At 43.6% G+C, this 288,358-nt stretch overlaps 13 protein-coding genes and 1 long non-coding RNA gene across 37 annotated transcripts in view; 6 read left to right on the top strand and 8 right to left on the bottom strand.

Annotated features, from left to right (window-relative positions):
- LOC124297231 (ATP-dependent DNA/RNA helicase DHX36) overlaps positions 1-2,662 on the bottom strand; it is a 6,308-nt gene extending 3,646 nt beyond the window's left edge. The window contains exons 1-7 of one of the 2 annotated variants that reach the window (XM_046748154.1): positions 2,580-2,662; positions 1,476-2,039; positions 1,136-1,325; positions 868-1,042; positions 637-785; positions 428-560; positions 148-343 (exon numbers count right to left, since the gene is read on the bottom strand). In XM_046748154.1, the coding sequence (XP_046604110.1) occupies positions 148-343; positions 428-560; positions 637-785; positions 868-1,042; positions 1,136-1,325; positions 1,476-1,830 (1,198 nt within the window). In that variant the 5' untranslated portion in view covers positions 1,831-2,039; positions 2,580-2,662. Of the gene's footprint in view, positions 1-147; positions 344-427; positions 561-636; positions 786-867; positions 1,043-1,135; positions 1,326-1,475; positions 2,040-2,454 lie in introns of both variants that reach the window. The other variant, XM_046748070.1, reaches the window with a different exon arrangement.
- A 135-nt stretch (positions 2,663-2,797) lies between these two features.
- Positions 2,798-4,147, top strand: LOC124297512 (60S ribosomal protein L37a). Its single transcript, XM_046748670.1, has 3 exons — positions 2,798-2,939; positions 3,535-3,663; positions 3,971-4,147. Exons 1-3 carry the CDS (start codon positions 2,937-2,939, stop codon positions 4,115-4,117), a joined length of 279 nt encoding a protein of 92 aa, XP_046604626.1. The 5' UTR covers positions 2,798-2,936; the 3' UTR covers positions 4,118-4,147.
- On the bottom strand, positions 4,145-14,370 carry LOC124297325 (polypeptide N-acetylgalactosaminyltransferase 5-like). 4 transcript variants are annotated; one of them, XM_046748366.1, is made up of 8 exons: positions 14,200-14,370; positions 12,740-13,590; positions 10,911-11,229; positions 10,522-10,699; positions 8,524-8,704; positions 7,525-7,763; positions 7,279-7,413; positions 4,145-7,194 (listed from the first exon to the last, which is right to left on the bottom strand). In XM_046748366.1, the coding sequence occupies exons 2-8, from the start codon at positions 13,335-13,337 to the stop codon at positions 7,045-7,047; spliced, it is 1,800 nt and encodes a 599-aa protein (XP_046604322.1). In that variant the 5' UTR covers positions 13,338-13,590; positions 14,200-14,370; the 3' UTR covers positions 4,145-7,044. The 4 variants fall into 4 exon arrangements, with proteins under 4 accessions (XP_046604322.1, XP_046604238.1, XP_046604405.1 ...); XM_046748282.1 differs by lacking the exon at positions 8,524-8,704 and adding an exon at positions 9,794-9,974 and having other exon boundaries at positions 14,200-14,368; XM_046748449.1 differs by lacking the exons at positions 8,524-8,704; positions 14,200-14,370 and adding exons at positions 9,794-9,974; positions 13,769-13,905.
- Positions 14,371-16,491: 2,121 nt separating this feature from the next.
- On the bottom strand, positions 16,492-93,524 carry LOC124303818 (monocarboxylate transporter 11-like). Its single transcript, XM_046761533.1, has 11 exons — positions 93,019-93,524; positions 68,529-68,903; positions 67,371-67,632; positions 48,635-48,745; positions 46,724-46,897; positions 35,600-35,768; positions 34,437-34,601; positions 28,446-28,728; positions 27,047-27,221; positions 21,263-21,469; positions 16,492-20,657 (listed from the first exon to the last, which is right to left on the bottom strand). The coding sequence occupies exons 2-11, from the start codon at positions 68,685-68,687 to the stop codon at positions 20,266-20,268; spliced, it is 2,097 nt and encodes a 698-aa protein (XP_046617489.1). The 5' UTR covers positions 68,688-68,903; positions 93,019-93,524; the 3' UTR covers positions 16,492-20,265.
- Positions 93,525-100,391: 6,867 nt separating this feature from the next.
- On the bottom strand, positions 100,392-110,559 carry LOC124310124 (cytochrome b5 reductase 4). 5 transcript variants are annotated; one of them, XM_046773788.1, is made up of 12 exons: positions 110,205-110,559; positions 110,086-110,115; positions 109,056-109,448; positions 103,210-103,380; positions 103,024-103,124; positions 102,794-102,938; positions 102,438-102,688; positions 102,137-102,359; positions 101,759-102,053; positions 101,525-101,614; positions 101,069-101,224; positions 100,392-100,897 (listed from the first exon to the last, which is right to left on the bottom strand). In XM_046773788.1, exons 3-12 carry the CDS (start codon positions 109,348-109,350, stop codon positions 100,843-100,845), a joined length of 1,782 nt encoding a protein of 593 aa, XP_046629744.1. In that variant the 5' UTR covers positions 109,351-109,448; positions 110,086-110,115; positions 110,205-110,559; the 3' UTR covers positions 100,392-100,842. The 5 variants fall into 5 exon arrangements, 4 of the variants coding, with proteins under 4 accessions (XP_046629744.1, XP_046629743.1, XP_046629745.1 ...); XM_046773787.1 differs by having other exon boundaries at positions 110,086-110,559; XM_046773789.1 differs by lacking the exon at positions 110,086-110,115.
- LOC124310126 (fatty-acid amide hydrolase 2-A) lies at positions 104,425-115,120 on the top strand. 8 transcript variants are annotated; one of them, XM_046773792.1, is made up of 9 exons: positions 104,425-104,771; positions 112,373-112,582; positions 112,673-112,876; positions 113,198-113,403; positions 113,582-113,724; positions 113,809-113,987; positions 114,191-114,580; positions 114,684-114,866; positions 114,977-115,120. In XM_046773792.1, the coding sequence occupies exons 1-9, from the start codon at positions 104,742-104,744 to the stop codon at positions 115,118-115,120; spliced, it is 1,689 nt and encodes a 562-aa protein (XP_046629748.1). In that variant the 5' UTR covers positions 104,425-104,741. The 8 variants fall into 8 exon arrangements, with proteins under 8 accessions (XP_046629748.1, XP_046629754.1, XP_046629749.1 ...); XM_046773798.1 differs by having other exon boundaries at positions 112,366-112,582; XM_046773793.1 differs by lacking the exon at positions 104,425-104,771 and adding an exon at positions 106,264-106,295 and having other exon boundaries at positions 112,366-112,582.
- A 61-nt stretch (positions 115,121-115,181) lies between these two features.
- LOC124310130 (sentrin-specific protease 8) lies at positions 115,182-116,561 on the bottom strand. Its single transcript, XM_046773807.1, has 2 exons — positions 116,422-116,561; positions 115,182-116,233 (listed from the first exon to the last, which is right to left on the bottom strand). The coding sequence occupies exon 2, from the start codon at positions 116,146-116,148 to the stop codon at positions 115,486-115,488; it is 663 nt and encodes a 220-aa protein (XP_046629763.1). The 5' UTR covers positions 116,149-116,233; positions 116,422-116,561; the 3' UTR covers positions 115,182-115,485.
- Positions 116,562-116,873: 312 nt separating this feature from the next.
- Positions 116,874-118,756, top strand: LOC124310131 (protein transport protein SFT2). Its single transcript, XM_046773808.1, has 3 exons — positions 116,874-117,065; positions 117,282-117,433; positions 117,579-118,756. Exons 1-3 carry the CDS (start codon positions 116,874-116,876, stop codon positions 117,847-117,849), a joined length of 615 nt encoding a protein of 204 aa, XP_046629764.1. The 3' UTR covers positions 117,850-118,756.
- A 186-nt stretch (positions 118,757-118,942) lies between these two features.
- Positions 118,943-121,094, top strand: LOC124310128 (protein phosphatase 1 regulatory subunit 7-like). Of its 2 annotated transcripts, none has more exons than XM_046773801.1 (5): positions 118,943-119,141; positions 119,224-119,330; positions 120,002-120,198; positions 120,280-120,751; positions 120,885-121,094. In XM_046773801.1, exons 1-5 carry the CDS (start codon positions 119,111-119,113, stop codon positions 121,056-121,058), a joined length of 981 nt encoding a protein of 326 aa, XP_046629757.1. In that variant the 5' UTR covers positions 118,943-119,110; the 3' UTR covers positions 121,059-121,094. The 2 variants fall into 2 exon arrangements, with proteins under 2 accessions (XP_046629757.1, XP_046629758.1); XM_046773802.1 differs by having other exon boundaries at positions 118,947-119,123.
- Positions 121,095-121,346: 252 nt separating this feature from the next.
- On the bottom strand, positions 121,347-123,937 carry LOC124310132 (uncharacterized). Of its 2 annotated transcripts, none has more exons than XM_046773810.1 (4): positions 123,830-123,937; positions 123,603-123,735; positions 122,507-122,688; positions 121,347-122,058 (listed from the first exon to the last, which is right to left on the bottom strand). In XM_046773810.1, exons 2-4 carry the CDS (start codon positions 123,673-123,675, stop codon positions 121,990-121,992), a joined length of 324 nt encoding a protein of 107 aa, XP_046629766.1. In that variant the 5' UTR covers positions 123,676-123,735; positions 123,830-123,937; the 3' UTR covers positions 121,347-121,989. The 2 variants fall into 2 exon arrangements, with proteins under 2 accessions (XP_046629766.1, XP_046629767.1); XM_046773811.1 differs by having other exon boundaries at positions 123,839-123,843.
- A 3,562-nt stretch (positions 123,938-127,499) lies between these two features.
- LOC124310129 (uncharacterized) lies at positions 127,500-234,232 on the top strand. Of its 4 annotated transcripts, none has more exons than XM_046773803.1 (6): positions 127,500-129,275; positions 160,612-160,801; positions 161,436-161,620; positions 173,588-173,633; positions 174,869-175,041; positions 190,386-190,544. In XM_046773803.1, exons 1-6 carry the CDS (start codon positions 129,084-129,086, stop codon positions 190,527-190,529), a joined length of 930 nt encoding a protein of 309 aa, XP_046629759.1. In that variant the 5' UTR covers positions 127,500-129,083; the 3' UTR covers positions 190,530-190,544. The 4 variants fall into 4 exon arrangements, with proteins under 4 accessions (XP_046629759.1, XP_046629761.1, XP_046629762.1 ...); XM_046773805.1 differs by lacking the exon at positions 190,386-190,544 and adding an exon at positions 234,200-234,232 and having other exon boundaries at positions 127,503-129,275; XM_046773806.1 differs by lacking the exon at positions 190,386-190,544 and adding an exon at positions 230,801-230,849 and having other exon boundaries at positions 127,503-129,275.
- On the bottom strand, positions 132,832-135,488 carry LOC124310125 (tubulin monoglutamylase TTLL4-like). The gene has a single exon (XM_046773791.1). The coding sequence runs from the start codon at positions 134,714-134,716 to the stop codon at positions 132,944-132,946; it is 1,773 nt and encodes a 590-aa protein (XP_046629747.1). The 5' UTR covers positions 134,717-135,488; the 3' UTR covers positions 132,832-132,943.
- Positions 207,742-284,277, top strand: LOC124310123 (rho GTPase-activating protein 20-like). Of its 4 annotated transcripts, none has more exons than XM_046773783.1 (8): positions 207,742-208,068; positions 275,629-275,814; positions 278,732-278,887; positions 278,993-279,210; positions 279,320-279,446; positions 279,785-280,446; positions 280,573-280,871; positions 280,992-284,277. In XM_046773783.1, exons 1-8 carry the CDS (start codon positions 207,742-207,744, stop codon positions 282,155-282,157), a joined length of 3,141 nt encoding a protein of 1,046 aa, XP_046629739.1. In that variant the 3' UTR covers positions 282,158-284,277. The 4 variants fall into 4 exon arrangements, with proteins under 4 accessions (XP_046629739.1, XP_046629741.1, XP_046629742.1 ...); XM_046773785.1 differs by lacking the exon at positions 207,742-208,068 and adding an exon at positions 238,338-238,367; XM_046773786.1 differs by lacking the exon at positions 207,742-208,068 and adding an exon at positions 260,670-260,865.
- A 2,182-nt stretch (positions 284,278-286,459) lies between these two features.
- Positions 286,460-287,318, bottom strand: LOC124310482 (uncharacterized). Its single transcript, XR_006909677.1, has 2 exons — positions 287,259-287,318; positions 286,460-287,018 (listed from the first exon to the last, which is right to left on the bottom strand). It is a non-coding gene; the product is annotated as an uncharacterized LOC124310482 (long non-coding RNA).
- Positions 287,319-288,358: the final 1,040 nt, after the last annotated feature.

Genomic DNA, 288,358 nt, shown 5'->3' with positions numbered 1-288,358 from the left:
ACTGCTCGAGGGAAGACGTATTTCAGTCCAATAAAAAACGGATACTTTGATGTACCTATTTCATTTCAAGGTAATTAGTCAGATGTAAAGTAAATTAGATAAAGAAGTAAACTTTAGCTATTTGTGTAGATTCTCAGCTTTACTCACTTGATGGATATTCTCCAGATTCAAGCAGCATTCTCGTTAACTTTGTAATATCAGTCATTCCTGGTAAAAATATCAAAATAGCACCAGGACCTTCGTTTGTACATATAAAGTGAACCAGTTCCGCAATAAGTTCAAGTGACAAATCTTCGCTCACTGGATTTCTAAGTTGATCGATAACAAATTGCGGGTATTTTCTCTGTGTAAATATAAATCACTATCAGAAATGTATCAGATAATTCATTATTAGGTGAAATATTTAAAGTGTTTGTAAGGTACCTGCCTCAGACTCGATATGCCGTAAATATGGTTGAATAAAATCTAAGAAATCATCAGATTTTTTTTGCTGATTCTTATACCTCTTCATGTGCTTTCTGTGATTATTTGGCATCTCAGGAGGAGGAGGGAATTTGAAACTAAAATAAAATTCTTAAGATAGTACTGGTTATGTTGCTGGAAAGTAACGTAAGGATAGGTTTTCTTACAACTTACCGAGTAAACTGGAGTACGTCTTCCAAATAATATTCTTGCACAGGATATGTAAAACCTGGTATATGAATATTCGGACAGTTATTGTAATACTTTGAAAACTGGTCAGAATTCAGAGTAGCGCTCATCAAAATCACTTTGAGATTGGGTCTCTGCAAAAATTTTAGACAATGATGTCTGGATGCTTTTAACTCTACAAAATTAAATGACCATTTCGCATTTCAGAAGACTTACCCGTGGAATGATCTGTTTCAACAATGTAATAATAAAGTCACTTTCCGTGCTCCTTTCATGAATTTCATCAAGAATTAAATGAGACCAATCAGTTAACGCTGGGTTACTATGCAGAAATTGTAATAACATGCCTGTAGTACAGAACAATATGCTCGCATAATCTCTGCACAACTCTCTGAAAACATTATTTTTTTTTTAATTCAACTTTCAAGGTAGAACTTTTTGTCAAATCAGCAAAATAAGGTTATTTGTCACATCGAATCCTTACTTCTCAAGTCTAATTTGAAAGCCAACGGAACATCCAAGCCTTTCTGATCTCTCTGTAGCGACTCGTTCAGCTACGGATATAGCCGAAATTCTCCTTGGTTGAGTACAAATAATTTTTGTGACACTTCCATTTCCTCTCTCGATTTGATCATCTAGAATGAATTGGGCAACCTGGGTCGTTTTGCCACAACCTGAAAACATGTATATGAGCTTAGAAAAGTAGGGAAATCATTTAGAATGATATTATCAAGGAATTTGCCCTTGATGGTTTATTTTTAAATGCTAACTTTTGAAACATATCTCCTTCCAAAATGTATGTATTACATAATTAAAACACTCACCAGTTTCACCACTTATCACTACAACTTGATTCTTTTCTATGAGCTCCAAGACTTGCCGCCTCATTTTGAAAGCAGGTAATTTTTCCCTGAACTTTAACATTTTTTGATAACCAGGCGACGCGACCCTTTCTTTGTGTTCCTCAATTGCTCTCTTGTCGTAAGTATCGTTTTGGACAAGCTTTGATTTAGCAAGCATAGACTTTGTAAGATTTTGCTGAATATCACCAGACACAATTTCCAGGAAATTTTTTTTGAAATGTGAGTCATTTATGTGATCGTACCTAGCCTTAAGCTTGCTATCAATATCATCGCACATTCCCGTCCCAGAAGCTGGCCTGAAATTCGTATTTGGCATCGATTCTAACAGGTTTTTAATTTTTCTTTCAGTGTGCGGATTTAATCTAATGGCATGAGTCGGTTGCTGCGAACTCTGTGCTTTTTTCTTGTAATAAAGCCCGATCTCTTTTCCTTTTAGCCATGGGGGATGACCGCCGCGACCTCTACCACGGCTCCCCTGAGCTGACCCGCGACTCTGTCTATTTCCTGCATTGTAGCTGGAACCATCTGTGGACAAAATGAATATCAAGTTATATTCAACTATTTAAGCATAGAGGTATAGTTGTTTAATTTTTAAGTGATACAACTTGAGTAAAATCAGCAAATTTTGAATTTGAATCATATTTTTTACACTAGAGGCATTACATCCGTGCATGTGAATTATTTAATAATAATCCGGTGAATTTGAATTATAACAAAATACAACGGGATGTGTCTCAAAACTCATCAAATACAGGTCGTTGCAAAATATCGCTGGTAAATAATAGTGAAATCCACAACTCCGCACGGATATATTTGTTTCATAATCAAATAAAGCTAATTGTAAAGTAATACAATGTATAAATATTATAAACAATAGGATATGATCTCAATAAGCATAATATAACATAACCTAAAAATAGTAGTCGACTGTGAAAGTTACCATTAATATCGTCGGAATTCTCTCTTTGACGATATGAACCGTATGCATTTCTTACTCCGCGTCCATGTCGATAAGACATCTTTTATATCTACGAATATTATTAGTTTTTAAATATATTTACGCACGTATCTCACGTCAGACAGGTCAGCGAAGATACGATAGGACAGGTGCCCGTATACTGCCGTGTACTGCCGTATGAGTTACGACTGTGTGTCGGACTCACGTAGTAGAAAACTTGTATCGTTGAATCCTGCGAATCGTAAAATGTGTCATTGTAATGTATATATTTCAACTGTATTAAATTTTTTCTAGTAATTCAAGCAGGATTTTAATACTTGTTTACTAAGTCACGGATAAAATTCGAAATCTGGGTAAATACAAATGGTCTTGACTTTGGTACTGTCGTGTTTCCCCCAAACCTCTACTCATAGCAAAACATCTCTTTTTCCGGTTCTTTTGACGGTCGTCGGAACTTGTACAAAATGGTAAGATAGGCAATCGTGTATTTAATATGAAATCGGTGAAAAATATGCTACATGTCGTAAAGCATTGTTTACTCAAAACGCTCGTATACTAATTCATGACAATATTTTATGACCAGATTCACAAATTCACGAGTTTTCCATATCGCCCAATTTTTGTTAGGTTAGGTTCTCGTGATTGACTCATGTGTGGTTATGTGACTATCATAATTCTACTTTTCAGCAAATGATTACAAATTTTTTACCTATACGGTAAGGTAACAAGTGCCTAGAAGTGGTCAAAGTGCTATAGTTCAAATTTTAAAGTGCAATACTAACGTGCAATTTCATCTTGATGGTGCCTTCCTCAAGCTAAATGCCAGTGTCAGGGGAATTGGTTTACCTCCTTCACATGGTGTCACATTATTATCGATGTTTACAATTGCTAACAAAATTTGATCGAATAAATTGATTAAATTGCGTTCAAAATAATATCCAGCTATCTGAACGAATATGTGCTTCATTACTGTTTATCTTTCTCCCACGATTCGTTACTTAGTTACAGTGTGAGTTTCAAGATTGAAATTGGATGCTTAATTCGTCATGTCTTATATTACAGGCCAAGCGTACAAAGAAGGTTGGAATCACTGGGAAATATGGTACCCGTTATGGTGCCTCCCTCAGAAAGATGGTCAAGAAAATGGAAATCACACAACACAGCAAATACACTTGCACGTTTTGTGGCAAGGTGAGTAGATCTTTTGTTCAAAACCATCCACTTATGACTAACTCGACTTCCAGCAAAAGTGTAGAGTAATTGTAGTTTGATTAAATTGCTTGCCTTTTCATTGACTGCAAACTCCCCAGTTTGCTTTGTTTTTCTGTAAGTCGAATTCGCTATTAGTTGAGCGCCAAACACAATGAATTCTCAATTACAAAGATGTCCAACAATTGCCTTAAGTTACATTTCAAACTTCTTCCATATCACTGTCAAGTTTTCACTTTTTTACTCTATAATACAGACTTTAATCGTAACTCTTTTCATTGCTTCACAGGATGCGATGAAGCGAAGTGTAGTTGGTATTTGGTCTTGCAAACGTTGTAAGAGGACTGTAGCAGGAGGTGCTTGGGTTTATTCAACCACAGCAGCTGCTTCAGTCAGGTCAGCTGTACGTCGTCTGCGTGAAGTTAAGGAACAGTAAATTTAAACAATAAACGCCTATTCCAACTAATCTTGAACTTCAGTTTATTTAACTTGCCTCTCATTTTCCCTCGAAGGGTACAGGATCCTTGAGTATTGCCTAATAAAGTAGCTTAAAGCAGGTTAAACCTGGTCTCTAAGAAGTTTGAAGAAATGTTATAGCACATTTAAGAAATAAAATCTTGACAATAAGCAGAAAATATACCTGTCATGGGTTGAACTCATCAATTTTTAAGAAGAGTTGTTGAATATGAATGCAAAACTTGACAAACTAAAATAATAAAGAATCCTGTACCCCATATAACTTTATAATATGAGTTCAAAGCAGCATCAACTTTGTTTAATGTTTACACAATTCCACTAGAAGTCAATGTAATGTTCTGATGTGCTTAATAAAAAATACATCCTCGGGATAGTTGGTGTAATCAGTTTTGTTTTCACTCTTACCGTACTGTCATTAAAATCCTATTGAAATACTATGTTTTTCTAAGTGAATCCTTTCACAATTATACAACAATTTCAGGCACAAAAATGTCGCCAGCGAGATCGAAATAGTATTAAATAAGGAATAAGTCGGTTTAACAATTACAGAAATATGAGAATTGAGTCTTTGATTTCGGGAGTTGGAATTCAATTTTTTCTGATTAATACATGAAAAAAGGAAAAATTTGATGTATAACAAAGATTTGTATTGTATATTATGTCATAATTCTCTACAAAGCAATGGACAATTTATATTAATGTCATATAGTTGAAAGTGTACCGGAATGGAGGAAAGTCTCACGCTCTTAAATGGAACATACTTCATATATGTATGTGTAATATAGAAAATTGTTGAAATTGTTTAACAGTTTTTTTTTCACTTTATCAGATTTACCTCAACACTGCCTATCAGACTCACTCGCAAGCTACAAATGTATGAAGTAATGCGAAAATATTTGCAATATCAATAGCTGTTTGCAATGCAAATACTTAATGAACAGTCTTTACAATAAACCTTTAATCTAGGTACTTTACAATAACGAAAAGTCATTTACTTCATCTTGTACAGTTCTAAACGTAATGTTCAACTATTTAGCATCAGCAAATTTGTATGTCAGGAATGTTTTCTAGTTTAGTATCTAAGAATGCTTCAAAGAAAAGCTTTGATTTAGTTGAAAACACTGTGGTACAAGATCAACTGAGCAATGGGTGATCCATGTGAAGATTAGATTTTTCACACACATACTATGGGTACCATTTATTTTGAAAATTCGAAGGTTTAAAAATTTTTGCCGTGCGACCTTACATGATCACCGTGTGAAAGTAATGAAACGCAATATTTTTAAATTATCAAAAGTCGTATTATTCTAACGGCCTTTGTATCAGCACAGCATGGCATGGCATGGCAGCATGGATTATTGATTGATACCTCATAAATTAGAAATGGTAAGAAAAATGCAGCAAAATTGAAATATTCGTTGTAAAATTCAAAGGTTGATAGCGGTACGATTACAGTGGCAACGATCTTGGGTTTACCGGCCGTTTAATTGAACATTGTCCGTAAATGCTAAGGCTTGTTGAATGGCCATCAATCTGCAGTATTGGGATAGCAACAATTCCGATTTACCAGGCATCAATAGATTGCGAGGGGGTACACGAAATACTGATCTTCGTATATAGAGCTACAACAAAGTTACTACTTAAGAATCCGAGAAGATTAAATACATTAAAAAATTTAGCTCCTTCATACTTTTTTTTACCTACATTATATAACTCAATTCTTGGGCTGTACAAAAATAAATACTGCAGTCTTAAAACGAATAATTAAATATATTCAAGCTGTAAATTGTAAACTGTTGCACCATCACCATAAGTATTAAAAAATTTGCCGAGCTGTATAGATCCATCAAATATCAAGAGTTTCAAGATCATACACGATGTTATTCATAAACAAATACAAATGAACGTATCTAAATACCTTCAATGGTTATTGCCAATAGTTAAATATTTATTTGCCCGGTGTTCATCTATCGTCGTGTACATCCCTTGTAATTAATATTTTAAATCAGTACAAAAAGCATGTAACTGTTCAGTCACAAGAGAAATCAGAATTTATCACGGGAAATTTAATTTTGCTATTAATGGTCGTTAACGACGATCTATGTCGGGCTCTAAATTTTAGAAGAACCCCGAATCAATATCTTAAAACGTTTAAATGCAGATTCTTATGGAGGTTTGATTATTATTGATACAAAGCTCCAGAACTCCTTTTCTGCACTATAACAACGAGTACTTAACTGTACTTTGTAACAAGTAATGACGTAGCTTGCACTTCGATGTCTGGTTAAAGACATCTGTGACAATTACACGTGTTTATTTCGCATCCATTCAAAATTTAGAGGACAGAACTAACAAACTTCGTCATTGCACTCATCCCAAACTAACAAATATGTCTCATTTAATGTCTATGTCAACAATTATTTATTTATAACAGTTGTCTGATATGCTTCCTCTTCTGCGTAGTGAAAAATTTACTCAATTGCTCTGCCTGCACACTGTAACAGATCATCGCAACACCCTATACTGTACGCAGCGACTTGTAATTTTGTGATTTTTTCTCGGCCGAAATTATTAAGGCAAACCGTAAAAAATTGCAGTAATAAATTACTGCTATAAACACTAAATAAGCCCTAAAAGATTCATCAACTCATACATTTGTCTTCTTTCGGACGAAGGCAGGGGTCGATTAAAACTATAGTCCATTTCATTATTATTTAATGATTTAACTGCATCACTATCCGCTTGTGATCTACACAGAAGCCATAAGAACTTTGCTTATGGTTCCATTTCAAAAGCTCTATTCGAGAGTTGATTCCTTGTGTCATAATTTAGTTAATGGATCAACAATTATTGCAAGTTATTCTTGGCTTCGTTCACTGCCCGGTATTAGCTGGCTTGCCATTTAAATTTGCTCTGCATTATCCATTTTTGACCAGGATTGTGAGATTCGCATATAGCAAGCACTGGCTGAGTCGGTTCTCCTGGTCGTGGTTTCGACAAACAGTATCCAGTGTTTGTATGCTTAATTAATTTTGTCTGAAAAAATGTTCAAATATCAAAACTCTGGTCCTCTAATTATCAGTACAAGAATAATGGACAATACTGCAACAGTGAACCTACCTCATCATTATAAACCCATGCTTGGTTGCCCCCCATTCCGTGACAACGCACAATTTTTACAGGACCCTGTGGATTTGCTGCATCAAGGCACATATCATCTGACATAATTTGCTGCCTCTTGGTATAGGCGAATACCTAGGGTGGAAATATGGAGTCAATGAGTATGACTTTTCAGAAGTTGGTGAAAGTTTGAGTCCTGTTTTTGAAGAATTTTTTCAACAGTAGTCAAATTATATTCATATGTACCTGGTTACCACCAAGACCGTGACAATAGCTGATGCCAACATTCTCGCCCGTTCTTCTGCCCATGGTATCAAGACAGTTTCCAGTTTCAACGTTTTTGACATCGCCTAGGTAGAAGTAATCTAATGGCATTGGAGATTCTGGATATATATTTTCAAGATACCATCGGAAGCTTTTGCAGCCAAGATTTTCTCTCAGTTTCAAACGCTCGGAAACATCACCGACAGTTACGCTACGCGCACCTGTAAACAAACATAGTTATATTAAAATTATTCATGCTAGGATAGTCTCTTCTAGTGATTTTTTGGTGCTGTGATTTGCTATCGCATCATGAAAGTAGTTGTGTATGAAGTGTGAAAGTGCTTAATTCGTTCGAATGATGAACAGGATAAACTAGAACAGACTTAGAAGTACCCAAAAGTCCAATTCCTGAAAAGAGCAAGTTTCCCTCTGTAATTCTTTGTTTGCGAAATACTCAAATACCTGCTATACTCAATCTAATAATAGCAACTGAATGCAGTATGACAAGTATAGCCTCTTTTAGTGGTCATTTTTTTTTAAATTGAGCATATTTTTTATCTCGTCACTTCTCACAACTTACTGTATCATAGGAACGAGATTACTTAGGATTGTTCCCCTTGTTGATACTAACAACATTCCTTTACTGGCCTATGTTCTAAGAAAATGCGTTTTCGCTACATCAAAAAAAAAAAATACGAAAGAATTTTATCATCATGCTATGTTTTAAAATTAAAAGCATCACCAGTATTTGACAACAAATCATATACAATGCTCTTTTGTATTATAAACTGCTAGCGGTGATGTTGACCCAAAAAGCAACTGAATAACTTTTGCAACAGAAGTCATTTCAAAGACTAAAATAATAATGGAGTGGTAACAATCGCAAGAACCATGCTGGCAGGTTGACATAAAGAGGCATGCTGGAGACAGGCAAGGCAGCAGTCACATAGAGATGCTCAGCAAATCTGGTGTTAGTGCTACCTGGATTAATGTTGTAATAGAAGTATTTCCATTGGTCCAACCAGACCTCTGCAAGTCGTGCATTGTTGTGGTTGACTATCTTGCTTGTACCACCAGGAAACGTGTATGGGGTTGACTTACGGAATACATGTCCAACGTGTGAACATGTCGCTATTTCCAATGTCCCACCACACATCCATATCTAACCAACTCATTTCTGTTAGTGTGTTAGAGTTTACTTTGTTAGCTTAGCCTAACAAACATATGAGTAAAAAATATGAACCAAATGTTTTAAAATAAAAAGTAATCTTCTCTCTGCTGCTTCGGAACAGCACCTATAATCTACATACATGAGTCAATCTTGTTATTACAATACAAGGAATCCAGGGTGAGTTAGTCGGTTGGATGGATGAATGGTTAAGACGCTATTTAATGCCCATTCAAAAAATTCAAAACTTTCTAATACTAAACCTGAAATACCAAACTCATTAATGATAAGAACAACTTGATCATTCGCAAAGCTTAAGAATTTATGTGGAAGTATGATAGTACAGAATTATTTAACAAGTTTATTAACGCAATGTGTTATGTGTACGTTTCCGAGTTTGCTTTGTATTACATTCTTCAACTGCAACTTGTAGAGAAATTGTTTATGATTGATTATTATTTGTCATCTTATTACACACGGACGAAAAAGTCGCTCATGAAGCTTTCTGTATTTATACTTCTATTGTGAATAAATGCGAGCACCTTAATTATTCCAAGTATGAACTTCAAGACACATCACTTTCATAAAAAATAGTAGAAGGTACAATAAATATTTTTGACTTGTGAAAGAAGACCTATAGTGGCAAGTATTTGCCTGGGGAAAAACTGGCCAAGACTTGCGTAGGCTTGGTAGACACTGGAATTTTCTTGATTCTCTTTTCAGTATTGATATTGCGTTTTATTTTTCGATACAATCAATATCAGAATGGTGAGAGTTTTACGTATTTTGTAGAGCTGTGATTTCACAACGTTATGGTGTCATGAAGTGTGCATATAAATTACGATTGAAATCTGTAATTGACATATTTACACTTGCACAACTGGTACGCGAACAATGCGTTATGTAACTTCCTGACAGTAGGTTCATAAAACTGACAGTCGGAATAAAAAATAGAACCACGTATGCGTGAAAAGTATTGTTGTTGCGAACATGAGAAATATTAACACAGTTAATAATTTCCGTTAGCACAATTAGCTTAGGTATACCAACCGGTTAAACTGTATTCAAATGTAGTAATCTAACCTGGGTTCATAGCATAGTAAAAGTCTCGCCACTCATCCATCCAGACCTCAGCTACCCTAGCGGCGTTATGTAGAACGATCTTGCTGACACCACCGGGGAATGTGTACGGACTCTTGTCACGGAATACGTGTCCCACGTGCGAACAAGGAATGATTTCTAGTATACCGCCGCACTGCCAGACCTACAAGGAACTCTTAGCTTTACAGATAATGAATAGATGCCTACATCCCTTGATTAGTAATTCCCATGAATATTGACCTTAGGCGTCATCCTTTCTATCCGAAGTTATCATTTGCTTACGGTATTAGCTAACAGTATTCTCCAGGATTTTTGCTAGTCGTAAAATTTTGATGTAATGTTTAGTGCGCTTTGAGTTTACTTGAACTCTTTCTACGGGTTGTTATATTGAAACCATTTCAATTATACACCCGTACAATCATATTTGAATTTTAGAATATATAGGAAAATGAAAAATAAGCCAGAAAGATACTTTTCATTTAATTATGATAACAAAATATGATAGTATTTTTAAAGAAAAAGCATACGCTTATTTTGCTAATTTCTTTGTTGACTATATTTCCAAACACTGAATATGAAATTTCGGAATAAGAGCAGATATTTCAAGAGATTCAGTTGCAGGGTATCAACACATGATAAGATTCCAATTCTCGGTTGCTAAATTACTGATAGGCCAAAGCAGATTGATGAATTCTGATAATTGTACTTACTCGGAAACTCATTTCTAGGTTTTCTCCACCCCATATGTCCATACCTTCGTCGTAAGCACCAAGTTCATAAAAGTAGTCTTTATCTATTGAGAACAATCCTCCGGCCATCGTCGGCGTTCTAAGAGGGGCTGTTCTATCTCCATTTCTCCGTTCCATTTCTCTCTGAGCAACCCTGTACCTGTAACGATTAATACAAACATTCTGATCAACTGATTACACTGCAGCTAGTTTTCACCAGATAGTAATGAATCCCTCATCTCATCCGACCTGTAGGATTTATCAAACCGAATCTGATTTACACATTCTGCAGAAGATCCTATGCAGAGTAGTTGAAAACGGAGCTTCAGACACGGACGTGGTATTATGTAATTGGTGAATTGCTCACTTACCATCTGAAATTCAATTTCCAATTAAATCCTCCCCACGTCATGTCACTGGCAGTTATATATTCGAACGTGTCGTCGCTAATCACATCTATAATTGGGCACACTACAGTGGTCCTGTCGTCAGCGATTCGTGACAGGAGCGGTTCCAGCCAGCCCTCTGTACATTCGCAATGAGCATCCAAAAACGTAATTACTTGTCCTTTAACATGCTTTGCCCCAAGCAGTCTAGCTCTAATAAGACCTGACCTCTTCTCAGTGCGATATACATATGTGGGGACTGGAAGGGTTTTTACATAGTCTTCGAGATCCTGTTTCAAGTGTTCTGAAAAAATAAAAACTCAGATCAAAAAATATATATCGCGATGTTGACCTTTAATCAGACACAGGAATGTTTAGAAATTGTAGGTACCGAATGCAATAATATAAAATAAAGGATTTGACAATTGCAGGTTGAATTTTATGTAATTTTTCAACAATGTGGGAAAGGCGACAAATTTTAGTAGTACTAGAATATTCTGTAATGTCATAATGTGTACTGTGATAAGAATTTAATTATTTGCAGCTTATTATCACCACAATATGAAGAAAAGTTCTTATCTCCATGTGCGTGTTATTCTAGAACTGATTTTACAGGTAACTGTTATTGAAGTTGAGTAGGCTGAATTTTTCAAGTAACCACGTCACAATATACCGTATAATTATCACATTTACTTTTTTTAAAACCTACAAATATCCAGTTTCAAACAAGTTTCTGTGATTCTTGACGTAGTATTTATTCTATCGGTGGCTTGATTATTTATACAGAAAGACTCTTACCGCACTTGTCTATTTTATAAATCCTAAATGTTTACACGTTTTTGCTACATTGCTCATAACAAGAACGCCAGTTGTAATGAAAAATGTTGTTTGATTCATAAATTAATTCTGTACGAAAATATGCTCACAAAAGATACAAAAAGAGTTTAAATAATTTGGTAACCATGCAAGGTGTATTATATTACTATTATATACCATTATATACGTCCATGAGATTTGAAAATCTCTAGAATAAGTAATAATCAAGTTAACTTGTTAACAGGATATCTCAATTTCATAGTAAAACACTCGATTAGTGTACCATATGCTGCAACATTTTACTCATGAAAGAGGAGTAAGTGAAGAAAAGATTATTTAATGCTCAACAATTTTGATTAATTTGCAAGTGTTGCATTATTTACGATGCGACTAACATGTATTTCAGTTTGGATGCAGCATTTCGTGTTTGCGAAAATATGAACAAATTAAAATAGAAAAGTTTATACTGAAAATATGAAGTGCAATGCTGAGACCAAAACTGTAAATATTGTGTTTCAGTTACCTTTGCTATAATGTCACATTTCTGAACGTGGTGACTACATTTTCATAGAAATCATTTATAAAGGATTTGTTGAAATCATTTTTAGTGAAAAAAAATTACATGAAAAAAATTACATTGATAGGCAATGCTGATATTCAATGCTTGTACAAGTAACAAATCTACACATTAAATATTTTAAGTACCACAGAAGTGTTTTCTGATAAGACAAGCGGGATGTAGCTGATCAACTGAATGACATTTGAATCAACACATAAGAGTATATGACTTTTCTATTTGTGAAAACAGTCTGTAAATATAACTAAGCTGAAAAGTTGATGGTCAAGAAACATTCTTTACTGATCCAATTGAATATTCTTCGCACTTTCCCAATTTTGCACCTGCCCTCAAATTTGTTACTTCAGCTATTGCAATAGGATGCCCTACGAGGCACTGTATCTGAGAACATTAATAAGTTGCTCTTAAAACCATAATTTACCTCGTTCACTGGCGTCGTCAACAAGTATGATTTCTTTCAGAACAGTTCTCGGAGATCGATTGATGACGGACCAAACAGTACGAAGAAGAGTACTCCAAGCTTCGTTATGAAAAACTATAACAATACTAGTAGTCGGAAGATACTTGTTGTACTTCTTATTCTTGCATCCATCAAGCCTAACGTCTTTGAGCGATCGATTGAACGAAATCATGTCGCTAGCCATTAGATTGAACTGATTAAGCTTGAAGAGCTCTTGTTGCTCGGCATCCTTCTCCGATGGAATGTGAACCGGAGATCCAAGTTCACCGGGACTGCCTTTAGACTCTTTAACGACTTTAGCAGGCATCCACAACTGCAGATCAGATTGTCTGTATTTTTTCTTACTGATCTCAGACGTCTCCACATCCCGTCTGACCAGCTCAGCTGCTTCAGGCTCTCTGTGGTGCGTCGCAGTCTGCCTATTGTCAGGACAGCCCCATCCAGAGCCGCCGATACAATCGGAGTAAAACATTAGCACCATTACACCGACAAGGAACCATACCAGAGATGTGATAACAATAACACGGCACGTGTGAAGACGAATCTTGGAACGAAACATGTTGACGTGTCACTAGGTTGATCTATTTGTTGCTAACACGAGGTGTACTAGACGATGTCTATTGTTTTGAGCATTACTTTCAGCAGTGCTACCTGTTAGAGGTAGAATGTTTTATCGCTTGGTTGTATCGAGAAAGGGTCGGAGGGTGGGGGAGGGGAGGGGGGGTTTAGGGAGGGTGGCAAATAAAGGAACAGTCACAACTGAACAATGTTGATAGGGTCGTCGACGGTGTCACATGACGACTCGTGGTAACCTGTAACAGATCGAGGCAAACGTCAAAGTGATTAAACGAAGTGAAAATAATATTGTGAGTGAAGAAGATCTGCAATCAAGAACGACGAAGAGTGACGCGACTAATTCTAATACAATATATCCGAATTTCACTCGGTCTAATTCAGGTTACCCGTGTAAATCGAACGCTGACCGCGTACCTTGGTTCGCAAAATCGCGGCCCACTGGTCACTCACTGATGTGCAACTGCACACGCACGCGGATTACTACACCGTGCGTCACTATCGCAATAATGGATGTTCAATCAATCGCCAGTTAAACCCCGAGATAGGGATCGGATCGTACTTTTATCGATGATTAGCCGAACGATACGAGGTCTTGCAATTCACAATGTATTGTCAGAAACACGCTCGAAGAGTAACGGGCATCAGGTTAATATTAATGCCGACTACGGTCCGCAGCTGCGGGCTCCACGCGAAACGGGCAAATGAAAGTTGACAGTTGGAGCGCGAGTCATCTGTTACAGGATGTTTCTCATTCGCCGCGATAATATCGGACCACCGATTTAACCGACCCGATGCTGTTAGACAATGCTTATTTCACCCGTATTTATACAACCATTAATACACACCTATGACCTAGTAGCGCAGCGATGAAACTCGCAGGTGCACATAGCGATCCAACACGCACCTCCACCGCGGTGATTAGGTGGGGGCACCTGTTCGACGTTCGTGGCAACGCTGAACGCTTCCTGCGCCCAACGAACGAGCAACGAGGCCTGATACCGCTGGCTGTCTTTCGTTTGCGAAACAGCAAATATATTAGGACCGCTGTTTGAGAGACCAACGTAGATTCGCTTACTCGGCCGAAAATCTCGCGTCCCTTACGCCCGCGCTATCTGTCGGTTTTCGCCCGAACGCAGGGACGAGAGCGTCGCTGATTTCTTTATTCATTTACAAATATTTTTAATTCAGTAGAGATTTTCCATTTCGCGACAAGATCTTTGTTCGTTTTTCCAAATTCCAGAGCTGTTTTCAGCAGGTTTCAGTTCCTTTGAAACCGATTGCACTCGGCTCGCGTAGTATTGGATCCCATCCGCCAGAGAGCAGAAGCCCTTATCGTTTTCTGGTCTGTTATTACGCGCGAGTTTACACATACTTAAAGTTCAATAAATTGAACTAGCTCCCCGATTTTCGAACGAGGAGGATACAGACGGAGAGAGAAAGCTGCGCAAAGTTAACACGTTGTTATTTTTTACAGATGGAATGTAGGCTTCATCCAGTGTCCCAATTCCCATTCACCGTTCGAAAAGGCCAGCGTTACGCAGACTCGCGTTCTTATTTATACACTCGTTATTATAACGCGTATGCGATTGATACCGCGAGAGGGTTCGAATTTCGAATCTATCAGTAGTATTCAATACACAATGCGAAATAGATCGGAACTCAATGAATGGAGAAATTGAATGTAATCGATCGGATGCAATTACTGAAGTTGAAAAATGAGCCTTTGATTTACCTTGAGTACCGATGTATGTACAATATGCATACAAACATCCATAAGCCATAAATTTTTTGCATTGGGAACTTATACATAGGGATATATTATGTCTACGGGCTTGTTTAACTCAATCGCAAATCTACCATTTATTTCAATTACTTTAATCTCACATCTAGACGTATATACGCGTGCAGGCATACGACACACGTATAAATATACTATGCTCTAAGCTTTCCAACAGATTTTATAGCAGCTGACCGGTCAAAGCAATCCTGTTACTGCAATATTCGCATGGTCATACCTGGACGTGCAATTACTATTCTCATTTATTCGCAATTGTTACGTTGGAGTATATCATAAAGACTACCTATGCCTAAATCCCGTTATACGTATACGCACAATACTGTTAGACATCGTCGAGTTGGTAAGAAATTCCACGCCTACGTCAAAAATATATTACAAGCGGTCGCCGAACGTCCTCGATTTTATTCAGCTTGCCGGTAAAACGTGTTTCACGTATAGCATTATCATTTTCGCCGATAATTATTGGACCCACAAATTTGGAATGAATCTTAATATCAAGCCTGCGAGACCTCTGGATGTTCTATAAATAAATGTCTGCTTGTTTTTTAAACATTTGACGAACGTTGTTCGATTGGTCGAAGTAATTCAAATCAGCTGTGATCATATGTTCCTAGAGATGGTCCAACTTCTCCATGTTTATACAATTGCGAGCAAACATTAACATGTATAATTATACATTAATGTTTTTATAATATACATTGCGATAAAATGGGCTCGTGGCCTTGTTCGGTGAATGACCTTCTATTTATGCTTGCGCATAGGTATACCTCATGTATAGGGATAACTCTTTCACTTCGCGAACAATAGAATATCGTTACATGTATACATATAACTTGTAATCGTATTCGTCTATACCGAGGCTCGAAGTACTTCCGTTACACCGCGTGAAATTCACATGATTCATAGTACTATTTTTTTCAGAAATCAAGCGTCGAAAATTACGTTCAAATACAACCGATCGGTCGAACATTTACTATGACGATCCGTCAAATGCGTCAAGTTGCTTGTGAACGATAACATGATATTGGGCCCAAGGATACAAGTTGCTCGACGTTCTCCGAAATGAGATTACGAGAACGTGGAAGAAATAATTTTTTACATTTTTTTTCAGACCATTCTCAAATACAAACGAGCATACGACAATATTTGCACAACTGTATGTATAATCTCAATCAGTTATCCAGCAAATGCGATGATAATCGTAACACGCATACCATTTTCCTTTATTCAGTATTACGTTCTATATAACTGAAACTTCAAAAAATAGATTAGTCATATTTTCGATAATACTATAGCAGCTACCTTTATAATCTAATATAAATCTAAATAAAAATATAATCACGCGCTAACCTTCGAGGTATCCAAAATCATCAGGTTCGAATCGGTTTTTCGATCACGACGATAGCCAGACAATGTTTCACGGAGTAATTCGTTATATTGCACAAGAAGCGTAATACGATCCGATAGTCTTACCCACCTGAATACATTAATCGCAGAGCGACATGTGCTTACAATTGACGTATGTACGAGTCGCTTGATCATATAGCCTGCATTTGCCCACGTGCTGCAATTAGCAGCTGTCATTATAAAGCTGAAGAAACATATTTAATGGTGACAGACGTTGTCTGGAGGAATGTTGTTTTATTAATTCATTGCTTCCTCTCGGCTCAAACAATCGACAGTAATATGTATTTACAGTGATTAATGTCCGTATGGCCGACGATTCTCTTACTTAAAGAATACACGGCTCGAATATGCGTAGCAAAGAGGTTTAAATAAAGGCTCGGGCACGAAAAGTCGTTGAAAAGCTGCAGTTACTCCGTATTACAACGATATTCGAGCATTATCCTCTGTATGCACAGATCGGGTGAAGAAGAAAAGAAACTCAGTTTTTATTTAAAAAAAATTCATTCAACTTGACTGGGAGTTGTTCTAGAAATAATTATACGTTGTATGAAATTATTATCCAGCATTGCTCGCACTGGAAATCAAATAAACTCTACAAGCTGACCGATCGTTCAGGGACTTACAAAAAATTTGTCCCTGCGGTTCATCAGCTAACGCATGTAACCTGTATCTATGCGTAACAATATTACACGTTTAATTTGTTCACCTACTCGTAACGGCGGTTGCAGGAAGGATATTATGGTACTGAGATTAGTCGACACTTGACTTCCGTAAATCATCGTGAGAGGTACAATTGACTTGCAACGTTAACCGCTCGGAAGTCTAGTCGCAAAACTATCGCAGCTCTTGCGAGCTACATCTGGATTGATGAGTGCATTTTATACGGATGATAATTATCAATACATGTGTATTTCTGTCCTAGGCATCACACTTGACGAAAATTCGACTATCATTTGACTAATTAAAGCCAATACAACGTTGACAGGTGAAAAATTCAACTCGTAATCAGAGTCGGTGGAAACTTGACGAGACAATGACTGTTCGCCTAAGATGTGGTGATGATTGTCAATAAGCAAGAAGTCGAAGCTGGGCTAAGAACGTCAAGATCAAGACAACGTGAAAACGAAAATTGAGTATCGTATAGAACTCGAAGTAGTGAATGTGATAGGATTTAAAAAAATCTCTTAATTCTAGAAATTTCCAAGTTTCGCTTGACTATTTTTCGATACAGATAGTAATTGGATTTTTTTTTCACAACGATACGTCGTACCTAGTCTGCAGGTAGGTAGGTAGCAGCATTCACACTTGCGTGTTTCGTCAAAAGGAACAATAACGGAACATAGGCGAGTGGCATCACATACTTCAAACCTCTCATCCGTTTTACACCAAAAGTTATACAGTTGGCAGTGATCTCGGTATCCGAGTGATATTCGAATCACGATCGCTGGATAAAAAGGAGCTGCCTATTGCATTCTCAAGGTTTAATTGCGAGCAAGGCCAACATGGCGAGCAGGGTTCTCCCCATGAATTTTAACGTATTCGTTAAATTGACAATGAGCCAGGCCTGGGAATGGAGTATACATTCAATTTCACAGCACAAACCCAAAATTCATACTTTGAACAACGGGCGAGAAAATTTTTAATACATCATCACTTGTATATCATACTCATATACGTATAATACAAACGTATGCGCGGGAATACCGTTAATTAGTCTATATTGACAATACAATAACTTTACATGTAATTTTTTTTTATCCTCTTTGTATGTATAGTCCATACCTAGTAATTGTATTAAATTATACTATATATTAAACCCCCCGTGGAGACCAGCTCCGAAACTTTCTATCTATCTCTTCTACCGCATATATAATTAAACGTTCGTTTATATTTTCGAGTTTAAAAAAATTACACAAATACTGTATATTTTTTTTTATAGAAAGATGGAACCAACCTGCCGATTATATTAGTCGCCAGGACTGCGGAATCACAATTTTCGTTGAAAAAATTTATACCTGTAATATATTCGCAGATATTTGATCACCGTTATACCTTCTTCTGTTTTACTTGTAAGAGAAAAAGAATTTACACAATTTTATTTTTCATTCGTTCAACTAGTAATCGTAGATATAAAAGTAAATCAAGATATCCCGTTCACTATTCCTCAAATTACGGTAATCAATTCGATATTCGTCGAGAGATTCACGCAATTAGCAGGTAGGCTCCCTTTCGGATTGTTTCGCACGTACCTATTTACTTATTGTTCCAGATTATCAATCTCCGAATGCATCCGTATACGTATCAGTCTACGTAAGAATTGCGGCTCATTAGTATTAGGCAAAGAATTCAAAATATGAGTGATGAGTTTTATTGACTCTCGCGGAAATGTTCTTCATTAATCTTATTTTGATGCACCTATATTTGGATTCAAAATGCAGACTGAAACATGTACAGGTTATACATCGCGAGATAAATAATCGCGACTAATTGATCAGTTTGATTAAATGAATTCTTAAAATTATATGTTTCATTACACGCCCCTACATATACATGGTGCTGATTCGATTTGTAAATCTCTAAAGACAAAGAAGCTCATTCTTAGCTTCTTCTTTCCTAATCTCGCTCCACGATGTCTACGATTATATCAACGAATCTTGCCAGTTTCGGTAGAATCGTAAAATCTCACCTGTTAAGCAGTCAAATTACAAACACGTAACGTACATGTGTATGTATAGTAACTACACCGGATAAACTTTTCGCGTTTGGGGCAGGCCGCTTAAAATTGTTCCCATATTCTCGTAGATAAATAAAGGATTATCAATTTAAAATTCATATGCGTATAATTTATTTATATACGTGAGCATCTTCGGCACATAAGAATATGCCTCACATACATAAATACTACCGGTAATATGATTCAATTATTAATTACTTTTCACGTCATATATATACGAACAACGGGGATTTTTCATCACGCCTTGTTCTGCCATGGTTAAAAAGTGTAAAAAATGATTCATGTCAAGTGATGCAGGTATAATCTACGTCCGAGATTGGTATTATACACGTACAATCTGCATGCGTACACAGCGACGCTTTTACCGGCTACGAAATAGTTTATATAAATGGGAAAAGGAAAGACAAAGAAATTAAGAAAACTGAATAAAATGTAGCAGCTGTTCTTAGAACGCGGTACAAGGGGAAGTCGTGAGTAAAATGACTAACCATTAATATTGCACGGACCGTAAAACGATTCTGCGCGTTACGTCACTCTCGACTAACAAGGGGCGTCTTTACGGTGTTGGACGAATTAACCCACCGGCTATAATTCCAACCCTTAATCGTCCCACGGATGGTACAACTTCTTGCACGTAATTTTACCCCGTTACGAAGTAGCCGTCGAGGGTTAGGACATGCCTAGACGACCGAAGTTTCCCTTCGACGTGTTCTGACATTCAATCCGACGATTAATAAACAATCATAAATTATCCATGAGCAAGGGTGTTTGAGGTAAATAACCGCGAAGAATCCTGGTCATTGATCGTGATTAGTGAAATGAAATGCCGGAAGTCCGGGCGGACGTGAATTGCTTAACACACCCCGCGGGAAGCACACTCTCCCAGCCTTGGTTAATTTCCCATCCAACGGGCGTAAACGGCGGACCGGCGCTTAATAGAGACTAATTAAGTATAAGACTCGGCGAGGGGCTTCAGACGCTCGTCGTAATTTGTTCGATGACGGTGACGTCGCGATGAGCCCTGGGACGTGTCCGGTAAAACTCCGGGTAGCTCAGGCCCTCGGGGTAGCTTTTGCTCGGTCTGAGGGTGCCGTGAAAATGGGGGTGGAAGTACCCCGGCAGCTCCATCGGTTGCGGAATCGCGTCGTCATCCACGTCGATGGCCAGCGGCACGTGCAAACTCTGCGATTTTGGGAGACGGGGCCTCGGGGGCGGCGGGCAGGCGCAGGGCGGGGGTGGGGGTCCCAAAGCTGGCGAAGACGGGTGTCGCCCCCAGCCCACTAAAAACAGCAACGCCGCCCCCGACAGCGAACTCAGGGTACACGCGTAGTAGCCGACCCGCGGGCTGCTCGCGTTCATGTAACCTATGGATCAGAGGAAAAGCTTTCAGTTTAAGTTCAGAGTCCCCGCGCGGCAGTAAGGGGTGGGAGCTTTCGCCGTTCGCCTTTTTTCAAGGACAATAATATCGTTGGACTTGAGTTGGTGTGAAAAAGTAGAATGGCAGTATAGTAGAACGGTCACGGTATCGAGTTCTCAGAGACTCGATGTTCCGTTTCACATGATTAAGTTTAACCATGGAAGAGTCAAAATATAGGGTATATTCGCTATTTCTAGTCATTGTACCGTTTGGAGCCACCCTCAGAAAGTTCTGCATTTCTTAAATTGTATTCTTATCTTTTGAATTACAGAACTCGTGACTGAAATATACCGTTGTTTAAGTTTTAAACAAGATCTCCAATACTTATCGTTAGAACTACATCAATTAAAAATCGTAGTGTTTACGTAGATCGAAGCACCTCTGCACCACTTGTGTACACAACCTCCGCTCACACGTACGTAATGAATATGATCAGAATTGGATAAAACTAATTGTAAGACCACGACTGGTTCTAAGGTGGCCACAATCGGTATATCTATCCTTATTGATCGAGTGCTCTTACTCAGGAAAATGTTTAAATATCATACTGACCTGTCAGAGGAACTCCTAGAAGAATAGGCAAGGCTTCGGCGGCCTGAACCAGGGCCCAAGCCCTGGAGAAGTGTCTCGCCCTGAGTCGTTCGAGGGCCAGCATTTTCAGGGAGTAGAGAACGCCACCGAGCGAAGCTCCGTACAGTCCGGAAGCAAGAACGAGTCCATGGTAGCCCTGAACGCTGCCAAGTGCCACCTGTGCCACAGCTTAAACCAATCACGTTTATACCCAAATCCGTTTCCAATCCGCGGATCAATTCGACTCTGGGGATTCGAGGAACTTCGACAACCGTCCGACCTTGCCTTCTGTTGATTTTACCGAACATCAAAGTGATCGTCGACGCTTTCCCTTACATTGACCAAGAATATTTTTAAAGCTCGCAACAGCGTTTATTTTTTCGTCATCTTTCTCTCTATGGTACAAAATTTTTTCACCATTCGAACGGAATTCTGTTTAATACAAGTTTTTAAGACAGGAGTGAAAGAGTTTTCATTTCAGAATCAACATCGTTCGTTACATGTTTTGGAGTAAAGGAAAAATCGAATTGAAACTCCCGTTCGTTGATCCAAAGTGTGAAACGTTTTCATGTCGTGTAATTTCTGAATATCATTGGAATGTAGAGTAGTGGGAAATTGTAGAGTAGCCATGATCTAATTGTGATCAGATACACCTTCTGCGGGAAGCTGAATGAAATTGCGAGGTCGGACGGTGGGTTAAAGTTCCAGGCAAGCCGCATATTCGTTACAGTAGCTATATAACCAACGGAGACTCGGTACTTCAAAGATCAAAAGTAACGCGATTCATGGTTATTGCATGTATAAAGGATCAGGTTGAGGGAGTCAAAGTCCACTATGCCTGCATGAATATTCCTTTACCTACGCCGATCGCTTCAAGCGCATGACTCGATTTCCGGCCGGACAAAATGGTGCAACGAATGATTCGCTCCGTTCTTCGAGTTTAATCCAAAAAATAAAAGGTCCGAAAGATAATGTATGCATGAAAATATGCATGAAAAAAACTCAGCACCATTTGCATAAAAAGTTCTTGAAAAGCTCGTTCCAAATAAAACAGTAAAATGTGCTCGGTAAGCAGTAAGTCTCGACGGAATTGTACGTAACGTGCGGATGAGAGTAGCCTCGCATACTGATTGTGAGGTAGAATAATGAAATGAATGCGAAACAGCTCGACACACGGAAAGCAGAGATGAAAAAGATCAAAATGACGGGGCGTCGTGTCGCCCAGTTTTGTAAATCCACAGCTTTCGGGTTATTTTCGCAATCTCCGACATTGCGAATTCTAGAAATCAAAATTTCACGCGAGATCGGTTAATTAAAACAACAATCTCCTGCGTACGGTTTGAAATTCCGAGACTTGCAATAAACGTCGTGACAAGGCGTCGACAGATTTACCTTTCGGAACTCTTGAATGGAAAGTTATAGTTTGATCTCATCGTATGATAAAGGTTAACGTACCGCAAATCAACGATAGCTGTACATAAGTTCAAAGGTTTCGTTGAACGCAGCGCGAACTCGAGATTACGCGTACCTACATACCTATACTGTATAGGCATTGGTGAAAGAAATAGAGAGCGAGGGAAAGTTTTATTAGACAGTGTAACAACGGTCCCCTAAGAGCGGCTGAGGCGAGTTATACGTAACGAAACAAAGCCGAAGTAAGAGGTACATAAGCAGGATGAAAATAGAAAACAAGAAAAAGGGACGTGAAAAAAGAACGGAGACAAGTCGGGAGGCAGGGACAACCAGAGCTTGGAGCGATGGGGGGAAGCCGGAGAAGCCATCGACCATGCTAATGCCCCGGCTTTCCGTACCTCGCACTATCGTATCTTCGTTGCAAATCTCCCAGCCATTGCATTAGGAAGCAGTTGTTTATGGACATTTGATGCTTTTCGAGGGAAACGGTTTTTCAACATGGTATATTCAAAGGATCCGCGGGGTCAATGTATAAGATTCGGAGCATCTTACACCTAAATGAAATGGTAACGACATCCTTCATACTCTGCAATTTTGTTTCGCACGAATAAAATTGTCTATCGTCATTCTTCATTTGATTTCGTTGTTTTTAAACTATCTTTGAACAATTCCCTGCATCCTGGTCGTCCTAGTAATTATTCAAAGCAATTGAACGTTACAGGGTGGAGTACCAGAGGCAGGACAACACTTGTGGATGATTGACAAGTGGCCCCAGGATTTTTCTCACACGGTTTTTACGCTGCTGACCGAGTTTTTGAAAAGCCGTTTGTAAGACGCAACACGTTTTTTTATTCCGGCGCCATCCGCCTCGTCAACTGCGGGAATCTCGCGACGTCGCGACGCGGCATTGTACTCCGAGCAAGTACCTACCTATATGCGGCGGCACTGATTGTGAGAGACTGTTCGAGGACCATTTGGGCCCCTGCTTCCAGGCCTCCCACCCCGAGGGCTCGATAACAACAATTAACCGGCGAGTAGTGACGAACAAAAACATCGAGCCGTCCAGCCAGCCCCCCTCGCTTGATTATTGCGGAGAGCCGAGGGAAAAAGCCTCTATTATGAATCGAGCACCGCCCTCAATATCCCCAATTTCTCCGTCTTACTAAATTGAAATGAGAGCCAATCATCCGCACGCGCGCTGCCCGATGTATCGATTAGATGAGGGTAATTAGGCCAGATTAAAAACTAAACGGAACTAAAGATCAGCAGATTAGGCGACGCGAGGTGAAGAGCAAAGTATTTACAACGGATCCTCTCTTCTCAAAATACGACTGCAAAAAAACGTACGTTTCAGGTGGTTATTTCACATGCTGAGCAATCGCTATGGTATAACCAAGAGAATGTCGAAGGAATTGTTAGAGTGATAATTTATTTGATCTTTAAATCTTTCATTGCTTTTTACGTCAAGTCCTGAGTTCGCAGGTTAATTTTCAGTGACTGACGGACCTCGTTTAAGACTGAAAAACGTCGGGTTTTACCTCGAGGCGGGCGTTAGTTTTTCCTTTGAACTCGGTTCCTTCTTCTCGAGTGGAAGCTAAAACCGTGAGGTGCAAACTGCAAGTTTCGCGCACTCGACTCGCTCGCCCCCGAACTGCATCCCATATCGCCAAGCACTCGCTCCGGGAGTGAAAAGAATTCCCATTCTCTATTTCCCACTCGCCACTTTTTCCTACTTGTTCTGTGCATGGCTGCTGAATATTGCAGCGTGTTAACCAACCCCTGAATATTTAGTGGTTTCAGTCTAGCTGGTGCCGCGCGCACGCACTGAAACTTATTCACAACTTCTGCGGTCGGATTCCTCCTATTCTATCCACCATTTCAACTCCGATTATACACATCCAGGATCTAATGAGCCGACATGACAAGCAGCAGTAGCCTGCAAAAACACGGGTATACATAAGGGTGTACCAATGGAGATATCCGCATATAAACATCGAGTCGTTTTGAATATTTCTTAATCCGTTAGAGTTAGGAAAATACTATCTCAGTACATTTTTATACAGCGCAAAATTTTCTATAAGAAACTGCATACAGATAATTAAGAAATTAAGCCATTTACGAGAGAAAAAAGATTCTACAATTTTCCGATTTTTTTTTGACATGTTACTTAAATGAAAGATGGAAAAAATAAAACAGGCACCTCTAAATATCAATATTAAGAGCTTATATTTGGCTGACATATTCTACTTCAGATGCTTTTCCAAAATTTTGATACGCGTTTGAAAAAAAGTTTTTTTTTTGGCATATTATAGTATACATGTATGACGAATTGTCTTTTAATAAAATACCCGTTCTGTCATTGCATTTGAACAATTAAACGCTGTTTTCAAACGATTGTATTATCCTGGAATGCGCTCTCCTGATTTTCCCTTGAAAAATGGCTACCTTGAACAGCCAGCTTCGGTGTCATGAGGCGTAAAGGAATTACTCCACTAACGAGCCTCGTGCTCAAGGATCGGCCACGGTGTCGTGCCGGGGCACGACTAATCTAATAAAGGACGAAAAGCATTGACTTCAGTCTCTCTCTCCTGTGTGGTGGACGGTTTTTCTTCTTTCATTTCAACCACGTCCGTAGATTTGCTCGTTCCTTTTATTTTGGAAGGCAAGAGGCTCTCGGAGCTTCTTGCTTACCACTAAAATCAAATTGGTATCGCTATTTTCTACACTCCTGTATGCGTAACGTTTCGGCATGTGAATCCTGCAGCTACCCCCGAGCTTGCAAATCTAACAAATCATCCTTTCACTAGATACGGGCGTATAACACGCGAACGAAGCGTCGAACTTTCTCCCCTATATAAGAAGCGACGGGTTATAAGTGGATCTCCGTTACCGCTTCATAACTTAAGCTGTACAAACCACGCTTGAGAACTATAAGCAACGTATACATCATCTTTGCCGAGAAGAAAATGGCTGAGTGCAAATCTTCCAGGTAAGTAAGATCTCGGCTCATAGAACGTGAGAAGCTGCAGTGAGAGGAAGCGAATCAAGACACCAGAAACGGAAGAAGCGGAGAAGCTGCAGATCCTGAAGGGGTGAAAATAAATTACGATTTTATCCTCTCGAAGCGGCGATGCGGGGGAAGAAGAATTACCATTTCAATGGGTCGTTGAAGGGCAAGACGGGCTAAGCTGGTTGGCAGACCGCAGTCGAGATTCGACATTCGGATGGGAATGCTGGATCAACAAGTAAAACCGCGGCGATGTCGAATCCCGGCTTCTCTTGTTCCATCCGAATTCTCGCCGCTCTCTCGAGCCTCCGTCAGCCCTTGGACATCTCGCTCTCTTTTCCTTCCGACCTTTACCCCCGCGTAAAGTCGATCGTTTAACGCTATCGATACAGCCACCGGGTGTCAACTCAAATTTACCGAATCCCTCGCGTATCCACGACGCTATCGGAAACGGTTTATAGAAAACGAAGAAGATCAGCGGTTCACTTCGCCCACCAAGCCAAAGTTTCCCCCCGTCATTCGGCTCCCCTCGCGTCCCTTCCACCGTACGTTTCAATATTTCTACCAAATAGACCCAATTTATTTATACAGATATGTGAACAGGAGTTCACCGAATAGACGGCACGAATAAATCTCTCGTGCGGGATGATATTATTTCAAAACCGTGTATTCCTTTCTATCCACATCACACCCGGGGGAATTCAACGTTTTTATCATGAATTTGCCAAAGGTGAAAATACCGAATCAAACCTCCCGAATGGCCGTGAAATCTGTCCGCTACCGCATCCCGGAATGTCGAATCGAAGAACAAAGTCTAACGAGGTTAGCACGGGAAGTCGAGTCGATAGAATTCCACCGCTAAAGTCAATTGGCGAAGGGGTGATAATCACTAATGACACTTCCAGGCCAAAACTCGAGCGAGGAAAGGGGTTGGAGGGTTTGGCGACAGGGGGCTGTTTACGCAGGAATCTCATTACCGCGCGAGGTCAACGGCAGGGGGTTGATAGCTCTGAACCAGGCCGAGAGTTTATAGCGGTGAAGAAGGATTCCGGAAGCTGCAGGCAGAAGCGGATGCGGAGAGATTGAAAAGGGGAAGTTATCCGAGTGTTTGCAAAGAGCCCGGGCTAATGGTCCCAAGCAACCGAAACACGAGCACGTTTAATATCGGAAAAAGTACCCTTGTTTTGCCTCTTCGGCAAACTTCCTTTTCTTTCCCTCAATTTTCCCCCTCCCTGTTTTCCCCTTTTCAACGAACGGAGCGCATTGTCTTCCATCCGGCGAGCAGCGACCGTTCTCTCTTGAAAAAATGGGACAAAGAATTTTTGGATGAGGGACCGCATACTGACCGACACCGATGAGCGCGGCTTGGCACAAGTATTGCCTCGAAACGAGACACTGGGCCGATGGTCTGGCCGTGATCACTCCCCATCCTGCACAGCCAAGCGCAGCAGCAAGACCCAGACACGTCTGAAGCAGGACCAGAGCGCTGGCTTCCAGGCCGTCCTGGTATCCTTGGAGAGCCTGGAATCAGGACCAGTTGCCACATTGCGAAGTTTGAATCGTTGGTTATGTGGGTAATTTGCAACGCGATATCCCGCGGCAAAGGTTCGGCGGACCTTCGCTGCGATTTTAGGTATTCAGGAGCTTATGCTAAGGCTGGGATCACAGTATTAACCCTGCAGGGTGTATAAAATTACAACGAAGTCGTAAGATTGTTACGTATTCATGGAGATTTTAGTCCTGTGCAATAATAATACAGGAACGCGCGTAATCCCAAGTGGATCAATTAACATTTTTTTATTTTTTAAACCTTTCCTTCATACATTATTGTTGTTATTTATTTATTTTTTTTTTCTACTGTTCTTTTTCTCGTTACAATTTGAATTGATGTTTATCCTTCGGATTTTATATACGTAGGCGTTGCTTTGACAGGTTCGGTAATCATCTGTGAGTTTCTTTAATTTTGCGGTAAAAGGTTATTCAAAAATTTATAACGCAAGATGGCAATCGTAACATTGAAGCAAAATTTTATTCACTGATACACGGAGGAAAATAATTGTTTGAATCAATGAAGATATTTTTGCGAACGGCAATGACGACGCTTTGCTCAAGGTAACTAAATATTTGTCATTAGAAAGTAATATCTTGTTTACTCAAGAACGATTTGATTAAGTGACGTAAAATATTGTCTTCGCTGCTTACAAGAATGTCTTCGTCGATCCAAACGATCCTTTTCTTCGGTGTGCCGTAATCAAATTATCTTTTTAGCTCTCAAATATTGTTGCACCCGCGTATACGAATAGACGCACAAAACACGAGATTACAAGTTCCGCGAAGTATCCAACTTCAGAAATTGCACAAGTTTGATAAGTATATTTGCTGATGAAATTTCAAGTCAAATTATAGACACAAGAAGAAAGTTTGAGGCGTATTTTTTTCTAGCGAATTTGAACTTACATCCTACTCCGCGTCTAAAGCGCATACGTATAATGCGACTCTCGAAAACAACACTATAAAATAAAAGTCGAACACGAAACTTGACCGATCTCTCTGTGATGTTTGAATCAATGTTTTTTTTTTTTTGCTTCAACTCCCACACAAGCAGATCCGTCAATGTAGATAAAATCAGATCAGATTCAGGAAAATTGAATTGTGCAAACAGGTCAATATCGTTGAATAAGACTGTGAAAATTAAACCCTACCCTCCCTCTAATTTACCCATCGGAATTAAATAGTTGAACTCACGATGTAAAATGCAGGCGAGTAGAGGCCGAAACCGGCAGCTCCTGCGGCGAGCATCAACATCCGGACAGGTCGACTCCCCAGTGGACTTAGGTCGACCAAGGGTTGCCGGGGCGTTCTTAGAGCGGGCTTCCGCTCTTTGACCTTGCTCTGCTGGTTCTTCAGGTGGAGAATCGCCCGGCGCTGAGGATGATAGAGAGAGGCGCTCCTGTAGACGAGGCCCAAGAAAAAGGCGAGGGAGAGGGCCCCAGTGACAGACTGAAGGCCCAATCTCCAGCCTAATTTCCTGTACGGAAAACAGAAAGGAAAAAAATACATCAAAGAAGTTAAGCTTGCAGAGGATTCGGGATATCCTTTCGTCGAAAACGAGGAACGCTTGGTAACGACTGTCGTCGATCTACACGCGCGAAGAGCGACGGCCGTGTGGGTGTTCGAAATTTTAGACACAGTCCGAGGGAGGGTTGAATCCAATTCAAAGCCGTCCGTGCGATCTCGGTGAAAATATATGAGGGAAATATTTCACTACCTTTAACGGCGAACGGTCATGTTTTAATACCGACGTTTTTTGACGCGGCTAATTAACTCGTGTCACAGCTTTCCGACGTTATCTAACCGCATAACTCATGGCTCGGCGCTAATGGATGGATCGAGGGCAAGATTCGAGATAAAAGCTACTCCCGGAGTCATGCCGGTGAAAACGTGATCGGTCGAATTGGCTGTTTTAGAAGTTTTATCGACCTGTGGGTAGCGGACGAGCAGATGACCTCAAGTTTCGAAATTCAAAACCGCTTCGCTTAAATCAGAGATTCTGTAATACTGTAAACAATCACGAACTAATATAGTTATTGAATCGAGATCGTTGTGTACGGTGTATTCCAGTCGAAGGAATAGGAAGAATGATTCTCGAAAACGAAACGAAAGACGAGAAACGGCGAGGCCTGTTTTCTTCGCGAACCGAGGGTAAACTACTTCTATTAGTCATGGAAGTTAGCTAACGCGAACTCAAAGTCTAACGGTCGGATCCGGACACAGAAATGTTTGGAAAGTACGGTGAAAGCGATCTTGGAACTGTCAATATTGATACGAGATTTCCTCTACTTAACTTTGTTGACAAGTCAAGGGGATAAACTTAATAACTGGAATTTTCCATGCTGCAAACATTTACCGACATAATCGATATTTTTCTAATTGTAAGTACGATGATCTATTTTCTTGATTAAAACTTCTAATGTACGGTTTTAAAGATTTTTGCACACTCGCTTCGGTAAAAGATGAGGGGATGCAGAGAGCCTCGTTTCCTTTCTTTCTAATTCCTCCTTTCTTGTCACCGTCAAATGTGGACGTATGAAAAGCACGTGCTCGGTTCTCATGCCCTGCAAGCTGAATTTCGGAAGTTCAAGTTTGAATGAAAAGGATTTGAATACATAATCGGAGACGACTGACATGAAAAGCCTTTCGAGCCTCGGAATACCGGGCAGGCTTAGAGCGCGGGTAGAATTAATACTTCCCTCTAGTGGGGTAATACTTGAGCCGGGGCGAAGACAAAGGTAGAAAATCGACTCCGAACCGGCAATAATAAGCGCACATCAGGCTGGGTCGTTCTCGGATAAACGGTGCCCTTAACGAGATTCTCCTTCCCCGCAACAAGGCTACGCGATGCGACAACGAGACGTCTCCGGTACCCGCGTACGCAGGTAGAGTAAAAATGACAAATGGAACGTATATAAGTCGTATCAACCCGGCGTACAGCGACGTCCATTACCCGCAATATTACCGTTACTCTCGAAGACCAGAAGCAAACCGCCCGGCGGAATTCTTTCTTCCGTATAATTAAGTTATTACATTCGACGAGAGAAAAGCCGGGACGTGGCGGGCAAAAAGCGGAGGGAACCGAGAATCGCGAACGGAGTAGGTACAAGGCAATATCAAAGCTCGAAAGTTGGACAGGGTCGTTGTTGCCGCACGCTCCGTTGGCTCTCGGAGCTTTCATTAGTCGGCAATTACGGAAGTTTGTGTTGATCGTCCTCACTACGCCAGGTTTCATTTCATATCGGGGACTTCATTGCACCGGGAAACTCCGAGTGCACGATGCACCAGGTGTGACGACGTCGCTACGCGAGCCGCGCATACAGACCTTGGTAGGTAATCGTCTTCTCTCCTCGGGGAGTAGGTACAACATTCTGAAATGTAAATCACCCCCCTATTGCCCGGGAAAATTATACCCGTTTAACGGCAGAGAGTTGGGAGCGAGATTCTTACCGAAGTCGAGGCCTGACTTAAATCACCCCTCGAGCTTTCAGCCTTCCCTGAGTGCTTTCGTGGTTTTCTTAAAAATTAGCCGCTTAACTCGGCCTTCGAATTGCACGATCTGCGGCCTACGTGACAATTAACGTTCGAGTCCGAGTAAATTTTCAACTTTACACTTTTCAATATTAAATCCCGACAAACAATCGCTCCTGAAATGATTCAGGCGTAATCGAAGTACGGAGCTTCTTACGAAATCCGTTTGAAAATTATCTCCGTAAGCTCGTCTCTATGTGTAATGTATATTGGATGTAGAAATCGTTTCAGTGTAGGAACTGAGTTCTCTACTTTCGGAATGTCGTTATAATTCCACGCATGGATAAATGACGATTGAGGCAAGCAATTCCCTTGACCGTCGTACCTAGAATTAAATTTCCGTCATTTCAATTAAATAACTCGAAAACTGTGTGAGAAAAGTCGTGAAGTTCTTTGGTTTTTCGTTTACAGACGAGAAATTTAGATGTGTGTGTACAGGCACGAACTTGAAGCGATATCGAACACTGTACAGGATTGTGACCCGAATTGATGAAAAAAACATTCTCATCGCTATTATCATATTTTGGCGAAGAGAAGAACGAAATTCCGTGGCTTTTCCCGGAAATCTTCATTCCTATACAGACATCGACATGGAAACGCGCGCGATGGTGTAATGGGAAAGCAGGCGTTTATCGCGGCGGGGAAATTGGACGGTGGCGGATCGGGAGCGAGCGAGTGGAGCAGCTCAAGCGTCGGTCCGACGTCGGGTAAACGCGGGTGTCAACAGCGACGGTTGGCTGCGATGCAGCACGCTTTGCGACTCTCAATCAGGCGGAGGAAGAGATGCAAAAGCCCCCGGAGCGACAAGCCCTGCATTAATCTCCAGCGATCCTTTACAAACCGCTCGATGCATCAACAAATCGAATTTCCTGACTCGATTATTCTCCCGCGCAGATGCGGCTACGATCGACGAGCGCGTTTAGCCCCGAGTCGAAGACGGGACGGTGCCGAAGTTCCGAAAGCTTCTAATTCCGAATTATATGGCGGTGAAACTTAGCGAAGTAAAGAAATCAAACTTTTACGGAACAACGAAGTATCGAATGGTTGGAAATCCGACGGCTAAAAGTTTCGAAATGCTAAATTTCGAAAATTCAAGTTACGATGGAACAAAGTTCCGAACACTAAAGTTTCGATGGAGTAAAATTTTGAAATTTTAAATATACTCACACAGCGTAGTTTACTCAACGAGTGGGTATAAAAAATTAGAAAAACCGATAATCAGAATTACCAGGATTCCGAAAGTGAAAATATCGAAAATCCAGAACAAAGAAGATCAAAGTGGTGAAATATCTCCAAGCCAGAAATTCATAGAGCTGAAAATCTTCGATCATTTGGAATTTCGACGTTTCAGATTTTTAAATTTTCTCATTTTCGCACCTTAGGAACTTTGAGTGTCGGACTTTGGACCATTAGAAACTTTCATATTTCGTTAAAGTTTGATTTCTTTACTTTGAGTTTCGCTAGCAAAAAATTCGGAATTTAGAGCTTTCGGATCTTTTCCAATTCAGAATTTGCACCCCGTCCCTCAAAGACGGACTGTACAGTTCTCAATGGGTTTTGGATAAAGGAATATGAATATTCATAAACGTCGAACGACCATCGTAACCCGACTGTCGAATCTGCTGCCGAAAATTTATCTCAACCTCCTAACGAAGCGAGGACGGCGCAAATGAAGAGGCAACGCGGGGCGAAAGCGTGCGTGTATTTCATGCTGCAAATTTATACCGTTTTTCAAAATTCAATCACATCAAGAGCAATCTGATTCAGAATGAAATTCAATTTGCAATAAAAAATATGACATTCCATGCCAGCGAGGCAACTAATTCGGAATTTGGTGTCCGGCCAACCATGGCATTTCATATTTCACAACGCTTTCACGGCATATCAATAATACTTGGTAGTGATACCGGCGACAGTTATTGTAGCGGTGAAAGTGGTAACATATAGTAGTGATTTTTTTACGTCTGGAATACTAAAAAATGAACATTCAAAATATTTAAATTCAATTTGACGAAAGTTGTTTTTAACGCCATATCGGCAAAATAAAAACCTACCTCTAAATCCGCGTAACCACCATGTGCATATAATATACCACGTGTACTATGCATACGCGCTTAATTTTTGGGATGGTAAAAAGAATGAATTTAGTTACACCGAAGAAGCCGGTGTGTGAAATGTAAATTTACGAGAAGGCCGTTTTGTACAGGAAATCTTACAGATTGCATTGCGTCAGGCTTCCAATGCGAACGTTGTAGGCATGTTTCACGCGCATCGCACGTATATGGGTATGTACTTACTTGCACAATACGTAGGTATAAATATACCGATATCGATAGACACGCATGCGTTATACGAGAAACCAGCGTTTCTTTTATTGGAAATTTTATCACCGTACATCTACCATTTCCCGTACACATAGGTATATACCTACTATACAGCCACCATATTTCCTCGAGTGTGTATATTTGATTTTCGACGGGTGTTTGTCGTGACAATTCTCGCGCGTTTTATAGGTCACAGTGGCTGAATATCGTTCGGTCTCCACGGCGATACGCGTCATCGTCAAACGACACGGTCCGCACGCGTGACACCCGATACGCGGTTATAACGCCTGTGTAATTAACCCTGTACGATGTGATATCGGGAAATGTTTTATCGGATGAATTTTACGAGCCGTTCTTTGACCTCGTCGCGTCGAACGCGTAAACCCACCCTTGCAGATGCTGCAGCCAAGATTATAAATATTTTCCACTTCTCTGCAACAACGACTGTCGTAAAAATTGCACCGACAACGCTAGAACTTCCTAGAGGGATGTTTAATACGTGGCGTTGATCGAGATACGAGGTTATTTAACGAGAGATTATTATCGCTTCGTGATTCACCGCATGTACCACCGCGAGTGATGTCGGTACGCATCTACATAGGTATAATACGAAGCTTCTGTCCGATCGAGCTTTAAAACGACGAGGGCATACATATAATGGATAGATGAAGCGGATACCGAAACAAGTTATGGAATGCACGGATGTGTGTTGGACAGACACGCACGATTTTGACCCTCGAAGCACTAGTCATATAAATTTTTGCCTACTTCAGCGTTTGTCAATTCGGTCAAATCAGCATCCCAAATATGAACAAAATTCGTTTTCTGTTCAGCTGAACGAATGTAACAATGAAAATCGAATGATAATGAAGACGGTGATGCAAACGCGGAGATTTGATTCTACGCCGAGGGAAGAGATTACGAAAAAGCTCGGGTAAGATGCCCATCCGCGATCAGGTGAAACGAGATGAAAACCCCGCCGCGTACATTCGAGTATAGATATGTGTATGTATAATACGTAAGGGATAAGCGAAGCTATGGTTTTCCAATAATGAAATTACTCGGCAAAGCGATATTATTCTACCCGAGTAACATTTCGCATTTTGGATATATAGCTCTGGCTGATTTAACTCCCGCATAATTCTTACCGAATTAAGGCATTATATAACACGGCTGCAAATTACAACCGAAATGAATTTCGTTTCACGCAGTGTGTATATGCTGAACAAAATCGTCGGCTATCGATCGAACCACACGCGTGTCCTGCCTTGCTGCAGGATAATCAGGACTTGCAATTCTGCGGAGATTCTGAATCTCTGTTTCCACTCACCCAACGGCCTCCCTGTAGAAAACACTGAAGAGGGCAATTCCGACCCCGGTTCCGGCCTGCACGACCATCTCGACGAATTCCCTCCGTTTTCGGAAGTAGTGTCCCAGGACGAGGCCGGCCGTTTCCTTCACCAGACCAGCACCAGCGCCAAGGACGAGTCCGTAACTGTAGAACGTGACATAAGTTGACGCAGGTCAAGCGGGACGGTTTGTATTTGTCTTTCTTTAACTTTTTTGCACCGATTTTCATCCACCTACGTCAACGTCGACTCGCGCTCGTCACCGAGTATAAAAATAATCCTTCCCCTTCCGATTAAAAAGTCCGCAAGCTCCGGATGACCTTTGGAGTAAAAACAGCTACGACGAGATATTCCGTATTATACAAGCGCTTGTTGTCACTTGATTATACGAGGATCCCTGAAAAACCCATTAGTTTCTCGACACGAGGCCCCGTGAGAAGAAAACTTTTTTCACGTCATCGTCGAGCTTTTTCTCGCCCCAGCCCCGGGGGTTCTGAATATTTTTCTCAAATTTTTAAACCGCTGCTCTTCTACCTAGAGTAAACATGTACGTGTGTATTTGCATGTTATGAACCCACCCGCTGGGCAGCGATATTTCTCCCCTTGTTTTTTTACTTTTCATCAACTAAATCCGAACACGAAGTAAGTTTTGTTTCCAACTAACGGCGGTACCTGCATTCGGCGGATGGATTTAGCTTGTACACGATCCACAAGTACGCCATGTTCAGCGCGAAATTCATCAGCATCCCGCAGGCAGCCCGTGAATTGAGCTCATTCAGGAAACTTTTGCGACAAATACACCCCGACTTAAATGTAATGCCAAACGCTGCCACTCGGCTCAACGACTTTCATTCAATGGTCGGTCTGTTACCTGTCACAAATCAAAGCCCAACTTCGTCCCTCGTATATGTTTCCCATCGCCATTCGCTCCAGTCAACACGCAAACCTGTTGGATTTTAACGCTTCGACAAATGTTTACACGAAGCAAATTTCACGTTCGGAACGTATGTACCAACATCGATCCCGCTCTTCCACTGCGTTGTGCTGACAGTTTGATTCAAGTCTCGATTGTTATTTTCCCCTCGTAAAAACCTCGGAGCGGAAAGTTAGCCGCGACGAAATCAAGACCGCGCTAATTACTCACCTCAGGAGAACCTGGTGCATCTGAACAGCGAAAGAAGTGAAGAGCGACGCGAGGGCCAGAACGAGACCTCCGATGACGGCCGTGAGGCGCGTGCTACCTCGACGACAGGCGCCGACGACGAGGGGCGCCGAACCCCTAGACACGGCGGCGCTGAGGGCTCCAACCCAGGCTGAAACAGGAGGGAGAAGGGTGGAAAAGGTTAGCCTGCACCTCTCTGCTCTTCGACCGAACGGGAAAAAAGGTATACAAATTTGTGGGATCCAAGTATACGTATACAGGAAATGCGGTTGTTACAAGATCGCGAGGTTTACCTGTAGGTAAAATTCAAACAGGTGGTACGACGTGCTAATTAATTTGGTAATTAGTCCGACGTATCACGCGCCAATTCAAAGTTCTTCGCTGAGAGTGAATCAGGGGAACAACCACCGCTGAAATCCATTCCGGCTGTGTTTCGAAGCAATATGTGCAATGGCTGCCTAATTGGCATTCCAATTATTGGCATAGTATTATTCTGTGAGGAACGATTTAGGCTTATCCGGCGGGGATTATTCCGCCGCTAATCACCTTGGTGCGGGTAGGATATACCTGGAGGAGTCCTAGAAGCTTAACAACGCGAACGGTTATAATGATCGATTTCCGACGAATGAAGATTAGCTTGAAAGCTGTGCCAAATATCCGTCGTTCGTGAAATCTTGGTGTTTCTCATTGGCCTGAGAAATTATCCACCTTCCATGAACGTTGAATAACAGAAATCGCGTGACTGAATCTTTACCTTTCCAGTTTGTCAGGGTTAAACTCACGCCGTTCGGTTCGATCAATATGCGAGACGCCGCATGTTTTCGTGGATCGGGAAAACAAAGAAAGAGAAATAAGGAGAAGAAAAAATCGCCGTATACGAGGCAGGATTGGGAAAACAAAATTGAACTACGGGGTTTCCGGGATTCGAGAAAGAGGCGGGTGTATGCTGCGGACACGATAGTAAAAAGGAGGAACATGATGTCAGATTTGGAACGATAAAACGAACTCGATTTCCAAACATCCATCGATCACATCGAATCTCTATAAAAACACCTTGATTCAGAAGACACTCTGAATTGTATTCGCATCGAATGCAAAACAAAACTTTTCGCCTTCGTTCGGGGGTGAGATATATGGAAGGGTGGAGGACCGAGTCCGTATAAGATTCCCTGAGGAAACTGGCGCCTCATTTGACAAAAACTCCTCGCTTCCGGATGTGGGTCGAGCTCGAACCGGAGACGCGTCTGTGCGTTATGTGCTCGTCTGTCTCGAGGCGGACCAGACATTACGAATAGGTCTGGAAAATCGTAAGCCGATCATCCGATGGGAGGGTAGCCTCGTTCCGAGCATCGAATTTAATACTCCCGACTATTGTGGAAACCGCCTCGTGTCAGAGCGAACGACTCGACGTAATAATTCAGCGAGCCACGGGCTTTACGAGAAATTTGGCGAACGGCGAAAGCAGGGAAGCAAAAACCAAACAAACGGTATCCCTGATCCCACGCCGTGAGTCCCGCACAAATGGCTTTCCGACGAACCTCCGATGCCGCCGATCGTGAGCTTGCAGCCGCTGCCGCGTGCACGCTCTATAAACTCTTCGCTCCATTGGATTCGCTATTGGCCAGCTCTTCGCCGGGCTTGGCGTGTATATCGACTTTGAGTACCGTGAAATAGAAACTGAGCTTTCATGGCCAAGTTCTGCAGCAGGACGTGCGGCACGAAATATGCCACCGCACGTACCGTTTCGGATATCTCGCGGTGAATTTACATCCCTGGGATATGTTGGGTGTATAAAGCCGTTTATTCGAACGATAAACTGATTCAGAGATCTTCGGACTTGACAGTGCAGGGTAATTAAGCTGCTTTGATACAATAAACAGATCCACGGAGGATTATTGTCGCTCCGGCATCGCGGACAGTAGCTGCAGGCTTCACTGTATCACAGATTTGACGTATAACGGCGGGTGTACGTACAGTGTACAGATTAAATTTATACGTGTACCTGTACAATATAGTTTTATGTAGATACGCACCTACGGCGAATAACGAAATTGCTAATTTCTCGATTAAAACTAGCTCGCCGGTTTAAATTGCGAAACAATACACCCGCTGATACTGGCCTTTAATTAACGCCCTGTAATTGATATTATCGTATAGCCTGCAGGTAGTACCCGTGAGCTAATTATCGCTGAAAGAGTGCATCGCATCGGGAGCAGGGAAATTCACGAGATATATTTCATCGCCCGATCAATCACTGAGCGCATTAATTGTGCAGTATCAGGAAATTCCGGTGCAGGTGCAAAACTCAGGAAGGTAATATTTCATTATGGAAAAGTAGTTAATGTCGAAAACAGACTAACTGATTATGAATTAGCTACACATTTTCTGTACAAAAGAGTTGTCAAATTACGAAATCAGGTTGAAAATTTACAAATTCGGCGTAGCAACGTAAATTAACATGTATTTGCCCTTTTAAGATAAAAATGTTAGATTTTACTAAAATTTATAAGAGAAACATAATAAAGTAATTTTAATTTACTAAATTGTGTAGTAAATTTATTGTATTTGTAAATTGAATCAACAGTGAACGTATGGTAAAATCACTGTTCCGTATCCCAACAAAACTTCCAATACCGTGTAAGAAGTTCCATAAAGAAATTTTTAACAGCGCACGCTGAGGAAACAAACTTGGGGGAAAAAATGTCACCGCGTGAACGGAATTCAATTTTATTCCGAAAGTATACCTACTTTTTCCCTCGGCTTTCAATCCGGCGAACGAGAATCGCTTCCCGAATCTATGATTTCCAATATTCTCCCTTCTATTCATTGCCCCTTTTTCCGTAAAAAAATATGGGATGACATGGTATCCGTACAGTTTTCAAATATTCATCCGAAAAACGGTTCTGTGTATGTCCTCGGATATCCCGTTTCGGAATTCCCGGACTTGCCAGTGAAAATCTGACCTGTGATTGATACAGGCATCTACCATCACGAAGTTAAAAGTAACGCACCCGTTTGCGAAATTCAATGTAAATATCACGATGACTACGACGAATATAGATATATCTGTGAGCTGAAAGTTTATCGAATACTTAAAAAACAAAAATGAATCAAAAAACTGGAGGTTGTAACGCAGTATGCAAAACGTCAAAGAAAAACACTGGCACTCTATTCACAAAAAATGCAAATCGTACAAATCGAATATCTAGTTTCTGTGAGATCGGATACTATGAAATATGCGTTCATTTCGAGAAGAAATTGCAAACCTTGTAATAATTTTCATAATTTCCGAATGTACGCGTTCCGAAATGGGTCTTTGCACGAAAAAAATCTTTCAACATAACAAGTAGAGAAATCAAAAATACTTGGGTGATGATTTTTTCGACTAAACGAGAATTGACAAAAACACAGCAGGCTCAAAACTACACCAATATGACGTCACCCATGCCAAAGCTCAATCACATGCAAAATCCGCAATTATCTTTCTCGATGAAAAGGAGAAAATAGATCCGTGTTACATAGTTGTGCTTCTTTGTATTAGACACGTGAGAAAAGTTTTATTTTTTCCAGATCCAAAGATAAAGAATCAACGAGATATCAGGGGCGTGATAACAGGCTTTTTCTGAGAGGGGCATTCGGATTGTCGAGGCGGTCAAGACTCGGACGCAACGGGTGTTCGTCTGCAGTAATTATAGATAGGACAATCCTTGCGACTGTGAAATCGCTTGTGCAATGTTGTGTGAGCACCTTGTTCCAGACTTGTACGCGTGAGGATTCAAGGACCCGCGTTTCGACACGTAACCTGTGAAGGGTCCCTTTTTGCCGGAGGCGTTCCCCGGCGAACATTTGCGTAAATTGATATCCGCGGCGGGGGACGGGGGGCAAGTATTCATTGCCCCGAGTCGTTATCTGGATGCTCGTAATTCTCAGGTCTGTAAGTTCTATCGGGAAAATCCAGCACCTCCGACTTTGCACCGTAATAAAATTAAGACTCAGGGAACTCTGCAACGCCGCTCGGACATAAAATGATCGCGGTTCTACTGCTGCACGGATAAATTTATCGACAGGATGATCCTAGCCGAGTAAAACCTCCGGGAGATATTACATTTCCGCGATTTCAATGATCGGTTCGAAATAAAAAGCTGCGCTCCGTATATATATACATGTATATATATCACCTCCGGCGTTGAAACGCTTTCACCCACCGGAGCAAGCGAAATAAACCCGGCAAAAACAGACGGGAAAAAAGGAGATTGGCTTCCAGTGATGGACGCTCGGCTTTCACATTCTGCGGAATAGAGGTTCCGAATATTTGGTTATTTTAGCCGTGATTCAATCAGAGCTTGCTCTCTGCCCGCAAATCTGGAAAGGCCTCGCCGTAAGAAACTCTGAAACACGGTTGGCAACACGCGCTGGATAAATCCCAGTTTGATGATGCAGGTTCTACGGGCGTCCAGAAATATTTGAAATGTGGGACGCTTCGCGTCTCGCATACGCTTTTCTGATTCCCGACTTTCTTTATCACTCGGCGATTTTTATACTCTGTTCGAAGACCTTCAGTTTAATTTCCCCGCAACGATTTGAACCCTAGTCGAATACGAGGAACAAACCAATTACCGTTTAATTCGACTCGATTTTTGCTGTAATTTTGCGGGGTAACAATATCAACAGGTCTATCTCAACGAGTCCTCTGCGGTCAAAGTTCCTGCAATTTGAATTGTTTACCCGCGGTAAACAGCAATTTGCAGCTCTTTGGGTAATTGGTGAGTCCGTGCAGCTTCGGCTGCTGGTTACGCCTCGAAATATACCAACCTTGCAATTAATCAGCGCCTAGGAATTAAGTAAAGATAAAGAAGGACGCGCGTTGAATATGAATACATCCGTGTTTGCAGTGCGTGCGCAAACGTGCCTGCAAGGCTTAATTGGAGTCCGCTGGGTCAAAAGGTGGCGAAGTTACGGTTCTGGCCGTGTATTAAAGATGCTCGGTGGGAAGTTGAAACTTTTGACTAATGACGTTGGGTGAAAATTTCACCAAGTATGCGTGATATTCGTGAAGAAATTCCGACGTGCGCGGAGGTGTCATACCGAGATTCCTGGCGAACACCGGGATTATATATATAATATATACGCGTTAGCTTCGACTTACGAGACCTGGCGGGAAATTATAAGGAGGAATGTTCTGCCGCGGATATATAACCGTTTCATTCGGTACTCCATTATTCGTAGAGCTTTTCCCGTTATAGGAAAACTGCAGGGGGGTGAAGACGCGCCGCGATTCTCGAAGCCTGCATCTCTATGAGCTTTGACTTGATACAAGGAAAGAAATCAAACAGGTGCCGACCTTTGAAAATATCCGTGATGAAATTTTGTCAAATGCAACGTGTGCGAAAGTACGAAAGAAGATGCCGCGCTGCGGATATAAATTTCCGGCAAGAAGTGAACGGCGATGAATTCGGCCAAGCGTCATTTTCGCCGTCGTCAACTGGCGCGGCGGCTTATTCCGGCTCTTGCGATTATACATCTCGATCTTGGCGACAGCTCCGCCTTATTATTCTCTCTCGTGGTTCGCACGCGCCTGCTTATCTTCGCGTTGTAATCTCTTCATATTGCTTTTTCCTCGAGGTTTATTCCCCCTCGCGTCTTCTGGGAGATAACGCGTATAATAATTAGAAACGCGGAGCATTCGCTGGGTTATTCTTATCGCCGGTTGTAGCTGCTTATTTTACGTTACTGCGGAGAGGAGTCGAGCGGAGGGATCAAAAGTATGCGTACGATAATTGCTTGGCGAGTTCGTGTGCAAGCTCGGCAACGGGCGAGTCGCTGTTCAACGAAATCGCCTGGTGTCGTCGCTACGTTTCGAACACGGAGAAGAGAATACGAAAATTAAACGTTCGACACGTCGACGCGTCAATGATACAATTACCGGTGAAGAAGGAACGCATTTGCCAATTCTCGGATATTACGGATGGTGAATTGAACAGCTTTAATTGGACAAGTACCGGCGTAACAAGCTCGCACAAGGGAATTCAGCCCTTCTTCGCCTCGGTCAGCCGAGCATGCAAAGCTGAGGCGAGTGGCAAGTGGATGCTTCGCTTCTTTCCGACACCCAGCTGTTGACTCGCTCGTCCTAAGGGACCAAAAAAAGCACTTATCTTTTATTTACCCACACCCCACGCATTCACCCTCTGTGCTGCAGGTACAAAGGACATTGTCGAGTGAAATTTCCACCGCTCTGTTCACCGCAACCTTTGACAACGAGATATATGTACGCGATTTCGTATACGAAAATTCAAAGGAGGCATTCAGCCGAAAGCAGATATAATTCTGCTCGGGCCGCTGGGGGGGGGGGGGGGGGGGGTTCGAGGGGAAAATAACCTCGAAAGGATGAGAGGAAAAATCTGACGTTTTAATTACAGGACCGAATAACACTCGAGAATATAAAATCGAGGCACGGCAACTGACTTGCTAATTAACTGACTCGTGCTTGAAAGTCTTTATTTTTCATCCCCCGATCCGCCCGCGATTTGCATCGACGTTTGATCGAAAATGCAAAGCTTGCATATTGGACGCGAGAACACAGTCACGACTACTTGTTGTTAGAGGATCAGACTGCGGGGGGGCAGCTGTCGATAATACAGAAATCCGAAGCCGACGAGAGGCTGATAAATCGGCGGTAGCTTCGAGAATAACGGGGAAAAGTTACGGGGTTGAAATCCAGGCTCTAATCTTGACGATTCGAAGACAGGATCAGTGAACTCGATCCAAGGGTGAAAAAATTTTAGGTGGCAGTGATCGAGGTGAAAGCTCCCTCCAGTTCGCTTCGCGAGCCTGCAGTGACAGGATGTTTAATAATATATATTTATAAGTATATATACTACGGGATGAAAAACACCTGCACGCGAAAAACACTGATCGTCTCACGTAATAATCAGCCCGGAAGCTTTTTCCCCTCGGACGACATTTCCCCGACAGGCCGTAGAGCGGTTTCCGTTTCTAAAGTAAAAAAGTGAAGAGGTTAAAATGAGCACTAGCCGTTATTGAGAAATGCGATACCTACCTACTTGGGCACCCTTGTCTCCTTTCCGGTCTACTCAGCATCACCCTTCGGTATGAAAGAAAAAAATTTATCAGAGTGCCGAAGTCGAGCACTCGTCTCTCTTCGCTCCATCTCGTCGTGTCAGTTTCTCCACAGCTTCGAGGACCTTGCCTTGCGAAGCGATTCGCCGATCCGCGGATTCCCGAGCTCGAGCTTCGCGGGGCGATTGAAACGCGAATTTTTCTCATTTTTTGCACGGCAGGAATTTACAGAGCTCTTATTTATTTCTATTCCCTGCTGCTTTCTCCTCTTCACCCAAATAGCTAGATCGTGTCCGGCTGTTGAAAAAACTGCCTCGACTATACGTCGACGAAAGCAAATAAAACCTATGCGAGCAAATAACACTGGTCTCCAAAAAAAACTTTTTTGTTTATCGTTCTTATTATCACGTGTTATTATAATAAATTTGATACTTTTGAATCGAAGTATAGAATCTTTTCGTGTAATTTTTTTTTTTAATAAAACGCAATTTTTTTTTACAAATTATGATCAAACACTAATAATCGCAGCAATATTTATAAAAAACAGTCGCAAAGTTAAAAAGTTTAAACAATAAAATCGTCAGAAAATCTATCTACTATCATAATTCTAGTTAATTTGTAGTTGTCTTTTTTCTCATATCGATTCGAGTTTCTCGGCGAATCTCTTCTGTTTCTGACTTCTCCTTCAAATTCTCTTTCTATAAATTTGAACTGGTTTTGTATGCACAGGTACTATTCAAATAGATTACAGTACTGCGAATGCAAAAACAAAACGCAACAAATTCTGAATTTTGAAGAGCGAAAAAAAAATCACGTCGTATAATATATACGTGACAGCAAAAAATGGAAAGCAAACATAAATTCGGCGCATTAAAACCTTTATATCTGTAATGTCTTTTTTTTTTTTAAGAGGATTTCGCTGCAGACCTGTGTAATATATTTCGGTACTCGAGATGTCGCGTTGGCGCCACGCGCGCAGCATCTCGCCACTTTTCGAGGCAACAACCCCTTCTTTTGCCTATGAATTACGAGCGAAATACCGCTTTTGAGATCTCCATCTGTTTTTTAAACGTCATCACGTCTGCCACGCCTCATTCGCAAAACTGTTGCGGGACATTTCAGCTCTACCTTCAACTTTCGAGACAATTTTTTTTTTCTGCTACCGAATTTTCTCCTATATTTATTCATATTATGGAACCGAATCCACTTTAGAATAGCTCAGACTATAAGTTTACGGAGCGCAAGTGAGATTAAACTGTGGAACAGAGCGGGTGTGAAATCTTAATATACAGGCCGAGGAACATGCACGTACCGAATTACCATGTCAAATGAAAGCAAGAAAATTAAGCCGGACGTGTTAAGTGGCGAAATAGTTCGGCCGAGTGAAAATTAAAGCGAGAGCATAGATCGACCACGACTTACATAAATAATCTAAGACTAAAGGCGGAAGGCGGGAGGCTGGATGATACATTGAAACTGGTAGATCAGAGACGCGTGCGCATGTATAACTTGCGATGCATATTATATAGGTGGAAAATTTTTCACGTTCCGAGTGAAAAATTGAAGATTAAAAATTCAGATCACTACAGATGCTGCAAGCAGGGCGGTGTTGGCGTATAAAAAATAACCCGGGCCTAAATTTCACTCGCCGGGATTAAAAATTCCTGTGTAAATTTAAAAAATGTATATTTTTCTCTTTCACGTGTATTTCACACGCTGTAAAGTCGACTCGCTTCCCTGCGCACGTCCGAATCGTAACTCGTCGCAACGCTACGCGGAATAGGAAAATATCCGGGTCTGCGTAGAACGCGTGAACACGCGTGTATCCCGCTGGATAAATATTGCCGTCTAGGGACGGTGGTTTTAATAAAATCAGAATACTCGGCGATCGGAACGCCGGCGAATCGGGAACGACGCAACAGCTTATAACGATATCCAAAAGTGTAAGTAGGTCTTGAAGCCGCGAGAATCGGGACAATGAGGTATTGATTATAACCGCGGTCTATACAGACGATATTGTAGGCAACAACAGATGCTCGGCACTTGGCGAGGGGCGAAGAGGGGTGAAAAACCGCCGCGAAGCCGGGACGAACTTCTGATATAGCTTTCGCGGGAACTTTCACCCGCCGACTCTTCCCTGCATTATGGTGAACCGAGCACACATCCTGCATTCGCGTTTCACCAGCTACTTAGAACATAGTTTCCACCTCCAGCGGCGAGCTGGGTAATTGCTTTCTGCCGGAGAACTAACTGCACAGTTATATATATTCGCCAGCGATGCGCTAGTTGAGCTTAAGTTTGTATGGATTTCGATCAGTGCTTTCCATTATTCTTAAGCTCAAAGTACAATACTTGATTGACTCAAGCGATTTTCTCGTACAAACGTCGGTAAAAATGGATCGAATTCAAATTATATTGACCTCCTACTCGACCGTAATGTTAACGTTTTTTGATCTGAAAAGCGGGACGAAAGTAACATGTTATTCCCTTTCAACACGTTTGCGGGAAATTAATGCTCTCTTTTTCATCTTGAACTACATTTCTCTGCATTATTGTACAGTTTCAATAGTATTATAGTTTTCAAACTGATAGATCACATTTACACGTAATAGGAAAACACTTTTCAAATCAACAATGTGGTCAGAGTTGAGTCGGAAATAAAGTCCTACATGCAACACAAGAATAAAAGTCGACTTTATTCCCTTGCTACATAATGTACTATTCTTATTGGTGAACTGGCCGTATATTTTACACAATCAAAATCCTTTAACGAGCCGAATTACTATAGTATAACAATTTTTTCGCCTGCGATTAGATCACTTAATATCAGTTTGTTGAATTAAAACCGAGAGAAATAAAATATCTACTTAGGTCAGCGATATATTTTACACGTCCCATTTTAGTCGTTTACCGTCGCCCTACGCGACGTGGAAGATTTCCCAACAACGAGCTTAAGCACCGCTCAAGTCCCGGTCAATCTTCGATGCCTTTCTGATCAATAGCTGCCTCGCTATATCGCGGCGCCGGGAGTTGGGTAAGTTCGCGTTACAATCATCCGGGACCCTTTCCAGCAACCCCGACATCCCGCCTCCGCGCCGTCGGCCTCTCTGTGCTTTTCACTCGGCAACTTAGGAACTCGCGGACTCACAAATTCACCAACTTACCAACTTACCGGCTCACCAGCCCCCATCGCTAGCCCGTAATGGGCATTCCATTTCGACCGGTTTCCCTCGATTGTTTAACCCTTACCAATTTCGGCTAGATCAACTGGCATACTTTCGAGTAAATTTCCTATATATGGTGAAATTTCTCGCATACCTGATCGGTTTTTGTCCTTAGCAGCCGCTATTGGTCGCGTTCATCAACGCGCTTTGGCCAATAACTTCAATATTGGTCCGAACTTGTCGGGTGCAGATGAAAACTGATCGAGAATATCGCCTGCGGGTTTAACGTTCGCTAATGAAAATCTTCCGCTGTTTATTCTCCCGGAGCACAAGCGCTAAAATCTTCCTCTTGGAAATTCAGCTTACTAATTTTTCCATAATTATCAACAGTATGCGCTGTAGCTGCAGGCAAAGCTGTTCAGGGATTTTCTTTCAGTTTCACTAAAATCGTTTGGTCTGGACGGGAGCTTCCATAAGATACCGAGCTAAGTAATTTCGAGCCAAACGAACGTTATCCGTGTTTCTTATTTCCGCTCCCGGCGCTTATCCGACATGAAATGAAAACATAAAATAAAAGTAACAGCCCTGACGGAAGATCAGAGTTCAGTAAGGAACCTATTCTGTTTTTAAAACCCCGGGCATACGGTTCTTGAAAAAACAATGCGCCACCTACGCATCCACCGGATACTGTATCTCTAATTAGTTCAGCGAAACTTGAAAAAAACCTTCGAGGAAAGAAGATACGTTTCACTTTTTTTTTCGACTGCAAGGCTATTTTTAAATCGACTTTGGCGTACGTGCAACCTTTCAAGCAAGCCGATGTGCGCTGCTTTGACAATTATACGGTGGTGGTGCAGCCGCTTACCGATATCCATGAGGTGATTTTCGCCGAGATGACGAGCGGCGTAGAGGTGAAGTAGACCGAAAGCGAGTTGCATTCCGGTGGTGAGCAGGAGGGCGAGGAAACCAGCGGCGCAGACGAGCCAGCCCCATCCTCCCTCGGGATAAAAATGCGCCCTCATCCCCGCGACGTCGATCCCTTATCACAGAAATCAATTGTTCAAATTCGCAGCTGACGGTTTGGCAGATTCATCGCTGCGCTGAAACAGTTCTTGAAGTAAGCACATCAGCTTGAACACACGTAGGTACGCTAAATATGTGCCCACGAAGCGTTAGACAATTTGATAGCAAAATCATCGAGCAAAGCCCCTCATTTTCCACGGGATCGTTAATTATTGGCGGATCGTTGCGGCAATCCGGCAAAGTTGGTCAACGCCAGGGTTTAATCATAGGCCGCGTACTGCGTTAATCAGTTACTCCATCGACGCCGGAGAATTTCGATGGAAGTTCGATACCTGGCTGGCGGCGGCGACGCGTGATGTGGTCAGCTAAAGCAATCACCACAGGTGGGGGTTTGGTGATTCTGGTTGGTGGGAATTAGGCCTCATCATCGGGCGCTCTCTGCCGGTAAGATTGACAAAATATGCAAAGTGCGGCAATCACCCTCGACGCTGGCGTTTCGGGGGACCAATTTAATGAACCAGCGGCCAATCGTCTCTAATGGAGGCCAACACCAGACTCGGCGAAATATGCAGATCTGTAAACACGCTTTGAGAAATAAAAAATCGTGGTAATTACTCCTGATGCAAGTCTGCCCAGCTTTGACCAGCCACCGTCGGACGAAACAGCGGGTCCAGTTTTCCTACAAGAAGAGGCGACTTTGCCGCAATGTGAGAGGAACGCGAATTTCATAAAATATGTGTAACACAGCGCTGCAAGTGCCGACGTAACTATCCTTAATGCAGTCTGACAAACTCTAACTGTAGCAACGACTTCGACTGACCACCGGTAGCCGCCGAAGGCTCTGAAATTACTCGGAGGTTCCGAGCCAGAGATCTGAGGGGATGGATGGTGAGGGGTAAAGTCGAAAAGAACCTTTCTCACAATCAGATGGACGAGGCAAAGTGCTTTCAAACTTCGCCGAGCCAATTATAATTTTAAACTTGATTTTGCTCATTCATCAATATTGCAATTACACAAGGAGGATACAGAGGGAATCAAATTCTGACTTCGGTATAACCTTCTTACAAATATCGACAAATTTACACGTTGATTAAAACAGCTTCTGGCCTGCAAACTGCATGGAATATACATATAAATATATATGTATGTATGTTTTTTTTTATATATATGAAAATGGGTACCTTTTTCCACCCCTTGATAGAAATGATTTCACTGAAAACAACCCGACAGTCATTGGAATGAAATATTCCCGAGTACGGTGAATGGGCTGAAATACGTGTCATGTATAATGCATGCACAGCCGTAGGTATTACGTGATGTATTGGTACGGATGACTATATGGAGAGAGTTCTGTTTCTCTGCAGCGACCGCGATGTGCCGGCTGTTTTTGGGATAAACAAGAGGATGAGGCCTGAGAGGTTGAGCTGACGCAGTGGTATAAAGCTGAGGCAGTTGTCGTAAATCAGCCAAGACGCATCTGGAATTAAACTGTCCACCGCATGCGCAACGGAGGCCATTGAAATTGTATTTTCCACCGAATCCAGCCAGCAGAACCGTTCCGTTTACGACCCAACCAGAATTGGTCCCAACGAGTCGTGGCAACATGCATAATCAAAACGTCTAAAAAAATTGGTCTACACAGAATTTCACAACACTTCTTGCATTTAGGTACGGAGATATTCTCTCCAGTTGCGCCGGACCTGCACCTGCAAAACCATCAAATTCGTCGTAAAAAGCTATCGAGATCGTTTACCTGGTCGTCGAAGCGCCGGGACGCAGCGGTGGAGACTGCGGAGATCATCGAGACCCCAGTTGGTGTGCCCTGCTATGCTTTCCTCCACGTCAGCGGAGCGAAGTCGAGGATCTGCAATACGTTTCGGAGCTTAAATATGGTTATTTAAGAATCTTGCATGCCGGTCCGTGACTCTAAATGCGCGATGCATGCTCAATGCGAGGATTCGATTTTCCTTTAAAGCTGAACCGCGGCAAAATTACGCTTCTGAGAGAGCTGAGCACCCTCGTAAAGAAGTAACGAACCCACGAGGCTACGCGCTGAAAGCCTGGTTGGTGTAATATTCACGCAGTAACGATATCCCTGCGACTGAATTCTAAGACCGCGAGTTATGACTGGCACGAAAAGCCATTCTAAGCCTGACCCTTGTTGACCCAGAGAGCTCGTTTGACCCTGACTCCGAAATCAGGCTTGTTTTGAAACATTAATGTAAAATTACAGCAGACAAACGCTACATCGAGTACAATTGCAGTGTTAATTAATCATACCTGCAATGGTATGAATAATCGCAATAATCTACGAAAAGAAAATGATAGAAAACTGGTTACTTTCCGGTGAATTATGAATATCGTCCAACAACTCGTAATTACTGGCATTAGAAAATTTTAGAAATGCGGAAGGATGATAAGGTCCGGACTTTTTTCTAACGACCGTTTTAAATGATTCAAGGCAATTTCGAGCCAAGTGGTAGCGTCAGGTAAGTGGCCACTTCAATGCTTTTAGTCAATTGCAAAGTATAGTGGGTATCTCTCGAGTTGAAGTCGGTGGAACGATACATTATGTGAATTGGCGAAATTAACTTCTCCCTTTTATTAAGCTGCAGCTGGGCCTTTTGATACGTATGACTGAATTCTCTGACAGCGACTGACACAAGTACCTCAAAAGCGCCGCTGTGAAGGCTATTCTCATTTGATGAATACACCTTCGTATTCGAGAAAGCTATATTCACATTTCAACGATCCGGTTAACGAACCGTATACAATTTAGCGCCTACGTGAATAAGAATAGAAGATCCGTAATAAATTTTACACTTCGGATCATCAGCTCATCGTTAAACACTATCGGAGTTTCTGGAATCGGAGTTAATGGAAAAATTCTAAAATGTTCTTGAAACTATAAATAACAAAGCCCTGAAACTCAAATTGCTCTGAGTGTTTTCATTTTCTTTAAAAAGGATCTCCTCAAAATAGTTATGATTTCAGACCGTCCAAGCTCCACCACCCCCCTTAAATCAAATACTTCGTCATAAGGCTCTTCAATTGCTCGTAGCTTCCAATTCTTAGCCACTCGATAGCGTCTTTCCAATTTTCTGATAGGATATATCCTTCAGAGCCACATGCAAGATACAGCACGATCCTTCGGTGTACCACGTTTCCAATCAGTTAATTCAAGGAGCTAGTTGAAGAGTAACATTTTGTAATACTCCTTCGACATCGTGTAGTATCTTGGAAAAATAAAACCTCAACTGGCTTTTCAGAGAGTTACAAAGTGTGGAGGGAGGTAATCGGACGACAACGATTATTACGATAACTGTAATAACTCCGCTTATCGGTGCATCTGTAGATTTTTGCTATTCTTACCCTGCACGTCTTCACGTTCACAGGAATAACATATAGAACGGTTACTTTGCAGAGATCCAATTTTCCATATCCTCCTCGTTGTCTGTACGCTGGAGTCACGTATCAGACAGCGATGGAAAATAATTAATTAAAAAATTCCGAGCGTATATTTGCGATAGGTACGAATTAGAAAACTCATTTTTACCGCACGTCTTTTTAACAAAGCTCCTGCAGTCCAGGCGCGTTTCGAAAAAAGACTGTGAAAGAGGGGGGCAAAGGTCGTTACCGTACGAAATTTATAAATATTCAACAAGACTACGTGTGCCGAGGTTTTGGGTGTTCCGCATACGAATACTGCGAGTTGTTCCACTTGCTTCTCCATCATCCGCAGGGTCGATTCCGTTCGCTAGAGCGTCCACTGTGCGCTACCTGAGTCGCCTCTACGTTTCGCGTATCAGTCTTGAGCCTCCCGCGATTTCCCAATCACATATCGATTCCTGACTTGATATACAAACGCTCTGAAATTCCAATTTTGCACCGCCGTTCGCACTTCCGCATGATAAGCACGAAATTGCAATTAAAGTCAACCCAATAAACCGATATACTGCTATTTCGAGAGCTCTTCAATCCTGATGCTTTGAATTTTTCACAACCCAATTTTTCCCCTATGCCGGAAACGGGAGCCATTTAAGCAGTTCTCCCATCTCAGCTCTTTCTCTCCTTAATTCTCTCTCGAGGCATACTGTATTCGGTGAAATCGATACCTGAACGAAGAATTACCGCGAAGATGGAGAATAAAAATAATTAAAGAATCCTCCGGCTTTCCTCTGGCACCGGCTTCGTACTTGAAGAGTCCTCTTTTCACCACGAACATCTCAACGATTCCTTTCTGTCCTTGACACCGCTCTTACTCTCTTCGCCAATCCATTCTAATTTCTTCTCCTTTCATCACTGACTGTCACCTTGAACTGATTTCGAATCACGAGTCAAGCGGATCGTATCCGCAATAGACAGAGACCGGATTGCTGTTTCACAATGATCGATCAATAGCGCAACTTTGATAATATATTGCGATGTCCTTGCGAGCGGGAAAGAACGCTTCTTCGTACACGTGGTGGATAAAACTCGTGTAAACTATAAAGAAAGCGTAAAGCGATGCTAATGTCGCATCATCCAAGGCCAGGTTGTACTCAAAGAGAAAGAAATACGCGCACATCGCGTGTCGTGTAACACGTATAAAGGTGCGGAACAAAGTGGCAAGGTACATTCACATTGAAAAGTCGAATGCGGCCGGAGAACACGGAACAAAGTCGTACAAATGGAGTGTAGCGCTGCAGTTGAAGGCATCGGCGTGCATTTTCAGCGTCGTGTTTTTTCCCTCATTTTCTAACTCACCATTTTCCAGTCGCATTGCGCTCACAGGTACGCTTAATACGCACGTACGTATGTACCTACATCATCAATCCTCGAGTCCACGCGGCCGTAACGACGCGAATAAAATCCGCGCTTAGCAGATTGGTATAGTAGGGGACGTTTTCCAGTGGGTCGTCCGAAAATGTCGAATATTCTACCTGGGTGCGATGGCGGGTTGCGGATGATTTCGCAACGGATACTGTGCACCGCATCGCGTATATGTGTGAATATTTTACACTCCGAGCTGTCCGTCTCCGGATGGCAGCCGGCAGGCACCGAGCAGTGAAACCGAAATATCGACATTCGCCCGGTTTCCGGCTCGCGTTTTGACGCGCGTCCGTAACACGTCTTGTGGGTGTACCGATTATTCCAAAGTTTACTTTTATACCAACTACTCGGCTGACCAAGTCGCGAATAAAATATGCCCGAGTCATGGTCTCGGCTCGCTTTAACCGCGTGTGGCATTCTGTTTCACCTGTCGACTTGGACACGGATCGCCTGCTGATTTCTTCAGGTGCAGGAAGAAGGGCGAGAGCTTGCGAAAGGAGCTGACGCTCCGGAATGCCCTGAGTGACTGGATCTCTTTCTTTCTCTTTCTTTTTCTCTCGTCGAATTCTATCGCTCATGGATTTGCCCGTTTAGCAAATCGCATCGCGCGTTCGTACTGAAAACTGGAATAAGAAGTTCTCGGCATCTGAAATTCTGATTGGTTATACCAAGAAAGTAAAGCACCTTTCGTTCTCAATTCACATATTGTGTAATTCACTTACAGACGTTGCGAACTCGGAAAGCTCGCATCTATTAGTTCAAAATCCACACGATCCTGAAGCTAACTGTTGTAGATCTGAGAAGCACGTGATTTGACGAACTTGATGAGAATCACTTTCAGTTAACAGAAGCAGCAAACCCGGACTTGACTGTAATGAACTCGATGACCTATTACGATAGCATCTTGAGCTTGACTGAATTTTTACAACATTGCTCACCATTCCGTTCGAATTTTTATTTTGTTCGGCTTGCCCACTTGACTGTAAAAGTTATACGTGTAATCGATAAAACAAGAATTACTTGAACACGCTCAGCAAAAGCTACAGTCTTGGATTGAAAAGGTTTGCGTTGGCATATATTATACTTCACTGTTTTTCTTTCGGTAAATTCCGAGTTTCCTTCGCACGTGAAAAGTCGTGTACGTTTCTTTGACAAGATCTTTCAAGATCTCCGGAATACAGGTAAGAAACATTTCTTCTTCCAATATACGCGCAGATGAAAAGAATATCTTCAAACGGTGATTAAAAAAGGATTTCCTCTGCCTTTCTATGACTCGAAATCCTTTCTTTCTAGTCCACCGCCTTTTGCAAGACTCCCAGTCCCAGTCGAGCTTTGAGTTTCAATTTTCCTTTGTACCGCCAGCTTTTCCGAGATACAAGATCCCGTAGGTAAGATCTCTCCGAAAGCATCCCTCGCAGTACATCCGAAGCTAAAGAACCTTCGCGTACCAGACCATGTCTGACAAAGCGCAAGAAGATAACTTATGACCTAAAAAACTGCACACCTACATTATTCACCGAATATAAATCATCTCGCGACGAGGTCTTGCCGCAGATTTAACTACCAGACGGTAAAACGTAGGCGCATATCTTGATTGATTAAAACATCGAAAAGCCCGCAAATTCTAGCGCGACGCACGCGGTGACTTCGGGTTAAGCGTCTGTGTGCAGAACAAGTTTCCAAACCCACGATAAGCAGTCCGCAAATCGTATTTGCGGTGAGACCCTGCGGTACAAGGCCCGCACGGAATGCTAGGGGGGGATGAAGAGTCAGGGGATGAAGCGGTGAAAGAGGTCGACGATCACAAGCCGGCGGGAAGCTGCAAGCCAGCCAAGAACCGCGTGCAAGTTCTCTCATCTGGGAGACCGAGACGCCCACGCATCTCGTCCACCCCCGAGGCCGCCCACGCGACGGCGATGATGCCGGGCACATACATACAGATGTTATCCCCGCCCACGGGAGTCGCGAATTTAATTTAGATCCAAAACGTCGCGAACTGATTCCCGGCCGGCCGGTCTTGCAGCAAAACGCGATATATCGCGGCGGCCCCGATCGATAGACAATATCCCGGAACTACGGGGGCGGATTACGCTTTCGGCTAATAGGCCAATTACTGGCCCTCCGCGCCGCTATTTATTCAGCACCGTAGCGACGAGTCGGTCCCTCTGATATCATATACGCGGGCCCTGCTTCTTGCCCCGGACTTTGCGTACCGGTAATAATTAGGAACGCTATCCGATAATGGTCTTCGGGATTTCCGAGGAACCGCCGCGTCTGATCTCGACTCCGCGGCGTATCCGGTTCGTGCGCCTCGGGGAGTCCCCGCGGTTGATGGCGAGCTTTCCGATTTCAAGAAATGAGGACGCGATTTCTTCTTTTTTTAACTCCGACTATTATTTTCTTCCGTCATCCAGCGGTTTTCTTTCATCGAACGCCACGTCGCGTCGCTTCGTCAAGTACGCTCGAATCGGACACTCGCTGTTCAGCGCGTCGGTCAAATATTATTATCTACTTGAAACTTTTGCCAGAATGAAATGTTCGTGATTGATTAATAGAATGGAAGAGCAAGACTTTCGCGGAAGGTATGGGAACGTTGTGTTATTCTGGAAAACAAAAGAAATAAAGGAAAATAGTATCTGGAATAAATTTTTGATAACAAATTGAGGAACAAAGTTTCTCACGATGTGAGCCAAAAAAAATAAATAAAAACAGAACCTTCGGTAAATTATAAAATAACGTTAATAAAAAACTCCATTTTCGACTAGGAGTTAAAAATTTTGTAATACTTGACTTGATTTTGAAGAATTCTTATCAGATTATAGCGATTGTATGCTCTGGAAGTAGCTAATTGAATCATATATCAGACAGGGGTTGTTGAAGAAATTAGAAAAAAAATCATGCGCTAATTTTCGACAAATACTTTCACATAAATAATTCTAGGGTATGTGAAAAATTTCAATTTCAGAGCTAGACGAATAGCTCGTGAAATACTCCGTATGAAATGAAAGTTGCGAGTTTCTTGACGCTCTGCTTGAATCCAATCCTGCAGTTGCGTCTCGACGTGGCTCAAGTTCGATCAATTTTCATGCGCGAATCACTTCAGGAATCAGTCCGATAAATGAAGAGGCCCGAGGATATCCCTAAATCTTGCACGCAATCTTCTTCTTTTCCCCCTTCGCTTCACGGCCAACCGTCAAGCCGTCCGCGTCACCATGAAGATAATTCCGCCTCGTTCCCCCTTTCTAGTGTTCCGCCAAAACCACCCCCCAGAATTCGTCGTCACAAATGCCACAGGCACAAGAGCGTGATGTCTACCACCTCTGCATTCGTGGGAATTGCAGCCGCAGTGGTGGTCGAATAGCCGATAGCCTGCAGGATTTGGAAGGACTGGACTGGCCGAGATAAAACGCGTCGAGCGTCACAAAAGTCCGTTCTCAACAAAGTCACCTGCATTTTAGGTGAATGAAATGCATATATTTTTACACGTGTCTAGATATATCTATTCGTGAATTCGAAGGCTGTATCAGTCACGCGCTGATATCGAGCTAACGGATTGATTCTAAACTATATTACATACTTGTGATATAAATATACGGCGAGGAACGCACTGGAGAACAAGTTTCGATCGGTCACAAAGTGCAAACCTGAGTAATTTCAAATTTCTCCAGGGGATGATTGGGAACGATGGTTTTTTTCTCCGTTTTGTACGAACCTTATTAGGAAACTAGGCTACCGTGGTTGAAAATTCCAATTTTTACACAACGTACTGCCGTGGAGGTGAATTTGGAGAGGCGAGAAAACCCTCTCGCCGAAGCTCTGCAAGCTGAGAAAATCATTTAAATAACCACCCTCGAGCAGCGATGGAAAATTTGTTTTTCTCGCAGTATGCAGGGATTAAACGAAATAATTGAAAGACGGTCTTTTTATAAATTCTACTCCAACCCCTCGGGACAATCGTTCCAGACTTTTAACGTCACGTCGATGAGGGACAAACATAGTGTTACAAAGGGTGAAATCACCCGTTTTGTCCCCTTTTAAATGATCTAGTAGTCATCATAGATAAAAGACGTTTATAAACCTCTTATGTCTTTAAAATGAATAGGGTTGCTGGTCAACAAATATTATTGTAAAAACAGTCAGTCTCTAGACTCTAAAAAGAGAGCTTGTGTCCAAATACATCTATTTTCTTTCTTAATATTCCTTGTTCGTGAGACTTCTTTGGCTCGGCGTTCGCTTAAATCGCACAGAGAACTCTTTGATTCTCTTAGATCTTTCGTAATTTCCCCCCGTTGTAACATTGGTGTCAGAAGTGGGATCTCTTCTGTGCCATTTGAGTGGATTTTGAGTGTAAAGAAGTATACAAAAAAAAAATGCAAAGATCTCCTCTGACGAGAGCATCACGCGCGGAGCGACGAGCTGCCGGACGCGTTTCATCGTGCCAGCGTTCTCCTGAACCGGCGTTTCCTCCCGTTTCTCGTCGTTCGGAAGCTGAGGTTCAGCCCCAGCCCCAATTAGCTCTCTTGGCAGAGCTCATCCAGGGAAACCAAGATTTGCTGATGCGTCAGATTCAGCAGCAAGAACAACATCAACAACAGCAACAACAACATCAACAACAGCAACAACAACATCAACAACTGCTACAACAGCAGCAACAAGAACAGCAGAATCTTCTGCACGAACTCCTCTCGCAACAGCGTCAACAACAAGAAATCGTGTCCCAGGCGTTGATCGGGATCCTGCAAGGTGTGCAGAAGCTTCAGGAGCGACCGCAGGAATTCCCGATACGCCCAGTCCCATCTCCAGGTAGAAGGACTTCTCTTCCTTCAGTCCCGGTTCCGGCAAGGAGGACCTCCATTCATTCAATTCCGGATCAATCAAGGTCTGACGCTATTTATGGGGGAGGCGAAATTCCCCCTGTTGCTAAAAATTTTCCACCTGTTCATGTCTCGCGACAAGCTCAGGTTAGCTCTTTTCCGCGATGCCACGATGTTCCGTCACGTGATATTTCGGAAGTAGTTGAGCCTCCTGTCACGTCGTCTCATCCTAGCGTAGATATTCAGTCAGAGTTCTTGGCCTTTTTAAAATCACGCGGAACTGTCAATGTTCTCCCTCCGCAGACTCAGAGCTCGTTCGGACTCAATCAGGTCTCTGTACCTCCCGCGAGTATTGTAGAGTTGCCCTCGAAACAATCGAATTTGAAGCCCGGTTCGTATGACGGTTCGTCTGCTTGGAGTCTATACGAACGTCAGTTTAACATGATTAGTAAGGTTAATGGTTGGAATCCGTCCCAGAAAGCAGCTAATTTGACAGCGTCTTTGTCTGGTCCGGCTTTGGTAGTTCTTGGTTCGCTTTCAGATGCGGATTCTGAAAATTTCGACAGCATTTGTGCGGCTCTTAAACTCCGGTTTGGCGAAGAACATCTTTCCAAACTTTATTTTACTCAGTTTGAAAATAGATGTATTTGGACACAAGCTCTCTTTTTAAAGTCTAGAGACTGACTGTTTTTACAATAATATTTGTTGACCAGCAACCCTATTCATTTTAAAGACATAAGAGGTTTATAAACGTCTTTTATCTATGATGACTACTAGATCATTTAAAAGGGGACAAAACGGGTGATTTCACCCTTTGTAACACTACTTCGTGTATTCTCCTAAATTCACTTGGTGAATTTTAATTGTTATACCACCACTCACATTTGTCCTCCAAACTCTAGGGTGTGCTGTTTTTGAAGAAGTTTTGGATTCAGTCACCCATTCTTTTTTCCTGTTTCCTGTGCCGGTTCTCGGAGGGAATCAGCTTTTACGTTGTCTAGGACTCAGAGTTTTCCCGAGGTTTCCCGCCTCGTCGTACTCATCTGTATTTGATTCACCGGACTATTTTCCCTGAAGAGGATTGAATTTTCTTTTCGGCGACGATCCGGATGATTTTGATGTCTTCAAATTCATGAAGAACTCACTAACTCACCCTTAACACTAACCTTTATAAAACATGGCACATAAATTTTTGAGATTATTTAACGCTCAACTATCTGCTCAAGGTTTTCTGTGGTTTACCTTGAGACTGTGGGCAAATGCCAGATAGTAAAAAAGGGAGTTCTTAATTTTTAGAGCCACAGCTCCAACTCACCTTCGAGCACTGACTGCTAGATCACATTTTTTTTGTAATTGTTTATCTTTTCCGAGTCGGGTCGACTCTTTTCCTCGAGGGGGAGTAGTGTTACAAAGGGTGAAATCACCCGTTTTGTCCCCTTTTAAATGATCTAGTAGTCATCATAGATAAAAGACGTTTATAAACCTCTTATGTCTTTAAAATGAATAGGGTTGCTGGTCAACAAATATTATTGTAAAAACAGTCAGTCTCTAGACTTTAAAAAGAGAGCTTGTGTCCAAATACATCTATTTTCTTTCTTAATATTCCTTGTTCGTGAGACTTCTTTGGCTCGGCGTTCGCTTAAATCGCACAGAGAACTCTTTGATTCTCTTAGATCTTTCGTAATTTCCCCCCGTTGTAACAATATTATACGCGTTCGTGCTTACTCAACGGAGAAAGCTTTTCGACCGATCGCGGAGCGCTCTTATTTTTTTATACGTATATGGGAGCCCTTCGTTCATTTGTTTAACTTGTTATTTATTTTATCTTATTTCGATTTGTTTCGTAAAATTTGCTCGACCCTCGGAACTCGGCTGTTCCAAGCAAATGTTCAGTGTTTTACTTTTTCACATTCGAAACAGCATACATACATATTCATACAGACTAAACCGACTTCACCCCTGCCGTAATATTTGCGTGTCAGTTACAAGACCCCTTTTGGGCAGAATTTGTTTGTATCGTTTCATCAACGAATCACCCTCGTCACGATTGAAGCTGAAATAAATACCCCTAGTGGAACATCTCTTTCCACTCGATTTTCCGTGGACAAAAGTAAAATTTCATCAATAAATAACAAATTGGACGTTATTTTGCACACCGAACAAAATTCGCCTCCGATGTTACCGTCATTATTTCAACGAGTCCGGTTCGATTCTCTGGAAGTATTTCACTCCGGTGGCTGCAGATGCCATCGCTGGCCAAAGGCCAACCGATTGAACCAACACGATGGTATTATACTGTCAAAGCGGCGTTACCCTGAAATTTGCGAATTAAATTCTGCATTCTGCACGATATTACCGCGCGATGCGTTCACGTCGCGTGAAAAGGTATAATATCCGTCAATCGACGAACGTGCAAAAACAGGTAGCTGAAAATTATCTATAAAAAAGAAAAGAATTTCGCCGCACGGGTCTCGCAGGTTTCGAGGACGCTGCAGTTAAGGGGAAAATAGTTTCTCAGGTCAGGAAACCCCATACGTCACGTCTTGTGCAAAGCACGATTTCCCCCCGCTTCCTCAGCCGGAAGCTCCTAGCGAGAAAAATGATCCGCTTAGCGAGAAAAGAAATGCAATATTCGTAATTACCGCAAGTAATGATAGCCATGAGAAAAAGATAGTCGCGGTCGAAAACGGGAGCTCGGTAAGCTTTGTAATCATTGCGGTACTTCGCGTCGGGGAAATTGAAGCGGAAGACTCGAAGGAGGGAGTGTGACGAGGGAATAGTCAGAAAAAAGAAGAAACAAATACTAGGTATCCAGGATTCGAGGGCGAGAAATTTTAATGGCTTTGCTGCTCGAGTGCAGCAGATTATTAAATCAGCGGGATAGGATGTTCACCCTCTCGTCACTAGGGGATCAACTTATACTTCACAGGCGTAGATGCAGCTCATCTCCGGATGTCGGGTGTGCAAAATTATTGCCTCGTAAGACTTGGAAGAACTTTTATGGATAATAAGCCGCGGACGGTGAATTTGAGAGAGTCAATTATTACTGCTCAGGAACAATTAAGCCAAAATGACTTTTTCCGGCTAAACTGCGAGCCTCCCCCGCCTTTCAATCCCCTTCCACGCGATTCTAAATTTTATTAAAATCTCTGCGCCCGCATTTCGAAGTATAATTTACACGCTCTTCGTGATTCTGACGTCACTTCGGCTCCTCTGGATTCAGCCAGGAATCATTATTAATTCCGACGGTTGTCTTCGTCGATCTGCTCTTAACCCGATCCGCGTCGTGTAGGTGTTACTGTGAGTTATAACTGCGTCGGTTCTGGAGGTTTACGGTCTCGGTGATAAACCGCAAGAAATGAAAAGGCGACTGGCGTGCTCGATTTTCAATAACTCGAACATTATATCGCTCTCTTCAGAGAGACCACAGTCTGGAGGAACGTGCGAAAAACTCTGACAAACGAGCTGTGGATCAATTTTATTACTTATGTCACCGAAGCTTTTCTCGGGCAACAAAAATTCAAGTGCCGTCGCCTGGCAGACGATGGCTCTGCGAAACTTATGCAAAGGATTTACCGTCTCGAATATACCGAGGGTCCAAGATTATACCGCAGACTCGTCGCCATGTGCTCGAAAGGAAAATGAATCAAGCTCAAAGAGAAGCTTCGGCGGGACTCCTAAAGTCCATAATCTCCGAGGAATTTCAACCCTGCGCGAAAATCTCCTGTTTGTCATCTATCGACGTGCAGGGGATCTGGACTAATATTTGATTTTAAACTTATTCCAATATTTTTTCGCATCGCTCGAAATTGCAGTTTGTTTCTAGCTATGAGGGTGCCTGAGTTGATAGGAAAAAACAGAGATAGCTTGAACGCCTCATATTCGTTATTCAAAATTAGCACCAACCGCAATGCAGAAAAAATTACAATCACTGAATAGCGTAAAGAGAACTGGAAACGATTCCGGAGGACGAAGGAACGACGAAAGGAGGAAATTCGGGAAATCCGGCGAGGCAGAAAAACGGGGCTACTCCGTAAGGAGGGAAAGTGAAACACAAGAACTCCCTAAAGCTGCAGGAGCGTAAAAAGACGGCAACAAATCCACCGACCGGGGGTGAAAGTCGCGGGGGTTGCGGTGACCCGAGTTCGCCCACGTCGGGGCTCAGTTGGAGCCGAGAGTTGAGACCTGGAAGCGGACACCAGCCGCAGGAGACCGACGCAACTCGACGAGTATATCCGCGACAAGAGCCTGGAAGCAAACTCGAATCAACAACGAACAATGTTGACCAAGTACCCGTAGCAGCAGCAGCAGCCCTTAGCGATAATTAAACCAGAGTAGCAAAGGTGCGTGAGTAACTATTTTGCAGGAGGGTCATGCGGAAGCGGCCTCCAAATTCTGCCCCATTTCCCTGCAATTTCTTCGTCAATTACGCAGCGAAGCGTCGCGTTCTCGAACCCCGGTTCCCCCTTTCATTGGAACCAGCTGGAAGTTACAGGTACGAAGTGGAATGCAGATACGCAAATGACTCCGCAAACCGCCGTAATTCAGGTCCTACGGAGGAAATCGTTTATACACCGTGCAGCACTAACTCATCGAGGCGGAACTGAACAGCTGCGGGCAAACCGCAGCCTGCAGTGATATCATTGCAATTCGCACCGAGTTCTAGTTTTGCTATTATACCAAACATCTTACTTGCCCGTATTACGTGTCAAAATGTCGTTTCTCTAACTATCAGTTACGTACAACGTTCCAACGTTGCTACATCGTCGTCCGGACGAACGATGCTTGCTTACAATTTGCGAAATGTAAATTGAACGTTAACATCACATCGTTGAAGGAACAGTAATATGAGACCTGGTCAATTTTGAAAACTATTAAACGCAGACGTGAATGAAAAAATAAATAAAAAAACAACCCCACCGAGCCTGCGAATTATTTCCACGAGTGTACCCACACCGCACATTCGCAGCTGGCCGCCGAATATTCTCGCTGCAAATTTTTCACCGCTGTTTATTGGCTCGAAAGAACGTAAAACATCGAAAATGGAATAGATGCAGCTGGTTGCGGTATCATAGATATGCACGCATGCACAGATAGGTACGAACGTAAAGGCAGGAGTACCGTGCATATATGTAATTGCGGCGAAAACTTGTGTACCGCAAAGTCGTATATCACGTGAGTTCGTCGGTGCTCGTGGATCTCGAGACACGTGCGAGTGTGCAGGTTGTGCAGTGGCCGAGGAATGTATGCGGATATCCAGGAACCTGGGCGAGAGCAGCATCCGGGAGACACACGTGTGCACGGAGCTTTACGCGAAGCGTACACACCGCGCGGTGTGTGCAAGGCATGTACACATCCGAATCGCGCATGCATACTGAATATTGAATGTCCCTGCACTCCCTTTCCAAAGGGCATCGGCTGCCGGCGCTAATTGAAAGGCAAACGGCGCGCAGCCGGACGGAGTTCGATACAATTTTCCCGTACTAATACGAAAGGATGATCGAGCTTTTTTCATTAATCCGAGTCTGCATCGCGAACGGAAATCATTGAGCATGGCCGGTCTCGGCTCGGAAGCGAGGGGAGTTTGGAAGGGAATATTCCTTGACAACAAACAGTTAATACGTATCGGCGGAAAATTAGCTTAAGCCTGAATTAAAACTGGATTAAAACTGAGGAGCTTTCGGGGCTGAGACGCCGGCTTAGGACTGCTGAGCTTGCAGCCCGCTGGACCCCAGCTGCTGCTTCTGCTGCCGGGGAATCTCATCCTCCCAGCGACCCTCGATCCGTGCGAACGAGGGAGATCTTTACCTATATCGGGGAATTTTCCCCGGGGTATAAAGTCCTAATGAGATGCTCGAGAGGACTGCGTCTCACCGTCTGTCATTCGTTTTTTTTCCAGTTTACCTTCCCGGCGAATGCTTGAACTTGAGCGATCCATTTATCCTCGTCAAAGAGAATCCGGACACACCGAGTTAGTCAATGCGGAGCTCTATGACTGCGGATTAGACCGCGTTAATGTGCTGTATAAAGAGACATGGGAAATGTATCATAAATTTATGAATTTGTCGATATAGCTTTTTCCAATTTGCCCATCAACTCTTGTTCAAATATTTACCAAACGCTTCGAATCAGTTTCAGAATTTCAATTCAAACCGCACATGCGAAACGACGCGCAATTTCTCTTATTACAAACGAATACGGCAAAGAAAGAAGTACAGAATGAAAGAATACTAAAAACCTATCTCTATTCAAGCAGAGTTCATTCCATTTCAGAAAATATTTTCTTCATACGCGACATGATATACGGAGAAGAATGTTTCTCGAAAGCTCGCGCTGTGCGATATTGAACGTGGATATTTTCCACAGTACAAGGCGCCGAGCCCCGGTATCGTTGCAGATAATTTATCATCGCCAAGATCAGCCCCCCCCCCCCCCGTTTAAATTCCATTCACCTTGACAAATGCATACCGAATTCGTGGCATTTTCTTTCGTTCCGTCAGCTGCATGCCTTCCTTTTTGTCTAGATGAAAAAATTCGTCCACGAAAAACGGTATGTAAGAGGGAAAGACGGATCTCGCTGATATTTCACATTCGTTTGACGAACTTAGCTTCCGTCACGCTTCACTTACTCGATCTTTTCCGTAGGTACGTATGCACGCGAATACTAGACAAAACTATGCAGACGTTTGCGAGCAAACAAGATCGAAGTCGAACATGACAAGTCTGCCGTGCAATTGGATAACAGTAATCAGCTGCAGAATCCCTGCCGAAAGAATAGGTGGTGAATGTTTATTTATCGTGTATCGCAAGTAGGTATCAAACGTAATTCTATATTATAAATGGAATCGGATGGCGCTGGTATTTGGCGAATATTATTCCTTCCCACAGACTTGTTCAAGCTAAATTCAGCAGTCGGAGGTAAAATTTCTGCTACACCCGAACCGCGCTCGGCCTGAATTTGGCTGTTAAAAATCCGCGCATCGCAAGACACGCGGATTCATATTGTTGAAGAAATTTGATTAATTATCAAACGGGCCCCGGATGTCGAGCGTGCGTTAAGCTGTAGGTAAGAAGGTACCTCGTTTGCAACCACCGGGTCGATCATAAATTTAGAAGCACTCGAGTGATATTCCCGAAGCAGGTAATTCACACTGCTCAACCCCTGCGATGGAGCCTGCGATGTGAGGGATGGTATACCTAATGACGTAGTAAATAATTCAATACTTGGGAAGAGAACGTACTTGCGCGATTGCGCGCCTAGTCGCGATAAAAGCTAAATATTCTTAGGGCACAACTCTGCAGAGCGATGCAAACGCGAAATTACTCACGACTGCATATGGCCGACTGTTTCAAATCCTTGAATCAATTTCGGCGAAATACATACGCGGTAGGTTTGTATCATATACAATAAAAATACATCGGGGAACTGCAGAGAACGAGAACCAGAATCACCGTGGTACCCAATCCCCTAAATTTGACCTCCAATTCGCGTGCCTTCGGGTTTTTGCCGGTCCGTCATATTGCGCCCAGCCCCAAAACCCATTGTTTATTTCTTGTCGCTATTCCCTTTGTTTCATTGTATCCCGTGCAGCGCGGGGGCGAAGAGATTCGACTGATCCCGGTGGGCCAGAATACGAAAAGTACCGAGCTACGAGTGTGCGTTCCAAAACGACTGAATTAAAGACCATTGTATGGCTAAATGGGCCGCGCGGGGGAGGGGGCGGGGGACACCGAGGTTCATTACGGTATGAATTAATTTTCCCGCCCGTCACCGGCTGCCCTTTTGGCTCTGAAATAATTCGCCTCCCCTGTAAACGGTGCATCCCTGTCACGATCGTTTATTGGCCCGACTCTACCGTCACTTGGAGACAGAAGTTTCGTTTTCAATTTCGTGGTAGTTTGTCAAACTGGCAAATACTGAAACATTCGATTTATTGTGCAATTGAGGAACTATGTATAAATGTAGTTTTTTTTTCATTGGCATTGAATTGGGATTAGAAAAATACAATCTTCGTCGAAAATATCCGACGACAAGTTTCGGTAGCTTGGGTGAAAATTTATTAATTAGTTAATCATCGGAATAAAGTTATATACCGCAAGTTAGAAGGAAAGCTCGACGACGGCGTACCCTTATTATCTGTTCGAAATTTATGTGATCCGCGGCTAAGCCACCTTACATAGGTATACACCTACCTACATACCTATACATATATACCTACGATTTCACGGTGAAAAGTCGAAAGATATAAGCCAGGCATTTATTAAACTTAAATGCCGGTTAAGTTGAACAGCTCAGCAGTTAATTGATTGTGATTCATTTATTATTTGTTACATGCACGACGTGTATTGACGCACCACTGTTCCGCTGACGTTATTTCTGTGGCGTCATTTTCTGCTCTATAATCGAATCCCAGGGTTATGGATTTCAGAGTTTTATATACCGGTTGATAGAGAATCTATTGCGAATTTCACGAGAAACAATTACCTCGCACCTGCAGAGCTGCAGTTCCAGTTACGGAGGTGATGTAACGTTAATGGGATTTCAATAGCACACCGTGTCTAGTGTACCATGGCTTTCCTGCAGCGCCAGGTTCGCTCTCCACTCATTTCACTACCGACCTGTATAACGTTTCACTGGAATTTCATCCTATTTTATTATCATTCTTTCTCATTATTATTAACTCGTTGCAGGCTCATCGGAGCGAAAAACTTCTCTGTATGCCCATCACCATTAAAAGTTATCTCCGAGCAGCAAAAAAACCGAGTGCTGTAGATGATAGAGATACTTTTTGCACGGGGAATCGATCCAAATTATGCGTCGTGATAATTTGCTGGCGAATTTTTTCCTCGCACCATCAGCTAAGCTTCGTCAGCTTTGTTTTATGCAGCTTAAAGTCATTTGTAAAGTTGCCTCTATAGAATGAAAAAAAAATTAATAAAACAGAATATTTTCTCATGCGTTAATTTTCGAGTCTACGTATACGAACAAAATTCTTCGCTGCGCCCCGCGGGAAACCATCTCTGAAATTCAAGACAAGTAATATTTTACACGATAAGGAGTAATTTCTTTTGTCTGGAATTGAAGTTCACCCCATGAAAAAAGAGGAGTAAAAAGAAGCAGACTCATTTTACGTACGCCATAAAAATTTCAGGTCACCGTATACCTCGGTTCTATGTAACGACAGTGCGTACAAATTGAAGGGAGCCAGTGCAGAACAATATCTTGAGGATATCTCCCATCACACCGCCATTTTGGGTTAAAATCGATTTACGTTCTTTCGGGAAAAGCCGCCCGGCACATGCGGTAGCTAATGAATAATGCCCGAAGTTATTCCGCTCCGTGAGAATACGTCATTAAAACAATGCAATTCCATTCCCGAAAGTCCGCACCCTCGCTATAAAATAAAACTAACGGGGGTCTACTGAAGGAAGAATGGTCCCAGATATCTATTCTGTACACATAATGTCTACAGTGTATTTTTCTCCAAGTCCGCACGATGTTGGCATTTTCACTTGCTGGGCTGAGTTTTTATGCAGCTGTATTATAAAACCGAGTATATAGCCGTCAGTTTCACTTCTCTCCCCGATCTCGAAGCTGAAGCTGGAAAAAAGAATTATTCTTCCCCGCTGCAGAACTTCTACCTTGAGTCTCTTTCTTTCAAATTTATTATTCTTGCGACCCTGAGAGCGTCCTCGATTCGCATAGCTCTAAAGCACGCGGGATCCGCGATCCCCAAGACGCGTTCTGGAATCTGGACTCTCTTCCAGCCGCAATAGGGGTGAAGTGAAAACGATCATGCACAAGTCAGACGTACAGCGCGAAGGGTGCGGATGCGAGATTCTCTTGCGGCTATATTCAGGGGGTGATCGTGATTTCTTCTGGCTCATGTGGCTGATTGTACAATAAAGCCACACCCTGAAACTTGCTACGTTGAAAAAACCATCAAACTTTATGACCAATAACTGCAGGCTTTACCGCGTCGCATTCTCCGGGTATTTTGCGACACCTTTCTCTACGGGGTTTTTCGCCCTCCCTTTCACTAACACCTCTTGGCTTGCATGGAAAACGTCTCGACATGCCAACCCGTCGATGCGTTGCGTTGACTTGACGTTGTGTACGCGTACTGCAGGAAATTACTAAAGCCCTCCTCATTTCACCCGTCTATTATCTTCCGGTTGCCTCGGGCGACTGTCGCTCGTTTACCTCTTTGGATGCGCAATCATGACTGCACGCTCATCTTCGTTTGTCCGTGCCATAAACGCTGGATAACCGATGTGGCATTTTTGATGAATCGAAAAAAATTCCCGCTGCAGTTTGCTCGAAGAGAGAGTCGGTAATTATTCTATGGGTTTGTTTCCGCCTGAGGTTATTCGCATTTTATCAAACTAAGTGCATCTCTGTAACTTTGGACTGGAAGAAACAAGCTCTTCGCGGAGCGCGAATCTTTTAGCTCCTGCGGCACGTCAAGTATCAGCTTTAAGCCCAGCTCCAACGTTTTTTAGGGAGATCAATCAATAACTCAGAAAACCGAAGATTCTATAGTTCGTCTGTACGGGATTGTCAGTCTTTCATGCATTCGGAATTGCACGATCGATTTTGATAGTTCGTTAATTTTGGTACATCGAACACGTCACGTATTTTTGATAAGTTGATCAAATACACTAATTCGCAACATGCGTGCGACGTGAAGTTTACGACAATAACGAGCCTAGGATGAAAAAAGTGGCTTCAAAATTTCGCCAAAATCTGACGAACTCTTCACCTCAACGAGTCAAAAGCACGTTACAGCTTTCGAATAATTTGAAAACGAATCTCTTGGGGACAAAAGTAACATTTCGATATAATATGGGGGTAAAACTCACCCCTGTCACCTCTGTAATCCACGCCTCTGTCGTTTCTGTAGTGATAGGAACCATTCCTTTGCGGAACATGAGTGCCGTTCTGTTCGTCGTGGTGATTCGGCGTGTAATACTGGGGATGCTGATGCGTTTGTTGCTGGTGCTGCTGGTGCTGTCGGTGGTGTTGTTGCAGCAACAGTTGTTGCTGATGCTGCAGATAACTGGCATGAATTGGGTTGTTGACGGGATGGCAGTGTAAACATCGACGTGGCGTCTCGACGGGTCCCTGAAAGAAAATGAGATGCCACCCCGAGTCAGCGAAAACGGCCAATTATCCATAGCTCGAAAGCATCTTCTTGATTGATCAAATTCAAGAGAGAACGAACCCTACGATATCGATTGTCCTTTGATCGCGGGAACAATGAGAAATAAAACTTGGCGCAATTTTGCGAGCTCAGACTGCGTAGGGAAGATTTCGTAATTAGCCATCAACAATGGCGAAGGGAATTTGACGGGATTAGACATTTTTCATACCTCTGACGCGGAACGTTTTAGGGTAATTAAAAATTTGTCCCCTTTTACGCTTGCAGGCAGTTTCTTCATTCCCATTTTTTACGTCCCTTTGTTTCGCATCTTATAGTTTCCAATTAGCGAGGAAAGCTTTGTGCAGCCGTTGAATTAAACCATCTTAATTATCGCGTATCTTGAGTAGACATTGCCTGTACACATATACCCACAATCTGCAAACGGTGGGTAATTAACGTTGGGAAGTTATACAGAAATCGAAATAACCCCATTTACGCGGAGTATTTGCATTCGCATTTCGCATTGCCAACACAACTAACCGACACGTTCACCGGCATCGACCTAATTGCAACGGTGCTCTCAGGCATTTCTATAGGATGCAGGGTCACCAGTCGATGGGCAAGGAAAATTCCTTGGCACTGGAACATAAGAAGATGCCTCCACCGGCATCGATTCGCTCTGCAGGGGTCTAAACTGGCGGAAGAACGAGCTGGAGGGATAGCAAAGGAGAGAAAAAGAGAGAGAGAGAGAGAGAGGGAGAGTTCACAGGTTTCCAAGTTGTGTGAGTTCTGAGTTCGGAGTTTAGAATCCAAGGATGGAAGTTGGTAAGGTTGAGAGTTCGGAGTTCAGACTTATTCGACTACTATAAGCACCCACCTGAACAGAGTGATGGGATCGAAGGGAGCGCAGGGATCCGGTTGGATGCAGCGAAGGTACGCTGCCCCCAAAATTGGTGCCACTTGGAGCTCTGCAACAGCCCGCAGGAGTCGACCATCCACCAGCAGCGATCGCTTCTCCGTAATCGTTGACCAACATGATCAGCCGCTAGATCATGGTATTGAATCTCTTGATATTACCAATCACTTTTGCAAATCGCTACCAAAGATTTCACCGCAGCGTCGAGCTGCATGACTGCCGTGCCGGATTTAGTCGATTCGATTGTATATATATATATATATATATATATATATATATACGTATATGGGTGTATGCTGTCACCTAGCGGCGTACATTCGGCTCCTCGGTGATCATCTGAAACACAAATATTTGCGAGAAGATTTAGAAGCGTGATATAACGCTGGCGATATTTTTTATTTCGCACTTTTTTACGATTGAGAGATCGACTGAGGCTTCAGCGTCGCTTATCGCACCTTTGCGACGTCGCCTTTTTCTTAACGAGAACCTCCTCTCGCCGGGCAAGGATTCTGGAGACGATTCTAAATTATGCAAATAGCGAAACCCCCCTCTAATCCCTGACCCACAAGATGGCGGACTCGCAAGAAATATACCGAGATCACTAAATTAGACCGTTGGCTCTCCGCTGGGAGAGGAGTCTTCGATAAAAAAAATGTTTAATATACAATCTTTATTAAGACGTGACTCAGTTTTCCTGTGCGTAAGTATATCTATACGTGTACTGTAATATACCACTGATAAACAATGCCAAGCCGCTGGCAATTCCACAATAATGGCAAATATATAACGTCGAGAGGAATTCGAAGGCAGCGTTGGCTGAGATGGAGATATATTCTTTCAATTTCAGTGTTCCTCATGGTGGTTGGCAGTCCTCAAGATCATTTCCATTACCGCTCCCTTTCCTCCGGAAATCGGGCATTCCGGAATCGAGGGAAAAGACAATTACGCTCCTCTTTTCTTCTTGTTCCTCTTCGTCTTCGGCATTGCCATTTCTGTGCTTCCTGGTCTCGTTTACCACACATACCTATATCCGCGGGTCTATTAAGAGTCTGGGTCCATTGGCAAAACCTCTTTCAAGCCAAATATAACCGCGGAAATTTAATCACACGGACTGTTCGAACGTCGTACATTTGGATAATCACCTCATTATGTACCTACGATTTCATAGGTTAGGAGCCACTCCGTGTGTTATCAGCTCATCTGCATCGCCGATCCCTAGTCTTCCGAGTTAATCATACCCAACAGTCAATTCACAACTCGTTAACTGATCGTGAATTTTTTAAACCCTCTGCTGGCCAATTGACTCTATCCACCATTATATTCCATTTATCCTGTTGTCTGGACCTTATGGTGTGACTTAGATGTGTCGATTTGATGATCTTTTTGACAAATGGTACAATTCTATTGATTTGGACATCGACTTGACTGTCACTGTTATATTTTTTGCTTCAGAAATGACTGGAGATAAGGACTGAAGATGAGCTGCTTCGATCGGTGAGAAAAGCACACGTACTTTTTACCTTAAGTAAACAATGGCTACTATCACTTCGTTGACCAAGCGATCGCGAGGAGGAACAAAAAGGAATCGTGACCAGACCGATCCTCGAACCAACACTTGGCGCAACTAGTAGCCGGTGACCATAACACGTCGTCTCGTCCTCAGACAAGAATCGCGTGTATCGAAGATATCGAAGCAGACCAGACCCGCGGACTATGAGCCAGTATATGTATACCAAGATATTTGGTCTACACCTCGCATAGGTGTTCCAACACATGATAAAGTCTCCAGCATTTATGAAATGAAAATTCCGAGTACATTTCTGTAACATTCGTCGTTAACAATTGTATAACTTATGCATATAGTAAATGCAGGCGGATTTCGGTTAAATTGTATTTTGAATTGCGTAAGCCCAAACCGAATTTACCGATCTATGAAATTTCCCGTGTGACATTTCCAAGAAGTAACTAGATGCAGAGAATTAGAATGGCAGGTGTTGCGCGCGGTCAGGAGTTCGACGTAAGTTACGAAGAGAGAAAAAAAAAAATGAAGGCAACAAGCTTTTCACGGTGTTGAATCGGAGTGGCGACAAACTCTGGTATGCTTGCGAAAGTGATCAGATGGCTCGGCTGGGGGTTCTGCGCATATTTCGATCGGTGTAAGACCCGGGAACAAAGCACCGGAGGCGAAAGACCGATACAACGCGATAGCGCCATCCATTTTCTTTACACGCTCGTCAGATATTAAGTCGGCTTGGCTCGAGGCCGTGGAAGGGTGAGGTGGGTCCTGGGGTGGATGGAGGGCGGTAATCCTGCTATATTGAATCCACCCCGACCTCGGCCTCGGTCTCTGGACTCGGAAGTCGCGCACCCTCCTCGGTTCTACACCGGGTGAACGCCAAGGGTGGCAGACGATCATGTTGCCGACGCCGTCGCGCCACCGCACCAGCTGTCCCACCCTGATTTTATATGAAAGCATTCATGCCTCGCCGGAATAAGAAAACAACCAATCACTATATGCGTGCGCGTTGTATGAGAAGTCGGAGAGCGAGGGGAGCTGGCGACGCCGATTTGTAAACAACGCCTGGCTGCAATGCTACTTGTGGCGCGTATCGCAACACTGGTTGTTATACTTTTACAGGGGGAAAAAGTCCGGGTGCCCCCGCGGATACGGAAATCTTACCGTGGTCGTCGAGCCAATTATAAAGTCTCAATTACCTACGAGTCTGTGACTTTACGATCCAACACACTGACGAAACGACCCCTTCTACCAAACTTTCGGGGTAACATATGAGTTTCAAAATTCGGGTAAAAGCATGTATTTTTACTCTTGAACAGTGGTAAGGATTACGCCGAAGGTGTACATGGTTAAAGCCAAAAATGGTGAAAATTCTTCCCAGAGCAGTTCGGCAAGTACGTTTTAACGGAAGATCTTTTACGGAGCTTTTAAAGAAAAAAAGCTTGAAAATACGGCGGTAAATCTTGCGCCATGGCTCTTCCGGGTTTCAGCTGCTCGAAGACTGCTATTGCTCACCGAATCACCCAGCCACCCGTACTTGCCCGGTTTTCAGAAAATGTACCGTTGAATGGTATACAACATGCATGTACGAAGAGTATAATAAAAAGAAAATATATACATATACCTATATAAATGAACAAAGGGGGAAAAGTACTTCTACATTCTGGAGGAAAATCGTTTTTTATTTATGCAAGGGGCAGCAGCCGCGCGAAGATTTTGAACGCAGCTCGAACACGACGTTGTTCAAAAGGAAACGACGCCTTTTGAGCTTCAGCTTCAAACGATGCCAATGATTCATACTTCTGTTTTTTATTCTTATACACGGTTATTATTTTTTCGCATTTCGTCCCTTTTTCTTTTCGGCCTACGTGATTTCGGGATCAAAGTTATAACGATATCAGAGAAAGTTGCGCATGTCAGGTGAGAACATGCCTTCCTTGCTTTGACTTTCTCGTAAGAAGAATCATAAATTCTGGAACTTCTTATAATGTAGGAGTGTGTAGCCGCTGAAAACGGGTTTCCAACTAGCAAGAACATATCTGAATTTCACCTGTCCTAATCGAATAACAATTTCTCTGTCCCTGTATATGTAATATGTATATGTATGACTGCAACTGCGCGTGACTTTAAAAAAAAAAGAACGAACTAAACACCGTTCTTGGCAGAGGTTTAAAATTCGGAGGCCGCACGGAATAACGAATTATACCGAAGCATATTTTCATGCAAATGGGAATTGCGACGATCAAAAAGTCGGAATATTCGCATCCCAGTTTTTCCTCGCACCCCCGACGGATTATACAAGTTGGCAATTATATGCTCGTGACAAAATATAACCTCATCTCTCAAGGGTTCGTATACAACCGTCAATTTCTCTACGGGATGGAAGGTACGAGCTGGGGTTGAAAATTTTGCCCAATATTCATACCTTCGTTATTCGGTAAATGTTAGCCGTGAAATACATTGATATTTTGTACAATTTCTCGGTATGCCCAATATAAAGGGCTGGACATTTACCGAGATTTGAAATGAAAAATACACCGAAACATCAAATACTACTACAAATATCTAATATGTGGTTTCCAAAAACTCTCTCATCAAATACCGACCGTTGTTTTTGGAGAGCTGATTGGGCTTTTGATAGGGCCTTTTTTTATCGTTTTTTTTTTTTGTATTATATAACCAATCTGAAAAGAGCATTCACAAATTAAATTGGCTGAATGTTAAGCGTAAAACAAATCGAACCTCGATCACAGATTGAGAGCATCACCACCACAAAAGGGAACCGATGGATTTGCAACACAAAAATTATTCTCTTAATCCATATCATTCATTGTCAAATGTATGGTGTACGCAACGGCGACCAATTTAAACATTATTCATTCAAAGTCACAGACAGGCAATGAAAGATATGACGAACCAACCGACGAATGGATTTGAGCAGATAAGAAATTACCAAGCACGGTGAAAGAGATCGTTAAAGGTAGAAGTTTCAATCCTAATTTCTGCTACTCAAAATCCACGCCAGTATATTAAATCGTTGCGCCAATATCCAAGTTTCAGTTGCAACACCGCAAAGTAGCATAAATCACAAAACCAGCACTTTGTTCACAGCGTGTGCCTGCACAAACGACTACATAACGCCTCCAGCATCACCCTGTTCGCAACACGGTGCCCCGTCTGACCTGTTTTTTCACTTCATATGAAACGTCCACACCTGAAAATAAGACATAACGTACGGTACAGAGAAGAATTTTTCCCAGTAATGGCTTTAAAGTTTCAGGGACTTGGAAGGTGAACCCGGAGTTCGAAACACGGGTTGAGTAAAGAAAGTTGAACGGATCTGATGGACACATCGCGTCGGTATGAAGCGTGAATCTTACCGTATTGAAATTCAGGTCTGAGTCTTTGGGATTTGGGATTTCGAAAATCTGAATACGAGTTTCGGATGCATGTGTACGTGCGTCCAAGGGCCGCGACACTGGGAACTCGGCTTTGAGCAGGGACCTATGCGTACACGTATTATTGATTGGGTGGCACACGAGGCACTTGCTGCCTCTCCTTTTCATCCTCCGACCAACGGACCATCTGTAAGCCGACCACACAGCCTGCCGAGTATTTCCAGGACGTAATACGATGCGAAAGTTTGAAATTCTAAAAGCAGTCACGGGCAGCAGTACGCTTTCGCGACTCAGTCCAATAGTTCCAAGGATATTGGTAAAGGGGTCGTGATCAAGGACCTTCGAAAAATGTGTTGAAGAAGACGAAGGAGGGAGTCAACGCATCGAATCCCTTCTCGATTAGTAAAACTCAGTGGTGAAAGACTCGCCGTGGCTATTCCGGTTTATAATTTAATTTTCTGCGTTCTTCAAAAATAATAAAGCGATAAATTTGCGACGAACGAGGTGAAGAAACTGAGTACACATGGCTCGCGTGCTTCGTGCCACCTTGGCCGGGGATTTTATCAGCCATAAACGTGAGAGAAAAAAAAAGTCGTCCGAGTGATAAGTGGCTAATATTCTTCCCAGTTTATGTCCCAGTTTATATCTCTTGTGCCAGTAAATTCGTATTTTTCCATTCAATTAGGCATTCCCTTCAATTTATCCTCCACTTCTCCGTCTCTCCGTTCTAACATTTTCAAATTGTTCCAGTTAAATTCCCCCCTCCCCCCCCCCCTCCGCGAACACCAGGCACCCTAATACTTTAATATGGGAAAGTGGGCAATTTTTTTCCGACATCGCGACGAAGACGGGGGTTGAAAAATTCTTTGTAAGCCCTTGAACATTCAATTCACACTTCCTTCCTGCATGTTGTTCGTTTGAAAGTCAACTTCAATTCGTTTGTCCGTATTTTTTTCAAGAGTTTTGCAGACTTTAATACTGATTAAAAAAAAACCACCCCCCGATTCCGCGGCAGCGATGATATTGATAACGTCTAACAATGAGGAAGTCTCGGCGAGGCGATTCGAGAGGCTGTTGAAGAATGTCGCGACACTCTTCGGAACCTGCATAGCCAAGTGAAATTCGGCAAGATGTTACAAAGATTGGACGCGTGAACGGCCCATTTAATTAACTATTAATCACGCCAGTTCGCAGATGCTTATCGCTTGAAGGGTCCGGGAAGATCTATCCAGATTAAAGCATCACTTTTCGAAAGCAATTCAACCGGCCGAAGGGTCGTTGAAAGTTGGAGCCGTTTATACACAGATAAATCGAGTTAAGCCAACGAAATAGCTGTTGAACGGTGAAAAGAACTTCCGGTTCTACCGGCACACCGCACAGTTCTAGAGGCGACCTTTTTTCTCCCCACACGCGTAAATATATCGGCACCGGTTGATCAAAGCCGGGGAAACGATACAGAGCTTTCGAAAGTCGTTTGTTCCGAAACTCGTCGATTTATCGAAGGTAAGAAACGATAAGAAAAAAAGTAACCGAGTTTTAGAAAAAATTCATTGTTCAGCCCGAACGCGTCCGCATACATCCATCATTCAAGTTCGAATTTGCAGCGAGAAAAATGGACAATTTTCTCCGGCAAATATTTGACAATCCTCCGAGATTCAGGATGCGTATGTCGGCTTGTTTGCCGTGACACGCGCGACCGAAAAGATCCCCGGCACTGAATTACTGATGAACAGCCGGAGACACAAGCCTGTGCTTTCGGTCACTGCAGACCTCTCACCCAATCACGAATCACCTACAATTGGCACAACTAGGAACGAGACTCAGAGCTTGAAACGAGGTCTAGAGACAGCTCGTTGCATTCTCGTTGCCCGTAAGCCCTTTGAGCGTTTCTCTTTGGCGTTGGCACTTCCGTTGTCAAACGACAAATCGCATTTCGACTGGATTCGCTGTTGCGATATCAATCCATGTCCAGCCTACCGACTGAAAGACGATACTTGATCGGATCCAGGTCTGTGACTCGTATCTTTTACTGCCGGCTTCTTTGTTCTCTGCACCGTTAACCGCTTTTTGAGGATCCACCTATCATCTCGTATCTCAAAATTGTTCAAAGAAACCAATCGAATAACATCCGGCGTTTGTTTCTACCCGAAATTGAATGGTTGTTAAGTGGATAGAGAGGTGCGGTCGCAGGATTGGGCTCGAAAATCTTGAATCGTAGATGATCGCGCGGTTAAAGTAATATCGGTAATCTGCATTCTCCAGGCACGTATAAAAGTATTGAAAAAAAAATTTCCAGATCTGCCAGCTGTATTCAAATACAATTTATGCAAAGCCGTCGACAGGCAAACATTATAAGCTTTATGTAATAACGTAAACCGTGGAGGAAAAAGAGAGACGCCAAAAAGTTTGCAGAACCAAAATAATTACGCCGTTTAGCGATATTAGCAAAGTTATCTGGCCCCGAGGAGCGAATACTTGTCTGACAATATCTTGCGCAATATCACATCGAGCGAAGTATGGCTGAGAAGAGAGACAGGGATGAAGGGTAGGGGAGGAAGGTTCCCTATTTTAGCGACAAAATTGATAAGTCCCCTTTGCTGCACGGCGGCAATATTCGAGCAGAGGGAGCATTTAGACGTGTCGTTAAAGGAAGCTCTCGAAATTTAGTATTTCAATCACCGGGAGGGCTCGGAAGCACGATGCGAGAAAGGAGGACGTGTTACACAGTTACACAGTTACACGGTTACACGGTTACGCGTGGTCTTGCTTTGGAATCGATCAAGCGCTCACTTCGCGATCCCGGCGGCATTCAAGTGTGACGATGACGAAAATGGACGAGGTTCGGTAAGGTTATTAAAGGAAAAGGAAGCACCCTCGAACTTTTACGTCTCCGTTCGTCCAACCCGTGAACCGAGACGCCGACTGAAAACCCGGCGGAGGCCTAGAAGAGTGGCTGCGCATTTCGCACAATACAAGTCGATACTCGAGGGACCTCGACAGGGTTCTTTCCGGCAGAAAATTTTTTAACGAACCCGCACCGATTTCCTCGATCTTCGTTTTCTAGGCCCCGGTAGCGTCTTCGCTCTTCCTTATACCTATCCAAGTATCTGACAGCTCTGACGTATCGCTTGTGCTTCGCGGTATTGCTTGATAACGCATTAACGTGCTATCGGACTTTCACCAGCCTTGAATATCTGCTGCGAAATTCAATTGACAAGTGCAGTGTCGAGAAAAGGTCTTTGTGCACTCTCCGCAGAGAGAAGGAACTATTTTGCTTATATCTACCGCAGGCTCAATGCAGGCAGACCGATCGAGCTTTCAACGACACTTTATACTCGTCCCGAGAAAAGCTTGAAAGAGAGAGAGAGAGAGAAATCGAGACAGTGAGAACTGTTTCTGCGGAATACAGGTTCACGCCACGTCAGTTTCGCGCAGTGGGAAACTTTTCGCACACGAATTTGCGGCTTGCTGAATTACATGCAACAACGTCCTGGAACAAATCCTGGTAGAATGCACGACGTCTGTGACATAATCCAGATTCTCGAAGCGGTCTAGAACTTACCGGGGCCTTCGATAATCCTGTTTCGCGTAAAAATGCATAGGACTTGGCAAATGTCAGGGAATTTGACGAATCGTTGGGCAAAAATTAAGCAGAGCTCTTGCGGATCCAGCGAAATCCGTCTGGATTGCGTCAGTCAAACGAGATCGCGGTCGGTTTCCGTATCCTTGACAAGCATTCTGTACATCGCGATAATTAATTACTCATAGCGAAATATTCCAGTTGGAGATTGTAGATTTGCTTCAGTGTTTGGAACGTGTGTAGGTATAATAAATTGCCGAAACGGTCCTTCGCCAAATTAATGTGTGTCTGTATAATATACGCCCCGGCTTTTTTGCCATTCCCATTCCCGGGGGAAATAAACTTTCCGTAGGGAAATAAACCCGCAATCATTCTCATTCATCTCCGTCGATTGTTCATTAATTATTTTATGGGTTTTGGAATGGATTCGCAGGGTCCAATTGGATTGCAGGATTCAAGGCCGAAAGGAAACGCGTTAACCCGAATGACTCGATGATAACGACGACTTACGGGACTGTGAACCTAAAGTTACGTTCCACCGTTTCCTCGCCGCAGTATTTGAGTCGGAAGCCTGCCGAACGAGAGCGGCAGAACATAGTCAAGCGTTAAAATTCAGTGGAGCTTTTTGCGAAGCGTACAGAATGCTCGAATTATTTCATCGTTAAATTACAAACGAGGAAGCTGCGACGTCCGCGTAACCGGCGTAAAGACTAAAGCCGATGCTTGATCGAAGAGCGCCGTTTCATCGGCGTTCGCTTGAACTCCGCTTCGTTAGACAAATGTTTTTGCAACTGAATTGCACATCTGAACTAAGCAAGGCGAATCGAACAGGTTACGGCAATTACTGCAGCACGCCCCGCAATCAAGGGAGAAACGGACAGGATGAAATAAAATTTCGCGCGTGAATACCAGCGCTGGATTTTTTTTATTTTCGCCATGTTGACAAACTTGAAATCACTGGAGGAACTGGATGAGGAATTGTAAGATGAAATCGAAGTCCAAGTAAAGAGAAAACTAAGAGAGAAAAGAAATAACAGAAACGATTGAAAAACCAAACACGAAGTCAGTAAAACAGTCTCTGCGTAAAATATTTAGAATTATTGAGTGTCTGCATCGACGAGTATCGTAAGAAATTCTTCTTTCGAAGTAGCTCCAGAAGCATCAAGAACAAGGTCAAGCTTTAACAACGTGGTGTTGAAGACGATTAAAAGACAAAAAGAAACAGTTCAAAGCTTTTCGCACTATTTTTCTGCAATTTTGTTATATATTCCTGTTACGTTAAGACATGATACTTGAATGAAATTAAAAGTACACCTCCTTCCGGAGAGGTGATTCTTTCTCTGCTGAAAACCCGAGTAAACAATGCAAGATGTGGCCGGGTGTTGTAAGCCGGAAACTTTTAAACTTTGCAGTAGGCACTCCATCCACTTTATACACCCTCGCCTGCAAATTTGATTCCCTGAATTTGAAGAAAGATAAAAACTTGGCAACGTTTCATCTAGAGGAAGTTCAATTAGACTGAGGAATAAATTCTAATCCAAAAGATGCGATAAGTATCGTGATATTTTGATCATTATCAGCCTCTCCTGAAAATATAAATGGTGGAAAAAATAAAAAATTCAGCATGCTTGGAGAAATAGACACAATGATCGAAACGTCGGCGTGCATCTCCGAACGTGGTTCTCTCACGTCTTCGCACCTAGCAGACGGGTATATGTATATCTAGGATAGTGGAACCCCCTTGTCCAGCTGATATCACGCGACATCAGAACCACCGGGTTGTTTGCGATAATAACGTGTGAGACTAGAGACACCCGGCGCCTCCGTTGCAACCCCGTTAAGACACGTAACAACACTTCAGATCTTCCCTGGCGGTCTACTCGCCGCACTTATGCACCTCTGTGCGGTTATAACCTCGTCGCGAACATTGTGCATGCGCTCGTATAATTATTTACCCACGTACATGCGAACGAACGTTATCGTCTCGCCAACGGACGCGCCAGAATTTCACCCAACCTCCCGTCACGCTGCATCGGATCTACGTTTATTACAGGGTCGTTACGTGCCTCGGAAGCGTCGGAAAATTTTTTTATTCACTTTTTTTAAACGGTGTTTTAACCAGTGTGAAATCCCTCGCATCCTTTACAACGTTTTGAATAGAAAAGGTTCTATCCACGTTACAATTTCAGGATTAATTTAGAGCTAGTCCACTTTGATGCAACACTCACTGAACAATTTCAATAATTATTTTTTCACTATCGTCGGTTTTGTTACGGATAGAATTTTTCATAAACTGGTGAAACGAAAACATCTCTGGAGTTTTAAATACATACGCAATATCGTATAAAATGACTCACAGTTTTTTAAATTGGGTTCTTGCGTAAAAAAAATTCATGTACGGATTAAGTAGAGAGACCAAAGATAGTTAGCTCATATTTTTCCTTCGTTTGATTTATAAAAAATTTACGAACATAGAGAAGGTTTGAAACTATTACAATAATATAAACACATTAATGTCATAACAATATGACGTCACCCACACTAAGGTGACACCCACTTTAATTTTCTTTTTTTTTTTTAACTAGAGAGAATATGAACTAGGTAATTATTTTATGTTTCTCCATGCTTGACACATGCGATTCTTTTCAAATGCAGAGACCCCATTGTGTATGCAGACAACGATCGGTTTACAGATGTGGAAAAGTGAAAAAATGTTGAAAATCAAAGTGCCCTGATGAATTTGTGAGTGGATCGGCTGGGTCGCACAGTTTAGGACGTTAGCCATATCGGCGAGTAGTTACATGGAACACTTTCCCGAATTGATCCCAGAAGGAATTTACTTACACCTACAGATCGCGTGGAGGAATTGAAGATTCGGAATTCTGGCCCCCGTCCCGATCTAATCTCCGTGCGACGATAGGGCTAAACGATCGAGCATCCGGACACATTGTGCCGGATCCCCCATCCGGCGAAATTCAACGTTTAGGGCTGGGGCGACTACGCGGTGTCGTTGGGAGCTTCTTTCTCAAGGCGCTTCAAAGCTCAGCGTAAAATTGCTACCCCGCGTCAGCCTTTGATCCGCGGAACACGTCGCGAGGCTCGTACGAGGTGTAATACCCACGTGTGCATGTGGATAACTGCGCGGGATCGCGAAGCGTTGGAGCAATAAATGCGCGTCGTCCGACGGATGGAAGATAAATATTAAATAACCGCACAAGTATGAGGATCCACGTCTCGCTGTGAAATCGTCGCCCTTTAATGTAATTCGGATGCGATGGAGCCGCAGGCTCCGGCCTTACGTCTCATCGTCACTGACGTCACTTTAACACCTCTCACTCTCTCGACTTCGCTTTCTCCCTTTGCAGCACTTCGTAACTTTCTATCGTCGTTGAAAGACATTGAAAAATTCGAAAGACACAGTTTTTGTCCGAATGGAATTTGACTTCTTCGGTGATAGACAAGTACCGAGGATCTTCACGATGCTTCGGACGTACAGACTCGCACGATCGACGTATTTCAACATTACCCTTTTCAAGCAATGAATCTGGCAGGAGAAAAAACTCCTTGAAATAAAACCATCTAATTGTAAATATAATTCTTGATTATGTATCAAAGAGCACGATGCCGGCTAGAATCCCAATGCATGTATTAACGAAAGGTCAAGCACTGGAAGTTTGTGTTCCACCGCATATTATACCAATACGGATGTATACCACCATAAATTTCACCCCGTTTACAGCGACGTTAAATTACGGAATTGTTCAGCAAGGCCGTATAATTCGCAAAGTGGTTTCGCGCTAATTTGCTACCTCTCAACCGAAGCCACAAACTGCAACATGAATCTCGCACAACTGTACCGAAACCGACAAAGACGGCAACCCTTGCAAATCTATTACCATCGATTACACATTACGCAAATGAGCTGAGGATTGCAATTACTCGCAATAAAACAAAATAATGTTCGTATCTGAAAAGTTACACATAGAATTGAGACTTCGGTAACATAAAGCTAGGCGAAACTTGATAAAATTCTCCAATCAACCGGCCAAATTAATTCCTCGACCCCAGAAGCCAGGCCTTCAAAGCCCGTAAACGCAACACCAAAACGGTTAAATGATCCGCTGGCTTGTCGGAAGGGTTTCAGTGTATACCGCTCGGTAATATCCGGTGTTGCACGACGCTTCCAGCGTTTCGCACAGCTGGCGCGACACCATCGGCTGTACATATCTATCGGATGCCAAGACCAATGTACAATTAAAACGGCGCCGCGATGTAGAGCGAATGCAGAAATACGGGCTGACACGGATATGGGCGGTCGGTGAAATACGCGCAACGTTTCGCACACACAGACTTGGGACGAAACGTGCGGCGTACGCGGTGTAAATCCGTCACTAGGTCGATGAAACACGCGCCTGCACAATAACGCTCCGGAGATTCGTTGTGTCCGTTAAATTATCCGGCGCTCCTACGGAGAGTTGAGAAAAATCGAGGCAACTGCTCGACAAAAAAAGTCACGCTGACAGTTGTCGTCCGGAATTGTGCGCCGCAGGTGATGCTCGTCACGAGATGATACGTATTCTTCTCTCCGCACTGTTCGCCTCTTTCCCTCTTCCCGAGCACAGATATTACGAGGTTTCATTCGACGGCACGACTTGCGGGTATAACGTTGAGTTGAGGTCTTGGTTATTTTTTCGTACGCTTTTTTTCTACACCTGTATTTTTAATACAGAGCAAAAGCTTGCCGCAACTTTGACAAATTAATGGGAAGGCCGGAGGGTTAGGAGAAAGTATACAGATCTGGTGTAAAAAATTAAGTTTCTCAGAAACAATTACGAGTCGAGAGTGAACCCGTATTTTTCCCATTTGTTAAAGTCAACTCAGACCGGTTCGCTCTGTAAACCTCTCTCCGTAAAATTGGTCACTGAAGTATAAAAGCTTTGTAAGGGACGTATAATTCCGACCTGCACTCTGCTCAAGTTCGCGAAAAGTGAGTGGTCCGCGTTATTCGATGAAACACAATAGCCGAAAACTTGACGTTATACAGACGAATATAAACATTGTAAATTCGCTATGACAGTTATCGGTTACTTGATCCTGCATCGCAATCACTAACCTTATAATACCTGCCGGATGTATTATCCTTGCAAGTCCGCGGCGATCTTCAAATCCATCGGTCAAAATTTGACCTGTAATCTCTGAGCAACGACCGATTAAATTAGATGATGATCCGTCATGCCGAGGACACTCGAGAGCCCGGATTGAAAATGTTGAAATTTGGCACCGCGTCTTGGCGGGAGTAACGCTGGCCTGATACGCCTGTGCTTGAAAGATCCTGGAATATATTGGCAGAGTTGTTTGCGCGTTACATGCACGCATTATATCGTCCTTGACTCTCTCGATCGATCTGGTACAGCGATTCCGAACAGGTACTGTACGTATAATCTCTCACTTTCGTCGTGTGTAAGTTACTGCAGCGTCGGTATCTTGCCAGACGGAATTTAGCTCGAGCTTTATTGGATATGTTCAAGCGCAGAATCCGGACACATGAGAAGATTCATGCACATAGTTATCTTAACACTGGCCCTGCAACGCTATAAATTCCACCCTTCATCCGACAAAAATTTACTGCGACAAATACCCCGTTCAACATGCAAACCTTTCAAAAACTGCACTTTGCGTGCTTTGCATGCAGAGCCGCTGATGGATCGTTTAAAAAAAAAACATACAGAAAAAATAGAGGAAAAAAAAGAACAGTATAGGTGTGTGATATATGTACATGCGTGGGTACTTTAAATTCCACAAGTGAATGTGATAAAGTTTGACTAAGATATATTCTCCTGAATTTCAGCGAAACTTTATACGCCGTTAAATTCTACAACGAAACAAAAAAAAATAAAAAAAAACGAAGGAAAAAGTAAATCTGCCTAGTAATTCTGACGCGGGGTCGTAGCTTAAACAGCTCGTAATGCTTTGAAGCTTAGAATAGAGCTGCGACTGCCTTTCCGGGTAAGAATAAGGCGAGACAAAAGGTGTGAGAATGAAAAGCTAGGAGAAATAGAGCTCTGCAAGTGTGCGTAAGGTGCACGTTGGTGAAAAAATTGTCATTTATATTGCATCACCTTGTAGCAATGTTTTCTTTCGGAGCTTACTTTTATTTGAATAACGCAAACGGCTCGCATGGACTTTGTAGCGTGGTCGTAGAAATATTTCACGTTCAAAATGACGAAAATTACAAACTGAACGGATGCGACGTGCTTGTTTTAAAATTGTTGTTGTTGTTGAAATTGCAATTACAATAAAACTGAGAGGTCAATGGTTACAAAAACCGAACAGGGAGTCCGATGAACATCGTACAGCGCGGTAAATTGACTCGGGTCAACACCCAAAGTTTTGTGAAAACCGTCTCACTGTTCGTCTACAAGTTTTAGCCGCAAAACCGCGCTGATACGATCTACGGCTATTTTGCCGTGCGAAGCGCTGCGAAATAATGGTATTTCACATCAACAACTGCGGCTTGTGACATCAGGGAGCAAAAAAACCGTTAGAATGTTTGCAATCGGAGACTTTGCAGGGTGTTATTATATTGTCGCAAGCCTGCGGTTTCAGTAATAATATTATTATTCGATAATTTCGCATTTGCTTTTCTAAAATACGTGGAAACTTACTCTTTTTTCCCGAAAGAAAAACAAGTCCGAATCGCGATTTTAATTTTACTTCGTCCAGCAGTAGCTTAATTTCTTCCACATCGAAGTATTAATTCCAAACCACATCTGGCACTGATTATAACTTTACCGAGTTCCTGCCACTCCGCTTTCGGATTAAGTTCCAAGCCGTAGTTCAAGTCGTACCAATTGAGATTTGAGTGAAAGTTAGACCGTTCGGAAAAAGGGTTTCATTCACAGTGCACGGTGTCAGGGTCAGAGACTATCGATAATTCTCAAAGACTTGAAACTCTTTAAAGATGCGGGTAAAATTAGTTCGAGCATTTAGCAAAGCTAGTTTACCCTAGTTTGAGGGTACAGCAAAGGCGCTGAGCTTCGCAGCGAGCTTGCGACGGACTGCAATAACTTCTCGCCTGGCGCAATAGAGCCGTTTTCACAATGCGGCAGACAGGCGTGCATGAAGTGCGACTGCGATGTGCTCCACGGGTGCGGGTGAGAGATGTGCATAGAAATGGGAGGGACGCGAACACGGAGTTAAAGTGTAGACGCCGCGGAGCTTTGACAGGGGCGAAAGCACGATCGGGGGTGCTTAGGCGCCTCCTGGCCGCTGGACCGTCGACTCGGGCTGCGGTGCTTTGAGCTAACTCACCGTCATAACCACTATCACCTTGCCTATCTTCCTCCAACTACGACAGAGCTGAGCTAAGCCTCCGGTGGTCGAACCTCGCCGTCAACCTTGCGCTACTCTCCGTACCTATGTACTTGTTTATCGAGCCGATCTAACTCACCGGATACACTGTCTACCCCGTTGTCCCGTCGAGTGAGCAATTCCAACTCTCGGATAACCCCGAAACTTGTGACCTCAACGATGCCGCTCCGAAATGATCTAAACATGAAGAGGTTCTTCCTTTTGGCGATTCTTTTGGCGAGAAGTCGCGAATAATAAACACAAGATACTTAGGGCAAGAAATTCAGGTCTCGCTCAGACCAAGTTCTTTGTATACTTTGTCACTCACACGTTTCGATGTGACGAAAACAGTCGAGACTGGTCAGACAGCCCGACTACTCATGTCGTTTGGTAATTGTGTGCGAGAACGGTCACTGTTCTACTCAACAAAATTAACGTGATCAAACGTTCGGCTCTGAGTGACATCAAATATGGCGTTGCTTAATGGAGCAGTTTGATGTACGTACATGCTTGCCAAAATTCAAAACCCTTCCAATGTTGGGCCGACTTTCCTCCTGTAATTGGACGCTTAAGCTTGTGACATCGTATCGAGGGGAAAATTGATTACAGTCAAAGTACTGTTTCGGAAACTGGCTGAAGCTAAAGTAGGACCTTTGACTCTGAAGACCGCAAGAGTCGGAGGAAATGGTACCACGGTAACTTTTGGACGATATTTTTCTAACGGAATAATATTTTGACATTCGATAGCTTGCCGAACCTCGATTATGCTCATATATAAGGCGAGAAATAGAATGGTATGAAACAATAACGGAAGCTCATACTGCAAAAGTTATAAAACGTGCCAAGCTTTTTTCTCGAAGCTAGGGATCCCCCGAATGTTGTGTATGTGCGCGGTACGTACCAAATATATGATCCTTACGTATATAGGTACCTCGGGTACGAAAAATTTGCTGACGCGTTTATACGACGAGGCTGCACGAAAGAGACTTCGTTTACAACAAAAAGAAGCGTGGTAAATCTGTTCACTGATAAATCGGCACATTGAATACTATTTTCGTTCTAAATCGAGCTAGAGAACTGCGCCGCGTGTTTGGATAAACCGAATAAAAGCTGGAAGTCACGCGTCCCCGGTTATTCTGCTTCTTCTGATCTTATTTTCATCGAATGTCGGTACAGCTTTCGCGTACGTCTGAATCATGATCAAAAGCTTGCCCAAGACTTCAGTCCTCCAGTTTGTGAGAAGAGTGAAAAAAATGAATACCTACACAAGTTTCAAGTACGGAGCACAAAGGACGTTTCATCTTTATAAACCAAGGATCGATTTGTGAGAAGAATGTTTGTAGCTACGAATTACTGGAAGCAAACCTTTCATATGCAACGGAAAATGCTTCTTTGGTCGGGTTGCTAAAGTAGGAGGCAGCCTGCGGAATTCTTAGAAGGACGGAATTTTTTATTCAACAACGTCGCAGCTTCCTCTTACAAGCATGGAAAACTTTCGAGCATAAGTAAGACGCGCATCTCGCGACGTACGTTGGCAGAATGGCAACAGTTATAAGAAATCGGCAAAAGGTCTTGGAAGGAATTTGGCAAAATGGTAAATAAACAGGGGATAAATTTCGTAATATTGCGAAAACAGAGGACTCTCGAGGCTTGATTTATTTCAGGTTTACCCACAGCCCTCACTCGCATAAAACCTCTGCAGGGAAGATACGAGTAATAGAACCGAGGTGAAATCTCCAAAGTTATACGTGAAGGCAGGTACAACAATGCAAACTATATTTGATATAATAGAATACAAATTCGTACGTCTATATATATAAATTTGCACGTGCAGGTATATATGATATACATCCGTTTGTGATATAACGGTTCGTGAACGCGGTTATAAAAAGAAAAGCTTAAAAAAAATCACCAAAATCCATTGTTGCCGCGATAGAGAAAGTGGCGAACACGCGAGATCATTTCCAGGGTAATACATTCTTCACAATATTCGCCAGGTAGAATTCAGTGGGCGGTTGCAGCTCTTGCGCAAAAAAAAAATAAATAAATAAAAATAACTACTCTCAACCTTCCCAGAGCAAAGATTCTTGGGATAAGATGTGGCGATAGCTGCCCGAGGCAATAAAATAAACCATACGCGCCGCTCAAGGCGGATAAGAAACGGGACGGAAAATCGGGACGAAGGTGACGGCGGCTATCTCGCGTGCTTATTTGCATTTATCTACACCGACTCGTAACAATGCAAGCTCTAGTTTCGGGCGCAGAATAAAAACGAGAAAGAGCAAAGGGAGAAAACAAAGATGGACGAAAAAAAGGTCGGAAACCAACCAGCGCTGATCGTGAGCTTGTCGAAGTACAACTACGCCGGTTTTCATAGCAGTTGCGAATGTTCAGTGCGAGTTTAACCGCCACCGTAGAATAATTCCACACGCAGGCGGAAGGACCGATTTGCCGATTATTCCCTGCGCTAGGCGGTGCAGCCCTGTGTAAGTCTCCTTGGAGGCATTGAGTCGGTGGCAATCCGCATGAATATATTGTATCTAACTGTGGTTCAGAAATTTCTCTGCAGGCTTCAAGCGAAAACCGTCTCCAGAACTTTCCCCGAACTCCCGGAACTCCCGAGGACTGCAGCGATGCGGAGTTGCTGTGCTGAGACAAGTTTGCGTATACCACGTATGTAATTGTTATCGAGGCAAAGCTCGAAAGCTCCCCGTCTGCACGGTACTCACTCGCAACAGAAGTCAAGCTACTCTCGCTCTGCGTGTAAACCCGGCGTTTCGTACCTATTCGCTGCAGGATCGAAAGTTCATGCTTGCTGGATAAGCACAACGATTATTTGCAAGGTACCTGCGTTATGTCGTCAATTTTTTGTCTTCTTCTTTTTTTCTCCTCAGCATTTCCAGGGATGACAAAAACAAAAAAATTCAACGTCATTGCAGTCCTGGGATAACAAAGCGAGTGACCGATGGGTGCGTGTCAGTGTGAAATTATTTGTCTCGATTTCAAGCTTTCTCGCTTATTACACTTCTCCTTGGATCTTATCGTGGCGAAGGACGATTATCAAATGGCCTGACGAAGCAATCGGCCATCAACTACCGCTCTGCGAAACAATCAGGATCTTCAAGCCTGTTCATACTCTGCACGTTAAAGTTTCGAACGAACGACGCGGTTGTCGGTGCAGGAATGCTCGCCTTCAAGGATCCCCGAGAATCTTGGAACCATTTGACTGGCGGGAAATTAGACGGCAAGTATCGCGATTCATACCGATACGCTCCGCCATGCTTACCGGAAAACGCAATTAATTACGAGCGTGCAGATGCGGACGAGTGAAACATAAACAGTCAGGGCATTCCGATTACCCAGAGACGCCGTTGGCTCGTTAACGGCTCGTTTGAGTTCGCATTGAAGTAGTTCCAGCTTGTGGGCGAATTTCAGAGGCTTCTCTAATCAGCCCCTCTTTCAGCACGCGCGGCGTAACATCGTGGAGAAGAAACTCATTCCGGAATTAAATTGAATGAAAATTTTTTAAATCTTCCATCCATTTGCCGGGAAAATCCATTACGACTAAACTAATAGGCGTTCGTACGACTCGAGGGTTTAAACGAAAGTCGTTGCATTAATTAAGAAATCCTCTGGCCGCAGCTCGCCGGCGTATCTAATCGGTGAATTTTATCATTCGGTTAGTCGGCGCCATCCGGTTGTCATTCCGCGGCCGTGAAGATTTCAGCAAAATCCTTTTTATTCTTCACCTTTTTCTCTAACGAGGTATTTCGAGCTCGAGGATAAGTCGCGATATCTAAACAACTGTTTAAATGTATACTTTCAAACATTTGCCGCTAGACGTTACTCATCGAGTACCTACCTGATTCATTTAATCCGTAAAAACGTTCCGATTATAAAAAAAAATTTCCCGCATTTATACGGTTAACATCACAAGCCACGTTCGATGTATCGTTCGTTTAAAAATTCGTTGAACGCCCAAAGTGTGAAACAGTAGAATTGAAACGAAGGGCTAGACGGATTGGAGATTTGAAGTAGTAAATCAGCAATTTAATCAGACACAGTAACATCGGAACTTGTGGTTCACTCTACAGGCCGGTTTATAACGGCTGGTCGATTAACTGACGCGTGCTAAAATTTTCGATGAGGTTCGACAAAAGGCTCAAATTTCGGCCGTCATTCTACCGCGAGCCTCGTTCATTTCTCTTCACCGCCTTGTTATAATAAACTGTGACAAGATTGAACAAAGCGACACGTAACTCTCGAATTTTAATAGACTTTCTGAAACTCGGCGAGACGCCGTATGCCTGTATATAAAATAAAAATACAATATACATACATGGTACAGCATAAACACACATAGGTATGTTTATATTGTACAATATGAAAGAGTTTTTATCTCAATCAGCGCCAATATCGCGTAATTAAAGTTTCAAACTAATTATCCGGGGGGATCCCAACGGCGGTGAAAAATAACTTAAATATTTAAGTTGAAACGTGCCCGAGCTGCTGAAACGTTAAATAACGGGCTCAGCAACGCAACAGGCGAACTTTCTGAAAGAAAGGTAACGTGATTAACGACTTATTAATTACAACTATGCGCGGATTAACCGTTTTACCCAAAGCAACGATCGGTGTAAAGTAACGTACGCGAGCTTTTTCCTTAGCATACAAATCATGGGGAAAAGCTGTTCCAACTTCATTTGCTACAGCTGCCAAAATTCTTCTTTAACCTCGATTCCGATAATTCCAGCGAATTTATAAAAACTTTCTCCAAACAATTATTCGACCCTTAAATTAAATTTTGTAAGACACGAGATTAGCCACACGTGTTCGAATCGGATAATCCATGGACGTGATAGACTTTTCTGCGTAAGTTTCGGTGATGTATTCAGCTTGACATGGGATTGTTCATGTACGAGAAGAGGATCCTGTATCGACGAGAGACTAACGTATTAGCTAGATTGGATTTGGCTGTTGAGTGCGTTAATCGGGGACCTCGACTCGACTACTGTCATCCTCAATCCATGGTGCCGGGTAATTCGGTTTAATTACTGGACCTGGGTGAACGGTTAATCTTTAATGACAAAACTAGTTTAACGGCTCCGAGCCACATAAGCATGGTTGGAGAAATCGTGCCTGTTACAAGTGTCAACATTTTCAGTATCTGGATGTTGTTGCAGGGTTCGAGGTTCTACAATTATTGTAATCTTCGTAAACTTTACAACAGAATACAATTCTGACAGCATATAGGTATCCTTGAGCCGAGTTACTCCTCGTATAAAGGAAGCTTTTTATAGACGTACAAACATGTCGACATGAGAAAAACTATCGTACGCGTCAATGTAAGACACAATGAACTATAATACGAGTTCCAGAAAGTTTGTGAACCTCGTCGCCTATAGCACCGATTATTCTCGATGTGGTGAAAAATTAGGGTTTCCCGAAAAGTAATTACGACCTAACGGGATTCGTATTTTCCCTCATTTCTCAAGGTCAGTCGATAGAATGTCGGGTCGCGTAATCGAACCGCATCAATATTTGGCTTGTTTACAGAAGCCATGTAGGGACCGGAGAACCGTTATAAGAACGAGGTCCGCGGGGTTGCGGCGTTTTTACTCTCCTTTTGTCCGTCGCGAGTCGCGAAGGAAGAAGAAGCGGTAGAAGGTTCCCTCGCAAGCGAACAACGACGTCGCATCGTTATTGCCTGCCGCTGTTTTCCACGTGAAAATACCTCCCCGGCGACGACATTGAGGATAACGATTCTCGGATAAACTTGACGGATTTCGAGTGGAACGCGTACACGTGCCTCGAGCCTTGAGTGGGCGGAAGGCTCAGCTGGACCCGGAAGATGGACGAGGGTGAAAACGGCCGGAAACCAGGGACGAGACAGTGCGCTAAATAATCGCGTCAATGTTTGCCGCCGCGTTACAGAAGCGAATCGCCTAAATGCCAGTAAGAATACAAGGGGCGTTCTGGACGCAGATTCCCTTACCGACATCTTATCGACACTCCAGCCAAGACACAAACCTTTTTCTAGTCTCTTCGGCGGTGGACGACAACCACACTATGGCTGACTTTGTCGGTCATCGGATTGAGGCTTGCAACGAATGTTGAGCTTGTACGAATTTCGAGAACTTATTGTCAGCCGAAATTCCGAGAACCACTGAACATTCCAGAACGCCCCTCGTATTGCTACTGACGTCTCTAGTACGACCACAGTCTTCGAGACGATGAATTTTAACGACAATATTTTACCGAGTGTCGGAGGCAGCCGCTCCGGAGATTTATGCCTTGCCAAAAGCCTCTCGCACTTTTTACCACTTCGCCCTTTTCATCCCCCTTGCCTGACCCTTGCCCTGCGCGAAATACTACAGAGGGTTGAATGCATCCGTATATGACGTGCGGCATGCAACCGCTTTTCGAACTTCGAAATGCTGCTGCTTGGAGCGGCGAAGGCGAAGTCAGGGGTGGAAAACGCGAATCACGTTAACTCTTACTTTGGCTTGCGGACCTACTTTGCTGGGTCACCAACTTCACCGTCTGTGTTAGTTGCGAATGCAACGAATTCGAAAATGATGGTTGAAACGAATTTCCTTGGAGTTGTCAAAGGTGGCTAAACTACGCTGCAGTGCCGCGCAATCAATCGGTTCCGTGAGATATAATAAACACGAAGTCAGCTATGTGCACGTAGATACGTTGCAATGGAAAACGTTACCCGACATGCAGACGAGGATACATATGCGCCCTTAATCCCTGTTGCAGCGCGACGTCTGGTTAACGTAGAGTATAATGCCAATTACTCTAATCCTGCAGAATTGTCACATATTGTTAATTAGTCACAAACTCCCAGAGCGCAAACGAGGGGAAATCATTCTGCTTTACCACTGCTTTTGAACCAACGCTTACAGTGCAACTGCATTTTCTACATTACAACGTTCGTGATATTTCAGAATAATGAATCAACAATGCAAAATCGCAGAGGAATTGTGAAAACAATCGCATCAAGAAACTGGAAGTCGCGTCAACAATATGCGTAGAGAAAAAATAAGGTATAAGAAAACAAAACAAAATACACGAGAGGGTGTCTGACTTGAATAATGCAAAGTCGAGAAGATCGTTCGATCCAACAATCGCCTGGACGGCAGTGCGGCGTTGGCATCCGAAGTGATTTTGCCAGTTTCGAAGTAACGGTGCCAAACGAAGATACACTTCGACCTTGTACCTGCTCCCGAGATTCGTCATCATTAAGGATTTCAACAAATATTCGCCCGTGATACACCCGTTTAAATATTAAAAGAAATAGTCGGACAGGGGTCCGCGTGAATTTGGCGGGGAAAAAATGGCCGCCGTGCAGAGTGCGCGTAATAATTACGTAAAAAATCCGTTCATAAAGGGTATACATGCATATACTCGCGCCCCTTTCTGAAATTTCTGAGGCTTTTCCTGCGACTTGTCGTTGGTAATTATGGTTATCGAACAAGGAGCTTCTGGGAACCTTCACGGATCGCGACACGTGATCGCAGAACACAGATAGGCTGCTTGAGGATTGTGGCTACCTAACTGTAATTGCGTTGATTAAGCAGCGTGGAATCAGCTCGCGTTTCTCTAAACCGTATTACCGTACACACGTGCGGGAGAATTCCGTAGGACAGGTATTCGCCTCCAGCCGAGCACGCAGACGGTGTGCAGGAGCCAACCCCTGTAGAAAAATCAAGTACTTTACGTACCAAAAATTTCAGGGGCGACGCAAGCGGGTATGCAACAGGTGCAGCGGGCCTGGATGTCGCGGGGCCGAAGCTGAGTGTCGAAAAAAATAAAATTGAGAGTAAAAAAAAGAGGTTAAACACGGTTCCAGGGGCGGGCTTATACGTTTCGCGGTGTTCGGGCTGCGGCGACCCGGGCAGGATGCAATTAAATCTTGATTAAGAGAAAAAGCGCGAGGGTTAATCGAGGAAATTACAGAGCTCTTCCAGGATAATCGCCCGGGGCTTTATTCTCCTGCCCCGTACGGGGGGGAACCGATGCGGTCCGATATTTGCCTCTCATTGCACGCGGCGAGCCAATTGCAGGACGCTTTGCCAAATGGACGGTGGATGATGCCGCGATCCCGTTATCGCGTTTTCCGTACCGTTTCAGTGCGAGTCTCACGCGGCGCCAGTGACAGAGACGAATGCCCGTCGGTCTGCGACCCTGTAATCGGAACCACCCCGCGCCCGAATTTGTTCCTGGAGGGCTGACGGATTGTCGAGAACGCGAAGTTACGCGCGTCCCGGATTTTCCTACCGGGTGGCCGCGGACTTCCGTCTCTCTGTCCGAGCCCGCGGAGCTTTGAGGGATGAAAACGTGCTCCGAGCATCCCGCGACGTCTCGTCTCCTCGAGAGTTGCATTCAAATTAAGTATCGCGTCGCGCGGCGGTCGAAGCTCAACCTCGAGCTCTTCGCACAGTTTCCACTCACTTCGCGACTCTCGAGGGTGTCAGAGGTCGGGGGAGAACGAACGCGAGCAGACTGCAGACGGAAAATTTTCGGTCTCACCCCCGGTGACGGGGCTCCGAATTAACGACAGGCTCTTAATTGCACTCGACGATCTACCGTATACTTTACCTCTGCAAACTCGGGGGAGCGACTCCTTCAAAGCCTCCAAGTAACAGGGTCCTCCACGCACCTCCAGCAGGACCGGGATCTTGGATACCACGACGGACACGTGACCATGTGAATGCGAAAATTCACAGAGGCTCCCGCAGCCGTGAAAAATATATCATAGGATATACCGGAAGACGTTGAGAACCAGTACGAATTTAAAAAAACCAGTCGTGTAAAATGAAGATCAAAAAAGGAAAGAAAATTAGACAATTACGAAACGAAACACTTTTAGCGGTGTTCAATGCCACAAGTAAATTCGATGGCGAAATTCTTCGCCGAAAGATTTATGTCATGTTTATAGATGCGGCGGTTGAACGGTCATCACACTCTGACTGCGCGACGAAGCCGCGATTCCAAGGCCTTCTAAGCACGTGAACATTTTCCTCCCAGGGGCTGCTGTGCTTTCGGCGTTCGCGTTATCAAAGCTTTTCGGAACTCCGTTGCTCGATCGACTGCCCAGGGCAAGAGCCGTCGCGCGACTGAACGTGCCGTGCCCAGCATCCCTATCGCGTCGCCCTCGAATCACCCTCGCCCCCCCCCCACCCCTCCCCGTCCTCCTGCTCCATCACCCACTTCGCTCTCTTCCGCCCAGAACAACCCGGTGCCACGCACACCCACCACCACGCACACAATTCGGCGACGCGTGCAGACACAAAGAAATCCTCGCGCCCAGCATCGGGCCTGTTATACCTGGTGGTACCGCAGCCCGACTTCCGCAGCTCGGCTACAACCCCTCGAGATCAATGACGGGAGTCGATGGGATATTTTTAAATCCGAATGTCTATTCGTTCTTACACTAGATCAAACGGTTCGCCGACATGCGTGACAATTGCCTCGGAAGAGAGAAAAGAATTACACTGTTCAGAGAATTGAATGTCGTAGTTTATCTTTTTTGGGTTTTTTGTTTTTTTCTATCGTTTCAATATCAAGGATAATTTTGAATAAGTCGAATAAGGTGTTTACTGAACTGATGCACATATTATTTTTGCTAAGAAATTTATTAAGCATGACTTGAATATATGTAGAATGGAGTCAAATTTTCTGCTTGACTAATCTTCTATGCGAAAATTATCATATCGAATAATCCGGTGCGAAATACTTGCGGCACACCTCGGAAATAAAATACGAGCCTCTTATCCCCTGACTTGACTGCGAACACTCTCCCAGGTTTTCCGTATTCTTGATTGAAGTAAAGAATCAAATACATGAACTGTCGTGACCGGAATTATCTGGATATTTTCACAATAACAATGCCGTTCGGTAAAACCGAGTTTCGAAAATTTTTTCCTTTCTCATAACGGGTAACAATATTGCGTATATTTTGTTTACCCGCGTAATTGCTCACAGCGTAAAACAAACAAATGAAGAATCCTGCAAATTCGTATCATGCTAAAAAATTAAAAATATAATTGCACGCTGAAAATTGGTCTTGAAAAGTGAAAAAACGTCGGTATGTATATTACATGATGAAAAGAAAAAAGAAACGAATCAAATAATGCGTAGTATAAACAAGAGGTGAATCTATATATATACAAATATGTATTCGCACATGAATTTATTATACGTAGTCGATAAATCGAAAAATGTACGCACTGACGTGGATGAGGGATTTCAATCAGTCCGAATATCACGTTATTCGAAAATATCGAATTACGCAGAAATGCATCTGCGGCCAGTGGCTGGAACAAATGAAGATACGTGTATAAAAAATTTCATTTTCAGCACATGGACACAGTCCTAGTTACCGTAAAATCCGATTTCCTCATCGCGGCCGTTTACAGGGTCCGGAACAGTTCCGAGCTACTATAATTACTGCTCGTGGAATCAACCAGCAAGGGTGAAAAAAATAAAATAATGTTAAAATTGAAATCACGCATCGACTATATTTTTACGACGAGCCATTCTCAGCGATTTTTTTACACCGACTCACACTTTCACCAACTCGACACTCTTGTAGGCGTGTGATAAATGGGCAAGGAAAACAGTTCCAAAGGGATAGAAAAACAGTTTTTCTCCCGAGGTTGGGGGCACGTGCGTGTGGTTTTTGCGCTTGCAGGTCGGGGCTGCGGTTGGCTGGACGAGAAGTGAGGGATGGGGCGTAAAGAGCGGTGGAGAAATGCTGAAAGAGATCCGACCCGCTGTCGTGAGGAGGGAGAGGCTACTATACGCTGCTCGCTGCAGCGAACGTGGGGCTGAAATATACGCGAGCTGGCCGTTTCCACCGAAAAGCTCATTGTGTGTCACTGTGCATTCATGAGCTTTTAGTCGAGTTTAAAATTCACCGGGGTGCACCGCATTCCGATGAATACGTGTAACATAATGTATATAGATACACGGTTGGATATCGTGTGGGTAATATAATATATATGTATAACAAGTGCACGTGCCTTATTCCCGGCACAAAGACGCGGCAATTTGTGACGTATAACCATCCGGAGGATATTATTTATAGTCGCACTGCATATCTACGGATGCCCGAGAATTCGAAATTTAAAGTTTCCAAATTTTTACTCCCTCGCCGAGTCGACGTCTTGCGGTCCTGAAGAATTTATTATACAATACACATATTGTCTTTTTCGGGCAACGAGGTTTGATACGAGGCGGAAGATTTTTTAGGACAGCGTCGAGCGCGTCGAGTCCCTCGTATCTATGCTAAAGCAAAATATATATTCGATATCGCGAAGTGTCTCTAACGGACCGGCGATACGTCAGTTACAGAAGGCACGTAGGTAGGCATCTGTTAGGTATTGTTGAATAATGTATTGATACAACTGTTTCACGAGCGGTTATAGGCACGTGCATAATTGAATGAGCTGACTAGCGAACGGAATACGAGCGTACGTACGTATTTTCACACGTGCCGACCGTGCTGTTTTTCCGTGAAACATTCCCATCGTAATTAGACACGTTTGGTATTAGATGTATAAATTTTCACTCCAACAATGTGATTTCCAATATTATTATACGCGTCCGAGCCACTCGTTCCTTCGCTTGTATTGCGAACATCAAATTATACACCGTACACGCGAATATTAACAATTTGCAAATTGCAGTACCGATTCGGATATAATGAACGTGACGAATCCTTTCAGCAGGCCGCAAAATAGGACAGCAGACGCAGCTTCGCCGTCTGAACTTTCATGAAATGTATGCATGAAAATTCTTGAATTCTTCAAGCTCTGCAACAGTCACTGGGTGGTCGACATCCGCCATAAACTTAGCCGACAAGACCCCTGCCTCTCTTCTTAATTATCATGCGAAAGCCCTCTCAGCTTACCGGCGATAACTCCGTGATAACCCCTGGGTGATCCATAAGAGGAAACCATCGGAACAGGGGTTGTAGCGTTGTGCGAGTCAAAGAGCAGAGCATTTATCTTGTACGAGGATAGAAAATTTGCCGCGGCTGAGAAGGAAGAACATTATAACAGTGTCGAAGAAAAGGGAAATTTTTTAAAACCCGATGTATAGTAATCTCCGACTCCTAGTATTCACAGGATCTACAATATTGTCGCGATTTGCGTGAGAAAATGAAATCGACTGGATGGCAACACAAATATAAAACAACGTGAAAACTCTTGTTGCGACAATCAATTTTTCATTCGTCATCTTAATAGGCTGAAATGAGTAATAATTAACGTCTGTCACGCATACTGAATTATGAAATAGGTTAACAACACCCCTTCGTAAATGAAAACTGTTTCAATTCGTAAACACGCGAACGATTATTCTCGCCCCTGAAGAAGTTATTCATCACATTTGGCAGACAATCGAGTTTTCACGCGCTCGTGAACCTCGTGCTATTGTCCAAGTTGCAAAAACCTCGGTAAGAACAAGGTCACACAAGGGTTCGCAAACTTTCACTGGGTTATCGTTGGATTTCCCTCTCTTCGTGAGAATACGCGAATTGCACCTGCTCGACTTACAGAGAAACGTTGCTCTCGGCGTGACGAAATTACCATCCTGATAATTATTTGCCTCCTTCTTATCGTTAGCATCAATCTTCACGCGTTACCCGAAAATATTTGCATCAACGCGAGAACTACAAACTCGTCTGTTTCTACTTACTCCGCGTTTCATACCTACGGCCATTCTTGCAGCCATTTCCACTTACGTATGTTCGTTCAGCCGTTTCTACTTACAAATGTTTCATTCCGAGGTGAGGCCGTGTTTCTTATCCCAGACGCGTTTCGGCTTACAAGGCCCAAGACCTACCTATTAAAGCCCGATAAAAATTTGAAGCTCACTTACGACTAACTTTCTGATAGAAGAATACAAATTATCTATATCCAGCACAACCCCAGCAAACAACGCAATGTGTGGACGCAAGAATATGATGGATTAGAGCACATCGTTTGGGCGGGAATAGATATATTTTCACCATCCGGGATACGGTCTTTGATAAGGCATGACGTAGGCTTAATCTTGAAGGATGCATCTCGAGCGAAGATGGAGTGATTTCTTGTGGAATATCGACTGGAAAATTTGTCACCCCAATTTCTGTCGTGCAGCGGTGTAACCCGTTGTTTGGCGTATAGTCACGGTAGGTGCAAATCAGTCGCGAATTATTAGTACTGAAAGAAAACTGGAGTCCGAGACGGCAAACAAGCTCTATGATCCGATGTATTAAGCTGCTAAAATTTTTTTTGGAAGAAAAAGGAATCTCGCTTCATTCTTCTCGAAGTTAGTGTTTTTTTTAGCCGCAATACAGCGTACTCCTTCGATCGAATGTTTTTGTGCGGACGAAGCTTGAACCCTGCCGCACAAAAACATCTCGATCAGCGGATGAGTGAGTCCATTAATGGTATGCGCTGGTGCTGGTAATATCGGTGAATTGTTGTAACAACACTCTCTTGGTGCAGAAGAGATTTATCGATCACGCTTGAAAAAAGAAAAATAAATACTTAGAATGGCTCGCTCGAGAACAATTTTACTTTACTACTGTGCGAGACTGAGAGGAAGTTTGTTCGAAAAGTACACTTAATCCTGTGCAGCCACTTCCCCTGAGTCTACCCTGTTGTATTGGAAATTGAGAGAAGCCATGAAGTTACAACATCGTACATATGAATATTCTAATACCGTTTAAGGAAGGTCTTCGCCTATAGCTGCGTAATTCTGGTTCTCTGATGCAAATTTGTAGAAATAATAGAGCAGGTATTTGTCTTCACGCTCTTTGAGTAAATATTGTAAAGTTTTTTTTTTAGTAATTCAATTGTAACATGCAAAACATTAGGGATTACAATTTACCAACATTTCGCCTAAAATATCTCTATCTGCTGTTGTCTGAAATTTCGTTACGATCGTTGACCATGCCCATTCCCATCTGTCTTGTCAGATTAAGATTATAACATTAAGCAGAGACGTATTGCCAGCTTTTACCAGGGCCAGCAATCGGATAGATATACAATTTAATTTCGTATGTTACTTTTCAGAATGTGTAATTTTTTGCAATAATCTAAAGGGGTCAGCTTTTTTTGTGATTTTCGGGACTGAAAAAATTTTCTCCTGAAAATCGGGGTTCAAGGCTAATTGAATGCCTCAAATACCCAAAAAACCGCTGTCAAAACATCGTCATAGGTTTTTCATTTTTCGTCTATATCTCTTGATCTGTCAATCGTAGCGACTTAGATCTGGCCGCAATCATTTTCTCACGAAAAATTACTTCGCCATAGGTTACAGAAATATTTAGTCTAGCAGTTCTTGAAATCTCGACATTTTTCTGAAGAAAGAGAATGAATTTATTAACTGTTGAAGCGAGCCTCCACTGTTTTTTCAGAATATCTGTTTACGATACTCCTTTTTACAGGTATTCAGTGTCAATGAAGGACACGCAAGAATCCACAAGACGGATCGTGAGACGTTGATGTTCCACGTGGGACAAGCACAGATTCAAGAAGAGTAATGGGTGAATCTGAGAAGTATGTTGGGAGTAAGGACTCATGTGAGACCCTTGTATAGGAGCTGCGAAAAGTACCCGTAGACCTTAGCCTCAAGTGCAGCTCAATATATCGCCATTGGTTTGCCAAGTACATACTTAGATTAACTCGGCGGAATATGTGGAAAGATGATTAGCTCAAGATGTTATTTTCATCGAGATATACTCTCAATTTTGGGTAATCGATTGATATTTTAACGCTTTTTTTAGAAGACGTGACCGCTCTTTTGTTTAACAATTTCTTAGTTCGGGGTACTTCAGATAACGTAAATAATAATTACGGAGAAATTGTACGGCCGATAGTAGCAGAATTGTTGATTCAGACACACCAGTTTGCGAATTGCATTTTGTAGTCATTTTATTTCTCAATACATTCCTCACGTTTATACACATGTACAAAATATTAAATATTTACAGTACATACATAACAGACCGTACAATTATTTAATTTAATAACATTCTTGCATTGTTAAAGCATCGCGATTAAAAGTAAGTTATAGATAGTTTATTGGTTCTGTAAATCAAGAGAAACTAACTACAAAGTTTTTACGCCGAATTGCTTAGACCCGTTTTCGGAATTGACGTACCTTTCAAGTACCCACAATTAAATTGCTTGTCAGATCTTGAAACTATCAAAGTTCAAAAAATCGTTTTATAGGTGTACGAATTTTGTGCGATTCATGATTCGACGCGGATCGTTTCTACGCCATGTCAATAATATATGAAATTACATCACAGACAATTACATTTCCTAACGAAATTAGTTAGCAGGGTCGATGAATGTGAATGAAAGAAAGAAAAAATTATAAAAAATTGCCGTTAAATCTCTTCATCGTACATTGTATGTCAGTATAATACCATGTATATTTAAATCTATTTAGTCATTTACACGACTACAAGACGAATACAAAATAGAAACGGTCAACGGTAAACTTTCTTACAAACAGGAAACTACTGCTATCAGGTACAAACTAAGACTGCAATGTCAGTTGAGAGTTTTCACGCTTGCAAAATGGATATGTTTAATATGGACAGGCTTTCGAAACAAGGTCCCAATTTAGGAAAGATTTTACTATTCTTCTGAGTATAATCAAGTTGAAAACAAAAGCTGTTCATCATCCGAGACTCGCGTGCCTCAGCTGATTACATTTAAAAACCTCAGTAACCCGCTATGACGCAACTAAATTGCAAATAATTTCATTTGAAACTCATCAACTCTTTCTACGTATATTAAGTATACGGAATGACTTCGGACACCGATTGAATAACATCGCTCTGTACGATGTATGCAGCATATGGAAGGTTCGGAGTGTTAAAGTTTCAAGAGAATTGAATAGAAAAAAAGATACACACCTTCATACCCGTGATAGATGCGTTGAAGAAATAATAAATTATCTTCGAATTATCTTCGAATAAAATGTCCTCTGTATTTCTATCCACCATGAACTTAGCACATTAATCAGTTAAACAGATTTCATTTGACGGTTCATTATATGAAAAATGTGTGCTGTGCCGCAAAGAATTTAACTTCGATTTGAGAACGGAAAATTTAAAAGCGAAATTATTATTTGGATATTTTATCATTTTATACAATATCCGGTGGCGTGAAAATTCTAAGTCTTACATTTCTTTCCTCTAATCTCATCGTCATACGGAATACAATAATACTCAACAACATTATACGCATAATAAAAATAATTTTCCGATTCACTTTCAAAGAAGCTCACTTATTTTTGCGTTTCATTTTAATCTCACGACACAATTAGTCATTGCCCAAATTGTTAAAGCTAATAAATCGTTCGTGATTACAACGATGTAGCCGCACCTTGTTTATGGGCTATTTCAGGCGAAATTTAGTCGTCGAATTCGTGTAGTTGCGACGAGTTCCAACCAAGATCTGTAAGTATCCTGCAACGAGACATCGGTCATGAAGGAAAATTTGGAATTGCACGTTTCGAAATATTCGACGTATGAAATACCCGTTGCAAAGTTGTATGTATAATATCAATTAACGAAAATATATGAACAGAGCTGTAAGAGAATTGAATACGAAAGATTACTATCAAATTTCAAACTAACTTCTTGGTTGACTGCATGAAGGGTCTAGGTCCACAGCTGAAAACGCATGCCTGAGAACTAGGACCAAACAATTCTTGCAACAGATTAGTCGAAATTTCGCCACGACGACCGGTCCAGGAGTCTTCCGGATGTGACAAAATATGCGTAACAGTGAATCTGAAAGAAGGTGAATTATGAAAAGGTGACATGATCTTCAGTGGGTACAATATTTCTTTACCGTTATCAAAGTTAAAATGACCTATACGATCTTTGAAAAAATATTTCGAACTCTGTTCGGTAAAAATATTCAGGAACGTACCAGTCCATGAGGGGTATGATTGTTATTGAGAAGCAGTTTTTTTCTACAGGATGAAACTCAAGTTTCACACGTTTTGCTGGTAGAATTTGCTAAAAAATTGCAGATTGAAAGGGTTGAATACCTCCCTAAAGTATTCAAAACGTGAGGTAATTTCTCACCTTGGCTCGCTTGAGAGAACTTTATCCAACTGCCTGGAATAAAATATGCTATCTTCGTTCTTGTTGAAGTTGAGAACATTAATACGGCTTCTATAACAGAACGATCAACGAAAATACATATCAACATTGATCAAATCGTCGAAACCACAATTAAAAACAGATTTAACACAGATTTTGTAAATTGATAATACTGTATTAGGAGTAATTGTTACGAAGTGAATTCTTGTTTCTTACACGTTGCGTCTGCCCAGTGCCCACTGAATGATCGACAGCATTGCAGTGAGACCGGTGCCTGCAGCTAGCATGTGAAAAATAGTAAATTGTTGGAAGTTCTCGACGGTAAAGGTTCCCAGGCAATTGCTTAGCATCAAAGTTTCCCCCGACTTTAATGCTGTCATAGTTGGAGTAAGGGCGCCATCGGCATACCTCTTGACCATCAAGCAAATACAATCGGAATCGTAGTTGGGTGCGACATCCTCAGGGTGAAGATACGGCGGAACCGGAGTGTACATTCGGGATACGTCCGTGCCTGTGTGAGACGAGAAAGTGGTATACAAGTGATCGAGATTTGTGAAGGTATACGAATGTGCATCAAACGGTGTGGCTATTTACCCATTATTTGAAGTTTGGCTTCGACATGCCTGCCTATTGGTACTATTTCCAAGTATTCTTTAGTACGCAGAACGATCAAGTGAACCAACTTACAGAGCGGTGTATTGCTGACTACTTCGTACTCTCTGTAAGTTCTTTGCTTCGCGTTACGCTCGCGCACTGTTTTGTAAGTACCGAAAGTTTTCCACAAGCCTGGTTCTTTCTTTGTGTATGTGATTTCCATCTGAGAACGATTCGTTTTTCGTTAAAATTGAAATCGAAAAGTACAGAACTTTTACAAAAAAATTACAAAACACCACACCTTCATGGATTCGAAATTTCTCTTCCATTTCGGAGGCCAATTAACAGCACCAGATAATTTAATGTCGTGAATTATGAAATCTTTCTCGAAGCAAAATTTAAAATGATATTTAGAGTCGGTGATCTGCATTAGTTGATAACCCGCTGCTGGATGATCTCGTAGGGAATAGTAAAATAAGGTGATAGTATTGCTAGTTTGAATCCAATCCATTTTCGGATGCGGAGTAGTAGTTTCACTCGTTGAACGTTGTTCTGTGATAAATCATAATATAAAAAATACGTTGATTGTTAAATTCATTGTTTCACTACGTACAATTTTACAGCACAGATAACGGGACAAGCAGACTCTTCACTCACTGATACATCGCGAAAGGAGACCAGACGACGTTGAAGAAGGAGATACGATCTTCACGGGTGGTGCCGAAGTCTCGCCAGCGAAACGATTCAACCTACCCACGATGCACTTTTGTAGAATGCTTTGGTAGTTGACCCATGCGTGCACCTGAAAATGTTCTATAGGTACGTAAAAAATATTTAACCACTGAATGGGGATGTCAAAATTCAATGAATTAGATTTGATGTTTTACGTCGTCAAATAACTTGGTCGCATCCTTTCCGACGCCTTTCATAAGCTCCGGCATTCCACCTGGATGAAAATCTATGTATCTCGTAACGTTGTACACGATTCCTAGAAAGTAGATGAAAATTTGACAAGTCAAGATAAAATCGCTATTCCGATTTCGTGTTAATTGCGTCTAGGAAGTTTCGCTGACCTCGAATCGCGATCCAAGCATCGTTCGGCTGGTTGTGTCGGGCGAGTTCCGAAAGAGTAACATTTTGCGGAACGCCATTAACTCCTGTTAAATCGACTCCTGAAGCACCTAGTCGAATCCAATCCATAAGGCTATGGCCTGGTGCAAGTGCCGTCTTATTTCGCGGATTTCCTGAAAAATTGTCGGACTATATAGTACAGCAAGATCGATCGGTTTCAGAGGAAATCCAATATCCTGATATCTTCTGGTTTATGAAAATTACACGCAGCGTTAAAATTACGCTCGATAATTTTTGTCAATACTTAAAAACCTTCTGAATAACGAAGAGAGGGAAAGAATTCAAGACATAGCTATTTTATTAGGTGATTGTTATTTTCATCGAGCGGAAACGGTCTGTAATATGATCGCAAACATACCACATCATCACAAATTTTTTTGCGATTATATATGTTGCAAATAAATACAGAGTGTGTTAACTGAAAGCATTCGTTTCGATCAGCGTCAATGGAAAATGGTGAAAAGTTGTGAGTTCGTTGATTTCTACAGTTAAAAATTACGATAAAAAATTATGGAAACCGGTAAGCACCGGTTCGCATCGAGTAAAATGAATCCGGGTCAATTGCTGGAGTCATGTCGAGCTGTTCCAAAGATTTGGATCGAATTGTGTAAGAGGAAAGGGTTATTTGTAATTAGATTCGATCCGGAATTTTTATATAGTCTATTTTAATAATATATAGTCTGCTTTGAAACACACAGGACACACCGTGAGCGCTTGACAGAGTGCAGAGAAAATTTAAATCAACCTCCACATAAAGAGGTTCAATGGTTAAATTGTCGGGGAGGACAAAGAACGAAACGTGATATACTTTTGTCAATCTTCTTGGCCGTCTGAAAAATTAACCGACTCAATTACTTGCGTAATACGCACAATAGGTGGAATAATGTAAAGCTGCGAAGCGAAGCGAGCGAGTACATTACATACATTAACGATATTTGAAAAAAAACCGTTTAAAATCAGCAATATAATGGGAAAAAATTTAATGACGTTAATCATTACATGCTTTTCCATCGACGCGTAGACGCGGCAATTAGAATTACCTCGGAGACGTGTTTTTATCATTTAATCAACGTGTTAATAACGAGTGTATTCCATTGAAAAACATTCAACGAGTGGCAAGTAGCGTGCGGTTACCGAGCCAACGGGACACGGTTAGTTGTTGACTGACTTCGAAGGTTTGAACCTCGTTGCCGGGACGTTGTATGAAAAACCGAGAGAACAGCGGCGCGCAAACCGATTCAATTGTTAAAAATTTAATAATAATCGCAGACGTGTTCGATTAAAATATACACCAATAACAGCTGTCGACGAACTCTTGCGCACGTGTCCGTTACACATCTTACGCGTGAATCACAATTATTCGTCTACGGCTTGAACGCGGCATCAAGGACGGCCTGTTTCAATTCGTAATCTCCGGAATTAATCATCTTGAGATTGGCCATAATCTCGTAAGCACCCAGAAGTCGAGCTATATATGAAATACGAGCGCAGGTGCATTCGGCGCGTAAGTTTGCCAAAGTATAACCAGCACATACACCCCGCATTATTTTCTTTTTTATTCACCTCTCTGTACCCCCTGATTGTTTTTCATCAAATCCTCAAACCTCAAAGGTACACTGAGAGAAAAAGTCGTCGAATCAACTAAATGTGTGGGCATGGGCGGCGAAGTAAATGTTTATTTGGTTCAATTCAAGATCTGTTGGTCTAACAAAATTTAATTGCAATCGATCAACACACACACACACACACGCGACTAACAGAACAACATAACACAAATAAATATTTACTTCGCCGCCCATTAACACACATTTAGTTGATTCAATGAATTTTATTCTTTCGGTGTACAGAAGGGAATGTGGATAAATATAGGTACATGTGAGCATATGTGCTTGTGCAGGAATGTTCGACTGGTCGAACCTGTTTATAAATTTTCATCGTTTTACTTCACTTTCAATACAGTGAAATGCTCAGGTCTCTTCAACGGTTTCGGAAATATATTAATAATCATCTATTCCAGTCGACTAAAGATATTTTAATTTTGACGACGAGTGAACGGTTTGGTTTAGTAATTGATTTATAATTTTCGTCAACTAATAATGGCTAGTTTGTATTACTGTTTTTCGGTAAAGTCGCCCAGTTGTCCGAAGGTTGGGTGTTGACAAGTATATAAAATAGTCAATTTACGACTTCGCCAATTTTAAAATCAAAAAACCTCTATGCACCCGGAATTCAAACACTTTCATCAAGTAACTTTTTATCTGAAATTTTTGTATCGAAACAGAGTATTAAAGCCTTCGTGTTCTTAATGACTTACAATTAGAGAAAATGAACATTGAATTCGTAAATCAAAATTTTCAACTGAACCTGAGATATGGTGGAGGAATAGCATAATTTCTTCATTTACGTATGAATATAATTTTCGAGACTGCCAGAAAAAATGTAAAATCAGTTTCGGAAAGCCTTAAAGTTTATTTTTATTTGACTGACTTTTATTTGGTCATTCTAAGGAATTAATCTTTCCAGGGAACAATCCTTGGAACATTTCTGCTGTCACTCTGTAAAAATTTGTCCCATTTTTCAAAGTTATTTTCCATCACTGTTCCCCTTTAAGCAATCAATCCTTCTACCGCTGGAAATTTAATCGTAATTCAACGATCTGAACCGTGTAAACTCGAAACCACAATATTCCTGACCGCGATACATGTATAACATCCTATAGGTATATACCACGGCTATCGAAACTCCGATTTTTCTGTAAATATCTACATAACTTAATCGCACATTTATTCGCAACAGCTGCGGTCCCATAAATATGTAAGAATGACGCGATCAAGCGATGTAGCAGATAATCCATACTGTTATATAGAATTTATTCCGAAAGATGGGAAGCTCAAGAGCTCTGCAAGCGTGTTAAAGTGAGGAAATGGTCCTCGTTGACGCTTGAGAGGCGAGGTCAGTCGAGATTACGAAGCCCGTCGTCTAGTGGACGACTACAACACCACTGCGATAAAATGAGCGAGTTTAAGAGGTACTTCGGGATGACTCAAGTGGAGGAAATTCGCGACTTTCTCGAAGCTCGAGCTTTGGACGTGCGGCATTGAAACTAGAGCTAAAACTGGATCCAGATCCAGGACGATTAAAGACCAGGAGAGAGACAGATACTGCGCTTAGAACCCACGCTGATAGACACGCGATCCCCCCCTCTCTTTCTCTGTCTCTCTCTCTCTCGCTCTTCTCTCCTTTCCCGCACGGCTCCGATAGATCAATAAGGTACTGCAACCATGCTCAATTGCCTTTCAAAAGTCATTTTCGCACATCCGTTCCCCGTTTTTCCTTACCGCGTGTAATGATGCATCCACGTACGGTGATCCGCCGGTCGTATAATATAGATTCCAATTCCCATCTCGTACTTACGGTCGAACTTCAACCGTGTCATGCATTTCAGAATTGGGTAGCGCACGTATCGGATATACGCGTATCGACTGTTACGTAACGCAACCTAAGACACATTTTGTCCAATTATTCAATCGCGTCAAGTAAATTCATCCATTTCCATTAAACATTCATCGAGTTTCGCAAACACGCTGGTAGGAAAAAAAAATGTCACTCGACAGTTGCTTACACTGAGAATAAAACTTTGAGAGATTGGACGAAATAATAGGTAATAAAATTTACTTGGATTCATGAAATCTTTTACTTTTCACTAAACCAATTGTTTCATCTCTTGAAATCTTCTCTTGTAAATCTAGACGAAATTATGCATAATTTTTTTGAATTGAGAAACTTTTCTCTGAATCACAGAAATGAATCATCTAATTGCAGGCTGCTAACGAGATATTTTACAGGAAGAAAATTCGTAAATTTAGTCAAACGGAAAGGAATTAATTAGAAGCAATCAACGTTCATTGAAGCCAAATGAGTATTCGTTGAGTTTAATGTATAGTAGAAGGTAAAATTGAATAACTGGTTCATCGGCAACCCGTAATAGATTAAATTAATTAGGTTGACTCGAATTTTCTCAATCGAAGTAAATAGTCCCTCAGAGTTAGCTGTACTTGAATATTTCTTTCGTTCAAATGAAATTTAGTTAAAAGTGGATCTTTGCGGTGAAACAAATAAATGCAAATTTGAGAAATTATTTTCTCAGAACAGCTTGAAATGACATAAACTGCTTATGAATTCCTATTTTACATAATCTGCAATGGTGTAAAAGTTTAGCTGTCCAGACTTTGAGCGCGATTGAAACTCGCAAAGCTTCAAAGTCTGGATCTTGATTTACCATTTAGCTGCACTTGTGTCTCTTCCAGTTCTTTAAAACCTATAATTACGTGAAAAAGCGTGGCTACAGTCTGAGATTGTATTTTTTTTTTTGTCCGAGCTAGCGTCATCAGATAAATATAATATAACACGTAATATCATAAAAACAATACGCGGTTAACGCGTGTTCCAGGAAAACTTGTCACGCGGCGATCCATCATTAGCCTTGATTAGCAACGGACATTACAGCGGGGTCCATGATCTTGCGGTATAATAATGTATAATCACTCAATTTACAAAAAATCCTTAAAGCGATGGAAGTTTCAAAATATCGTCAACGAATGATTCGACTAATTCCTTATTACACCTCGTTATCGCTAAGGGTTAATTAAATGCGCGCACGTAGGCAATACAGGTGTACAAGCGTTACGAACGATTATTCAAAGGAATAAATCGATTCGGGACAATTATGTAACTGACCATTGAACGGAAACATCAACGATGCTCGTTCTGTCGGTGTATAAATTCCGTCCGTGCTTTGAGTATTGTATTCAATGAAGGCAATGAGAATCAATGCACGTTACGAAGTATTTCGTCGAAAACCAAGGATAAAGAGACGGATCTGATGACGTTTCTTCAAGGTGAGCAATCACTTTTTAGAACATCATCGGACGAATGCCATGTAGTGCGTGAAGCACGTATGACTTGAAGAAAATAATTACAACTTTGAATGGAAAGTATTTTATGCAAGATCGTAAGGCTTGAATTTATTCCTTTACTTACTGGCTTTGCCGACAAGCATGAAAACAACTCAAAGTAATAGAGAAGTAATCAGTCAAACTGCGGTGAATGACGTGAGCAGACGAATATAATCGTGGAACAAATCTTTTCGACTGATAATATTATTATTTACCATAATCAAGGTAAACGAGGTAGGAAATTTATCCGTACGGTATGCTGTCGACACTCGGTAATTATAACAATATTTCAACAAAAAAGGAATCTTAATTAATATCTACACATGATCTAGGCTGAATTTTCTTTTTTATTCTTATAGAGTTCAGGATAAACAAGTCTTGTACGTAGCTTGACAGAAGAGTAAAACACTTGTTGCAAATACAAACAGATTCAACAGGTTCAGCTCAGATTAGCCTTGAACTGAGTTATGCAAAATAATATTTTATTCTACAGCCATTAGGTTGTATAAACTCTTTGCAAATGGCTCTAACTTTTACCAGTCATCCTCTCACTACCTAGCTTATAATTTTGTATGAATTCTTTCAAATTCGTACAGAAAAGAAGTTTCAGCAGAAGTAAGTGTGAAGATTTTACGCGAATTTAAACAAGAGATTGTTGGATTTCGAAATTTCAGACCGTTGAGTTTGCACGATTCGTGTTAATAAACTAAACGAATAATTCAGATTTAATTTGAAATAAGTCAACTTAGTCCATTGAATCTCAAATTTCACGTTTTCAAACATACTGACGTAAAAATCACATTCGAAATGGTGGTGAAAAAATGTTCACTCACCGGTAGCGGATGCGCTCGATGATCCGGAATTTGACGAATTCATTTTGGGAACGGAATTCGCTGGTTGTGATTGCTTTACTTTAGCGACCCCCGTAGGTAAGAGGGCTATATTTTGTGCTAAAAGACTAGTCGGCGATATCGGTGGTTTTAGCTGTACGTTTACTTTCATCAGTTTTTCTTCAACTATCTTGGCACCTTTGGCATCCTTCGGAGGCATCACGGCATCCGCGAAACTATTGCTATTGGTAATTTCGGAGCGAACTTTCTCAGCATTTTCAACTTCGTTTGTCTCCATCTTCGGTGTTTTGTTTATTACTTTCTTATACGTTTATTTCATTCTCTTTCACCTGATGCCAAATATCGGTAATTAATGGCATCGGACTGTACATTTTTCTGAAATCAATTCAAATGTTGAAATGATTGAGTATAAATAACACGGACGTGAGAAAAACTGTGGATGTCGCGTCGATCCAACTCGTTGAATTCACTGATTATTCAATTGCATTGTACTTGCGGTCTCATCTCAGGTCAAAAGTCAAAGGAGGCTCAACTATGAACTCCAGTATAGGGTACATTTGCGTTGGTCTCATACGTTTAATTCCTTTTTCATTTTAAAACCAGAAGTGAAAAGCATTAGATAAACACCACATACAACTACCGTAGTTGCCTGAGAATTTTGGGAAACAGACTGAAATTCAGGGGAAAAAAGCGAAGGGAAAATTGCTTCTGGTATAAAATAAACCGATGTTTCCTTATAAGAAGGTCCAGAGTAGATATATAACGAAGAATTTAGAATTAATCGATCGAGGTGACTAATTGCAAGACTAAAAATTGAATAAATGTACGGGCAGAGGGTGAATATGAGGTGGGCAATGGTTACTTGCCATTGTGTGATAAAAATATAATTGATGGAACGAAGCGTCCTTTTATAGTCTAATCAGAAGCATCGCGGCTTGGCAATGCCGCGCACGTAGATATTGCACATTGAATCGAGTTTGAAATAGGTACGCAGGCATAAATGGTTACTCACACAACTAGATCCCATGGATGCGTGCCTCCTCTTCAGACGTGCGTGTATAATTTAATTAATTCCAACTCCGACTGCAAGCGGGTTTATTAGTCGGTTAGTTTTCGTTGTTTTTTCCTTACCTAGGATTAAGGTCGTCCTCGCCACAGTTTCAGTGACGCAATCTGTGGATCGGCGCGATTATTGTCGGCTGCATGCATATACTAATAGACTCGTGCGCACGCATAAGCCGTGCGGAGAAACCGAAAACTCATTTCGAGAATCAGCGTGCTCCGAGTACTCGAATTCGATCGAATAACTGACGTGTTGGAGGTTATTTTTTACTCACGAAAATTTCACTCATTGTTCCCAGTCAACGACACGTATACCTGATTTATTTTGCTTTTCGAAATATCACCAATTCTCTTCGGAAGGCAAACACATGTTTTATCGAACGATTCTGATCACACGTAAAATTTATGCATGCGCATTCGTGTGAAAAATAAGAAGCCGCTGGTGGCGCCATCTTGTGGCAGGAATCCCGACTCGTTGACAGCCGGTCTCCCGTTTTTTCCCCAGATGGCGCGAGCGTGTCGCGTTATTTATCGCTCGCATCGTATATTGGACCAATAGTGGACCACTAGTTGGACAATTTATTTCGTCGGTAGCGTTGGATGATGTTTCAGTAGATCACTGGAGACGCTGTCGTATGCAATGGCTGGCGACCGGCTAGCTTTTACCGCATTAGTTTTATAAAATTAAGAGATGTATGTAGTATTCAGAATTGTGTTCTCAGTACATGTTTATTTCTTTCGTTTACAGTAGATAGTTATAAATTCACGATTATAAGCTTACGTTCCGTACGAGTTTTACACCGCGTAAGTATACGTATATCATCACTCCATCATTCGGCTTGTATAAGTTTTTATTCTGCATAATAACGCCTTATACGGAGCGAACGAGGCAACGATATCTAAACACTGATAAAATTCTTCAAGTTGAGCGCTTTTCAACGTTTTATAGCAGCTATGAGATATCAGTCCCTGAAAGTTTCAAATAACGGACGACAAAATTATAATACTACTTGTTTGCCGAGCCACAGTCTACACGTGACGCTTGACCTGCTTCAGCAGAGGATATGCGTTGAGAATGTTTTAAACTGCATCCGGCTTACCTGTTGCCTGCTTCCGACCTGCGATGAAAACCTAGACACTCGTGCAAAGATAGTGTTATTTCGATCGTGAATTCGATACTTACCAAAGTAGATCCTTATGATAACAAACTCTAGAAATTTATTTGAATGAAATTACCCGCATGACTCTAATTGCATTTCCTCGCAATTTGAACATTTGTAATACCCGTGTCAGATAAACAATTTTTTTTTCGTCGATGCTGCAGAAACGAATATTTCCACACAAAACGACTGTTTGTTTTTCATTTATTAATACCTGACTCAACCTTCTGACAAACGCGTGTACGAATGGCGTAAATGATAAATTCACATAACTAGATTCAAAAACCAAACACGCTGTTTTAACTCATTTTACGTCTTACGTCTCCAGCACGAACCTTAAAATCGATAGAATATTGTTAAAAAAAAATCCCCACAACACTTCACAAATACTAGGAATATGCAATTTCTCCATAAATTTCAAGTAATGTTTGACCTTGAGCCATGATGCTACGAAAAAGTAAGGTTGGCTCGTATCAATAGAAGGAACTGAGGGTAGAGGGATTGAGTCGTGACGTCATTCATTCATGCAGCAAACGAATGTTTTCCTGCATGCTTATTGTATTTTTCTTGTACACCGAATCATACGAAATTATCGTTGGCATTTAACTCATCATTTAAACCAAAACCAGTGTTTCTATTTACATCAAATCGTAAACTTCTTAATGTATACTTGCACGTAAAAATAAATAAACCGGAATACCCTAACCGGGCGGCACCTTCGCGTTTGGATCAGATTGTTATGCACACTGTACGTGTACTCGAGTCACGATGCGTGTCGATGGAACGTTGATGTCATTTGTTTCATTGTTTGAATCAGGCATACCGTCTGCGTAGTGAAGAAGAGGGGCAGTAAATTCACAAAATTTAAGGTGATGGTTTGAGACATGATGATGTGCAACTTACCCGGTATTTGGCTTTGTCGGCTTATGAGAAAAAGTTCCTAACCCTAAAATCGAAGTCATTATTATTAGAGACCGCATGTAATTTTCGTTACCTTGCGTTATATTATTGTACCAAATTACCAATTGATTGATAATTTAATTTTTTTTTTATGCTCATTTTGTTCCGAGGACACAGATGTCAAGCAAAAACAGAAAGGAAAAGCCAAAAATGAAACCAATAATTCGAGTTGTCAACCTTTTCCACCGGGTTGTCGAGTTGATAGCAAGTGGAGTGTTCAGCTTGATTGCGTATTTCTGTCATCCTAAGGAATGTCAACCTCCGATAAAGAACCGTATCTTGTTGTACAGTGCCTCGACTTTAGCTGCTCAGATCAGGCAACAAGAGGTAAGGGCATGTCAACGAATGATGAATATAGCTTGTCTATTTCAGGGCTGAAGCTAGTATGCTTGAAACATTCTTTTGATTTAATTACAGATCACTTCGGAAGAAGTAGTTCAAGCCTACATAGATAGAATTAACGAAATTCAACCAATCTTAAATTGCGTCGTCGAAGGTCGTTTTGAAGAGGCACTAGAGGAAGCTCGAAAATGCGATAAAATGCTGAGATCGTCAAACGCACCATCCATCAAAGTTTTAACAATGGAGAAACCGTTTCTTGGAGTGCCATTTACGACAAAGGTGCTTTTGAAATTTACAATCTAGGTACAATCACCGAAGAGTTATTAACTTATTCGTAACAATTCAATTTTACGATCAGGAAACGTTAAGACTTCGTCAATCTGGATTATTATTATTTTAATCACCGTGCATCTTCCTTACATATAACTAACTCAAAAGTGTTTAATTTAAATTAAATATCACATCTGACGATGGAGTCCTTAAATATGAATTTTATTTCACACGAAAAACAGTTCCTTAGGAATATTACAATCAATAACAGAAATTTTCATCAGGACTGCCAGCTTATGACAAAATTTAATTTGTTATATCGCTTTTTAGGACTGTATTGCTATTGCGGGAATGAAACAGACCGCTGGATTAGTTGTTCGTAAAAATACAGTATCTGATAGAGATGCGGAGACTGTAAAATTAATGAGGGCTGCTGGTGCTATACCTATTGCTAAAACTAACGTTTCTGAGTTGGCCATGTGGTGGGAGAGCAGCAATTGCATATACGGAACAAGTAGGAACCCCTACAACACAAGGTCAGTCACATCATAGAATAATTGTAAAAACTATTATGTCAAGTAGGTGTTTGAACTTCAATACGAAAAAGTAATATTTTCGAAATACCATTGGTGCTTTGTATATTCCAACTGAAATTTAACTCATTGGACCGCAGAAGTGTAATGACTACTCTAAGTGTTTGAATAAAAATTGCAGGCACATTGTTGGAGGTTCGTCTGGCGGTGAAGGTGCTTTGATAGCAGCAGCAGGTTCACCATTTGGAATTGGTTCGGATATTGGAGGGTCGATACGTATGCCTTGTTTTTTCAATGGTATTTTTGGACATAAGACGACAAGGGGTCAGTAATCGAAATGTCATCCGTGATAACAGAGGATAAAATGTCGAATTCAATTAACGATTAATATCACGATTATTTGCACAGGGGTTGTTTCAAATGAGGGTCAATATCCGAGTCCTCATCATGAAGAACAGGATGTTCTTCTCAGCCTTGGTCCGATGTGCAGAAATCCGTTTGACTTGATTCCTATGCTCAGAGTATTAGCTGGAAAGAATGCCAGTATGCTTAATCTAGATAGTAAAGTGGATCTTTCCAAATTGAAGGTACGAATATATTATTCCTATTTGAAAAGCGCGTTTTTATGGAATAGGTTTATATCTTAGGAAAATTAATAATAGTTAATGAAATATCATTTTTGTCCAATTGCTACTGTATTCTCTTCAAATGTATGGAATTAACAAAGAATACGTTCAAAGAACTGTTATCGAATTTCAAACATTTGATAATCTAAGTCCATCATTTTCAGATTTATTATATGGAAGATGATGGTGGGCAGCTATTGGTGAGCCCAGTTGAGCCTGAAATAAAAGAGGCAATGTATCGCGTCATTGATTACTTCGCCAGAGTTCACAAGGTGAAGGCAAAAAAAGTAGATTTAAAAAAGATGAAAAAGAGTACTGACCTCTGGTTGGCAAACATGAGTACAAAGGATGCGAGAGGATTTGCATATGAATTGTCCAACCGGACAGGAGTGCTGAATATATGGTGGAAGTTGGCTCAATGGTTCACCTTTATGGGCCCTCATACATTGATCGCATTGATCACTGTACTAGTTGAAAGTTTCGGAATTAAATTCGGGAGCGAAAAACATACGAAACTTATTCAGCAAAGTAGAGATCTTTATCTAGAGTTTAAGGTACAGGACGTTAAGAGTTAATCATTTTAAAATTTCATCCGATTTCCGAACTTTCTCTTCATTAATCACGTAACATTCAAACCTCAATATCACCTTTTTTCAGGACATGCTAGACGACGGCGGCATATTTTTATATCCCACACATCCCACCGCAGCGCCAATGCATCATGAGCCACTGATCAAACCATTTAATTTTTCTTATACTGCAATTATCAACGTCTTGGGTGTGCCTTCAACAGCTTGCCCATTGGGTCTTAATCAAAACGGTCTTCCTATTGGTATACAGGTAGTGTATCACATTAAAATCACTGAATTTTTTAGGATTAATTATAAATAACGGTTCAATTTTCAATCCTGTTGGCGATTTTACTGTATTATCTGTGTTGTGTGTTTCAGGTTATTGGCGGTATGTATCAAGATCATTTAACCCTTGCTGTCGCGGAAGAAATTGGACGAGCATTTGGTGGGTGGGTTCCACCGCCGCTTATCGAAAACGGTACGACGATCGAAGTTCCAACAGATATTGCACTGTATACATGATCGTAAAAGCGGCGTGAACAGTAATACATTTTTTATTTGAAATTTTCCTTTTTTTCAACAATATTACAAAACGAAAATAAACTTATTCAAAGAATGTATTCTAAAGACGTAACACAGTACATTGCCATTGAATACCTCGATTCTTGAAACAAAGTATGAAATCTACCTATATTAGCAACAGGCCTAAACAAAAGATTTTCCAGTCTGAGGATACTAATATCTATTGTAATATTCCAAGTATTCAACAAAGTTAAGATAATATTTATATATATATATATATATATATTTATGTACCGAATAAATCAATTTTTATTCATACGAAAATAATGCAACTATTCAGTTCACCATCGCAGTTATCTGTCGATCTATGATTCGTCGTTTCTCAAATAATTAATGAGTTCTATCAAGTGTTTCCGCTTTCCATTAACCAATGCTTCAAGGCCTAAAAAGTCACATCCTTTAACTTGTGACTTTGAGGCTGCGTGAATGGCAACTAACTCCGTAGTGCATAAAACATATAGTCCGCAGTCATAGCCATTACTTTGCTGTGGTGTATCAACTTCAAGGTATGATCCCAATCTCTTTATGCCAAAGTAGTCTGCAATACTTGTTGCAAAATTTCTTGCAACTTGACTGTTCATACCTTTAGATGAGTCAAAGTGAAAGCATATCCTTTCCACCTTAGAATATACAAGTAGGCTCCAATGGGTGCCACCAGGACTTTCCTTATCGTCGCAGTTATTTAATGGAAAGAATACGAATGATCTTGACTTTGCTCTAATGGGTTCTAACAGCATGCCATAATCCGAGGGGTCTGTGAGTTTCAGCAGTTGAGTTAATTCTGGGCTAACGAATAATAAACCTTCGGACTGCTCATCCATTTTCTCACCCAGGTATTCAAAGTAAAATCCAATAACTGCATCATTAATCCAATGCGGCCCTTGCAGGAGCTGCACGTCAGTCTCTCTTAGCAGGCTGTCTCGATAGCTCAAGACAATGCTGTTACTCTTGTCAGTTTTCTTAGACATTTTCAATATTGGTAGCAAATTATCAGATTGCAACTCATCGCCGTACTACCAACCCAATGTCTTACGTTTCGCAGGAATGTTTAACCTATAAATCAGTGATGTGGAGTTCATGGTTAATAAGAGATAATAAGCTAGAAGCATGAATGAAGACTCATATCAGTATACTTGTAAGGTATTCAAACATGAAGTCAAAATTGTCATACCGCATTACGCAATTGTCAATCATAATTCAAAACAGCACTGATAACATTGTGGTTCTGAGAAATAAGTTACCAAAAATAACGTGGAGACCGATTCAACCCGCTGTTTAACAGGTACTCATCGCTGAGATAGCCTTAATTAGTCTGTTTGACATCTGTTTACGTATTCATTAAAGTGGATAGGAGGACAATGCACTTTAGTATTGTATGTATTGTACTTTTATGTTGACATTGGCATTTGTTGACTATGGACAGCACGCACAACTTTGTTTACTGGACCCCACTCATGACTGACCAGACAAATGGTGGCGAGTAGCGAAAATCACGAATAGCGCTGACATATCACAAAAATTCATGTAGTAAATAGATCATGGTAAATGGCATGTAAATAAAAATATAAGTGATTACAGACTATGTTGCAGAGACCACTTTGGTCTAATCTAAGCGTTAACACCGAGGCGAGCCGTTGAGCTTCTTTATCGACAATTTTTTTACACGGCTGACTCAACATGGCCACGTATCACGATGGCCGACCTAAACAAAGAGTTGAATGAATATCTTCTCAGCAGTAAAAATGAAAAGCAATTCAAAATTGGTATACCCTCGGTATCGATACCGAAACCGTCTTTGGGAAAATGGCTAGGAAGAGGGGAAGAGGAGCCGCAAGAGGAGGCTGGATGGTTCAAAGAGACTAAGAAGGACTGCTGTCCCAGCATGGTCGGTATCACGGTCTTTCATCATAACCTAGAAATATCATATTTTGAGCCACAGGTTCGATGCAGATATGTGAGAAATTTCACTAAAATTAGCCATTCATATGGCCCAGCAGTATATCGTCTATTTTTCATCATTCTTTTATCAATCGGATGCATTGTATCACAACTTGAAGCATCCAGTCTTTCTCAGAACTTATTCGCCAATTCCTTATTTTAGACAAGACTGCAACGACTGACTGCCTTTGCTGTATGCTTCTTCATGGGAGTTCTGTGCTTCTGTTTGTCTGCAATCTACATTCCTGTGTTGCTGCTGAAAGCAAGAAAATTTGCATTACTCTACTCCCTAGGAAGCCTGTTCTTTCTGATGAGGTATTGTTTTGTCATTTGAAGTCTTAAGCGATACTATGCTCAATTTTACCTGAAGATAATATTTAATTTTCCAGTTTTTAAATGAGCATAGCATTGCTTTGCAAACTTAAATAGGACAATCTTCTCATTTCTTGTCTTCTTTCAGCTTCTGCTTCTTATGGGGTCCAATGAGTTATCTGCGATCGCTTTTCACCGCAGAAAGAAGGTGCTTCACTATTTCATACTTTACAACGTTGATCGGCACCCTTTACTTCGCGTTGCATTTACAGTCGACACCGTTCACAGTTCTGTGCGCGGTAATGCAGCTGATAGCCATGCTGTCTTTTTTGGTTAGCCATATTCCGGGCGGTACATCAGGACTCATGTTTTTTACAAGGATGTTCAAATCTTCTGTTAGCTCAACTCTGCCCGTATGAGTGTCGATGAATTTTGTGGTTCAAAAAGGATAAGGTGGCTGTCAAACCAGAGTCTGTAATGAGTTGGAAAACGTATACAAGCGTAGATGATTCTTTATGCTCAATTCAGACTCAATTCAGCACTGCGTCCTTTCTTCGATATCCGTTTATTTATGTGTTCACATAGGTATAGGATCATACTGTTATTAAATTATGTCAAGTATTTATATTTGGATTCGATCGTTCAATAAGAATTTTAGCTTAAATTGGATGACATGGTAGACAAGGACCCACTATATTCACCAAAGAGGAAATAACTTCAGACGAGAGATTGTGTGAATTTACATTCCTTGTAACTAGGCATAAGTTAGCAAAAGCAACAAAAATTAATAACTACCAATTTCCCGCAGTTACAATTGGAAAATCAACTCTGAAATGTTTACTACACCAATTATTATCTCATCACGAGGTTGTAATTATTACGCATACGCTTCATTTGCGAATTATAAACGAGTGTGGAATGACAAACAACCACACACGATTTTTTATTCTCACAATACGTAGTCTATAAAGTTTATTTCAACAGTTTATTTGTTAAAAAAAAAAAAAAAAACTTTAATCAATATCTCAAAGTTATTCATCTGATTGCGCGTAATCCTCAACTTATAATTCCTGTAGTTAGCCTGTAATTTTATGCAATGTGCTCAAATTCACAGTGACTCAAATAGCGATAGTGTTAATTTATATTGCTGACAATCCTCGAACGTCAGTGCAGAGTTGTTGACTGAAGATATATTCTTCCGTCAACAACAGATTGCTTAAAGATTTCGAACATTTTTTTGCAGCTCAATAATCTTGACTCAGTTGTTTGACAATATCATGTAAAGTGAATGGGATATTTTATCAATTAGATATTCCATAAAATGAATTTGAACTTATTCTGCAAATCCTCTTATAAACATTTGCAGTAAGTGGGTCGGGAGGGTCGGAAGCGAATCGTTCGAAATAAGGCGGAGAGTGCGTCACGCGAGACGTTGGCTTTAAATTACATATATCGATTGCTGAAAATCGAATTTGAGGGCAATTCGATACATGCGTATCGAGTGTTGACGTCACGCGAGCGTGATTAACTGTCATTACTCACTTCTTGCCCTTTGGGTGCGAGGGAAGTTGATTCATCCGGCATCTTAGTATTGTGTCTAATTTTGGAATCAGATCTTTATTAGTAATTAAACTGCTAGTGGTGGTTGATTGTTTAAATCGCGATCTAATACAGCGGGCGATGGCTAACAATGGTAATAATCAACGAATTGGTATATCGGGCATTATGAGTAACGATATTTTCACAAGTTACATTAAGGTTATGTTATGGTTACGGTTATGTTTGTTACACAGACGAGGAACACGGCAAGGCGTCCGGTGAGGAGGATTCCGAAAAAGAGGTGCCGGAAATCGAGGATGAAAAACCGGGGGAAATATTGATTATCGATCCGGATACCGAGGTTAGTCAGGTTTACTTCTTAGAGCATATACTGAGGTTTACTTTTAAATTACTCTGGCAACGCTGTCCATCCGCCGTTGGCGTCTCGATGTTTACTGGCTGAAAATATGTTTGACGTTGCGAATCGTTTAAAGTAAATTGGAAAATTGGGGCATCATATGCAATTACAAAACCAGCTTCGTCTTACTACCCTCGTTATTGCATTCATTTAACACAATATCGACTCTGTTTCTTTAAACATTCGTTTTTGAGGTTATGAATGGAACAAATGTTCTAACCATCAACAGCTGAGCCAATTAAAACTCATATTTCATACCTGCCACAGAATGTTTGCGCCTGGAATTCGAAATTTTGATTTGTCGCAGTAATATTCAGAAATATCGCGCGATTCATATAAAATGCAAACCTGACTGAAGAATTATTTCTCTCAGTTCAAATTTCTGTATGAAGCTATACTAGCTTGATTCGATAATTGCATTGATTGTACTAAATCACAGAATTACGTGTTACAAAACGAAAAAATTTCTCAAGAAAATTCTTCGCCAAAATTTGAGAAAATTCATTAGTTGTTTTTAAGTCCAGGTATGTAATATTTATCCCATCCTGTATTTATTTGTTGTATAAATGAGCAGATAAGTAGTTGTACACGGTTATATTTTTTATTTTTGTCAGGAAGTGGATCTGAATCATTCTCGTTTGACAAAGTTGGAGAATTTAGAACCACTGACTAAAGTTAAACGTTTATGTTTCACGTGGAACTTGATAAAGAAGATTGAAAACTTACATACTTTAACTACACTAGTTGAACTGGAATTGCGCGATAATCAAATTACCGTTATAGAGAATTTAGATGCGCTTGTTAATCTCCAGTGAGTATTGTACTTTGTATTAATAACAAGAATCAGCATTGTTTAATATCATTGTTAGAATATTTCTCGCATTGTTTTCAGAGTCCTGGATCTTTCGTTTAATCGTATTAAGAAATTGGAGGGTTTGGATAATTTGACCAAATTAGATAAGCTGTTCCTTTCATCGAATAGATTATCCGAAATTGAGAATTTATCTCACCTGAAAAATCTTATCATTCTTGAACTGGGTGATAACAAAATAAGAGAAATTAAAAATCTAGACGGGTTGAACAACCTGACGAATTTATTTTTCGGTAAGAACAAAATTACCACAATACAAAATCTCGAAAATTTGACAAATCTCAAAGTAATCAGTCTGCAAGACAACCGTCTTACAAAAATTGAAAATTTGCAAACTCTAACCAAACTGGAGCAGCTCTACTTGTCAGAAAATGGCTTAACATGCATCCAAGGCTTGGATAATTGCCCAGATATAACAACACTTGATGTTGCTAATAACAGAATTAAAAAAATTCAAAACATTGACCATTTGAATAACCTCGAAGATTTTTGGGTAAGTTTGATATCGTTTAAAAATCGTTACTACTTTTTTCACTTTGATAAAATATCAACAACGCAGAAACATTGTATAATTTCCGTAACATTTTACTTTTCTATAGTTTTTATTTCAACTTAACATTTTTCAGATGAACGATAATCACGTAGAGGATTGGGCTACTGTGGAAAATTTGACAGCTAATAAAAAACTCCAAACAGTGTACCTGGAGAGGAATCCTATAGCGAAAGATCCGAATTATAGACGGAAAATGAAACTTTTACTACCTTGGCTTCCACAATTGGATGCGACACTATGTAGATGAGAAAGTAATCACTGTGATTAAATCATTGAGGGTTTCTCTGTGACGGATTGATGTTCGCACATTTATATCGTTATTTTTTTTTTTTTTTGTTTTTTCGAGTACTTCTTCCCAATGTTCAGTACAAACGTGGAGTCCAATGAAATGCCTGTGAAAATGCGTTTTTGGCCCAAAATAGTTTGAATGCACGTTGCACGCACAACAGTGCTGAATTCTGGTCGAACGCGATAACGAAGCGAGAATAATTTCAAACAACAGATAGTGCAGTGCCAAAGGTTTTTGCCATATTCAAATCAATAAGCAAATCATAATTGAATCCAACTATTAATTCAGATGCTAGTCGCACCGTTAATGTTTACGAATAACTCACTTCCAATTGCGATATATGTATGATCAAAGTTCAGACTCAACTTCGCGCACCTTAGAGCAATTACTTAATAGTCGTTTTAAAAAACTATACGTTCCTTCTCCTGGAAGAGAAATACAAACGAACAAATCAAAGTATGCATAATTTGAAAATGAAAGATAAAAAATTGCAGAAGTAAATGCTATAAATGTACTATAAATCAACACGGCTGGAGTAGAAAGCTATTTTTCCTCATCATTCTTTCGTCGTTAATAAGGATGATGGTAATTTCACTCAATCACAGCAGTATTGTATGTACTTCCGATTTAGTATAAATGAAATTACGAATTATATCTCAGTTCGTGTAAGTTCACAATTGTAAAAATAAAGAGCCTTATATATGCACGCAAACCTTCGATTATAAAAATTGAGTAAAATAAACTGAGAACAACTTTCTCACGACTGTAATAACAATTGCAGTAACGAACAAAAAAAAAAACATGATGTAGTGTACGTGCTTACGCAGTTTACGCCTAAAACGTATCGGGTATGTTGTGGTCTGGGTAATTCTCCCGTAAATTCACCGCTTTATAGTTGACTTTTCAAAAAAGACTGCAGTTTTCGCTGCGTTTCATTTTCAGCGACCGCTTGTCGGACCTGTAATTTAATATTCCTTTCAAGATAATCACGAATTACCTTTTCACTTTGGAATTAAATTGAGGGTGTAAACAAATTTACAGCTATATATAACACGTATGAAGATCTGTCATTAGATGCGAAAGAACTTTCGCGACTGTCGATTATCTGACTAGTTCAAAATTAAAATTATAATTTATATTTGATCGATGTTGCCGATTTTATGAACAGAGTTCACTGCAGCGATGTGATCGGTGAGTGCGGTTTGTTCAACCCGATTCACGTCCGACAAAACCCCGCGAAGCTTCGTGCTTAAGAATCAATTCGCACGATCCAGTTGCATCGCTCGTTATAGATAGTCGCGTGATCTAGCAGTCCCGCTTAAAATACCTTACGGTAGATAGGTATAACTGATCTATCACACGGTGTGATGACGTTATTACGCTCTTAAGGCCTAGGCCAGAATTACCCTGGCAAGAACTGGGCCAGTTAGCTTCTCGGAGGCGATAGCTACGCCCTCGTCGTTTTCCTGCGCCACTTCCCTCTTCCTGGATCCCACCCCGCGTATTCCCTTTGTCAGGATTTTGATACTCTCGTCAGAGAACACGGGCGCAATCAGTGCTGCTAACGGTGTTTTCTCCCTGACTAGACCTGCCAGAGAGAATAAACAAACAGCGTCGATTAGGCTTGGACAACGAAAAACACTAAATACTAGATCAATGGGCGTCTACAACTGTCTTGAAGTTCAATCAATTATTCCAGTACCGATCCAATAGTTCTAGACTGTGTTTCATTGAGTCAATTTGATCGGAGGTCGACTCCATGCATTATCCGATTATCGCAGGAACTTTTTTTTTTCTCTGATTAATCAATACATTTTCTTTACGCATTGACAAACATGTATATGTATAATGTATAATAGATCTTAGAAACTGCAGAAAGCTTCGGCGACCACAAGATCCACTGATTCGTGGCGAGTGTATCGTTATTACCATACAATTGCTGTTGGTCGTGACTGTTGCAACGCGATTTGTGCCGCTATCATACGGTTGAATGTTGAATAATTACCGATCATCTTGACTTCCGCAACTGGTTATCGCGGACCAAGTACATATCTTTCATTCTTATAAATTTATGGAAATTCATTGTGTCTGTTACAACTGACCGGTGGATAATTATTATTGACGGATATGGTTTCTACTTCCTTAACTTTTCACGTAGGTAGGTATGCTTATTAAGACATGCTCGCATCGACTAATCTTCAGAGCTAGTGCAGTGTGTACCTTGTTCGATGCTTTATAATTATCCTTGACATTCGATACGCTCTGCAAGGCAATTTCTCCATTGCCATTCTCTTACCGCGATCCAATTAATTATTTCTAATCAACATCCAGGGCGGTTCAACGTCTCGAAAGTACAAACCATATCATTCGTGTAGAACGTCGATTAGCATGCGGCATGCTCGTTCAAGATATCAGGCGATACAGAAAGCGTTTATATATACCTGTGTAAAAGCTTTGACAATCGGCAGACCAGAAACTGTAACGTTTGGTAATATAACCCACCTTCCATGTTGGTCTTTCTTGTTTTCAAAGAAGCGCACATTTGCCCTACCAAGATTCTCTGCGGATTCGTCATTCGCCGTAATATTATGCGATCTGGGTCCAGGTAGCCGGGATCGTGAGACGCTTTCCAAGGCTAGCAAAAAAATCAAAAAAGTTAGAAATTCTAGCCCAGAAATCCTACAATATTTTCCTACAGTAGTTTTATTGCTCCTCGAAACGTTACGTACTCAACTCACTTTAAACTGACACATTGGTGATGACTCATCGTCTCTCAAGGCTATCTTTGAGTCTGGCTTTTTCGGACGCCCACTGTTCATGCTCTCGGTATTCAAGCTCGAAAAACTGGACGATCCTTCGTAGCTTTCCTTTTGTTCAATTTGATCGAAAGAGGTTCTCGCCACGAAAGGTTTCGCTTTAGCTCTGATTGATTTATCTGCAAATTTTTTCACGGACGCCTTTCGACTCAATCGAGAACTTCGATCGATGGGATACGAAGAATTTCGCGGCTGTTGTGCCACTTTCATTGACAAAGCCCTTTTAGACGCTTTTAATCCCATAGCGCGTGCTGCTCGCTTCGAAGGCTTGCTTCTCGAGGAATGTGGATATTCTGATTTGCCCAGAAAAGGATCGGTGCTCTGATCAGAAGATACAATCGTTTTTGATTCCGGTTTTAGGGTCAAAAGTTTCATATCGTTTGTCATCGTGGCGGTCTGAACGATGAGAGCTCGAGCCGTGTTCCCGGACTTGGAGTTCTTGACAAAAGGATCCGAAATACCGTGAAGTTTTTTCTTTTTTTCGTAATTCCCATGCTTATGTTTTCCTTGTTCTTTATCTTCGTGAGAGGCCGTCGTTACCTCCAATGAATTGCTTTTAGATTTCGCTGCGTTTTCCGGGCTTAATTCGCTCTCATTATCGTCGAGAAAAGAGAAGTCGGGGAATCCCGATTGCTCTTTATCGGGGAGTGAACCCTTCCATTTCGCGTAACAGCATGCGCACGTCATTCTGTTACCTTCAACACTGAAAAACGAAAAACCATGAACTCTATTATTCACTTCGATTCAGTCGAGTTAACGTCTCACTCTGAATGCGGACAGGAATTGTCAACGTCAAATACGTCCTTCTCTTCGCACGACCCCTTGCAAGGTCTAGACTCCAACAGTTTCTGCCTCTGGCTCCGAAACGACTCGACTTTGACCCTCGCCCCCTTTCCACTTACTGCATTCGGGTCCACGAAGAGATTATTTCGTATCTCTTCGACGAGTCTATGCCACGCTGGAGCGGGTGGCACAGGCAAGGTCTTAGCAACCAGCTCCTTTTCGATGCTGCTCTCGATGCGGGGGTCTATCTCATAGAGGGTGGAGGCCATCGATGTGACGAAGCTACTTGGCGAGGAGACTAGCGGTTGTCCAGCGAGGGATTCTACGAACGCTTGAATGTCGGGGCGTATCAGCATCTTCCTAATTTCAAGCAGACTGCTCGCTGTCGCTACGATCTTCCGCATCTTGGCTGGATTGACCCGTTCGAGTACGTCCATGACGGTATGGACCAGAGCCTGCATCTGATTGTTCACCAGGATTGGAACCGCTTCGTACTCCTTGTTCCTGAGCTCGATGCTCGTCGTCGGGTAGTTGACGAAAATCGGTCTACGGATCTTTCTTGGTTGTCCCAGCGGCCCGGACACCCCGGACAAAATGGAGTTCGAGCACGGAGATAGCGGACCGAGAGTGCTCGGGAAATTTTGAAAAGGGGATTTGGTGCTTGATGTTTTCGAGACTCCGGAGGATAGCGCTTGATTGCTAGGCTTTATGGTAACGATTTGCGGGGCGGCTTCCGGCAGGTCCATAGAGAGCAGAGGCATCCCGCTGGAATCCGGACTGGCTCGCTTCAGCGTTGTGATGCTGGGATCGGTCCTACGGGAAGAAGTCGCGGATTTCCTGGACAGGCTCTGAAAGGCCGAGATTCTCGAGGTGCCAGCAAATCTCTGGGTTGTCCAGCCTCTGATCGAGGTCGCGGTCATCACGCGGCGGGATATCTCGTCTTCGTCGTCATCGAGGCGAAAGGAGATGCTCTGATCGTCCACGTTTTTAACCACGCTCGAACTACCGCGTCTGAATCTTTTGCGGCGGGATTCCTCGGCGATGGCCTGCTTGATCTTAAGTTCCTGGGCGGCACCGAGCAAAGAATAAACGTGCGGCGGGATGATAGTGAGCTTGCCGATATCGTTCGGAACCATCGTGGTGAGTTTTTGATTCGCCGCGAGGGCCATGCCGACGTCTGGATTCTCCGCCAGGTACTTTTCGTATTTTTCCTGAAAATCCTCGACGAGCTCGTTCTCGGCATCCGTTAACATCGGGTCCTTGTGCCGCTTGACTTCGTCCGAAAAATCCGTAACTTCATCGACGTTTCGTTCAAGTTCGACCACGTAGCACGGCAGAATGTTGTTCCAGGCACCCCCGAAACGCTGCTGCTTACCTGCCGCGTTGGTTTAGGTTCAGGTTTAGAGTAGTTAGATCGTTTATCTCAAACAGACTAGGTGCATCCGGCGTTGACCGGTCTTAGTGTACCCATGTACTCGACGTCGGACGAACGGTCAAGTACAGGCCGATAAAATTTTGGAAACTTGAAAAAACACGACTTTGGAAAGTCGTCGGCCATGCCGCGTCGTTCGAAGACCCACGTTAAGCGGATGGGACGCATGACGTGTCTCGAACCTTCGACTCAATAATCCCGTCAAACGGAGCTACCTAGTTTCCACCTATTGTCATCAGCCGCGAACGTCCTTTTCGCGTGTCTCACGGTGACAATCGTGAGTCAACAGACACGAAGAGAGATATTATATTCTCGTCAACGCGTCCGCAGCTTCCGCCTCACCTTCGTCCGTGAACGAAGCGGCCCGTCCGACGTTCGATAATTCACCGGACCTAGAATCTGGACAGTGGGCAGTGAGGACGTGGAGACAGAGGACTTTGTCCGGGTCGACCTCGCCATCAGTGAAGAGCATTGAGTGAACGGCGTCGTAGAGGTCGGTCGATATCCTCCGCGGCCGTTTGTCCCCGGCCCTTATAACCCCGGTGCAATGATAACAGAACCCCGGATTGTGCGTGTCGTACATGCGAACGTCGACGGCCTGCAGTGACAGAGCCGAAATAGAGATCAGTGCCAAGAGTCAGAGATGGCGGCAAGTGGACGATGATCGCCGACAGTGTGCCACTTATCTAATTGACAAACAAAGCGTTGTACGACAAGAAGAAGCGGGGAAAGAGGATGAAGCGTGTCTCTTACATCGGAGCCGGAAGACAACCGCGGTACCTCGTACTTCTTCAGCCTGGACCTGAACCGGTGACGAATAGTCTCGATCATTCGTATATCGGTTCGTTCGTTCCCCTCGATTTTCTTAATTTCCCGAAGTAGTTTGCGGTTATGTTTATCGCTCGGTATCCCCCGGTACAAATGCATAATCGTGATATTTATGAAACGCTGAATTTTTCCTGAAAAATAAGATAAATTGCAAACGGTACTTTGTCACGTCGAGTCCATTAAAAGAAAGAAGAAAGATCTCGTTACCGTTTACAGCCAACTTCAGTGAGTGCCTCGATGTCTATTAGCGTCTCGCTCTCTTCTCTCCGGTTCGTAAATTTTCAATGGCTAAGTATTTATTACATAGAACGGCGCATCGGTTTTGTCTATGGTCGACTGCAGCGACGGTTGTACGTACATACATACATACCTACATATGTACGTATGTATTAATATCGGTCACGTGCCTGTCGACGGTGCGGTGCGGCTTTAAGGTGACGCGCGATCTGTCCGCGCGGTCCTTGGCGACCGACAGCGAAGCGGGAGTCGGTCGCCGGCTGTTCACAACGATGAATTTCAGTCGAGGCTCGCCACGCAGACCGTGAACATAGCCGCAGCTCAGGCCTCAATCCCCGGAGCAGAAGCATCAGTTCGAACCGAACTCAGCAACGAAGTCGCAGCGTTGTTCGATGTTCTTCTGTTCGCGCTCATCGTTCACCCGCGCAGCAGCCTCCCCCCCACTCCGCGTCGAGATCTCAGTCGCTCTCTCTCTCTCTCTGTTCTCTTCTCTTGTCTTCTCTTCTCTTCTTCCCCCCCTCTCCCTCGTGGGATCACGTTCTCTCTCTTTCTTTCGCCCCGCCACTGCAGCGAATCGAGGCGGCAGTAACCAGGTAACCAAACCGAGTCTCCTCCGGCAGCTTTTGCGCGGCTCCTAAGTATCCGCACACCGCGCATTTCGTTACAAAACGCCCGGGAACCCTTCCACTGTGTTTACCTTCTCGCGGCGCGTAATCCGGCGATTGGCAGTCGCTGCAGCTAAGCCGGTTCGACGCGAAGTGAGAGTCGTTCAACGGCTACGCGATTCTTGTTTCACGTACTCGCGAGCACCCGATTTTGTACCTACGTTCCGAAGGGTTTGGACTATTTTCTCGGCTAACCTGTGACATTTTGCCACTTTTTACGTGGACCGTGGACTGTGCGGAACCGTTTTGTTGCCAACCGTCATCGAGGTGAACCAGTACGAACTATTACGACACTCTGTGTGGTGAACGGAAAGGTAGTGCCAGTGTCGTGGTTCGATGCGGAGGTGATATCGAGAAGTTAACGTCGTCGATGTGACGAACTTCGTTGTGCTGATAACTTCATATCGATGAAAAAAGAAAATCTGTACGCAAGCCACTCGAGTACCGGTTTTTCAAATACGTACCTAGTTGTGGTTGAAATTAGCCATTTTTAAAGAGCCGTAATTATGCGCCGAATCTCGAACCGATTATCGATCGAACGAGCGGGGCAAACCTGATCTGGTTGACCGTTTACACGTACACGTCCTACCTGTAGTCCCACGTCGCGTCGCGTCGCGATTATTATTTGGCTTCAGGATACGGAGTCATTTATTTCAGTGATGATCATCGCCTCGCGGTCAACGGATCGAGTTGACTTTCGGTTGTAGAGAGAGGCGTGTGTGGGTTCCAGTGTGTTGTTTCATATACCTACGCGTAGAATTTTGAAAAGTGATCAGTTCTATAAAAAGCCATTAACGGCACTCTGACATTCGCGCGAGGAATTACCGCACGAAGCTATCGAGGTGTTGATCCAGCTGTTCTTCTGAGCACCGCGACCGTCGAGATAATATTTTCTGTTTCTTTTCAAATTTTCGTGCATCAAAGAAAATAACTGTGAAAAAGAAGAAAAATATGCCAAATATTTGCCCTAAACTCGTTCGTTGCTTGCTGCAACAATACTCCGCGTAACGATTAGCCAAAATTATACACGAGCGAGCAATGAGATCAGTTCTATATACGTAAGATTGATACACAAATTGTCCGGACGAGTGAAGAAAAATATCAAGACACGCTCGCGATGCAGCTAATCATCCAGCCTGCCGCTTATTGTTAGCGTTAGTGACAACCCGGAACATCCGAGCGGATATCGACGATTAAAACGGTCGCTCAATTCGTTAACAGCATGGAATTTGGAAGCTACAGAAGCACCGGACCCCGGGTCAGGGTTCGCCGTCGAGGTGAACTCGGCCGAAGGCTCACCAGGAGGTTGTCCCTCGTCGCAAAGGTTCCGGCAGCTATTCTACAACGGGCGAATCCTCCGGAGCCGAGAGCCGTTGAAATTACCGCAATAGCGCCGGACAAGACGCAGCTAACGGTGAGTGAATTTCCTCTCAAAGAGTATATCTATCGTCTGCGTGACGTTCGTTGGTTCTTTTTTTTTCTTGTTTTTTTTTTTTTTCTAAACCTTTCCGAGTATTCTTACATCCTTTAAAACTTGGGACTGTAATATCGACGACTTGAAAGCTGAGTCAAAGCCGTCCTGCGAGCAGCTAATAGAAAACAGTCTCGCTTCATCGAGCTGGATATCTGCGGTTTGGTTTTCAATTTTTAATCAATTCCGCAAACCTGTGCGAGTGACACGATTTAGCGAATTTATGCCACAGCGGTGCAGACGACACTATTTCCGGTCACGCTGGGCAGGGAAGTTCGGCCACCTGGAGAAATATGCGGATGCGAAATCGAAACTCGCCGGTACTCATAATTTACGTGGTTGAAGTTAATAACTTTATCGTAACGAGACGTTGAGGAAAAAAATTCACTATTTCCTTAATCTTACAATAACTTTGAAAGAACTATGAGATTTCGAATTATGAGTTAACTGAATTTCAGACAATCCCAAAATGGCGAGATAGTGGTTTTTCCGCAGCATGAATCGTTACGATAACGTTACTAACTTCAATATGATCCTGGTTTGTAATTAGTCCGCACATCGGTCATGCGCAAACACGACAGGTGGACCGCTTGCAGAGATGAACAATCCGGTTAAAATGGCTCACCTGCCTTATATATATATATATATATATATATATATATATATATATATATACTCTGGGCTATTGTCCACCGGCGCTGATTTTCCACTCGTCATTGACGTCGAGTATTCACGTAGCACCGCAATCTCCTCTCCTCGCATTCATCAGCGCCATGCCGGCTGACTCTGGTGTGTATAAACCAGCATCGCGCGAATGCCTGCATCCATCGACGACCGTAATCTCGCATCCGCGATGTTTCGTTTGTATCGCTGTTGCACCGCTGGCCGATACCTCCGGCATTGTTTTACTGCACTGTTGTTTCAATTTAAATCGTGCAGGGAAGAAAGTGTAATGTATAATATACACGCGTGCATAGCTTTCTATTTTATCGCACGGTGAAATGTTTTGACCGTTGAATTTTAATCGGCTTATATACTTATACAGGTGTTATATTATTCCAATTTCGACTACACGCTTTGCATCAGCAGAGGACGATGACGCGAAGATGCAGAGCTCGAGATTTGTGTAAAATTAATTGACCCCTTTTTTTCTTCATCGGGGAAAGAATACTTTCTACTGCAATTTTTTTTTTATTCCTTCACGTTACGCAATTTAGGAACTGACCGGGGGAAATCATAACGCGTAGGAGTACGCATGTGGCCATTGGTTCGGAGGTTGAATTTTGCGGAGCAAAACTTTGTGAGAATTTCTAACTGTTATACGGCACCACGGGCGTGAAATGGTCCCTGCTCTGGTTACCAGAGCAAAAAGTCACGGGACCTTATGTCCGGTGGCTGACTACTTGAATACACCTTAACCCGAAACAATAGGACTTAAAGGTGGATACGTCGGAGGCACGAGCGCATTAGGAACTCGTGAAAAGAGCTCTTTCACGGAAAAAGTATTTATGTAAAACGATGTGCGCGTTATATTCGCGGGTATGACTCAGGCGTAATTGGTTGTACGGTTACGTCGTATGTGATAGCGTTACTTGTGCAGAGGGGCACGCTAACGATTTGTCTGGTGTTAGAGAAAGTCATTTCGAGCACATTAATTGCGCGTGTATAATACATATCGAAATTGAAACGGAACGCTTCCGTTCTAATTGTTGACTTAGGCGAATCGTACCGACTCGCCTGCTCGTCGTTGCATCTAGAGTGAATCGAATCCGTTCGTTTCAGACAAGTCTGGAATATTCTCAGACACCGATGTCCGGTAAATCTCTGAGATACAAAGTGCGCCACCTAATCGCGCGATCAAATCTAATTGTAAGATCCCGCTCAACAGCAAAGCTGCAGTTGTTCGGTTCGGTCTTCACAATCGATACTTTCTTGCATTTTTACTTTTTGTGCAAACGCGCGAACATTTTACATTCGCAAGTTTTTCCCTTCCCCCCGAATCGTCTAACAATTATGTTTACAGTCGTAATAATGATTTATATCAGTACTCGAGAAAGGATCGTGCGTTTCTCGTCACGTGTAGAAGAATGGAACGAAAGCTAATCATTCGCTGGCAAAACACGAGCATACCCGCATCCACACGAATTTGTATTTTCAGCTTGCATTCCAGGCGAGCGAGACAAATCGTTATGCAACTTATACTTCGGGCTTGTACAGTGACGCAAAAGTATCCATCGTACCTTATACCTCAATCCTCCGGAAACCCTCACCAGCCAGTAACGACGTTCTCTTGTAAAGATCTTAATTTCGAATCGTTATCTTACCTCGTACGTAGCTGCCTAAGTACGCTAATATGTCCGCAAAGTGCTTTGCAGCAGGTACGTAGGTACATTGTTCTAGGATTTATGCATCTCAAGAAGAGACAGAGTATAGGCCAACGTCTTCGTACGCTGTGCAAAACGACGTAACTTTTGCCTCCTCATAATACCTCAGATCATAAAATGAAGATAAGAGATATTTACAGGATACTTGACCATTAATGGTATACTCGGAATGTTGTGCGTACCCCCGCTTTTTTTCTCGGTAAAACGGGGCTACCCTCAGGTATAACACGCCGCCATCATTGTACCTGTAGCTATTATGCCCGTGCCTGTTCGCATTGAGTAGGAAATTGTACGCGTGGTTAACACTTCTGCACCCTCCGCATCTACGCAGCTACCTTTTCACCCGGGAGGGAATATTTTTGGCGGTGACAATCGGGCTGCAGTCGTTGGTTCAATACTAGGCTGCTGGTCTATTCTTAACGTGGAGTCTTGTTGTGAGACCGCGCCGTCTACCTGGGACCAATCGTTGGCTACCGATCATCGCGTAACTTCCTCGAAACAGGGTCGAATGCTTTCGTTGCACGTTATTCCTTAGCTCCTAATAAACCTCGACGGGCACAACGCTGTACCCAGATTATCGGCACTCAATTTTGATCGATCCTCACCAGGCTGATCGTATCTCACAGTCAATAATACAGCTATTGCTCCATAAATTAAATCGATGCTTAAGGTCGGATCTTGCATAATCGGTAAAGTGACGAACAGCCGCACTAGGCTTTTATCATGATCACTATATGTATACGGACCATGGATTGTCGTTCGCTGTTCAATGAACTCGTACGTGTAAAAGGTACCGAATTACCACCGGATTGGATCAGGGTCACACCAATTAGGGCTGAGCCTTTCGGTATAGAGACTGCAAATGAGATTTCTTAATTTTATGTTCAAGTACGGAGGGCTGTTAGATTTGTTTGTATTTCTCCCAGCAGGTATTGACGAAATTCCAAGCCAGTTTATTTATTGAGGCAGTTAATATTTGAAATACGAGTAAAGCGTGTAGGTAGGTATAGTGAATAATTTCAGTTTCGAAATTGTCAATATTTGAAACGATCCTTCCTGTCTCTTACGAGGAATACGATTTCCATAGGATAAAGGAGTTGAAATAGACGACCGTACGAAGGTAATACGCTTTATTTGACACAGTGAGACTGAAACAAATTCCATATTCGTGTTTTTTGGATAATCTTATGTGGGAAAAGGACAAACTTCGACATAACAACCGGCAAATCAGAGAAGCGCCATAGTTTCCAAGTGAAATTTTTTCCTGCACAAATTCTTGAGTCGTTCAATTCCATCGCGTCTGTCCTTGCGTGCTTGAAACTCCCAGGCATCAAGAAGCAGGTTGTAGTATCGTTGAGTTTTGAAGAAGCAGTGATACCTGTGACTCTCGGAAGTTGGAAAAACCTTTTCGAAATTTCCAATCTGAGTGATTTCGTCCTCGTATCTAATGAGCTGCCGAACATCGTCCCTAGTCAGATCCCTGATAATGGCCAAAATATAATTGGCGCGTTCCGGCGACCTGAGGAATTCCCTCTGCTTCCGTTTCTCCTCCTCCCCGAGACTCGTGCTGTAGATCCGTTCGTCCTGGCGCATTCTCCGGCACTGAAATTCCTTGACCAGTTGCCGCTCCTCGAATACAGTCATGTTTGAGGGCAGCTGATATCCCGCCATGTTGAAAACGCTCCTAATCAGTGGAGCCTTGACGGTCACATCCAAGGACGAGTCGGTATGCAGAGAGGGTAAGGTGTTGACTTCCAAAAGCCAAGGCTTGTAGTCCTCGTCGAGAATAACATCGAAACCGTAAAGCTCGTAGCAGGCGTACGTCGAGGCTACGTTCTCCCTGATCTTCGCGCGCATCGACGCCTCCCCACCGATTAGCGTCTTCACGACGATGTCCTTGATCAGGCCCCACAAGGCCTTTACGTCGACGTTGTTCCTTGCCAAGAAGGCCCACAGGGTACTGAAGGACCATTTGTGACCGTAACAGGAGCTCGCGTTACCGTTGACAACGTAGTTAGGACTGTATTTGTTGATGCTGGTGTTTGTCAGGTGCATGAAACGGTCGTTGAGGTTCTTCGAATTGTCGACGTACTTGACGGACGCGAACCGCACGAGTCCCTCGGAGTAGACGTAGATCCTGAGGGGGTCGATGCTGGTCGCCAGGACGTAGACTCGCAGGTCGAACTTCCTTCCGTGTATTAGTTTCGGCCTGGTCAAGTAGCGTTGGACGATGACGAGGTGCCACTTGGGCACTTCCCACCACTGATCGATGACTCGAATCCCTTGTCCACGTCCCGACGACGGCGGTTTCACGATCCATTTCTGTCCGAGGTTCCTTCTCCAAGCCTTCTTCAGCCTCCCCATGTCCCGGGGAAGGATAAACGTCTCGGGCACAAAGCCGAACTCTTCTTTACCAAACACTCTTCTCAGGCGACTAAAGTTTCTCCACAACTGATCCTTGCAGCCGAGATTGTGCGATCCGGGGAAACAGTTGAGCTTTTGGAAGCATTTCACCTCCTTGAACAGCGCCGCGTCTTTCACCGAGTGACCCCATGTACCTGACCAGTCCTCCGCCTCTGTAACCAGACGATATCCCGACTTCCGAAGCGTTCGAATCACTATCCTCGGTGTTACTCCGCTCAGTTTCCACTTCAAGTACTTGCTGATACTGCTGGACAGCTTTGGGCACTTGCAATTTATCGAGTGAAACAACACGTAGGGAGCCACGAACGGGAAGAGACTTCTCCGCATCGGGACTTCGTCCTGGATCTGGTCCCCGGAACCCTCTTTCTGCAGGCTCGCGTCAGTTTGTTCCAAGGGGCGAAGGATGTACTCGGTTGTTTCGTCGTAGGACAAGGACTCGCTCTTTGCATCGTTTCCGTACCTAGTATTGTCACATCGAAATATAACCCCATCGCTGGCGCTAGTGGTCACGTTACTCTTGTCATAAAACACGGTTTTTGGGTCGTCCGGTGAGACGTCCTCTTGTTTGAAAAGCATTTCTTTTGTTTTTTGGTTTTAATTGTTTTTATAATTTTTACCAAACCGAAGATGGTTACGCTCTGAAGTACTGAAAATTTTTACAAATACATTTCTGCAGCGAAACGCGCGAGCTGTCACGTCATTTTAAACAGCTAGAGGCTTCACCATGGTGGAAGGATTACAGCTAAGTTCAGAGCTATTATCAGTAGTCATTGGATACCATCTGTAACAGTTTATTTTCTCTCCGGTAATTCGGGCATGATTGGAAAGCTCGTTCTGAACTAGGTACTAGCTGCATAATTGATCGTGCCAATTCGGTGTATAGTTTCAAGTGGAATCAGCTCGTTACGCATTAGCAGAAAAGGCCTGCAGTCTGTCGCACTCGTATCGAATGATTCACGATTTATTCCCTGTTGAAAAATGAATAAAAAGTGGGTGTAGCCTGGTGCCAGGATGCGACTGAGGTGTGCTCGGTCACCGTAACGAATCCGCGTTATACACAGCCTAGAACGAAACCAGACTGTCTCTACATCGACTTTACCTATTCCGACCATCTCGAAAATTAGACCGACCAGTTTATGGATCTCGCTCAGTCTCACTCTACTAATTCGCGGGAAGCTAAACGCACGATCTTGAAGTCAGGGTTTGTTAATTACATCCTCGAGAAATAAGGGCACTTGAATGGACGTAAGCTGACCATAGCATCGACGCGCTGATGGTTTCGTCACAGGGTTTCGAAATGACAACGTGGCGTACGGGTTTTAATAATAAATCTCGACAGGAAAATGTTGGCGATGATTTACTAGTAAGGCATATCTCACTGTTCTCTGCAATAGCTGCATGTAATTGCTGCAACAAAGGGTGTCGACTCATTCTACCGTTGGATAATTTCCCTCGAGATCACGATCTATTCCAGCGATCATTATGAATCGTCGCAATTGCCGAATCTCTATCGGCAGTCATTCAAATCGTCCGTGAAAGTGACCAATCACAGGCCAATTACGACACTCCCAGTCTTCCAAGACAGGAAGTTTAATATTTGCCGCTAAAATTGTGCATAGTATACATTCGAACGTTAAAGATAACTTTTTTTTAGGAAAGAAGTTCGTGACCAGGAGGTAGATTGAAGATGAAAGGGTTCGTCGAATTTCCGGTCAGGAAGAAGAAGAATTTAATACTTGAAAGACGTGAATATAAAAAACTTAAAAAAATTAAAGATAACTCCTCGTATCGCACAACATACACCCTTTACAGCGTGCTGTAGAATAGCCAGTGGTCAGTTGATACTGTGCAGCGGCATGCACACTGCGGAAGGACGACCAGCCAGCAAACGCTCCGACTCTGATTTATGATACCATAAAAGTCGGTGCAATGAAGCTTTTGAAAAGCTACACATTTGACCCCTAGTCCCATTACCGCACTCCCGTATCACGCACCTCGTCATCGTTTCACACATGCGTAAGGACGTTTGGAGAAGCGCAAAATTTATTAATCCCGTATATTATTTGACCTACAATAACGGTTCGCGTCCCGGTACATTATTTTTACCGGAACTTGACCCCCTGAAATCGAACGGATGCACCGGCTCGTTCTAGTTTCTTGCGACCGGTTCCTCCTCCACCGCATCGTCATCTTCCTCCTTTTATTTTATGCCTCGTCGTAAATCGGCTTGTCGGCGACGCTGGCGCCGGTATTTCACGATAACGTAAACACATTCTGCACCGGCTGCAGGGGGCTGGGAGGCTGCTAACGCCCCACACCGATAACTTCGACATCTGGAGCCGACCCACGCGCGCCTGGTGGAGTCCAGGGTTGCTATACGTGGCGTGTTGTCAACGCAGGCCTGCATCATGCTAAAAATATAATTCGTCTAGTTTGGTGTTCGGATCAGGTATTGCTTACTAACTTACTGCGTACAACAGCGGCCGTAAGGTCCAAATTGATTCTAGACCACATGTAACGGCACGGTAATTGAGCAATTTAAATTACACATATTATGCGACTCGCACGTATGATTTCGAGCCTTTTTATTTACCTCGCAGAATTGTTTATTTAGGTATCCGTTAATTTTTTTTTATTCCGAAACGAGGTCCTTAAGTCCTTGAAATTATTGTACTCTCGCTGCACGGATGAATCGCGGCCCATGAGATGATTAATCGGGAACACGTCGTCATTATTCCTCTACGTTGTACATGGGTATTGTTGATGTACTTGTATCCCTTCGAATCGCCGTCTGTTTGTACACGCGTTGTGTAAGCGTATAAACGCAGTTCTTTCCCGAGGAACAATTAAGCGCAGCTATCGATATGCCGGTTCGTGATCCAATCCTCCAAGGTCGGGCAGAACGGACCGCAGATCTTTAACCACTGATTACTATGCATACCTACTTTTACTCTCTCGCTGTGTTATTGTTATTGCAATCATCGCCGCGTAAGATAACTCGTGCTTTTATATTCGCTGCACGGGTATCAACCGCATCTCTGCGCGGTGACTTCATCGTCGTCTATCGGCTACTCGAACCTGCCACATAATTAATATACACACCTGCGCTGTTTATCCTGGTTCGTTATTAAAGGAAGATTCTAATCCCGATTTCCGAATCTGATGTACGCATGTATTATTTATTTTTATTTTTTGTTTGTTTTCTTCATTTGCTTTCCGCAATATTTTCTGTCTTACAGGAATATATTCTACAGCCGTTTACAATTACACTAAATGTAATCAACCGTGTGTCAGAAAGTCGAGACCGACTAGTTAATGGTAGTAAAATACATATACTCTGCCAAAGTCCTGAGCCCGAAACAATTTTCCATCTTCAAGTTCGCGACGTGATATGTCAGAGTTTAAACTTTATCGGTTACGCAAGTCGCGAATATGTTTACATATTATATCAACACTACTTGTTGAACAAAATCGCAATATTTATAACATTTATAGGATCACCATGCGGTAGGGAGCGCCGAATTGCAGACTGCTGCCGAACAGCTGCGAAGGTTAAAGAACCGACTCAAGCATACGTTATACTATAGGTATCACATGCGTGTAACTTGGGGGGCTTTCTAAATTATTGGAACGCCTTTTTCTCGTCCGTGTGCTTGATCGTACTCGGAATAACGTTTGCGCGAGTGATCCTTCGACAACTATCGTGTATATAAGATTATGTATACCGTACACACGCAAACCGCGAACGAGCCTAAAGCAGAGTTTGTACTCGCTAATTTATTCCGTATTGTTTAATGTTAATATGGATAACTGCACGAGCCTTGGACTTTTTGATTTATAAGTACGATCGGCTCTGGTCGATCGGCCACGGAGAAAACAACTCCAAAATTAGAAGTCACGCTGCTACGACGCAGGATCCAGAAGAGCCATCGTCTCGAGATATTTGCAAATATATTTTCGCATCTCGTAACGCGACGCCGTCGTGTAATATTGACGGAAACGCCCACCGACTATCCTCGCCGCGTGCTGTTTTATATCGAATTAATACCCACTTCCGCAATGTCGCTCCTACGTGTACCTGCAGTTATACCTGCGGGCTGGACACGCGAGATTGTGTACCCGTATCGCATGCATGTACGTATGTATAATATCGCAGTTGATCCCCGGAGACAAACCTTCGAGAATTACCGTACGATATTGCGTGCAAGGTATATTCTCAATCACAATTTGTCCTTCGAGGCAAGGAAGGAATATCTGTGATCAGTGAGCGCGGTGCACGTCGCTGTTCCCACGGGAGAACTAGCTTGCTCACTGAGCACACACGCGGTATATGAATTCATAACCACCGTCACGCTCGATCGCGAAAATACCAGTTTTCCAACATGCGTTCGCATCGGTGAAAGATATCTGCGAAGCGTCCGCCGTTCGCCAGCGATTACAATACTTTTTCGCCTTATCACACTATCTCTGCGGAAGAATATCCTCAGGGAACGCCACGAATCAGCGGATGTCCGAAGACGATCAGCGTCACGTGTTTACCGCACACGGTGTCAATACCGAAAGGAGCGGTTGACCAAGTACGTGTTATGGGGAAAAAATTTGCGCGGTATAAATCGCGCACGTGCCGAGGCCTGCCTCCCAACTCTTTCACGTATCTACGTAGATACGTAGGAAATAATACCTGTAATTCCCGTGATACGCCGAAGCAGCTTTAATAGAGAAGAGGCGGAGAGACGTGCGGATATGTCAAGTGGTCGGCAGCACAGGGGCCGTGTCGAGAAGTACTTTTTGATTCGTGTATACACACATGGAAACACATATGCGGTTGACACGCTTCGGCCGAGTCGATGGTAATCTCTCTCCATGTTAAGATAGTCACCGGCGCGAGGGACGCAGAGGGAGAGACTGACCGATAGAGAATCAGAGAGAGAGAGAGAGAGGAGAGGAGAGGAGAAGAGAGGAGGCTCAGGCTTACCTTAGGCTTACCTTTGGTTACCGACAAGCTCGCGGACGCCAAGGACGGACGCGTCGTGACGCAGTTTGCAAACACGCACCTACGCGCACCTCATCATTCATTGATATTCCTTTTGCGCGCATTCTATAAAGAAGATGAGAAAAAGAGGAGCGAGAAACGAAGAATTAAGTAGGTACGAACATTTTTCACGCCATTTGAAGCCATTCGAGTGACTACTTTGTGTCTTCGAGAAGAGCAGAGGAAGATTCGCGATGAATTAACCATGCAGACTGCAACATGTATACATGTATAAGCTAAGTTTGAGGAGAGGATGAATTCAGACGAATGGTTTTTAGGCGAAACTCCGAGTCTCCAAACTCTGTTATTTCAGAAGGAACAGGTGTGAAAGACGTCTGGGTTGGAACTGTTGCGGTATTTCGTAATTAGTGACACTTATTTTCCGCAGAGTCGAAAGCTGAATTTTGGCGCTTCTGTTTCCGCTCCTGATCATTAGGTCAAAATAAAAGTCCCCCGCGGTTCTGCGCCTGATTGCGCTTTGTAAGATCTCTATGGCGATTTCCCTCGGTCAGCTTGATTCGCTTACGACTTTTAACGACACCTTGAAAAATGTGTAGAATCTCCGAAGGAATCCAATGAAATATGACAAAAGTGTCCGGAGTTTGTTTTGGACGTGGACTACTTGCAGATGAATTATAAAACAGTTTTTCGCGCCTTTTCTTATCTCGTTGTCACATCTCCCGCATCGTCAATATTCATCTGTTATGTTATAGTTGGCATAATACTCAACTTGATAGCCGTATCTGATTAAGTTGTAGATTAATGACCAGTCGGTAATAATACGACAACGCAAATGTCGATCTCTCTCGTATCGAGTAACACGAAAACAACACGCTTTTGCTCCGACTTGGAGAGGGAAAATGCGAACGCGATTTTTACAACAGTAAATATTCTTGGAAGTTATTTTCAAGGCTCTCATTGAAACAGAGTCAGCAAACAAACTGCACCCATAATAAACTCTCTTTGGCTCATAGTTCGAGGGAATCAGTGCGTGAGCGTCGGCCGATCCTTTTCTCAAATTGTGCGTAGAAAATACAGTCGAAAATACATTGGAATCGTGGATGCGTGTAAATTTGTCAGCGCGTCTATTGACGTCAGGAAGTTCTTGCCTTACGGCCGCGATTCCATCTGTGTACGGAGGGAAAAACAGAGAGAGAGAGAGAAGAAAATCCAAAGGAATTTGTATGATAATTTATTTGTCATTGTGTCGTCCGGAGTCCAGTCATAATTACGCGAGCGAGCCGCGATTCGTCTAGACCGGATATATTATATGCGCGCATATTCGAATTGATAATTTCGAAGAGAAAATCACACCCTCGCATGAATAGTTGATGAGTTTCGCGTTTACGAATCGAAAAATCTCTCATCTTCAATCCATTTTCGGAGTCATCCGCTCGGCTATAAATAATAATGATAATATATTTCAAATTTGTATTACATATGCGCGTTGATTCGTATTTTACCGTATGACTAATCGACGCGTAATGAACGGACGGTGATTGTACACCTTCATCGAAACACGCCTTTATTATATACTCATGGTCACTAAACACGTGCCGACACGTAGCTTTACCTCAACACCATAAGCCGCGTCATGCGGCAATAATTCCTATGCAAAGAGTGCGGCTACTAGGAGAGCTGAATTCTCGGAAAAACTGGAAGGAGCCAAGAGAAGAAGGAAATCGCAGATCGATCGCAGATGGTGAATTCCAATGATTCGTGCCGCGATCGATACACGCTTCACTTCAGCATGCGTTATCATTTCGAATAAACTGCTCTCGTTTCGATAATATATTAAAGCGCCGGGTTAAAACTATCCTCAGGGTGTCCGCGTATTTGGAAAATCTGTTAATGTCAGGGTATTTAAAGGGGGTCATGGAAAACCTGGGATTGTCAGGTGATTTTTAATTTGGTCATGGAAAAAATTGTTAAAACATCAGTTTTCTATCGTGGGAATTAGAAATAAGATTTTGAGGTAAAAATATTCCTTTTTTTCGTCAAGCAAAGAAATCGGCTTAAACTAACTGTTTTGTACATTTTATTTTTCTTCAATTCGAATTGAATCTGAACCTAATATAGAGTTAAAAACCTAAAAATATCATGTGATTATCTCCCAAAAATATGACCACCCTATATACCAGTGTCGTTAGACTCGCGATAGTAAAAAAAAAGAGAATAAACGGATTATAGGAAGTAGTAGCAGAGAGCTGAGGTGTGCCCTGATTTTTTCTCGTCCCGCATGGCTCGACCGGAAACCCGACGACTCGATCCTGCAGATCCGGCAGAAAACGGCAACTGGATCTTACTGAATATAGGAAAGGGATTTGTGTCGATTTCTATCTCTCTGCACCAGCAGGATATACGCCGCGTATGTGTGCAATCTGAATCGAATGCATTATAGAACCCGAGTGGAGGCTTCTCGCCTCACGTTCTTCTCATTTCAAACACGACGAGACGACGTATCGAAATACATCCTACATATATTGTAATATGCACGAGCCTTCGGGAAAGGGCAGCGATTTCGAGGTAATCGAAAAAAAAATCAAAAATCGATTATTTTCGGTGATTCTTTAATGGTCGAGTGTGAGCTCTGGGTGCTTCGCAGCTACGCGACTGCATCCAGCGAGCATTGATGTCTCCCGTTTGGTAACGAGAATTAAGTCTTCGAAACGAGCGATCGACCAGCAGCCCCCACCAGACTCGGGTCGTTTGGAGATTGGTTGGAATTATTGCCAATTTACGACCACCGCAAATGCCACACGTATCGAACCGCATGGCACTTGTACGTATATCGAACATGTATTACCGTGTACCCTAATCGTTCCATGAATAATTATATTCCCAGCCATTAGACGCATATAGGTATGTAGGTATATTGTAGTTAAGATTGCGAATTTCGAGAAGTGAAGTTTGTATAAAGCGCACGCGGCGAATCGTGTTTATTTAACGACACATTTTTAGAATATATTTACGTTATCGTTCTCAGACTCGCGTGCGGACATTTTACCATATAAATGTAGAATTTATAACTCGATCGTGCAGGGCTATTCGACGAATGATTAATCGATCCGTGCTCACGCGTCTCTGCCTGTGAAATTCTTCGTTCGCAATCAGATTACGCAATTCTGGCTCGCCTTTGATCCGTATAACTCGATGAACGAGATTCCAAACAATCCTGTCGGTTGTTAGATTTTCGTTATTATTGTAACATTGCTGCGAAACATCGCGTGCCGTGGTTATATTTTGGCACAATATGTGCCGGGGTTTCGACACGTTGTGAAAGACTTGATAAAACTTTGAAACGCCCGCAATTATATACGAGCAGGGAAAACAAAAAAAAAAATGAGATAATTTTTCTGCGTAACAGGTATTTCAGGCCCACGTTTATCTCGATCGGAATATTTATTTTCTTTCCGTAACTCGGTAGATGAAATCTTACAGTCCGCTCGATCAAATCCTGCGATCATTACAGTTATAGCCGTTCGTTGACTCATCGGTGTCACGATCCGCTCAAACGATCCTCGGCTTCCGTCTTGCGATTGCGAATATATGCCGAGGGATGATGATGGCTTATAGTTAGCCGCGGGGTGCCGAGCTACGCCTGCGTAAAAGAAATTTCTAACATCGATGACGTCATCGATTCAAAATTCAAATTCAAAGTTCGCGGAGGTGTTCACCAGGCGAGTGACATAATTTTTTCTGTCATCCGTACCAGGCTCGTATCGTTATAAGTAGGTGGACCGGGTGACGAGAAAGGCTCTGTGCCTCTCTAAACCCGCGGAGTTCTTTTCATCCGCTAAGGATACAGACGTATATCTATTCGTATATCGAGCGGAGATCCTTCTTTAGACGAGTAGAAGCGAAGCGACAGGCTGAAAATTAATTGAAATCTGTACCTACTCGCGTAGAGGCGCTGAACGAGACTTTTTAGCGAACGCGAATGCTTACCGGTCATAGCAGAGAAATCTCGCTTATTATTAGGCGTAATATAAAATTTTGTTTTTTAATATTTTCGCAGTTGACACACTCCTCGAATCATACCTTATGTACTCCCGCGGCTCTAGACTGCCTATTATAATTGCGATTCTACGCTCGTTTCACGTGTTGCGCAATTCTGTTTGTGTATCCAGCACTCTCGGCCGGTGCGTATGGTATAATAATAAGTGATCATTCTTCAACGCCGAGGAGAATGAATATAATATTGCGATTTTCAACATGCAGGCGTACGATGATATATCACGGCGAGCCAAGTTTCTCGGTCGGCAACTCTAAACTACTTTTAACAACGTCGCTCTCGAGGATCGTACGTCCGAGTTATTGAGTCGAACCGATCGATCAGCCCTGATAACTTGCCCAGTGATCGAATTGCGGGTAGAATGAGGACCCCACAACGCGAATGCATCGACCCAACGCTTTATTATCCGCAGCTACGCAAAATGACAAAATAAAAAAAAAAAAACTTGTCCCCGCTGTGTGGCGCAAAATTCTGCATTTGCAATTCTCGCTGGTCGAAACACTCCGAACTCCGCGGAGGCTGACGGCGAACATTTAGCGACAAGTGGGTGTCGCTACTTTCACCATTACATTATTATGCCTACGAACGGCTACCCGATTCTGCACGTGTAACGGTACGCCGTTTTATCCTAATTCGCGAGTTTTCGCCGTGCGTTGCGTGTGTGCGGGGATCGTTATCCTCATGTTTTACTCGGTTTTCTCTCCTCTCGTCGTCCTCGCCAATTTGGGCCTTGACTTTTAGTCCGATCTGTGGGAATTCAATTAAGACAGATGCGGACGCCTTGGAAGCGCAGGCTTGGTATTTGAATTAATTGAAATGAGGAATGACGCAGGATATTTCGAAAACTTTGAAAAAACTGTCTGCTCTTAAATGTTGGTATTATCCGCTTGCAATTATTACAACAGCTACGTCATAATCTGTCGAGTATTTTAGTATAAACTTTATACTTCATAAATAACTTTTACGTTTCATTCATACGTGTGTGTGTATATACATACGTATGTACACCTTATACCGTGAAATTAAAATGGTATAATTTTTGTCTCCAGTTGTCGTTTTAATGTCTGAAATTTACGCGTTTCGATCAGGTTTGCCCCGAGAGAACTTGCAGCTGACGTTACGTTGAGAGTCTGTGTATAACAAATGTACGTTATATATAGCTGGATTTTAACGAACCTGTGCCGAGAATCCCTTTTTGCCGTTGACTCGCCAAGTCACGTAGAGATTAGGAAATCCGAGGATACGGTGTGCGTGGTGAAGAAAAATAAACAAATTATTTCAGGTCTCGTCGTATATAGTCGTATTTTAACGCAAACGAGCGCCACTAATGATCAAGCCAAGTTGAACCGGCTTTCGCGCCGCGGATCTGCAATCGTTCGCATAAATTATTGTTATATTGTTTGGACAAAATTAAATTTTCGCTCTATAAAACAACGATCTTTAACACCTGCTGACAACGCCCGGTTCAACCGTCTCACGTCTGTCCGATGGTTTTACATTTTTCACCAGATTTACCTTCCAGTCTCTCTCGGAGTTTTTATTCATTTCTGTCCTTCCATTTTGCTTTTTTCTCTCGCTCAAATCTGACCTTTTTGTTGCATTTGCACACCGACAACGCAAATATACGTACGCATATGCGTATGCGTGTAGTGTAAAATATATATAATGATCTGTGTTCCGGTTAAGCCGCGTGGCCTCGAGTTCGCGAATATACGTGGGTAATAATTGGCAAGTGAAGTCTGCAGTCAGTGACTCAATTAGGTCTCTCGCCTCGTCGTTGTCTGTTTTTCACCTGGGTGCGAAATACGTTCGCATGCGCGATTTAGAGAACGGTCGCTAATAATCGGTATCGCGTCGCCGTGCAAATTCCACCTTAGCTTTGCGAATTTCGTTGACAATTTAACAAACTACAAGTAACAAGTCTATTTGCAGAGGATCGTGATTATATCGCCATTTGCAAAATTTGACCAAACTCTTAGCGACTCCATTTGTGCGGTAAATAAATAATTTGACCTCATTCCAGCTCTATTCATATGAAATAATTGTACGTTAAATCAATGCCGATTCGAGGCTTTTGACCGCTGCAGAGGGAATCAGTCTCACCGACGTGGCAGAAGGATCGAGGAACAAACGGTGGACACGGTGAACGACGAGAGAATACGAAATTGATCGCCGGAGAGTCTTTGCGGAATACTAGATCAGCCGGAGTTGGTCAATGCGCTGTGGGCAGCTTTTTCACTCGCAAAACTATGAAGCCGCGTATTATGTAGCGCCGCGCGTCGTTTAGAAATTCGCGAAGGCGTCGACAAGCGGGTCGGACGCTGCGTGTGCTATACCTTGTACCTTATAACTTATACTTTGTACCTACATTTGCGGTACGGCACGACGAATTATTCGCGCTGATGGCACCGATTGCGAAGAAATATTTCACGAGAGTTTGTAACTCGCTTTACGACACGGGCTGCATATTCTGATAATTTCTTTAAACGCGACGAGTGTTTTCTCCGAAATTATCATTCGTTTTTCCCTGTTATGTGCATAGGTATATGTACGTATATTCGCTCCAAACCTCCGCGGTTGCATTATCCCGTGAAACTCCGGAGAACTTGCGGAAATGTCAATTATCCACGGAACAGCGCCTAGAGAATTATTATTATACGCGGTGCAGTACCGGTAGAAACTTTAGTGTTGTACCAGAAAATAATGTAACATTTCTAAATGGACAATAATAAACGACGTTGCTTAAATATATATATATACATATATATGGTCATCGTAACGCGTATACGCAGAACGTTCCGCCAAAATCTTATTCCATTCTATACTATCATCCGATTTCGCCAAATCCCTCTTTCTCATTAATGCACAGACATTAAAACTGCTGTCGCTGAATTTATCCGCGTTTCACACGTCTCTCCGATTCCTCGGATTCATTGCCCGGCTATCGGCTTCAAGACGTGCGCCAATGCGGGGCTTTGAACGACGGTTATCACCAGGTCGTTCAGGGCCGTGACAAAGGTCGCCGGTATCGCCATACGACTGCATTTTTCACCTCGCGGAAAGCACCCGATGCGTAACGACATTCGGAATATTTACATTGACTTTTTTCACTCAACGATGAAATGTATACCGTATTTATACATATATTTTTAAACCGTGGGTGGAATTCCTATTAATACCGAACACCTCGTTTGCCTTGTCTCGATTTTCGTATCCCAGCAGAGATTTGCCGATGATTCTCATACCAACAACTCGATACTCGGTTCGAAATATACGATCGGATCTTTCATCGTTTCACTTTTGACTGCAGCGCTTTTACAAACACTCCTTAAATCTTATTCGCCAAGTTTTCCACGTATATCGTAAACCACTCGTAGTAATAAGGTCGTAATATAGGTAATGATCGTAAAGTTCTTGAACACCGTGGCTGCTGATGCTGATGCCGCAATCACCATCAACTTAATACCTCCATGTGTCAGAAGTAAAACGGCGGAGAAGCGAACGGATATGCAAATATTGAGAAAAGTTTAGGTGATGGACTTGACGGGAAAGTAGGTAGAGCAGATACCTGCATTAGTACGCATGGATACAAATTGTTATACATCGAGTCGCATTGTTGTCCAGTTCGCGGATCTCAGCTCTCAACCTTCGGGGCAACCTTCTAACCACTTTGTTCTTTTGGTAGACTGGTTTCTTGGCGAATACATACGTACATGTGCATGGATTCGTATAATATGGCTGAATTGGTGAACCAGAACCGCATATAACTATTGTATACTTGTCAAGGTATGTATGTGTATAATCTCGACAGAAATTCCATTCCGAGATATTTTGCACAGGATTTATGTTAACAACTCTGATACACGTTATATAAACACCTTGCTCGTGATATTCGGAATAATTTTGCTAATTTAGTGCGAAATTTTCCAAGTATAATCGGCACTGTTCGATTTTCACCGATGAATAAAATAATAGATTTTTGCACATTAAGTCGTTGCTGTTTGTCATTTGATATTTTGCGAAAGCTAAAAAAGAAGAAAACATCATTGTCATATTTTGAAACATTCGTAATCGTCTTGTTATTGCCTGGAAAATTAACATACAAAACTCCGGGTGCTCAACTTTAATTGAGAAGTAAATGTCGATTTTTTTTTTATTTCACTCTTGGACCCCGTGACCCTCGCAACGGCGTTGCGCCTCGGTAGTCCGGGATGAATAACGATTATTCGAAAGGTGGAGAACATACGGTACTTATCTTACAGATACTCGATACATATAATCGGAGTACATGTAACGGAATTTCCTGCAAACGTCACGCGCTTGTACCGCGACACAGAGTGAGATGTATGGGCATACAGGTGTATACATATATATACCTACGTAGATACTCCCATGTGCATAAAAAGATGTCATGTATATATGTATATTTATGCATTCATACGTACAAGATATATTCAGTCACGCGACGAAGGACGCACACACGTGCAAAGTTGAACTTATCGCGTTAGCAATTTTGCAAATTTCGCCTCCTCTCCATCCAACCGCGTCATTCATCGTATCCCCCATGTTATGATGATTCATTGCAAAAGCGTGGGTTCGTATTTTGGTAGTGATCAAGCACCGTCTGCCACAATTCAATCTGTCGTTGACCCTTCCGTTCCTCCAATTCTTTGATCGCATTCAATCTGCAAATAATGGAATCAATCGAATTCAATCTCGAGTGCAGACGGTCGGATTTCCGCGTGGTTCACATACGGAATTTATGTACCACGTATAGACTACTGAAACATTTAATTAAAAAAATTAATCGTCGATATAACTGAATTGCAATTCAACGACGCTCGACATCTTTAACATTCTGTCAAATGCAATATCGCAGTGTATTCTACATCACGTATTGCACGGTGTGTTTAACATAATGGTCCAGACTAAAGGAGAGCGGACTCGGTGACCGGCGACGCTATTTCCGGTTGGACGTTCCGTCTTTGCTGTAAAGATGTTCGAGTCGACGCGAAACGGTGAAACCGTTTCTCCGGCGATGACCTAGCCTGACCCGAGAATTCTCTACATCTTCATCTCTCGTTTTTTCCTCTCCTTCCATTCCTCTCTCTCTCACTCTCTCTCTCTCTCTCTTGGCCCCGCAGCCCTGCGACTAGCGCGGTAGCTCGTCCGACCGCCACCTCCCACGATGCGGCCTTGTGGCCCAGTGCTGGCACCTTTTTCGTCAGGGAGGACCAGCCCGGTGACCCACACCGCGAGTGGGCGCGACGCTGTTACTTTATGCCAATTATAATTGCTTTCGAGACGATTTTTTTGCAACGAGTAGTCGGGCGTATACATTGTATCATAATTTATGCAGGTACGAAGGTGCCCTCGATATCATGTATTTTCTCCAAGAGGCGTTGTTATTTATCGACGTATAGACGTTTTATTTATTCATTGGATTATTTTATTTTTATTCATGTATTTTATTTTTTCTTTCTTTTTTTTTTCTTGTTTTGTTCATTCATTGAGAGGGCGAGGGGCTCGGATTTCATTTTTGGATGTCGTCATCTTTTCCATGTAATTTAATGTAAGCAGCACCGTCCTGTCATACCTTTTGCAATTTACATCTGACGAACCAATCGCGCACGGTTTCTTTTCGGTACGTTATAAGAGAAGAAGAAAGAGAAAGAGAGAGAGAGAGAGAGGGGTAAAGATACGTACGTCTATTTACTCGCCTGCAAGAAAAACACCCTGTCAAAAAAATACCTTATAATCGGTCTACGTATATTTTTTCTTTTTCTATTATTGTTAAATTTTACGTAGGTATAGGTACTACAATGGGCATAAATGACATACCTACGTCAATTTGACACAATTGAAGTTAGAATTAGTGATTTTAATTACTCTTTTTGTATGTAGAAATTTTGACACGGGATGTACAGGTTAAATTTAACTTAAAACTGTTGGTGGACCGTTTCTATACGAGTAGGTTGTTGTTGTTTTTTTATTCTCTTTTATTTTCTATCAAACATCATTATATCATTCTCGTTACCTCGGTCGTTCCTACCTGGAATGTTCATCCGAAGGTAAAACCGATTAAATTCAATTGTCACGTATACCGTGCGGTTGTTAGCACCCGTAATCATCGCGTCTAAACAATTCTCACGTCAAAAGTGAGCACAAACATGTCAAGCAGATTATTCTCCGTCGCTCCTTTTTTCCGCATAAAGTACGCGCGAAACTGATTGTCTATGAGTGAAAAAATAAATCTCCAGGCAGGAATTTATTCGCAATAAACTGATAATACAATCATTGAAAGGAGAACTGATTTTTCTTTCTCCAACGTAAATCCGACCCTAAAAACGATCCGAATCCAGCGTTTCCTCAACTTTACCGCTACGTGAACACTCACTTACTCATTCATGAGAACTGGTTTCATCTTGAAACTTCCGTCATTATAATGATTGCAGATTAACGATTAATCGCTTCATCAATCGCCGAAGCTGCATTTACAACATAAACATACGGGGTCCGGGTTATCCGTGCAATTTTAAAAACAGTCGAGCCGCTTTCCGAGGCTTGTAGTCGTGACTGGGCATGCATTAATCGAGCTAATAAGCAGCTTCCGTCATCTATGAATCAACGCGGGAGCTGAACAGCCTTAAGTACTTCCACCACCCCGCGCGCACGTCCAGAAAGTGGTCAAACACCAAACCAGCACGACTCTTGGCTAATTACGCTAATTACTCTCTCGGCTTGACTCAATCCTCTGAAAGACACTCGATATTCTGACCCGCAACATCTATGTATAGGTAACCGAGGGGCAAATGATTCGCTACATTGTTGTATCAATAGGTTTGTGAATCAATTGTAATTGACTAGAATCAATGAGAATCAACTGAATTATCGAAAATTAACTGAGAAATAACTGAATTATGGAAAATTAAGTCAAATTGATTCGAATTAGTTTGGATTCGTGTCAGAATTACGTGTCTACGGAGAAAAAAAAATTAAACTGAAATGCAAAAATTAGAGTGAATTAAAAAAAATTGTCCGAATTAAAAAAATTGTTTCCGATTGAATGATTTTACTTTTAATTAATTCAACTCAAGAAATTATTGCATCACTGAAATCACGAGTCGTTTCACCGTCGTGTATAACGCGTCGACGTGATTCGTTATCGCTAATTTCCTCGCTGTGTAAGTAAGTATGAGTATGTATAATGTGAAAGTATAAAGCTCGCGCAGCTCTTTTACTCATCCGCGCGTCGTTATCAATGAAGAAGAAGAAGAAGAAGAATAAAAAGGCTGTATTGCAGCTCTGACTAAACCTTACGAAACGGTTCAGACCTGGGTCGTAGTCTCGGGTCGTTGACTTTCTCGCTGCTCGACTTATCGCCAATCGCGATCATTGCGCGACCCGATGCATCATGGGGTAGGTAGGTATGACATGTATAGCTTCGTTCGAATCGATTCAGTTTTGCACACACGTATATATATACACTAGGTATCAATACAGGGGTAGGGTTAAAATTTCGAATTTGACGAGTTCCTAAAAGCGCCAATTTCCGCTTTTTTCGGGGCTAAACTTCAAGTAAAGAAATCAAACTTCGACGAAACATCAAATTGAAAGTGCGAAAATGAGAAAATTGAAAAACCTGAAGCATCGATATTCGGAATGATCGAAGATTTTTAGTTCTGTGAAATTCTGGCTCGCTGAAATTTCACCACTTTGATCTTTCTTTGTTTTGGATTTTCGATATTTTTACGTTCTGAATCTAGGTCATTCTGACTTTTTACACCCACTTGTTGAGTAAATTACGCCGTGTGAGTGTATTTTAAATTTCGGAATTATACTCTATCGTAACTTAAATTTTCGGAATCTCGCATTTCGGAACTTGAGCCGTCGGGTTTCCGACCATTCGAAACTTTTCTCTTTAGTAAAAGTTTGATTTCTTCAGTTCAACTTTTACCACAAAATAATTCGGAATTAGGTGCTTTCGGAATTCTGCAAATTCGGCACATCAAGAGCCCCTCTCCACGTAGGATCTGGCCGGATCGGTGGGCACGAATCGAACTTGCGAAATCCTCGTCGATCGATACACGTTACAATATCGTAGATCGTTCGACATCCGAAACAAGAGTACGGTAAAAAAAAAAAACGCCGCCATCAGATCTCCGCGAAGCTCTGAGTGGTGAGATAACGACCGGAAGAACCGTGGCATCCGGACTTCCTGCGATTCGTACACTTTTTTTTTGTCATGGTTCGGGTCTGTGCGACGCGTGTTCGTTATATATGTATGCATGTGTACATATCGACTTACGCAATCGTCGCAGAAAGCGTCCGATCAGCGCCTACGGCCAAAGTCGCGCGGTTCTGACGATCCGAGTCTCCGAATATTTTTGTTTAATTTTTTTTTTTCTCATTTTATGGTTTTTTTATACAACTTTTCTATAGGTATACTTTCACGGCTCGCTGCCTCTCGCCTCATCGGAATCGAGCTACTATACGCCGAATCGAATCTCACCCGGATGACTTCAAAGACGCAGATTATCAACGGATCCGTTCGCGTAAATCTAACTCGCGAAACGGTTGCAATTTGGACGGCGAACTTTTTTCCTTCGTATATATGGTAAAGCTTTATTATTGCACATCCATATATGTGAAGGAACGTGCAATCTATTTCAGCAGACATAAATAGATCGAATAAAACCGCATCAACCGCCGCGTTACGTATTCCGTACAGTTTTATAATTCTTATTTTATGCATTTTGTTTTTATCCGTTTTTTCGCCGCTGCAAAAATATTTTTAAAAAATTGTTTTTTTTTTAGTAAAAACATGTCAGCTTTTCCGAAGAAAAAAATTTTTTTCGTTTACGCTTGTAGAAAGCTGTTGAAATTGAGCTTGGAGTCTAAGAGACTGTCCAAATTTTGAAATTTTTTCAATATTTTCTTCGAAATTTTGCGAAAATTTCACTCTGTATACGGAATTTTTTAAGGTGGGATCTCTGTAAACACACGAGAAATAAAGTAACGAACAAGGATTGAAGAAAATCTTCAATTTGCAATTCAGTAATCATTCATTCGTGAAAATTTCGCTATCGGAACATTACGGAAGATATAATAGATCGAATATTCTCTTATAACAATACATGCTTAAAAGTGTTATTCAAGTTTACTTGGCAATGCGTATCGTACACAGACTGCATCAGCAGTCACCATGCGGTATAAGGTAACACTATATTGGCGGTTAACGGATTAGATACATGTCGACAGGCGAACCAGCACGCGAGGAGTTTATTGCAAAATTTAGTTCTCTGCAAATCGATTCGTCATACGTATACCTCTACAACATGCGTAAGTTCATATTATTGTATTATCTACGGTGTAAGTGTAATAAATATTGCGCTAGTGCACGCGTTACGTAACACGTCAGGTTAACGACGATGACTCATAATGAAAATCACGATTATTAATAGCATTTCTAGTCCGCGATCAGTGATTTAGAAAAAAGTACAAATAAATTATGTATAAAAAAAAAGGAACGAGATCGAGAGGCTTTCGGTATGTTTAACAAAAAAAGAGTTTACGTGCTTCCTTTGCACCTGATGGTATAATAACAGCCTGGTGTCCGGATTTCGTGTTCGTTAACTCGCTTATATTTATTCGGTTAATCAAAGCCGGTAATCTTTATCGTTAGAAAAAAAAATTTTGGACCACTAGTTTTTTCTGCGACGATAAACGATTGGGTCGTTTGATCTTCGTCGAGTTTTCGACTAGTTGAAACTCTCAGTTCATCGATTCGTCACCTGCGCGATTTTGAAGTATAAATAAGCATTATACGACACTCTTAGACGAGTGATAATATGACCGACTGCTTCAAACTTGAAGTGATGAAAAAATGATTGTTCACCTTAATTTCTACAGTGAACGTGGATGAGTCGATAGGAGCTGGTATTCTGACTCGATTCCTATGTCGTGCCTGCAATCTAAATTCACAATTGAACAATTTGCTAGATAATATTTCAATGCGGCGAAGGAGTTCCCCATGTTTAATACATCGCGTTGCGCCGTGTAGAGAAACGGGCATGGAGGCAGCATAGGTGTAAGGTATACATATACATACCTGCATGTACACATGTGTATACATATTGTATATACATATAAGCGTTGCGCGCACGCTCTCGGAATGGCAATTTTTCATTCATGCTGAAACGACTCGGCAATTTCTTGCAGATCCGACAACCACGACCAATCAAACCGCTTGGTTTTGACAACGAGTCGGCGATACGACATGCAGTTTAACGATGCCTTTCAGCTTGGCCGATCCACGCTGCGAGACCTCGATGCATCATTTATTATACCTACATACCGCAAATTCGTCACGATTCACGATTGAAAACTGTCGCGAAGGAGGAACAAATGTCGACTTCGATGACATTCGTCAAAGCGGATGTTTGCGAGATGTGGAAGGAGGGGTAAAGAGATTTCTACATTTTCCTACAGTCCTGTTTTCATTGCGCACAATTTATCGACCTAGTCTCGTAATTCGAGCGTAGGATATACCGAGTATGAAATTGGCTTACAATTTTAGTTATCACATGGAATAGTCGAGCTCGGTAGATAGTTTCTTCTTCTTCCTCAAGTGTACATTATACACCGCCTCGGCATCCCGGCTGCATACGTATGAGTGTCTATAGGTGGCCTTGGGCTTGCGTTACGTGACAAACGTGGCTCTCGAGCAAATTGACGGTTGTAAAGTGTATTAGGATATAATCTCTTGTGCGGCTTTGTTTTTAACCAACATATATAATGTAGGTGTATTTGCATAGTTTCACAGTTCCTCTCGTATTATACAAACGACGATTGTTCGGTGTGGCAGGATTAAACACTTATGGTCTCAGGATACGGGATTCCTGCCACTCTCCATCTCAAGATTCAGTCCACCGAATTTTCAACTCACACCCCCGACCTAAGGAGTCATGGGCAATCAGTCCAGACGCATTTTTATAAGCTTCTATACGTATATACTGCAACCAACGTGAATTGAACTCGTGTATTTCCATCGCCGCCGTATAAACCAGCTGCGGTTTGATACCTACGTCACATGCCTGCACAATTGGAACGTTTGATTGCTACTGACTCGCGTGTCGTCATCGCGCAGTTTTAAAATCAATTTGGCCTAATTGAGTAGCCGGGCAACGAGAATTATTTCCAGACTTTTATCGTACACCGTCTGTATCAGGCGAAGGAGATATGGAACGTATATAGCGACCACTGCATCTCTTGGCGAGCCGCATACCAAGATAGGGAATAAGACTCGTATATCTCGAGGAGGAGACAATGAGAGTGAGTGGTAAGTAAGGCAAGCGAGGAACGACGCCAGTACTCATCAAACGTCGTTTATACGTAATGGGACGGCAGATGTATGTGTAGAAACGATGAGGGAGGGAGGGGTGGGTGGGTTGGACACGTGTTGGAAGCGTCGCTGCAGTCTCTTGAGCGCATCGTAATTTCTTCTTCTGTGTTATTTTTTATTTATTTTTTTTTTTATTTCTCTTCTTTATTCATGCCGTTGCAGCACTCCGAAAGAAACAGGCTCTGAAAGTGACGTGTTGCGAAAGAAGGATTGTGACTTGTAATTGTAAAGGAGGAAACAACCGTATACTCTAATCGTTTAAATTATCGCAACAACACTCCGTGTAAGGCATTTACGTCGAAGAGCTTTTCAACGTTGCATATTGCTCAAATTGCGCACCGCACTTTGGTTGTCTACTCGTGGGATTGACTTTCGGTCGGGTTAATTAGTCCCCGATGATCCTTACCATCCTACCCATCGAATCGCTACCGCTCGTTCGCTCGCATCATCCACATTCATTCTGCCGGTGTGCAGGTCGCACAATCGCTGCTGAAGTTGACGGATTCCTTGACACGCGTTTCAACATACGCTTGGTTGGTAGCTACGTGATTTGTATTCGCAATGCATACCGTGACTCGATGTAGGCACACGGTCTTCGCTCGTGGTGAAACTCTCACGTAGCACAGGACAAAACTACCTAGATGTAGGTACTTGGAGAGCATCTGCAGTTGCCTCGTTCAGGGTACCCTGGCATTGTACGTGAGCGAATGCATGTTAGGATGAATCTTAATCGAATACGGTTTTTACTCACAATATACGGTACAGCGAGGGATAAAAATTAACCACGCGAAAACTGGCGCGTGCTCTCGCTTTATGGCCCTGTGATGGTGGTTGGAAAATTTTTTTGAGACGGTCCACTAATCACGAGACCGTTTCATCCGGTCGGAGAAAAAAAAAAAAAAAAAAATTCACCACCCACTTCACCAGCACACGACAAGTTGTGCACGGATCAGTAGTGCTCGAGGAATTACGCCGGCTGAACTCCGTTGAGTCGCGTCTAATTGCGATTAATTGTTTTTGCCTGTTAAGGACTAGGAAATAGCTAACCCCGTGGCAATATCAGGGAAGTGCGTGAAACATTGTCGACGTTGCGTAATCCTTGATGTACGGCCACACGTACGTACCTAAGCTGTTGGTTACACGTGTCTGCACCTACCTGCCCACCTTGAGCAACGCGGATAACGTACGTACCTGCAGTGAGATAATACTTTATGGCCGATGTTCGTCGCGTAGTTAGTTTCACGGAGGTATTTTATTTATTCCCATACCACCGACTTTTTCCCTGCGGTAAGGTAATTAATCCCTGTATATGGGCGCGGCGCCCATCGGTTACGTAACATAATTTCAGGCAGGTGCCGTATGCCCATAATGTAATCCTTCACCGCGAGCTTGACGGATTACCATAAAGTTGTTCCGTTGTCTTTGACTGTCAGCCACGTCCTCTCGAAGGCCAAGAATTATCACAGCGGGTGTGTTAGAAATAATTGCAGAGACTCGTCTCGGGTGTGTATCTTTCCGTACGAGAGGCTGGTCACCGTGTACGCAGCAGCCACCATATTACACCCATCAGACCGAAGATACGATCGGGATATTGGATTACGCTGAGTTGAAACTTTCCAAACTCTGTCCGGCACGCGCGGTAGCCGAGCTCCCTGCTTTGCACGGATACCAATCGACCGTTCGTATCTTCGTTCCGTCGCACACTTTATCCTCTGGCGAAAGGGAACTGAAGAAGATCACCAGGTTTTCCCTCGGGGTGATAATTACGCTCACTGGAGTCTGAGGTTACGGCGAAACGCGCGCGGGCAGAAGAAAGGCGAAAAAATTACGCGAGCAAAAAAGTGCTGTGAAATAATGAAGAAAATCACGTTTAGGCACAAAGGGCTCGGACTGTACGGTCATCCACCAGGATGCAGTTGATCGCTGTCTAACAATGACTCATTGAAGTAGGATACACCCTGGCTGCTGCTGTATATGTGTAAGCAAGCGAAGTCGAGTGGAGTGGAGCAGAGTCGAAGTACACCGCAACAACGTGCGCCAGACTGCAATTCAGGTTCCGCCTTAGGCTGCCATCTGATCAATGCGAAAACAAGCATCGCATTTCAACCGCGGTATGCCTCACGTTTTTACTTTTGGTGCGATTAAATGCACAATAAGTTTCTCAGACGAAAATAATACACCGTGCTCAATAACGTTTACTTTTTTTTCCTAATTTATCATTGTTGTTATTATTGCTTTTTTTTCGAGGTCTGATTTTCTTACATGACACACGCGTATTGCGTTTTATGCTGTATTATCGACGCGTTCAACGATCCGGGTTCATTGTCAGCTCAACTTTTGCTCATGCATCTTCTCGCTGTAATCTTCGGCACAGAGAATATATATACCTATATACTTTCGGAATACGCGATCATCTCACCTTGATGGCGAACCGTGTACTAAAATAAGTATCAATATGGTAAAGCTTGACAATTCTGATCATTCAACAAAGTGGTGGATCGGGGAAGTTGAAAAGCTCGGTTCTTCGAAGCCAATTGAAAAATATGAATGATATTTGGCAATGGTTCGAAATGTTTCAGCATATAATACGCGTCTGCACTTTGGACTTGGCAGAAGTAATCTGAAAATTTTTATTGCTTCACCATGTATATACTCCATGTTCGAATACCTTTGATACCGACCGCGGTTGTAATGATCTAGATTAGGGATCGGTTCGATTGGGTTGGGCTGGGTTGCGAGCCAATTAGTCTTGGACCGTGACCAATATGCAGCCACTGGCCACGCGTACTACGCGACTAACAGTGCGACTCATAAACGTGGAGTAATTTGTTCGCGGGTGAAGAAACGCCGTAAGTCAATCCTCTCTTCAGAAATGGTGATACAAAAAGAGAGAGAGAGAGAGAGAGAAATGAATCGAATAGTAAGCTGTTACGGACTCACAAACGTTGTTCGAAGATACCTTGGAAAGCAATCTCTCGGTGCTATTCTTTTCATTCCGCAATGTGTCAATGGGTATTTATACCGCTGTCTGTTCCTTGACAACGACTCGTTCTGTGTAGCAAACACAGTCGTTGCCTCATCGTGGTTTAACCCCATTGATAATCGATCTGCGACAAAGCACATTGTTGCGATATACTCGTGCGTATACATATATCTATACCATAGGTTGCTCGTTGGATGGGTGAGGCAGGATGTGCGCTTCTAGCCAACGGACCGTTCCGAGTGCACCGAGCACCGATGACGATGGATGACGGGTGTCCAGGTTCACGAAGACTTCCACCGAGGTCGGAACTCTCCCATTGTTTCTAATAACCGCAATTATCTAATCGTAAGCGGGGATACATCGAGAGGGGGGAAAGGGTGACTCGCGGGTAGAAAAACGGGAATATTATAAGCCTCAATTTAATCGAGCGAAAGCCGTTTGATGTTTTCATACCACCTAATCGCGGCGGCGAGCCGGATTTACCAAAGAATCGGAATTTATATTTGCATTTAAACAGCGTGACCGGTTAACTTCGTTGATATTTTTATTACCTTCCCCCCGCTGGTTCCCTATCTTTTTGATTATGCGTGCACACTAATTAGTATTATTTATATTGTGGCAGCAGATTATTTATATGTATTTACGTATATAGCGCAGGGCTTGCGTACCATTCTGATTGATACAACTCATACGCAGTGCAATAAACAATATACCTGTACGTCTTACGGTTAGGGAAAACTCAACGAAACTTGGAATTGACCGAAGAACATAGCTTATGATCTAGGTTCTCCAAAACAATAAGAGCCAAAAATTCCAAAGACTAGCGAACCTTTATTAACCTACCAATGTGTCCTTCGCAACAGCACGAGACCTCTTAAATCTCTTCCCAAAAAGGTTAGGCACGCACGTCCGAAGAAAGCACCCCCACCAATCAGAAGAAGTTAAAAACCAAAAGTATTTCTTTACCCTCTTACTCATACACGTTTTTAAACAATGATAATTAGAATATTCGCACCCCATTAACCATTAGCGAAGTCCTTACTACATCTAGAAGTAACATATTTCAGAATCTCGTAACCACGGATAGAAAAAATACGACTATCAAACAGAAAAGATCGACCATTGCACTGCAGTTTGAAATAAATCAGACACGCATTTTACTCCGCGTACCGTAACGTCGAAAATCCAAACTATTTCGACAAATTTAATTAGGCGTGGAAAGTGAGTGAAAATAGGACAGAAAACATTTTTGTCAATACATAACCCAACAATTATACTGCATTCACAAACTCCCAACAATTTACTATCTTGTTATTCTCCTGGCATGCATGTGGGGCCCCTGAAGCTTCAAACTGCTGGATTAAGTCCTGCAGCACGAGAGAAAAAGAATCAGAAAAAAATTACGAGAGTGAGAGGAACGGCGCATGAGAGCGCGAGAGAACCCGGCTGTATAATTATGCAATTTAGATTCAGGCTTACGATGCCGGTTTGGCTATATTAAATGCGACAGTGGGCGTTTGTTTGATGGAATATGTATGCATATATATATATTTATATATTTAACGAATCGTCCGAATATCGAGGCTTGATCCACTTCGTGCGATTCGAGTTAAATGTGAGAACCGACGGTGGGAATCGATACCTTTCAACTTTTCTTCTTCGATCCAACAGCTCGTTTTCTATTTTACTATTTTCGCGAGTAAGATTCGATCCACCTTTTCGTTACCTCCCTCAAATCGCGTAACAAACACCTGCGGTGTGCATTCGATTTCAACGGAAAGGCTGCAGCAGCTTGCCGCGTATATTTTTGTCCAAGAGGAAGATTCTGAGAAGTGAGAATGGAGAGTGGAGTAGATCAGTCTGACATCACCGTCGAGAAGTGCTGCCAAAGTTTATCTAAAACAAACACTGCGGGTTAAATCAGCTTACCGTGTCCCTTTTGACAGAGAGAAAAAGAGAAAGATAGAGGATAGATAGCCCAACCTCACGCAGCGCGTTAAACAGCCACTAAGATACGACTCGAGGATAGAATTACATCCACAATCTATGTGCATTCGACGTAAGAGACTGCGAGTTGCTGCCGCTGCTGCTGCTGCAGCTACACTTTTGAAAAAAAAAACTTCTACGGTCAGTTGAAAGTAATATTACAATTAGATACTCAGATGCGAATATCATTTGCATGTAATTACCCAGCTGCAAAGCTGCTTGAAACCTCTTCGTTGCGAATATATGTTCGGTAAACGGTCATCACTATACCTTTAGCACACCTTCACTCCAGCCAGTTTTCAGGAGTAAAAATCTGTGCATTCTGCATTCATCGTCAACGATTTCAAAGCCTAGGAACTGCGTGCTTGACCCTGTAGTTGGTGGCGTGGTCGTCGATAATATTGAAAATGAGCAGAAATCAAAGTTGAGGATTACCCGACTAAAAACCTTAGGTAAAAATATTTCAAACTCGCCACAAATTCACTGGAAATAAGGGCTTCACTCCATGCCGCAGGGGTACATAAATTAAGTAAAATCTGTACCGCGGTATCGAACATTCAGAAGAGATTTGAGAATAAACGCTACATGCTGGACCGGTGGCGATAGGTGAAGAAATTGTGGCTTTGGCAAGGTCCGTGGCCAAGGTGGCCAAGGTGGACGGCCTACCGTTCACTCTAAGCCGCTGCGCCCTGGACGTTATTGCGATGTAGCAGGAGGTCTAATGGGTCGAATTCTTTGTTGGCGAGAAGCTAGCCGATGTATAAAGGCTATTTGCGGATGCCAGAAGTTTGCGCCTCGGCAACGCTATCGTGAAGTAAGTCAAAACTGCACGGTGCGTTGCACAGCTGCAGCCGGAGGAGGCTTTCGACTCGTGACTGTTGTTCGAAAATCGTCTTCGCTGCTGCGCGAATTAACTTTCGCAAAAACACCTTGCGAGAATACGAATCAGGAACGGATTTGGCACAGTTTCAATCGCCTTTGTCAAACTCCGGCTTTACGCAGCTCGTTCGACCTCACTAATTCACCATTTTTGTTCCTCTTTCTGTTACAGTTGCCTGCCGTTTCCCCCGGACCCGTGTCCTCGGTTGTCGCTTCCGTTCTCCTCAAATTCAGGGTCTGTCGACCGAGGCTTTTGCTCGCCGGATCTCGGGCCGAAGTCGATCCGGCCGCAGACGTCGCTCTTCTTCACGGCGACGTCCTTCTGATCGAGGATTCTGCCCGGCAGTTCAACCCTATCGGAGGTGAGTTTCCGAAGACGAGTGAATTGGAGGGGAAAAACACGCCGAGAAGGGCGGATCACGTTTTCGCTTTACATCCCTTTCCGATTAATTTTTTTATTCATGCCTGGCTCACTGCCTTCCTCCCTGTGTAATTCTTCTCGGCACGTTTTGGACCAGTAGCACCGGTACAATGTTTCCACCACGATATACCGAACGTCATTGCCTCGAGCATGCGCGATACTTTCTCTGGTCTTCCGTGTGCATGTTTCGGCCCTTATACTCTCCGTATCAACGATTTGCAAAGTGGTTAAAGCTGCACGCGCGGTGCAGTTTGATAACCGCCATCGTTTCAGGAAAATTTTCTCCTCGGAAGATGCGGAATATCGAGTCCCTTTTATCGCTACCAGAGACGTGTCGCGGGTTGTTGAACCTTCCGCGAGAGAAAATCTTACTGCAATTTCCGAATTGTTCCGGAATCTCATTGGACCGATACAGTCAAGCTTGATCACTTTCTTACGAAACGCACAGCTCGAAGACCGCGTCGCGCGTCGCTTTTCCTCAAACGTAATTGTGGAATTATCGATCGTGGTAACAGTAGTAATTACGGCATTGTTGGATTCCATTTTCGAGACATATTTTTTGCCCTGATTTTCAGACACCGACAGGCGGTACAGAGCTACCGAGAAGCTGCTGCACGCTGAAGATGAATTCCGAGAGGCACTCTGCAGCGCTCGAGAATTGTACGCTAGGCACTTGGCTCGCAATCATCCCGAATTTCACGATGTCCTTTTTCAACCACTCGCCAATCTTGCTATTGTCAGTGCCGAGCTCTGTCGCAGGGTGAGTGAACATTTTTTGCATTATCAGCTCTAATTTCTCTTACGATCAGTTCCTTAATTCCTTTGACTAACCACTTTCGGCGATAAAAGTACACCACGCGTGATACGCGAAACAAGAGTTTTCTGTTGAAAACTCTTTCCTTCATCGCCAGCCGTGTATAAGCTACCGAATCGTTTCATCGAAGTGAACTGAATCGGGACGTAACTGGTTTTGCGGAGATTCTTTCTTTCTTTTTTTTAGGTTTCGCTTCTTTATCGCGGCAACGAGTTGCATCTCCCGTATATCCGATGTACATTTACCTACACACACTTTGAATCAATTACAAGCTCACGTTAGGTCGATATTATCAAGGTGGTAAAAAGTATCGTTAATGGCGGTGATAAACTTTTACGGCAGCTGAGAGCGCGGCGAAGGCGCGGTTTCGATTTTTCACTCGCTGTGCATACTTGTAATACTGCAATTGCACGAGGTTGGAAAAAAATGTGAGTGTAATAGTGCATTGATGTTATAATTATGCAAAAGCATGGCGGCATCACACTCACCGGCAAGGAGCCGAGATACGTGTATGATTTCAAACAAAATTACCCCAACGTTCTGGCACGATGATTACCATAAACCGACTGGAGTCTCTGGCTTCCAACGAAAATCAATTTGAAAAGAATTCAAAATAATCAGATCCAGTTTTATCCTCGCTTTATCAATAAGTGATCGTTCCGTCAGCTGCGTTGCTACCTAATTTAGCGAAGAATATACTTATACGCTATAAGTAACATTGTATTTATATGGAAAGAAAGAAAGAACTGGACAGGAATTCGTAGCGGTTATAATAGTATTATAATAACGTTGACGTGACGAGAGTCGTGAAAAGAGAATGAAAAAAAATCTAAACAACAACCATGAAGTAATAATAAATATTCACGTCGCCATATATTGGCTTGAGAAATGCTTATGCAATCGAGCGGTAAATACTGTAAATTATCATAATGTGAGGTTGAATTTTAAGAGCTTGTCAGGGAATTTCCAAGATAAATCGATGGATCGAGCATGAGAGAGAGAGAGAGAGCGCGAGAGGGGGGGGGGGGGGGGGGGATAGAGTAAGAAAATAAACATTGTCCTGTATCTTTATCTACTGCAACGGGAGATAAAAAGAAAAGCAACGTCGTTGCTGTAATTCAGCCGGTCTATCAAGAGATGTCTGACATTTTATTTAGAAAAAAAATCCACCCGGTCGTTTAAACGGACACGACGAACGATTTCACCCGTTATTGCGTCAACTCTTCCCGCATCCCTTCAGACGAATCCTCACGCCGACTAATTGTAAGAGAAGAGTTTCAAACGCGCCTCGCAGCAGGCTGTCGGCCTTTCGCAACGCCCCAAACGCCTGACGTCACGCAACCCGAGCTACTTGAACGTAACGCCGGTTTCTTTCGTGCCAACAATTAGTGGGTCACGCTGTTCACGCTGTGAATAGATGGCGGCACTAACTTGACGCTACTACATCACGAACTTCCCGAGGCACCTGTTGCGCTCCCGCTAATATTCATACATGAAATGACTTGAATAACTTACGAAGATACGCCCGCCTTTCTCCCTCTGTTGCAAGACAGATATTACTCACTTACACGTGTCGCGCTTTTATTTACGACATCTCGAAGCTGGGGTAACCTTTCGCTAACGAAATGCTAATGAATTGAGAAATTTCAATCATTTTTACTCGGACCTCGTTTGAGTGAGCCACAACTGGAATGGTGTACCTTTCGTGATTGCGCGATTGAAAATACCTGGAAACGAGAATGAAAAAACACGTATATTTGATTACCATCATTTCCGTAATTAAATTGTGGTTTTTTTCTGCTACAACGGTGAAAATATCGATGCGCTTGTTACAATTAGGCGCAGACAATACATCACCGATGCGCCTGTGTGCAGGCAATATCGTCTCGCCCCAAGGCATTTAATTTCGGTCACACTAGGTATCATCGGTTGCCTACACTCAGGCGGAATGTCACTATTTTCCTGAATTTTTTTCGAATGAAAGGATCTCGGTGTTTCATTTTTTTATGTAAAATTCAAAATACAGACTGCAGGACAGAAGTGAAAACCTAGTCAATTAATTTGGGGTGTCGTCTGTTGTATGGGCTCTAGTATATTCGTTTGACTGTAGTCGGGATTAAAATTGTACTTTTGTAGTTGGCCGCTCGAGTTTATTTGAAAATTGTGTGTACAGTGATCGTATGCTCGTGTGGAAGTTTAGCCGGCGTGTCGAGTTTCCACGGCGTTATCGGTTATCGCTATCGTAAATATACCTACCCGTTCGCAAACAAGTTTCTCGGTTGAACTCGATTTCAGCAGACGATCAGAAACAAGAATTAAACCAAAAGAAGAAGGAGGGCACAGAAAAATGTAAACCAATAAGAGATAAACAAGGTTTGCGAATTTGTTTATTTCCATCAAAATATGCAACCGCGCCCACGTTTTATGCCGAGTATAATTTACGTACTTTCCGGTCGGAAAAAGTGAAGAAAGGCGGCGAAGCTTGACCCCGTTTGTAATTTCGGTCGCTCCCAAAAACTACATTACCGACGTACGTACCTATAATATACGTGTATAATACGCACGGTCACTTTCTCCGCAAATGTACGACAAATTGGCGTTTAATGAGAGATCGTGATCCTCACAAAGCGGCCGGACTCGCGTAAGACACTTGAGTAGGTATATAAGGCTCTCACGCCGGCCGACTTCCGTTCTTAGCACGCGGCTTAAAATCCATCCGAGTAATTGCGTACACGTATACACGCATTATACACCTGGATTCAATTATACGTAGGGTAGTATAGGGAGTCGCACCTGCGGTGAGGTACTAGGAAAAAATCCATTAAGCAATTTTCAATTTCAAAAGCGGCAGCGAGGCTGCGGGTAAAACTGTACATGTATAAGGACACGAACGGGATCATTTGCTCGATCTGGACACTCGGCTGAAAGGTAATGAGTATATGGACCTACCGATTTAAATTTGCGAGAAGGCGTTTTTTACGATTCCTCGGCAACGGGCGATTCATCTCTCTCTCTCTCGCTCTTTTTCTCCTTCTTTTTATATGATGCGGAGAAATTATATTAACCGAAGACAGTTGAGATAAAAAGGCCGTTGACCCTCACTCTCACGTTCCATAACCCGATTGTATAGTCTACGCACACATTAACACGCGTGCGAGTATTCACGCGTGAACACACACGTGTCGCCTTTAAATCGCGGGAACTAACAGCAATAATCCCTTCAGGTCCAAAGACCTTTCTGTTGTCCTTCAACCTCGCCCAGTGATCTTCACTCGCGTTTGCTCCGCGTTTTGCACACTCCATTAGCCTCGCTCGTAAATTATTCAATTTTTTCCAAACGGTTGGCTATGTAACGGGCCACTTGTCAGATACCTATAACATTAACGCTGGTCTACCTGCAGGGAGAATGTGAAAGCAGCGCGAATTCACCGCGTGGAAATACCTTGGCTGGTAATTCTAACGCAGCCGGTATATTAATAATACCTCCAGCGAACTGCAATTCTTGAATAAGGATACAGAGTCAAATAATAATCTACGTGATACCGTGATTGTGCGGAGGAGTAAATTATCCCTGGCTTTAGCACCTTGTACCATCTTCCTCGCATCGGTGTTCGTCTAACTATTCGCCGTTCGCACAGCGGGAAGCTACTCGGTAATTTAATTTGCCTTAGATGCAGGGTAATTATTTATGAAAAGTCATCCGGCCATTATAACTTATGAAAGAAAGTATCGTGTCGTGTGACCTGCAAAAGCGTTTAGCCGCGCTCAGCGATCAGCCGAAGAATATGTGGGTTGAAATTTATTCATCTCACCTCGGCATCTCTTCTTGGCTTGCAAATTTTTATTCCCGGTAAACAAACTTCTTCTGAAAAAAGATACACTCGATGATTCGAGAGCAGGATACGAAACCCTACATCGGGCTGAAGACGAATGTTTTATACATGTATACATATATAGATTCATACATTTCATCACGATTCGTTGTTTTATTTACTCACTTCTCGTGTTTTGTACACATTTGCAAAAAACAATGCAAATAAAGACTTTCGGTTACCGGTGGTACCAACAGGTATACCAAATTGAATATTTCTCCACAGTCGGTCCGCAGAGACCAGAAACACAGACCGACAATGAGAAATCTTTGTACACGCAAGATATTATACGAGGCGAGACGCGGACGATTTTTTCTTGTCTAGTTTATAACCGCGTCTGAATAATAACCCGTAACTAATCGAACAATTCAGTGCTGACCAAGTGATCCTCTTGACCCTAGCTGCAGTGATTGTTCAACGGTTGGTACTGCATTTGCGTAGACCTCTGAGACCTGTGACCTCTTTTTTTTAACCCCGCATAGCACGGTGTGAAACTTTTTTTTTATTCCTAATTACACAGTCGTTACGCAGAGTTTTATACTGGATAATGTTCGAACGAAAATTTTTCTAAATCTTTTTTCATAATTCTGATCCGATACATGGAAGGTGATTTGGGATTTAAGGAATAATTTTCACACGTTGGTTCCGAATAATAGGTTTCAACGTTTTCAGGGTATTGGTATTAGTACTGAGAATTTCACTCGAGAAAAGTCGACGTTTAAATCTTGACGTTTATGCACACGAAACTTTTTATCCCGTCATGCATCATGTGCGATGTAAAAACCGGTAGCTCATAAAAGTTTGAAAACATGTAGTAAGGCTTTTCGAACACCGTTCAGCCTCACACCCATATAATTCCAACCAGCCTAGCCGTTACCGAATGAAGAAAAAAAAACAAAGTTAAAAAAAAAAAAAGTTTCAAAAAAAATGATGGGACGACGGGATCCTACAAGAACGGTCTGTCCTCACGGATGAAAAGTGGCTCCTTTTGACGGCCAAGAAAACCCCGGTATAATCACATAATAGGGATGAGTATTACATAGGTGTAATAGCGACATCAACCCCTTCTGGGTAGCCGAGACGAGTCAAGGTCCACGGGAGATCTAATAACGTCCTTATTTTTTTCCTTTCTCTGACCTCACGCAACCGACAAAGAAATTCCAACGACGGATTCGGTGTAATGTGTCTCATACCCTGAGCAGCTGGTAGGAATATTAGACGCAGGAATCACCACCGCGATCGCCGCATCGTTTCTATACAGCAATTTGTCAACCCGAGGACGCGATCCTCGCGCGCGGCTCATCCCTCACACTACGACACTCCTTGGAATAAAATTTTAATACCCATGAATGTATTATATACCCGTATAACCTGCGCCGGTGTGCACGCCTGTACCTTATAAGCCTAACACCAACACCCAGTGGAGTGGCAACATCGTCGCCAACGAAAGTGTTAACGTTCAGATTACTTTTATTCATTGCCCAGACCTCTTATACGAATGTGGGAACGAGGATGCGGCCTTAAGTAGGTACGAGGTACCTGAACCGCTGACGTCATTCTTACAAAATATTCGAACCTCGCGGGGTCTTACAGTAATTCAGAATGGCCCACGAGCGCGGTTAAACGCGATTGAATTTTAATCTAATGTACATTTTTACTCAGAGATGTATGTCCTAGGGTGGTTCACCCAGAAAATATCTTTTTTTTCAGTGCTGCTTCCTCATGAAGCTGTTGTTTATGATGAATAAGAAATCGCCTGCAAATTTGAGCTCGAACGGATAAGACTTAGAGGTCCCGCTTTCGAGTTTTCGTTTTTACATCGAAATAACACGTAAGAAAATGTTTACCTCAACTCACCGTCGATTTCGCGTGAAAATGTAGACAAAAATGAAAAATAATAAAAACCACTTTTTTTCTCTGAATTTAATACGATTATTTATGGTTTTCCCATTTTTTCAGTTTTAAGTTACAATAATTCTCAAAATATAAAATTGAATAAAACATTTGAAGAATTTTTTTGTACTAAATATTGTTGTTTACAAAAAAAGTCGCTTGATATTTTTCATTTGCGTCTATATTTTCATGCGAAATTGACGGTGAGTTAAGTAGAGCATTTTTTTACGTGTTATTTCAATGTAAAAATCCGATCCGATCGAGCTCAAATTTGCAGGGGATTTGTGTTGGATCATAAACAGCAGTTTTAGGAGGAAGCAACACTGAAAAAAAACATTTTTTTTTGGTGCACCATCCTAATATGCATATTCACCTTCGAATCCATCCCCACCCGTTCCTCAGTTTCTGGTCCGTAGACGCGTGAATTTTAATTATTCGAAACTGGGTTGGGTTCACTCGGTTGTCCCCGGGGGCTGCAACGAGCTGATGAATATTACTGACGCTACAGCTCGAGCCGAGACTTTACGCGCTGGACCACCGGAGGAATCGGTCCGGTAATGGAGTCGGATATTGTGGGTCCCTCCCAAGGTCCGCGCGAGCTGGCTTAATGGCTCTTTCACTAAAACTACTAAATCTTCGAATAGGATAGATAATTCAAAAACACAGCGGTCATGCCGGGCCTCTGAAAAGTTGACCGTAATCGCGCTTATTACAAGTGTCCGTAGTTTTCTAATTGACACGAGAACGGGACGAACGATGACGCCTTGTGGATGCGTACGTGCGCTATATCCGCTGCATAATTTTATAATACTCTGCGGGATTCACCGACCTCTCGCTGCACAGCGGTGAGAAAGTTTGTAAAAAGTACATGCGGCTATTAACGCCCGCGGCTAACCTTTGTCCGATGCACCGTCCCTTCCCTCTTTGATCGGCCCGAATTAATTCCGGTTAACTCATATCGTATCGGGATCCCGACAAAGAAGTTCCTCGCAAACTACCGCTCGTCTCTCTGTATCCTCCCGTGGAGAAAGTGAGACTCCCGCAAATGACCGTCGTGTAACGTTCGACGCAATTTGCTCACTTTTAACACGGTGGAAACGCCGCCGCGGGGCTTATTTTTTACGCTGTGATATTATTACAATCTCTCGAAGATAGAATTGGAAAGTTTCGTGATTTTAGCCTTGTCGTTAAATGTCATTTGACCCAATATTTTCTCAAACTCCGAACAGCGCACGGTTATTAGCTATTTGCTACGCCTATTCAGCAAGTTGAAAAGCAGCGTCAAATCCTTAAGCGATAATTTACGTACGAGCGTTGGGCAATAGTTATATGAATGATCTTTATCGGGACAAATGTAACCCATTATCGCACAGCTCTAACGTGCTCATCGCGGTTCCAATCATCCGGGCATTCTGCTTACAGTCAAGTTTTCACTTCTCTCCAGTAGCTATTTGTTCTCGAGTCGCACAGAGCGCCGTTAGCTGGTCCATGTTGTATGCGCGTGCAGTCAGGGAAGAGCGTTGAGCAGGTAGATGCATACCCAGCTAGCGATGCGCTGAACGGAGAGCGCAATAAGACTCGGGGAAAACTTAATAGACAACGGATGCATGGCAGGAACGCCGAGTTGGTTGCAGGAGAAGACACGGGTTTATGCTTATGTGGCAACCCGAGCAGCGGTACTTGGACACCTGCAGTCAACGAGCTTTTTGCGATTACTGCAGAATTATTCTACTTTCTCCGGTTCAGCAGCGCGGTCAGTCTTAACCGCTTCGAAATCTTGCCGAAAGGTGGAAAGAAATTGATAAATGTTTATAGCGAGTGGGGAATAAAAACGTGAAATAATCTCACGATTCTCGTGAATCGCATCGGTGCGTTAATAGGCCGCGTAATTGCCGGGGACCGATTCAAATCCGATTAAATCACCGATCGCGGAACTGGCGGAGAATAGAATGAAAAAACTCGGTTCGCGTGTGGGACACGAGCGCTACTGTTTTTCTTTTTCCGTTTTCTTTCTCTTTTCTTTGCTATTTGCAGATGGTTTTGCGTATAACGGGATCGAAAGCAGAATTCAGATCTTGATTTATAAAAGCAGCGATTTCCCCGCGATCCTTTTTTCAGTTTTAGGCTTGCGATTGGAAACCGGTGACCGCCTCTGACTCTCGGATCAGAGGTGTTTGACACATAACTGTTCGATGTTGACGTCAGTTCAATTAACGTCGGTTTAAACCATAAACTGAAAACTCGCATCGCCGTAATCTGACCGATCGATGTTACGATCCTCCTGCACTTTGAATCATTGCCTAACGATCGTTTCCGTAAAGAGCCCACGATACCACAACGGTTGTCATCCAAACCGACCCGACTCGCAGTGGGATGAAAACATTCTTTTCCATCGTGAGCAAAACGAAATACCGGGGAAATATACGTCGATCGGCGTTTTAGGATATCGTAAGTCCCGAATTCGAAGACCTTAATATTACGCTTTTTATTAGACGACTTTCTCCCCGAATGTCCAACTCCCAGTATCGAACTACGCTTAATCGTAATTCAAATAAAAAACACATTTATCATATCTATATCGCCTTATCGATGCTGGGTATGTAACACGAATACCAGGGAGATTAGGAGAGTCATCGACCCGGGACAAATCGATGAGGTACGGAGCTGTAAAGGCAATGCAAACAACCTTTTCACCCCCGTCCTCCGATGCCAGAAAATTCTCTTACCGGCAACGCCTCTACACGAGGATCATTCCGGGCTCGACACGAGCGCCCCGCAGGAATGGGCGACGTCCTAAATCTCAAAGGACTATTCGATCGAAGGCTCATCGTGTCAGTCGCGTTATCCCAATGACAAATGGACCCGAGGTATACGACCGTGATGCGTGGGATCCGCCTTCTATTTTAATATCGTTGTTTTCTCGGGGGTAACGATGCGCTCTTTATACGTACACGTAAGCGTACCTTGGTACAGCGCACGAATGACTATCCACACGATAGATATGCGGGTATGCTATAAAGAAAATAAAAATACGGGGGAGGGTAGAAGAGACGACCGGGTGGCAGGGTGACACCGAAGACGAAAAGACGAGCGGCCATAACGCCGGTCTCGAATAAAGTCGAACACCTGGAACCCGGTAGGTATTGGTGGTTTTATTGCTTCTCCGCATTTCGGGGATCTTCGAGGGCAAGAAGGGACCAAAAGATACGCCTTCGACCGGTCCGATGGATGGTTGACTCGCACGGTGAGACCGAGTCGGTAGTAAAGTAAGGAGGATTGGGCACACGTGCGTTTATTGGATGTACGAAGGTGCCTGGACGCGAGCTTAGTGACAGACAATAAGACTGGTTATAAGCGAGGCGGTTAGTTCGGTGTCTGATGGCGTATCGGTGTGGTTATTAAACCGGCTGCGTCGCTACTTTATTTATTTGTTATATATCCGAGGATTTGGAGGCATGCAACAAGGTACTTTCGTAACATCGGTCACAGGTATTATGATAATTCAATAATTTTTGGTTTATACGGTTTCACCGCGCGGGGCTTTATGCAGCCTCCTCACTCACGCGTCTACGTATAAGTATAATATAACCGCGGCTCGAAAATCACCGTCGAGTTGCGTGCCAGCCGGGCCGTTGCGTTGGTATAATCCGTAGAAAACGTTCGTTCAACAGAATTGAAACGAGGCTTATATCCACCGTATCCCCGCTACTTGGTGAGATAGAAATCTGAAAGAAAATCCACTTATCACGCGTTGCGGGAACCGGGCGGAATCGACGTGTAATTCCGGTGCTGCAGTTGAGTCCCTTCAATCGCCGCAGCGCCGCGCGCACGCGTCCTGTCAACACGCGATATGTGGAACATGGGAGTACGTGTGTATAAATCATGGCACACGGCCGTCGTACATGTACCATAATAACTGCGTACGCGGACGGATTTACGTAACGTAATTCGTACCTGCCCCGCTTGTCTCCCGCATGGAGAGGAACGCCACGCTGCAGGGGCATAATACAATGCATAAATGCATGGCAGGACACGCGCGGTGCGTATTTACATAGATACACCCGTGTAACAATAAGCCACGAAGTACCGACGCGAGGTGGGAACAGTGACAATAGAACGCGCCCAGGTGAATCTCGAGTCACCGTAGTAGCCGCACTTACAGCCTCGGATTCCTTCTACGCGTTGCATCGAGCCACTCGAGTCCACGCCGCCAAGGTACCTGGATTATACACGCTCTCGGCACAACTCGGCAACTGCATTACCATCTCCTCGTGACTGTACGGCGAAGTTTTATTTTTTGGTAATTGCTTGACGGCTTGAATTACGCGACGAGGTTCCACGTCTCTGCGTCGTGACGAACAGCGATGCCTGTTTAACGCGTTAACTCGTGCACCGTGGATCACTGAACTTCGGGTTTTCACTCGGCAGTGAAGTAGAGGATGAACGAGAATTCGATGCAGCATGAATGGTCGGTTACAATCCAGACAACAATTCATCTTCCCATCGTTTTTGTTTGGATATCCGTGATAGTGTTGATTACAGAGTTAATCATCGCAGCTGACCCTTGACCCGATCGCTCGTACCGTAAATCATACGCGGCTGTAACAGTTGGCGATAGTAGAAGGACCGACTTGACCCGAGAATTATATCACTTCCGAAGTATGCGTATTGGCAAGGAATGAAACGTGACTCAGAGTACGGTGGTCTTGACTTATGAAAGAAAATTTATGATTAACGTTGTAGCGGAACAGTTTTTGTATTATACATGTACGAGGTTAGTGACCGTAAGGTTAGGCAGTTTAAACTGGAACACGCCGATGAGATTTCTAGAGTTATACGGGTGGCGCATGGCGCACCGTGCGCGTAGGTGTGGCGCCCATTAAACGCGAACGGTATCGGAACAAATTAACTTTCGATCTAAGAATATAACCCCTCCGTATAATGCTAGATACGTCTGTGTTCATAGCTGATCTACGATTAACGGCTTAGGCGTGTACACACGTCTGCGTCTCCGAGCACGCCGATCTTCGCTGTTTGATAATAACATTAGTAATGAGAATTATCTTTATTGCCACATCACATACCGCGAGCCTAATGACAGAGAAACAAAACTACGGTGATACAATGGCACGCTCGGATTGTGATATCAACACTGTGAACGACTAGTCGACTTTGTTTGCATTGCCTGTAATGTTTTATCCAGGGGTTGCAGATGTTTCAGTTCGCAAGAATGAACTCCGCCATTTCCTAATCCGGTACCAATGAAAAGATGCGCGAATTCATGATCAGTTTTGAAAAGCTATAACAAGAATCTTAGATTAGTTACCATTCTTCCAATTTCAAAAGGAGAACGTAAGTAAAAGGAAAAACGAAAGTAACAGCGGAGCGTAAGATTCGGGAATACGTCAAGCTTAAAGAAGATGAATCGAGCGATAGTAACTTTGGATAATCAGTCTCAGCGTTTTGATTAACGCGTTCCTATTGTCCGCACAACAGGGAATCAAGGGTTGATATTGGAACGCGCTCGCTCCGTTTATTGAGCTCATTACTTACTCACCGCTACCACGGAGTCCGCGTTACCTATCTCCAGCTCGTTAATAGCCGAATGTGCTCGGGCACTTAGTCCTGTGGTTTGGAGCGAACGGTCGGAATGACGACGCAATCGCTCGATGGCCGAAACGCCGCGTCTGCCTCCGGACTGGACCCCAAGGACGAACTATGGGCCGGAGCCGGGGCGAGACGAGGTCTTCGGGGACCGAGGTAACGGGCCCGGGTATTGGCTGTTCCGAGAAGCCAGCTCAAGATGGTAACAGACAAAAGGATTCCAGCGAGCTTAGGTCAAGAACTTTGAGCTACCGAAGCACTACCGGTAACGCTTATTTTTTCGGCTCTGTGCCGCACGTTACGCATCCAGCATCTCGGACCGCAGGGAACTCGTAACGAACTCTCCTCGATGATCGCCAGTGTATACGTATAACTCCTCTCATAAGCGCACACTTATCCACAAGCAATATGAGAATATAAGTGGAAGCACTCGTCTTGCTATCCGCGCTGTACTTCATGTATTATACATGTATCCCTTCTTTATATCTTGGTCATTGTATTTTAAATCGTTTTAATAGGCGTCGTTTTTTTTATCTTCTTCCAGCTCCAGGGGACCCTCGAAAGCTGGGACGCCGAAAACTTCAAGCCTGGTGAGTATGAAAGGAGACGGGGTCTGTTGTGCTCCGTCGTTTGGTCCTTCTCCCTCTCTCCGCGTCTTGTCGCTGCTTTAAATTATAACTAGCTTCGAGGCTCTTATCCCAGGGTCCTTATCTCGAACGGATTTGTACCGGGACAGGATACTCGTTACGTTTATTAAAATTTACACCGAATGTGTACGACCGCGCCCAATTCTCCCCCTACGAGGAGTGGTGAGGTCACGCGGGGCCAAGCTGCTACGACGCCGACGGATTTATATGTATATCGAGGCTGACTTGAAGAGATTGAGAGAGAGACCGACTGTGTTTAAGTTATCTTCGGGTCCCGGGGGCTGCTGTTGCTGTCTCGGTTTTACCCGCGGCACCTCGATATCTTAAGTCGCGTTTCACTTGACACGGGTTTTGGATTCCGTCCGATATTTTGCTGTCTTTACTCGTTAATCCGCGAAAGATTTAAGTGAAATTTTGGTGGGTAATGTGAGAACTGATCATAATAGATCGATTTCAAGCCGGAGTCACCCTTCGGGAATTGGATGACGATCGCGTCCAGTGTGGTCTCTGATTTTAGCGAGCGCGATATTTTTCGCAGAATTTGGAAACCGCAACTGTTGGAATTTGAAACCGCACGCTGATACTCTTGCCCGGTATACAGTATCTCGGTTCTTGTGATGATCGAGACAAGTCAGTCGTACGTTCTTCACCGGGTTGTTTCACAAGTCCGGGTTCCAACGAGTAACAACGTATAGCGAACGAGCTAGCAACTACAAGTCCGCGTGCTCAGCATGCCACAATTAAAATCCAGATGTTCGTTCTTGATGCGGAGTTTTGAAAAAACTATAGAATGTTAACTACTTTGAGGTAAGGAAAAAAGGAAAATGACAAGTTGCTAGTCGCGTACCAGTATACACGCAGCTACGTAACATAGAAAAAACGTATACACCGTCCGGCAAATGCGTTGGATGGATAGGCAAGTTCAGGGTCGAAGTTCTTCCGCCATTCACGTAACACAATAAACCTGTAAGAAAACAATCGAACGTTCCACTCGTACATATTATAATACACTTGAAAGTAACAACCATCGGACGGTTGGTTGCGAGGTTGGTTGCGAGGGTGTTCCGCCAAGCCACTGGTATCCATATATGACCTCTAAATGTTTTCTCGAATCAACGACACCGTCGCGCGAGAACTTGTTCCCGATGCAATCTTGATCCCCGTGATTCGCCTGGCAGGTGATCTCTTTCCACCCTCGTTCTGGGAGGCGTACTGGGAGTACCTGGAACGGTATGGAACGGCTCGCCGAACGCTGGACCAACTCCAAGCCGCGGAAGACCCCCTGTTGCACTTCTTCAGGCTGAGACAAGCGGCGGCGAGGCACTCACCTTCGTCCCTGTTGCTGCTACCGGTGAGTTATCATTTTTTATATGTCTACTAGGCGAGGGTCCGTCTCGCTTATTTGACGAGGATCACCGTGGACGTTGGATTCTTCTTCATGGCTAGTTTTTATTTATTCACGTATTTAGTTTCATCGTGTCCGTTTTTTCGAGATATCTCTACTTACAAATCGCCACTACACGGACGCACTTCTTTCGGACGAATCTCCGTAGCTATAAGTCTTCCAGATTCGGTATGCATGTTCAACCGCGTCGTATGCAAATTACTTACAATGGACTTATGGGCGTCTTTTTGTTCTGGAACAGAATACTCGAACGTTTATGCTGCCGTTATTCTTTTCGCATGGTTAGTTCATACCAAACGCCAATCACCCCGTACATTATGCAGTTATGGCAGCGTGTAACGTAACCGCTGCACTTTTCATTTGTCAAGAGCAAATGAACGGAACAGGTATCTGGTCTGTTCGTTTGATTATTTCCTGGCAAGAACCGTGTGCGTTTCCGAAATCCCATGTTCTGGAAACTGTACATTAACATCTGGTTCTGATCTGCTCACTTGCGTTAACCGTAAAGTTCTACGTATTCTGAGACATAACCTTATTGGAATATCTTTTTCCATGGGACCTTGTTCGTTCCATTCTACTCCTGTGGACGATCAGTATCAAGTTTATATAGACCGCTTGTGGCACAATTTCTAAACGAAATCAACCAGTTATTATAATTATTGACGTATGTACGTTCCGATCAGTTATGGCTTCTGGAGATCTTGGAAGTCGTTGAAGTGATTTTCGGGATAACAATAGAACCATTCGAAAAATGTTTAGTGTCGATTGCCAGTGGATTCAGGAACTGTTATCACGTATAATTATTCACACTATTGTTTGGTGCAGGCTTTAAATAAGCGCGTTGCCGGGAATCACTCTGTACCAACCATGTCAGAAATGAAAGTAAATGTCGAGTACGCCATTCGACACTTTCGCGAATAATATTGGCATTTCGTACCTGACACATGATTGTTGCGTGCTTACGTATAGTATAAGGAGATAGAAAATTTCTGCGTATTAACGCGAGAAGACGGTAGAAGAAAATTGTTTGTCGACTTCCGAGTGTCATTGCAGTTGATTTCTGAGAACCTCGATACTGGAAACTCCAACTTTCCTGACTGCACGTCTTGTTCAGCCTCTCACGGAGCCCAAAAACTAGACACGCAGCTGCAGACAATGAGTCGTTCTAGGTCGGTGTAGACGGTGGTGCGCTAAACGCGTTTCCATAGACTTGGTAATCTTTACTGTCCGTCGGTTTGAGGCGCTTTTGAAACCCATTAAACGAGCCAAGGGCCTTGCCTTTATCAGCGGGCCCGGGCTCGTCAATATTTAAGTTTCGTATGTGGGCACTTGAAATGCCTGCACTTGTCCAGGCGCATACAGTGTGAAGCTAGATGCACGTAGCTACACCTTCCAAAATCCTCCGACTCTATACGGCTCTTTCTTTACGACATACGACGGAATTCAGGAGGCAGAAAGGCAGACGCACACACACACACACACACACACACACACACACACACACACACACACACACACACACACACACACACATATATATATATATATATATATATATATGCGCATTCACTCACACACGCGCGTGATCGTTGTTTGCCCGAAACTATGTATGAAGATATCGAAATCCTTCGGACCAGAGAATGTGAAGTGTATTACAGTGACCGTGCGTAAGCATCCTATATATCTCGTATCTGATCACAGTGTGAAGGATCGAGGCGGGATTGAGACGACGACGGAAATACGTACTCCGGGACAACTCAGTTATACCGTTCCAGCAAACACACTGACGATGAGCAGTAGTTAACTTATTAAATTATAACCACGTTTTTATGTCGAAATATTTCATATCCAGGAAAGCTCGGCATCTTGGAATTACCTAGGAGATATCTCAATAATTCGCCACGCGTTGAAAATTCATTGGGTCAGGCTTATCTTACCGCGGGATTCTGGATCCAATTAAGAGGTTCTAACTTAGTCGGTAATATTTGTTTGTCGTTAAACCGAAGGAGGCGACTGGGCTTTGTGTCCTTTATTTGTGAAAGTCTATATTAAATTCTGTAGTATCGCTGAATTTATTCCCATCGTTAAATTGAATCGGTATAAAGAAAAATTTGATTTTTAATGAACAGTTATTTTTCGAGCCCGCTGCCTCTCTTGCGGACGGGTATTTTACTGAAACGGAAGCCCTCGGGCCCCGAGTTACGCGCGTGGGGATCGCTGCAGCGTTGATTTATATTGCGGTCATAATATTTAGTCACGTGAGACGGAGCGCAACCTCTGAATTAAGTGCGAGCAGCCAAAGGTTGTTAACGATCCTCGTATATGCAAGAAGCTTTACGCATTCCTTTCGCATTTGCATTCGTTATACCTATGTTTGAACAACTACCCGCAATCATCCTCGACAGTTGCAATGCCACAACAGAGATGTCGTTGCGTAGGTAATACTTCCGGTATACGCTCGCCGCAACGCGCAACGCTGCGAAGCGCGAAAAAAACACTTAGTTACACCCACTCAAGCAAAACTCTACGGTCTCGTTTATTTGTTCAGCCGAGATTCTTTCGTGTCCATCGCTGAGAATCCCTGACACAAATTATCCATAGGTAAATATTTTTCCGAGTATAACATTGGACCCGAGTAAACACACTCGGGATTTATTTGTCTTCGATATTATCGACGTTCGGTTAATGGATTGATTGATTGATCGGTCGATCGATAGATTGATTTCTTGATAATCCCTAGGCACGATCACTTCTTAGCTCTGCTGTTATAATGTAATGCCATGCCGCTGCAGGCAAGAAACGGGGCGAATAAACGTTCGTAACTGCAGATTGAGATCCACGGCTACTTCTCGGACTCGATATGTGTCTGTTACGTGCATTTCCTTTTACGATTTCGACGCCTACATCTCGCTGATGCCGCACGGATAACAAAGGGGCAATTGACTGGCTATAAAAATTTTTAGTGTACCACTCCGACTAGAAATGATTAGGAAGAATCCCTTTATTCATGGGCCAATCTTCCCAGCGTCGTTGCTGATGGGGAGATATTTGTTATAGTCGCCACTTTTTCGATCGACAACCGATTTCTGGCTGCAAATATCGTCGCTCAAGGATACGCAAATATTTTTAGAGAAGGAATCGCTCTTGAAAATAATCATTTGCGATGCGCCGTCTCGACGGTTTTTACCCAGAGAGTGGCATCGCTGGAAAGAAGTAAGTGGCTTTTATTACATCGTTTTCTTTACGAGTAAACGTCGTTTTGTAGAAACTCATACCTAACTAAGCCTGTGAAATCATTAAACTTTCATCTTAAACGACAAATTCACCATAGTGTTTCTCAACAAGTGTTTGTTGCGCATGAAAGTTTTACGAGTAACTAATTTACCGTTGTTTTTCTCTTCTTTTTCTGTGATTACCCACTTTCGTAATGAGTTTTTCAAACTGTTTCTCAAGCATAGATCGGTAACTCGCAAGTTTTCGTGAAAATATAAAATCTCCCGTACTGATTTGTGATTTCGTTCCTACTTGAGAACATGAAGAATAAATAATCGTTAATCGATTTATAAAATGATTATTCAGAGAAAGTTGCACACGAACGGATATCTCGAACTTAGTACTACGAGACTTGATCTTCAAATACAGTTTGCGAATGATTGGTTTCGGACGCGTTGCTTAGTTACAAAAATACCTATACAAGCCTAAAATCTGTGTATGCTCAGGCAGATATAAACGACCGAGACAAGAATTCCATAACCAAATTAGAAAATAACAAGAGGTTGGCAAAAAAGCGTTAATGATTAACGAGTCTGATATCTTCATAACTAATATCAAACTCGTTTGATGTGATTTTCTACACGAACGCTCGATCCCGATATGATGAATTTGAAAGTCTAAATGGAAGTTGCGTGTCGTAGCCCAGATTCTGATTCTTATTTCTACTTTACTTTTTGTCGTTAATTTACTCTCAGTTCAGTTCACACCGCATAGTTGGCGTTATAGTTACGTGGCCGTCAGTTCTAAATTCCGTCACGTTTTTTATCACGTGCGTTTCGTCAACCTGATTTCCAGCCGTATAAGACACTCATTCGAGAACTTACATCGTGAACTAGGATCCTCTTGTTTTTAGGATAAATGTTCATCATGGAAAAATCTTCGGTGTATCGATTGCCCACCTAGTCTTTTTATCCATTATTAACGCGTTTTAGCTCGAACGGACACTTGTCAAATTTACCATGTCCTTTGGCGTTTAGCGGTTTCAACGTATTTGCAGACTCAACAAGACCGGATCTTGAAGATTCGGAATTTTTAATCTCTGGTGTGTCCTTGTTTTCTCAGATCTTTGCTTTGAGTTATTACTCGGCAGTCTAGAAATCTAGTATCAAGGGAAAAGTCGAGCCTTTGAGAAATAATTAGCAGCAGCAATGAAATCACAACGTAGAACTGATAGCTTAATCACGAAGCTTTTACAGGTGGCTGACTCGATGATTAAACGTTCAGTTACCCTCGGGTGGATAATATGTAACGAGCAGTAAGCCATCGCCTCAAAGCTACGTGCAAGGTATTCCAGGCCGGGTCTAGTGAAAGTCTGATTTTCAATTACGCAACTCTCTGCATACTCCGGTGAATCTTCTTCGGTTAACCTTTAAGATTCTCTTGTAACGTACGGATATACCGACCGGGTACAAAAGTCCTCTCCCGCCGGTCCGTCCGTTTGCCTGAAGCTGCGGCTTGTTCTCGATATCTTCAAAGTTACGTAATGGTCTGCGAAAGGCTCCCGCATATCTGGATTTTCATCGAGTGGTAACCACGTGCTCATCGCGTCGTCCGAATGCAATGTTCGCGCGTACGCAGAACGCCCCGAAAGAATAATGAAAAAAGAAATCAGGTCGAGCAGGGCTTGCATTGATCACCTCAGCGGGATCGTAATCACTTCGATGATGTGGGTACGTACCTTTCATGCTGCAACGCTTTTAAAATAAATGGTGAAAGTCGCAAATTGGCAATTGGCGGTAATAAAGATCGATCCGAGGTATGAAACCTCCGACGAGTCAAGTAGCCGATGAACATCACCTGCACTGGATGGCATCGTGGGCTGCTTGACCCGTACAGGTTCCAGTATGGACTCGCGCTCGCCGCTGCCTACGTTCAACGTCCGAGGTATGGATGGATTATGCACGGTTATGTCACACGATGGTGTTGTCCTATTCGACGGGAAGCAAATGCTTCGCGTGCCCGTATCACGGAAACTCGCGAGATGCGAATAGTCTTTCACTGTACGTATAAGCAAATTATACGTTCATGCCTCAAGGTGCCAATCGTACGCAATTTCTTAGTCCGCTTACCACGAATCAATATTTACACTTTGCATTGTAACTCGATCTGGGATTATTCAGCCTGAATTTTTATTCGTAAACATGTCGCATCGGACCGGAAAAGCTATTTTGCTATATTTAGGTACCCTGGAAATTTATGGTATCTGGAAAGAAATGTTTGAACATTGGGGAATGTTGAGTTGGAGTTCATTAAAATTCTCTCCAGTGTTGAGAATAAAATTAAAACGTGCAACGCATTGTATTTTAAGTATATACCGTTAACAGTCCGATATTTTTGAATAAATTATCATTCACAGCGGAATTATGCGGCGTAGATTTTATGTAAGGTCTCGAGTTCAAATTAGACTTAGGTCCACATATCGACTAATTAAAGATCCGTGTTTCATAGGAAGCGCCGAGATGCATGAATTCGTCGCTTTGTTCATTATTTCTAGCATCGATAGACTCCGCGGGATGTGAGGAAGCTGATAATTGGTTATTAAAATCATTTTTTATTGGTTACGGAAGTAATAAGCCTAGAGTCTTAACTAGCCGCCGTATCTATTCACAACATCCTTTGACAGATATTTATAGTCAAATCGATCGGTTAATTAGGCATTGTTGACCTTGGAGGACTGGTTGTAGGCCTTTCGAGTCCCGCGGGCCGTTAACGGAGGGTCGTCCAGGGGGAAAAAGAAGAGATTTTAAACGTCCGATACCGCGAGCGGTCCACCGTAAACGCTTCCGGTAATTCGCTGTGAAATATCAAATGATCCGCTCGATTCCGCGGTCTACCAGAAGTCGCGCGCGTGACCGTTTATGTAACCCGGGGTTCGAGGCTCCTGCCACCGCAATTCTGACCGACCGAGTCCAGCCACGCTGCACTTCACTGATCACATTTTCGAAGGACATAAACCGATCCGCTCTTATCTCTGACCAGGCTGCGATGCCAATTACCAACGGTGCTCACGGTGCACCCGCGCAATCTAGACCATTTGATAAATTAATAGATAAACCCTGCAGCCAATCGTGAGATAACTGCTGATGAACATCCTCGGCAACTTTGTTCCTGGGTCTCGACCTGCGTTGCAATTGACGTGCTTTTACCATCTGACTGCGAACGGCGGACGGCTTAGGTGCGAATGATTTCGCTTTATAGTCTCATGTTAATCCGAGTCCAAGTTTGCTGTGATCTTGATCTTTCGAACGATTCAAACTCGGAAAAGTCACCGATTACTACGATGACTTGTAATAGAGAGGAATGGTATTGAACGGAGTATCAAAAAGCACTTACGTGAGATTACACAACCTAGTGGATGTGGGTTCGAAGACTTTTCAGTGCAAGCCATATCGAATCGAGAGGAAGTATCATGAAATTTGGCTGCCGGTTTTACACCGAAGCAACGTATCGAAGATTATACTTTGATTCATGACTATTGCGCATTGGTGCACGTAATCTGATCAAATCGAAATTTATCGATACATCGTAAACTGTGCCATCAGTGTCCAAGCTTGTTGGAAATCTATGAAAAATAAATGTGAGACGAAATGAAAATTATGACCGATAGTACAAAGCCAACCGCGAACGGCATCGCGTCTTGACGTCATTCGAGAGTCTCTACGAACGTTTTGGACCAACGACGGACGTCAGCGCTGACGCAACGCGCTCCTAATACTTAGTTAGGCGTTAAGACGGAGAACCCTCGGTCATAGTTTGGAGTCGGGTGTAACGCGGGATCTCGGGAAAGGCTGAAAAGCGATTATGGAAGCTCGCGTGGGATCTACGTGCTAATGGACCTTCAAAGGCTCTCTGTGATAAGTAATCATCGCTAGGCTGGTTTACGATTAGAGGCTAACGAACGGCACCCGATGACTCGGAAGACGCGATGGGCCTTTCCGGTGATTCCGGGACTCTTTGTACTTCAGCCCGGGTACGTTTTGACAACGCTTTTAAATCCGCGGACTTATTCGCCGACGCCATTTTCGTCTTCTTTCCTCCTCTTCTTTAGACTGGCCCCGCTGCAGGACGGGCCTTAAAAACTCTTTACCGCGCTCGTGAGTCGTTCTTGTATATTATACCCACTCGACGAGATCGAGATAACGAAATTAAGGAACTCGAACCGGCAGCAGCGGCGGCGGCTCTCCTGGACCCCCGGGGGACTCTGGGTTGCAAATTTGCGAAAAGAAGCCGAGCCACGCATATATACTGTATATACGCGAGTGTATTTTACGGCCAAATCTTCGCCCCGGGTTTCCTCCCGTCATCGGTCAATGTCTCTCGGGATAACGCTGCTGCAGGGGGTTCTCTTGACGGCGCGATGCGATGCAGCCGCAGCTGCCACGCGAGGCGGACACGGAAGGCTCGAATCTCGCCTCGTTGTGTGTTTGGACAACCATCCTCGGCCGGATATTTTATTTATATATCCGTCCCCTCGCCCTCTTCGCTCCTCTCGCCACTCACGTTAGTCGCCCGACACACCCGGGGGTTTTCAAAGAATAAATAACCCTCCGCGGTGAAATAAATATACAAGGTGTTAAATCTGTCCTCAAAATGCGGAGGAACGTGGATATTCCTGTGCGAGGTATGTGAGAGACGGAAGATCGATCGATCGATCCTTTATTATTAATCGATCGAGCATCGATCGCGTCGGTTCGTATTACAGCTGCACAATAAGCCGCTGCGCTGCGATGCGCGCGTCGTTGGGTTTTAGAGAATTTTGTAACGGCGTTCCTACGACTCTTGACAATTTTCAAAATACATCCTCCATTCCGCATGAATAACGCGCTACCGCGGCGTTAAACATTTTCATACCGGTTCGAGATCCAAGCGTCGCGTTATAAAGTCACGAGATAACCTCGCATCTATAATCCTGCTACATTTCCCTGCCGCAATTCGCACCGCGGGTATAACGGTAATTCCGGACACCTGTCTAGAGGCCGGCTGCTATTAGATCGTCATCTGGAGCAACAGAATTATTTCACGACCGGTTAACGGTGGCGGGTGTTGAGATGCTATGAGACCAAGACAGAATACTAGCCAATCTGGAACACCTTCACGAAATTAGTTTTCCCTGTGATTAGAATCAGAAGCTTTGGTCAACGACAGAAAAAGAGAAAAAAAAGAAAAAAAAAGACGAAAATTTGATTCTTCCAGGCGATCCGAGGACTCGGAAAATAATCGGTTTGAAGTATCGCATAAAATGATCCCGGCATGCTCGCACAGCGGGTGCTGCTGCTGCAGCTGGATATCAACTCTCGTATAATGTCTGCGCGTTTGAATCTGCGTGTAAAAAGTCATGGGTCGTTAGCGGTGATACGTATAGCATTCCGGAAGAGCATGGCGGACAACGTTGACGTTGTAGATTTTCTCGTTGTCGCCTGTCACTTGGCACGTGCACGCACGCCTGCTGCTCCTTCGCATGCGATATACGTATTTCCTATACTCGTATAAACGTTTTACACTTGTACGTGTTACAGTACGCAGCCATTACACGCTCGTGCTTGACGTCTTAATGCCTTTGATATGCATCATTTTCGATTTTTTTTTTCTAATCCAAGAATCCAGCCCGCGTGCCCGAACAAATAGTTGGAGTCGAAATATTTTTTTGTCAAAGAAGAAAGATTTCTGTAATGTTATATCAGACATTCCAAACAAGCGGATTTTTTCAGTCAAAGGCGAACGCTTGGTGGTTAGATATTGTTATTATCCTACATTACGAAAGTAACGTATATCGGACCAAAGCGCTCGATTCAGGCAGCAGGCGTCGTTGCTTTTTATTGCGTCTCGTTGGATCGATGACGAATAACATAATTGACCGCGTTGAACTGTCCAGACTCCCAGCACTCGGGATTTCTTATCGTTTTATGAAGCACACGTGTTTATATTCACCCGATACATTCCGCCTATCGCCGAACATCGTTTGTGTTTAGAATTATGTTGTTAGAGCTGATCATGAGAGGCTGCACTGTATCAGAGCTGTCTGAAAGGAATTACAAGATTAATCACTGGCTCGACGATCGTTGCTGCAGGCTTTGGCAGTGCGCAATGATCGTCGTTAGTTTTCGTAATCGTAATTTCGTAAACTTTCCACAAAGATCGCCACGAAGACCATAAAATTAATCCGCTGCAGCGGGTAATTTATCGTCCTCTATCGTCTGTGTAAATCTCATATTATGGCAGACCGCAAGAGTTGCAATTTCGCCGCTCTTGCACGGTCAGACGACTCGGAACGGTGGCCAAAATCGCGGCCACTAAGCGTCCTCGTTTGATTCTCACTCTCAATGTCCGATGATTCTTCGAAACGCCGATTCCTTCCGCGTCGACGACGTGACGTGGTGCCTACAATAAAGAGCCTGCTAAAATATCGGGACGAATCGAAGACGCGAGGACGAGTATAAAGTACAAAGACCGCTCCATCTGTATATTAATATAAACTCCTTCTCTAATTATGAATCTTTTGTAAAATCCAAACGTGTAGGGAGAGGCAGGATGTCACGCCTGCACTGCGTGCCCTGCAAGCATGGGCATTATTCTGCCGGCCTCCTCGGAATTACAAGAACCTCCGAGTGCCTAGTACGTGTATTGTCGGTACGTGCGTAGACACATCGCCTATGTGTTCTATGTTAGCTATTTTACCCACACCTTGCACAACGAGAAGCTGCTGCCGCTGCACTTGTATGCACCGGAGAGAGTCACTCGCTGCATGTGTAGATTATACTGCTGAACAAGGCGGCACAACTCGCGGGAGAAATAGTCAGAGGGACAGGGGGAAACGTTTAGAATTCTCTCGATGTAGGAAGAAAGGACTATCGTGCGGCCGCGGCGGTTTAGGACCCGTCTCATCATCTTGCCGCAGGAAATATTATTAACTCGAGAGTTTAATACTCCGTCTTGTTAATCCACAAGAATCTTACAAATTATACTCATACGATGCATCTTCAACACGTAGATTATACAACTCACCGGCATCCCATTCTGGACAGGATATTAAATTTATCCAATGTTTCAACGGTCGGTTCGGTTTCTTGAGTAATTGTTGTCTTGTAAAAATGTGTGAATCAACTTTCGTATCCAGTGTTAATTTATCGTATACTTTGCGCCACTTGCAAGTAGATAATCCGTCTCGGATCGTTTTCGCCTCCTCTGTTGTAGGATCGGGACTCGTCTTGAGATTCGGACTCCCGCTTACGGTTTTCCATCAATAATATACATATTATAGTATCAAAGCAAATGTTCGGCTTGCAGGAACAAAAGCGATCGTGTCAGGGTCGCGATTCGACACGAAACGCGGAGGTTACACACCTATCGCAGAGATAAGCGATCGGTCAGCGAGTCGTTTGCGAGTGACGGGTTCGCTCATGGAATACGTATTTGAGATTCGCGATATACTCGGCCGGGCAGCGTTACGGGTGCCCACGCCTACATACGCCAGCGCCGTATGCGAGCACAGATCGGGAAAGGCGGACTAGACGGACCGCATGCGGTATAAGGTGCAAATCTCCGTGGAACCGGCGCAAAACTGCAGCATGAAGAATGACGGGACATCCAGGAGGGAGCCAGTTACGTCACGATGACGCTGCGAACGACCATTTGTAGTTTTAATTATTCGATTCTTGTACGCCGCAGCAGCTCATACGACGAAGCTGGGGGCGGCAGGGAGACAAAGGAATGTCTCGCCCCCCGTCATCGGCGTCTTCGTTGTCGTCGACGCGGTGCTGCTGATCAACGGATAAGAATACGACGTGTTCGAAAACTTATTGGTTATAAAAGTCGATGGTGGTGCGCGCGCCGCTGTGTACCTTATACCTACAACTACACCGTGCTGCGGGGGTCACTGGTGAAAAGAAAACTGAAAAATTTCATGAATAAAAGATCAATTCCCTCCCACGCTTCACCCTTCTTTCCAACCCCCGCAGCGGGCTGCACTCTCTGCTGATAAATATTGTTATTCGAATCGCGCGTGCGGGAATATTATATTACAGGACATATAATATTCATGATCTATGGGCAAAGGATCCTTAATGGACACGATCCTTCGCTCCGCAAGACTCTGCCCGTCGCGAGGATCATCTTTTTTTTTCGAATTTTAAACATCATTCTTCTTTTTTTTCAGTGCAGCGTTTCCTTGCCATCAAATTTGACGCGGAACAGACAGAAATTTTACAGCGTAAACTTTCAGTGTGTTTAGCGAAAGGCTACTCGGAGAATTCTGTGATTCACTCAACGTTCGACTCTGAGACAATGCTTTACTTCCGTTAATTTAGCTTTTTCCCTTCTGTTGAGCACGTGCACGCGGCGTAACAGTCCTTTTATTTCTGGCGGTAATCTTGGATGATCCGAGTTGCGTTTTTCACCCGGAATGCTGGACCTGTAGCTGCTGACTTTCTACCTCCGGGACTTCTCTATATGATTCTAAGATTTTGTGAATTTTCAAGCCCAACAACTGGCTTGGAATACTTGAACGTAGAATTCTCTCAAGATTGGATAGAAGCTTTTTTTTTAATCTTTTGCAAAATTGTTGATTTGAGGTTCTTGACTTCCGTATCCGCGAAATTACCGTCTCAGAAACTGAAGTGCTGAGCTGATAAAGTGGCGGGTGCGATTCGCAATTCGTGTAGCCACTGATCGGAAATTGTGTAACGATTTGTTGAATTGCGCGTGCTAAAATTGCGCTGCGATTCGATCGTTGAAAATTGGAGATTTATATCCATGCAAACGCGGTAGCTATAGTGCAGATACTATACGCACAGCTGATTGGAAATTGAAAATTGGAAATAAATTCGAATCGAACGTGTGCGCACTTCTATGATTTCTCTATACAGGTTCTGAGATCTAGAAAGTGAAACGATAATTTATTTGATTGTATGTATTCCCGTCGTTAATCAAAACCTATTAAATTAAAAGAAATGCTCGGGACTTTTGATGCCGCGCTACTTAATCGCCGACAGCAAATAGTCGCACTTTTCACTCGCAATTTTATAATAGCTGTTTACAGAAAGAAGTAGTCGTTGCGGGTATGGGAAAAAAGTTGAATTAAACAACGCGAAAAAATTCACGTGTGAGAGATAAATTTTCTTCTCATCAGCTTTCTTGATTGCGTCGCAGCTTAAACTCCAGTCGCGCGATGGAGACAAGCGATCAGTCGAACTCGCGATCGCCGTTTTAATTCACGTCGTAACTCACACCCGCGCTTCAACAGCAACACCTTGCTGTTTCGTCTGCGATTTTACGAGCCCCTGACTAAAACCCGACGTCGAATTCAACGCCGGTCTTGATCCAAAGCGTGGCAGAGACGAATTCCTTCGCAGCTCTCTGCTGCTCTGCAGTCGTCGTGCTGTCTCGTTTACTTTCACTGCCGATAGTAGCCCAGGGCAAAATCGGCCGAACGATTATTCGCGGCCTGTATACTCGTTCAGGGCGATAAACCATTCATTATAAACTGGTGTGGGATAAAATTATAAAAAAATAAAGTTTTCTCCTCTCGATTTCCCGCAATTTATTCACATCGTCGAACCTAGACCACCGTGCGTACCCTACAATCGGTCGACTCTGATCGAACTGTTTTGCAAGAACGGGGTTATTATACTCCGTAATCAATCCGTCAACAATACATTCGCGCCGATTAATTTTCACGCCGTCAACTTTAGTCGCGGTAACTAATAGAATCCAGACTGGAAATTTTTTTGGTAGTATTTCGAGGATCGAAGAACGGCGAATATGATCCGGAATCGACGATATTTCACTCGTGGGAGAAAACCCGAGGTGTCAGGGTCGGTCAAGATTAAGATCGCCGAGTCTTGAGCGTCGATGTTGAATTCCTCGCGGCTCGCTACTCCGAGAAAGAGACTAGCTCTTTCTCTTTCTCTCTCTCTCTCTACCTCTTTCTCTCCGGTAAAACTTGCTCCGCGTCGATGGTAAAATGGAACTCGTTCATAAAACCGCGGCGATGAGCAAGTTTTGCAGCGCGAGCTTGCAGCCAGAGGGGCGGAATTAGACTCGAGCTCAAAAAGTTGAGTACTGCTTTCTTCTGCAGCAACGTTTAACGCTCGGAATTGTGCCGTCCGTTTTTAACTTTGCACTAATTCCATCACTGGGCGCGGTAAATAGGGTTTCAACTGTCGCAACCGGGGAACGTGGGCGGATTTAACGCGACTCAACGTTTCCTTAACTCTCTGCCCACCGATTTAAATGTACTTACAATTAAATTACCTCCTCGCCGAATTGCCGAGCACGTTGAAGCCGCTTATGAAAAAACAGAGCTAAACGATCTAATCCGCTTTTCAAAAAGCCAACGTGGGTGGGCTTAGCCATGCTTTTCGGCCTCCGAGCTAAGCTGAACAAAATCAAAACGCCGTCCCGATTTTATTATACCTATGTTCCGAAAGTAAAGCAGAAACTAATCGTCATCCTTGGGTGCAGGAAAACTGAATTTTGTGTTTATCCGTAATATTCTTTGGCTTACTGTCAGTTATCGAGACGCGTAGGTTTCTTTTTTCATTCTGATTCTTGAAACGTAGAACGCTCACATTTACACAATTTGTGGCTACAAATATACCTTAATTCTAATTCTTACGTCTTGCGCCATTCACGCACGTGATATAATACCTTGCTGCATTTTTTCGTTTATTTCTGCTTTAAGGAATAAAAAGGAATAAAAAGGAATAAAAAAAGGTATTCCCTTGAAGCATATGTAAATGTATAAATAATGTAATTGCCGTAGTTTGTTGAAAATATTTGAAACAATTAATCACCCGCCTCTGGCTGCAACGGGTTCTTAAATCGTATCGGGTTTCGACAATCTGTTGATGAAACAACAGCAGGAAGAATTTCGAGGACGTAGACAAATTCGAAAAATAGTGGCGCATTATTTGTTGTCAAATCCAAACGTCGATGGTACGAAAATCTAATCCGATTTCAGTTTTAAACTCGTCCTCAACTTTGAGACAGGCTTAAGCACGTGGCTTCACTTCCGCTTGAGCAATAGTCTCAGTGGAGCCACCTTCTCCGCCGAGAAGGTAAACGAACAACGTTTTCGTCGTTATTTGTTATCTCGGTGTACACGAGTTTTGAAATTGGAGTCCAGGCTGACTTGAACTCTTGATTGATTAGTACAACCATTTGAGAATCGCGGCCAATTTCAATTGATTCAATTTTAAAACTATATCGACGTTTAGCTGCGAGTTAAAAATTTATCCACCGCTCCAAATATCATGAGCGAAACAAACAGTATATTATAAAACTGAATTAATTAATCAATTAATGAGATAAAATAAACGAATATCCGACACCCGGCCAAGTCGGAGGTGATAAAACAATAAAGTGAAAGAAAAAATAATTCCTCCGAGTCTAGCAGGAGTCGTTGATTATTTCTTTTCGCATTCACGAATCTCCAAGATCTTAACGACGTTGTTCGTGATCGTTACAGTGCCGAGTTGGACGGTTTTAGAACTGCATAAATTAATTCAGACTCCGCAGCACTATCAGTGTTGGTACCGTACACCGTACAGTTACATGTATATTGTTGAATTTTAAAACAAAATTCTTGCCAGATCAGATGCGAACCTTTTAATTAACCGTACACGAATTCTCTTTATTTTTGTATCAGCTGCGGGTAAATTCGTGGACGAAGTAAGATGACTTCGGGCAATTTCACGAAGTTTGTTTGACGCTCGCGTTGTAATCTGGTTACGGCGCGTATTATCTTGTCGGGTTTACGCCAGAGGCGGGTAAGGCGAGGGCTTGTCTGCAGACTAGACCATATCGGGGGACACGGCTTAATCGAAAGAAACGGCGAGAGGTATTAAGTTGCAGATTCAACCCGATCGCTGCCACCGTCAGATATGACTTCTCGTATTCGTATACCAACCGATTCCGTTGTTGGCATTAATACGATCGCGTTATTACACCCGCTCGCGCATATCGTTACACCGTCTTTACGAGCATGCATGCGGCAATCCGCACGAATGTGTGTCTTACAGGCAAGGTGCGCGGCTGGCGTCTCCTTTCCATCCGCGGCCCGCCAGAATAGGCCGCATCGTGCACCGAGTAAATACAATCTCCGTGATGCGGAGAACCACAGACGAAGAGGACGCGACGAAAATTCTCGACCGACGTGGACGTAGTGCGAAGTAGGAGAAGAAGGGAATCGTCAAAAGCTTCGTAGAGACGTGTCAACGCGCCGATTCAGCTTCTTCTCGACTCGAGCTGATGCACTTAATTGCTAATTATACTCGGTGAGTGGCCCTGTGCTGTACTCGATTCTCGGACTGTTGCGAGAATTTTCGAGCGAGTTTGTTACCTACACCGCGGTTTGTCAAGGCGGCTGCTGCTGCTGCTGCTGTTGTTGTTGTTGTTGTCGCTGTTGCCGCGGGTTACTTTTACTTTTGAAACGGTTTTGCAGGATTGAGGATTATACCCGGAGCAGAGATACACTGAGCCATGGGAAGAATTCTTTGAGGAATCTGCGGCCGCGCGCGGACGACGCCAATTAACCGCGGCAAGAACGCGTCCGCTTGGTCGGGTCGAGACGCGGAGAGAGAAGAGGCTCCTTCCTTCACCTCCAACTTTCGAAATATGCATTTTCATGATCGATTATTTTTAATGCAGCAGACCGCGGGGATTCTCTTACGTCGCTTGTACAACTTTACACCTGCGGTCACGAAAATTGGCGGGAGAAACAGAGAGAGAGAGAGAGAGAGAGTTGCGCTCTGCGAGATTATATTATAATACGCGTGTTAATATTATACATATCTACCTGTAGGGACACGCCTGTCAAAATCTTGAATAGCAATTTTTAGGGAAAGCAAATACACACATGGTATTTTAATATAAGCGTACGTATGTATGCACATATGGATACGTGTAAGCCACGCGGCTCTTTCGAGAGAGTAAATCATACGCCGCGGTAGCTGGTGTGTAAGTAAATCGCATTTATGACCACTGCACGCGTATGATAATATCGCCCGGGCGAAAGAAAGACGGAAAGGCTCAACCCGGTGGCCGGCTTCGAGGTAGGTAGAGGTGCTTTCGTTTTCTGCCACACTTTTTTCTTATTTTTCTTCTTCTTCTCTCTTATTCTCCATTCTTTCGTCTCTTTCTCGGACGAGATAATTGCCGCGGGATCTAATATTTTCTACGACCGCGAGCCGCGGGGTCAGCCGCGACTAATCCTTATTCTAATTCTAATACCAATTCTAATTCTAATTCTAACCTGTCCAACAGCCGGTCAGACCGACGGACGCTGACTGCGGACCCACGAACCGACAAATATCCATCCGCAGCGCGTGTCACTCGAGGCTCTACGTTTAGTTGGATTTCACGTACACAAACGAATTCCATTACAAGTGCCTAGTTCTGTTTGTGCAACACGCCGAGCCACGTGGCTTACCTGATGCACGCCGCTGCACCTTTGGACTCGGTTCGATTTACGAGGAATTTCTCCTCGATCCTATCTCCGGACACCGTGTAACGTAATAAAAGAGACACCCCCGTTGCCGTTTATTGTCACTCGTATGCGCGTATAATACGTACACCTTATACCACTCGTTCCGATGCACGATCGAATCTTCATACCTACTTTTACTCGAATTATAAACTTGTTGAAATTGATCTTCCTTCTTTAATTAACTACTTTACTTTCGTTTGGATATTTTCAACTCTTGCAACTCGCCCTCGTCTATAAATCTTATCATCATAGGTATATACGTATCTTGTTATACTTTCTCTCGATTAATTTCGACCGCCTTAAACTCATTTATCTTCGTGACTAGTTGAATTATGCTTGAAGTTTTGGGAAACGAGGGGCGAGAGAAGGAAAAAAAATTCTTATCTTTTAATTCAAAACGGACTTACGGTAATTACGCATCGCCGCGACATACATAAATACCTATACGATGTCTGATCTCTGCGGTAAAAGTTGCGGACCATCATTTTTACAAAAGTGAAAACTACAAATAAATGTGAAATACATTTCGCATCCGGATGTTTTATTAACATATGTTATAAATCATTCGGAAGTATAAATGCACGGATTTGGACACCGCCGCGATCTAAATTGTCATTGCTTCAGCGTCTCGTAAATCACTCTGTAACGACTTGCCGAGAAAAAAAATTTGCAAAAATAATGGCGAAATACCGACGAGTCGTGCAGGACTCGGTGCTTGAATCGAGGGAATTTAAATTCGTTTGCAAAATCGTGCATTTGAAATGAAACAAGCCGTTCGACGGAGGCAAACTAACGATCAGTCATGCGCGTTGACAGCGCCGGGCAAATCAATCGCCTCTCGTGTGCAGTCTGTTTGCGCCGATCGAATCCAACCGCATGTTGCAGGTACACGGATCCGCGGATTATGTCGCGCGTTGCGTAATCTTGATGGGAAATTATTCGTTTTTGCAACGGTTAGTTTTAAACCGCAAATTTTGATCGGTGACTGAGCGATACTGCGTCGGAAACACGTACGTGACGGCCACTAATGACGGCATGTTGCGCCAGAAGAGCGTTGCAAGATATCAATAATCACACCGCTGATAATAACCGTTTAACAATACAGCTACTTATACATCACCGTTACAACGGGTGACGAAAATATCGCAAACAGTGAAAGAGAGTCGCACCGCGATGACGCAGAACTGGAGCTTTTCTCAGCGAACCGCTTTTGTTTAGGTACCTAAAAAAACACGGCTTACGTATAACATATATGAGGCTCAACATCGTTTCCTGTATAGATACTTGGGATATTGTTACATTCTTTTAACGATAATTTGTCATCGCATTGCTACCTAATTGCCGACTCCTGTACACGCGATAATGCCAGAGGTATTTCGCTCGGTGTTTATATCGTTACTTCGACGAAATTTTATACAGCTATGCAACTTATCACGGTTATAGGTAAAAACAAAGAATAAAAATACCGAACCCGTATTAACGGTGGGATGATAATTTTTGTTTTCGTTCTTCTAATCACGAAACCGGATGTTATTTTACGAAGGATCGTCAAGTGGGAGAAAAAAAAAATGATCCGTATCTATTCTACTAGATAAGAGAGACTTTGGACGATAAAATAAATCGAAGTCTAGGTATTGAAATATTTCGATTTTTCAATTGTCCGTTAATAATTGTGACCCAAATCAATTCAAGCCATTCGATTGTTACAAGGCCTGCAGTAATAGGTTATATATTACCGATCGCGAACGATTAGCGCGAGGTTAATTATACAACGTGTATAATTATTGGCGTTGGGCGATAGATCGGTATCGTTTCCCCGTGTATATGTATAACGGTGAACTCGATCCGATTTTCCGTTATATCAGCAAATAGAATTCTTACAATCCTCCCGGCAGGGTTTAATATCTAGATCGTTGTTAAAAATACACACGTATATACGTGTAAAATGCAGTGTAGTAGCCGATGGATCCAACTCAGAGGCGTACAGCACGTCACACCGAGGAATCGCATCGTGGAGAAAGCTGTCGTCGGTCTGGTCGGCACCGAGATGCATGATGTCGTCGAGTGACTGCATCATACGTGCTGTTGCCTCTGCTTCGCCATCGTCAAGGCAATTAAATACACAGGCAGCGCGATCTCGAGACACGTCGCTCGTCTTAGAAATTAATTACGATAATTGCGGAAACGCAGGACAAGTAAAGTATTTCCGCGAGTTTCTTACCTCGGAAAGTTGTGACGTATCTTCGTTACTTTGCGGTGCGGCATTTCCGGAAAATTTGGAAAAACGACGCTAGACTGCGGCGCGTTAATTTGTCCAACCGCGGTTCATTCTCTCGACACTCGTTCGTTGCAAGTACAGTTTCGTAATCACGCTGCAAGCTGTTCTCTTCTCTTCTGGTCTAATAATCGAGTCTGTGCACAGGCCGTCGTACGTCGCGCTACAATCAATGTTCTGTAATCAATCGAACGCGGCGGAGCTCGAGGCGATGATATCTAACGCGTGACACCGAGTGCATCGTGCGGGAGTCTGTTGCACCGAGATCGTGGCCGGGCTTCGATACGATCGGCTTCGTCTCGTTCAGCTTCGCTCTTGATCACGAGTGCGAGAGTCCGTGGATAATTCGACACTGATCGGAGCTTTCGAATCTCCCCGAAACTAGAGTAGACCAGACTAGACCAGACGACGCACCCTGCGGACTCAATATCTTACTCATCCGTCATTGTACGACACGAACGTCGCTCGTATCCTCTTCCTCCTTTTGATCGTTCAGGTGAAACAGCTCGTGTACCCAACGCTGCGTCAAATCGGTGACACGTTTGACGCGCGGGTGTTCCGCCGGAAACTTTGTACGGAGGAGTCGAGTTTTCGAGGGAATTCCAGCTTAATAACGGTTCGCCACGGCTTAGATTAAACCCGGAGATATCGGTCCCACCACGGTGCGCCGGCCGGACCGCACAGCCTCATGACTCGGTGGTACAAACGGATAATGGAGAACGCGTGGATAATCAGCGGAAGTTACGACTATCATAATTCGCAATTTAGATTCCATTACTATTAACTGCCCCTCTCGCTGCCTGCCTAGGTTCACCGTTTCAAATCTCTTGGACAACGTTGTGTCGTACGTATTCGTTTACTCGCTGTGGTTAGACTTTGCCATATTACGTGCACGCCTCCTCGTTCGATTATTATCGCGATGTAGCGACTTCTTCCCAATCTTAATATTTCACTTTTCCTTCTTCGATTCCATTGGGTTGCCATCTTTTCACCGATTTATGCTTCAGGAGTTGGGATTACTCTCTTCTTGGGTATATTCTCCTTCCTTGATTTCATTGCGAATAGCTGGCCATCGATGCGTCGCGAGCAGCTACGAATAATTATATTGAAAATCAGTTCCGAAGGCTAGCTAAGTTTGTGAAAGTGAAAGCTTTTTTTTATGCTCGTTTTAAGTGATTTTTTGATTCCGGAAAGCGGATGTTCGGGTGCGGTTGTGTGGATATGGAAAAAGGAGAAAAAATCACTTCGTCGAGATCGGACATCAAATTACTGTTATAGAAATCTTGTGTGCATCTACACGGCCCGTATACATGTACAACATGCATAGGAAATGAAATTGAAAAATCAATTTGTACCACTTTCTACCAAAATACTGGCTGAATTAATTAACCTGAAAGTGACAAGAAACTAGTTTTTTTTTTTTTTTTTTATAATTTTCCCCATCCATATATTAAATTTCTCCTGAGGAAGAGCGATATATTTTAACGATATCGCTGAGTTTAAATTTTGTATAACTTTCCGACAGCGCAACACAGGCGTGTAATGTTTCGTTTCAAAATATTTACCAAATATTTCCTATCATCTGATAATGGAGGAAAATTCTTCCTTGAGTTATAAAAATCGATAGTTTATACGCGAATATTTGTATCTATTGCGCAAATTTATTTATTTTTTTTCATTTCATAGATATAATAAGTCCCGACTGAACCGAAGTTGAAAATGAGTTTGCGACCGAAGCTAACTCTGCATCGCTAATTTCATTCACCGCGCTCTCGCATCCTGTATTACGTGTAATTCACAACACAGAGAATGATCAATTCAATTCCACTCCGTCCGCACCGCGCGCAAAGGTTCGTGCAAAATCTGCAATAACTGGCTAAAAAGTGTTGAAAAAAATGACCAAAGGACGAGATTCGACGAGGACGAGGTCGCGTTCAAGTCGGGTATCGGATCCTCCGCGTCGTGGCGACTCCCTCCCTTCAGGGTCCAGCGTGTATCCCCGTCTTCCTTTTGTTCGGTTTGCCGCGGGTACGTTCACGCGAGGGTCTGCATTGTTTCGCATTTTGCCGGTGCTCCCCGTTCCTCTCCTCTCCTCTTCTCTCCCGCGCGTCACTCAGGTATCGGTCTCCTCGTCTCCGTCTTCGTCTCGCTACCGCGTACGCATTGCACGGCCTTACGTTGATATGACGAGCCTCCGTACGCACTGCACAAGCGCAGAGGGCGTCGCACTCTCTTCGACTCTTCTTCTCGTTCGCGGTTATCTCCTCCTTCTCTCCTCTCCTCTCCTCTCCTCTTCGACCAACTCCGACGACGCCGGTTCGACTGTATTTGCCCGCCTCGTACCTGCAGGTTCGCCGTGAAACTGCACGCTGCATCAGCCACGGTAGCACTGCCGAGACCTCACCGGTTCACTGAGTCATCCGTGCACCGGTCGCTCGGTTGCAGGGCGATCGCTTCTAAGAACGGAGATTCGCGTTTTAGGACACAGGAAGTTGAGGTGGACGAAATTCCGATACATGTAGTGCACGGACGTTGCGATTTACGTTCACGGGTCATCGTCGACGGGGATGCGCTTTGGCTCGATGATATTGTAATACGTATTTGTGTGTGCAGGGTGATGGAATACAACCTTCTTGCGATGATATCGAGTCTATCTTCTACGGATAAGCAGGGCGTGGTTGATGTTGCGAATTTGAAAAGTTGCGAAAACGACTATTTCCGAATTGTTTGGTGGCGAAAATTGAAGCAAAGATATCAAACTTTTACGAAACAACAAAGTTCCGAAATGTAAGATACCGAAAATTCAAGTTACGATAGAACAAAGTTCCGAAAAGTAATGTTTCGATAGAGCAAAATTCCAAAAATTTAAAATATCCTCACATACCGTAATCCGCTCAACGAGTACGTGTAAAGATTCAGAAACACCGAAAATCGAAATAACCTGGATTCCAAACGTAAGAATATCTAAAATCGCAACACATCGGAAGTTTTCAAATTCGGAATTTCAAGACCATCCCGGATAAGCTGATCGGAAATCACAGGAAGGCAATGTCACGAAAACAATCCGCCTTCAACTCCTCCAGACAATGGCAAGGGTACGAAATTTCGTACATTATACATTCGACGGAGATACCGATCCACTTATGTTCCGTTTTCGATACTTCACTTTGCTTGAAATCGTGGAAAAGAAACATATTTCAGAGACTTTCTATTCCGGAATGTATAATGGCCTAATAATTTGATGAATTTTCAACTGTGAGTGGAAAACTAGTACACAATTTGAGATATTTTCAACCGTTTGAATTGCGTCGGTGACCAAATTCTCTGACCACATTTGTGGGTTTGACGAAGTGGTGCAAGATATAATCTATGTATACGTATACGTTTTATATGTATGAGTGTAATATACTTACAACGCCACAACGATTTACCGTTCGAATACTTTATTCCAAATAATTTACTTGTTAACGGTAACGTAGAAAAACGCATTTAGATAAAAAATTATGTGGTTTATGATTATGGCAAGGTATATACTCGAATTCATTTCACTCTGGAGCCGTGCAGTTATGGCTGTCCGTCAGCATTCGAAACGAACCATTTATATGCATCTACTTGTGTAGTTTTTACTGTCCCTAAAAACGCAGTAGAGGAACAATTATTTTTCGAGAAAACTTGTGAAATTAGCTAGGTTCTGGGGGGGTTAAAGCTTGGACGGCCTAAAATCATACTTATTTCTAGGAGTTTTTGTTTTTAAGAAAATGAAAATACTTACTCTCAGCATTTATATTTTATTTAAAAAAAACTCCTAAAACCAGGTATGGCTTGAGATTATCCAAGCTGTACCCCGCCTAATTAAACCTGACGATCAAGAAACCAAATTCAGTGACGTGAACATTACCAATTTTCCATTTATCGAAACCTAGTGGCTCACATAACTCCTAAGTTCTATTATCAAGTGCAGAAGTTGTACATGGCAAAGCGTATCGAGTGCACCCTACCACGACCTAACGAAGCTAGCTGTAGCACCGGATACTAAGACTGTAAAACACCTCTCGAATGCGTTCGGAGTGCATTAGACATTACAGGCTGAAATCAATATCGAATCAATTTCTCTTCACAGATGCTTCGGTGGGGCGGGTTGATTCACTTTCATCTGTCGAAGTCTATACCTCGTATATATATACGGGGCATTCCATGACATCGCGATCAAGATTCTACGCCGATGTCTCAGATTGGCTTTGTAATTTTTTGTATAAAAGTACATGGCAAGAAATGCAATCGTATTTTTTTCGCAATTTTTCCACCCAGCGTATCTGAAGTACGATTTAAAAATTGGAGAAAGACTCCTTTTCTGATATTAAAGAAGTTTCAGAAAAATCTTATAGAATATAACAAAATTCTTGACACCTATTAGAAGATAGATATTTCATAACTTCGAAAGATGAATAAGAGAAATGAAAAAGAAAAAAGAAAAAATCATTGTAATTGGATTGCATTTGTAACATAAGAATTATCATAAAAGCTTATTATAATATCTCTCTGAATAGATATTTTTCGGCCCATATCATAACGAGCTTTCATGTTGATTCTTAGGTCAAAAATGTAATTCAATAATAATTTTATTTGTTCATTTTTTTTAATCTATCCTTTGAAGTTATGAAATCTTCATCTTCTAACAGGTGTCAAAATTTTTTTTATATTTCTTTTTCGTCATGTACTCTCATACAAAAAATTATAAAGCCAATCTGAGACATCGGCGTAGAATCTTGCAATTAATCGCGATGCCATGGAATGCCCCATACACATATAGCTACTATATACACCCGTCTCATATCAGACGTCCCTTTCTCTTCTTGTCCTCGAGAACTTGTAACCCTGTTTTTCTAATTCCGATCTATCGTCAGCGATAACTCTTATCTCCGCTCTGAAACTCCGCCGACTCGCCTCGTGGTGTCAGGAGGAGAAACGCGCACCTCGTAACTCGTTCCTCATACCTGTATCAAGCCCTGCCTTCCGTTCACGCGCCCATACGCGATACACGCTGCCGTTCCATCCGACTCTGGTTATCATAGTCACCGATAATACGCCGGTCATGAGATGCGCCTCGCGGTTCATCGAAATCTTCTCAGCCTCCGCGTTTCGTTACAATTCGCTTGTTCGATAATTACAGAGCGGAATAAAGGCTGAACTTACGCCTACTGATTAGACGTCGTGTAACGCACCTAGGCTTTTTTAGAAAAAAGAAAAATCTACCTGCACGCTTATCAACTGGGTCATCTTCTGATTATAGGTAGGAAGTATTGGTCATACGTGCAGGTTTTTATCTACGAACATCGTATACGTATTTATAGACAGTCTTTACGCGAGACTTTTCCGCTACGTCATAAATAAACTTATTGTGAGCGAAATATCGAATAACTTCTGCTTTTTAGAGAACTTCGGATGAATTGATTAATCGGTATTGAAGTCTGTAATTATTGCTCAGACCAATTACGCTTCGGCATTCTCGGAAATTTAATCGCGAAACGTTCCGCGTATGAAAATTCAGGGGAAAAAGTGTGAATATTCGTGAAATTCAATTTCCAGTCGACACTCGTTTACACTGATAATATCGGTCGTTTCATTACTCGGACAAAGTGATCCGTTGATGTTCAAACCAGCACGAGACTTTCGTTCTGTTTGATTTGATTTCTTTTTTATTGCTAATTTATGTAGATAATTCTGTCAAAGAAAAAAAAAAAAAGAAATAATAATCTATCCGTCGATCGAGAAAAGGTCTCTATTTCAGTAATAAAATGTAAATACATAGTAGATTTCAAAAATTAAACAACTTCCCGATGTATATCAATTGCTGAAACGTTGAATTTTACATTAGTTCGAAAGTATGTATAATAACCAATCTCCTAAAACGATAGTTAGAAAGGAATTAGACTGACGAACAAATATTCTCGTCAACTTCCTTGAGAATTGGCAATTTCTTTTTTATCGTGAAAAAAAAAACGCGTGCGAGTCGTGTAGCAAAATAAATGATGTCGAGATGTAGATACCTACCACGTTTAGATGAAGATGACTCAAATTAACTGGACCACCGACAAAAGGAGAGTAATGAAAAGATAGACTTTGAATAATTTTACAAATTTCAAGATTGTTATCGCAGGCAGCTGTCGATGTCTGTCAACTACTATATTGTGCAAACTAATTTGATACTCAAAACTAGAAACAGTCATTTTAACGTATAATTATAATTATACAGGTGTGTGTGATTCCAGAACACCCAATAACGTCAAAGCTGTTTGGCCCAGTTCGGCAAAAATTTCGTACAAGCTATTATGCACGAAAATCCGTGTCCGAAAGAAAACGACGACCGTATAGCAGTGACCCACTATATGGAGTTGCAGGTCTAAGGGTGTCTCGTTCGGGAAGCCATAAATTCATTCGAGTAAGCCGATATATCATCGGCGCTATTTAATTTACACCCCAAAGCTATGGCTGCCGGTATATACATACACATGTACATATACGTACAGGTATAATGCTTATTATACAGGGACTGAATCCAGTCTCGGTTGTTTCAGTTTCTCCTCTTGTAAAAGTTCCCGTATTTTCCTCCTCGCAATCATGCACTTCTGCTCTGCGGACGATTGCTTTATGCATTATTATACCTAGTTACGCCGCATGCTCTACGGGGCATGCACTATCGCTATATTCCTTCTTAATTGGCGATTAACCGTCGAACGTATTGGATATTAATTAGAGGGAATGACCGGACGGCGGTCCAAGACCACGTAGCTCATTCACAAGCGTTTGATGCACCGTATGTACGTACGTTTACTGCCTGAACCGGCGACGGCAAAAATCGAGGAGATTTCTCTCCTGGCATCCTTCGCCTCTCAGGCAGTGTCTGCATCCCGCACGTCCTTCCCTTCGGTTAGGTACGCAGCCCATTTCCACGGTACGTAAACGATAAACTACGGAGGATATAGGCAAGGAGAAGTATCTTATATGGGTTTCAATTGAAAAAGTGTCGACCAAGAAGTACGAAACAGTGGTTCAACAAGTCCCCGGAATGCCGGTCACGAGCGATAAGGGTTAGAATCTGATTGGCGCTTTCTGGAACATTTGCTTTGCAGCAACGTCATCTCAATTTCCCTCTACTTTACGGACACTTTCTACACACGGAGATAGTCCTCCTTACCTCGACCCCCCGTACGATAAACGGACTCTGGCTGGACCGCGTGCGCAAAATTCATCCGCACCAATCTCGATCCTCATATTCGACGACGTCCACCCGACAGTGCGACGCATGGAAGCCAAGGTGCGGCCAAGGAGCTCCGGGCGAAGTCCTCGATGCGGTGGTCCGCCGGCTGCCGCTGCGGCCTTTAGCCTGTCCGTCAGCTTTTCTCCAGTGAAAGCTCCGCTTTATGCGCCCGATGGTGGAGCCCAACGCAGCGCAGCGGCTTGTCCCACGGGGACAACTTCTCGAGCCGTTGCAGCAGTCCCTGCTCCGCCTCTGTCTCGATTATTTTTGCGAATGAATTATTTATGCCGAAAATATGCACTTACAGGCATTATCTCACATGTGTTATACACACTTGTACGCGTATACACGTCCAGCTTTGTCTGTTACGTACAGCTTGCAACGCGAAAGCCAATTTCCTCAGCGATTATATTATACCTATGCGCGATGGTCTTCGGATAATCTTGCTGCAGAGGGGGATGGATATTTTTGGATAGTGAATTGATAAAATATCGCGGAAATTGTGCGAAATCGATGGGGATCGCGGTGTTTGAGGTACGTGCCGTTTCACCGTGTCTCAAAGGCCGTTTCTGCTCTATTGTTTATTTTCACCGTTAAAATAACAGCTTTCAAATAAAGTCGTACGAAATGTCAAATGTTTAACTTGTGGTATTGCGGGCGGTGAACACGAACTCCAGACGGGACTGAGTAAATAGAAACGAACCTTAGTACGGGCTGGGTCTCTTAATATTACCGCAAACAATGGACCAGCTGTTCAAGGCTCATCGAGCACCGTAACCAGGGCAGTAGCTACACCGAGACTGTGGCTCTCACACGCGCGCTTCGTCGTTTCTTGAGCATGCGGTATATTTTTGTTTCTGCTCGTGAAACTCACGTTTCCAATTTCACATTGGAATTTTATTCGAAGCGTCATATGGATATTAATGATTAACTTTTGTTCACATGTTGTTTTTTCAACCGTGTGAAAAAATTTACCATCTCATTACAAATAACTCTCAATTATTGATTTCATTAATCTCAGCTTGTTGGAGATTTTTGGCTCCAAAAACTTCTCGCGGTACACGTGACTTTTTAGGGGTATTTTCCTTACTAATTATGGTACCTGAAGAACTCAAAAACCGTATGCGTATCAAACAATTTGATTGATTACAACATTTTTAGAAAACTTGTCCAAATTTGGGTGAAAATTGAAAAGGCGTAGCTTCTCGTGACCAGAATCGAAGCAATAAACAATATCGTGCCTGCACGATGATGTAAGACCGTTTAATTTCCGCATATTCAATCCTCTATTTTCACGGACACTAATCACGGCTAATAAAAATCATCAACATCAATCACCGAGACGCGAATATCGGCGACTCGAGAAGGTCGTCGATGAAGTAATTAGGTGCACACGTAACATTGCGCATGCAGCGTTGACGTGTTTCGTTCAATTTCCTCTCATACCAATGCGCATAAACGAAAGTTAATTAATACCGTAGAGGTAATATAATTAGCAATTAAAGTTGGCAAAGTGTACAGTTGCTGCCCATTGCGCAAGTCCTCCGACGGCTTAGCCGAGAGGTTGAAAAATAAAGATTCCTAACCGCGTCTCGCAGACCTTCGGACGAATTAAGAGCGCTGGATGTATTTAACGAGGTGACGCTGGAGGGCACTCGATGGAGCAGGTTACCCCGGAATGGGCGTGCCTCTGTAATATTCTAGGCTCGATCCTGCAGCCACTCGAAAGCCGCGAGGCCGCATTCGCAAAGATAGATCTTCGACGTAAACAACGACATTATGCAGGCGCGCTGAGTGAAATCCGCGCGCGGACCGATTGAGGATAAAACGATCGGCTATACGCGCGTTTCTCTGTTTCGAGTTTGTCTTAAAAATCGGTTACATATACGCGCGGCAATTTCCTCGATTCGAATGCAATGCGCGGCTGTGCAGGCGGCGCGATATCGTGCTGCTGGCACACTTTGGTCCCACTTTGGCATGCGCGCTCGGTCACCTATCCTCACTTCACCGTCGGTTCAGGGTATAATGCAACCAGATATCCGCGAATGCCGGCTTTGGTAGGCCTTCTCGACTAGAGATGCATCGATTATGCAGGTGTGCGTAGAGTCTAAATACTCTTGACAAAGTCCTTGTGACCCACTTTCCGTTGCTGTAATTCCTCTTCTTGTACTCTGCAAGTACCTGCGGCGCCTACAACTCTCATCCATATAATACAAAATTGCTGCGAAACGGGATTTCCGTAACGTAGTTTATACTGTTTGTGCTATTACAAACTTTTTTCCAACGATAATTATATAGATTTTATCTACTATTTCAGCGCCGAGAATACGTGCGACTCGAGTTTTTTTTTTTTTTGCACCATGACACTATATTTGTCTTGTTGGTGCTCTTTTTCCTATAGAAATGGACTGCAAGCAATTTCGCATGGGGAATAGCAAAGGGAGATATGGTTGTATTTTTTCACGGATAATTTATTAACCATGAATTTTCATTGACGAAGCTTAGCTGCAGCATATCTTGCGCCGCGCCGGGTAATAATTTTTTTTATATCTGCAACAAATCATGTGTTCAAATTGTTAAGCGTACACTTCTCAAAGCTTGGTCTGCGGTCGATAGATGAGCTAGTCGCTTTAATATACTGTATTTACGGTTCGTTCCGACACGGTGAATATAACTCGTGTCACATGCACATGGTAGCCGCGTGATCCCCGAAGGGGTCATGTAAGAGAGTATACATTGTCTTCCTAGACAGAAAAGGATGAAACAAGAATAAAAATGAAACGCGCAGTGTCCATGGAATAAGAATAAAAAGAAGAAGAAGAAGAAGAAGAAGGAGAAGAAGAAGAAGACGAAGAATGAGGAGGAGGAGAAGAAGTTGTAGAAGAGTAGGCGAGTGCATATGTGAGGTCAGCGCTGAAAAGCTAGAGAGCAGAAGCGCCCCTTTTACACGAACCGAACAAAAACGCGCCTGTCTGCTTCAAGTTTCATTTTCAACGGTTGAACTGCAGAAGACAGAAGTCCAGGCTCTGCTCAAACAGATTTTTCAGTCCAGAGCGCCGGCGGCCACGTCAATGTATAAATTTTACGCCTCAGTCCGCACCTACCAAAGGATTCTGATTTATCAGTGGCTCGTTCAGCCGTGACCTCGAATTGCCAAGGAATGACCAATCGTCCAGGACGTATTTTCCGAAGCAAGGGAAAAATCCGTCGTAATTCAACTGCACGCGTCTCAGCAGCAGTCCGAACGACGTTCGGTGTGCCTCCAATTTGAACAATTCACCAAAAATGGTATTCTGGATCACTTTGTTTCACCGCCAAGTTCTTCGATCGCAATACGATGCTCCGTCTGGACCGACTCGTTGAGTATTCAAAATTCTATTCATCGCCGTCTGCATCGCCATACTTGATTTTTTGTGAACGGAGGTCAAACTTTTTGGCGGACCTCGTGCTCGCGTATAATAGTTTTTAAATTGGCTGCTCGAAGGAGCTAGAATAAAAAAAATTCTTGAAAAAAACATATTTCGTTTCCCCGCCTGCGGACTCTGGAGGAAGGCTGGAAGGAAATCTTGGCGAACATTGTTTGCCTCCCGTGGTGAGCGAAGATCTGAGAAGTGATAAAAAGAGGGCGTCATCATCAGAAACGATCGCGTCTCGATTCGAGTTGGCAAGAATTTTCGACCTTCTTAAGCTCGTTCGAGATTCCAGGATACACCAAGCTTATGCGGCACGCGGTACGGAACGGTAAATCGATTTTCTTCCCTCAGGAGTGCCGTGTCACCTTGGTGTATACACGTATACAATATGCATGTATACATACATACCACACATCTACTCATCGAGACGCGGTTCTTCAACTCGTTCTATTATATACCTACACCCGTCTTTCAGTAGCCAGCGTCGAGTCGATTTCGACTTTTAGAAGAAACGCACGACGCTGGAAGAAAGGAGGGAAAAATAAGAAAAGGTCCTGCAGTCGAACCCCTCCGAGTTATTCCTGCGGGCGCTGCAACGGTCCCAAACAATAAATAATTACCAGGGGTACGATATCCAACCGAGCATGGCGACGAGACCGGGTTCACATATAGATGGCCTAGAACAACTCCGAATGGAGTCCTTCGCGAACCCCAGGACGCGGAACGGGTTCGCGTATTGCGTCGTTACACGGCTAACGTCGTCGAGGTTGCAGAACGGGCATTCCCAAGCGGAGGCTCGATTCTCCCGTTCCGATTTATCGCGTTTTCGAATTCCGAGCTGCAGCCTTCAGCCACGGAAAAGGCCGAAGGTTCCTGTTTCCATTTACATACTCCGAAAAGCTGGCCTGAATAGCCTTGACGAGTTGCCCACTAGATCCATTATACTAGCGCCTGTAACAACGGAAGTGATCACCGCGTTGTCGCGACGCCGAAACGGATGTCGGAGGCATTGGGACGGCCTGTTGATTCGACGCGCGTCGGGTCGTAGAAATCGCGTTTTATTAGTCATTTTCTAAAACCAAGAGTGTCAATTTACAAAAACAGCTACTTTTACTGAATGATTGCCACTAGTCGTTGAAATAAACAGCTTCTCGTCCGTAATAAAGTTAACGTGTTATTTGTATACACCTGCTGAGACATTTTGTCATAAAGACACTACACTTACAATCATAATGTGCGTTGATCTTTTTGTTGCTGTTGCTGTTTTTTTTTTTTTTTTATTCCTTTCAAAAATGTTAGTTCCGACAGGACGAGTCCGTCCAAATTGTTACAAAATCACTTAAAATCACTGTGCCGTATAATATCTGAATAATCGCCGACTCACAGTAGCATACAAAAATAAATCTTCAATTCTGTAAATAAAAAAGAAATTTTAACCATTCAACGATACCGAAATAATATCCTAATTGTCGTGTATTTCCAACAAGAAACACAGCGTGACTTATAATTTCATTCGAACGAGCTCATGGCTCAGTGTTGTCTGACTGTAATATTCCCAACTTGAAATCACAACAAGTTTCGAAGTGAACAGAGAGAACGATCTTGATTCTACCTAATCCGCGAGGACGACCTCAAACTTCTGACCGTGACACTATCCAGGGTCCAGGAATAATTGTAAATTGAATATTCGGGGCGTAGCGTCGCGCGTCGCGTCGTTGAGTGACGAGGATCGTAGATTAGAAAGATTTAAGAGAGATTCCCTGCTCCGTGATCTCTTCGAGAAAGAAAGAGAGAAAGAGAGAGAGAGAGAGAGAGAGAGGGAGAAAGAGAGGGAGAGAGAAAGGGAAACAGCACCCGGTGCGGCTGCCGGTGTGCTGTACAAAGGTATACATACAGAGAAGACGGGCATGTAAGGCCCAAGGGAGAATAAGTCTCGTTACTATGGCGACCCAGAGGAGGGGGCCAGGTGGTCCGGGGGATGGGGCCGGGGGCGGAGGTTCGGGCTTTTTCGCCGAGGTTCGGAGCTTCTCGGTCGACGGCTAAGCGAGGCCAACCGGTCGCTCGCCCGCCACGGTCTCTCGGCGACCAGTCGAATTCCGTACGTAGTCAGCGATCGTGTATGGCGCTCCGGGAGCGTGCCAAATGTCGTCTGCATACGCATAAGCAGGCCGATAGTAGTGCTGAACCATATTCGTATTCGAGGGACGAGTCGCGGCAAATTTTTTTCCCACCTTATTTACTTTTGTCCAAAGTAGAAACGGAGAGAAGTAATACCACTACTACTGCGACATTAATCGCCCGACGATTCGTTATCAGGCGTAATTACTTGCGTGTATGTTTACACGCCGTGGCATAAATAAGTAACACGGGGTGAGTTAGGGGGGAAACTGGGTGTAATCGGAATACACGGAGCAGGGGGAGCGGGAGATTAAAAGGGAAACCATTCGGAAAATCGATAATTTGTACGGTTGAAGAACTGCAGAGTTGGGCCGGGGTAACGTCGTTCGGTGAAGTGTTAATAACGTGCTCCCGAGTACAGTGTCAAATCAAATGTCGGGCTCGAAGCGTGCTTGAGGCGGACGACAGCGTTCGGGACGAACCGAAGATCGGTAGCGGAGAAGTCGATTCTCGGGAAATCGAGTTCAACTCTCTGCGGGAATTATTTCCATAATAAATATAGGACAAACGCGAAGTCGAAAGAGCCATGTTTCGAGTCGGATCGCAGGCGTATATCTCGCGATAATAAATCATTGGTAGGAGGATTTTTCCGACAAGGTTCGAAAGCCGCGGCGGGCGGAGCTGCGGTGATGAAAGTGACGTGATGATGGAGCTGCGGGATGAGGAGGAATTCGACCGTTGACGACAAGCAGCTAACACGATTATCGCCGAAAAGTTGGAGAGCAAGGTCGGTTTACGTCGGTAACGCGGATCCCTCAGCTTCGGGATGACGATGTTCGGTACTTTGGTACAGAGGCTGACGTCCCCCGTGACGTCGCCAACTTCGTCGAGAAGACGTTTCAAATCACCGTCCCGATGGGAAGTTCAGAGCGATCCGGAGGACGAGGTAGCGCCAGTCAGGAAATCGAGGGCCAAGCATCTACTCGACAAACGTAAGAGCAAGAGTCGGGCACGCGGACTCAACATAAGCGAACCTCAGCCCTGCACCGCCTCCGTAAACGCCGCCGCCTCCCCAGCTTCCGGTTGGCACGAGGTCGCTTTTCCACCCCTCAGGGGCACCAAGAGCCTCGGACGACTCGACGGCATGAAAGAGGTGAGTCCAAATCCCTTTTCCTCTTGTCCAGGATCAGGTGCAGCGAAAGGAGAAGTTAGATCTCGATCACCACATTTATGATCTATCGATAATTCGACGTCGTTGTCCACCGTGTCCGAAAGCTCGCGCGCCCTTTGATCAGCCTCTGAAACTCCGCGTCTTGCGCACGCTGGATAAGCGCCTGCCTACATCGCGCTGTACATACAACGTGAAACCTATATCTGTTGAAATCCTTCCATATAAGGCGGCACTTCGCGCCCGCAGGGCTTCTTCTTCTTCTTCTTCTTCTTCTTCTTCTTCTTCCTCGTCCTACGGTTCGGCATTCCGAAAGTCTGAATCAAACCGGGGCTTCGGTTGTGTTGTATACCTATGTGGGTATAATAATCGGGAACCCGACGACTCGCGGCTCAACACGCGAACTTGAACGATCTTTCGGAGCAAACTCCCTCTCTCGAAATTCCACAGGGCTTATGCTTCTCGTTTCGTTTCGTTTCGTTTCGTTTTCATGCGAATATCCAGTACCTACTAGTAATCTTACGTCGAAAAAGTGCAGTCCGCACACTTTACCTTTTCAGCTTTTCCACTGCGACTGAATTACCATTCAGCGAGTTACACGCGTTACCGTTTGAAAGAGGTTCCCGGTATGTAAGTAAATTTGTTGTAACACCGAGTCATAGGCAGGGATCGTATAATTTACTCCGGTATGCGTTACCCGGGTACCGAAGAAACCGACGAAACATGCATAAGGTACCATCTATACGCCCGCGGTCCCTGGTTATTATATCCTTATAAGAGTGGAGGAGCTCGTGCTGCTGTTCCTTGGTACCGCACACGGAAAAATATGTTAACTGTAAACATCTGTATACGAAAAAAAGGGCTCCACGGCACGATGCTCGTCAAGAATTATGCTTATTATTCTTATTACGGAGGTAGGTAGGTAGAGGTAGGTACACATTCCCCTGCTGACGTACACACGCTGAAACGAAGACACGTCGGTTATACCGCATCTGGAAGAGTACATCCCGTGTACATCCTCTCTTCAACGGACTTATTTCTCTAGTTGTACCATAGCTCTCGGGTACTGTACGTACGTACGCATAGGTATGTGTATGTATACATCGCACCTTGGCTCGCTAATTGAGTTTGTGCCGTGACCGCAACATTTACTTGATCAACTCCCACTGCACTTGATCCTTCTCCGCGGCTGTAATGCACCTGTAATAATGACTCATTTTCAATCGCGACTCGTGCACGGTGTGCAGCAGTTCGCGTTTTCTCAACCGATCGTTCATGTCGCCGGTCTCGCTGGACTTTCTACAGATATTTTTGCTTTATTTTTCTTCTTCACAACTGACGTCTCCGCTGCAGTGTCACCGTTCCAGTACCGCTCAGCGCAGGAACGACGCCTGTTCCGATCCGTCCGATGCCCGCGGAAGTGACGTATTATCGCTTCGGGTGATATACGACTTTTACTCTGCGGCTCGGCACCGGTACGATAATGCCGCTGCTGTAACGGCCCCCGTTACACACGAGAAAGCTTGTCGAGGTGCAGAGATTCCTATGTTATTTGCCAGCGGTGTGCGTGCAGCGAGCCTGCGTTCGTTTCTTGGTGAGGGCACGCGAGAAAGGGAAGCTGCGGAGAGAGAGAAAGATAAAGAGAGAGAGAATCGACAAGAAGGAGAAGAAAGAGATCCCCAGGGACAGAAAGAACCGTGGAGAATCCTTTGACCGGGCAGGATACCTCGCGTTTCAGATTCCAAGGACTAAATCCGGTCCGAATGCCGGAGAACAACTTATAGGAACGACGAATGAAAATGTTTTATTAACCGGTAAAATGCGTCATGAGGAAAAGATGCGTCGCGATGAGCTTGAAGACGAGGCATGAATAGCAGGAGGAGTGCAATGCGCGTGGGGTTGCCATCCACGAGTGCGCTGGAACGAGTAAGAAGAGCTTACCCTCTTTACTTTCTTCGCGAACAACGACGAGACACCGAGTGACGGTTTATCGTATCAGTGTTGTAACATAGAACCACGCGTGGTTCGTATGAATCTTGAGCTCCGTGAAGAGATTACTCCGGAGCGTTGACGTCATCAATCTCGTTCGTGAAACAAACGAATCCGTTTTCATACAGCCCACAAGGGCCTGTGCAGGTAGATCACAACGGATGAAAGAGAAGTACACGGGCTCGTCCTTAATTTCCTCGGAGACGACGTCGCATCGCTGATACAGCGTGTAATCTAAGTGCACGCGAGGTCCCTGGTTTTAACCTTTAACGCGTGACTCGCAACGTCGCGCGTTGACAACGCGATGTTGTAGTTTATACCCACTTTTCGGCTTTCACTCAATTTTCAGGTCACTGGGTGTCACCGAGTGACGGAGTACCTCGTGGTCCTCGGAACATTTCGTTCCGGATTCTTTTTCTTGCTTAACTTATGTGCGCCGAATTTCACTATCGCGCGACTCGGACAACTCTTCGAACTTTGTACCTTAAATCTTGATGAGGCGAGGCGGTTATTCCCTAGTCGAGTTTACCCATCGTGCATCTTCGACTCGCGTACAAAATCTAGAGAATATTGCATATATACCTAACAGGGTATACGTATGCCTGTGATCGAGCTGTGTGTATAACAGTAAACACTGAACAGAGAGTCTTCGTCCTGCTCAGTGAAGCTGAAAGTGAACAAATCTAGCACCGCTGGTTGTTGTCCCCCTGTATCGACAACCGTTGGCCGCTCTTTATGTACACGGCACATACTCGCATACTTTACAACAGACTCGTTACTCGTCTAACACACGGAGATGGAAGTTTGAGAGACCGGTAGCGCCGGAGATATTATCAAAATAAAATCGTACCGAGCCATTCAAGCCATGGAGTTCGTACATCAAACATCTAAGCTGTACAAACTGCAGGCTCGGCTGCAGGTATATTTGAAACACTGCGATATTTACGGATCAAGAATTTTTGAATAACTAAGCAGTGTCCATTACACGTTTACTCGCAAGTACGGTAGTCTTTCAAGTACAGACTCTTGCGCACAATCGTGCCGAGTTGAGAGGAAAATTGAGTAATTTTTTTTAAGAAATGGAAACAAACCTAGACAGCGGTTACAGTTATAAACCTAACGCTATATTCCTCCGATTCATCTCACGTCAACGATCTTCTTCTTTATACCCACCTCATATACATACCCATATAGCTACGATGACCGTGTGTTTATAGCTGTGAAAGGAAACGCCTGACATATCTTAACTTTTACTTGATTAGACCCTCAATTAGGCGGGTCAGCGACGGTAATAAAACGATGCCATTCGTAGGAATTCTCTCTCCCCAATTGAAAGAACGCCCCGGTATAAACATGAGAATTTAAGCCTCGGGATAAAGAAAGCAGAAGACGCGCTCGTGTGTCCGAGGAGGATACCGCTTTCGTTTCATCGTCAATTTCCTACGGAGACGCGGTGCGATGCCCGGCTTTCTGCCGGCATGACTGGGCAATAACGAGAGAGGGCATTGCGTCGCGTCGAGGAGCGGTTAATAAGTGGTAACCTGTTACTCCGACTTGTTAGCAAGTTGCCCAGGTGATTGTGTCGAGCTCGACTCGACCGTGCAGCGGGTGTCTCAAGGCTTCGGTCGCGAAACCCCGAGGGTGGGTGGCAAATTGCAATGATACCGGAGCTAGACGCAGCGGGATATCCACTTCCTCGTTGCGCCGGGGAAAAGCTGCGCTGCGTTGTTGGGATATTATCCCCCGGGTGACCGGGAGGCGTTGGGACGGGAAACTATACGGCAATTAATAAGAGCGCTGAGTCGAGAGACGCTGCGAGGTCCGACCTGTAAGTATATCTCGAATCCACACACCCGTAATTACGAACAGACCGGGGCACAAATCACGCCCGGGTAACTCGAAATGAACGCGCGCGCGCCTCGCTCGATTACCTGAGATTTATGGAACCGCTCGCTTCTTCTTCTTCATCTTCTTCTTCTTCTTCTTCTTCTTCCTCTTCGTCTTCTTCCTCTGCCTCATCCTCATCGCTTGAGCTTTTCAAGATTCATAGCCGGCTGGCTAGAACCTCCTCGCTGCTTCCTGCGGGTTGCGCGTATATCCCTGCACCGTACTGTATTCGTCCGTTGAACGGTAGGTGTTACGAGCAAAACCGATATCAGCCACGACCAAGTATAGCTCATGTGTGTGTAAGCATCGGAGCAATTTCACGATCACGGAGAACTTGACATTCATTTTATTCTTCTTCGCTTTGCGGTCATTGATTAATCATCTGTTCCACTGTGACGCAGGTATGCATGATGATTCACCAACGTTTGTTATACGTCAATTTATTCATCGAAAAAACATCACACTTTTTAGTTTTACGGTAATTTCTCGAACAATTGTGATATTGAGCGACACAGTGAATTATTCGTATCGTCAATTCGAGATGTGACGTGGCAATTTAAGGTTTGACCAAAACAATTCGTTGGCTCTATAATGCACACTTCAATTACTAAAACGACAAGAACGTTGAAGAAGGAAAAAACAAGTAAGAAAAAAAAAACTACAACAAAATGACAACGAAAACAAATCAGAGCATGACCGAATTCGTATTTGGCTTGTAAAATAATCATTGTATACATAGATTTAATCTGTACCGTTGCCCTTAATCTCTGTATTCCACTCTCGGTCTTGGCCAAGGAATGCGGTCCGTTGTTGGTGTCGCCGGTGCTGCTGATCGTTGGATATCGTCTAATCGATGGGGCAACTGGTACAAAAGTACGAGATAACAAATGACTGTTTGTAAGACAAGAGCAAAACCGAGAAGAAAAGAAGATTAAAACAATAAAAAAAAAAAGTAGAAGAAAAGTAGGCGGAATTGAAACAAGCAACACCGAAATGAAAACCACGAAGATAAAAAAAAAAAAAAACATCACAACGTGACGACGCGACGCTAAACTGTTCGTGTATAAGCAAAGTGTTTGGGTGGAATAGCTAGTCAGGAAGAAGAAAAAGACGATAAAAAAACGTAAGCAGAAGAAAAAGGAAACAATCTCCCGCGTCTAGTCCCAGTTTCTCTTTTGTTTGGCCTGAATCTAGCAGCTTACAGGCGTGCGTGTTACAGGTACCGCAGCTTATCGGTCGTAGGAACTTGGGAAGGCATGCCCTGGAGGAGAAGGCACATTTCACGCGCTGTTACCAGCCCACGAAGACACAGGCGAGTGTCTGTCCGTCTGTCTCTCTGTATCGTGAATCAGGCACAAAGCCCTTTTTGTCACTATACGTCCATTCTCATTTGAAACAGACTCTTTCCTTGGGCTGGGTTAGGGAACGAGGCTGGCCTTACCTCTCCAGCTTTTTGGTGTGGAAGAAGTCTCTGCCAACTCTCCTACGAGCTAAGGTCGATCCTTTGTTTCTGGACAAAGGTCGCCGCGTCTGTGGTCATGTCCCTGTATTTCCCGACACGTGGAAAGAAAATCCCCCCAGCGCTAGTTTTTACACCCTGCGGAGGCTCGAGCTGTCGGTCTCGCTGCTTCGACGTTTCGATTGGTAAGGTTGGTATCGTTTACGATGCGTAATGTGCTATGTCGTGGCCTCGGGCGAGGGAGTATCGAGTTACTCCCGAGTTGAGGGACGGGAGGTGATGCACTCGTACTTTTTACTGCGCCTGAATCGACGCCGTCTCGTTGTACCTCGATGGATGGAGGGAGAATCCAACGAACCGAAACGCGTGTTACATGCGCCAAGCGCAAGTCCGTCGACGATTGTACTGGGTCAGGTTTTCTCTGGATATGCGTGGAAACGCCGGATGGTATGGAACAACGGAACGCAGCAGAAGAAGAGGAAGATGAAGATGAAGGAGAAGGAGAAGAAGAATATCCTCGCCCAAACCGAGCGGCGAGCCAAGTTAACGACGCTACATTAGCCCTTTCCAGTTTCCAGTTTACCCGACTTCTTCATACCTAATTGCCGCTAATGTCAACGCCCTCTGACTTCGTGGTCACGAACTCTGCCTCTACTCGCGTTATGCCCCAGCGAGATGATAAACTTGGTCTTTTTACGCGCGGTTTTTTAACATTCGATATTTATTGCACAGCGAAAACCATCTCACATCGAGGTTTGTATGGAAAAGTGAAGAGTACGAAAAATCGATGTACTCAATCGTGACCAGCTATGGAGATAATTATTTAGTATCTACCTACTCCCGGAGATTAACCGTCGCGCTACTACGATCCTGCCATATCGCTTGTTCGAAACGTAATATCATAATCTTATAATCTTAACTAATGGCACAGGCAGTAATTCCACGCGACGTTCATCGTTTCTTGGTACAGACAGAGCCAGCTACGATGCGTGATAGGAATATCTGATCACCGTAAACTCCGAACGATTCGATTCGGCGAAAAATTGTTGTATCAGGATTGAATGAACAAAGTAGAGACAGCAATTATGAGTGGGAAGAGAAGCGTGGAGGAACACAATTGACAATGGCTGTGACAAAATTTGGGTCAGCATGATCGAAACGTGAGCAAACTGTTAGGTTAGGTTACAGAACTAACGTCTTTGGAAATTTCACCTCCACTTTCCGATCAGCAACGTATTCTCGGAATACCAATTATTCGGTGTACAGTTTGTCCGATATAAATGCGTCATTTTCTGGCCATTCGTAGTCCGATACAAGCGATCGAATCGCGAATGTACCTTATATATACCTAATCCGGTTCAATTTTTACGCTGACTTTCTACCACGGATGTATAAGTATAATAATGGAGAACATCGCGCGTCACTCAAGAAACGATAGAGAGTAAATTCGTGACTCGAATTGCACTGTCCCTGATGTTGGCAGCCAAGGTAAGTGTACCAGTTATTGACACGTTTCGACCCAATTATCGAACCTTTTATTTTACAAAATTATAAATTGAAGCACAAATTGTAAATTTCTCGATGACTGCAACCAATCGCTAGAGGCTTACATATTGCAAAATTTATTTGTTGGTAATTTCAGAACCAAGGATCACACAGATGCAACAAAAAAATACCAATAACTGGAACACTCGTCTTTCTTACGGCACAAAGTTTCGTCGACAAATATACATCCTGTCTACTACATAACTACGCCATGATCCCAGTTTTTGCATCATCGCCGATCAGACCGCGATGCTGATAATTGAGCACGCGTTGAGCGACTCTCCAGCGGTGTTTTGCTAATCAAGGATCCATTGTTTCCCCCACTAGGAAGTGTTGAAGTTACGGTCACCGCAGCGACACGGCGTCCGTGTAGGTACACGTATAAATTCCTGCAGTCGAATGCTGCTCGGCCATTACGCAGTCGCGATGCCCGTGTGTTCACATGCCTGCGCGTGAGTTTATGTGTAATTCCATTTATAGTCTATCTCGACGAGGAGGAACTCGATCTTGGAAGGCGGTGTAACCCGGTATACCTGGTTACACGTCGGGAAACGTACCAACACCGAACCCGAGAGAAGCGCTGCGCCCTCCTCCGAGATCAATGAAGAAAAGCACGCTCTCAGCTTCTCAGCTTCTCAATGCGCACTAATTCCCTCGGTCCTACATCCGTAAGTCAGCTGTACCTGCACGGACAGCTGCGGCATTACTATCGATTTCTACAAACTTATCGATACTCCGTACAAATACACCTCGGTTTATAACGCGCGTTATACACGGTCTGTATAAATCCGATTGTCACTACCAACCGCGCCGCACCTGGCGACGTGCTGTCGTCATCCTCGTTTATGGTATTGTGGATTCGTCCGTTGCTTGATCATCTGATCCGTGCACACACGAGCCGCTGATTATGGGATTTGGAGAGGGGGCGGGCTTCGAATCATAATTCATTTTTATTGCCTGAAGAATATTATTATTCGATTCGGCATTGATTTCTAACACCTCGCCACTTTCCTGGAAGACTTCGTCTTCGGCTTGAATACAAATTTCTAAATTTAAGAGTTGGCTGACGTGCGCACTAAAATCGAGAACAAGAAATTCGGTCGGGATCCTGTCGAATTCAATTCAATTCGATTCGATATAACGAATAGACTGTAATATTAAAAAGTGCAGAGAGATGAGTTGACGCTTTTATATTGTAGATCGTTATATGACGCAGGTTTTTCTTACGCCAACGACAAAACACGCCAATAACTCGTATAACCGAGCGTCAAGTCAACATTGCGGTTACCGATTCTTGAAGCCGTGTATACCGCCAAGTGATATATTTTACCAATTTAACAGGATAAAGCGATCGGCTGTACGTATTGTATACCTCTAACAAAAAAAAAAAAAAAAAAACAATTAAATGAAACACCTCATTTAATCAGCACCGCCTCGATTGCCAGCTTTGTGAGATTCTTTACGCGAGTTACATAAACGTTCAAAATTACCTGAATCTGCGGGAGTGACGTACATGTACGTTTTTAAAACAATTTCACGTTACGGCGAAGAAACGTAAAGTGAGAAGAAAAAAAAAATGAAATGATGTCTCGAGTTCTATCCGCCGCATACATGTACGAGGAGCGTTTCAAAGAAAAGTCTTCATTCCTGGGTACGCTAATTCAAACGTTCACCAATCCACCAATCACCAAGATGTAAGTCAACGCCGTCTTGGACGCTTTCGAGGGTCGTGGAAGAAGAGTCAGACACTTGTCGCCCAGGAATGCCAAAGGTTCCGGTTCTGATTCATGGGCGCGTCATACTCGCGCACGCCCGACTTTTAAGCCTATTTTGCAGTCGCCATCGTCGTCGTCGTCAACGCGATAAGCCGCGAGATGTAGGTATACTACACCGCCTTACCTCTCTTTCTCTCTCGGCACGTTCTTATACGCGGTTCTTTTATCTGAGTCAGCTATTTGCCATGAGCATAAACGGCGGCGATCAGGCGTGCGTGTAGATATACGGAAATCGTTGTTTCCCGATGTATTATCTACACACACTCGTGTGCGAGGAAGAAGGAAGAAAAAACGAAATAAAAAAAACATTTGCATACCAGTTTTCACAATTTTGTCTCGATATCTATCCACCTGGTCGCCGCGTTCAACTCTTATTCAATGCAAATTGTCGTCACAGAATCTTGCGCACATCTGTTCGATCTGTCCGTCTATCTATTCCATTCAGCTATACGACCCGATGGGAGAGGAAAGGCTTGGAAACTATTGAAAATCGCTGGAAAGAACCGCGAGTCCGCGACGCAGGCTCAATGCTAATTTCATTTACAACGCTTCGCAGTGTTCCGCGGTGTCTCGAACTAAACGCAACTCGAATGCTAATTCCACGTCCCACACGTCTCTTGTACCTCGTTTATTCTTACTTGCAGCGGTATGGTATAATCTACCTGTATTCTCATCCCCGATGCGAAAATGATACCGTACGTGGTAAAATTTCTCTTGTAAAAATTGCACATCGTTCTTTGTGATAATTGTGATAACAGGTGATAATTTGAATCCTTGATTTTTTAGTACCACCAAAAATATTTTCGTACTCATTTTACCGACGTATCTTCAATTCTGGACATTTTGGAAACTGGAAATAGATGGAGAAAAAAAAAAAAATTGGACGTCAACCTTATCTTGAGAATCAATGAATTTCTAATCAACGTGATCAGCCGCGAATATAGTGAATGATTCAGGCTCCCGTACTATGGCGAGAGAAAGAGAGAGAGATAGAAATGAAAGGTTCGACGTCTCGTTGGGAAATCGTTGCGCGCGCCTCTGTAGGTATAATAGGAGCTGGTGCAATGCCAGTGCTCGGAACACACCGGCGTGTCTACCCGAGGAGACAAGCTGTGTAAAAAGAAGAGGATAGCCTGCACGGTGAACGGGAAGTCGGAGAGGGAGCGCGAGAGGAAGAAGGAGAAGGTTCCTTCCACCTGCAGCGCGGATTTACAATCAGCACCGGTAAGCGAGGCCAAGGTTCCACGGCGGGTCGCACGGGTCAATTCCGTATAATACTGTAATGCCTTTGAGAGAAAAAAGAAAAGGAGCTAGAAAAATAAACAATCGGAAAGCTTGGAGAGAGAGAGAGAGAGAGAGAAATAAAGGTATATACGGACAACAACAGTAAGGCATTCACACGGAGAGATCAACGAATTAGCAGAACGGGCACAGGTAGACATGATCACAGCGAGAATCGCGGATGCCGTGGATGATGTGATGGATCGTTTGAATAACGATCCTGGTCAATAAACTCTGTCCAACCGTCGACACAAAGCCCTCGATTTATACCGTAAGGAATGTATGCAGAAACCTGCTAATTGAGCAACGAAGAAAAAAGTGGAAATATCAGGATTAAAAATGCTGTCATGCGGTGTACAAGTGATTCAATCCAAGGGCTTGAGTCGTATATTTTTCACAGCCGAACCAATTCTTGTACGAAATTATAAATTTGCAGCTTTGAAGAACCGACTAGGTATCCAAATTCGAAAGACAATGCGAGCTGAGAGGGCATGCGGCAGCTGACAGGCCGGATGAAGTTACGGCAACGAGTCCTAGATATTGTAAGGGCATTCCTTTGCTACCGGTAAATCGAGTTGCGCTCTTTAGTATTGTGTGCAGTGTTTCACGGCAACGGCAACGGCAACGCCGTTGCGTGTCAAATCCAAATAAATCAATACTCCGCGATTGATTGCTCCTGCTTACTTCATCAATCCTCTGGACAAGAACCGAGGACGGTTTATTCTTCCTAGGTGTCGAGCCCAGCTCCGAGATAGAGAGAGAAAGAGAGAGAGAGAGAGGGAGAGCACCTTCGCTTCCCTCGGCTACGCCTCTTATACGTGTATAAAGGTATTATAATGGGCCTGCGGGCACGGATATGTATCGAGATGCAAGAAATACGTCGGTGAAGGTTTGAGAAGAGGAATTCGATTTGTGAAGAAATATTCTCGTGTCCGATCTGCGGTGAGGTTATTAACAAGAATTAGATTTGTGCAAAATTGTTTGCACATTGAATGTCATCGAAGAGGAAAAGTAAAGCAATTAAATGTTCGGATAACGAGTCTTGAGGAACAAGGAAAACTCGGTCCAGAGGTTGAAACTGACACGACGTTACCGTAAAGATGCGTGTTTACGAAAAAACTCGAGGATTGCCTGAAATTTAGTAAACCCTAGTAAACAAAACGTACTCACATTTTGTGGAATAATGAATTTTTCCCTGATGTCTCGGTTCGTTTCGTTACGCTAACGTTAAGAACCACATCCTCGTAGGATGTACGGATGATCGTTGGAGGTTGGTGGTTGTTGTATATCGTAAGCGGGCCACGTGCCGCCGCCCCGTCGTTCGTTTATTCATGCATTTGCAAGCTCTCGAGGCAATCTCCGTTGGGTTCGTACCCTGTAATCTAAGCGCACAATGTCACGTGATTACGGGCCGGCGAAGATCGAAGTCGCGAGTTTAAGCCTACGCTCCGTGTAGATACCGTATTAAAATACGACTGGACGAGAGGATCGCGCTTCTATGTGTGTAACAGGCGACGATGGACATGTGCGCGACTATCGCGTACGAAACCCCGTGTGTTGTTATACGCGGTCTCTTCGACGAGAGCCTCCCTCTTTATCTCTTTCTCTCGAACGGTTATTTGCATCACAATGCCAAATCAACCGGTGCACCGATGCACGCTCCGAACACGTGGTGCATGCCGAGCGAGCTGCGATCTGTTCCGAGAAAGGGGCTTGGCAACTTACGCAGATGCGTGTATTTGAAAATCCATTCCGATGCCACTTTATACCCCTTCGATATCCGTTCGTAACATCGTACCGCTGTGAGGGGTGGTGATTCTTGCAGGGTAAGTAAAAACAAAACAAAAAATATACATTTAGTCAAATTGGTCGGGGAAAATTATAAGATTTTTATCTGGAAAAGTGAGGTAATTTCGTTCTGGCGATTTAGTGGCTACCCCGTCCTGCAGAGTCTCGTTATAATACCGTTCGCGGGGCTGTCGGGGAATCGGATTCTGAGAAGTAATGGGTGCTGTGAGTATTTTTCGTCAGTCCTGACACTCCGGCGTTATTCGACGACCTTGTTTATGATGAATTTTATGGTAACGATGGCTTAGGCGACGGTGATTTATGCCTGTTTAGATGTTTGAACGGTTCGGTCCTGCCCTCTGAATACTCAACCCTCCACCTCTCGTCCTCATCCAGCGGGGGAGTTACAGGCCACACTTCCTTCGGTTCGACTCGAAGAATACGTCCCTTGACTCTCCGGAGTGTCCCGGGTGTCCGTAAATCACGACTGATACAAGTTTTCAAACGGCAATTCAGACTTATCGCGGGCTCTTATACATCCGGATTTTATATGTAGGTATATACATATAATGCTTCTTTAAGGTCGTCATAAAAATTTTTCCTCCGCCCCATGCGGTAACCGTCGTGTTTGGAATTCACGAAGTAGTCCCTTGAAAATAGGCGTAATATTAAATTATTTGAAGTATACAACAGAGCTTTTAACTACTTCACGAAATTGCCTATCTTGAATCCAGTCTTTATTCGATGATCGCGATCTTACGACTGAAACGAAAGCATTTAACGGTAAGAACCGTCCGAGACTTCGTTTAACGAATTTCCATTTCTCTCTCGCGGTGTTTCATTGCTTATTATATAGCTGGTATATAATATGCTCGGAGCTTTGAAATCCCTCTGGTGTAATAATTCCTGCATTAGACAGCGGCCAGATACTTTCTCCGAAACGAATTCCCGAAGAAGAACACGGGCTTTGGTATCCAATCGGCCGTGCAAATACGCGGGTGAGCATTTTACAACGCTCCTGTACCTTGTACTTGTACTTCTACTTGTTATTATTAATGTCATTACTATTATTACAATGGGGGGAGGGGGGCAATTTAACATCCAACCATGTGCAGCCAGCCGTTACTTTATTGCTTTACAAATTCAATCAACTCTCATTCGGAATGTGCTTATTAATAGTTTATTAACTTCTGAAACAGATTTTATCATTTAGATGATATTTAGCTACGTGTATATTATACAGGGTTCGATTGATCGCGAGCGTTCTCAGGTATGTGGATCGATGTGAAATCACCCAAAGTAAATTGCTCCTCGCGTTCATTTACGTTCTATTATATCATCCAGTGACTCAATAAACGATACAATTTACACGCTTTGTGGTGACGCCATCGATCCGTGTACGTTGAAAATTCAAACCCAACGTTATTCGATTAGCCTGAAGTCCAGACGAATTCCTTATGTGCTTAATTTTTTTTTTCTCAGATTTCTCATAACCACGAGACGTGCAAATTAACAAGAAACTATCATTTCGTAATAAAAATTTTCTAACGTTGAAAAAGGTTCGTCAAAATCTCGGAGTAAGGCGTAGGACTGTCGTATCTAAATAATTTCACGGATATCTGTCCATTAATTAGGAAACATCAGCCTAATTTGCATGAGTATATTGAATCTACTATAGTGAGTAATGACATTATAGAGAGAAACGAAATGGCGCCGGCGGGTGTAAACAAGGCCACGTGTGTCACATCAAGCGAAATGAAAGTTTCACTTCACGGTGTTAGAGACTAGACGAGACATTCAGCCCATCCGACTTGGTCTGTAAATATATACGTATGTACATACCCGTGCAATGTACAACATGCGTGTGCGTTTGCCTGCCGCGGCTCGAAACTCTAAACTTCGCCACTCCCTTCTTCCCTGACTCCGTTATGAATCGGGATTGCCGCGCTGTTGCAGGTGACGACGATAACAATGATAATAATAACAACAATGACAATGCGTTTAGGGAGGAAATAGAGAGAGAATAAAAAGAAGAATGATTTTAATCACACGGAATCGGGGGTCAAGGGAAAAGATTAAATTGTGCGATAAAGATCGGTCCATCTCTTTACGACTGACAAGAGACGGACCCCAAAGTCCGAACCATTCGGTTTACATTCTGGGAAGTTTTTTCTTTCATCCCTTTGACGCTCCCTCAAATCGCCATTGTGCTGCTTTAAATCCGGGTGAAATATCATGTATACATTGGAGTGAGCGAGTTCGAATCGCTGCCGCAGCATCTCGCGTCGTCTCGACTCGACGCGATGTCTCCCTCTCGCGCCAACAAACCCCTCTATTTTCTAACTTCAATGGCACCCAAGGAAAGCCCGCAGCTTACAGCTGTCCCCATAGAAAAAATGAACGCTTGACGAGCGTCCTACGGGGACCAGACGCTAAAAAATGGGGGACCATTGTACGACTGTCAGACTCCGTAAGCGTACACCTCGAGGTTGCCTATCCTCGCCAATCCAATCATCCGGTATCTCATGCTTATGCTGATTTTACTTAGCGTTATGCTCTCGCTGATGCAGGCGTGAAGAAATGCAGAAAAAGTTTTTATTGTGTTATGATTAATACCGATTGTAAAGATCGTCGTTATTGAGGTATTATACTCCGGGAAACAAAGAACTATACAACTTTCCCGAAGATTGGCTGGGAACTTGTCAATAATTACGAAGGAAGAGACGATCTACTTATAAATGCAATGGTATGTGTCCCGTGATAAAAACTTCTTTCCCCTCGCCGTATTTCCGCGAAACATCTCACAAACTTTCTTCATTTCGTAAGGTTTTGCAAAATTTACACGTACGCTAGTAGTATTAATTATACTTTAACCCCATAGTATCAGGTCTGGATTATATATTTTTGCATGGATTGATTTTACGTGAAGCTCCTTAACTCGGCAGCGTTTCAGGGATGGTTAATGGGCCGGTATATCTTCGTATCGCTACCCTGCCGTTCAGCACTACGTTTGTGGTAATTTAGGGTACGCATGTGTGAATGGGCAGATACGTAGCGACACGCGGATCGTTTTGTCGCGGCGAGCACAGCATCCCCCATAAACCTGTCGGGTGGTAAAACTTATTGCGGACGCATGTCGAATGGGACCGTGATCACGGTAGATAGTCTTGATACCGCGGACAGTCGATAGGCGATAACTATCGTTCGCCAAGTAAAGAGGGTTCAAGGAACGATCTCCGCGTTGCTATGGTGTGATGGTGGTGGTGGTTATTCTCACCTTATAGCAGCTCGCTCGCATCCGCGCTTTACACTTCCTGAACCTCGTACAAAAATTCTTCTCAACCGTGCAGTGTGCATGCGTTATACCTACCTTTATAGCTGTGCAACGCGCACGTCGAAGAGTCCGTCTTGCCATCCACCGCGCGCCGCTTGGTAATCGTGTGTATATAAGTAGAAACTTTACTTACTTACGCGTGAGAGTAACTCACGATTTCTTGACACACTTATTGTTAGACGGCGACCGCGACCGCAATGCGCGTCTTCGCCTCTCGGTTCGCCTTCCGGTATCGGTATACGGATACAGGGTCTTTGCAAATGATGCGGAACTCTAAGGTATACCCGTATACGTGACATATTAATGTATCGTGTGAGTAATATGTCAGGAAGCTCCAACGCATTACAAACGGTCGAAAGTTAAAAGGTACCTTCAACGATCGGGCAAATCTGGTATCGTGGAGAAATTTCATAGCTTTGCTGTTTTCGTTCGCGATAATCTCACAAATTCACCGGTTATTTGGAATATGAAAAGAAAATCATTCCAAGTATGTATAACTCATACGACGAATGAAACCATGTACGTACATACCGCCAAGAAACTTGAATTCCGATTTTTATCTCTTTGCCGTTTAATTTTCTATTATCACAATACCGTTTCTTGGTAAAGAGTTGTCCCTATTTGTTCGCCGGTAATTTCTGTAGAATATGTAGGTGTGTAGGTGCTGGATAAACGCGCACGCGCGGCATTTGCCTTACAGAGGACCGTTTAGGTATTCCTCTACAACGTATATGGTTATATGTGTACACGTAGAGACGTTTCATACGTTATTATACTTCCCTCGGCACTTTCTTTACAACCGGTATAGGTACTAATTATTATTGATCTGTGTCGCGGCGTCGTTCCCCAGCCTCTCGCGTGTTGCATCCTCGCCTTCAGCAACAGCAGCAGCAGCGGCTATCGGGTATATTTACCAACGGCAAACAGTAGAGAAATCGACCTGGTCCACACAGCTCGATATTCTCCTCTTCATCCGACCCGCAAAGCACCGGCAGCGGTGCACTTTTCCACATTATTCCATTTACCTCCTTATTAAGCGGTTGTCCGCGGTAAGAGAGTCTCGCAAAAATTGAAATTGAAAATTACACCGCCGCGCCGCCGCCTCGGACTCCCGAGAGCTTCTCAGCTTCGCTCGATTCTTAGTATAAAAAAAAAAAAAAGGAAAAGAAAAAAGAAAGAATGGAAAGAAACACGTACCAACCTTATACCCGTGACGACAAAGGAGATCATCTATTTCGCCGACTGTGCGCTGTTGAAGTAGGTGAGAAGAAACTGTAGCCTTGCGCGCAAACACAGTGCAATGCAATGCAATAGCGCATACGGGTAGAGTCAGTCAGTCAGTCAGTCAGTCAGTCAGTCAGTCAGTCAGTCAGTCAGTCAGTCAGTCAGTCAGTCAGGTGCGCGAGTCAACGAAAGGGGTTTGTAACAGTTAAAACGGTGTAATCCACGGTGCATGTTGTATTACAGTTGCTGTTCGGCGGGTGAGATTGCTGGCTAAGATTTCTCGGAGTTTATAACCTTGGGTTACCCGATTCTTAAATGCACTCTGCTCGTATACAATATGCCCGCAACTGCAGACCGTTCGTCAACTCTCACAATAATATTCCCGAGGGCATTATTTGCAGTGCTAAACAAGAGAGAAAGAGAGAAATTTTCTCTCGTATATGTATACGGTACGCCTATACCACCGATATGGTGCGCAGCGTTCCCATTGACGGTTACGGAAATTCATGGGCTTCTTGATTATACACGCCGCCGCGTTGCTGGTGTGTAGGATCGATTTAGAAACTATCCTGACTCTCTATTGATCCCGACGTCGACGTGGCTTCCTTGGCTAGAAATCGGTTATACCGCTACGGAGTGCCTCGTTGTTACTTCGGTAACTATTGGACCTGTTCAAAGTCACTTTTTGTCCAAGGTATGTTTGTCTTCCCCCCAGCAGCCTTCCTACTTGCCTGCAGGCGCCGTGTTTTTTTAGCTTTGTGTTAACCGCACCGGGACTTACGAAACTCACGGGACTGACCGGACACTCAAGGCCCATTACCACGATTACGCGAAATCTGCGTTTCGATAATTTCATATTTTGCAATTGAGCATACCAACCCTGGAAAATTGATTCGCTCTATTAAAGTATCGTCGGCACCAAAAATAAAAGAAAAATCACGCGGAACGAATCCTCAAATATCATGTATTATTCACTCCAATTTCTGATTTCGAAAAAACTGAGGTGTTCGGTATTGGCTACTACGCTTATTAGAACGTAGCCCTATAGAGCTGATGTGCGAAAAAATAAATAATTGCGCACGGTAGTGATAAGGAGAGCAAGGCTGATTCTTATTGTACAGTGCGAGAGTCTTATCGGAACAAAAAACACGTTGGTAACTATACACGAGTAAACAAGAAGGAGAAGAAGAAGAAGAAGAAGAAGTAGACTTCTTCCGACATAACCTCCGTGCGTAATTGCATAACAATTTAATTTAATTGTCTAATTAAAAAAGCAGCACAGATAAAACGTAAGGATCGTATGAATAGCGCCTCCGCGGTATAGTAATAACGCGAGAATGCAATTGCACTTTTCGCATCACCCCAAGAAGAGATGATACGTACGTTTATCATATTAAAAGCACGAGAGGAGCCACGCAGTGAGATACGTTCACGTAGGTATACGTATACATGTAACGTGGGCAAGTTGTGTTTTCCCACAGTTCCGGGAGGGACGCGGCGGAAACAACTCGTGCAACGTACTAACATCCGGCGCCTCCTTCCGGTCTGTCCCCCCGTTCAATGTTGCCGTACCTGGCGTATTCGGTCGTTGCCTCTACTCGGTTAACAACTTTTCACAAAGTCAACCAATCGTCGCGCGTCGTGCGTATAAGGATGCAGAGAAGAGAACAACCTTTATAATATACATAGAATCGTAGTCGTAGAGAATAATTACGTCTCGAGACATGAATAGGAACAAGGGTTAAAAACATCAAACCACTTATCACTTCAACTTTTTCCCACATTCGATGAGATGTAAAGAAATGTTCGCTGTTTTGCTATTCTGTAAAAATGTATAGAAAATGGGATAGATCGAATACTTTTTTACTTCAAACAGATGCTTACACCTAACACACCGAGATAGGGAACAGACCAGCTTAAATTCTTTAAGCCCCATTCGTACAGGTTGTGTATCTAGATACTATTGTTATCTTCAAGTTCACGGTTCTTTCTCATATTCTTTTACCGTGAAGAAAGAAAAGAAAACAAAGTGCGATTTGTCCGAATGTGAGGTTCTACCGAATTACCGAAAATGGCATGGCCAAAGTTAATCCGGTACCAATTGACTCTCGGTGTAAAGTTGCACGCTAATTGACAATGGCGTGTTGTGACCAAGGTGTGCGGTAATTGGAATATCGTGTCTCTTGAAATCAGGCCCCCCTCCATCGTGTGAGGTAACTTAGGTACATCTGCACGTTTATTAACGAATACGCTGCATCGCCTGTTTGGCCAGAATTAATCCCGCAGTGAATGCTTACTATCTTATTTAACTTCTCGGTTCGGTATCGTGCTCGCACGTCAGCCTCGGAGATAGACCGTCTATCTGTTGAAAATGAAACGTCAAAGCTCTGCATTAAATTCCTCGAGGTCGCTCGACTCCACGCACGCGTTACAATACCTTACATGTTACATGTTACACGTTATAATCCTGTCGTTCCCGGGTAGGTCGGTCGCTGGGAAGAACCCTTCTTATAATGTAATTACTTTCTATCTGGGTCAGCAGACGCATTCAAAGTCAATTTTAAAATGCATAGAATCCGAACCAGCGAGGATGTCGGTCCCCGTTCCCTCGTTCCCTTCTTCCCTCGTCAGTCTACGAACGCTTCAGATTAAAAACTGGTTATTATCGGCCTCTGCGCTACTAGAATTAAATAAATTCAGACGAGAAGATTAATGTTCACCGCGTTCCTAGAGCACCCGGGATTTATGTACGTTCAGGTCCAGATTCGGTAGACGAAGCTGCGCGCGGCGGGTTTCTTGCCGCGGATGAAGTGTCGGGATAGTTTCGAGGCCTCAAGGTCAAGGTCTCAATCCTCGAATTCGCGTGTTTCCAACTCGTGGCGAACAGTTTGACGAGAAGAGGTAGAAAAAAAAATTTGAAATAAGTAAACAACAACGCGCGCTAGACTAAAATACGTTAAACGCTCCTCGGGTACTTTTTGCCACCTGGTCCCCGACAATTGTTCAGCAGGTAAGTATCGAATCCTCGAGCGTTTCTTCGTTAGAGAGAATTCAAGGTCTCGGATGATCGGTCACGTTTCCGATTGCCATCGTATTCGAACAATCGAACGACGATGACGTCCATCTACCCGTACATAATATCCATCGTGCACCGAAATGTCGATTCTGCACTCACGGAACGACCGCCGATAATCGCCCGGAGCGCAATTAACGTTTACGAAATTTGTATCCCCGTGCGTGCTAGGATTATACATATTTCGAAAGGTGGCACACTTAGAATTTCATTCCGCGCTTATTACAGGCGTACATTATCATAAGTCTCAGATCGAAGAACGCGTCGCTGAACGGCAAAGGTAGTCATCGTCAAATTAGTACTCGAACCCCGATACCGGATCTTAGTAAATAAAAAAAAGGTTTTCGACAGCAGGTGTAGAGCGTCGTCGACACGCCCACGGAGAACGTATTTTTGTAACGTATCTGCAATCCCTCTGTTACATACCCGGTATCGGTAAAGTCCTCGAAAATATTACGTAAGAATTTTTGCCGGCAAGGCTCGACTTCGTTAAACAGAAACTTCGATACTCGGGCAATATATCTATAGGTAGACCTCGGCTTCCCCGGTGAAGAAATGCCTCAAAACTTACGTCATTCGGTACTGTTACACCGTCTGCATGTCACGAGCTTAACCCCGCCAATTTCCGTTCGGTCGAATCGCAAATTTGCCTTTTATCGTCAAGAAGATCGACATTCGTCGTTACTAATTGGGGAAGAATTTTTCACTTCCACAAGGGCTGTGGGTAAGGTCGTTAGCTGTAGGAGGTATGGAATTTGTTTTTCTCTCTCTGTCTTCGCGAAAATCGTCTCCGCTAGATTTTCTCCGCCAATGCTCGACGGGTTTTAGTTGTGTTCGTTTCTGGCTTGGCTTGTCTCGTCTCGTTTTGCTTCTGTTTCCGCTCCAGATACAGACCGGGTACGCCTTCTTCAGGCAGTGACGATTAGAGGGCGCGACTGGGATACGAAACAACGACCGTGTGAGAATTCTGCGATGAATAAAAAGCGGAGAAAAAAGCAAACAAGGAATAATCGTAGAGAGGAAAAAACATGCTTTTTCCTCAGTGAACAGGTGTGAGAACTCCGCAGCGGCAGAATCGAGTAAATCGCAATCTGCTATTGCTATTTGTGAACCGCTGTGTAAATTTCTTATCAACTCACGCCGCTTTCAACTTATTTTTTATCGATCCAAATACGCAATTGCACAGCCGTTTTCCTATCGAAATAGATAGAGGCGTTCGTATACGCTCCTCGATCGTTTATTATACGTGTCGTGTTTATCGTGCTTAGGTTCCGTGCTGAAACAACATCGTCGAGAGTGTCCGACGAGCCGAGACGACAGGTTCGGTTAAACATTCCATGTGAAATAACAACTCCGGGTTATACGTATTATACATGTATATATCTGCCTATGTTGTTTTTACAAATAGCTTATATTAGTTTATGTTCGTTCCACGCAGCCACTCGGAGTTGCGGATCGGGAAGAAAAAACTTTGAACCAAAACAGCGTGAGAATTCCACTTAAATTTTCGATTGCGCGGAAAACATTTGCAAAAATATCTCTTGTTAAAGAAAATATTTTTCATTTTTAACTTCTTAATTCAATTTAACAGCCGGTTGCCTCGTGTTTATAATCTGAAAACAAACGTGGATCGTATCATTTTACAATATGCAGCGTAGTAACGGCGCAGTGTGTAATTAAATACAGATTATACGTTTCGTGTAATTGACGTTCCAAGGATACATAACAGATAATTTTTACCTGGAAATAAGTGAAAATCTTGGACTACGCGTCGAGTCGATGATTCACTCACAGTTCTTAGAAAATTTCAAGTACACTCAAGCAATTTGGTTTTCAAATTATATATAATCATTTGGGAAGTTGGGCTTTTTTTTTCGCCGTGTATTTCAAGAGGAAAAATTTTTCACGAATCACGTCATCGATTCGTCGAGGTTCGCAATTATCCTGAATTATTGAATTTTTGTTGTATTTAAAAAATTTGGCGCGTGCATGGGAACGAAAGAAACTGGCACATCTTATTTTTTGCATCTTTAACCGAACCGCGAATATCCGTCGATGTAAAATATATAAATCTGATATAAAAGTCACGATTAATGCAAACACGCCGTAATTTGTTTGAAACACAAAATTCGAGTGGTAGGTGCTTTTGTCCAAATAGCCCAATTCCAACCCTCTTCCGGCTTCCGGAGAAATCCTCCCCTCCGGATTTTGTACCTCTATAGATACGGGCTAACGCGCAGGAAGGTGTAGGTGCATCTCGACTGCACGGTGGCAAGTCGCACCCCACGCTTCCAATCATGAACCAACCAGCTAAAAGCTCGCGTAACCTGTACAGTAGCACCTGTTGCTCGAACGCGGCGCAGCCGACTTACGCTCTCACGCGCCACGCACGCACGTTGCACGCAATGCGTACGCAGATCGAAACAATTACACTATGCAATAAATTAAACACTGTATTTTTTTCACTGGGTCCGCAGTGTGCGATTATGATTCTTCACCTTAAAGTCAAGTGAGGTTTATAAATTCTTACATAACGTCTGATTTTATAGTGAAAAGTGGTTGTTGATTTTTTTTAAAATGATTTGAATAAGCGACGCAAAAATTTATTTTTCATTAAAAAAAGCTGTATTATTCTTGAACAATTGACTTTCCTCTTGTAGTCAATTAATTATCACGGTATTTCTATGAAAGCACCAACGATAGTCTGCAAGCATGATTGGTTCCCATATTCTGTGTTGATAACGCTTCTCGAACTTTGGCTATTTCCTGATAAAAGCGTTTCCTGCGTCCATCCCTTACTGAACCCATGTTTTCCGAAAAGCAACTCTAACGGGAGTGTAGAAAATGGATTTTCAACGACAAATTGCATCCTAGTTTATGATGAGCATTCAGCATCAATTTAATTTTTTCATGGAAATCTGGTGACTTGTGGTTGCCGAGGAAATGAGGTTGGCGGGGCAAAAATCGACAGGTACCTACTTGTTATTAATTTTGTTACGACATGATCGTAGCATGGACGTAATTTGCGAAAATTTCTTTCCACCAACACTGATTATCATTACGAGTCCATCGGTCAACCAACCTCCTTAAGAGACTCTAACGCCGAACCAAAGACCGATAAATCCTCATTCTGTAGCAGTTCGAAGTTTTGGATACTTCTTTTGAATTTGATGAGAATTTTTTCACGGATTAGAAAAAGTTTCGAACAATTGAGCAGAAATTTTTTCACCAAACGATTCGATTGTAGGGACTTTGTATCATCGGAGAATTCAAAGAGCCTCGTTCCAGGATCTTCGACGTCTCGCGCAGCTCCGAGGCGCCCTTAATTACACTCACTCAACGATACTGGTTTACGTCCGTAGGTACGCGAGGCATAATATACGAGGTGGCTAAGGCAAGTTGAGAATCGATTTGGTTCAAGGAGAATACGTGATCTTTTCATGCAGACATCATGACTCTCCCGTCTGGATGAAACGAAGCGCGTACGGTTTATACGTTGGTACGTATAATGCTTTTACTTTGGTTTAAACGCCTCGAGGAGACACAGGTATATAATATCCCTGATGACCCGCTGGAAATTAACATCCTTCTCCCTAATGGGTCGTTACGCTGTTCCGCGAAACAATTTTGCATCGCAAATATAAATTCCTGCTCGCTAAGGCGTGATTACTTTCGCATCAGAAGGAGAAAAAGGTTAGAAAATTGATTGGGATGAAAGAACTAAGCAGGTTGAAGCTCTTGACGATTCTCTTGCCTATATCAACTGAAATAGTCGTTTACGGTAACTCATGATTAAGTAAGAATATTAGAATTTCTTCAAAGACTTCTTTCTCGACTCTTATCTGTAAGTCTAGAATAAGACTATTTGAAATTGAAAAGATTGTCTCCTTGATGAATATCGGATGAAATTTCAGTACCCTCTTCGACTTTCGGGAAACAACGACATCGGCCGCATGCAGAATCGTATAATTAAAATATGCAAATTTGCACGAAGTTCGCGGGGGCGGAGAGCATACGTTGTAAATTAATGGCAATCGTGCGTGAGATGCGTAGGCAGGCAGCAGTACCTTTAACATTACCATCCGACTTCTTTCCTTTTGAAGACAGCGAAGAAATGATCTGTGCTGCGTACGTGACGCGTCACCTTTCGTCTAGGCGCCCGGAATCTCTCGGTGGCCTTTCGCAAACCGTTAACCGAAGCCATTCGATTACACCTAGCCTGGCCTAACCTAACAGAACCTAATCCACTCGACCCTGGCAGGTATGTACACAGCGCAGGTAATTGGAAGGTTGAAGTCATTCACCGACTGACCAATATCCGTTAGAATTCAGCGGAAGAAAGACTTTTCCCGCAGGACCTGGAGTACTATTTTAACTCGCACTGCAGGCTTCCTGCCGATGTTCTCTATCGTGCCGTATTATATGTATACGAAGCACGGTTATCATACTTGGAGAACATCGAGGAGTAGGATAAAAAAAAGAAAGGGCACCGTAAATATCGAAGAAACGTGAGGACGCTGCGGCGGTTTGCGGACGAGCTGCTAAAACCAAGGCCCAACTCCCGGCTCTTCGCAGCTCGACGCCTCCATTGAGAATAAAATTTTTTACCAAAGTCCTGAATGAGCACCGCATATAACGAGTTTGCGGCCCGTCCTCTCCTACCTCGGTCTTCCTTTCCCTCCGCATCGCCAGGCTGTCCTACAGGCTCGCACATCGCGGCTAAGATACCGCGAGTTATAAGCAAATTGTGAGCCCCACGCGTGCGAATTCCACCTGAAACGTTCGCGGAACGAATCACGGGATGCGAAAGAGCCGTTTACCCACACAAAGAACACCGAGTTCCGAAGGGACGTTTGCCTTTTATTGTTCCCCTCGGATAGGATATTTGCAATTCGCAGTTGTCCGGTTCAGCTGTGTGGAAGCGAATCGAAATCGAGTTCTGATCTGGTGGTCGACATTTTCAGTAACTATCAATTATTGCTGCAGACAGGAGGATATACAAATTACATCGAAGTACTTCTTGATCGTTGTTGTCTTGATCAAAAACATTATTCTGTATGATTCAATGCGAGTAAGAAATAATCGTAAATTTTTCCAACGCTGCTCTTTGTCAACGGTGGAAAGAAATTTGCAAAACAAGAGTAAAAATGAATGTAACGAAATTTGATGTAGAGATTCATGGTTCATTCTACCGCCCAGTCGCCTCGTGAATGCGTTTTGGCAAAAGGGTACTACTGACCCGACCTAACCGAACTCAACTTAACTTCCTCTTGATCCAATCTTATTTACCCACCGATCGATGTAAAGCCTTACGAAGGTTCCTGGCTGGCTGCCTTGGAGCTTCAAGGGCGGAATTCGTTTGAACGTGAGAATATCGCCGTGAGATTGTGAACAAGCACTTGACGCACGACGTTTTCGAAGACTGCGGTGAACTTTTAGATACCTCGCGAAGGATTCAGCTTCACTGTGACTTTCCCCAATCGATTTCATACGAACATTTCCATGCTCAGCTCCGCAAACTCGGAACTCGTACCTGACGGTTCTTACCCGCAGTAAAGTCGACGCTGAATTCTTTTTTCGTCGATCACTAGCTACTTATTACGCGTACTACACGCGCAATTCACCAACCGCAAACAAACTTCTCGAATTTGGATGAAAATAATATGCGGATAAAGAAAGGACCAGGCGAACCCCGCGAGCAACTGGAATTCCAGAGGATTCCGCGTCGGGCCGGTACAACGAGAACGAGTCTCTCCTCCTCTTCGGGTTTCTCCGCTTCTGCGGGTTAATACATGAACACGAACCTACGTCGACGCACACGCACGTGTTAACGCATCGACGCTCGCACACGGCAGGTCGCCTCCGTAACGCACAAGATGGCCTTCGTTCCGAATAATTACACAGATGATTTTTTTTTTATCTTCCCTCAACCCGGCTCCCTGACTCGTCTTCGGCTGAACCCGCGGCTCCCGATTACCCGCCACTCGGGCGTCAGGTTCTTCGTGGTGATAATCTCGTTCCCACTTTTGCGGACGCCCGAGAAAACGACCTTCCGTCGCCTTTCGCGTCCTCCACGCCCGCTTCTCCCTTTCCGAATTCCCTTCTCTTCTCGGTCCAGCGTTTCGTTTCTTTTCTTTTTCCTCATCTTCTTTTTTTAAAGAATTTTGAGGAAACGCCGATTCAGCTCGTGTCTAGACTCGGCTATTACGTTACGGGCTTGGCTTGTCCCACCCCGGGCAATGGGGCAGATGCTCGAGCAGATGCTCCTGGATCTCCGATGCCCCAACTGTCATTCCTCTGCCCGCTACTCCGAGGACGAAGGAAAATTCATTCGACTCTTCGTAAGGAGGCTTCTCGCGTTCCCAGTTTTGAAGGTCCTTTATGTTTATGCCTCCATCTTTCGAAGGAATTGCAATTATCTGCGCCGATTGCAATAACCGGATTAGTAAATCTGACTTATGCTTATTCACGTGGTGAACCGCCTTCGAGCCAGGCCAACGAAGCATTGTTCCCAATGCTTCTCGGGCTCGATTTAGTTAGACCGTTCGAGGTCCCCGTAATTTGGCCTTGAAATTCACCGGAGTAATACTCACTTGTTCCGAATGCGGAGAGGTGACGTAGAGTGTGAAACGTGTCTAATGTACACACAAACGTTCCCGTTACTAATTGCTTACAGCCAAGACATAAACGCCACGACAGCAGAGGAAACCTGGCGTTTGAACTTTGCACCGTTTATAGCTTTTCCGTATTTTCTGTTTCAGGTAAGCCACTGCGTTTGATGCAATCTTCTTTCGTCTATTAGCCGTCGAAGGCACTGTGCGAAACTAAACCCTGGTCGTGAGTAGACAAACAACCGTTATAATTGTACCCCGTATTCATCCTACTTATCTTGCGGCGTTAAGGATAATATTTTTCAGTATTCAGAATGTTCGGAATTCGTATTATAGGAAATTACGCTGCCATGGGCGCAATTTCCGCGTACAATGCGGGCAAATGATTTTCGGGCTTTGAGAAAGGCGCCACTTCGCGGATCCGGCTACAACAGCATTGTGTAATTGCCTTGGTTTAAGACGGGCCGAGAAGTCGAAACGATTTGGAGCAGATTGCAGTCGGTCCGTTCTTCTCCGAGTCGAGACAGAAGGACGATTCGTTCTGTTCCTCGGCAAGAGATCACTGTAATTTTCATTATCGTGCAGGAAAGGAACGCGTGTCTGTGACTCGGTGTAATCTACATTTAATAAGGGCATTCCATCTCGGCTGACTTTTGACCGTCTTACATGTATGCGTACGAACGGGATGACGTGTGTGTTTTCCAAGCTGCATCGACAGCGCGTAAGTTTGTATGAGTCAAGCTAGCCGAGTTTCGTGCAGGGAGTGTTGATGGACGGAGAAACGAAGAAGAAACGGTCCGTAATAATCCAAGTTCTAGGAACAAGACGAATCTTTTTGTCGAAAAACAAACCCCGATGAGATACAACACAGGACGTGGCAATATGCCCGAGGAAAAACACCCGGGTATTGAATTACCGGGGATTCGTTCTGCAGCCACCGCTGCCGCCGCCATCCTGCAGCCTGCAACCTGCAGAAGACTTCTGCAACCGACGGACGGCGAATCGATCGAATAACCGTCCTCGGCCCCCACCGACACTTGAATCGCGCATAGCGGGTCCACCCGGGAGTACGGAATCCTCGTTTGCAAAAAATTATACGTATCGGGCAATTGACCGCACGCCCAACCGTGACCAATGACATTAAACTGGGCCCGTTCTCTTCCTCGTCGGCTCTTGTCACCTTTGCCTCCCAAACACCCGGGGTGTTTCAGTCGCCGCTGAACATCCGTCGCGTATTCCCTAACGAAGTTGCCTCGTTGCCGGGATCAGGATGTCACGCCTTGGTCGCGATGTAGTACTTACGGATACTATCGTTCGGAAGAACGCGTCGTGGACATCGATCGCAGTAACAGTATAACCAAATGATTCCGCAGGCTTGCAGAGAATTTCAAAAGGATCTCAGTCACGATCAACAGTTATATGCGGGTCGCAGGACTTAACCTCCCGGCTCGCGAAGAGGTCTGGAAGAAAGGTCCGCGGGGTCCAGGAGGTCCGAGAGTTGGAGGGCTTCCTCGGAAAAGATACAGAGAGAGAGAGGGAAAGAGAGAGAGACAGAGAGAGAGAGAGAGAGATGGAGGAGGAGAAAAAGTCACTAAGAGTTACGAAGCAGAGGAGGAGAAGATCCTCTTTGGCCTAACAATCTACACGTACCTTATATATACCCGCAGCCAATGCCGCTCGCATGCCAAAAAGAGAAGAAACGTGATGAATATACCATACCTCGGACAGACCCTGCGCAGTATGCTACCGCATTCCATATAGTATAGTTATTAGTTGTCCTATTCCTGCCCATGACTATTCGCAGCGCGGAGGAAAAGGAATGATCGTGCTTTGTTTGAGCCACACACAGGAAGGTCGATCCTCTTTGCGGCGAGGCGATTCTTCGATTAAACGTGTCTACCATTCGAGAATTTCCACCAGCTTTTACCCTCGATTCGCGTCCTACCTACGCACCGGTAATTTTTAATCCTTATAACAAATTATGCATCACGCTCGACGCGCAATCAGTGCCGAGTTGTTCGGGTACCGGTGCAACGTGTCCGCGTGAATTACCTTCCGCACCTACCGGGTTTCGTTGCGAGTGTAACGCGGACGTCGCGGGGTAATTTTAGCCCGAATGATTTACGACCGATTGGTAACACTTAGCGTCGAAGACGCAAGCCGCGCGACGATTGCCGAGGAATGTGCATACAATGTGGAACCCACGCGTTCGTTTCGCGATATCCTTCGCGTAACCCCGCGACGCCGCGACGCCCACCGCCGTCGTACAATACCCTCTCGACATTCCGGGGAACATGAGGGGTATGTGCGTTTACAAGCGGAGGCGGTTACACGGGTGTCGAGACCTACCGTTAGTTCGGTTACGCGATAAACCAAGACCACTCGGACTTACGTTACGGAGCCCCATTGCTTGCGTCGCGTTCAGGAACCCGCGCGGGCTGCTCCTTCGGAGTGATAGAGACGCGTTCGCGCCTCCGCCCGTAGGTTGTTAACTAGGTGTCTTAAGAGACGCACGTCGGGATCCCAAGGGCAAAAGTCCAGGTGCCCGTATGGTAGTACATCTTTCTCGTCGAACGGTTTTACACGAGTTGTTACCCGCCTTGCTCGCAGCCTCACTCACGCACACCCATGTCTCATGGTTCACACACGCGACACTCGGTGCTTCACGGTTTATCGCATCTTGTCGCGTATGCGCGTCTACCCCGTCGTACCCATACCTACCTTCGCACACCTGGAGGAGAGCGCCTTCTCTTCTCGCGCTCCGTGACCGAGGTGTCCGTTAATGACGTATTATCCGGTGAACGTGCAACGCGCCACCGCCGCCACGCCGAGATTTAGACTGGCGCCGATGCCTCCGGGAGTAATAGCTGATGCCCAACAAGAAGAATAATAATGGGCGACGCACGAGTTGAAAATCGACAACGTGAAACAAGCAAAGTTTAATGCCCGTCGTGCACAGGAATGGGAAGTAAACGAGCCTGCGGTGTACGTCTACCTATGCCAATACCCGCTCGGTCTACCCGCTATTAATAACTCTCCTCTGTCACATTGTTCGCATCCTTCTGTTTTATTCACCTTCGATTCGTCCTGCGCGCATGCAACGATTCCTCCAAAAGCTATGCCTCAACAATCGCACCCGCACTCTCGGCTCGTCGCGTGCATCCCACGCATAGCCGCATGGTTTTGATATACCTTATAAGGACTCTACGGTGATCGCTTCTCGTGCCGAAAGATATGGGTCAGATTAAAAGCCTGAGTACCTAATTTTAATACCGCAGCACGTTGTACGAATCGATTCGTTTATTTTTCCAAATCATTCTCTTGACAAGTGATCGTGAATCCTGACTTTTCAGAATCACAAAGTCGCACCTTTGAAAGACAAATCTTTGAGAGTTTCGCTCTGAGGGAAGTTTGGAGAAAGCCAACTGTCGCTATAACTTTCGGAAATGAAAAGACTGGCATTCAACTTTTGTGTACGACAAAAATGTTGTTGTACGTTCAAGGAAACGTTGCCGTCGTGTGACGAGTGGAGGTAGCGAATCGGAAACATCTACCTACGCGGTGTAGGGAACAGAAAGTGAGGCCTACGAGAGAGAAAAATCGAGCGAAACGAAACTCCGTGTACAAAGACAGAAAAATCACAGCTGCGCTGCATATCTAACTGTGAAAAGCAAACACGATAATTATACCCGCAATGCGAAAGAAATAGAAGAAAAAACAAAATAGAGAATCGGAAACGCCCCTCGGCTCTATTACGAGCAATGACTCGCGCAAATAGCCACGCTAGTCGATGATTAAAATCGCGTGTAAATGCAAACTGGTATTGTATCGGTATAACCAACGAAGCTGCAGCTTCTGCGGATTCAATTTCATCACGAACCCGGCTCGCGTCGGGTAGTCACTGCAGGTTTTCTGCACAGGTGTATATGAATGATAGGTACACGCGTGCCTGACTCAAATTCTTGCCTCGTCTCAAAGGTTGCAGCGTTGTAGCCTCGTTCCAGCACCACGATTACAACCATATGTGGGTCAGTCGTGCGACTAGACGACCTTTCGGTGGGACGGGTGTGCCTCGTCGATAATAAATTCATGCGATCCAACAATGCGCGCGGCACGAGGATGACATCGCCGTCGGAGTCTCGCCTCGGAAATAAGCAGATGTGGGTACCAAAGGTCCAGGTCGAGTTCCGCCCCTGCGTACACGGTGCTCGAGGCGTCCCCGATGACGGTTCGTGCATACATTTATGTCCGATCGGGATTGAACGCCGTTGCGGCCGTTTCGTCGACCACGGATGGATCGATCATGTCGACGATATGGGTTAGTATGTCTGATTATATCGGTTAAAGTTTATTTCAATGATTTTTGACTTGACAGGACCGCGTCGAAGGACCGAATTAATTCACGGCACGTGTGATGTTATTACAGTGTATAACGAAGCAACCACCATGTTGTACACTTTTTACCACGCCCGTTAACGCGTCATCAGTCAGTCAGTGAGTCTGTTCTCGTTACTTATTGTCAAGCCGAGTTTTTACGATCTTCGAACGAACGTTGATGATTCTCTCTAAACTCCTTCTTCTTTTCTTTATCCGGCAACATGTTCGTCAGGCATCGCGATCGTAGGGGGGCATGACACCTCGACGGAGTCGGCGAAACGTCGTTGAAACATGGGCCTGACATTCTACATCTATCGTCATCCGCTATACGCGTAGGTTTTTACTGGTGTCTGCAGAAGTGGAGAAAAAATAGTCGCATGGACGATTAATAGCGTATATTGCGAAGTATCGGTGATCGAGCACTGCGGAGAACAATCGTCGGGATAAACCGCGATCATCATCCAAGATTCATTCGATGCTTGACACAGTCGATAGTTGTATACCAACGGCGATGGAATGCGGATAGATGCCGAGCCTCTTCGCCGGTATTCTCTGAGCCACGTAAACAACCTGTTAAATCCACGTAACGACTACGCTTCGCAGATACAGGACTGTGCTGCAGTCATGTCGGTTTGTAGTAAGATATTGCGGACATACCTACACACACGCCGTGCATAAAACTGAAAATATTACAAGAAACGAGCAACGCTCTGTTTTATTAACAAACCGTTAGGTTAATGGCCGTAATGCAAGAAGTTGGTCCTTCGGTAGGTACGCGTATACTTGCGTGCCTCAATCTCGCGAGGTGGTATGATTAATTAACGTAGGCGTCCGAGGAAGAAAAACGACGAGATGAGAAAATAACGCGGGAGAGAGAGAGACGATGAAATTTAAGAAAGAAATAGGAGAAATGTTGAAAACGAGCCTTGTAACTGCATCTGTGGCAGCCTGGCTGCAGGCCTGAATGATCGTAGGAGTGCCGCTTGTAAATATACACGAAAGCCGTAGGCCTTGGAAGGTCACCGGTGTATTTTATGGCGGAATCGTTGCCTAATGGGATGATTGTCTAGTGCCACGCTACGGCCAACCGGCCAACAAACCAGCCAACCAATCACCCGCGGACAGACGGCGTTACTGGATTCTTAAATGGGCCCAAAGACCGAAGACGCCAGGCGGACCGACCGCGTGATAAAATACAGGCTACAATTACCGGCTTATTAACTTCGGAATGACAAGATCGGGATCGTTCGCTCCGCAGCAGATTGAAGCGTCGAGTCCTCTTCATCCCCGCCAGGCTGTGCCGATTCGCTTCTTCTTCTTCCCCTTCGTTTTTGCTGTGTTGTATTTTCAAGCAGCTGTTGCGAATTTCTTTCACCTCGGAGTCCCAGAGCGAGGTGGAATTTCCGTCGGATCATAAAAATCAACAACAACCCTTGTACAACGCAATTAGTGGTTGTAGATTTGTCAGAAGTATTACCAGTAATTTTGTCGCATAAAGAGCGAGCGGCGGTGGAGGATGCGGTGCATGAGGGGGGGTGGAGAAGGAACATCGGGGCGAGGATCGGGGCAAGGAACAGGTTCTACCGGTCACCGGAAATACGATAAGCGTCAACGGTCCGCGAGTACAGTCGTAGAGTCGAGTTGAGCAGCATGCGAGCCGATCGACCGGAAATTACACGTAGTTTCTCGTCAGTCGACGGTGATGCGGAATCGCGCGGCGGCGGCGTTCGCGAACCCTGAGAGGAGAAATCGAAAGTAAAGGCTTGACTAATTATTATCGCGGAAGTCTGTGGCCGCGGGGACCCGTAGAATTATGCATTTTTTCACATGCAGTATACATATATCACGGCCTTTCGATTTCTGACGCCGCAGCTGAAAGTAACTCTCCGCCGCTGCGGGAATATCCGGTATTGCGTGTAAGTACAGTATATTATACAAACTGCGGAATTCGGGAGAAAGGGACACGAGAGAAGGGCGTCGCCGAACACGGGATGCAATATTATAAGCGTCAACTCGAGCCGCAGGCGTTATCGCATTGTTCAGCGTTCACGGAGTGAGATTTTACATTTTTGAAAAAACCCGAACAAGCCGCGCGCCATGGGCGCATACCGCTTGTGCCGTTCGGCGAAAAATCGGCTCTTGTTTATTGCCGGCTTGCTCGGCCGGAGCAACCGTACAGGACCGGTAACCGACCGATGGATCTAGGCTAGAATGCGGGCGAGCTGTTTGTTGCGTACATAAATGTGTTTTATTCCTCCCACGCCGGAACGTGTCCATAGGGTACGTCGTAGACCTATAAACCCCTCGGATATGTATCATTCCGGCGAAGAGTGGCCCCCGTTCGTATGATTAGCTCGGAGAATTTATCGTCCGTCGGTGCAACAACGGCGGTTCATAAGAGCATACGCGCGGGGTTCCTTTTTCCTGCACCTTAAACTTTTTCAACTCTTTCATCCTTTTATTTACCTATCTACTTATTCCCGTACTCTCTGCTTCCAAATTTATCGCCCGTGCCTCATTCGTCGAGCGATGAGTGCTTCTCGGTCCAGTTCTTCTTATATTACTTATATGTGCCTCTACTTTAAATACGTTCACAACGAGCCGTGATGCGATGACGCTGGAAGTGCGATAAACGCGTTCAGTTCAGTTCAGTTCGCAGCATTAAAGCGTCAAGTGCGGCTTGTCTGTTATTTGACGCAAGTTCACCTCGTATCATGGGCGAGAGAGAGAGAGAAATCAGTAAAAGTTATGTGGCCTAGAGTGGTCGGCTTGGGTAGCAGTGTAGATACAGGTTCTCGGATGCGTTTCATGAAAATTGAAACTTCGGTGAGTAGCACCTGTGTATACATACACGCACGAAGAACGAAAGTCTGTAACGTATCGGGGATACCCAATACTACACCGTACTAGCTGTAATTATTTATTCACCGTACCTGCCATTGCGTTGGACAACGCTCGTGCACCGAGAGTGTAACGTAGGATAAACAACACACTGGAACTTACAATGGAATTATACGTGGCGGTTCTTTCCACGTAATTGCAACGGTTACAATTTTTATCGAGTTCGAAGAACCCGGTGCAGGTGAAACGTGGAATGCGCGAGGTCAAAACCTCCTCGCGTTGTATACGTTTACCGCGTAATTACTTTTTATCTACAGCTCTCACTCTTTCGGATTTCGCCCTTCTCGTGTATCGGGATTTCCTCATTTTCGTACGCGTATCACTAATGACGATGATCGGTTAACCTTGACGCGTTCGCGCAACGGTGAAACGGTCCCGCCATTTGCCGTGATCTCTCGTTATACGACGATAAACCTCTTCCATAATTTTTGCTCTCTACTACACGCCGGCTGATCGCGTCTCATTTTGTTTTTTCATTAATCACTCTTACCGTTCTAACAACGTATTGTCTCGTTACGCTTTATACCTACATCGGCTAGTTCCCGTCTGCGATGGTAAGAACGGTATCTAGTCAGCTTTGCTCACCGGAAAACCGATCAATTTACCCGAGCTCGGAGCACGACGAGCTGGAAACGGCTTGTAACACTCTTCCACCATGCGACTGGTACAATTAGCTGTAATGTTCTTTCCACCGATCACGTAGAACAGACGAATCAAACATGGATCACAATTCTAGTACCGTTTATAAAATAAGCTACTTTTCTCTTTAAAAAAAAAATTTACCTCTATTTACCTGCTTCGATTGCTTTCCATCTTGTCCAACATCGCTGTGGATAAAATAAAAATATCCATCCATTTGTCTATTTTGCCAAGTTGCCTGTAATGTTACACGCTAGCTATCGTTCCGGTATAAAACGCACACTTCTCCAGCAGAGAAAAATACTCCCGAGATAACGGACAAGACGGTAGCAATACGTTTTGTTGTTTAAAGAATAGGTATCCGATTTTGGTGGTATTACGATTCAGGAGTTTGGTGATCTGAAGCTCGCGTTACGCGCTTTGGTATACGGTAAAATGACGATTCTAGAATGTGGATAACAGCGAGCCGCAGCGTCGATCCTGAACCAGGGAAATGTCGGCACGGCGTCCAGAATCAGCAGCGACACCCGATCCAATAACGGCCCCTCAAAATACGCGGTACATTTCGCGTCTGGTTTGCGTCGTTCTGGCAGTGATGTTACCTCCTGTTACCATCGCGAGGTACTCCCAGTGACGTGCTTCCGATGAAAAGCCGACAAAACGAAGCAATCAAACGTCGCGTCGTTCACCAATCCTGCCGATCCGGCGTACGGCGTCCGTCAATATCCCGAGGGCTGGTGCGCCTGTAGCAGGTACGCACAGACTGCAGATGCTACGACGGATAAATGTACGTATACTCGACTACGATACGCGCGTCTATCGCGGGTCCCACCTACCAACGTGTAAGCAGCATCCGTGAACTCGTGTGTGGCGACGGCCGAGCATGAGATCCAAGGCGGTCACCTCTCGGTGGAATGTGCGGTCAGTACCCCACCTCGATTCAACACGCGCGCATTCACGTGCACGCCTTGAATGCACCTACGGCAGGCCGATTCCGTTCCGCGGAGGTGAGGAGCTGCTGCTGCGGGACCATTTGCCGATGTGTGCGAGATCCGGTGCACGGTTGCAGTTCGACTCGTGGATGTGGAAATAATAAATGCGCAAACTCCGGAGGAAACCGCCTCCGCTTGGCCTCGGGGGACCCCGAGTTGTTGCACGGTTATACCTCGAGATAAAAAGAAACTGCGGATGACATGATGGACACATTGAACCTTCGGAGTCGAAGCTCCGCTGGTCCAAGCTCGGTGGTCCGCGGCCGAGGAACCGGACAAAGCAACTTTGTTGCGCCGGTAAAATGTCACGACGGGTACACCGAGGGGTCCCCGTTTTATCCACCGGTCCCAAATCACCCGCCAGGATTAATTCTTTTGCGGGGTTCGTTTTGGTCGTTGTGCAATACGCAACGAGACTCGGGGATCAGAATCTTATTCGAGAAGATAAGTTAAGCCCCTGTTGGCCCGCTGCACACGACCCTTGCCGGCAAATCGGGCAATCAATGCACCACTTTGCGTTCGAAAAAATACGTAAATAAACACTCGAAAACAGCCAGCCGCGAAGGGATGCTCAAGTGATATGGATGTGCTTATATGTGATTCTGTGTACATGCATGTATACGGTATAAGTACACGCCACGCTGGCCAGTCAATTTCACAACTCTTCGGTTAGTCTGCTTCTTCTTCCAGGGCTTCGAGTGCCTCGCCAGACCTTAAGAGATTAACCGTAGATGGTACCCTGCGCACGAAGTTAAGAAAAGAAACCTCTCGACTTCGGAGTTGTTGTAGCTGTACAACGCTGAGAAATCAATTCGACTCGTTTGAGCTGTTTGAAAACCGTTTGCTTCGGACACACTGAACGCCACTTTAATCTTACCTCTGTTTTGCTCCGAACCACCCTCGCTGTATAATTATTTTCACAGCTACGGGAAATTCTTGTTTCAAAACAACACGAAGTACGACACCTTACCGATCTTACCGTAACGGTAATCAAATACATTCATTCGATTTTTAAATTTCCTGTAACTTGGAGGGGTCATATGAGTGTTTTGAATAATCGCTACCGAGACCATCCTTTATCGTGTTTAGAAAAGCTTTTGCCGCGTCATGTCGGAGCGTAATCAGACAGGATTCCAGCACCTCAAATGGTCGTCAAATCGTTTGGAATTCCTCGTTCGTCCCGAAAGTTTGCAATAACTCGAGGTAATCTTTGGGCGTTAACAAGCAAATCTCTGGTTACGAATAGCCATTTGGTGGGACCTCGACGCCTGACGAGAAGTAATCGCGTGAGCGTTATTGCCAGTGTTTACCGTCTACACGGTACGCGGTCCGGTCCGGGTATCTTTCCATTAGGCAAATATTTATCTCGCAACTTCTACGAATCGCCCTCGCGTACGAAAGAGGAGAACGAGGAGGAGGAGAAAGAAGAGAAGGCGAAAGGTGGAGGTGGGCCGAAGCGATAACGGTACGTAGTGCACCTCGTGTTTAGAGAAGACTCGCGTTGCTCACGAAAACGTATACCAATTATCTCGTACACGTATTACGTATAGATACCGAGATCTGAAACGTCCAAATAACACATCGCCTAGGCATATAATACTCGCAGATAAGCAAGCTGTTCGTGGAAAGATTTTGAACCGGCATAAAAGTCGAACTTTTAGGTAACTAATCTCCTCGCCGCGACCGACGATCAGGTGAAGTAAAAAAACATTTACACGAACGATGTTTGAGCTATTCGTGTATAACAACTACGACACGTCGTTCAGGAAGTTTCAATGTCTCTCATCCGTGTGAAGATCGTATATTTTCTTATCAGACCTTCACCTCGCCGCGACCTTTGCAGGTACAACGTTACGTACGTATACGCCCGTCGACGACTCATTAGTTACTTAAAAGTAATTTCCATGCCGATCTTCTCCCATCCGTTATAGTCGAGAGATTTAGTAACGTTACACCCAACACCACACAATGCGTTACAAGCGTGCAGCCGCCGAACTCGAGTGGAATTTTCTCGATTCGCTCGGGGCACTTTTAAACTTTAGGTATAGATTCTTTTGTGGAAAAGATTTTTCGCCCGTCTCCACACCGCCGGACGCGATGGAACTCCGACGTATAATCCGCGTCGAAGAAGCGACCGCTCCACGGTATAATACTTAATGGGTCTCGTCAATGGGCCCGGTAACGTTACACCCCTTGTTCGCCGCCTCCTCGGAGAAGTCGGTATCTCTAATTCTCCCGGCCACCCAAGTTACGTCTCTTAATTTGACTCCTCTTCAGATCAGCTGCCCTAACCCCCAGACTCGGGCCGGTTTAATCCCTTAACACTGCAGCAGTCTCTTTCAGACCTTCATTCTTCGTCTCCGCCGCCGTGTTCTCTTTCTTGCCGAGCGATGTTGCAGTCGTCAATTAAATAACCGTATACTTACGCTGAAAAACGAGGAAAAACTAGGCGTGCCGGTAGTCTCTATGTGTACACTTTGCGATTGCAGTCGGCGTGTAATATTATGCCCATAACCCAGGGCCTGTCCGTATAAACTGCGGAATGCAGCAACCGCGATATCCCGGTGCTCGCACAACTTACCCTCACCTGCGGGACCCGGCCTGACAATACTCGGAGTTATGCAAGTCGGGTTATGGTCGCAGCGTGCTAAGAAAGAAGGGTGGACGCCGTGCAGATGAGCCTCCCGTTAAGTCCGCAACGACGCGGATTTTATGTCCCTTCGCACGTTCACCCGGCAGTTATAACTCGGTTTGAGCACAGCATTAAACGCTAATTAAACTGTAACGGAAAATACCCGATGCAGCACCTACGGAGCGAGAACCTTACCACACGTGTGCCGCAATGGTTTCTCAGCGAAGCTCGCGGGTTGGAGAATTCGCTCCTTCCGTCCTGCGGTGGTGATACACTTAAAGGAAACGCGCACCTGCGGTCGCCGCATCGGGACCCGGTGCATCGGTGTAAAAGGCTATCGCTGCAATTTCTATGCTGCCGTTTCTTCCGCTTATAGGTTAGCGAAGGAAGGAGTAAAGGCAAGGCAAGGCTGGTAAAACGACGCGACGCGGCGCGATGCGGCGACGTTTTCACCGCTTGCGGTATTAAACTCAGGGCAATAACGCCCTTCTCTTTCAAGCTATCCGACTTCTATCCTCTTAAACTTAGCGTCGAGGATCACGCTTATCTCTCGTTACATTCATCATCTTATACCGATCGAGCGTCGATCCGCGGCCCCCCGTTCGTCGCCGGGTTCCGCTCCGATTGGCAATATAACCAGCAACCATTGATAACAATCAACGGCGGCGTGTGTGTTGCGAGTTTACCTCGTGTGAGGTACAGGTACGCGTTCGTGCTCCAGTGTGTAATATCCGGCGTGCATCATCATGCGTGTACCGATGGTTAAACGTCGCGGGTTGATCGTACGCCGTGTATTAGATACGCATAACGTATTTTCCTGCCCTGCTCACGGTATCGCGAAAAACGGTATATTTGATCTTTATTATTTGCGTCGCGTGGTCGCGCGTTCACGGTACACGCAACGTTAAAGGACGGCCAGCCGGGATAACTCGAGGTCTGAATTTAGATACCGGAGCTGATAGCAGTTTATGGCAGCTCATCTTCTCCGCGTATCTCGCGTGTGTGTGAGTGTGTGCTTTTCCGCGCTCATGCAGCGGGTGCCTGGCCTGTAACCCAACTCGCGGATTGGTCTCTTTGCATCGACAGCGGCTAATTGGTCAGGTTTGTAATTTCCATCGCTGTGACTTATTGCCGTATAACGTATACCTACGCACGGAGCTATAAGGTATAAAATCCGGAGCGAACTCGAGTCGTAGAACGAAATTGCGTTCGTCTACTCGGTATGTGCGGTTCGATGTTCATCGAGAAATTGCAGCGCGGGATGAGGCGGTATTAAAAGACCCCTCCCGCAGACTCTCCCTGTGCTTTATGTCGAAACGAGTGCACCATCACTGGCCTCCGCGTATATCTCGCGTCTCTCTCTCGCGGTTAACGAAATTAAATTTAATCACCCTCGTAAAGTGTCTCGGTATGCTGTGCCAGCACTAAATCCTTCGTAAAAGGAAATTATGAAAATAATAATAAAGGAGTAATTACGCCGGTATCGGGGTGGGAGAGAGAAAGGGAGAGTTGGTTGCTGGTGAAACGGGGCGAGGAGCGAAGAGTCGGACTCAAACTTCTCGTCGTCGTCGTCTGCTTTATGTCCATAAAACGGAACAGAGGCTCCTCTATGTTCGAGAAGCACTGCAGGCCGAAGCTCCGAAGCTCGTCGATACGCCGAGACGAGAGTAAAAGGGTATACCTAGGCATGTGTAAAGAGATCGTGCACAAGGAGAGAAGCCGCGGTGATCTCTGCCTCCACATCGCGTCGCGTGGTTCGTTCGAGAGTTTTTCTTCTCCGCTCCGGAAGATAAAGCCTTCCCTTCAGAAACGGGCGGTAATGTAGGTCGCATGTTGCGCCGGTTATTACAGTGATAAATTAATCCATTGATTCATTGAATGGGATCTGCGCCGTGCATACACACGAACCCGAAGGGTCATCCGAGGCAATTCAGGGTTCACCGACGGTTTTTCATCCTCGCTTTTTTCACGCTTCTACAATCAGGGAGTCGGCCAGCACCGTGGTGTAGGTATGCGCAACGGCATTAACGTATGGATCGTAAACAAACGTGATCAAGATTTATCTCGGAGTAACGAAACCCCGGGATTTATGGACGACTTATGCCGCAGCAGACTCGAGTTCGGATGCTTTTTGTCATTATAGGTTTATATGCCTTGCCTTTTTAACGTAACTCACGACAAATCCAGGGGGGATGGATTATTGAAGAGGGGACTGAATCTACTTGCACCTTTTCTTTTCTCAGAGTCGCATGAAAAATATGGGAAATTTTGTCCTCACTGGTGAATTTTTGGAGGGTTGTTTTTATTAGAAATAGAACTAAATCGACCAGTTGAAAATGGGACTTCACCACGTGTTGATGCTTATCAACGTATCTCCACACGGTGTTTAAAATCAATGATATGCTCAGGCGGTTGAAAGATTTATATTTCAATCCTCACGCGTCCTCCGTTAGCGATGCTTCTCGTATAACCCGAGGCACGCAGGGTTATACATATATTCTTTTCCCCTCCTTTTCTTCAATTCCGTTCGTTTCATACGTTTTTCGTTATGCCCTGAGGGTTTAACGACGGTCCATCAGCGGCGCGTTTTTGTGAAACGCATTATAAGAAAAGGGCTGTAAGAATTTAAAAAAAATTTTTAAAAATTAAAAATAAAAAACGGGGAGAACGAGAACGTTATAACGCAGACGTTCCGTTTATCGCGTGTTGATTTTTTTCAACCACGTTATTAAATCCCTCCGGTTCTGAACCGTAGGACTAAGACGAACTGCGATAAGTAAAAGGGATTATCGCTCGATGCGACTGGAGGGATGAAGGAGCGGGGAGCAGCGTCTCGCAGCTAAGAAAATATTTGTCAAGATAAGGGTGGAGGACAAGATGACGTGTGTCTTCTAGTTACTCGCGCTGCGCAGGAAAATAGCTTTCAATACCCGACGAAAAAACACACCGACTGATCGTACAAGCCGAATTTCGTTTCTTTCGGATTTATAACCTGGCAGGTTCCGTCAAGTGGGTATATAAGGTATACCACACACGCGTATATATATAAGCTCGTACTCGTACGCGTAATTACAAGTCGCGCATCATTAGCGCGACTTTCATTCGAGCACGTTTCTTCCTCATCGTGTAGATAGCTGTGGCGCAATTTGCAACCAGTCACAATTGCCCGGCTGTCCGAGGCTCCTCATTAATTCGTCAGTCGTCCTTACGGTCCGCTACGTTTGGTACCGCGCAATCCACCGGCTCGCGCTTTTTGCACAGTGGTAATACACATCGTACTCATAGAGCGTGATCGATTTTTCCTCGTCCCGCTCGCTCGCTCGCTCGCTTCACGACCAATTCGCCCCGAAGACCCGAGAGTCCTCATCTTCGGTGAAAGCCTGATCATCGTTATTGTACCAATAACACCGAAGCCGCACCTGATGCTCGTGACCAAATCAAGAGAGAGTCCAACCCTCGAGAATATCCGCCAGACCGACTCCAAAGGGTTCCGCGCAGGGTCGAAGCCGAAGGACTCTCCCCGGCCATTTGTTACGCTCCCGAAAAGTTAATGCACCAATGGGCGGATTACCGGGCAGGGCGGAAAAAAATTGTATATGTATACTTGATTTGGTTCTTTTTTGAATCGTTATTATAAGATTACGTCCGACGCTTAAGCCGTCGCAATGCGGCCTCTTCTCGACCCTTCGAGGCGCACTGCCTTAGTGTGTAGTAGTTTCAGCGGTGACGTTAGGGCGAGAGATAAATGAAAAAATGAAAAATGCGAGGCGGAAAGGAAAGGAAAGGAAAGGAAAGGACGCTTTTAGCGTCCCGACTGCAGCCCGAGGTATCCCTTGGCGTTATCTACTTTCATACACATATATTCTACGCTATCCTCGAGTCTCTCGCGAGATACGCGTCCCCGGCGGTGTTGGAATTCTTTCTTTTTTTACTTTCTCTTTTTTCTTCACCTCGCACATTAATTCTCGTTTTTTGCGCAATTAGATCCTGCAGGAATAAGAAGAAAATAATCCTCGAAATATATTCATTATAAGCCCTGTACGCGGCAGCGAGAGTCCTTCGTATACCTATTTATCTCCCTCGTTCTTATCGTGTACCTGTGTATAAGCCCCAGGAACGATGAGGTGCAGGGGATTCAAGGCAATCAGGGGTATTAGGCAGCCGGCTTAAAGCCCGATGTCACCACGCAGCGATCCTCGTCTCTTGTTCCGGGGAGAAGAAAAACGAAATAAAGAATAAGGAAACAAAAAAATGGGTACGGCACCTATCCGTCTCGGAGAAATTCTCTTCGTTTATTATTCCGCCGGCTCGGGACAAACACGAGGCGTGTTCTCGGGCACGTACGCATTTTCATTCACGCTCATCGAACGATCTTCGAATCGATCTAAAGCTGGTCGACATTTGGATGATGGAAAAATGGGTGATAATTTTAGTGTGGTCAATCTTTGTTGATGTAAATTTCTTGTCTCTTTGATCGTTGACAATTGTTCGTTCATCATTTGCAGCGTGAATTACGTATGCGGAGACCCGTCCATTAGTATCATACACCTTTATATATAACTACACCCGTAATAATATAATATATTTTTATGCCCGTAATGAATCAACGAAAAACGCCCAGAGCTTCAGAAAACTCTGGTATAAAACGATCCAACGACCGAGGACCGGCTGGCCAAAGCAATAACGTTGTTTCACCGGAGCTATGCGATACAGGCTTCAGACAAAAGTTTATAGCGTGTTGAGAGTTTCATTCCCAATTTATAACCTATTATTATACAATACATACACTTCGTTCCCTTCTCAGTCAGTTAAATATTCCAACATTTCAAACCGCACGGTAACGCCCACTTGCCAGAAATACTGGATTCAGAACTGGTTGTTTTCATTCTTAACACATTTTCCTCAACCCATTTCCAGATTTCACGTAGCAGCAGCAGGAATTTTTTAGGACTAGCCACAGAGTCTTGACGACACATGGTCCACCTGCAGTTCTCATCAACAGAGCTGATCAGAGATTTCTTTTCACTCCAAAACCCTGGGGGATTCGAGAAGAAAAGCAGCTGACCTTCGTAAATTCATTATCACGCGACGTTCGTTCACGTGCTCGTCAAGCTGGATTCGAATTTCACTATCCGCCATCCGTTCCGCCCTATCTCGTTTCTTTGATTTCGAAACCGACACTTGTCTCTGTTTGGCCAGTAATTCGTCATAGGCAATTAGGGCCTGGAGCCCGAGCTGCAATGACTTTGCAGCGAAAACATGTGGTGCTGTGGGAAAGAAACCTTTTTTTCTCTACTTCACGGGACCCTCTTGTAGGCACAGTTGCACCGAGGGTGTCAAATTTTACCCGCGTGTTGCTGGCGGTTTTCCATTATAGCCTTTGCCTATATTTTTTCCGTTTATACCGTGCGTGGACGTTTCAGAAATTGTCAAATTTGCAATTAACAAAGTTGTGATTAACAACGTTTGAAACGCGGTAAAATAATTGGAATGGCATGAAATTAGTGGCGGAAATCGAGGAAAGAATCCAAGGAAATAGAACCTTATAATTTTCGGCGAAACTTGTTTCACAGCAAAGCAATATCAGGAAAAGCCCCATAGCCGTTTCAACGAAGCGATTATATTAATTGGTAAATAAAATAATTGTAACGGATGTGTTATTTAATTATATCAGAATTGGAATCTACGATACTTTTGGGGGATTTTTAACGGGTTTTCACAGAGCCATTAGAGCTGTGAGTCCTTTGATGAAAATGGGATTTCGATTTCTTACTGCCTGAAAATTGAATCCCGTGTCACATAGAAACCTTTTATTGTTTTGGTGCAACCGCGAAGGGATCGACGTTATCTCGACGTTGAGAACCCACGGTCCTTAAAATTTAAGACACAGTCAAGAGCCAATGGCTGGCTCGGATTTTATCCCTTCCAAAGCTGAGACCATGCATCCATCCTCTACGAGTTTTCAAGCTAGACTCGCCTCAGTTCAGCCCCAGTATCCGATACGCGAGCTGGTGCCTCCTGTCTTGTAAAAAAAAATTTTACTCCTCGGCATCGCGCGTGAATTTTTGTTGTGTCATGTACAAATATGTGTATCACTACAATTAAAGTCAAGGTGATTTTTACAAACCTTAAGCGTATCAATTAATTGACCCGAATTTTACCGGTTGAGAAAATACACAATCAGAAGCTTATCAAAGTTATTTTTGAAAACACTCAATTCTCAGAGTAACGAACAAATCAATTTACGAAATAGCTTTGTCTGAAAATTCATTTATAAAATTTCAAGTACCGTACCTAAGTCCTAACGGATTCCGATTGCTCACTAATGATTAACTGGAAATATTCTTGGGTACAACAGCTTAATCATTTCTCTAAGAAACGACTCTATAATTGTCAACCTTCTGCGTAACCATTATCAGTTGCTAATGGTTTACAAACGGAAATGAGTTCTGAAAGATCCATTTTTTTATCCTCGATTCTCAATTTCTCAAACTTATCTCACGTCCTTCTATTTTTGCACTAATGGTACTTTTTATTAAAAAGGGCTCCTGTGTCCGTAATTCTCAGATCATAAACCCCGGGGCCAGTTTTATTTGAAAAATGATTTGTATCGCGCTACAGGTAGCGACCGACCCTCACCCCAGGGAACCGGGCAATTATACAGTGTTTCCGACGTTCCTCCGACGCGTGTAACAATATTTCAAATGGAAAAGAATTTTCCGCCCTTGCGGGCTGAAAGGAGAAGAATTCGTTCCCCAGTTTTAACACGGGGAATTCGAAAGCTCGGTGCCCACGGTCACGTGTGAGGGATTACGAAACTTTAAATATTGACCAACGTGACTCTCGCTTATCGCACTTCCTCGTCTATATTCCCGTGCAGTCAGCCACCGTTGTCGTTAGCCGTCAGCGTTTAAGAGACAGTAGTTTTCTAACGCCTACCTCAAGATCCGAGACAAATGTTTATTTATTACGCGCTTACGTGCGTTCTCACAGTATCGACACGTCTGTTTCACCCCCTCTGCATTAGTTACTGGGCGTTAAATTTGATAAATCCTTGATCGGAGATATATATGTATACGGTTTGTTCTATGAATAGATGATTATTTTATGTAACGCAACAGTTGCCCCTCTTAAGACAAAGATCGTTAAAAATATAACGTTTCGTTCAGCGGTAGTGCGAGCCAATTTATTTTTGCTCGTTAACCTTTTAACACGATTTAAACTTCTAATTTATCGCATCAACCAATGGCTTGAATTAATTTATTATATCCAACTTACACAAGATTGCTCTCACTTTACTGCCAATGAGAATAATTATTATTCTTAACGAACTCGCAGTAAAATGATCGAATTGCAATCGAGTTTTTTCAGTTGTATTACACAGCGGGAAATGACACAATTGTAATGAATTCAAAACCGTAGGTAAAATCGATTGATACCTCGTTAATGCTTCACGCGATTCGAATGATTGTATAAGTTACGCAATCGAATTAAACAAATGTGATGTTTTTCTGTTACAGGTAAGCCAAGACGATTTTTAAACCTTTGTATCGCGGTCGACGAGATGTGTCGCGGTAAGTAGAGTGAAATTTGAATATGTACGCCCGTCGAAAGGTGAAACGCGCGTCACAACGGCCGAACGTGACATCGAAGAAGAAGAGCCGATAATCCGAACGCCGTGCCGAGTGCATCGTTTCACACTTGCGCAGGGATACAGGTTTAAGGAATTTTAACAAGTTCCATACTAAATTGCTATACGCTTCAATCATTCGCGGCAGTTACCCGGAGGATTGGCTTAGTTACCGCGCGTAGTTACCACACCTCTCCCTCTCACCTTCTTAACTCTCCTCCTCGCCGCCGCGGGAGCAAAGAGAGCAGAATGCGCCATCGGTATCATCGTAACAGTTACACGGTTTTAGTTTTATCATCGTTGTTTTTCTCCTACCGCATCCCATTTCAGTTTGTTATTCGCTCGATGAAGAACGGTAGCCGAAGCCGCGCGGCCGGCATGCGGCGATTCAACCGCCCCGATATCGTTCCGCGATTCCGCAATCTCCGTCGCATCTTTCCGCACGTACCCCGCGTGCATCTCGAACGCGCGTGTCGTCGTCTCGAGAAGGATTCTCCCTCCTCTTCCTCTTCTTCGCCTCATTCCCGGCATCCCATTACTTTGCCTAGATCGAAGATTCTTTACCGCCGCCGCACCGCAAGCAGAACCGAGGCGATCCGCAATGCGCTCCAATCGCATCAGCATCGTCGCCCTTTCGAATGCCAATATCAATCTCGACGGTAGCGGGAATCTGAGAGTTCCTTCTTTATCTTCCTCGTTCCTGGTCTTTCTTGCGTCGATCGAACTGGAACAGACAGCCCCGATATATTCCGGTGAAAATTTCCGCTCTCACCGCACACGACAAATAACGAGGGCTAAACGACTCGCGTATATGTATTATACACGGAGTGCCGGAAGTACGGATGAGACAATTTCCGGCCTAGAGAGCCGCGGTTTTGACGGCACGACGCAAAACGTGAAAGCCTTGTACCGATGATCGGTGCGATTATCGTGGCAAGGGTAGTTTATCGCAACGAAATCTCAGCCGTATCCTTTTCTCGCACGGCAAAAACTCACTCGAAATCGGACAGCTGATTAGCCGAATCCTTCGAAGTTTAGTCAGAAACCTAGTCACTTTACCGAGTGACCAGCAACTAATAACTCTCAAATAACTTTGGCGACGAACGAAGAGTTTTTGGTATTAACTACGAGCTCGGAGTTTCTGCTGCGAATTCAATCGAGCAGCGAAGACGTGTATCCCGCGATTCGCGAGAACGCGGCGAGTTTTCGCGAACCTCCATTCCAGCCTTCATGCAGCTCTAAGTCGCGAAGCGCGGCGCGCGAGCAAAGTATCGGTTACGCGAGTTACGATGATGGTCCACGTATTACTCGCCATCGTAGTTATGGTAGATGCAGACGTAGCGCAGCCCGGCTACCACTGGTAGAACCGACTCGAGTTTGCGTGTACCTTGTATCCGGTATATACCAAGGCTACGGTCATATAAATTAGTGTAGCCTCTAGGTACTATTACAAAGGTTCTCAGTCCGCGGAGCACCGCGTGTCTGATCTAGCCGCATGTATACCTACGGTGCGTACCATAGAGTTCGAGTCGAGAAGCGCACCTATTTTCGATCCCTTTTCACCGTCCCAGCCTCTCGATACACGCCTCGGATGAAGAAAATAATACGCGCTGAGATACTTATGTAATGACATGTGACACGAATACCCTCCACACGGTATAACGTGCCCCGAAGCCGCCGCCGCCTCTAAACAAGGAATAATTTGTTTACAACGGGGTTATTAATTCCGCGGAGCAGCCAGCCGGACTGCAGGAATTTCACATCTCGATACGCCTGTGTAACGGGGATGAAAAATTGAAGTAATTATGGCGTGTCGATTGGACACGCTTAGCCCAGATAGATAGGTGGCGGACGATGCCGTGAGTGCAACCGAGGATCGTATAATACCCGGTTTATCCGTGCAGCAACGTCGTTACGCCCGCGGTAATCCCTGCACAACAACCCGTCTCTTCGTTTCATTTATCCACAATGCCGAATTCTCATTTTCCCTATTTCTCGTTATATTATCCCTCTCTCGTTGTTTGTTTTTTTTTTTTATTTTTTTTTTTGCTTTGTTTTTTCTTTCCTGTTCATTTTTTCCAATCACATACCCGCGGATAACTTTCCAGAGCTGACCTCGTTCTTGGTTCAACTATTCACGCGGCCCATATCGTCGAATGTCACTAATTAGTTATAACTACGTGGAATGTTTTCAAAAACGAGGAACAAATAGCTTGAGCACCGCAGTCGTGAATCACACACCGTACTGTTTCTATCGTAGTAAAGAATTTTCTTCACCTGCTTGTGCCCCGCCCGTTTCGCTCGTGTTTTTCCGACTATGGTATATATATGTATAACATTATACAAGAATGTTACGCATCAACGCGCACGTGCGATTATATCTGCTTGTTTGTACGAATAATTCCGAGATGCGGGTGAAAATTGTTTTCCGGATTCCGTAACGCTTACGCGAAAATACTTGTATCAACTGTTGGTACACGGTTATTCCATTGAAAATGTATGAAAATTTTGAAACGATTTTTACGTCCCGCGATCTAACGGCTGTCGGAAAATTGTCATAGTAGGGAATCGCTTATAGTTTCTCGCCGAGCTTTTTCAATTAATTTTAGTCGAGAGCCGTCGCCTAGCGGCCCCCGACGCACGTGTGCATCCTTCAACGCGGCCTATACTTGGCATGGCACGCTGCTAGAGCCACAGTGTCTCGGTTGTGCGCCAGCCAGACGCTTCTTGCTGCATTTTGCATCTCGGACGTTGCACGCGCCGCATCATCTCGCTGCACTTGCTGCCGGTCGTCGAGTATTAAAATACGAATGTTGGCCGGTTGATTTTTCGCGAATCTTACCATCACACTCCGATACGGTGTGCGAATACAGGCAAGAGCGGCTTACAATTAGTCATAATCCCAGAGAAGAGGAAACGCCGATTTTTCACATGCGGAGACACGAGGATTTCATTGCGAATTATCACTCCGTGAATTCTCCAATGAGATGTGGTGTATGGTGTAAAGATTGTACAGTGATGTGGTTCAAGTTCCACAAGGGATATTACAATGTTCAAAAGCTTCATCAAGATTTGGTGAGTCCCTTTAAATTCTCGTGTAAATTTGTCAGAGCCGAGTTTACCGTTACTTACCTCTTACCCATAATTTCATACCTGAGCTGCATAGCCACCCTTGTCCGATTTACCGTTACTTTACACGTTTAAGCGTTCAAACTTTATACCTGCAGCGATAACTGGAAACTAGCTTCTGGTCTTGAAGGCGAGAAATCATATTCTTAAGTCAGAGCTGAGGCGAGCCACGCTATCATAACATGATATTGAACTGTCATTGATTGCATTTCAATAAATTACTTCCATCGTGAGTAGGTATAAATGTTCCATTCCAAGAAATTGCACTTACAAGCGATCAGTAGAGCTAGCTCGGCCGCGATTTGAGCCGGTGATAAGTTCTGTTCGTTCGAAGCTTATATAGACGGGACAGAATTTTCACGATCTTGATAGTTAATCATTATCGCGATACTCTTAGATGCATTTTCTCTTCGTCGAGGTGCCGACGAAACCAATTTGTCACCCCAATCACCACCGCAGCACCCTCGAAAACCCGACACTTACGCGGCTCGAAAGTGCAGCCACTTGTGAAGGAGAGTTCCTGGTGTGAACTTTGAGGACGAAGATTTTTTCCGTTAGTCAACGCGGCTCCGACGATCCGACGATCCGACGAATGACCGGGGTGTTATTAACCCCGTAATTATAGCCTGCACGCAGTCATGCGGATTGCGCATGTATCGGACGCATTCGGTGCACTCCTACGATCCTGTATGCATGGCAGGGCGTATTACACCGGGCGTGTACAAAACCGCACCGCATCGCACGCACTCAAGCAAGCGAGGAGGGTACTGTTCGGAAGCTTAGTGCTATCGCCCCGATGCCCGTCCGCTTAGCCAAGCGTGAGATAGTCTGCTTGGATGGGTTCCAGTTGGTTATTTCGATGCAACCGCTCCCTTCCCTGCCCGCCCTCCCCTCTCCTCATTCTCTCCCTCTCTCATCGGCAAATGGTCCTGCACTTCTATTTCGGCTCGGAAGCTCTTCACGTAAGCGTATCCGGTTACGGAAATAAAAGTATAAGGTAAAAATAGAGACCGACTTGTACACGCTCGTTCATCGGGATCAACCTTACGTTGCTAGGCCATCGTGGTCGGGATGAACTAGCTTTGCACTCCGTAACGAAAAGTCATTTATCGGATCCATGGATGAACAAAGAGACGAATAATAACTATCAGACTTTTTTGGAGGACGCTCGGAAGGGTGGTTTTTTCTAGGGACTCGAGTGTCTCGAGAACTTTTTCTAACGCCACTGTTTTATCTTAGTCGGTGATTAACGGTTCAGAGAAATCATTTGACTTATGATCTTTTAAATATTTTGGTGATAAAATGCTTTTGTTAAACAAACGTGATTGATTCTTATCCGAAAACTTGCAACAGGATAATTATTTACTGAAATATTGGTAGCTAGAGAATTATGTGAAAAGTATCGAAAACTTTTATGCACACCTGATGTTAGGCTAACGCCGTATAAATAGGATATAGCAGATTTGTGATTTTAGGTTACGTAGAAGTGGAAGCTGAAAAGAATTTCTGGGTGACCCAGGATCCTATGTTAACCCTAAGTTTATTATTCGAGGAAGAATTTACCCCGAGAAAATAGCTGCCAGACTTTTGACGCAATCTTATATGGAACGAGGCTCACCCTGTAATCAAAAAGAGTGTGAAAAAGGGTCCCCGAAATACGCAAACGTGATTGAGTGATACCGGTTGTTTAGCAAGATTCAAAATTCACACCTGAATATTTATACGCGTTTTAATCGCGAAGCGATCGTCGTGCACAAACTGAGCAGACCAAGGGGTCGAAACGGTGCAGCGAAACACACCGAAGAGCGAATCTAGTGTGCAACCTAGCGAATCGGATTCGGTGATTCATACCTGTCGTCTTCGAAAACGTGAGGATGCAACAGGGGCCTAGCTAAGTTTTGTTGGCCGAGGGTCATTGTGTCCTTCAAACACTCGGTTCATCCCTTATACACAAGTTGCTGAAGAGCATCTCATCAAAAGTTTAGCAACGCACCGTTGGGCGTAGAAAAAAGGCGGAACTCGTACTATTTCCTTTCCGCATTTTACATCTGAATAGGTGCGTGCATTCCGGCTGAGATTTTTAAGAAGGGTCTGAACGTACCGAGAGATAGAAATAGGAAGCTATTCAAGTCATCCATAATTCATTCATTGATTACCTTCTTCTGTGAACCTGCTCATTTTTACCGAATCTAATTTCGTCTCTCTTCTATAAGTACATTCGGTAATCAGTGGCGACAGGTATACAAAGGTTCAAAACACGTGACACGGATTAGGCGGCCAACTTACGCATGTAAAATATCAATTGCTAGAATGTGTCCTCCAGCATTTGAGGAAGGGTCGATGGAATGTGGGAAAATTTTAAAAACTCTTATTTGTTTCTACGGATATATTCTAACGAGTCTTAATACTTTGAGAGCTGTAAGCCGCGGCTTAATTCTTTTTCCTATTTCTTCTCCTCCTCCTCCTCCTCCTCCTTTTCCTTCCTAAATGTTATTGCTTCTTTTTGTTTGTCGTCGGCCCCTCTTGTGGAATCTTTCGAAATGGTATTTTCGTTAACGAGTAATTGATTAGTTAACTAGCCAGTGTAACTATCCGTACCATAAGGCGTGTGGGTAGGTATATACATATACATGGGTACGCAACGACGATAAGCTCTAACGATTATTATTACCCTATTTAGTGAGCGATGGCATTAAACGATCGTAAAACTTTCTACATGCGGTAATCTGCACCGTTGAATAAAACGGATTATTAATTAAATAACACCAATAATGACCGAAACTAACAGTCTGTAACGCCGAGACATACGTTCTTTACGTGACATAAACACCATGGAGACGATTTGACTCTGAGAAATATTCAAATACTGCGACCTTATGGGGGGGGGGGGGGACGTCCGAGCAATGGCGAATTAACGCGAGAAAGATGACGCGAGGAAGTGTACGTATGAGATTGGAATGTACACAGTTATAATACACATGTAAATATACATACCTATAATATACCACGTTCGAAATTTAAATGTAACTGTAAACCGCAAATAATTACTACCGAACGCCGGGGTATAATACGCTTGCACTCGAAGACTGGTTATTCTGGACTTAAACTAGGCTAGGTTAACCAAGGTTAGGTTAAGTCAAGAAGGTTTATATGCCGAACAAAGCGTCGCTAACGGCTTCTCCGTACATAACCCGCATTAAACGTATAATAAGATCGAACCGAGGCCCAACCCAGCCACTGGAACACGCCAGATTTTATTACGTTCAGGTGTAAGTGTACCGCGGTCAAGTATGCCGTATATCTTACAGAACCTGGACGAGGATCAATCCGCGCTGTAGGTGTACGCGGATTACAGATGAGTGATACTTATCGTCAGGTACGTACACCTACCTCTGTACCTAATGAAATGGACGAAGGCAGAGCCGCCGTTCCTCTTACTACGACTCTTCGATCCGTGAAAGAACGCACGCCGATCCGATAGGTAAGCCATACGATAAATATGCGGGACGGATGACTGTGCAAACATGACACAGTCTCGCTGCAACATTAACAGCTCGCGGCACTTACTACCGTGTATCGATACTGCACAGGTATGTGGAACTCGATATCGCCCGACATGTCGATATGCAGTCAAACTGTCCATTACAACCGAGTGTACGCAGGCAACCAGCCAACCTGTTCACCCGCATCGCGTTATTCTATACTCCCAACGCATATACGCTTATACGCCACAGGTCTAATTGCCTAGCGTTCCACCGTCACTGATAATTTGTGTTAGTTTCTCTTTCTTTGCGGAATTTTACTCCCCCGAGACTTTCTTTGTCGACTGCAGAAACTATAATTTTCTGCTGCCCCTCCATTACAGTGCCGGTTGTGAAAAACTCCTTGCAGCTCTATGCACCTTGCAACGAATGTGCATGTTCTAAAAGTATTTTTTTTTTCTCTCTCTCTTAGTCACTTGTGAATTTTTCACTTCGTAATTCTGGACGCCATTTTGTGCACCTATTTTAAACCCAAAACCGGCTCGTCGGTTAATCCAGATTATACTTCGGCTGGCCATTCGATTTTCTTTACGGGGACGTGCACTGCACTGCCGGACTGCATGGAAGCTTCTTAGAATCTAAGAATTGTAAAATTACACCGAGGGTCGAACCCCCGCCGCCCCTAATTTTACTGCCAGGCAACTTGTAGGTATATTACCGCTACCCCCACAATGCAGCGATCGCAATGTCTCTCTTAGTCTTCAGTCTGGCGGCGTACCTGCGGAGTTCAAGACGTGCGTCGGTCTCTCGAACGTGGCTCAAACGACTTTGACACTTTCCCTCGGAATTTTAACTCTCGATAGTGCGTTGTCATACGAATAGTGAGATGTTCGGTGCATCGACTTTGATTAATAAAAATTTCATCATGTTTATCGTCACAAGTTTCAATGTGTAACGAAACTGCACAGGATCTCGCGGCGAAGGAATCTATGTGGAGTTACGTCTGGCAGAAACTCTTCAATAACAGCTATCAGGTCAGGAAAATATGCATACGTGACGTTTAAACCATAATTTATTGTGAAACTATCGATTAATGGAATTGAAATATTTGAAAATCGACTGTGAATAATTAAAATGAATTTGAACCGCGGCAGTAAATTTTTCTTTGCTGTGTTTTTTTTTCTCTCTAATGACAAATGTAGGAGCTCATGATAAGCATATAACATAGCATTTATTTGCGGAGATTACAGGAAACGTTGAACTTTGACCTGGAATCGAATGTAACTCATTACTTGTCACCGGTAGATCCATGACGTAATTATTAATAAACGACCCAGTTGGCTGTGTACCAACTTCTTGGGAGTTATTCTGCGAACGATTTCCGATAAAATGAGAAGTTTGGCTCGCGAGAGAGCCGCGGATATAAACTGCGAAGACGACACGAGACTGAGCTGTCGTTTGAAGTTATTTCGAAAACTGGGCTGGTGCATTGACCGGCAGTCAGTCTTTGGCGCCTCCTTCAGGCAGAGATCGAATTTTTATCACCTTCTCGATATCACGCCCGAAAGGATGATTTTCAGTTTGATGTTAGCCGCCGTTACACCAATCGGGCCCTTTTCATTGCACGCACATTTCCATTTGTTCTAAGAATTTCGAATTTCATACCTTGCACTTGACGATATCCATGCTCATCAACTTTCTCTAGCGAGGGGTATAAGCTGCTAATACCTCGCGCGTAAGGCTCTAAGTAAACGATGTAGACCGGGGAACCGATTTCATTTCCAATCACAATATCCAAGCAATATATGTCAATCAAACCGGATTGCAATATCGGTACTCATTCAAACCAGTGTCATCGTGCGTGTATGATTATTTTACCGCTCACTGACTCACATATTATGCCTTTATAAGTCGCTGGAATGAAGTCCATCGTGCGATATCTTTGAAGTGAGGTGATTTATCTCGAGTCACTTAATCGGCGAATAACAATACGCGGGAGAAAACTGCTGCACAGGAACAGTAATATAAACGTGATACAACGATCAATGACAACTTGAATTAGGTATGCACAGTGAATTAGTCGGTCGATTTTTTCGCTCCCTTTGCGCGGTTTTATTTTTTTCTCAATCTCAAATGAATAAAATAGGAAGTATAACGTAAGCGTTACAAATGGAACGGTGATGACAATGGCCGAGGAATTTGCATGTGGTACAACGTGAACTATAAATCGAACGATTCAACAAAGTGTTGCGTCACCGTTCTGGCATGTGCGAAGATAAATATCATTGACAAATACTCGGAGTCAATATTTTCCTTAAAAGGGATAAAGGTTTTATCACATCTGCCAAGATTGCGCAGGTACCAGTTCGGGGTCACCGGTTATCGAGAAAAGGACGAGATGACTTTTCAACACCAAGGATAGAAAAGGAACAGGTAGCGAAAGTTTTTGGTCTAAAAGCTCATTCAATTACTTGTCTCGGTCCTACCGAATCTCGGGTCATCTCCGGTATCTTTCACCGTGGCACAAAGTGCTGGCCTATAAACTTCACACGGGAAGATCGTTCCAACCATTCGGCGCCCCGACACTCGAAAAACGCTTCTCGACGACGCCCTTGAAGCCGTCTGGTCGATTCAAGCTCTCAGAATGAGTTTTACTCGCATTCTTGCGATGACTAAGCAAACTTCAATTTTACTCACAATCAGACCGGAGCTGCTGCAGCAGGCAGCAAGACTAAAGCGACTGTCACGACGCCAGCCAGCTGCCTCCTTACGCACCGGACACCTCTTCCCCTGTCCCGGTTACATTACGCGCAAACCTGCACCCAGGCATACCTGCTCGACAAATCGAGCCCCGAGGGATATTCATGCCTACAAGTTGATTTCACTTAAGTTTATTCAATTTCCCGCGCCTAAGGGGACCCGATCCCTGCGTCGCGGCGTCGTTGCATTGACGCGAGAGCCGCTGGAGATTACTTGCACTTAATGCAGCCGATAGACGTGTGCCTCGTACCTACGTGCCCACCCATCTTCTGTCGTAACAGCGACCTAATATCACCGATGCACCAAGCAGCGGGCTGCTGCAGCACTCTGACAACGGTTGTCACGTTCCGGAGAATTTATCTGCGTGACCTTTGGTCACATTGAAATTTTCCGAATATACTGGATGTACGCGGTGATGGGAATTGTGGACACGCTACAACGCGGACGGCGGAACGCTGCGCGGATGTACCGCGGGGATGTACGAACCCACTGATTCATCTTACACGGGGTATAGAGGACTTACGGAGAGAGGAGAAGCATATTTATGGGACAGGATAGACGCCGATAATACAGGCATGAATAAAGTTCGGTGAAAAATTAAGAGCTGCCCGGCTACTTTGAATGTCAAAACTTTCTCCGTACATGTACTATTCTAATTGCCTCGTCTATATTTAAAGCTTCCTCAAGGCTGAAGGCGAAACGTACGCGAGGCAATACATGCCTTCCGTTATCGTAAACACCTGGCATCGTATTCGAACGGTAGCGCCACTTTAGGGACCGAATGACAACGGCTGTTGATCAAATTGTACTTACCTCTGCAACCTCACTCATAATTATAATCTCGACAATGCGCGATTACCTGCGATCGTGATTCCTTTCGTTTCTTTCTCTATTCCTTTCTTTCATTCTTTCTTTTATCTCGTTTCAATCACGTTCCTTTAATCTCCCGATCTCTCCAGCCAGGTAACGCAAGCCTTCTCATTGTCCGCTGCAGGTAGTCCGAAGGACTGCCGCTGACGTGTTCGGCATGCAATCGTAAACGACATGTGCGCGGTGTATCCACTCGGACGATTTTGTACGTTTCCAAACGCGTTTCCACGTCTACGGGTATCAGGTTGTGATCGTCGAGTGACAAGTGCGCGGGGTGAATAATTTCCACTTTTATGGTCAAGCCTGCGGTATGACTGGCCGCCGGTGATATGAACGCATGCCTTCACGACACCGTCCGAGTTGGATACTGTCAAGTTTAATCAGTGGCAATTATCAGCGTGAACCCGCCGCGAGCTTCAGACTTATTGGCAATTATCATCCCGCTGCTCTCGCACTGAACTGGATGGTGCGGTCAATTCTTGAACGTCCTACCGCAGTTCAGTTCTTCTTCGCATTTCCGCGATATAGAGCCTCGCATGGATTCGCCGTGCGCCGGCAAACCCAGCTTCTGCTGGTCCGAATTGCCCGCAGTGAGGTTAACCCTTGGCTGTGTGTAAGTGCGCTCCCGTCGCAGAACACTTCCTAGTTCCTGCTGGTCTTCTCGGTAATCGTAATCCTCGCTGCTGCGCAGCTCTTTGTCTGCTCGATCGTCCGAGGAGAACAATCGCGGTGACTGCCGTGCGCCGAAGTCAGGATGAGAGAATAAAAGCACCTGTTTGCAGTAAATAGTCGATCACTTCCTGCTGCAGGCATCCTTTCCTTGGATGCACCCCGGGGCGTGCTATAGCATCCAGCCAATTACCGTCTATCTTGCCTTAGAAAATTCCCGTTTGTCGGGATTTTCGGTAATCTTTGGTCCTTTGACCTCGAGTTTTACTTTTACTCACTCACTGTACCGCCTGTTACTTAACAACGCTAGGATAGCGCGCTAGCAGCAAACGACGAGTGCATGCCTCGGCATGGGATGGATTGAGTTATAGAGGTGGACAGGCGTCAATCACAATCAAAGAACGGCTGGCGCGACGGCATCTTCGACCTCGGATAGCTACCTGATAGATTGTCAGGGTGATGGAAACGGCGGAAGCGTTTGCCACTGCGCGAGTAAACCTTTGAACCTTTTTTCTATACGCCTGTGTAACTTTTCAAAGGTTTGTTCCTCGGCATACTTCGAGCATTTCCCGTCGAAATCGACTGTCTCAAAACGAAATTGCGAAACACCGCGAACGCAATCAAGAAGAAATAGCAAGGGCAGAGCGAGTGTGACGCGTAGCGCTCGTAACGCCCGAAGGGTTCCAACGATTTTTTCCCCTCGCAAAACTGCTGCCTCCGCAGCATGTACGTACGGCATGTTCAAGAGAAGGAAACCATTTTCCATCGTCTCGTCAAAGCGCGCCAAGTGATTCAACGAACGGCTCGGTATGAACCGCAACTGTGCATCGTCGATGAGACTGCTATAAGCCATTGAGACGATGATCAGGGACGAGATGCGTATATTTGTGCGTAAACGTGCTCGAGGGCAAATAACACTCCGGCGGGCCCCAACGTGTGTGCTGATCGCTACCCGGCCCAAGGACACCCACTAGGGCCCCCCAGCCTCTCAACTATTATCTCGTATGAGTAAGAAGTTTCTTCTCTGCAAGCACTGTGTATAAGGAGGCTCTAATGTGTAGATGTTGTGTTTACCCTTTTTGAATCCTTGCTTCCGATGAGAAGCCACGTAAGACAAGCAATGCCGTCCAATGAATGATATGCGGATGTGCAAATCATTTATCTACGAGAGAATATTTGTTGAAAGAATGTAAATTCGAAAAATTGGTGATTTCGAAAAATTAACGACGGAGCCAGGAATCGAACCTGGCGTCTAGAGATGCTTGACCGGAGCCTTACTCCACTAGACCACCTAGCCACCCTGACTCTGTTGTCGTTAATATCTCTCATCACCAGGGAGTTCGAATTCGTTTTCCTGTGCCCGTTATTATCTCGTATCTCGCGAACGTCGGATTTTCGCCGACTGCAACGCCCCTCCGACACAGGGTGATACTCCCTGGAGCAGCAGTACTCCATGTGTTTAAGTGACACCGATTCTACTCACGTATCTGCACGTCTTTTACCGAAGATGGATTAGTATTTGGACTCTATTTTTGAAAGAACCAATTCTCGTGCGTGGAAACTGCCAAGGCTTGATCATTGATAACCATAGGCAATTCTACTCAACAAACTCGATAAAATTAAAATGTTTATGGCTGTAACGCGTATTGCTAAAGACCAAAGTCCAAACAATTCTGGGAAATTTCTTGTCGCATGGCACCGGTGATGCGAGAAATCGACATGGTGGTGGAGGAAGAATCAGTCTCCAGTTGGTGCCACGGTGCTGATACTAGTTGGACTTACGGTGAGTCGAGGTGATCCCATTCACCGAATTCTTTTCTTTCATTGGCGCCATTTGCGGTTGAGCAACAAAATTCTGCGACACTGTTATACTACTTGTGAATTCTGGTAATGACCTTCGGACACGTGATTATAGCTTAGAAATAGACAGCGAGGTTCCATTTTAAAAATGTTCATGCCCCGAGCCACTTCTCTCCGCACCGTTTGTTTCCTAATTGCTTGCCGTGATATTGTTTTCGCTGGAATTTCAAGCGAAAAAAAATCACTTCTACGTACCTGATTATTCTACCTGGGCAATATAAACGCCGCTGCTTAGCGGTAAACATCGTATTCTATACGCACTGGGTATACCTACGCATCCACAGCATAGGCCGCGCAGAGTTTTGGGTTAGGAATTTTAACGGCAGATTCAAAGTTCACGACACCTTTTCTCCCCTCCATCTTAACTGCCAACTCCATAAGCGTCGGTAGGAGCAGCAGCAGCAGCAGCTCGTCATTCGATTACGTAAATAGCCTCGAACGTAGCTTGATTGCCAAGAGGAGGCCGCAATATTATACATCGAAGAAGTCAATCTTCCGCACTCATTGTCAAAGCTTAAACTCCAGTCCCGTACTTTCGGTTCTTCTCGTCTCTATCCACGGAGTCTCAATATAATGCAATAATGCAAAACTGTTCGCCGTTATAATCTGATCCCTACTCGACGAAACATTTCCACATTATTCCGTCACATCTCACGCGGCGAGACTTCTCGGTCATATAGCAGTGCAAATCCCATTATAATCACTTATTACCGAGTGTCGAAGGTGGTACGTCATACGACCAACCACCATTCACCATCCAGCGTCGTTTGTCGTCGTATCTGCATTTATACCTGCAGTGGGTATTGCGAACAAACTACGTGTGTACGGTACTTTCAGACAAACCTGGAATCTAAGCCAAGGCTCTCTGCCACAGCAACGGAGCAGCTATAAGCTGCCTGCCTATTCGATATTTCACTACGATGTAACGCTTTTGATATAGTGTTATACCCGTGGGTTTCACGATACGACTCTTGACGGCGGCAGGCACGCGTTTACGTGCGTTAAACATCATACGTCTTCGTATGGTTCTCACGACGGCTCGTACGAAACTACCTGAGTACCATACGGCTCGTTGCATAGCCGACGTGATAAACGAGTCATTTGTTCATTCTTGAGGATGGATGCGATTCCCGTCTGCGGAGAGATGCCTCGGTTTTATCGTTAGCGCGTAAAACATACTGTCGAAACATTTGAGCCATAAGATAATTCCTTCCGCGCGTGAATTACCTCTTAATACTTGTAAGAAAGTCAAAGTAAATCCAGCCTCTTCCTTCACCTTGTGAAATTTTTAAAACACTACCATTGCCACCTGTCTACAGATTATTTTAAAACCACATCTCTCCGATCCGTCTTATCAATTATGAAACCGCAAAATCTGGCTCTCGGTATCGAGCGAATGTATCGAGGACTGGCAAATATACCCGTTAGGCGATAGACAGGTGTGTATGATATACTCGAACGTATAGATCAAATTCAGTGATAAAATCAAAGATACGTTGACGATGTCCGTTATCCTCGCCCGTGCCTGTAACGATAGGTATGTATTTAATACCAGAACCTGCTACCTGTTGCAAAATCCGCACCACGAGGTCCGCCCAACAATGCCAATCAGTGGTCGTGTATCAACGTGGCCCCGAGACCGTGGGGGACCCCAAGTTGGCATCGTGGTGGGGAAAACCAGGCGCTACCCGATACCCGTCCCATCGCTCATCCTTACCACCTGCCAGCATCGCTATCTCTCGGCAAGTACGGGGGGCATCGCGAACGTGCCGGGTAACCACAACGTCATTCCTTCGGGACGCGAGAGGACTCCAATCATCCGGTACCCCGTGCTAAACCGAGAAATAGATCTACTATCGCGTGGAATATTTTCACCCCGCCAACCGCAGGTCACGTCGTCAATCTACATGGGGGGTTATCCACGAGTCCGGGGAACTTTGAGGAGCGAGTCCCGGAGGACCTCTGCGTGCTTTGCACCCAGGGAATAGATCCTATGAGTCGCAATACTCGAGGCGATGCTGTATCTACGTTGAAAAAGATGATTGATTCACTAATGGCATCGGATCTTGTGTTGTTTTTTTTTTTTTACTTTTTTTCCCCCATTACGAAAGCGATTACCTCGCCGTCAATTAGCGCATTGAAATTGATAATGATAATTTAGTTACACGGCGATTAATGAGCGGGCTATTAATTTTGCTTCGATATTACACGTGGTAGGCACATGTATATTGCCACATGGTCAATGACTGGTAGTTTGCGATTACACCCCCGTTTGGCAAGTTATTAAAACGTCGTAATATCGATCAATTTTTACAGCCCGTAATATGTTTTCGAGATATACAAATTTGGACCGGTACAGTTGTTGTTGTTGTTTCTTTTTTTTTCTCAAAGATTTTTCTTGTGTGCATACGTGTTCGCGTTCTTTTTCTTCCTTACTTCATTTGTTGACCAGGCGGTAACACAGCCGTTGGTATGCAACGATCTTCGACCGGTATGTTAATCAGTGGCATGATGTTCGGTATGAAAATTAATACTGAGAATTACAGAAAAAAAGCAACACAATATTATGCCTTCCTATATATCATGTGTATAATAATAATTGAAATGATCCAACGGTGTCAAAAATCAGAAAGGTTGGGCAAAAATCTCACACATATAGTATACAATAAGCTTGGAGAATATTAAGCAATTCTCAGAGACGTTTGTAGTACGCGATTGCCTGCAAACGAATTGAGAATAATCAATCCACACCGTTGTGTTGATACAGGAATCCGTATTATTTTCCCTGTCGTACAATAAACTATAAACCGTACGATGTGGGTAATTGAGTTTGTTCCCATAATTAGTTTTATCGTGACATTTGTGTCGGCGGGTATGATAAGTCTTTGAGAGGCCGCGACGAACGAACGAACGAACGAACGAGCGAGCGAGTCGGGATCTCGAAACCCACGAAAAGGCAGCGAGGAGAAGATTTAGTTGGAATAAATAATGGTCGAAATCCCAAACGCGGAGAAATCCCCGGGTTTAAGAGAAACCCAAGGAAATCAAGGTGGTACATAACCGAATGAATGTACAAGATCGCGCGGCGCGTGTATGTTGCAACCCGAGAGACACCTGTTCAGTGTTACAAAACTCCGTCGAATACCATCCAGTCTCAGCAGCAGCAGCAACGACCAGTCGAGAGAGTATACCTACGCCACAAGGCGCGTTTAAACGGACAGAGCGAATGCCTTGCAGCCGCGGGACGAAACTCGAGCTAACCGAAAGTAACAAATTGAGTTATTGTTGGGTTGACCTGGCAAGACTTGGCCTCTGGTACACCGGCATTCTTACCTCGTCTCGAAGTGAGGAACGAACCTCTTCGGTCGTTACCCGGGGGAGTCGCCGGAGAGTCGGGGAGACAAGTTTTCAAGATATCGCGCGAAGATTGTACCGTTCAGCGCAGGGCGATCGTTGTCTGAGATCCCTGGTCCAGGAGGAGCCTGGAGCCTGCCCGCGACGATCCCGGGCGAATGCCATTATTCCGTTAACTACCTGAGCGCGGAGACACCTGCCAGGTTAACCCCTAATCTCGAGAGATCTGTACGTACCTAGTACGCCTAGATATCTGCGTATTCGCATCCCGGTTTCCCTTCCATCGCCCGCAGCACTAATCAGCGGTACTCCCTCGGTGTCCTTTGCACGCTGCACTGCCCGGTATCCGAACAATCTCGCCAGAGATATTCGTACTCCGACGGAGATGATATGTTGTGCCTGTGACGTCAGACCGTCCGCTCTACTCTCGCGGTGTTACCACACGCCCAACAGTTATTAATCCTCCTTTCAGATCTTATTTACGACGTAACTTATTATCATCTTGACGCCCGGTACGCATGAGAAACCGGAGCACATACCACCTCGTGAAACATCGTGTAGTATCGTATATGCATAACACGCCCTGAGAATATCGTCACGTTCACGCCATGCCTCTACGTATATCTCTCATCTATGTACCTCCAATTCGTAGATTAACCGTAAATTCTAACGGAGATTCTCATGCTTCTCTTTCAACTCGATTACTACCGATGCCGATGATGCTGCTGATGCTGCTGCACTGTGTGTGCTGGCGAATTATTCTTTCTGGGACAGGACCTCGTCTGCTCCTCATTCGACCCTCGAGTCTGCGAGGTGCGAAATGTAGGGTATCGAATCGAGGCGGTTATGCAGTTATGATTCAGAATGAGAACGCAAAAGAGATCGAATCGCGTGTAAGGATCTTAAAGTTATTCCCCAATTAAACCAAAACCGACTTCATACTTGTACTCTCGTGTGAAATATATAGAAAATGCTGAGAATCTTCCATCTTCAAGGCACAAAGCACTCGATCACTCTTCAAGACAATCTGTGTAAGGACTTGAAACGCAAACCACAACTACCCTATTTTCGTATCAACAACGTTGATTCAATATCTGTACTCTGGCATAATAATCCGGACGGACGTGAAACCGCAGCTGAATTGAAAACGAACGAACCCTGTCAGGCACGCTTGCATTGCTCGTACGCCTACCTTGTCGCAGTCGATACCTACCAGTACTGAGCAACGAATGCATTCTGTGAGGCTCAGCGCACACGCACGATGCTGCACCCTCTGATGGAAGTCAGTGCAGTGTCTGCCGAGATCAGCTGACCTTGGAAAATATCAGCTGTCGGTAGTAGAAAACTGTCAGGCGGAGAACTTCCTACCAGTATGAGGTGGCCGAGGAGACTGCAGCGAAGCACAGTCGACAGGGAGTTTAGCAGCAAGGAGTGTAACGGTGCTTCACGGATCGACGGACATACACCCGGAGAGACAACGCCGACCTTCGCCATTCACCACTGAACCTCGGTTACACGTACCATGTACCCATGCATGTTGTACGCAAATGCCGTAAAATATCATTTACGTTAGGGACGCGTCGAACCCCTCGCCCTGGCTTTTTGTAATTGACGTAACAAAAAAAAGATGGATAGTGAGAAAAGGAATGAATTGACGTTATCGATACTTATCTCTCGAATTATGAAACGTTGGTTTATATCAATCGATCGTTGTCACGCTACTGTCGCGAATCTCTGCGGCGATCTTTTCGAACGAACCACCTAAATGGACAGCGAGAATAAGTTCTTGATGATGTTTCTTTTTTTTGAACGACGCGAAGCTACAACAGGTGCTCAAAATTGATTAGTACATAATGTTATACTCTTCAAGATTTATTACACACTGTCTCGATTTACCTTTGAAAATTCCTAGGCGGATATAATATTCTAATCATCTCGGGGCCCGGCTGAGTATCGAGAAGTGGGGATATACAACTTCTCTGGGATTATGATTATGATTTGAACACCTTAAGGATCCTAAGAAAGTTCTTAACGAGGCTTTTTAATACCTTCTCGAAACCTAAACACCATCAACCGCGTCTGTGCAACCGATACGCGAAGATGGATTCATATTTCTAAACTTATCCCCGCACGCTTGAATATCTTTCTTTGGAGCTGGTAATTATATGCAAAGTAGGCTTAGTGCCACATTAGCTTAGCTAGATGGACATAGTTCTATCAAACGCTGACGTCGACCTCGTGCGCTATCGTTGAAAAAAAATAAAATAAAAATGATCGTATCTAAACCCCTGAACAATCTTATAATAAAACAATAGTTTCTAACCGATCGGTGCACAATTGGTTGGCACAATTTCTTTCTGCTCGTTACTTCCAGTTTTTCATTGAACTCTGTTTCTCTGAGTAAGTTTAATATACTTGCGTCACGCTGGCAGGAAGTTGTATAAATAAAAAAATTTCTGGGTCAACAACAACAGAGCACTGACATAACTCGAATATTGCGAAATACCGCAGCCTGATCACCGGAGGTTAGGACGATTGTATTATATCTCGGGTCGTTAGGGAAATAGCTCGTTAAAAAAGAAACTTGATGCTTGTAACAGGTGCACAGCAATTTCCATTACATCCACGCAATCGCGTGCATACCTACTGCAGCGAGGGAAAATCATTTCTGCATTACGAGTGGGCGGTGCTGTGATCTGCGAAACACTTCAGAACTGATAGAATAATAGACACGTGTGGAAAATGGTACTGGTAATAATTCCGACCGATTCATGGATCATCGCAGCGCGGCGTGGCGTTCCGATGAAATTATGCCGTATTATACGTGCTAGGTGAAAGTGTGCGAACGTCAGACACTATGAACGGTGAGAAAAATGAACGTGAGCTGAAGCCCTGCTCATTATCGTGGTAATGATGGGAAACGGCGATGGATGAAGCGAGAAGAAAATATGGGGAGGAGAACAGGGGAAAAATAGTGTTCCCTAAACTAACCAGGAATACTAAAACCCTCTCGCTTCAAAGCCGGAGAAAGCTGAAAACGCTGCAACGCGTGAGAATCGTCCGATGTATTATCAAAGACTGGACGTTAGCGATTCGTATTATCCGTAAATATTTGACGTTGCAAACACGGGGAAGGAACGCGGCCCTCCGTAGTCTCGCATTAGAAAATTTCTCGTTTCCGCCTCGGGAGACACATCGCGATCAGAGGTGCAGGTTTCAACTTTATCCCGTTTCTAAACGCGCCAAATGGGCGTCAGAACTGTCCCAAAGGTAAATGCTGAAACAGTTCGTTCGTTAACTTTCACGTAAATCTGGCGGACGACGCGTGTGAATCACGCCAAGGTACTCAATCTGCACGTGAGTTAACAAACGAGGTGTGTGACACGGGTAGGAGCAGTGAATGATCGTAGAGATCCGTGCCTCGCGAGACGATGTCCATTTTAAAACTGAGAAGTCGAGTGCGTCATCTTAGGAAGTAGTCAGATCTGAATTCGCGGAAGTCGCGGAATCGGAAGTTATGCCGGGGCATAAAAGATGAGCGTAGAAACCAGACGCGGACCAGTCGACAAGATGTAGTCTGTGAGATAGCCGGCGTCCCCGGGTCTCTAAGTGCAAATACCTACGTATAAGTTGAAAATAACCGTGTGCTAATATTCTGAACGGTATACGACTGTGGCTGAAAAAGGCAATCCTATCGTTTAGGATACAGTTAGTTGTCTACGCTAGAGTTGAAAAAAATTATCGTTGTTTTTGTTGATTTCTGAATGTCCGATGCTAAGTCGGGATCGAGGTGCTAACTTCGAACCCACACGTTCTGTTACAAGTACATTCGCTCAATAAACAAGTGTCAAACGAAACGCGTGCATGCCTACTCGTTGTAAAAGAATGTTTGTCAAGCGTGTGAACGTGTTCGATAACGACGACGGTTATGTTTCCGACTACTCTCAAAACTTTGCCAGCATGACGGTGCAGGTGAGTTCGAGTTATTTTCTTTTTCTCTCCCTCCCTCTCTCTCTCTCTCCTTCTCATAAGCGTACATGTGTAGCAATAGACGAGGGTTCAAGATGGCCCGTTTCTAGCTGAATTAATTCGGCACCTTCTTCCTGTCCTTTTGGAGACTCTTATCACGTCGTCTCTTATGTAGAGAGCAACGGTACACGCCTTGTGTCTTTGTTAAACTTTTTTACCGTGAAGATCTAACCATCGGCGTCGCGCTATTCCGGCACACGCGGGGCGCGTCTCAAGATCCGAATTTTGATCACAAATCACACGCAGTATGCAGGGTACACTTACACCTCCATACTCTCGAACGACGTGCATGACGACGACCGGTTTGAGAAAACCTGTTTACGAAAAATCACACGCTGTTCTGTTTCGCCTTGTATACATACGGTGTGGAACACCCAGCTTAACATCTGTTACCACGGACTGACCTTGAGGGGAAACGTGTTACGATAACAAACTACCGAATCTAGCACATCCGTAGTACGCTTTACACCTCCGAGTTCATACACACCTGCGCAGGTGATGCTGACTTAAGGAGCGTTCGAATTGAGTTCCATCTGATTCGTGCCTCCTGATATTACCCCATAATCGTACAAAAATATCATCGTGACATGGTCGGGTTTGCATGCGTCAAGGAAAAAGAGTATCTGAAGTACGATGGGTTTGTTGAATATTTCTACAAAGGGAATTTGCTGAAATCTCATTCCCTTTACACCCTCTGCGTGGATCAAATCACACAACAATTTACATATTGTTCATGTTCAGCATATAAGTATTGAAGTAACAACGTTACCATATTTTTTTCATTTAACTACGTCCTACTGCCATCCATGCCATCAATTGTTCTCAGAGTGCTAATTTTTTTCATACCTTTCCTACGTACGTACATTCATTCCGGTATGTGTTCGCACGCTACACCCACACCCATGAAGGCATATCGCACCAATACGCGCTTCCTCGTTTAAAAATACGAACTGCGGGGGGGGGGGGGTATCGTCACAAAGCAAACTGTGATTCAACCAGTCGTAGTAACACGAAGTACGTATGAGTCACTCGGCGCGCACCGCGACGAAGAAGAGCGTAACTTAGCACTACAATATTCAATATTTGTGTTTACATACATATATTGTACAAAATTCAATGATACGCTACACTGATTTGATTCGGCATATACGAGATGCAGGATGTATTGCCGGAACCGCAGACAAAATTAATAATTTCATATTACCAGATAAGGTCTTTGTCCTTCCAGTTAACCGTGATTTCAACTGACTAGCCGAGAAAATAACTCGATTTCTCACACCCGTGCTATTAGTCACATCGCTCGTGGTTTTCGTCTGTGGAAGTAGTTTTCATTCCGAGGCTTTTTTTCCCAGGTACCCCACTATGGTGCTCTTTATTTAAGTTCGAGACCGCGTGCACCTCGGTAGCTTATGGATGGTCATTAACGATCGGAACGATATCATCATCGGTATACGGAGATTACAGCTCGGTTCTCCAGGGCCATCATCATTCATGCCTACTCCGATAGTTTCAACGGTTTGCTTTATCGAGTGCGTTTGATTTTCATCTTTCATGTTGTTCTTTTTTTATTTTTATTTATTTATATTTTATTTTTTGTCGCGCGTTTGCCCGAACCTTTTTTTTCGATTTTACTCTTCTACGGGAGCTTCTTATGTACTTTAAGCTGCAAGAAAAAGAAACCTGCACGGTAGGTACTCACGCGTGAATCCGATCCTTCAATCTGTCAATAATCGCTCGAATGGCTGTCGATTCCGTTGCTCATTACCTCGGCTTTTTGTGGAGTCATCTCTCCGATCCAGCTTCTTTTTCACACTATATACGCACCTTCTTATTCAACTTTAATAACGGGCTTTGTACGCTCTCTCGAACGTCATTATAGATCAAACGCCTGATATCATCTGCAAACCTGAAATTGCTTAATCTTTTACCATTCATATTTATACTTCGGGCATCGTTTTGAACCCGAGAGGTTTACTCAAAGGATATCCCGCAAACCCATTTATATCTTCCGACTCAGCCTGCCTCTGGTCGACTGGATATCCTTCTGTTCTCTCTGGGGGTTCGATGCGAATGATATTAACGAAAAAAGCCACATCACGAAAAAGAACGAATCTATTGTATTCGTATATAAAATTGCACCCGCAACGGGAACCGATATATTTTCAGACGTATTCTTCGGCTGATAAATCGATAATCAGACGTTCCAAACGAGTTTTTTCACCGGCAATTCAATTTTTTCCATTCTCTCATTCCAGGTGCAGAGGCTCGCGGAATACGAGAGGTACCTTGGGCAGGAGGCCCGAAACGTTGTGGAGAACGGAAATGGAGTAGGAAGCGCAGCGGTCCTACAACGGGGTCAACTGGAGGGTGATCTTCACCGAATCCAGGAACTCTTCCCCGGGGACAATCTGCGCCTCCACGAGCGAGATGTTCTCACTACGGTGAGCGAGCGTGACTTTTACTTTCGTATAATTACAATACACTCCGGGGCTCCGTGCTATTGCGTATTCGCATTGAAAAATCTATGGCTAAGTGCAAAGTTCAGCACAAGTCTCATATATTACCCGCACAATGTATACCCGCAGCGCGAAAATGTCGCTGGCTTCGTGTACGCGGCTCGCACAAAGAGAAAGATATTCAAGTCTCTGTCCCTTCGGAAACTGGTACTTCGAAATCGTGTATGATAATGGGCTAATTATCATAGCTCAACCTCGACCTCGACGCCGCCGCTGGATAACTACGGACACGTGTGCTCGCGGTTCTCCTCGTCTACTGCTGGATTAGACGTGCGCCGTATGTCCCAACATGCTTCCATCCATCCTTCCATCCATCCGTCCGTCCATCCCTCTGCGCTGGTACGAACGTATATCAGCTATTATGAAACCCTTTGTAGTCGTCGACGCGACGCGATGCCTCCACACGAATGACACATTTATCGCACGTGCTCTAGCGACAGGCGGGCCAAATGTGCCGACTAATCTTTCTAATGGTTCGTAATCCCCGGTGCACTGACAACGCCCTACGTAACGCCCAATATGCAAATCGCTCACACCACTATCCCATTGCCCACGCTGCTTACGTTTTCACATCCCGTATCGCCAGGGACAATGCCACCTTCCTTCAGGCGCATCTGCACTCTGCACTTGCGCCTCGTAATATTGTTTCTATGCCTGTCGGTTGCTTAGCTTTTCACGCTTCTTATACCATTTCTGTTTGAGCTGTATGCGTAGGTGCAAATTGCTCAATTTATAAATCAATGGAAACGGAAATGAGTCGACAAATGTGTAGTTTTGAGATGATCGCTGATGAAACTTGATGCAATTTTGCTGGATGCAATTTCCAGTATTTGTTCATTGCTCAATATAGCTGTTCGCGTCGATGCAATGCACGATTTTCAAGTCAATATTCGAACAAAAATTGGCGCATAATCGATCAAGTCCAATTTTTGATCCAGCCCCTGAATTACGTCAGCTGAATCACGTTCTGCAACGGATACGTACGGGTATCGATTTATCGGTAATGACGTCATTGAGCTACCTATATCGCAATGCAATCGTGAAATAACTGGTTTATGCGGCGCTACCCGATCTCGACCCCGAAGCCTCGTATTACGTTTCAAAGTAACCCCAGCGATTCCGATTAGCTCGATTGTAACTAACAAAAAAAGAAAAAAATCAAAAAAAAAAACACAAACGAGAAGGAATAATGCTTCTTACCGGTCCTGGAACGAGTTAACCGAGCATAAAGAAAGAATTGAAAAGAGTTTATAAGGTGTAAAATAAGAGAGAAAAATGAGAAGTAAGAGATCGAAGAGCGGGATAACTGCACGTGCGGCGTCGTGTCAAAGGCCGCGTGTCTTTAAAGATAGGGATAAAGAAATTCACGCCAATTTGCCGTTGAGAAATTGCTAGGAATTCAGACCGGCCTCTCGGGTCTGGCTCTACCTTACACGTACTACTGACTCGCGGCGGGACGGGAAAGTATAACGAAGAGCGGAAATAAGGGCACCTAATACCGCTATAATATAGCGTGGCGAACGTCCACTTGCCGCGTTGCACCAGTGCCGTGATCTTTTGCCTATTTCGTCATAAAATTCATGCATCCGATACCTCCACCTCCACCTCCACCTCCAGCTCCAGCAACAAGGAATAATGAAATTGTACCTTTGCCGCGGGATCGATGAAGCGGTACGGTATCATACCATGGAGATCGGCTTCTCCTGGCGCAAAAGATAAGCCCGTATAATAATGACTCTACGGCGACCTGCAATGCGAGGAGAAAGATATTGCTGTAGCAACAGCAGCGACGGTTGGAGCGCCAAGGAGGCCAACGATCCAGCGAATATATTTTTCAGTCTTGTTAACTGTCGGTGCTCCGATATATATATATATATATATATGTACATATTTTTTTTCTCTGTAAATTCTTTCAACTTTTTTCTTATTCCACTCGGCGTCTTGTCGCGAGTTGGCGGTAAGCTGCATTGAAATTCATTATTACGGGCAAAATTGCTTTCTGTTGTAAAATGTACCCACCTACAATACTCCAGCAATCGCCAATGTGTGCAAAGTTGCCTGTACGCAGTAAAATTTGACCGACACTCTCTTAGTACAGGTAGTACAAAAGTAACTCTGTTCAATTGCAAACGAACAAACGGAAGGTCGCGCCCGCTGCCATTACAGGAAATGTACCATTGTATTTACTCGCGAACCATATAACCATTGTTATGCGTCAATGCTGTGCGCGACAACGAGTAACGACCGTCACACGTCACAGTTTGTGGATGAAATTTGTTCTTTTTTTTACCCAATTTGATGCATCTGAGAGAATCATTTTTACGAAAATGTCACGCGATACTTCTATTTGCCAGTCAAGAATTCGACCTGAGGCAGTGCATCGTGGGGTACCGTACATAGCAGAGACGTGCAACACTCGATCTGATAAGCTTAGGGATCGGATTTATTTTTCGAAAAATCGGCAAGGCCATTTACAATATTTTTCAAACCAATCACATCCTATTACATTCATATGAATATTTCATGAACGAAACGGAATGCCGCATGGTTTGTCTCATGCAGTGTACTCCGGGTACGCGGAGTATTTGTTGTAACATGCGTTTTCCGTTCTGTTCCGTTGATTGGGAAATATATGTGTTTGAAAACTTTCTACTCCCGACGAAAGAAGGAGAAATATATAGAAATACCTTATACCTGTTTATCCAGGGACCGCCTAACCATACTAATGGAATCTACGTCATTCCAGGTCTCGCGACTTGAAGATTTTCTAATACGTACTTGCGCATTCGCAGCAGGTATCTTGAAAAAATACTAACGATTTTCATGTCCAATTATTTTTCAGAAAATGAAAAACTTGATACGCAAGCGGACTAATGGTAGCACTGGACGGCTGACGAGGGTACTTTCACAAAAGTGTCTGAACTCGGCGAATGGCGCTCCAGCTCCAAAGTCACCACCGAGAACCTTTCTGCTGGAAACACCTGTACAGTTTACCACCGTGAGTTTATACTACCTACGTGTAATACAAGTCTGCGATTTTATATGCGCATATCTACGTGTCGAGTAGATGTACTGACGTATATTTTTTCGTTGAAATTTCAAGGGAATGCAGTCCCAGGAGAGACACTTGTTCCTCTTCTCGGATCTCCTTCTGATAGCGAAAGCACGAAGTGGCGGTAACTTCAAATTGAAGCAGTCTGTCCGCATGAGCGAACTCTGGTTAACGGCCGGTCATATCGAGGATGTTGCCGAGTCGAACAAGTCTCAGGATACGAGCTTCGTCCTGGGATGGCCAACGACGAACGTCGTAGCGACTTTCATGTTAGTTTACAAGCAATAAATGCTTAGCAAGTTTTTGAAACTATTTCCCGATCGCTCCTCCAAAAGACATACCATTTTACACATTCTCCGCTTCTTCTTTACCGAACAGGACCGCTGCAGCTAGAGATTTGTGGTGGGGACGGCTTACGGAACTCGTGAGAGAGGAGAGCATGAAGGAGCCTCCAGACACGAACATTCAAGTCGTTTACCACGACAGCGATACCAACACGGAATATGTAAGTACACATACCTGCTCCTTCAAATATTAATGCAACGAAACATTTTTCACTTAGCTTTATTTACCGCGGGGTCATGCTACTCGCCTTCGACGCATTCATTTTCGACCAACCAGCTCGAGCACGTTGTGTTTCTCTCTTGTTTCTCACATACAAGCTTCGAACTTTTTTCATACCCCAGATATCAAACCGAATACTCACACTTCGCATACTTTTATAGATGTTTTGCCGAGTAAGTTTTTTCGCTCTGAAAACTGAACGTCATTGCGTAGAACAGTCTCTACCATTCATTGTCTCATATCTGTGATAACTGACCCCGAACCTTTGCTCGATTACAGTGCAAGACGATCATGGTTGGGCCAGAGATGACCGCAGGCGCGTGTGTCAATCTAGCAACGCGTCTGCTGGACCTCCAGGGACCATTCCAGCTTTGGGCTAGAACGTCATCGGACGAGTCCCCGTACCCACTGATCGGACATGAAAGACCGTTCGCCATCAAGTTGTCAAACCTGCGGCACACGATATCGGCAGAGGAGGGCTTCGACCTGGAACACTGCAACAAAAGCGGCCACGACAACTGCCACTTCATACTGAGGCCCGTTCTCAAGTCCCCGATAAAGAAGAACAAGTCGAAGATCTCCGGCCTCTTGAGGAGATCGCTCTCCCTGAACCCCAGCATCTTCGGCGTGAATCTTTCGAGGCTCGACGAGAACGGACTGCCGAAACCCGTGCTCGTAATGCTCCAGCAACTGTTTGCAAAGGGCCCCTTCACCCAGGGAATCTTCCGGAAATCAGCCAACGTCAGGATAGTCAGAGAACTCAGGGACCAAATCGAGTCGACGGGGGATCCGAGCTGCCTCGAAGATGCCCCTGTGATCGCGGTCGCGGCACTGCTCAAGGACTTCCTGAGGTCACTGCCCGACCCCCTACTGACGTCACACCTGTTCCCACTCTGGATGGCGAGTCTGGACACTGCTAACTCCGTACAAACAATAAAAAGGTGAATTATCTGGCAAGACGGTGAATGTCTAAGGCATGATTACGCTAACGCGATAGTTGCGGGGTTTGATTAACGCCTTGTTACGGCGAGTCTTTATTACAACGTTTTTTCTCATTTTCGTTACAGCATTTTGGACCGTCTACCCAAGGCCAACTATACCCTCCTCTCCCACTTGATATGCGTTTTGCATCACGTTGCCAGACGGTCGAAGCACAACCTGATGTGCGCTAGTAACCTCGGCGTCTGCTGCGGACCCAGCCTCCTTTGGTCTCCCAGCCCATCCGTTAATCAAAGCAGGGCGATACCGGCGCTGACCGAAATGCTCATACGCCACTGCGAGACCCTCTTCGGCGAAGGAGTCACCCAACTCCTTGGCGAAGAGAGGAGCGACAGCGGTGCCGAGGAAAGCACCGATAGTCTACACTGTAAGTCTAACTTTGATAGTACGCAATTGTGTCCACCGCGTTAGTCGCTATGACATGAAATGTAAATGTAAATTTTAAAGCCATGTCATTACGAGTGCATAATAATTTGGTTTGTTGCAGCAGGTGGTCTTTCGTTGGACAGTTTAGACCTGACGGAACCGCCGCGAAAGGATCACATGTCGTTATCCCGGGACTCGGGTCTCACCTTGTCGGACTGTCAATTGTTCATCCCAGAGTCGCCGGTCGGTTCGGAAGATTCGACTGTGAACGCGTCGACATCGAGCTTCGACAAAACCATGATAAAGGAGGACAAGTCGAGTAAATCTTACGTGCGAGTTTACAGTGGCTGGGAGGAGCGTATGAATGGTTACGCGTCTGGGAACCAGAGTAACGTGAGTCAAAACTTCCGCGAGGACAAGGGCAACGCGCATCCGAACCCGAATTTCCAACGTCAGGACTGGCTCAGAGCGCAGCTGAAACGAACGCCGAGAACGAAGCTCGAGGAGCAGGAACAGCGGAAGGAGAGATTCGAGGACAAGGATATATACCGGAGAGATTTCATGCGGCAGGATTCGATGAAGGAAAACGTCGAGAACTGCAAGGACATGTTCAGGTCACAGATGGATCTTGCGCAGGAGATGCGGGTCGAGTATGACAGGCTGTCGCAGCAGGAAGCCTGCACCGAGCGAGTATCGATACACGACTCTGAGCAGGATCTGAACAGCCGTGACTCACCCCTGTCCGCCGACCGGTACGACTTCAAGAAGGACCATTTTGCCGATTTCAAAAAGGTCAAGTCCGAGGCGTACATAAACAGAGAGTCGCCGGTGTCTCAGAACGGCAGTTATCACTCCGGCAGCGACTTGTACGAGTTCAAGAAAGTTAAAAGCGAGATATACGTGAATAAAGAGTCTCGGAGCGAGCACTACGAGTACAATAAATCCGAGAACAATATATACGGCAACAGGGAGACGATAAACGACATCTACACCGCCAGAGAGCAGGGTGATCTTTACTCCTTCAAGCAGGCCGAAGCCATCGACATTTACGGGGATGAGGACGACGGCGAGCGCACTTGGCCCGATACTCCGCCGCCGCTACCTCCGAGACTCAGGCATCTGCCACCGGTGCATATGAGCCTCGATGACAGGCACAAAATCGCCAGCAGGTCCAGGTCTCTGCCTCCCCCGCCCCCCTACCGACCCCCGCCGCAGCCCCGTGCCCCAATCACGACGAGACATCTTGGATACCCGAGATCCATTGTGGATGACGAGAGCTACGTTTAGGGGTCTTCGTTGTACATACCTATAGCTTAGCGCGATGAACGCGTGATGACATTTTTATGCGAATGATCAAACTTGCGCCTCAGATGTAATATTGCCGTCGTCAAAGTCCAATTCGTGCAGGGAACTGATCTATATAATTGTTGTATTATGTTGGTCGTTTTTCAAGCCGCGGTATGAAATCAAAAATTAGTCATTCGATTATCTCTGTTTGTAACATTGATTTTTCAAGCCTGGTTATCGGGTGTCTGCAATCAATGTTCTCACCCACGAGGTGGTTTTTCGAGTTTCATCATGTATAAATACTATACGTTACATATACACGACTTCGGCCTTGGACTGTTTGAACTAAGAAGGTCATTGTTTAAGGTTGATGATAAGGAACCAGGCGGAATATATATTTTACTATAGATACTACATATGTAGTTATCTGGCGGATTAACGTTTTATAAATACATACAATACACATACACACACACACACATATGTATCACACTCGAAACAGTTAAGTTTGTTCACATTTGATTGTCGAAATACGTGGTCCTGCAGTGCGATGGTTCACCTAGTCTAAACTCAGAAAACGTCCGAAAGGATATTTAGAAAGAAAAGTACTGAATATATACTTCGATGTAAGTCTAGATCACAATATAACAAATAGGCATAGACATATTTTTCACCTATTGCGGGATCTGCCCTTAATGATAATAATAATAATTATTACTATAAAAATAAAAATTATTATTATTATTATTTTAACTATTAATATTATTATTGTTAAATGAATAAGAATGCTCCAAAACTATAATGTTATGTACACATGTGTCTTTTATATATTTAGAGAATATTGTATTCAGATTGTTGATATATGTAGTGTACGCGATAAATCACAGCTTTTTATACTGACAATGAGTTCCAGGGTGCTTCCAACCTTAACATACTTATTATTACAGGTAAGATACTCGTATATATGAAAATTATAATTAAGCTTAAGTTAAAGATATACTGACAAGACTCGAAACGAGGTAATATACGATTTTTATTTTAAAATATAAGTTATGTGTTTATATATTCTTTTAGGTGATCAAGCCCGAAGTAATGTAATGACAGAGAGTTATGACAGGTATAGATGAATATCAAACAAATTTTTAACATTGTTAATTCTCACTTTTTTACTTCTCTTGACACAGGATTACCAGTGGTCTAATTATTTTCATATATTTTTGTTCGTCTAATGAAAATATGTATTCGTTAAAACTTATTAAATTAAGGATTTTCCCGTAAGTTTCGGCTTTCTTCATTAAAGAATACGAACACACGCACAGTACGGTGTCATAGAAAAAGTTCACACTGCTGTATTTCTATTATTATTTATTCCTTTACAATCACCCAAGTCTGATGTCTCCAGTTGCAAAACCAAGCCTTTCGGAAAATAGATTTCAGCCAGCTCATTTTTATTGAAACAGTTTTTTTTGGAAATGAAACGATATTCTAAAAGTTTATTTGTGAAAGATACAGATCTACAAATCTACTCTAACGACGCATAAATTCGACAACTATTTTCCTCAAATTTTCATCAAAAATTACCTCTACTACTCTATTTCAGAGAGTCATGTTCATACACCGAAGATGCGTTCAATTGAAACGAAAAAGGGGTTATGCAATTTAGACACCGTATAGATATACATATATATTATGGGCAGCCACTCAAATATTTATTCGTCATCTTGCTTTCGTTTTTCGACCGTGCGGAAAAAATTCAATTATGACCAGTCTTGTCTACACATACAATAAACATGACAGTAATTATTATCAATTAGTTACATGAGACAATAGGTCTTTATATTTAACACATTTAGAATGCTGCTTTGTACATGGGACGAAGTTATGTGCGAATAATCTTAAAAATATACATTACAGTTTTATGTGAACTAAATATAAAGGATTATTTTCCGATTTTTCGTTTGTAAATAATATACGTTATTATACATATAATACTACTGTATAATTTTATATAATTGCTAAATTTATAAACATTCACACCGATGAATATGGACAACGCCGATTGAATATGTATATGTATACTCCTTACCTAGCTAAATTATACGACATATTATCAAAGTAAATATCTTTCGTATTTTATACTATCGTTGTTCATTTTCAATGCTTCTGCAGTACATTAAAGGATTTAAAACATGCGGGAAGATAAGGTATCTCAGTAGCGCATTTACGCGCGCACATTGTGTACACGTAATTGCGGATCTGTAAAGAAAGACAGAAAGGTAGGTAATGAACGTAGTCGCCGAATAGATTTGTTTTTGTTTAAAATTGTGAAATATTTTATGTACCCTAGTTTTCCATTACGTGTAAATGATTTTAGGGTTACGAGTTAATAGTTCGATGATGAAAATTGAAAAATCATGCAATTCGACGAATTTGCAAGTCTCCAATTAGACAGACCTCTAGAGAAAAATTTAAAGGTATCTTCATGGACCCATTTTTATTCGACATTTCCATCGGTCCAATGTATAAACACCAATTTCCTTAAAAGTAACCATGAATTCGTTGATTTAGAGTGAAGAGCAGCTGCAAAAACACTCTTTGGACGACAGCTTAGATCGAAAACCGATCGAACGAGCTGTCTACTTGCTAATGTAAGTTGAATTCAAAATTAAGCTTATATCATTCGATACGAATCGGCGAAGCATTAATACAACATGGAAGACTTATAAATCTTCGCATGCTGCACGCACACTGCCGAAGTCGTATTCGATACTATATAGTGAAATCGGAAGTTTTTGTCAATCAATGAAAGGAATCACTCAACTTTAACGCTAATGTTCATCTGTCTATACGTAATTATACATTGCATGTAGTCCATATATGCCTGTAACAACCACGTGTCGCTGCAACGGCAATCGGGTTTTTGTCTACATGGGTTTATTGTTGGGCATATCCGTGATCCCAAATTCTCCGAGCACATTTATATACAATCGTGCGCTGCCGGGGCGTTTTTTAATTGAATCTCTCAAGGTGCACAAATTCCGCCTCTTGCTAGCTAGGGCGGAGCATGAAACGTGCGCGGGAAAAAAACGACTTTCAATGGAAGATGAGATGCGAATGGAATATTAAAAATTTCTAACAGCCACGTTGGAACGTATTCTAGGAAATCTGACGTGTCTACTCTTTACAACAATGGTAATTGTACATTAGTAGATTTTCCTTTATTTGATAGTTTGTTAAAAACCTTTAAAAAAAATTCTTAAATTCCATCAAAAAAATTTGCCCGAATCTGCTGCGATGCGTTGTAATACTTATAACTATACAATCTGCACAAAATAGCATAAATAGAGATATACTGTGAGTTTTTACAATGCAAAAATGGTTAACGATTTTCTTAAACAGGATAGATAGAACTATTTAGACCCCGTATCACGATCGGTTTTGCATAATAGCAATTCTGTACCAGGCGTAACGTAACACGTGCTACCCTAGCCACGGTAAGTCCGATACATTTAAGCATGTAACATTCATACACACATACTTATGGAATTACAGTAGAGTTGATTCCCATTAGAAACTGGACTAGCTGCAATAGAAATTCTTGTACATACCTGCGCCTATAGTCAGGCCGTACATACTACGAATATAATATGCGTGTCGGTTTTAAATCGTGGAACGGTGCCGTGTCCAATGCATACCCATACGTATGTTCGTACGTTACGTGCAGCAATCAGCGGTCAAAATACTGCTGCGACAAGTTACGGTTGGGGGGGTCCTTTGTGAACTCTCTAGATATACGTGCATGCACTAATCTATTGCCAAGTTACTACGTAAGAAGTATGCACGGGTACGCATACGCACCTGTGCGTCAAGAACTCACGAGAGGTAAATAGGAGTACAGTTGCACATACCGGGACAATCTCTTGAAACTATACATATAACGCGCATGCGCCAAATAATTTAATCTCATTGGTCGGTGAAATCGCGCCGCGGTGATGTTTTCATCTGCTGAGCAAGGCGCCAACGTACACAAAATGTAACAAAAGCTGTAATTCTCTCGCGCGTAAAGCCGTGGATTGAGGTTATGCTGCTGTTTATTTTTACGTAGCGTGTATTGTTCAAGAAGAATAGTATCGTTCAGCAATACTGTGGTTGATTTCGGAAGATATTCAACCGACGCAATAAAGAATTTAACGGAAAAGCAAATATCAAATGATACAGAAATTGGGTGTTATTTATTGAAAGAAGAAATCTGACATTCAACGTGAAATGTCATTAACAAGTGGGAATCTGGACAAACAGAGGTAGGTAAGTAAAAACAATGTTTATTGTGAACAGATTCTTTATTTACATAAAATTAAAAATAAATGAATGGTTGAGACCCAGTAGAAGGTATTTCCAGAGTAGATTCGTTACGGTGCAGTGCTCCAGAAGTCAGTAATTAGTGCCGATGAACATGAAATAAATAAAAGAGATGAGTAACAAGGAATAAAGAAATTATTCATCTTAAACACGAAGCTTAGGAGGACAAAGAGTAGCAATTAACAGAAAACGTACCCGACGCAATACTCACAAAAAACCTCGCCGACATCATTGATTAGTTGACAAAGTTTTTGCAGCTCCATTGTACAACAATCAATGTTCCGTTAACAAAGAGGGTTCACCAGATATCCAAGAATAAAAAGAGAAAAAGAACAACAGTTAATATTACAGTGTAAATCATGCTATTAATGAAAAATTAGGAAACAAAACAATAACTTACAAGACAATCGTCCGATAACACTGGGAGACCAATCTCCACTCTTCTGATCACCCCTCGTCTGGCCATTGGTGGCCTTTCAAAAAGTGCTGCCGTTTCTTTTGCCTTCAAAAATACCGAAAGATCCTGTTTGATAATAATAGCTTCTAATATTTTCAGGTACGAAATAATTCATTGTCAAAGCGGGACTAAATTTGTCAGGCATGGAAGCATGTAAGTAAATTTCCAATTACGTGATCTTTGACAATGACAATATTTTAACATGGATTCAATGATAAAATTGTTTTTTTTTTCAGTAGGCTCGAAGTTTAAACTTTAATTAACACGAGGAAAATTATGTCTTACCTGATGGTCAAAACGTTTAGGTGGCAAGGATCCTGGTTTCTCGAGCGGTGCAATCATTAGAACCATCGAACCTGGTTGTTTCGTCAGACATCAGGTGCTAGAGTGAATTTTATCAGGCCATCGCCACCTTCTTAACATCAGTTGAGGCAAAATTGAAGAGTGGGATATACTACAGATCATAATGGCTGAATATCCCATCATTTTACTTTGATCGAGCCAATAGCGATAAGTTTGTTACTTAACCGTTGCTGCCAATTCATTCTACCGAGGAATCATTCTGTGCACCATTGTAATTTAAGCATTATTATTGACCAGCATTGTTTTTCAAACTTTATACCATTTGATTTGGTATCTTATTTTGAAGCTTACTTTTACTCTCTTTGGCATTGAATTCAGATAAATAGTTTTTCAAGTCCTCAATTAGATTGTAGGGTTGAATTTTGCTAGGCATACTGAATCAATCTAAATCTAGAACTGTTAAATAAGTTCAGTTAAAAATGTCTTTAAATTTAATCTTAGTTGACGGTGTCATCTGGCTAGCTAGTTGCACGATAACTTGAAACCAAATTCAATTTTACACTCTTTATAGGGTCCTACGCTAAGACTGAAAGCTTGTGAATCTCCATGTACCGCAATTATTTCTGCATTTCATGTTAGCATTATCTGGAGCAAAAAAAATCCCATTTTGAGATTGAAAATGGATCCTGAAACACAGAGTTATTCAATAGCACGAATTGAAAACCAAGAATTTTATAATGGTTTCTGCAACAAAGGGACTCTTTCCAAATATCCTTGTTAGAAGGTGATGTTCGGAGGACTATAAACAAGATATTGTATCGGATTACATTATTTGGAAAAAAATCTTCATAAACTTCGTTAAAAATTAGATATTCATTTATTTTGATGGAACAAGGGACACAATCTTTACATTACTTTAAAATTGACATTACTCTAAAACATGATTGTCCTTGAAGCTAATTGTGACATTGAGGCGCATTTTGAGAAACTTGATTTTCAACTTGTGTCACAGGATGTGATTTACGTTCCTGAGTTCTACGCTTTCGATTAGATTTTCTTTGTTTCGAACCGCACTTACATGA

This window comes from Neodiprion virginianus, chromosome 1 (assembly GCF_021901495.1).
Source record: "Neodiprion virginianus isolate iyNeoVirg1 chromosome 1, iyNeoVirg1.1, whole genome shotgun sequence".
NCBI lineage: Eukaryota > Metazoa > Arthropoda > Insecta > Hymenoptera > Diprionidae > Neodiprion > Neodiprion virginianus.
This window is presented reverse-complemented; position numbering and strand designations above follow the sequence as displayed.

Bases quoted from the DNA above. Each gene is read 5' to 3' on its own strand.
- LOC124297512 (XM_046748670.1), top strand. The intron at 3,664-3,970 runs GTGAGTAGATCT...ATTGCTTCACAG, and splicing joins CTTGCACGTTTTGTGGCAAG to GATGCGATGAAGCGAAGTGT.
- LOC124310130 (XM_046773807.1), bottom strand. From the start codon at position 116,148: ATGTCTAAGAAAACTGACAAGAGTAACAGCATTGTCTTGAGCTATCGA.
- LOC124310124 (XM_046773787.1), bottom strand. From the start codon at position 109,350: ATGGAGACAAACGAAGTTGAAAATGCTGAGAAAGTTCGCTCCGAAATT. The intron at 102,939-103,023 runs GTAAAACATCAA...GAACATTTTCAG, and splicing joins CGACCAAGTTATTTGACGAC to GTGCACGCATGGGTCAACTA. The intron at 100,898-101,068 runs GTTAGTTTGAAA...GTCTCGTTGCAG, and splicing joins TTCATGCAGTCAACCAAGAA to GATACTTACAGATCTTGGTT.
- LOC124310132 (XM_046773810.1), bottom strand. From the start codon at position 123,675: ATGACGAATCCGCAGAGAATCTTGGTAGGGCAAATGTGCGCTTCTTTG. The intron at 122,689-123,602 runs GTGGGTTATATT...TCTCTCTGGCAG, and splicing joins AAGAAAGACCAACATGGAAG to GTCTAGTCAGGGAGAAAACA. The intron at 122,059-122,506 runs GTAATTCTGGCC...ATTAAATTACAG, and splicing joins CTGGCCCAGTTCTTGCCAGG to GTCCGACAAGCGGTCGCTGA.
- LOC124310126 (XM_046773792.1), top strand. From the start codon at position 104,742: ATGAAATACGAGCGCAGGTGCATTCGGCGC. The intron at 112,877-113,197 runs GTGCTTTTGAAA...ATCGCTTTTTAG, and splicing joins GAGTGCCATTTACGACAAAG to GACTGTATTGCTATTGCGGG. The intron at 114,867-114,976 runs GTAGTGTATCAC...TGTGTGTTTCAG, and splicing joins GTCTTCCTATTGGTATACAG to GTTATTGGCGGTATGTATCA.
- LOC124310125 (XM_046773791.1), bottom strand. From the start codon at position 134,716: ATGCTTTTCAAACAAGAGGACGTCTCACCGGACGACCCAAAAACCGTG.
- LOC124310129 (XM_046773803.1), top strand. From the start codon at position 129,084: ATGGAATTTGGAAGCTACAGAAGCACCGGACCCCGGGTCAGGGTTCGC. The intron at 161,621-173,587 runs GTGAGTGAACAT...ATCTTCTTCCAG, and splicing joins GTGCCGAGCTCTGTCGCAGG to CTCCAGGGGACCCTCGAAAG. The intron at 175,042-190,385 runs GTGAGTTATCAT...TGTGTCTTACAG, and splicing joins CGTCCCTGTTGCTGCTACCG to GCAAGGTGCGCGGCTGGCGT.
- LOC124303818 (XM_046761533.1), bottom strand. From the start codon at position 68,687: ATGTTGGTCAACGATTACGGAGAAGCGATCGCTGCTGGTGGATGGTCG. The intron at 48,746-67,370 runs GTGAGTTTTACC...AACGTATTGCAG, and splicing joins GGATTACAGAGGTGACAGGG to ATCCTCGACTTCGCTCCGCT. The intron at 20,658-21,262 runs GTCAGTATGATA...TCTGATCCATAG, and splicing joins TCTAGGAGTTCCTCTGACAG to GTTACATGAACGCGAGCAGC.
- LOC124310123 (XM_046773783.1), top strand. From the start codon at position 207,742: ATGACGATGTTCGGTACTTTGGTACAGAGGCTGACGTCCCCCGTGACG. The intron at 279,211-279,319 runs GTTAGTTTACAA...TTTACCGAACAG, and splicing joins AACGTCGTAGCGACTTTCAT to GACCGCTGCAGCTAGAGATT. The intron at 279,447-279,784 runs GTAAGTACACAT...GCTCGATTACAG, and splicing joins GCGATACCAACACGGAATAT to TGCAAGACGATCATGGTTGG.
- LOC124297325 (XM_046748366.1), bottom strand. From the start codon at position 13,337: ATGTTTCGTTCCAAGATTCGTCTTCACACGTGCCGTGTTATTGTTATC. The intron at 11,230-12,739 runs GTAAATTATGGT...TTATTTTTTCAG, and splicing joins TGACGACGCCAGTGAACGAG to AACACTTGAAACAGGATCTC. The intron at 7,195-7,278 runs GTAGGTTCACTG...ACATTTTTTCAG, and splicing joins CATGGGTTTATAATGATGAG to ACAAAATTAATTAAGCATAC.
- LOC124310128 (XM_046773801.1), top strand. From the start codon at position 119,111: ATGGCTAACAATGGTAATAATCAACGAATTG. The intron at 119,142-119,223 runs GTATATCGGGCA...TTTGTTACACAG, and splicing joins TGGTAATAATCAACGAATTG to ACGAGGAACACGGCAAGGCG. The intron at 119,331-120,001 runs GTTAGTCAGGTT...TATTTTTGTCAG, and splicing joins TTATCGATCCGGATACCGAG to GAAGTGGATCTGAATCATTC.
- LOC124310131 (XM_046773808.1), top strand. From the start codon at position 116,874: ATGGCCGACCTAAACAAAGAGTTGAATGAATATCTTCTCAGCAGTAAA. The intron at 117,066-117,281 runs GTCGGTATCACG...TCCTTATTTTAG, and splicing joins AGGACTGCTGTCCCAGCATG to ACAAGACTGCAACGACTGAC. The intron at 117,434-117,578 runs GTATTGTTTTGT...GTCTTCTTTCAG, and splicing joins AGCCTGTTCTTTCTGATGAG to CTTCTGCTTCTTATGGGGTC.